At 37.6% G+C, this 288,358-nt stretch overlaps 2 protein-coding genes and 1 long non-coding RNA gene across 27 annotated transcripts; 1 reads left to right on the plus strand and 2 right to left on the minus strand.

Moving 5' to 3' along the window:
- Positions 1–10,888: 10,888 nt before the first annotated feature.
- On the minus strand, positions 10,889–23,280 carry ATP6V1G3 (ATPase H+ transporting V1 subunit G3). 2 transcript variants are annotated; one of them, XM_049807752.1, is made up of 3 exons: positions 22,964–23,280; positions 14,523–14,623; positions 10,889–11,306 (listed from the first exon to the last, which is right to left on the minus strand). In XM_049807752.1, the coding sequence occupies exons 1-3, from the start codon at positions 23,043–23,045 to the stop codon at positions 11,133–11,135; spliced, it is 357 nt and encodes a 118-aa protein (XP_049663709.1). In that variant the 5' UTR covers positions 23,046–23,280; the 3' UTR covers positions 10,889–11,132. The 2 variants fall into 2 exon arrangements, with proteins under 2 accessions (XP_049663709.1, XP_049663708.1); XM_049807751.1 differs by having other exon boundaries at positions 10,889–11,324.
- A 2,751-nt stretch (positions 23,281–26,031) lies between these two features.
- Positions 26,032–122,013, plus strand: PTPRC (protein tyrosine phosphatase receptor type C). 21 transcript variants are annotated; one of them, XM_049807685.1, is made up of 37 exons: positions 26,032–26,225; positions 27,070–27,130; positions 28,600–28,683; positions 32,124–32,212; positions 51,498–51,603; positions 51,934–52,051; positions 88,346–88,441; positions 89,245–89,340; positions 89,639–89,665; positions 90,117–90,254; positions 91,029–91,115; positions 92,480–92,512; positions 93,312–93,530; positions 94,101–94,205; positions 95,071–95,214; positions 96,086–96,211; positions 97,394–97,549; positions 101,305–101,504; positions 103,956–104,016; positions 104,736–104,844; positions 106,064–106,095; positions 107,277–107,392; positions 107,938–108,028; positions 108,125–108,201; positions 108,429–108,465; positions 108,904–109,001; positions 109,956–110,081; positions 112,040–112,197; positions 112,674–112,809; positions 113,544–113,693; positions 114,127–114,217; positions 114,804–114,937; positions 115,941–116,075; positions 116,401–116,523; positions 116,942–117,120; positions 117,796–117,931; positions 118,566–122,013. In XM_049807685.1, the coding sequence occupies exons 6-37, from the start codon at positions 51,985–51,987 to the stop codon at positions 118,836–118,838; spliced, it is 3,756 nt and encodes a 1,251-aa protein (XP_049663642.1). In that variant the 5' UTR covers positions 26,032–26,225; positions 27,070–27,130; positions 28,600–28,683; positions 32,124–32,212; positions 51,498–51,603; positions 51,934–51,984; the 3' UTR covers positions 118,839–122,013. The 21 variants fall into 21 exon arrangements, with proteins under 21 accessions (XP_049663642.1, XP_049663650.1, XP_049663655.1 ...); XM_049807693.1 differs by lacking the exons at positions 88,346–88,441; positions 89,245–89,340 and having other exon boundaries at positions 26,033–26,225; XM_049807698.1 differs by lacking the exons at positions 88,346–88,441; positions 89,245–89,340; positions 90,117–90,254 and having other exon boundaries at positions 26,033–26,225.
- Positions 122,014–159,744: 37,731 nt separating this feature from the next.
- LOC126041691 (uncharacterized) lies at positions 159,745–224,998 on the minus strand. 4 transcript variants are annotated; one of them, XR_007506974.1, is made up of 6 exons: positions 224,613–224,998; positions 210,527–210,655; positions 194,125–194,238; positions 160,781–160,854; positions 160,628–160,699; positions 159,745–160,543 (listed from the first exon to the last, which is right to left on the minus strand). It is a non-coding gene; the product is annotated as an uncharacterized LOC126041691 (long non-coding RNA). The 4 variants fall into 4 exon arrangements; XR_007506976.1 differs by adding an exon at positions 161,531–164,210 and having other exon boundaries at positions 159,745–160,699; XR_007506973.1 differs by having other exon boundaries at positions 159,745–160,699.
- Between the last annotated feature and the right edge of the window lie 63,360 nt (positions 224,999–288,358).

Genomic DNA, 288,358 nt, shown 5'->3' on the forward strand with positions numbered 1-288,358 from the left:
CTGATTAGGAAATAAAAACTAATTTGGTAAATAATTTGCTGGTTCTGCTTTGCTCCTGCAGCTCTCTCCTCCAGCTTTAACTACTGTCTCATGCTATTATTGTCTCTTCCATGCTGACTGTTCCTTCTCTCCCAAACTATTTCTCCTGAAGCACTCTGCTCTTCAGGAGTCTGTTTCCCATCTCCAGGCAGATGCATAGAATCACCAACTTAAGAACCTGGCAGTCAACCTGGAAAACAGGGTATCGGGCTAGAGTTAGAGATCCAGAACATCTTCATCCCCAGGTGGCTCTTGCCTTCTGAAGTACTCTCTCTGAGGAGTGAGCAACAGAAAATGTGTGGGAAATATATAAGCAAGTAGAAACATCTTTAAAAAAAATGAGTACTTCACCAAATGCAAAACAGCTGAGAGGCTTAATTAAGATACACTGGGTTTGCTTCTGAAATATCTAGTTCTTTTTCCTTTAGAAGAAAATGCAAAATGTATCCTAAATGGCAAACAATTTTCAGACACACCTTTAAAACACAGCCCCTTTTCTTTCCTTTTTCTGTAAGCACAGTGATTGCCCATAATAGCTTGCTGATGTTCCTGAGGTTACTAGATAAAGTAGATAAGAGATAATAGTGTTCCATGTAGTGGTGCTTTAGGGAATACGGTGAATATTGAGGTAATTGGGGAAGTCTGTAAGGGGGGTGTGGGTGGGGGTGTCACCGAAGAGGAGTCAAGGTAAGATTAGAAGAGCTGAGCTGCAGATCTCGGGAATACTTGAGAAAGGTCAAAACTAGAGGTCAGTAGTTCACTTTCTCTTAAAATACCGAGTCAAATAAAGAAAGAAGAGGGCAGAACTAGAGCAGTGCCCATTATTTCCAACATCTAATTATTGTATAGATACTTTTATTTTAATAAGATTAGTCAGCAGTAATGGCAAAGCAGTAGACCCTTCCCTTTGTATATCTGGCAGATTAGTCTGCTTACCAGCAGTGCAGTGGCATGCTTAGAGATGGGCATGATAGACTGGTTAAGAAATAACTGGTGGTTTCCTCCTCTCTTTGTACAATTAGATTCAACTTTGTACAAGCTGTTAATGGCAGGTGGTGAGGAGCCAGCTGCAAGTTAAGAACTGGCTCAAATTGTGCTATAAATGGATAGCAGGTATTTATATGAAGAAGGTTTGGAATTCAGAGGGTCATTATTTTTAATCCAGGTCAGACCTGTTAAAGTGTTTCAGTAAGAACAATGCAAATGGGATTTTTTGTTGTTGTTGTTTACGATGTGCCTTTTTAATCCCACCCCAGGGATAAACACAAGGAATATTCTTGCTTTCTACCAAATGTAAGAGGGATGGGTTAGAACTACCTACTGCTTCCCAGTTTATAAAGGCTGATGCTCTTGTTCAGCCTGCCCCTCTTTGCACTCTAAGCTGATTTTAGCAAACATTTTGTTCAAGTCATAAGCAATTTGGTACAGCTGTGTTGACATAAGCAGGCTGTAAACAATGTTGCATGATACTTCAGAAAAGTCAGATTCACATGTGCAATAGTGGGCAATGCTGTGAATGCATTCACCAGCACCCAAACACGTGCAGCAGACTTGCAAACCAGCTTGAGGCAGGGATTGCTGTTCCTCGGTTTGTACAGGGCTTGTCAAAACAGAACCACAGACTCTGTTGTTTAGTAGTAATAATTTGTGTTTGGTAAATCCTGGGCACCACAGTCATGGACCAGGACTGCAGTGAGGGTGGGACTTGGGGCTGAGGTTGGAGGGAAGGATAGCTCCTGTCTCCAGGAGTTTGTAGCACAACATGACAGCAGATGAATAGGGATATGAGAAAACAAAGAAATTATTGAGACATTATTGGGTAATATGATAGTCAGTAGTCTCATAACACAATTTGTTTTATGGTTGTCATGCTCTTTTGGTAGGATTTGTGGCAAAATAAAGCTTATGAGGAGTGTGGAGGAGGAAAATGAAGCAATGCGGTGTGCGTCTATGAGGAAATCCTGTTAGAGAAGGGGAAAGCATGAAGATGCTGATTTGAAAAAGTAATTAGAGGATAATGGAAGTTGGATCCATAAAGTAAGTAGAAATTAAGGAGGTTATGGTGGGAATAAATTAGGATACACGTTAGAAGTAAAGAAAAGCAGGTTACGTTTGGTGTGAGAAAAAATGCTGGCCTGATGAAAGTAAGAGGCCAGGAAATTTTTGGAGTCTTATGTTTTTGAGGTTTTTTTTTTCATTCTTCACAATGACAGTAGTGGCTACGAGAAAGAGACTAAACAACAAACCAATTACTCTAGCATCCGCACTCCCTTGGTGTGGTGGATATGTTTAATTTGAGCAAGGATCCTGAGAAAGGGAGACAAATTCAGTATCTAGAATTATGGAGAGATGACTTCTAGTCCTTCAGTCATGTCAGCAGTGTGATCTTTGGAAAACAGACCTCCTCTGCCTCATTTGTATTAGAACAGAACCACAAAAAATATAGGGCATCCCAGTGGTTGGTGAAAGCCACTGCAGTGCAGAGGAACTGGATATTGCACCTCTAGCAATTTCCTTAGGGCATTAGCCTCAACTTTTAAGGCAAGAACTGGACCTCTCACAAACCTATATTGTTGGAGTGTACTTCTTTTCATTTATAGGTTAAGATTGCTCTTTCCGTTCCCAGCTCTTTGATAGACATGCTGAAGTCTGAACTCCAGTAGTAGCCTATAAGGTCAGCAAATGCTTGTGGCATGTGCTACTAATGTTTTTCCTATGCAAAATTTGGAACTGTTGCAATGCCAGTTTATTGATTGACTTCTGAACTTGGTTGCTGGTAGTACTCTGCAAGACCCCAGCCCCACAAGAGCAGCTGAGCCGAAGCGAGGCAGTGAAACACAAATTTGGACGAGCTTGTTATGTTATATGCACCTTCAAACTGATCTTCCCCTCTCATGGACCTGAAGTTTACAAGGCAAAAGAATAGTTAAAAGAGTTGGAACAAGTCACAGGGGGGTGAGAAAACAAAGAGGCTCATTAGACTTTATGCCTGCTTTTCAGCTATAAACAGCATAGTGCAGTTTTTGTTACTGCTTTGAATTTTAATTACATGCTGCCTTAACTAGTACACATCTAATGTTACCTTTTTCCACCTGGTATTAGAGAATGAATCTTAAGTTTAATTTAAAATCTGCACAAGATTCTGAGGAATGCTGGAGTCCATGTTTGTATGTAGGATACAAGTTTGCTCACCATTTCAAGGAGAGGAAAGATATTTTCTTTCTGAAGCACATCAGGGACTTGATTTTACTATCCACAAAGCAATTAATAAGGCATTAGTATATATGACTGCATTCAGTGTGTGCTGACAAGTCCACATGCTTCTGTATAGAACATATTTTCTTCTGAATATGACAACTTTCTTAACCACCAAAGAGTATAAATATTGGTCTTAGTGCTTGAGCAAGTCACATCTCAAACAAATGAATCATATTTTTAAAGCACCGTGCTAAACTGTGAAATTTCTGAATTTCTGTACAGATCAAAGCTGTGACAAATTTTCATGTTGCATTGAACATGGCCATATCCATTTCTTCTGTTCAAGCAGACAGCGTTCCAGAGGGTATTGCAATGTGCTTCAGAATAAGTTCTCTTTCTTAAAGTTATTCTTATTGAAAATGATACAGCATCACAATTTAAAGTTTGAGCCAATTGAAAAATTTTTCACAGAAAGTTTCCTTGGAAAATGCCAATTTTACTGAGACACAGTCCTGCTTTGAAATTCTCTTAATTCTCTGGTGCACTCCACAGCCCGTTTCATTGACAGTGGGCTATTTTGGGAGTCAGAGTGACTGCACAGGGACCTAGCACAAACTGTGACTATGCACTTCGTCTCTATTCTTGTGCCTTAGTCTAGCAACTCCCTCCACCACAAGGTGTTTTTCTTACTGAATCTGGTCTCAGATAGGAGCAGTAGTATCAGCTGAGCAGCAGAAGTGCTGGGACATTATGGAACAACACAGTGCAGTAAGTGCCAGAGATATACACTAATGTAGAGCTCAGAGATTTTCACAAAACTGAGTTGATTGCTGCTCTGCTGGTATCATTCAACTTACAGTGATTCCCAACAGCTGACAATCAAGTCTAAGATGTTTTTCTCACAACAGTTCTACATAACCAAAAGTTTGGTAGGAGTACTTCCAGGAAACCTGTAATTGCTTTGGAGAGCATTCTCCTAGGTCAGATCTAAAATCCTTTATGGTGAATATTGGCTATTTTTAGATGTGATTAAGTGGAAACTGATGAATCATTCAGGCTTGAATTTGACACAAACAGGTAGGAAAGTAGGCTGTGTTTATTTTTTTCCAGGGTAAGTAAATAATTGTGGTCAAAACCAGAAACTGAATGAATAATGAAAATTGCTTTAACTTTTTTAATATAAAGGATACATATGGGACATATTTGTGCTCATACACATATGTATCCAAAAGTAAAAATTGTGTAAATTAGTAGGAGTTGGAGTACTTGGGGAAGTGTGTGAAGATTCTGCAGACTCTTTATCTCGGAGTAAATTCTTGTCTCAATGTCACTTTTGTGGGTGACTCCAAAGGGTATTTAAGAAATTATATGGAAGAAAAATGGTTTTAAAAAAAGCAAAAAGTGCTGAATCTTAATTTACTTACTCCAGAGCTGAATGGAAAAACCATTAGGGAAGATAAGCTGAATAGGTTTGGCAGCCTGTGCCACAAGAAACATTTCCCATAGCTCATGCAGACAGAGCAGTTAAGTGTTAATAGGAAACAATACTGTTTTTTTTCCTTGAAACTGACAGTAGTAGATATGTTGTTAAGAAGCGTTAATCTGACGTAAGACACAATTATTTCATTTATTAAACGTTCTTCACTACTGCTAACAGCTGGGAAACCACGAGTAACAGGTGAAACACATGCTCCTGATGCATGGGGAGCCATGTTTATAAAGTAGGTTACAAATTAGTTCCTGAGGTTATTAGAGAGGCACAGTGTATGTTCCTGGGATAGTCGAATAGCAGGGCCGGTGTGAGATGGAGGGTAGCCGCCAGGTGCACATAAGAGATGCGGATCAGAATTCACAGCAGGAGCGATCTCCAGCACCCGCAGTGCCCTGGCAGCCTATCCTTGCTCTTAGGTCTCACTTCTGCTCTCTGAGCTGCCACCACACTTTACCTTTGCTCAATTTTAAGCACAGGTATGAATTATGCCACTGCTAGCAATGGAATTGCTCGTGTACTTGCACCATTTCCCATAAGTAAGTCTGAATGAAAAGAGGACTGCCACAAAATGCTAGATTTGTTTTCCAAAGGGACACACGCGTGGTTAAATTACATTTATGTTATATATCTGTTTTTATCTATCTGTCTATTTTCTACAATAAATCAGTGCCACAGGATTGTAAAATAAATATTTACATGAAGTATATAGAGGAGGTTACACAAATTAGGTTATATTGACATTGCTGATCTGTTTTATATTGATATTTATGCTATTTGGTTTGTTACAAGTGAATTAATTTATAAATACCTTGTTTCTTAAAGCAAGGTCTATTTAATAGCAAGTATTGAGGTAATTTTTCTGGCATGATATTTCATGGAAAGCTTGTTTTTAACCAAACTAGCAGTTTTTGGAGCACAGCTTTACTCAAAATTTCAGTATTTCTGAAAGTGATATGGAGATTTGGTAGCATATTGGAGTCTGATGCACCTGTAAATAAATCAGATACCTGGGGCGAGAGGGACTTTTAGGAATCGCCCTGGGTCAGGTAATTCAGTTGTGGCATATCTTTCATAAAAGCAATGAGGAATCTCAGTAAGTTAATAAACTTGCAAGTCATCAGATTTTCCACATGCAGTCATGTCCTGTAAGTGCAATAGAGTGTATTAATAGTACTCTGATGTAACATTTTCCAAGTGTTTTGTAGTAATACTGGTTGGGTCATGTACTTCTAACAAGCGTTAACATTCCTTGGGGAAGCCTCAGGGTTTGAAGTGCCTTATACTACCATAAAATGCGGAATAATCAAATCTGTGAAGGACAGGCCACTGTGAGCCTGGCAGGAATATATGACACTTGTGTATTGTGTAACAGGCACTTCCTCTAGTTCTGTGATGAACTGGAGGAAATTATTTTGAAGTATATGCATTGCATACATGAAACAGAACATAACTTCATGTAACATTCAAGTTTCCTACTTAATCAATATATAACCATGGTGGGTTCCTGGAATGGAAAAGAACTGAAATTGCTGCTGTCACCCCCAAATCTTTGCTTGATATCCTTTCCTCCACTTATGTTTTTTTTCAGTAGCACCTGGCTCCCCAATCAGTTGTTGGACAGTCAGGGTAATATTCTTTGCTCCAGGGTACAGAGAAGGTGATGATCAGGTGCCACACAGGTACCATTCCCACAGGTTAGACTTTTGGTGTGGACATCGTAGAGTAGGAACCTGACAGGTGGCTGGGACTGAAGAAGAATTGTGTCTAGATAACATTTGTTTAGTCTGCACACTGTTATTTGAGGAAAATACAAATCCATAGTTGAAAGATGCAGCACTCTCTCATACAGCCTTAGTTAAGAGAAATTCCAGTTGAAGGTAACATCTTCCCATTAAGTGGACCATAGGGACAAGGTTCATTCTTTCTGTTTTTAAGAACTGTTACTATTTCACAACAGCTATGTCTTTAATTGATGCCAGTATAAGTTGCCTGTCAATATAGCTAATAGCCAATGCCACTGCAAATGTTGGAAGGTATTGCTTAGTAGCCTATAAACATGTTTATATTTCATCACCAGACTCAGTCTGAAGTCTCACCCTGCCTAAATATGTACTCAAAGTTCGACACAGCCCCTTGCTGCCGGGATGCTCAATAAATCCTTACACATAGATGTCTTTCCTGCTTTGTCTGCAGTTAAGGATGCTTTTGGGCAAAGCTGCTTGTGAAAGTATTTATCTACAGGTTCACATCTCCTGCGATAGTGTGTCATGGTAGCCTGTTGCAGTTCCTGAGCTCTGCAACGACAGGTCATCTCATCCCATCTTATAGGGAGACATTGCTCACAGTCCTTCAGCTACAAAACCTTTTAAGTCAGGGACTGAAATATTTTGTTCTGTAAAGAGCTTCCCACATACACTTATATTCTACATATGATCATTTACAAGAACAAGTTAGGTTTTACAGATTATATGACCTTCCAAGTATATTTTAATATGGAAAAATTAATTGATGCAACTCTATACAGGGAATGAAATCTGATTTCAGTTAATATCATAATCCATGTAATAGATTAACATCTGGTTCTGACCTCCCAAATCTCAGCTTCCAAACTCTTCAGAAATTAATGGGAAAGTCAGTAGAAAACTTTTACATACAGCATAGTATTAATTCTTCATGCCTGTTTCATTTTACTTTATTTAGACTTGAAAGATACTCTCTTTTACCTGCATGAGTTCAGAGATCTTCCCTCATCACCTGTGAATGGGAATCACATCACTACCTCCTCATGTAACTCAAAAGAGAACATTGAAGGAAAACAGCCAGGGAAATTCAACCCCATCCATGTCATGAGTTGTATAAACCAGTTCTTGTACTTTCCACTGGTATGACCTTTTCCACTACCTGTTGTTTGAGGCACTTTAATCAGTGGATTGAGAATTTATTGTATAATACAGCTTTTCTTTTTCAGACAACAAAAGCCTTGTTAATCCCCTCTTGTGAGTCAGTGTAGAATTTGGCCAATCTAGGAAACTCCTTGAGTTTGTTGTTTCAGTCCTAATATCTCACACTGTGGGTGTTTTGCAGTTGATTTTGATGGGATCAGATATAGACCTTGAATCAGCTCCATTCACTTTATTGATAACTGATTTATTGATAATTAGAAGATATTAACTGAAATACCAAAAGTGCTAATCACTGTTGCTATGTATTATCATCACTGGGCAGGGAGGATAATAGTTACTCCTTACAGAGTTTGACATCCAATGATGTGAAGAAAATCCCTCTGTCTGAATTGGTGTCAAGATCAGGTAACCACCACTTCCAAGGGAAAAGTTTGACTGGAGAGATGGAAACCTTCAGAGGAGCTCTTCAGGTGTTTGCCAAGACCCTGATTTCAGAGGTATTTATGGGGGAAAAAAAAAAATTACACAGGCATGAATGCTATCTATATGTGGCTTTCTATTTCTTAAATTTGTTTGTGTTGTGATATGTGAGATGTTGCCATTTTATTTGGCAACTGTATTGGTACATATTAGGTAATAGAGTGTCAGGGAACTGCGAGGGCTGGGGGGTCCCTGGGCATGGCATTTGTAATCATCCATGGTAGGTAACTGCTAATACAGAGTAACTATTTTTACTCTTTTTTAATGCATTTAAAAGCATTTTGAAATTAAACCTCCTTGCTTCTATTATTTCTTTTTCCTTTGCGTGGAATGATTATTTGCTGTTATCCTGAATATGTGAATGTCACATACAAGATATTTTGTGCACTTGTAAATTCAGTGGGCATTTTTGGCACCTCAATATTCCATTGATGCAGCTGGTACTTTACACTCGTCATTTAAAAAACCCGGTATCTTGCCAAATTACATGAAGTCTAATTTGACCTTTATCTCTGTACAGCTAAAGTGGTGGTATAACAACCTTTTCCCTGTCCAGAAGAAAGTGAATGCACAGAGTGCTCAAAGCTCTCAGATTTATATCTTTCGAGATCAAAGAGCTAATCATAACAAATTCATTCCTTTTTCATGAGCAGTGGCTCTTCATTCTGGCCACAGTTCAAGAAAATAATCACAATCAGAAAGTTTGAGTACTTACGACCCAATTTATATCTCAGGTATGCAGGTGATAGCAAGGGTACAGGCAGGTCATTGCCTTGATTGCAGTGCAGTGTCACTGCGTGAGCAATGGCACAGCTGCACCGTCCCCTCCAGACAGCGCTTGTACATGCTGCTGGTGACTTCTGCTGTCCCCCACCATGTGCTCGGGTTTTTGTCAAGGACGGTATATTAGTGGTCTAATGTACTTTAAAGAACATTAAAATAAGACATGTGTTTGTGGCTATTGGGACCAGAAGGGTAGAGACCAGCCTTGAAAGGAGGACAGAAGCTTTGCAAGAGAAGCAGCTGGTGACAGAAGACAGATTTTGGCAAGAGTGAGGGAAAGGAGGAATGTCATAAAAAGAAGCAGGGCAATGCAGGAAGACAAAGCTTTATTTCACGTAATCTGGGTTGCCGGACTCCTGAAAAGCTGCTTCTCTAGTTTGCTGCCCACCACGCTGTGGCAATTCTGCTCTCGCCATACAGGGGCGTGTATTGTTATCTCATACAGCTGGCAATGGAAACCCCATTGCTTTAGTTCTGCAGCTGAACCTGAAACATTTCTCTACGTTCTGTATGTAAGTGATAACCAGTAGAAACGGTCCTGAGGTAGCCCAGAAGGGAAAGTGGAGCAGTCCACTGCAGTGAGTCCTTGTGAGAGATTAGTGTCTACTTTGGTGACTGTTTATGTTCACAGAAGATATATGCTTTGCAGTTGAGCACTACACTGGGTCCGCAGCCACGACCCAAATTGGAGGCATGTGTGCCTAGGCAACGAGGCAATCCTGACTGCCCTATGCTATGCAGGAGGGTGCCTGCATTGGCTTGTTCACATAGGCTGGGACTGGAGTTCCTTCATCCCCTTAGTAAATCAAAGCCTATCACAACTTGATTCAAAGCATTCCTCAATAAATGAGCCTTTCAGCTGATGTCAATAGGATTTCTAGTTTCTTTCCCATTCCTCAGCATCCTTGCATCCCCAGAGAATATAATCAAGCACAGTAGACTGTAACAATCAGGGCTTGGAGATTCTGTAGCATTCAGGCACAGCCTTGAGGAGTCACGTTTGCTGACATTAAGTTGACTACAGCTTTACGGTCATTTTACACATGACAGCATGTCAGCTGTGCGAACCTCGCTGGAACAGGAGACTGCCTATGACTAGCTGCTGTGAAATTGAAATGATTTGTCTGTGTCTACATGGACTGAAAATCATACCTATTGTTTGCTAGTTGTTGCAATTTCTCAAGCTTCTTTTCTAATTCAGTGTAATTTTGTACTGGAGACAAGGCATTAAGGGGGTTCACGATGCAGGTGTCTGCCAAACCCCTGCTTCATCAGTGCCTCCCATCAGATTTAATGGGCTTCACCTTGAAAGCACCAGATCATATTGTATTTTTGTAACTTCAATAGAATTTATTCCAAGAGAAATCTGTTCTGTTGCAGAGGGAAGTATTACTCAAGGTCACTTAGGGTAACAGAAGTGAGCTCTAACTGACGTGATTTCTGTGAACAACCTGTGGATTAAGGTACCATTTAGCACAACTGGTGTAGAGTTTGGGCGCATGGGTTCCTGTGCTTTCAGTGTAACTGTATAGATAATGATGGATGTGCTAGTCTGCACCTTGAACTGAAGCAATTAGTAAATAGTGATTACTCCTGTTCTCATTTTTCAGACTTAACAAAGCTATATAAAGTTTGTGGTGTAGTTAAACAACCAGACAATACTTTGACTATGGCTTTTGAACAAAATTCTATGCAAGTCAGTTATATTTTGCTTTAAATTAGCATACAAAAATTGAAAATGTTTTGACCTATTCTTTTTAACCAAAAGCTACGGAATTCCTCTATGTTCCATAACCTGACCACTCCATGTGTCAGAAGGAAACCAGAAATGCTTTATTTTAAGTTTTTGTGCATGTGACTTGAAGTACAATAAAGGTTGGGATAAACAGACTTTATGCAACACCACATCCTACTACAGAACATTTCATAAGAGAAAAGGAATAAAGACTCCCACTGAAAAGCTGCTGGTGTCAAATAATCATTTATTCTGCTGTTGTTGACTTGCCCCCGTCTAAATGACAGGGGCTTAGCTACCGAAAGGAAACAATATTCCAACAAATGCTTGTGAAACCCTGAATAATTCTTGTCACATCAAAAGCCTACATGGAACTGTGTGCTTTTGGCTTTAGTGTTCTTTTTTTCTCACACATACAGAAACAATAAATGAGGAAATATTTATGCTTATCAGAAAGAAGGCTACTTTTTACAAACATCCTTCCCCAGCACATCAATGGATCTTAAACTGCATGTCTGAAGTTTGGGTGAACTTCAGGCTTGATGTCACATATCGTGCTCAAAAGCTTTTTCATCATGTTTTCCATGTTCTTGTGGTAGCTGCTAGTGAGGTTTCGGACAGTTTCTGTTGTTTGCTCTTCTATTTTAGCAGAGAGGTTGCCTTGGGAGCCCATTACCTGAAAAGCAGAAGTCCTCTGAGCAAAATAAAGGGTTATATATGACTATGTTTATTGTACTTTTCTTTATCATCTAGCATAAACATAACAGAAACATGTCAAAGTGCTTCCTCATAGTAAGGGTATGAGCTAGGTTGAACTGTATGCATAAAAAAAGGATTAAAGGGGACTCTTTCATATGCTCATTAGCAATGGGAATCTCCCCATATAAAAAAAATTTCCCAGCTCACTGTGGGAACAACACTGTACATGTTTTGTCTTTTATATCACTCATTTTAATTTGTTTCTATTTTAATGACTAGTCAACTAAGTTCCATCACCAGTGTGCTACGTTTGGCCTCACTGAGAATGAATGTGAGCACGGCTAAGGAGGAAAACACGGGAAAGCCTTCCTGACAATGCATAATTACAGTTTCAGAGTACTTGAAATGTCTTCAGCAGTTAGTGATGTATAACCTTCAACAAGCCTCAGACAAGGTCTTTTAATGTTACATTTTCTTATCTGGCAAAATACCAGACAGCTTCTGGCACAGTTAATATCAGGACATTCGCTTAGAATTTAATTGACTCTAGACTTGCTGAACATTTTAGCAAGGTTATGTTATAAACAGATGTATGTGTTCCAAATCCGTTACTTTGCTCCCTCCTCCCCCACTGCCCCAACATCCCTCGAATTCTTCCCTTACGGGAAAGTCTTTCAGATACTGGCAGAGAAACTGGTTTCCAGCTAAAGAATTCCAGGGGAGAGCAGAAGACATTTCTACACACTGACGGAGTAAGAAAGGAATAAGTAACATATTCTTCTTGTTCCTGCCATGGTCCTCTGGGGTGGACTAGCAGCTGAAGCTAACCTGTGATGTTAGTGGGATACCCAGAGGATGACCAGAAACAAGGGAAGAATCATTAGCTTTATTTTCCACATGATTTCAGCCCAACTTAGGCCTTAAAAGAAGGAAAAGCAGCTGAGTTAAGATCTTTTGCAGAAATCACCTTTGCAATTCTATTTATCAGTACCTGGCAATGTAGTTTGTCCATAATCCAGATGTAGAATGCTTTCCAATTTGGGAGAAATACAGGGCATAGACACAACTGTAAATATCGGGAAAAGATTACAGTTTTCTATAGTAACTATTTTTAGTTGGCATTTTATTTTAGCTTTTAGACAAATTGTAAGGGTCTCATGTGGGAAAGATTGTACAGCTTAGACCAGATTTATGAAGCTGATTTTTTCCACTGGAGAAAATAACTTTCTAGAGATCCCAGATGGTTGTGTGTTATCCAGCTACTAAATACTTTTGAAAAACTTCATGAAAAGCATTATAATTTTAAGAATAGCCTCTGCAGACTGGGAACCCGCTCTCTCAGTTCATGCTAATACTGTAACTTGAGATAGTTGATTCTTATTCTTCTATGTATTTTTTTTCCCTTTTTCTGCTTCTGAATTTTAAGACCTTTTTCTTCAAAATAGATACAATGCTGCTTAGTCTATGACTTCTGCTGACCTTCAAGGTCTATTCCTTTTTTTGCCAATACTGGTTTTATGCTAGTGTCATTCTAAAGTTGCTAAAATGTTACACTGACTTGGAAGCCACAAAATTCAGAACTAGGCTGTAGTACACCTCCAGAGTTTAGTGATCTCAGAACCTGAGGACAAACGCCATGAGCACTAGCAAAATTGGTTTGAGATCTGGGCTTAAGTTCTGTATGTTTTGAAAAAAGATCTTGCATATTGTCACTCTAACCTCAAATTAGTCATTGTTTTCTGTTGCTGCTGTTGTTCATCCTGGACTGATGTGGAACATCTCATAGCATGAGAAAATTTACCCCAGTTTGGATACAGCAATATAAAGTAAGAGGAGGAATAGCATTAAATGAGGCTGTGACAAAGAGTTAAAAATACTTGTGTCCAAATACCTGAGCCAGTAAACTGAACTGGGCATCAGATTTCCCTCTGCACTGGCTTAGTTGGAACTCCTGACTGCCTTCCAGGCACAGGTTAATAATGATGAAATTTGTCTGGGTAGATAAATGTTCGACATAATGGGGTCAGGGAATGTGAAGGAGGACTGCAATGATCTTGTACCACATGCTGTCAGTTGAGGAGCAATATGTGCTCTGTCCTGCTTGTGTGAAATGTTCAGTCAACAAACAGTGGCCTTTCCCTGCAGCTTTAATTTTGTTTGTGATGAAAAAATTGAGTTCACACCAAAGCAACATCTTTTCTCTTCTGCTATTTCAGACCTAAAACAAGAAGTCTGGCTTGACTGAAAAGGTGAACAAATTTCAGAGGTACTTTTACTTTATTTTAGTCTTGGTAAACATCTGAAATTGTACATATGAGACAATTCCACCTGGCCTGGCTATGTGACAGTGTGTCTGGAGGCTGGCAGTGTATGTTAGAGACTTCGTGTGTATATCTGTTCATAAGGCTTGTGATCTCTGCTGGAAAATGTTTTATGTGAAGTGTGACTGAAATGACAGGTTTGTAAAGCAGTTTTTATTTGACCTCTTGGCTTTTTTAGTGACTGCTTTTGCACATGTAGTTTCCTCGCCTTTGCACAAAACAAGCCAGGGTAAAAACAGGAACAAAAACCTAAGAGGAAGGTCACCAAGTAAAAAGAGAATGGTATGTGAACCTTCATGAAAATACTAGATAAAACTGCAAGATGGCATAAACATATAAAATGTACTATAATTCAGATAAGAAAATATCAGCCAGACCACATTTGCTATGAAAACATAGTGAAAAACTCAAAAATTTTGGTGGTTTCAGTTTAAAAATGCACTCTTGTTTGCAGTCAAAAAAGTCAGCGAAAGTGGAACAGAAATAGAAATATTTTAAATCTTTATTTTTACTGAAACATCCACCTTACTGAAACCTCCAGTTTCAAGACAGGAATGAGGTCTGTCTGGAGTTAAAGAGGACTCAAAGATGGTTTTCCTTAAGGGAGATAAGTCTTCAAAGTACAAGCATGAACCAAATACAGAATCTGCACAAATTTAGTGGTGAAAGTCCACAATACCTTCTACAAATGCATTCAAAGCCTGTGAAGAAGTCAAAATGAAGTATATACACATCATAGGTGATATCTCTGAGTTTAATCAGCATGATCACGTTGGTTTGCAGAGGTCTCCATGTAACACTGTTTGAAGCAATTTGTTTTACCCTTGACCAGACCGACTCTGCAAAAGAACATATGCAGGTTTCTTACTTACATTTGTTTGCTTGTTCCTAAATTCCTTCTCCCTCTGTAGTCGATAGTGGTCTATCTCAGCTATGGCTTCTTCTTTGGCCTGCTTCAGCCTCTTTCCCTTTCCTAATGGGGGAAGAAACAGGGATTTACTTCACACTTGTCACTGTATCCCAAAAGATGAATCTCTCTAAATCAGAGGTATTTTACCTGGTGTAGTAAAATGGACAAAGCTTCAAGCAAAGTCAACAGCAGCTTTATTTGCACAAGAATGGTCAGAAGAGCCAAAGTGATTTAGGTAGGGTACTTTTCGATTGAAAGCCAGTCACGCAAGTACCCATCTTCTGAGACCAACTCCCTGTGCAAAAAGCACACATCAAATGAAAGGCTTGTTGGTTTGCTAACAACAGAAGTCTTTTTGCAACTACACATTTTCTCATAACACAAATGCCTTTTTTTTTTTTTTTTTTTTAATCACAGCTTGGTGTTTAAATAAATATCTGTCTTTCCTTCATCAGCAATAGTAGCAGCCAGATAACAGATTTTAGTTGTCACTGATGGGAAAAGACGTTATTCTGTAAGATTTGCTGTATTGATTGGTTGCCAGCATCTCTTAATCCTATACCAACTGGATTCTGCTTAGACCTGGCAGATTTCCAAAGTACTGCAAGATATATCTTAACCACTACCAAACCAAGTTGCAACCTTCAGCCTTTGTCCTCTTCCCCACCCTTTCCCCCTAACATTTGTCAAATGCAGAGGTGAGTGGTTAAGAGAAAAAGGAAGTCAGTGGTATCCTCTACCAATGTATAGAAAATATGAAAGTGCTTAAAAAGTGGGGTTTTTTCCTTTTCTTTTTAAACAGGAGGGTGATCTGTAAGGTTGCATTTTACGCTGTAGCAGAAACTAGAGCCTTCCTCCTGAACAGGCTTGTTTTCTTCTTTCCAAATTTGGAGCTGATCAGCCTTTTATAGAGTTTTCCTCTAGGAGCAGAGCCAGGGTGTGTCTGTGTGTGTGTGTGATTCTCTGGAGCTGGAAGTCAGGGGGAGTGACTATGATGAATTACAGAATTAATTAATTTTATTCACTGTGAATAGTTACTTTGTCTTAGCTAAAATGCTCAGGGTTTGTCAAATCAAGCCCATGTAAGTCATTGCAGGACTGGGCATAAGGTAGTTCTTTGATCTAGCAGGGGTGTCACGTAAAGGATAGGAGTAAAAGGTTTGACGGGAATGTGATGCCTAAGTTTTTACAGGAAGCAAGTGTTGAACATGTCATAACCACCCCACCATGATGAATCTCTGTCTGCCTGTTTTTTATAAAGTTAGTGAAGTAAGTTGCATGGATCTCCACAGGACTCTGCTACACTACTTTGTGAGGAAAAAGTCACTTTCTAACTGATGGGGCTGTAAACTTCTTGCACTGAAAGTTTATACGTTGCATTTGAGACACCTGGGCTGATGCTGATTTTTTGCGGTCTCTTCTGCTGTACAGGTAGAATTTTAGGAGTGGGAGGGGATAAGCTTGCTCCCTTTTCTTAATGGGAGAAATGTCTTAGATGGCTGAAAAAGCTATTGCTTAGTTGCTTAAATTAGGATATCACAAGAATGAGAGAGTGGAGGCTAGGCAACTAAAAAAGGCATTTTGATCTGATGTGTAAAACATCAATTTATTTATTTATTTATTGGAACCTCCTACTTAACATCATTGAGCAATATGAATACTTTTTTATGTTTGGTGGTATTTTTGGTGTGTTTTTTTTTTTTTTTTTTAATCTTTCAATTCAAGCGCAAAAGTTGAAAACAGTAGGAACATTCTCCAACTAGGCTAGAAAGCTGAGTATTAGTATTTCTGATTTATTTTCTCCAGGCTGCTACATTGGATTGGTTACACCTGTGCTGGGCTAATGAAGCCTTATCAGGTATGGCATATAGCAATCTTCTTCCACTGAGCATGGTACAATGAGGAAGCTGAATCCTGGGAGGAAGATTGTTGGTTTTGATACATCTGAGGTTCAACAAAGGCCTGGGTAAAATGCCTGATCCATTAGTAAATTATTTGCCTAGTTGACAGCTCCTTCTGAAGTCATTATCTGCAGATGAGTGAGTAGAAGCAGAGAGATGCCTGAAATGTGAATTTCCTTTTAAAGTCTTAGACTGTGTGATTTTGTGGATGTGCTTGGATGTATTGTAGTACTTGGGGCGCATGATTCTATAAAGGCTTTTTATAGGAAGGAGGAACCTGGTGAGGAACTAGATGGCATTACTGACTCTCAGTTCATCAGTGCAGTGCTCTCTTGTGTAGTTAATTATATATATTTCTCAGAGTCCTTCTGCCACCGAGGCACTCTACTTAAGTATAAAGGGGCAGAGAGGAAGTTTAAAATCTAGCGTGTACTTTCCCAGAGTTTGTACTTGTTTGATAAGGGCTGATTCCCTCAGCTTCTGCTACTCATTGTATGAAGTCTTGGGACCAGCATGCGTGAACTGACAGATTTGTGTAAGAGTCTGACGTCAGTCTGGAGAGCAAAATTTGGAACCAGGTTTAGGTTTGTATTTTTTGAAGTTTCCCTTTTTCTCCTTTCCAAATTTGGAGCTGATCAGCCTTTTATAGAGTTTTCCTCTAGGAGCAGAGCTGGGAGGGTGTGATTCTCTGGAGCTGGAAGTCAGGGGGAGTGACTATGATGAAGCTCTGCCAATTTCACCAGCTGAGGAACTAGATCTCTATAGCAAATTAAATTATTTCAAAATCAGTGGGACTTTAATTTCAAATTCCATCTGGGGGGCCATCTGTAGTAAATATGTTGCATATTTGGCCACCAGATAGATAAATAAATCTATTTAAAATGCACAAAATAGAAAGAGATTAACTATAAAACAACAGTTCATTTGCCTCTGACAATGTAGCTAGTGAACCAAGAAGTATATATATACATATATGTCAGCTCTTGACAATGCACTGGAGTAAGCACGATACATAGGATGTCACTGTAGGGTGGCAGCCATTTCATTTTTCCATGATGCCTTTAGGATTGGCACAGCAGGAACCTGCTGCTTCCTATTTAATTAAGTGGAAAAGCTGTGAGTAAATTACTGCTAGTTCAACAACGTTGTGGACAGAATCGGCAACTGCCAACATATGTGATAGTGCATATGCTGCACCTGATTAAGTTAAGCAGAAACTAGAGCTTAACCTGCTGTTTCAATAGAGACAAACCAAAATTAATTAATCAGTCTGTTATTAACCACTTGTCTGCTACCTTAGTTTTGCAATACGGGATTGCCTTTTCAAAGTCTTACTGATCTTCTGGATGAGATTCTCTGCAGAGCACAGCTTAGCTGAAATCAAACCTTACACACTGAAGGGTGGCAGAGCATTGAAATTCAGCCGAGATCATGCAAAAAGAGGGCAAGAAATACAGGAGGATGGGCAAACCAACCTGTCCCTATGACATTTCCTCTAGGATCATAAAGGTGAGGTACAGAAAGCTCCAAGTTTGAAGAGACTTTTGCCACAAAGGGCATGCTGTGGGGGCCAGGTTAGCTGCTGCCCCAATGTCCCTCCTTCCCGTCATTGAAGATGGGGAGCAGCAAAGCAGCTGTGCTATGCCTGGTTTCCTTGTCCACTGTTGTCCATGATTATGGTAGCTGACAGCCTATAAATTTCTATGCATCATGTTAAACTGGGAAAATCTTAACCAACTTTCTGTAACAAGTCAGCCTTGTGTTGGATTTTCTCACTAACATGGGAAGGCATTATTAGCATGGAGAAAGGTTGTATTCTTCTTTCTAGGTATTTCTGTGATGTTAATGAAATACCGAGCTCTGGTTAGATCCAAAACAACTGGGGAAGATTTTTAGGTTGTTGGGTTTTTTTAGGTCTTGGAAGAAAAAGACAGTAGAAAGCAAAAATGTTGCATTCTAATTTGCCCAAACAGTAAGTTATCTTACTTTCCAAAAACTGCCATGCTAAAATTTGCTTTCTGTTTTCAAACGTATCATCTAGGCTTCTAGCTGAATGTCTGCATAAAAATCATGTCATATGAGGAAGTTGCCAAATATTAATCCTATTTTCTTTAAATAGGACCATTTCAATTGTCTTCAAGAGTGTTAAATTGTCTGCAAAACGGGATTTAAGGATGCTCATTTTGAGAAGATTATTTTGCACTTTAATAAAATACAATGGAAGCAGCTGATCAGTCCGTATAGCTTTTTCAGTAGATAAAATATGTCCTGGATATTATCCAAGAGAGTGCCATGGATATAATTCTGTTTACAATATCTTATTTTGATTAACATTTGTTTTAATCTGATTTCCTGAAATCTTTCATCTGAGTTTTTATTTTATTAGGCACTAGAAATTCAAGCCAAGATATAAAAATCTATAGGAAAACAAGTTTTGCTAAACTCAGTGTTCATGACACATTTGTTTCCCTTATTTTACCCAAAAGGATTTTCAGGAACTGATGTCTTGGCTCTGACAATGCTCAGTTATGTCTGGGATCCAAATTATGCTGAAAGCAATAATGATGGATAAAGCAGTGCTGTGTATAAAAGGCCAAAGGATTGCAGACTGTTTTGGTTTGTCTTTTAATCAATTTAATAGTTTCAGCCTTGCATGTGTGCATTTACCAACAAACTAGTAATAATTTGCCAGGTATAAATGCCATCAGCCAATGATACAGTAAAGATATTGCAAGCCAGGATAAAGGGTATTGAGCAAGAAATATGAAAAAGCATGTACAGAGGAGCTTTAGCTATATTTTTGCTTTGCATCATGTCTATAAATACAACTTTATTTATTTGCGAATTTTTCAGTTATCCAAAGTGGATTTTGCATTACAGACAGCTGCACATATGTCAGCAAAACCTAGGCTGTTTGTATACAATATTGTGTGTTCACGCTACATTTTGATCTGGTTATCTGAGTATCAACTGTAAACAAGTTTGCATAAGGGTAGTTTTGCTTAATCACATTTTCTTGAAAATGACTTTTCCTGGTTGTGTCCCATGAACAATCTGCCATTCATTCTTCTCACATTATGAAGTAAAATAGAATAGTCAGACTCATTTGTATAGTGGTGTTTGCTGTGCAATGACTGTTTGCAGAGACAAAGGAGGTCATAATGTACAGTTTAGCAAGGACGGGACTGCATGAGCACTCACTGGACGGGTTCATTGCTTTCACTTGCAGCCCAGATCCGCAGAGTGCCCAGCCCTGAGCAGAAGCTGCTGATCTGAACTGGTACCAGCTGGATCTAGGCTGGCATTTTCTGACATGAAGCAGCATGTCCTCACCTTGTTTCACTGAATTGTGTGTGCACAGGTTAACTGATTGCACTCGATATATTGGTTGCATTTTATGTATTTGCTTTTATCTTAGTTTTTATGCTCAAACTATGCAATCCTTTCTGCTGATCTGACTGCAGAATCACTCTGGTGAAGATACTGTTGAAGTAATTCTGACTTGGCATAACTGGATTTGGTACTAAAAGAATCCCTTTTGTCCTTATCCCACAGTATTTAAGTTATGCTGGTATAGTTAAGTATCTAAGGTGGTGTAAGTGACATTGCTATGAAAAATATTTAAATTAAGGACAACATGGAAATTTTTTTATTTTTTTGTAGCTTCACTGTGAACCTCTTGTAATGTCAAATATAATAATGACTGTCTAGGCATTATTATTCTCTTAGATTAGCTGTAATGCTTGGTTTAGCACAAAATCCAGGGTGGACTAGTCCTTAGAAAAACCCAAATCAGGAACATTAAGGCCCTACCTTGCATGTGTGAACACGAAATCTAAAATTCACAAGAGCTTTGCTGTTTGCACCCTAGTAGAAACTGTTGGCAGTATTTAACATGAACAAAAAGATCTACCAAAGTCTTTAGGCTGTAGATGAATGTGCGGCTTCATTACTTATTTAAATTTTTTGCCCTTGATCTGCTATACTGAGGAATAAAATCTCTTAGAAACGCTTGAGGTTTTTCATGGGATCACACAGAGCTGCTGAGGCTGGAAGGGGCCTCCAGGGTCTGCTCCAACCCCCTGCTCAGAGCAGGCTTGGCAAGGACAACTTGATCAGGGCCATATCCAGTGCGTTTTGAATATCTCTGAGGATGGAGACTCCACAGCCTCTCTGGGCAGCCTGTTCCTGGGCTTGACCTCCTTCCCAGTTATAGAGTTCTTCTCTTAGGTTTAAATTTGTGCTATTGCCTCTTGCCCTTTCAATGGGTGCCATTGAAAAGTCTGGCCCTGTTGTCTTTACCCGCCCCCCGCCAACCCCCCCCCGGTTTTCATGTGAGAAATTTTTATTTTCCTTAATTTTTATAAAGGCAAAAAAATGTTTGGCCTTAAAAGTAATAGAGAATAAAATCATACTGATAAAATATTTTTACTCCACATATCTTTACTGAAAGCAAAATTCTTAGTAGCTGTTTTACTGTAGCTGCTGAATAACTCCTACCAGTATGTTAGTGTTGAGGTAAGCATAAGCAGTGGTTTAATTCAAGTTTCTGACTCAGAGGGGTCTGGAAGATATTTTAACTGTAAGAAGCCCTGTGCTTATCACAAGTACTCGGTGTGGGGCTGAGGTGATGACAGAGGACTAGTTTTTGCAGAGTAGAATAAATGTATCTGTAACCATGTGTGGATTCTGCAAGACACTCATCTTCAGTAATTACTTTTATGTTACAATGATACTTTTCATTTTTGGAGTTCCTTAATTTACAAAACCTCTTTTTAACTGGCTGTTTTAGAAAAAGCTAAACTGACTTTTCTGGTTTTAAAAACAAACCCAAACAAAATGAAAACAACAAAAATAACTGAAACCAAAAATAAAGGGTAATCAACATCAAGCTATCATAGCTAAAGGCCTGATTCTGCAGCCTGTGTTCAGACCAAACTCCCATTCCCTCCACTGGGTGCTGTGCCTTTCTAGGTCATATGTTTTCTTGCTTTGGGGAACAGTGCATTTCCTCTGCCCTACATGAGGAGGGAAGAACCATCCCACCCAGAGCACCTCATTTGGCTATATAAGGGTTGAATCACTTCTTAATTATTCCTTGCTTTCAGGTGGGGACCAGCAACCCCCAAACATGTCTTTTTTTGTGAGCCTTTTGTTTTACGAAAGTGGGATTTTTTTTTTTTTTTTTTTTTTTTTTCCCTCTGTTGCTTCTGCAAGGCACAGGCAGTTGCTGGGTGCTCAAGGAAGGGGTATTGCCTTTCTACTTATTTTTTGTTTCTGCTGTACAAATTAAAATGTCACACTAATAATTAATGAACACACAGCAGTGCCGATTTGTGTGTAGAAGGAATATAGAAACTACCCAAATTATTTTGGTTTAGCTTCTATTTCTCCCTGGAAAACAAACTATATTCCTTCATCACACTCTTGCTCCACATGACATCATCTTCATGCATTTCAGTTGAGTCCTGCAGGACAACATTGTTTCCTGCTGCTGGTTTCTAAACTGAGATAACTCCATGAAAGAGTATTAACGTTTCAGTGCTAATACAGGTCAGTGACTCAGGTGGTTGATATCTACATTCAGGAGAATAACGTCACTATATTTTGCATTAAATCACTGGGAGATGAATGCAGAAAATGAAGGAAATAGATAATGGAAAGACTCTGCCAGGACACTTCTTTGATTTAAATTATTCTAGCAGACACCTTCATTTTTATATTAGTTCTTATTAATTTTTTGCTTATATATGACTAGAATAAAAATATTTGACTTTATTATTATTGGATATCTACACATGCTTTGCCCTGGGCATTTAGCCATTCAGTAAACAAGATGTTTATTATAAATTGAACATTCGATCACTTGCTGATTACTTGTACCATGTAATAAGACTTATATGAGTGACTTACTACATACTGACAATGCTTGTGATTGTACCATGACTTTGATTAGTATCATTGTGCTGAAGCCTCTCTTTGTTTTCATATAATTTCTTTGAAGCCCAGCTGAGATTAGAAGGCAAGTTACTAGATATCATAAATAAATAGGAACCCTGAAAAATTTGTACAAGACCTATAAAGAGAAATAGAGAGTTTGGTGTCTGGTCCTCCAGAGCTGGCAGCCAGAGGCGTGTAGGCTTCTAGTTTAAAATAGCTGAGGAAGGCTGTAGTGACATTTTTGGCATTGAGATAAAGCAAGAATAAATCTAGATGACAGGATGAATGTAACAAAGAAAACCTTATTTAACATAATAAGGCATGTGTGTGCGTACACACAATCATACATGTGCACACAGAATTTTAAGCAAACTCTGAATGTTCAGGTTTGGTTAGATGCCTGGCTGCAGTCAAAGCACAGCACTAATGCAAGTGAGAAGAAAGAATAGGAGCAGTACAGCTGTGATGTATACAGATGAAATAATGCTGTTTTTCCCTGAGCCACTGTGATTCCGAAGAGCTTACAGTTGAAAACTACAGTAAAACCAGGCCAGCTACTTACGTTTTTTGGCTTCCTCCAGTTTGTCCTTGGCACGTTTTTCTGCCTGTAGAAGCTGCTGGATTCCCTGAGACTGGCTGGTCATGTTGATTGCTGAAGCCAGTGCACTTCTGCAAGGACTGGAGCTCGGAGGGAGTTTTATACAGCTGCCAGGCTCTTCCTTGTGCTTCTTGTTCTGTCTGTTATTACAACAACCTTCCAGATTGCACCAAACCAGCTGGCTCTGCCCGGATTGATGCTGGGTGAAAAGGCCTGCTAGTGCAATCAGAAAAACACAGCAGCGAGGTTGAAAGAAATGTTCTCCCCTCCTCAGGGTCACAGAAAAGCTGAAGTATCTGATTAACACATTGGGAAAAGATGAGAAGAGCACTCCAAGTGGCTTGTAGTTTAATGGGGATTTTTTTTTTTTTTAATCTTTTATTGCTGAAGCAGAATATAGTTAGTCTTGTCAGAGGAACTAGGGAAAAATAATTGTTTCTTGGAATTTCCTTTTAATAAAACTTCCCCTGAATGTGAAGAATCAGACTCGGTCAACAAGTAGTTTTGGTTGAACACAGTGAACTGGTTGTAGGGTTCTGTTTGGTGTTACTTCTTAACATTATTTGTTAGAGTTTTTTCACTTAAAAAAAATCTTCTTTAGAAATTAATTCATCAGAGACTAAAGTTTAAAAAAGCACATGGTGATTGAGGTGTGCTCTGTGCTGTAATCTGCCACGAGGGACAGGAGTGCTGTGGTGGAAAGCTGTGGGATTAGCTCTAAGATACAGACACTGAAAGGTATGACTGGTTAGGTCTTTCAAGTCCTAACACACACAAGAGCCAAATGAACATGTGAGCATGGCTGTAGATGCACATATCATTCCCTATGGTAGGAAAGACTGTTTTGTGAGCTACTGCATGAATAAGCAGCATGTTCATATTTTGAATCCTTACTAAAAAACCAACTAATCCCACTGTCACAGGTACTTTGGCCATTGCACAGGAGGGAGACATGTCAAGATGGATAAATAAAACAGACATTTTTTTTAAATACTTCATAGCATGAATAAAGCATATTTATTGCAAGTTCTTCTGACACAGGACCAGAGATCACCTTCTGATGTAAATGTTTTTTTTCTGGCTGCAATTATATATATAGAGATATATATTTATACATATATGTATATAGATATGATTTCTGCATATATATTATAAAATATGTATATATAAAAATTATTTGGTGCTTTCAGCTCATGGCCCTTGCTGTAAGGCCCTTTCTTTTCTGGGGCTTCTTAGGGCAGCTGTGCCATGCTATTTGCTTGCTGCAAGGCTGTTACCTGCTCCTTATAAAGGAATTGTGTACTGTTGTTATTGTTATGAAGTTTTTTTGTTTTTTTTTTCCTAAATAGCTGCAGGCTTGAGGGAAAATGGAGGGAGAAGCCTTTTGCCCTATTACTGTCCTCAGCTGTGCTCTGAATGACAGTAGCACTGAGACTTCGAAAAGGAAGTTTTGTTTTCTGATTTGTGCTATTGTGGAGTCAAATTCCACCCACACTCCCTCTCAGGAAAATGCCTATTTTTTACAGTGTATTAGTCACCGAGTTTCTTCCTTCATCCAGAAACTGTGTGAGATGCCTTCTCACCTCCAGCACTGAAATCGGAGGTCTGCTCTAGCTGCAAGAGAGTGGACATGGCACTATTTTTAGAAGATTTTAATGCATAGCCTTGAAGTTTATTTTATTCAGACATAGAAGAGGAAGTGATGATCACTTGTACAGAAAATGTGGAAATGGTAGGGTTAGGAAGCCTGTTGTGCCACTGGGGCTTAGCTGCAAATGATGTGACTGGCAAAGAAAAGCAGAAGTGGAAAATAAAAGTAAAAAATGAAGAGGTTTGGTTTACTTGGGGCAGAAAACTTGGGCTCAGAACTTTAAAGCAATAGTCACTTAAAAATTAAATAGGAAGTGAAAATGTCAGGCTTGTCTCAGAGATCAAAAGTATATTCCAGGCAGAGGGTCTTGTCAAGCAAATTTCATTGCTACCAGAAATGTTACAAAACTGCTAGCAAACTGTTGTTTCAGAGTTTCTGGACTTGGCTGAAAGCATCAGGGTCAGACCCTTTGATTTTTCACAGCAGTTCTCAATGCTGTAATTATGTTACGTCGACCTCAGTAATGATCTGAATTTTGATATTTGCAATCTGTTAATTTTAATTAGTATTTCACAGAAAATAGTTTTATATGATGAATTTTTATAAAAAAAATTACCACCCTTGAAGAGATTACAAAGCTCTTCTATTGTTAAAAAATTCATATATTTCTTAAGGACATCATTTGAGCTGCAGATGTCACAGCTCACATATTTCAATGCTTTTTAGAATAATAATAATAATAATAAAATATCATTTTATAATTTTCCTTGTAGTTAGTTCATATACAGTGTGGTGGCATGCCATGCTGCTACTCCTCATGGCATCAGGCAGGTACTGGTACACCTCTGCGGGGGAGAAGATGGTCATTTATTTTGACTGGTGCTTATACACATTTTGTTAGACTCTACACAAAGTATTGCTGCTTAGAACTAATTTCAAAGCTTGTCTGATGATGATGGTGATGATCTTAGGCTATGTTGACATGGCATCTCTGTGTATCCCACTTCATGGATAATTCATGAAAATAAAGTAGGTTAAGCCATCAACTGACCAAACAGGCTCCTACTTCACCATACAACATAATAAGAAACTTCTCTATGTCGTAGACACTGGCTTTCCTTCCAAGTCAGTTCCAGACTCACTTAATTAGAGAAGAGAAGCCAATGTGGTGACTGGTGATGAGGGGAGGAGAGGTGTTATCAGAGGGAGAGAGGGCAGAGAGGTTTTTGGAGGGTTTGTGGGTTTGTCTTCTGTTTGGGTGTTTGTTTTGTTTGGTGCTTTTTGTTTGGTGGTTTTGTTTGTTTGTTTGTTTGTTTGTTTGTTTTAAAGACCCCTCCCTTTTCTCCTCAGCATTTCATCCAGCTATCTTGGTCCCCAGGATTTCCTGAGCCTTTTCTGGTTATCTTCACTGACAAAAAGGGAAAAACGGGCTCAGTTCTGGCATTCTTGCTCCCCAAAGCAAAGCTGTGGAGCAAGGAAATCAAGAGTCTTACAAGGGTTCAGAGACCCTGCTGAGCTCCCCCTGCTCATCCACAGCTTAACCAGCAGAAATACTCTGAATCAGGCATTTTTAATTTAGACGGAGGCTGTGCAGCTGCTGTCTTCTCTCTGCAGTGGGAAGGTCAGGGCCAGTGGGTAAGTTCATCCCAGGTAGTTCAGATTATTTTATTTGGAAAAAAATCTGCTTGCTGTTACTCAGGTTGAGCCTAACCTAGCATGAATATAACAACTTCTCAGTCTGTCTACCACTGAGCAGTAAAGACAGTGCTGTGGCATCCTTTTACTGTGGTTTAAATGTGCACAGGCCCTCCTGTATGTAGGAGGGCAGCAGGCAGAGTTTCCGCTGAAATGTGTTTAAGTTGAAGGTCTCCCATTCATTGTCTCTGTGGCTGTATTTCCCAAAGCACACACATTTTTTAATCACTTTTTTATTATAAAAAATATTCTTTCCAAATGAGCTGCTATCAATACTAAGTAGTATGCTTTGTTCAGGCTACAGCTTCAAAGGAGTGACATTGATTCAACGATAAAGCGTTAAAATCAGCAGCATGTCAGCCAGGGCAGTTGGCGCAGATGATTTTGTATGTCAGTGTGTGCTTTTTGTTGCTCTAGAAAGGCCCAGTAAGGAAAAGCAGGGTGCACACCTGCATAGCTTCCTACATCACGATGGGGACTGCTTTTCTGATGAAAATGGAGCACCTTCAAATGGAGTAAGATCTATCATGTTGAGAAAGAGTAGTGGGCTCCTGTCAGCATTGATGTCAAAAGATCTTTGTGCATGGATTAAAACGTATGTAGTAAAAACCGTCACACGTTTCTCAAAATCATGGCCTTTTCTCTCTGAATTCAACAACCATGTTTGCTTATATTAAAAGAAAAATAGTTATGAACTTTGTGCTGAAGCTGTAATTATGTCTGCAAGCTAGGATTCTCGCTACAGCATTTTCTGACAGTGACGTTCTTGCTCTGTTGACATCAGGACAGTTGACCTCAGCAGCCTGAATTTCACCCAGAGGCCTGAAAAATATGGGAACAAACAGGTAAGCAAAGCTGAATAAATATTAAAATATTGCCGGAGGCAGGTTGCTACCATACTGTCTGGGTGAGCTTATTGACTGCTGGCCATGTCTGTCAACACAAACCCAGCTTCAACTGGCATAGCAGTCTGCCTACCCTATATTGAACACCTACCTGTAAACCAACTCATATTTTTTTCCTAAATTTGGCCTGTGTCTAGATAGGAAAGTTTGCAACTATAGTTGGTTTAGCATTCAGGGAAAGCCAATGTGAGCTGTGTAAAAATTAAGAAAAAAAAAAGTGTCCTTTTTTTCCCACTACCTATGTGATAATTCAGGTAAAGTAAATAATTAAAAAAAAAAAAAAAGGTGGAAAAAAGAGGGCAAAAAAAGCGCCATAGTCTCTAAAACTTCCAGGTTAACTTGACCATCAGTGCGGTTGTGATTATTTCCTGCTCTCAGTGTGTGGTGTGTCACCCCAGCCAGCAGATTGCTCACTCCTCCTCAGTGGCATAGGGGAGAGAATCAAAAGGGCAAAAGAGAGAAAACTTGTGGGTCAAGATAAAAAGATTAAAAAGTGAGGGGAAGGGGTGGGGGGAGGCAAAGTGATGCAAAGGCTGTCACTCATCACCTCCCACAAGCAGACCAATGCCTGGTCAGCCACTAAATAGTAGCTACTTTGGAAAGACCAAATCCTCTGTTTTATTTCTGAGCCTGGCATTACGTGGCATGCAAAACCCCTTTGGTCAGTCTGGGTTGCTGTCCTGGCTGTGTCCCCTCCCAGCCTCTTGCCACTCCAGCCTGCTCCCTGGGGGGGCAAACTGAAGAACAGAGAAAGCCTTGAAACCCTGCAAGCACTGTTCAGTAACACCTAAAACATGGGTGTGCTATCAACACAATTGTAGTCACAAGCCCACAACATGCAGGCTGCGATGAAGCAATTGACTCCACCCGAGCCAGACTGAGCACGCGATGTTTCCTTTCAAATAATGTTTCCTCTTTTTTCTTTTCCCAGTGCAGCTCTTTGCTATCTTCTTTCCCACCCTTCTGCACAAACAGCATGCCTCTTCCATTATTACATCCTCTCCATGATTTTTAGCATTGCTGCCTTCCCCAAAAGAAGTTTGCAGCCTCACCAGTTTCATGTGTGCAGGCAGGCAGGGAGGGGAGGGGAAGGGAAGGGGGAGTCATGTAAGTATATTTTGAACTATGTAGGCTAACCAACAAGTCGCATCGATGTCACAGGTCAACATTCACTTGAAGAAAACCAAGTGTAGTATACCAGAAAGTTTCAGTGCTGTCTCAAATTAGATTTACCAAGATCAACAAAGATACCACAAAGAAAATAGTTCAACTTCGCAGCCTGGAGGAGCTGACTGTACTGTACTTACGTGCTGCTGCTTTGTATATAGCTCAAGGTCATTTAACCAATTTGCTGACCTTTGACAAAATCTTAATTTTCTACTCAGTCATTTCATTGTATTTCATTCCAGCTCTGAGCAACACCAGCTTAAACTGAAAGTGAATAAAAGGAATAAGAAGAATAGTCCTCATAAAGCAAGAGATGATTTAGAAAGGTAAGGCACAAAACCTGGGGTGGAAAAATGCTAAACACTGGCAAATCTTTTATAAGCAGAGTAGACATCAACTTAGCTAAGCTAGTCCCTGTAAAATTTCCTGATGTTATTCTTGATACAGTTATGAAGGTGATGGGGGTGTTTTTCACCTTATTTTTTAAGACCTGCATTTGAATTAGTGTTCCTAAAACAAGAAACACGTATATGTGCTTATGCTAGTACACATGTACATACACAAGCATGTGTTTGTTCATTGAGATTTAAAATCTCTATTTCCTCACTTTCCAATGCCTTCTAGGATTTTTGGTTTAACAACAACAACAACAAAAAATAGAATTTACCTTCCCTTCATAAAATAAATCGGAACATTAACTAATTTTAGCCTATTCACCACTTCATGTCTCCAGTATTTCTGTTCTGTGTTTCTCTCACTCCTCATATGGCTGTCAGAGTAGCAAGTCTTGCATGTCAGGCAGTTCCTCATCTTAGAGGAGGAAGGACTTTTCTTGTCAAGCCTTCATGCAGTAAACACACTTTTTTTTTTTTTTTTTTTTTTTTTGCCAGTCCGTCAGTAACACAGAGGTTTGAGTTTTGCTTTGCAGAAAGTAATTCTGCTGATAAGGATCTCTATGTTTTACGTAAAGCATTTGTCCCTCTTACGGGCTTGGAAGAAAGGTCAAAATTCACCATTTGTTTTGCTGTTCTTTCAAACACTTGCAAGTAATTTCGGAACTTAGCTAAACTCAGCACAGTTATAGCATGTTAAATGGGTCCTGACTTCCAGTGTCAGACTTCTTTAAAAGTTGGTTGATTTATTCTGCTGCGTGCAGAGTGTAAAAAAAAAAAAAAAAAGGCCACCATGCCCACGTGCAGCACACTTCACGTTTTCCTACTGTGAGGAATTTTGCTGCTTTATCCAGCAAGGAGATGTATCTGAGGCCTTCCTGGTAGATTTTCCTTCTATTTTCAGGGCTGCCACTGCAAAAATTGCATCAGATTATTTTCTCTAAGCTGGCTCTGGCCAGTTGGTCAATGGCATGATGCATCATCAACTGGTCAGTGTTTCTAATCCAGGGCTATTATTTTTAAAGCATTATTTTATGCATATAGTACTCTTTAAGATGCAAATACTATGGCTTAACTTGTGAAGGAAAACATGGGAACTGCAATCAGAGAGTTAGAGCTAGCTAATGCTTACAGCTGACAGAAAAGTACCACTTTGCACAGGTTCAAGGCCTTGTATATTGAAGGAACCCATCACCGCTGGATCCAAAGGCTGCCACATAGATTATCTGCTCTCGGTTAAAGGCAGGAGTTGACCAGTCTCACAGGAAAGCTTGGGGCCCAGCAGAGACCCCCCTTCTCCTTGTGGTACTTGTGCCTCCCACAGGCCTGCTGCTAGGCCGCCTGCTAGTAAGGCATGGAGCTGCCAGGCTAACCCAATGGGGAGGAAGAAGGGAGGTGAGGGAGCAAGACACGGGGTTATAGGACTGGTTTGAGGTGGCTGGATTGGGGTAGGAAAATGAAGCTGGTGGGAGCCAGCTGCAGAGAAGTTGGGGCCCTCATAACACCTTCTCAGAAGAAAGGTGAGGCTCGGCTCTAAACTTTGCTTTTGGCCCGGTGTTTTTTGGTATTTTCCTTTGTGTGGGATGGAAAATAACAGCAGTGGCGATCCAGAGATAGGTCAAAGGTGATGTGTATCATTGTCCTGGAAGTGTAATAGACTGAAAAGGGGCATTTCTGACAGGAATTGTGCTTTTAATGGTGGATCTTGGAGCAGGAGCCACCATGGAAGAGTTCCTCCTATTGTCTCCCTCACAGCTCCTGTGCAGAGATGTTGTCTCTGTATTTCAGTGGTTGTTGCACAGAAGTTTTAGGGGTCAAACTTTGCCTGGGAGATGCAAAGAACAAAGAGGAACAAATTATTGTACAGTAGGAACATTTTGGAAGTTCCTTGTCTACCCACAGGGAGTATTTTCTGGCCCTGCGGAGAGCCACAAGATTTCTGGTATCATGCAGCATTTTCAAGGGGAATGCGTGACCACCAATTGGTGCTGTTCTGAAGTCATCACAAGAACAAGGTGGATGACTTCTTAAAAAAAAAAAAAAATTATATTTTTAATATAAAATGGAACTTCATTAACCTGCAGTTAATATGAAAAGTTTTCTCTGGTAAAATATGGTCAGACAGGAGCTGCTGGTAATGACAATATAGACAAATTATGATCATTTGGTTATTCTGAGAAGCTGCCTAATTTACCTTTGAAATAAATTCCTGGAAAGGTTTCTTTTTCTAGAGAAAGAATTAGACTACTATGAATGCACGGAAGTATTCTCTATATTTCTGTCTGAGGATATTTGGAATATTTGTATTGCTCTTTTTTGACACTATGGTGAACAGCAGAAGCAGCATGGATTAAACCTTCTCCATAGAGCATGGCAGAGGCTGTAATAGAAGTATCTCAAAAGACAAAATCATTGCTTTGAAAAACCTCAAAAGATACATTAAAAAAAGAAGCTTCATGCTTATGGTAAGGTAGCCCTTGATAAAAGGCTACATAATATTGGCACTCAAAACCCTCTTGAAATTAAATTAAATCCATTGAAATTATCTAGTAAAGGCCTAATGAGTAATAGCTTGCTTTCTGTCAGTGTGCCTTACTGGATCTTTTCCTTCCAAGCTACCTGAGATCCTCCTCTAAATAGTAGAGGTGGCTGTAGATATGTGTCCTAGAATTCAGAATATTACAGCAGTTCAGCTTTTCTAGGTAGGGGTGAACACCTTATGCCAAAGTACTGAGAATCTCAGAAATTATTCTTTTCCTACCTCTTTCTGGCCACTCAGTGACTCCTTACCTTCAGAACAAAAATTACTCTGGCTTTATGAAATAACCTGTGATAGTAGGGAGAGCAGTGCCTGCATTTTGTAGGTGCCAGCAGCTCCCTCTTGGCGTTGGCTGTCCAGAGCTTCATATTCAGTACAACCTTAAGGCAGGCTTCTGCAGTCACCTGCATTCCAGCCCTTTTGTTCTTCCCTACAGCTGTGTTGTTATGAATCCCACCTGAGAAGGAGAGGGATAGAGATGGTGATGAAAAGACAAGGCTTTCTCCTTGTGAGCTGCAGCAAGGTGGGGTGGGAAGCACTCACCTGTGTACATTAAATAACTGTGTTGTGTTACAGTGTCAAGAATTTTGGATGTTGGGCAAACTGACTATAACAGCAACAGGTTGATATATTTTTCATAATGTGCATACTATGTCCTATATACTCCAGAAAAAAAAACAGGAATATGTGTTATTACACTGGGGACTGCTTTGAAGAATTACAAGTAGAGCACTATGATCTCCCTGTAATTTCCCAGTATAAATTACCTCCTTTCATTGTAATATCTTTGATACCAGTGTTTTCTTCTGACCCTCTCACATTTCTGTTTTTGCAGTTCTGCAGTATGTGAAACACTTGTTATTACAGCAGTGATGATACTGAAGAAATAACAAGGCTCTACACCATAGAAAGTTGTATCAATAGGTATGTGAATTAAAGGGTGGGAGGGGAGCTGGCGGTAAGAAGTTCAGAAACCTGACACTTTACAGTAACTTTGACTTCCTCTATACAAATGTTTGCTGTTTTGAAGTTTGCAGATTAAAAACATAAAGGGATGACTTGGCTATGGGAACCTTTCTGCTCCCCAGACAGTATCTGATAGGCTTGTTACCAACAAATCAAAGGTTTGTGTGAAAGTATACTTATGCCTGTGGCTAGATATATGTTGTACTGTTATTGGGCTCACAAATCTTAATAATATGTTAACGGTCTCCATTTTCAAAGAATCTATGTTTATTTTAGAAAACTGACCTGAAAAATAGATTGCAAGGAGAACCTTCAGAAGTTCTCTGCAGGAACATGATTTGAACATATTGAATCCTACCAGCATTTGAGGATGAAGATGCTTTAGTTCCTCATCTACCAGCAGTTTGTTTGAGCTCTGAAGGAGTGGATTAGTGGTGCAGCAAAGAGGCATGCTCAGTCTCCAGAGGCAAGAACTATGGATGCTATGGCATGACAGGACCTCTACCACGCAGACAGCCCGTCTGTGTCCTGGTCTAGAGAGGATGCAGAGATGTCCCACTCCTTTACTGTGCTGCATGATGTCTTTAAGGTTGTCTAACAGCTGCAGGCAGCAGTGGGGAACAAGCAGTGCACCCACATTGCTTTTATGAGTGAAGTTTCACTTCTAGCATTTGTTCAAGGGATGTAAAGTGGGAAAACTGCTGGATACATCTAGTTTCCAAATGCTTCCTAGAGCTAGTGTTCTCTTGCACTGATATCCACGTGGGAAAATGGAGAGGCCTGAGAGGCCGTATTTCTTCCTATGAAATCACAAAGAGCTCAGTTAAATGTTTTCAGGCCTATGGTTTTCCCTAATGTTACTAAATCACAGACCCCGCACAGAAACCTTAAAGTGGCAAACTTCAAAATTTGAGCAAAGGAAAGTCTAAGTATTGGGAAATGGCTGGAAGATTTCATTGCATTTGCTGCAGGGATTACACAGACTCTTAATGCATGGAGTTTTATTATAAGGTGAGTGGCAGTAGGCTCTGTGTTTGTAGGAAACCCTCACATTAAAAAGAATGTTTCAAAGCAGAAATATTTCGGATTCCCATAAGAATGGAATGACAGGGTGGGGGTGTGTGGAGGAAATGCAGTTAGGGTCACTCTAGAGTGGCACAAATGAAAACCTTTGCTCCGCTTTTGAAATACTAAAATAAAAAATTTCTTCTTCGTAGACTGTTCATTCCAGACAGAGGTGGGGTTTTTTTTTGTTCTTGTTGTTTGTTTTCTAGTGAAATGTCATAAAAATGGAAGGAATTTCTAAAAGTTTCAGTATGGAGTGTGCCTAGGTCTCTATCAGTGTTGGTACTGACTTTAAAGATCATGTTACCTATCTTTCCCTCTCTGTACAATTTGATTATTGCATTCGGTTGTTATCTTAAATTGTATGCCAGGATTAAGACATTATTTTTGAAAGCTTTTTTTTTTTTTTCCCCTTTTTTTTTTTTTCCTACTGAATAGTTTGTGGTATCTTGAAGTTCCTCTACTGTCTTTATATTATCATCCATGGTACCATTATTGATAAAATAATGGTATCAGAAATATGTACTTATATTTTTTTGAAACAAAAAAATACTGGAAATATTTTTATCTTCAAAACATATCAAATATGCAGGAAATATCTGTATTTATCTATCCAAAATTTTAATTTTTTTCTGAAAAAAAAATATAAAAAATTAAGGTGCCCCAGACAAACTTCATGCATGGTTCTGCAAACTGCTTTCAGTTATAGCTCTATATGCAAATCTATAAACTCTAGATATTAAAAGAAAGCTGGATTGAGTTACTGATTCATAACCATCCTCAGAATTCACCATCCAAGTGTTCACAAGAAGTAATGTCACTTCAGAGTCCTAGCATTTCAGAGCTAACTTGTTAATTATGCAGACAATAATGAGGAGATTCTTATGTCTGTAATTTTCTTAGTCAGCTCTGTAGATATTTGCAACTACAGAACCTTGATTTTTTCATAGCATTTGTATGCTGGGCATGATTAGAAAAATGGATTCTTATATTTTTGCTCTTCAAATACACAACATGATTTTATACAGTATGAAGCGTTCAGCTAGTGTAACTGATTTAGTGGGAACTGACTGATGGTTAGTAATATTTTTAAATTATTTAATATAGTTTTAAAAATTGATCAAATTTTTAATTAATTAAAAATTCCTAGTTACTTAAGGAGGTGAATGGGAATGAATGCAGATATTGGGTAGTCTTATCTTACTTTTTAGGTGTTCTTGCCACATTGGAAAGTGTTGCCAGATTAAAACACATTATTGTGTGTAGGCTGAATGATACTACTGTGTTTGCAGTACACTGTGGGAAGAAATTCCCATGATGAAATCTAGAGAGCTGCTGTACAAAAATACCAGACTCACAATCTACCGTGTTTTGCAGTGTGGAATTGTTTTTTTGGTCCTTACTGGCAGTTACGGATCAGGGAAGAATCCTCAGTGGAAGTGTGGTAGTTGGAGTGTGCATGTGCATACACATATTGATGGAAAGCTCTACTAGTCCTACTCTGTGCTGCAAAAATAATTTAAAAGTCTCCCCGCCCCCCCCCCCCCCCCCCCCGAAGCATCTTAGGGCTAATTCCAGAGAGATGGAGAAACATAAAAGTGGGATGCAGAAGGCAGAAGTATTTATGCATAAACCAGAAGGGAAAAAAATGTTTTTAAAAGAAAAACAAAAAAAAAATGTAATGATGACTTTGAATTGCCTACACTAGACACTACTGCTTATCTGTATCTGTTATCTTTTCTACCCTTCTCTTCCTGAAATAGTTTTATTATGTTCACAAAGTTGATTTGAAACGTGCAGCAAGAAGAGACTATAGAGCACTATCTCAGGGAACTATTAGCTAGTGATACCAAGGAATATGTGGGTTTCAATGTGTTATGACTAAAAATAAGAAGGGGTAGGCTTTTTAATCTGGATAGCTATATGTGGAATGAAGTGTGTGTGTATACATGTGCATATATGTGTGTGTATAGACACATACAAATAGTTATATAAATGTCAGCAAAAGCTGCTCAAATACACTAGAAGAGATCTCTAGTGTTTATTGGGTGTATTTTAAATGCAGTTTTTCTTTCCATATGGAATGTATTTTCAAGCTTCTTTTCCTTCTGCCCTTCACCTCATTGGAGTATTCATTTTCTTTGTACAGAAGAGCAGCAGGAGGTCTGTAAAATGACTTTTTTTTTTAGTAAGGACTACAGGATTTGGCCTATAGTTTTAGCGTAGATGAAAGAAATAATGGATTTCTTTGAAAAAACAAGGAAAATCAGGACCAATTTGTTCAATACTACACCACTGTTTCCAGTAATTGCCTTGTACAGTTTGCAAGTCTTTCCACTTCGTGTAAATAGATTAACTTCTGAAAATTCCTTATAGCTGTGAGGTGGGGCCTTTTGAAGGTGTTCTTTTGAAGGTTCGTGGGTCTCTTAAACACACATTTTTTTTCTTCAGAGTAAATCTTGTAGACTCCCTGTCACAATTCCTTCTTGTGAATTTTGCTTGAAGAACTGTTTGAATTTCAGTGTCTGGTATTACAAACAAATACATCTAATGCCTCAATACATTTTTCTTATGGTCAGTCAGTGGCCCTAAATAAGAAAGGGAACCTCTGATAATTTGAAATCTATTCCTAGCAACCCTTTGAAGAAAAAAACAAAGTAAAATCTGAGGGTTTTGTAGTTACTCCTGGAAACTAAGAAAGGGAAAGTAACTGTAAAGTAAACTTTTCATTTTTGAAGCTGTTGGAAACAAAAAACCCCATCCCACAAAACAACAACAAGAACAAATACCCCCCAAAACCAACCAAACAAAAAACAAATTTCAGAAACCAGCTCCCACTCCCTTCCCCAAACACTTGGTGAAACTCTCCTGCTTCATATTTATGCAATGGTGTTACAGTTACAGAATAACCTGGGCTAGCAAAGCTCTCAGGACATATCTGCCTGTATCCCTTGCTTGGAGCAGGGCTTACTTCAATGTTAGTTGCTCACAGCCATTTCCAATTGAGTTTTGACTCTGAGGATGGGTGCTCCACAGCTGCTTTGGTCAGCTCGTTCCAGTGCATGACTGTCCTTGTGAAACTTTGGTTCTTTATAGAGAGTCAAAATTTTGCTCTATGCAGTTGGTGCCTGTTGTTCCTCATCCTTTCATTTTGCGCTTCTGAGAAGTGTTTGACTCTGTCTTCTCTATAACCACCCACCAGCTAGTTGAAGACAGCAATAACATCCCCTTTTAGCCTTTTTTTTTGCTCTAGGCTGACAAACTTAGTTTTCTTATTCTCTGCTTCTTCATCATGTGCTCCAATTCCCTATACTTTTATAAATAAGATAAATGAGACGTGCAAAACTCTGTAACAGAAAACAGTGCAATAACATATAGGTAGGTTTTGGTCTTGGCTCCTAAATAGAGGAAATAATTCATTATAAGCATGTCTGTCATTATCAGTTTAAGCTGTCAAGAGAATAACAGTTGTATTTAAGTTTTCTGTAGTGAAATCCTATTCTAGCAGACTTTATTGATTGCAGGACAAGTGGTCTGTTGTACACATTATGCAGGAGTGAGGCCATAAGCTTTTAAAGCATTTAGCTCTGAATTTCTTTCTATAGCTAAGAATGGCTATTTTGTTTGATATAATTTTGAAAATTCGGATATGCTATAGTGCAAAGGTTTTGTAGGATACAAATCTGGAAAAAGAAAAGGTACTTTTAAGGTTTGGATATGGAGAAAAAGAATATCATAATCTCAAGAAAGCTTTGTAATAAAAGCTAGAATTTTTGCTCAGTGTCTCTATGTAGTTGTGGACATAAGGCAGTACAAACCTCATCTTGGATTTAAAGCCTTTAGCTATTGGACAATTAAGGGAGCATATAGATTACTTGAAAGCTTGTCTGGCTTATGTTGAATTGTTACAAGATTCCTACAGCTCAAGGACACCATCTTGTTAAGAAAACCAGAAGTGAACTTGCTTCTTGAAGTCCAGCCTCATTTTTACAGTTGGGGTCTCCAGGAAGGAGAATCATAAATCTGAGATGTTATAAAATATTTTCCCATAATTCAAGGTCAAGCTATAAATTGAAGTTACCAGTTCTCTTGTTAGATATGTATTTTCTCTGGTTCTTAGAGCTTAAAGCTTCTAAGAAGTGACCCTTTAAATGCTATTGACATTAATTTTAGCAGCAAATGTGAATATTAACCTTGCTGAGCTGGGCAGTATGAAGAGTTGCTTAAAACAAGTACACGATCAAATGTTTCTGTCTAACATGGAACACAAAACATGTTCCATTTACCCAAATATGGAACATGTAAAGGATCCTCTTAGCCTTCCATCTAAAAATGACAACCATTTTGCAACTTCCTACCTGTGTAAATACTCATGTACATGTTCCTATATACAGCTACATACACACTGAGGATCCTTTGGATCACTCCTTGGGACTTCCCAAATGCCTATAGAGCTGAGTGTAGAGCACAGCAACCTGACATCTAGATGGAGTTGGATATAATGGAGCACATTGTACCAGTGTTCATGCTTTCTCTGCTGAGATTATTACCAGCATCTTGCTTTCATTTGCAGTGATCACAACTTTTTACTTCATGATCTACTTTTATCCTCTACTCTCTTCCTCCCATTTCCCTCCCACACACATTTGCATTGTTCATCCTGAACACATGTGCTGCATGGAGCTGGATTAATCAAAGCATGCATTTCCCTGAACAGTAGTATGGTTAGGGGACATCTGGTGAAAGAAGAAAGACTCTGTCAGTGCTTGTCCCCAGCTTAGGAGAAGGACAGCATAGATCTCTGCACTAGTAATACAGTATGTCTTCCAAATATGAATATGTTCAATTTATTCTAAAGAATGCTGCAGAAATGGCCATAAAGCAACAGCTATGGCTTTCTAACCATAGAAAACCCAACCTCACACCTCATTAGCTGGTAAGGGAAGGAGGAGATACTAGCAACTGTGTATACTATAGGTAGATTGAAATGTATGGTTAAACTACAAGCCAAAACATACTGAGATATAACACACATCTTGTCAAATGTACTGCTGAAAAGTGGTATTAGGGAGGGCTATCTAATGGACCATTTTGTTCTGTACAACATGTTCAAGTCCTATCTTGTCAACTGGATTCCATCAACAAGCTGAAAGAGCAGCCACGAGCCACGCAGAGCGAGAGATGTGCTCTCAGCACTTGGACTGGACAGAGCTTCAAATTTCTGCACACTTCTGCAACCCCTCCACTGCCCCAGAGCAGGGTTCACTGGTCCTGCAGAACCTGGGAGTCAGTGTCATGTATGCTTTAGTTCAGCGCAAACTTCAAATCATCCAATGTATCATGACAAGAACTAAGAAACCAGGTTATCAATTTAGAAGAACCTGAGGCAACTGACTAAAAAAGTTTTACTGAATCTTTAAAGTAGTCCTTAAATGAGAATTTGTGTAGTATTTATCTGTCACTGCACTCTTCCACTTCAGTAAGAAAGTGCTGGCTCCTGTGGCATTTCAGACACAAAGCCATACTGGTGACAAGGAGCTTGGTACCCCTGATGTATAGAATGATATGTGAGATACTAATTAGATTGTCCCCAAAGGACCAGTCTTTTCATCCAAACAATCCAAAGGTAAGAAGGCATGCACTGACATAAAATGTTTCAATATGTTAAAATGAGGTTGGGGACTGGGGGGCTACATATAAACACTGCTGGTTTTAGCTTCCAGAGTATTTCTTAACTTCAGGGACCAGCAGTGAGCTGCATCAAAACACCTTAGCTGATCTCCAGAAAGTCCTTCTTCAAAGAGATCTACTAGAGACAACATGAACGAAATTGTGGCATCACCAATGTAGCTTGGATTTCACTTACCCAGAAAAGAAGTTTATATTCAGGCTCTCAGTTATGAATTTTGCAGCTCTGCCCCATTGCTAGGCCTTGGTAATTATCATACAGGAACCACAAAGTGAAACTCTTGGAAAGCTGAGAGCAGCATCACTTTGCAGGCCAAGCTGAGGCAAAAGCAGAAAGCAGCAGTCAGGAGTCTTTACTGTTTTTCAGTTATATCAACTTCAGTCATAGCTTTTTGGGGCCTCATAGTCTTAAACTGACAGTCTTGAAAACACTGCTGCTGATCTTTCATGGTGTAATTGACAGGAAAGGCATTAAGTGTATCTAACATTGCAGTTAAACAAAACTTGCTTCCAATACGTAAACTATTGATAAACGCAGCACAACAAGTATCAGCAGTAAAGTACTTTAAGTGGGTATTTGCTTGCATTCAAGACAGATAATCTATTTGACAAGACTTTTGGGGTTTGTTTTTCCTTTTGAGCTTTTGCTTGATCAATAAGCAATTTTAAGAGGTTTTGAAGACTGGCGTAGATAATTTATAAAAATGGTTTAACAAAGTTTAACTATTGTAGATCACACAACACTAACTCTTTTTTTTTTTCCTTAATTAATTTGAATGTTAATGAAGGCATGAAACTCTTTAGGTAAATAAGTAAAGATGCAGGATCTTCAAGGGGTTCAAAGGTTGGATGGTTGTACAAAGAATATGTACATTTTCAGTCTGCTGAACTTTCCAACACTGAGCTAGGACATATATCAAAAACAGACTTTCTCAAAAACACTTTTTCTATCCCCATTACCTCTTGGAGCAGAGCAGAGGCCACTATGGAAACAGCAGAGAAAAGCTCTTCCCACCTCATTTTGGAACTTCCCTTTTCTCACCCTGCTTCTGTTCCTCATGGAAACAAAAGGGATTGAAGACTGAAGTCCCCACCTTGCCCAAAGGTCCCCAAAGTTGAGGGTTTGACTGGGGCTTGGTTTCCTCAAGACTGGTATTTGGTGCTTTCACTGTCCAAATATTGTAGTAGTATGCGAAAGATATCACTTCCAGCTAGAAGGAAGTAGAAGTCTGACCTTAAAGATTTGGATTTAAGAAGGTGAGCTATCTGTGAACAGTAGTGAGAAAGTTTAGATGTTGGTAGGTATTTTTCCAGGCTAATGTGGGAAACTTGGAGAAAGGAAGGTTCCAAGGCTAAGGAACAGCACAAAGGATTTTCTGGGTCAGAGACAGTGGAGGGCAAGCTGGTCTTATTTTGTTCTCTATTATCATCTGTCTTTAAATTATGTTCCTGTTTACAGTAGAAGAAGGAAAGTAAAATTATCAGATTAATTGCTTTTCTTAGAAAAACTGCTTTGTGCATCTGTATTTTTCTATAGTGGTTGGTGTCTTCCACCTAAAATGATAGTGTGCTGGAGGAGGGGGTAAAATTTGTCTGAAACTTCACCCCTCCAGGATGTATCTCCATTGATCAGTATGGGGCAACTTGCTGAACATCAGCAAACTGAAAATAAAGCTGGGATGTCAAACTGAAATGAGGTTGATATCTTTCTCAGTATACCTTTGTCTGAAGGAAAAACCTTAATTTTTGTTTACCAGTTTACAGGCTTGATAGACTGACTTTGCTTTAGGCAATGTTTAGCTAACAAGTTTTTCTTGTTTTGCATTAAAAAAAAAGTTTTAAATAATGCCTCTTTACTTTATCCCAGAATTTCCTAAACTCTTAAGTATGAGAAGACGACAACGACAGACAGACCCTCTTGCTAAATAATTGTTGCATGGGGTTTCATCTTCTGTGATGTTTCCTAACTTACTAAGTATAGGAAATAACACTTGCTGTAAGGCAGAAAGAGGATGTGCAAATATTTTATGCTGATCTTGGGAGGGGGAGAGCACATTACCTCAGTTAGTATGTCAGCCTGAGATTGATATGGGAAAAATCAGCTATTCTTGCTATGCCAGAATTCATACTACTAACACTGTGTAATTTTTTAAAACAAACTGAAGAAAATAGCGATATTAAGATTTCTGGCAGTGTACACATGAGCACAAATTATAAAATTAGCTGTTGTGAAATTGTGATATTTCTTTGTGAGAGATGTGAAAGGTTGTGGGGTTTTTTTTGTGTGTGTGTGAACTAAAGGAATCTGATACTGTTTTATTCCTGTTGTGATTCAGTTGTTTACATACTCTGAGAATTCCAGGTGTTTTGGGAATATCACAGCATGGACTGTTTCAGCATGGTAGAGTACAAGCTTTCCCTCCTCCTCCTCCACCATTCTCTTTTGGCTATTTTTGGCTATTCCGTTGCATTGTATGCAGTAAACATATTGTATGTGTTTATAAGGCCCCAGCAATATGTTTCTTGAGCTTTTCTGACACAATTAAAACAGCCAATTTGTGCTAAATGTCTTTGAGTGTTTATTACAAAATATCCTACAGTGAAATCAAAATAAGCTATAAAACAAAAATAATGAAACAAACTTCTTTGTTTCAGGTGTTTAATTTCCCCGTGCTGTCTTTTCTCTTACCTGTTTTTAAATCACTCAAGTATTTACTTGGCTCTCTGCCACAATTTGTCTCACACAAGAGCCTACTGTTTACCCGGCTGTTACTTTAAAAGTATAGATTTCCAATATTTCTGCACCACTGTTAGCTGATTTTAATTATGCCCATTAACAAGAAGTGAGAGAGAAGCATTTGAAATTGCATAAATTACCTTTTATACAAATACTCATTTTAATCCTTTTAATGAAATTGAAATACTTAATTGAGTCTCTCTCTCACTTTTGCTCAGATTTACCTTCTGCACTTCTCACTCAGACTAGATGCCAGTCTACCCAAGTAGGATGATTTTCACTGAACTTTCTGAATAGTGTAGAAATATGGAGAAGGCCAAATGAATATGTATCTAAAAAGATCAGCCAGATCATCTTAAATTTGGTAGGTCCTAACTGCAGATCTCATTTTCCTGAATAATCTAATTATCTTCAGTTTTTCTTTTCCATTGTCATTTTTAATCTGCAGTAAGTGTTTTCTATGTCCCAAGACAAATAACACTCTTGATTACAAGGAAGGGTGTAATCAGTATGGAGGTAGCAGAGAAAATGAGAAGGCTGATAGTCTGGTAAATTTGGATTTAATATAATTATTATTGCAGACAACTAATCAATTTGAAATATTTTGACCAAGAAGTACATATAACATGCAGCAAGTAACCTTCTTTCCATGCTATTGCAATGCATCTCACATATTTTTTACTTCTGCTCTTCACCCTTCCCCCATTTCTTACATGTGTTGTGATTTTTTTTTTTTTTTTAACACTGACTCATTTTATGTCAGTCAGGGAAGATGGGTAGTAATACCAGGGTTTTTTTAGCACTTCTACTAAAGGAGCAAATAAGCAAGGTACATGGACTTTCACAAGACTGAATAGAAACTGTTTCTGTGGCAATACTTTATAAATGTATTTCAAAAGTGTATGTCCCAGGATGTAGTTTCATGGGATTTTCAGTGTTACAGAAGTCTTTTTATGCTACAGAAACTCCTCAGAAAAGTTTGTCTCTGCTTATAGTGAGCTATTTGTCAATGTTTTCTTCCAGTTTTGATAACTCTTTTTCTTTTAAGAAGGTTTGAATTTACTACCTGTGCTAATTACTTTGTTGGTTTTATACTGTGAGAATAAACAAAGACAACCAGTGTATCTTTAGACAGACTTTTTCTGAGCTTCAGCATTTTGAACTTGCCACATTTTAAGATGGCCTACAGTGTGTGTGTGAAATATATAAATTGAAGAACTTACAGGCAGGGAAACTGAGGGAGGGGGATGTGACATAAACCCTGATGTGCAAGGTAAATCTATGGGATCAGTCTGGTTTCCTGTTTCAAACTCAAAGGTGGATATTATGAGTTAAGATTATAGAAATCTTCTGGACTCTTAGTTTCATAGCAGTAGTTTCTTGACAAGCCACTGAGGAAGAAGTAATGCCTGCCACATGCCTATCTTTGGAGACATCTATCTAACCCATTTGGACAGCCCCAGAGAGAAAAATCGTGTCAAAATGTGGAAAAGGGTAAGAGATGGGCTATCAGAAGATGGCTGACAGCATTGCTGTAAGCAGACCAGCCTTCTAGGTAAATATTTGTGGTTTATGCTTGTAAATACCTTGCTCAAAGTAATTTTTGTGCTTCTGTACCATAATGACTGCAGTCAGATGTGGGAATACATTTCTATCCAAAAAATAATCATAGTTTGGATGTTAGGAAAGTATTTGGTATAAAGTTATCCTGTATCTTATTGGAAAAATGAACACAAATTCTCTTGGGTATAAGCACTGCCATCTGATGGATAGAAAACACTGGGAGGACTTGCAGACCACAGCTAATAGTGTGTGACAATGAATCTGGCATCCTAGGTGGGAAGCAGTCCGGATGGAAGCAGAAAACAGTGCTAGAAGCAAATAGTACATAGGTTAATGTCACAGAAGATACCTACTTAAGAAAAACTGAAAAATGGTCAGAGAACTCGCAGAAAGCAAGCTGATCTACTCATTTTATGACACAGACTAGCCAGCAGTTAGCTCTAGCTTCAGAATAAACAGACGTGTCTTTAAGTATTCTACAGAGCACACAGGAAAAAATGTCCAAGAGATAAGGGAATGCCCAGTGAACTGCAATGAAGTACGTGAGTGCTCTTTTGAAACCAGAATGGAAATACTTTGGGAAAGGTTGTTTCTGCAGGCATTTTCTTCTTTTTCTGTGTGGGCTCTCTTGTGTTGGCTGGTGTTACTATTGCTTTGACTCATGTTCTGTCAGGCCTTCTGCAAATATGGCACAACTATGACTTTCTGTATGGTGCAGGTAAGACAGCATTTACTGCAGATGTCATATAGTTGTGTATAATTTTGCATATAATTTGGGAAAATTAACTAGCAGACACAGATTAGCTAATAGAGTAAGCAATCAGGAAGCAAGTAATCAGTTTTGCTAAAGGTAGGGTGGATTTGGTGAACGTAATAGAGCAGATCCTGCACAGAGGGAGCTTGTTTAGTACTTCTAGCTGCTGTGGCACTCCTGAGTTTCAGTATGATTGTGCAGAGCACAGCTCCCTGCCTGGCATTCTGCTCACTGCTTTTTAGAGCTGTGGTTGTTCATTTGCTGAGACAAAGTCACGAGTGTATATAAGAATCTAGAAGTTACTACTAGGAGAAATGAAACTGGGCAAAAATAGGAGAATTGGACTAAGAGAAGGACAAATCTGCTATTGTTGAAGGGCTCTTCTGAATGAGAGTTCAACAAGGAGTGGTCCATGGGTAGCAAATATTCAAATAAACGTTGTCTCTCCATTTCATTTTCCCTTTCAAACTGGATGGTGGGAGGATACGAAGAAAAGACACTATGGGTAAAAATGTTTATTTGATGTTTCATAATGTGAAAGAAACTTATTCATTGTGCAATTTTTGAACGCTGTATACGAAGCTAAACCCTGAGCTGTTCTCAGCACCCAGCAGTCGTTCAAAACCAGGAGGAGCAGATGTTCAGCACAAATCTTACCCAGTGCTTATGAGTATGCTGCCACTGTCTAAGGGCAGCAAATTCTAAGGGGGCATGTTAAAAAGAGCTGTTCAAGAACACCCATTTCACAGTTATTGTGCCTAGTGTTATCCTGGAATGATTTTACATGTAAGCAAGAAGTGCCTGGCACTTCTGAGAATTTATCATAGACTTATTGCTCATTTTGGGCCAGATTGTAAATAGTGCCTCAGGGATACCAAAATATGATCTCTGTCCCTAGCAGGTACAGCATAGATCACGCAGGCAACATATGAAGCGAAGATGTCAAGTCATCATTGCCTGAGGGTTGATAGCAGCATAGCAGTATGCCTGCACAAAAAGCTGTATTGTTTACTTTTGACCTTAAAATAATTTGAACGAATATGACTTTAAGTAAAAATGTTTTCTTTCTTCAAGAAATAGTTCTTGGCAATTGCAAACAAGCCTGAAACAGTATGTGCAAAATTGATTCCTTGGCAAATATCCAACAAAAAATTAAGAGTATGATAACATATATTCTCTAGCACGAACAATGTTTTCACAGTAAGGCTGTCAAATTAATTTTACAGGATGAAATGCATTATTGAGGTAGCTCCCTTTATTTAAACAGAGTTGCCCTTGGGAGGAATTTGTCCTGTGTCCATTAGTGTTTGCTAAGGTGTGTGCCTTCAGATTCTGTGGAACTGCTTAATTCTGATGCGCAGCCATGCTGAATATCAGTGTAACTGAGCTGAGCCATATGAGCTGACTTCCATGCAAGGAAAAGTATACAAAACAAAGAAAGTCTGCATAACTTTAAATACAAGCGATGTATGGAGTATGTAGAGATTTTCATTTTTATTGAATTACATGCTCTGTACTTTATTCTTTCAAGGTCTCTGGACAAAAAGAAAACAAAGGTGGGTTCTCAAGAATACATTTCTTGAGAACACTAATTTATACAATGTTTTGTAAACACATTAACCCAAAACAGCATCAGGTTTAGGTACCAGTGGAGAATGTCAATGACTGAATTAAAAAAACCCAAACAACAAAACTTAATAAAAACAAAAAATCCAACCCAGTTAAAATTCTTTGCAATGAATGCCAAAGTGATGCCATACTGACTTTAAAAATCTGGACTTGGAAGTTGTGTTGGGTGAGGAAGATGAATGTCCCATTGTTTATTTGGCTAAACTCTTAGCGAAATGAACACAAGGTGAAACCAAGCAGCATGAAATTGTATGGAGAGAGAACAAAAAGATTGTGGTTTCATTGGCACCTTTCAGTCACAGTTCCTATGGCATTGAACACAGCAAGCACCAGGAATAATAGCTTCTGGGTGTCATGGGCCCTGTGGGTGTTAGCGTGCAGGGTAAGCATGGCTGTTATTTGAATCCTGATGGCACGTACAGGGTGGCCCAATCTTTTGGGGGCAACCCATGACAATCCAACCTGAGACACAAATTTATTTGGCTTGTGACAGTATGAAAAAGCTGCTCATACCCTGGTTACTTTTGCCTTCCCTCCATCTTTCCAGTCCTGTGGTACCAGGCAGAGAAAGGGAATGGTTTTGGGAACACTCTGTGGGGTGGAAGAGGGGAGTCTCAAAGTCGCTTATAAGGATGAAGAGTTCACGGTCTCCCTGCCTCTAGGTTTTTTTATGGCTGTTCTCTAATTTCCTCTACCCTTCATTGGAATAGGAACCAGCTCCTTGGCTTCTCCCCAAAGAACAGTAAGGGATTTTTTAGCTGTATTAGCATATGATAGAGTTGTTCCAGGGCAGAGGTGTCATGTGTGCTCTTTCTCTCCCTCTCTCTCTCACACACACACAGACACGGATGCTACTGTTACCTGGAGGGAGGAAATAAGGCAGGAGTCTGTACTGAAACAAGCAAGATGCCACATACTCTGAACTGCCTCCTAGTAAAGCTATTGTAGAGCAGGAGCTATGGAGAAGTGCTTATGTTTATCTGGCCTACGTGGGTACCTTTTTACTCTCCAGTAGTTGCTCATCCTTTCCCTTTCTTAGATGTATTGAAAATGCTGTGGCCCCTTTTTGCAAGTTTCCCACTTGAGTACAATTGCCTTCATGGGTGACTTCATTCCCTGTGAGCTCCTGCATGGCATGAGCAGGTACAGCCCAGGCTGTCCATTTGGTTTTGAGTCGGTGAAATACTCTGGGAAAGGAAATTCTGTATAACCACAGAATCAAGCATGTTCAGCTGAATTTTCTCTTCCTCTGCCTTGCTATTGCCTACACAGTGTGGTAAGACCTGGCCGAGCAGGACCACCGCTATGTAATGATGCCTTCAGAAGCAAAAAATATGAAATGCTTTGTGTAGTAGTGTTTGAAGATCACACCATGCCCAGTGCACTCTGTAATCTGATGCCTTTGTGCAGCACAACTTATAAAACGAAGCTAGAGAAATGCCTCCTGGTAGAAAGGAAGTTGGCAGCGACTGTGGAGGCTATTATAGATCTTGGTCTCTCTCAGCAAGCTCTAAGAATGTTTGGGATCTGGGCAGAGCTTTTGCACTATCTAGGATCAGTCACTGAATAACTACAGAATTTTTGCCTGATGTTTTATGAAAGATTGTGCAGGAGGATGAGCGTTTGTAGTGTTTTGAGGATCACAACTCCTTGCTCTGATGCTGTAGTCTCATTAGCAGTGAGGGAACCAGACCTCCCTCCTGGCTTAACCAGGGGCACAATTGACTAGGCCTAGGGCTAAGGCTCAGCCCAGGGAGCAGGAGCAGTTGCCCTTCCACTTCCCCCATTTACGGAAACAGTTTAGGGCTGTCACTGAAAGGTCTATCTGTGCTGAGACTCCTCTTTCCACCTAACTCAAGTCACTCTGCCAAGAACAGCGTATATGTGGTTAGAAGGGAAATACTTCCATGCCAGAGGGGCACTCTTGGTTCAAGGGAGGTGTACAGAGGTGGGAGAGAAAGAATTGGGAATGAGAGTTGATGATATCTTTACCATCATCTCCTTATTCAACAACTATTATTCTCATGTGGGACATCTGGGTCATGTGTAAATCGATCCAAATCAAAAACACTGGGAATGTTCATTGTATCTTTCCATAGAATAATTTGATTTTTCTCCCCCCTTACATCATCTGTTTCAGAAATCTATTGCAAGGATGGAGTATCTGAATATACAGAATCTAATAGTACGTTTCTTTGAGATTTAATTTCATTCATAGAGTAGAGCCAAATGTTTTTCTCTGGCAACTGTCAATCAAACCCAGTTGTAATGTATTTTAGGTGTTGAAGCTGAATATAGCTTGCATATATTCCCGTAAAATATTAGCTAGTTCTGAAATGCAACTAATTTTACGTTTCTGTTATTCTTTGTGAGTTTGTTTCATTTGTTATTTGCCTTTCCAATTTATTAAAAAAAAAAAAGTTTAGACTATATCTGGGATGGTTAATTTATCTGCAAATATATGGTAGCTTCACATAGAAATATTTTCAAATGGCATAATTAGTGTCATATAACAAAAATTTATGTCATAAACCACTTCATTAGGACAGAATGAATCTAATTATTTTATGATTATAATTTCAATGTATTTTCCTGTAAAATTATGTGAATTGGTTCATAAGATTATTTGCAGCTCATCTGAAGCAAGGACATATTGCTTTACTTCTTTCTCCTTTGAATTTCCTTTCTTTTCTCTATATTTCAAGGGCTGTATTCTTTAAAATTTTGATATGAAGCAGGAGGCATGTATTTGTGATCTTTTTCCAAAGGCTCCAGATATAAATTGAAAGGAAAACTGATTGTTATTGGCATTTCATATTTTCAGACTTTGATTGCAGTTGTGATATAATTGCCCTTTAAGCGGGTGTTTAAATGCACAGAATATGGAGACATTTATGGTAATTTAACAAATCTACTGTATTGCATGATAGGTGAATCAGACAATGAAAGATTTGCTTCTTACATTGTTTGTTTGGGGTATTTTGGCTCTTTTCATAAATCACAAAAGAGAGACACTTCCAAAGAGATGGGTAACTTAAACATCTACATATTTTTTAATTTCATTTTAGAAATCCTTAATCATACAAATTGATGGTTCTGGCTTTGATTCTTTCCAGTGCAGGGGAAGTATACTGCTGTAGTTTCATACTGACGTAATCATTTGGCTGATTAAAAATTAAGGTTGTGTCCTGAGAAAGGATTTATTTTAATAGCCCATTACTCAATCTGCAAGTAGAGTAAAATAATCCCCTCCCAATCCCCCAAAAGTGGGGTTTTGGGTTTATCCTTGAGAAGACGATTGCGGTTTATGTTTGGGAAAAGACTTCATGTGTTCTAATAGTCTTAAACATATTTGTGATTAATTCTGTGTAAGACATGAATAGGAGATAACATATGGGGTGTAAATACATTGGTGTAGCCATAATATATTAATTTATAGAAAGCTGCAGAATGAACCACTGTGATATGGAGCTTAATATAAGACAATAAGTATAAAATCCCACTATAGCATCTTCATAGTATTGCTTTCAGCACAAGTCTGAACCACACTAGAACTGAAATTCCCATACTTTGTCGTCTGTTCTCTGGTTTGCTCACAATCCAGTGATCTTAGCTAGCAAAACCAAGCAACCTCTCCTTGACAAAAGGGTGAAACAGAAGAGTTTATACCCTGGCCATCAGTCAGCCCTACGCATCTTCTTCTCTTTCTTTTTCTGGAACAACTGCTTTTATGGACCATGTTTTCCACTCAGCAAGTCTACAACAACCATTTCCTGACCTTCCCTGTGGCTGAGAGGAACTAAACTGCCCCCTTTATTAATCAGTAGAGCTCAGATTGCTCTGTCAGTTCTGAAGTCCTCCAATTACACACAGCTTTATATCCCTTGACATTTAGGTTTTTCTAATGAAAATGCTAGCAGAGTATACATATTGATTCCCTTTGGCTGATTCTATGTTTTTTGCTTAAATCTGAACTTTTGTTTTTTGTAACTTCCAGCTTTGTATATTTAGTTGATAATTACCTGCTTTCAAAGGCTTATTATGAGGGGAGAAATCTTGAGTTTGCTTTTTTGACACACTTCCTTCCTCCTTCTCTTCTTCTTAGGCCAGGTCTGCAGTTGTTTTGAGAACTTAGTGACTAAAATGCACTTGGCATCTGTCAGTAAAAATATCGGCTTCTTAAATAGAGTCTTGAAAAGCCAGTGTTTTAGTACCATGATATTCTTTATTTCTTTCCCAGTTGTCCATATAGACAAATGTCAAGTAGACAGACTACTGAGATTTGTATTTCAAATGCACTGCAAGCAGATGGAATATTAAAACATCTGAGACTAATCTGAAATCAAAGACAGTATGTAATTTCTGTGAAGGTGTTTGTTCTCTCTCAGTTACAGGGCAGTGGTTCACTGTCAGAAAGTGTGCACTGAAATAATTTACTGACTGAAGGATCTGCTCTCACAAAGAGAGATTTTTCTTCTCATTACTTCACTGAGACTTCTCTGAATCTTCCATGAGGTTCATTTGTAACTTTGGTCAGTAATTTTAACAGTTAATGGTTTATGTTTTCTCAACTGTTAAATGAATGTAATAATATTATACCTGAATTGTATGATGGCTAGAGTGTGTGATGTTATCCCTAAATAATCTATATGATATGTTGCAATATTTAAGTGCTATGGAGGCTGTGTAAATATCACACAGCCAGAAAAGGTCCACTGTGCAGGAATTTGTCTTGGGGGCACAGCTTGAAAAGTTGACTGGAGGTTGCATAAAACTGTTGGGGAAGGTCAGGTAGAAATGGAGCCTGGTTCTTGTTGAGAGACTTTATGTGAAATTCTCCACGGGATATCATGCATTCTCTTAATCAGATGGCACACTTCATCCCTTCTGCTATCCTGGTTTTGTCTAAGATAACAGGGACTAAGATGTTAGTGCTGCAGACAATGTATGGCTATAGTCCAAATTCAATTCGCGACAACTCCAGGATGATGAAGTTGTTATATATCAAAGTTGGAGTCTCTGGAGTGTCAGACTGATATCACTATCAGTTTTCTTCTGAATACATTTACAATATAATTATTGTTACAGCCAGTTTGTACAGAGACATACTGCTTAATGGAAGCTAAGATTTTGGCCTGCGTTATAAGACTTGACTCAAAGTTGGATGTGTAGAAGCTGCGTTTAATCTTAGGAGTTTGATTCACTCATGTAATCTGTGAATTACTATGTGAATTTGTGCAACTTTTTCCTGAGTGATGTTTAGGAAGTCTCCAGAGGACTTATGATATGAAGAATAAGCACAAATGTATTCTCTTCCCTTCTTTATCTGTCTTGTGACAGGATTCTGCTAGTTCTTTTAAAATCTTTGAAACCTCCACTAAAAGAAGGAATCCCAACATCTATTCCCTTTGTAACCTACTATATAATGGGCACTTTTTTATCAACTTGTTGAGTACTATCTCAGTGCATGCAGTGAGGGAAAACGTCTTTGGTGTACCTTGCATCAACACCAGGAAAGGGACAACAATCCTCTGGCACTATCATGGTGAAGAATTGCATTGAGCTATCTAATTAGGAACTGAACATTACAGAAAACAGAATTAGACTGCCTCTATCCATTTGTTGTGTATTACTGTCATACCTAGAACTGCATCCTTGCGGAAGGATTCAGGAATATAACCCATGTTTAAAGGGTTTTAAATTAATCAGCAGTCACTTCACTTGAGGATGCATCTTTTTATGAAGGCCTTGTTGCCAGTATAAGGGTTTTGTTGACTGATGGTTTGCGTTTCTCTTTCTCACAACAGAAATCTCAAGAAGCATCCATAACACAGAAGGGACTCAGTGAACGTATGCAATAGAAAAGTGAATATGAAGAGAAAGAATGACTGTTAAATCCAGTCCTTTTGAAAAGTTAAGTCTTGTAGCTCCTCAGTAGAAAGAAATAGCTGAAAATAATCTACTTCATTTGAATTAAGGAAGCTGAGCATTACTGCAGCAACTTAAGAAAAACCCTCTTGACTTCCTGGAAACTGAAAGAATTTTTTTTTGAAGAAGTAATTGTCTCTGACATCACTAAACTGCATAGTGAGTTTGCGAGTGGTTAGTTTGGGGTAACAGAGGAAGCAACTCCTTCACAGATAAGCAGGCAGTGCAATGTATGTGCCTAGTTATTCTCTTTTTTGGTTCAGGTTTTGCTGAGAAATTATTTTGCAGACAGATAACACTTATTTTGCTTTCCAGAGAGAGACACATGCTGTTTCATAAGGATACGCCTGATTTCCAGAAATAACCATGTTTTTGTGGCTTAAACTCTTAGCATTTGGTGTTGCATTTCTGAGACGGGATGCTTTTGTCAAAGGTAGGTAGCAATTGATATTTCTTTCTCTCATTTTGATACCTGAATGTCCTCTGTAGAAGTAAAACAAATTAAAAGCTTTGCAAAGTGGAGAAATAGCATCTTTGTTCAGAAACTGGAATACGATCGTATGCAGTGGTGTCCGAACTTAAATCGGGAAGATTGACACATAATGTACAAGGCTAAAATGTCTTCCGCATGGTCATACGCGAGAGCTATATGAATCATTTAAAAAAAAATAAAAAAAAATAATTATAGTTGTATTTAAAAAAGAATATGTTTAGATCTCTTATGTGAACCTGTTCAATACAGTCTTTATGTTTGGTTTCATCTCATGATGCAGTACTTTGTTTTCTGTGTTTCAATCCTTAAAGAAAAAAATCTTCCCATCCATTTTAGCCACTCGCCGACCTCAGAATCTGCTTACAGTTCCTCAAATTTTGATTTTTACTGCAGTGGGGTTAGTAAAAAAATCTAAACATTGTAAGTTAATCTCTACAGTTGGGAAATTACTTATTTTATAAAATACATATTATTTATTTATTTTATAAAAACTGCTTGCTAAAGAGCCATCAAAATTTTTAATTGTCTAATTACCCCAGTGCAGGTGAATTTGTTGCTTGACTTTTTAAAATTTTATAAGAGAAAGATAGAGCCCAAGATGTTGATCTTGCAAAATATGCTAGATGTGACAGATAATGTAAGTAGCAAAAAACCCAATTAATTTTGAGGTAATACTTTCTATAAAGACAAAAATGGATCTAAGTTTAAGAAAATATTTTCTTGAAAAGAACATGAAGCATTCTATGTATATGTACCTTTCATCAGTTTAGCTAGTTAATGTAATTTGGAATAGTTGATGGCAGACACAAAAGCTTTTCTCTAATGTTCATCCTAAAAAGTGGCTTGAAACATATTCTGAAATGGCAGCAAATTATATGCAGGGCTGAAACCTCTTTTCACATATATTGAATTTATCTATGCTTCTATCATCATGTCACTATAGTAACTCCAGATTTATACTGATGTAAGCAAGAAATGATCTGCCTTTAGTTGATAACCAGCTAAGAAGAGCATTTGAAGCCTGAGCATTAGTTCTTTTGTCCTTCAAAGTTTCTGAAGAGAGGCAGCACTGAATAAATCTGGTTGGTAGCTGTTGGATATTATAAGAAAACAAATGAAGGCTGTACTGTAGAGGAAAAGAACAAAATCTCTTGCTTTTCCTGTCCCTGTCGTCCCCGTCCCCGTCCCCCCCCTTTTTTTTTTTAAATCTGCTGTCCTACTTTCCATTTTATAAGTCTTTCTGAGACTTCCCACTGCTACCTTTTCTCCAAAAAGGGCAGGTTACTGTCTGCTCTCTCAGCCACCTCCACAGTCAGTCGACGTGTTAGCTAACAGAGAGGGCTGGAACACAGAAAGAGGGGTAGCGTTATTTTATTTCAAGTAATAGTTATTTTCTCTGTCCACACACAGTAGTCTAGCTCAAGCCTGTTCCTTTCTACATACTTTTACTAAACAGAAGAACCTCAAAGAAATTATAAGTTTCAACTCCTCTCTCTCTATTATACAACGCAATTAACAGTCTCACACTGTAGTATCAAGTACTCAATCTCACAGACCTTGTTTTCACCATGTAGTTTGGCACAGAGATTGATTCTCCTGTCAGGATGACAGAACCATTATACTTCATCTTTGCTGTGTAGTTTACTCTGCCTCATAGCTATGGGTGGCTGGGCAGTCTTCTAGGGAGGAGTTTGTTAATGGAGGAGCAACATTTGGAAAAGGTGGTGTATGCTTTGGTTTTATGGCAAGAACAATTTTCAGGTGCTTGTTACTAAGTGTTGGGTGGGTTTGGAGACTTCTTTTGTTATTACTATTATTATTCTCCAAGAGCTTATTGTTCTTAGTGATTTTGATGACCTAGCAGGAGAAATTTTAAGGTTGTTTGACTTCCACCACAAGGAGAGACATCCTATAAAACATCTCTAATTTCCTGCAATCACCAAGCCACTTTTAAGAACATCAAACTACATTCAAACAAACAAGAAAAAGTTAGTAATATCTAGAGCCTGCACAAAGGCCTTTTCACTGTGTAAATCCCCAAATAAAACGCATGTATCCAGCTGGTTATCCTGGTAAGAAATAGAGGAATAATGGTATTTGTGTGTACCTATACATACCAATATATGGTAACAATAAACACCAAACTTGGAGTTCCATCTGTCCGTGTAAACATTTGCACTGCTGAAATATCCCATAAAATTAATCAGGTTTTTTGTGCACTATTTGTTAGTGTTTCTTCTCTACCTACATGGAATACCTAGTTTTTCTAAAACCTTTAGTTGCCAGATGTGTGCTTCTTAAAATCTTTAATGTAAGATTAATAACATAACACTTTCTTAATGTCTAGGCTGACTTCCCAATCAAAATAGTTATGCTAACAAACCTGATACAATACATCAATGCCTGTTTATGCAAAAAACCCCAAACAAAAAACATCTCCCCAAAAACCCAATAATGCCCCCCAACCCCAACCTAGCCCCCCCACCCCCCCAAAAAAAAAAAAAAAAAAACCACAACCAGAAAAAAAGCTTTGCTTCCATTTAGGGAAAAGAAACCCCACCAACAAAAAAGCTTGCAGGACAAGCATTTTTTTTTCCATTAGATCATTAATTCAGGTTCCTCCCCTACCCTCTACAAAAGTATTAGCAATTTGACAGCTTTCAAAAGCCTTCACCCACTTCTGAGCCACTTCCTTTATTTCAGGAAACTAAATAATTGCTTGGTAGTTTTGACTGTGGCTTTTTTATTTTCCAAGTTAAAAGTACCAAGAAGCTTCGGCAGGCACATGGAATCTGAGGCCATGCAGTCTCCGTGCCCAACAGCTGTGGAGGTTTCCACCTGGAAGTGTTACATTTTCTTTGCACAGACATCACTGGCAGTATAGCTCATCCTACGGCTTTGACTTTCTGTGGAAACCTTTTTCACAGATTGGTGTATCCCTCTGGAAAGAGTCTGGCAGATCTAATTTTTAAGCAGTGAAACTTACTAGTATCGCCTCATTTTATGTGTAGGATAAAGAATAAGGGGAATTGCACTGGCAGGAGTATAGTCATTAAGGTAGAAGAAAGTGAAGTGAATGAAGGCTTTAGAGCACCGTCTCTGATGTTTTCCTCTCATGGATGCCCCACTGCAGGTTCTGTTTAGGACTGTACCATACTCTTTTTTTTTTAGTGGTGCACTTAAAGCTTTCTGAAATACATACCCCAGAGTCCTGCACTCAGGGGCCTCTTAATAATTTGAAACAAATTGCCTGCTTTTCACATCTTGCATAGTTCCAATACTTTATTCAAAATCAATTGAGAGAGTTTGTGTATGCACAGAGGCGCAGGCAGTCCTGCTTACTTCCTGGGCTGGCCAGACAAGAGCGACTTCTAAACTGGAAACCATTCATTATGGTGGTGTACCTAAGCCACCAGCAGGACACTTGTTAATTGGAGCACAGCAGCACACCAGCATAGCTATGTGGTTTCTGGACTAGAATTAGCTACTGATTTGGATGAAACATGTAATTTTCTTTACCCGTTCACCTAGACCTGCACAAACATAACGAGCAAATAGCTGGGTTGTTCATGTGGTATGCTGATTGTAACTGCAGATAGGGCAAGAGATACTGGTTCTGGACTAATGGGTCTTTCTTACATAGTATGGAAAAGACATTTGCTAGTCATTCTGTATTCACTCACATCAGTATATTGACATACTGAGAATGTTTTTATCAGTATAGAAATAAAGCTGCAAAACTGCTGTGCAGAGAGCAGTTCTAAAGAAAATCAAGCTCTCGGTGGCATGGTATGTTGGAACCATTTCCTTTAGTTTTAATTTTAATTTGGTGAATTTATGTTTCTATATTTCAGTTCTGAAGAACAAATCAACACTTAGTGGGTTAGACACATTGCATGTATAATGAGATAAGGCAGAAGAAGTGGGGAGAGGAAACAGGACGAAGTGACTTTTCAAGATGTTCCTAAGTATCAGGAATCAAGTTCTGTTTTCCTGACTCCTGTGACCTGTCTGCTGAACTGCCTACCTCTCTGGGAGCATGTGTATGCATTAAAGAAGTAGGCAGTCTCTACACTGAAATTGTGAATGCTTGTATATCGTGCATGAAAATTATCCTGTTTTCTTTTGCTGTGCAGATGCATTGTGGTATATACTGTACCATGCTGGGAGCAAGGAAAGGAGAACAGCAGGCCATGAAAATGTTCTGTCCTCTGTTTACATTCTTGATCTAGTTTTAAGAGTTAATATTCATAAGCATACATCTGGCCCACCAGGAAGGCAGAGCAAATTAACCCACAATGAACTCTCTGCTGTCATGGCTTGACTTCTCGTGGTACTCATTCAACTACCTCCTTTAGAGTTAGCTCAAGTATCTCTGCATTACCCCATGTTTTGCAGCGCAGACTTTACCTGAGTCTTTCCACTGTCATTCCCCTTTGTTTGGGTGGCTGTTCCTCCCATGCTGCCAGCCCCAAGGGTGAGGACCACGGAGGAGCGCAGTATGGGGGTGGCTGCAGAGATGGCACCTGATACAGCAGAGGAACAAGAGGCACTGCAGTGAAGTGTCATGTGCTGGGCAAGGCTTGCTACTTGCTAGCAGGAGTTCAGCTCTTTGTGGCTGTGAGTGAACTCCTTTCAAACCCTAGCAAGAATACAAGCAATATAACAGCTTAGATAGGGCAGAACTGGATGTCCGTGCCTTGCTTCATACAGACATGCCCTTTGAGCTGGCTGCTGGAGCCGTGACTGCCAGCCCTGCCTGGGAGACAGCGATTGTCCCTGAGCCCTGCTGCTTTCTGCATTGTGCAGAGATGTCTGTTGTTCACATTTATTCATCTTTAATTGTATACAACTAGAAATCAAGAAGTTATTTTTTTTCAGGCAAACTTATGAAGTACAGATCATCCAAAACATTTTGTGAGGAATAGTTTACTCTCTTCAAACCTCAGTTTAGGCCCTGAAACACTTCTGTGCAAAAAATGCTAAAAAGTTTTAAAGTGGCAAAATTCTGATTTCCTCCTGTAAATATCAAGATTAAAATAACAGATATGGTTGCAAAAGCAGGGTTTTTTTCCCTGCAACTTTACTATTCTCTCAGACTGTTGTACTGTGTGTCCTGATACGTTTCCAGGCTACCCATACCCTTGCAAACAGATCTTGTTCGCTGGTGTTTCAGTAACTGTTACAGCATTTTATCTATCTCCAGGTTTCTTTCCCTTTCAAGTAAAGCAGTTTGGGGCCTTCAGTGCCAGGATTTTAGAAACTAGCTGTGAGCACTTCAGTGCCAGCTTATATTATCCAGTGTTGTATAGCTAACAGGACCCACTTCTTTTCTTTTATACCACTACTTTGCAGTACTGTTCTTCCAGTTATTCCCTCTGTGTCAGTGCCTCTTCAGCTAGCCTGCTTGCTTAGGTTTCTATTCTCTAGTTTCAAAGACTTCTTTTACAATCTATCTCTTCTTCACTCATAATCCCACCACCCTGCTCAGGGCTCTAGAGGTATCTTTTGTTGTGCATGAAAGACATTTTTTGTTGTTGCAAAAATGTGGACTCCTTGGAGCAATATTTTTAATTGCCTTTTGAAATAAATTCTTTTCCTGACAAAAAGAGAAATAATCAAACTAGCTGTCTAATAGAAAAATAAAGCCATACAATGAAGCTTTCTGTACAACATATAAGCAAATAGTTTGTTAAATGAAGCATATACGTCCTATATGAGCTGAAAGATTTTACGCTCAGGGAAATGTACAATACAGAGCCTCAGCTGAAATGGTACAGAAATATACAGCTAGTAAAGCCTTTCCAGGTAATCATATACATTCCAGAAGCTGTGAATGGAATATTTAAGAGTCCCTGAACTTTTTCTGGATGCCTCTGAGTTAAGACATATGTAGGTGGAAAAAAGGGTAAGAAAAATGGCAGAGCGTAGTCAGGCTTCTAGAATAAGATCTAAGAGACAGAAGTCAGCTGCAGTCTAGGCTGTCTCAGAAACTCATTGTATGAAGTGTTAAGTTGTTTTCATTTCTCCACATCTCAGTTTCACCGTCTGTTAAGTTGAAGGTAGTAACACATACCTTGTTGCAAAATGTAGAGTCATAATTCCTTAAATATACTGAGGGATGCTTATCTCTTGCAACCTGTAAACTACCACAAATTAATCTGAAGAAACTGGTTGTGCATTAGAGTATTTTGAATAGTGTATCTGAGCAAAAAAAAATGAAAAGTATGAAACAAATGTCTTGTGCATAAATTTCTACCTTGTTCTCAGTCCTAAAGCACACGTGCTGTCAATGGGGAGCCAATACTTTTATGCTGAGTAAGAACAAACCATATTGTGCTTAACTTCAGCAAATCTCTAAAACATGATCATGTCAACTGCAGTCTCCATTTTAACCAATGTTGGGTGAAATAACTGAAGCTGGCAATGAGTCCTTGTGAGACACAAGAACAGGATTGCCAGCTTTTTACTTCCAGTGCCTGTGGATGAGACGAGAAGGTGTCCTAAATGGACCATAGCTGCAAAATGCTTCATGTTACAAAGCATCCTCCATGCTTAGGGAGGAGTAAATACAACAGTGAGCCTGTCTGGTAAATTAGGTGTTTTATGAGTCTCAGGGGTAACATTTATAAATGTAAACCAACCATTCTAGAGAAATGCAGGCCAATCTGACTCTGTCAGCATATGATTTAAAATTTTATGCTCGCATAATTGAAGGAAAGATGACCAGTGTTGCTACTGCAGAAGTTTAGTTAATCTTCTTGAGGTAGACCACTGATGTCTAAAATGAATGCAGAATCACATGCATATACACTGTAGAGAAATATTTTGGTTTTAATGAGTTTTGGATAGAGTATCTGGAGGATTTATTTATTCATGTCACTCTTTCTTAGAAGAATTTAAATGATAATGACATATGTATTTTTAAAATTACGTGTAATTTTTTTTTACTTGGTCCCTGATGGCAGTGAGAGATTGTTGCCCTAGGTTTCTTGTAAGCAATATACAAGTTCCCTCATCCCCAAATAATGTGTGTGAATGCATGCCTGTGCCATCCATCTGTGTGTGTGAGTGGAAGTATAACATTTATGATATTTGAGACTGTCCAATAAGTACATGAAAATACTTGGCCTTGTTTGCAGTTTCATTAATGCTACTGTGCTCAGCTGTGCTGCCTCAACAGAACTGAAAGACTTTTCTACATCCTCCACACACCTGCAGTCTAGTGTGTTTGAAGTATGAAATGTGGTTGAGGTTTGAGGGAAAGATATGAAACAGCGGTAAGAAATATGTGTTAGTACATCTTAGTAGCATTTCTGATTTTGCTGTCCCAGTCTGCTAATCAAATGACCTAGAAATAAATGTTTCTGAAAGCTGCCCAATACACTCACTCTCACTATTAGAAAATGGTAGGAATAATGACAGCTTAACCTGGTGTCAACTTACAGTTTAGAAGGTTTACAGTGGAATGGTGCTGAATACAAGGGAGACAGTTAAAGGAAATGAATGTGAGACCTATAGAGTTATTTATCCTAGATATTAATGGATCAAAGTTTTGTAATACTTAAAAGTTTTGTAATACTCAGACATGAAACTTCCATAAAATCCGGTGATGTCTGGCCTCCTGAATTTAGCTCTTTATACTTTTCTGAAGACAGGCCAGTTTGAAGTGGTAAAATAGGAAAATTTTAATATGTAATAAGATAGTATTTGTAGATGCATACAGTTTATGGAAATCTTGCCTACAGATGCCTTTTGAATTAACACAGGATGTATTAAGTTCATTAGAAATCACAGAATAGTTCAGGAATAAAGGTCCCACAAAAATTCCAAGATTTGAGGATCAGATTATTCCAAAAGCTAATAAAAAAGCGACAGCTGCATTTGTGTTCCTGCTGTGATTAATGCCATGCTTAAGGGCTTGCTAATATGCAGTTTGCACCACCCTGAATAAACAGGCAAGTGTTTGGTGAGTAGCTGGTTTAAGTTTTTGTATTAATGTTGGGAGGAGAGCCATTTACAAAGTGGGAGTGATTGTGCTCCAGAGATCTGAACGAGTGTGTCATCATTGCAGAAGCATGCCTTAAATGGCAAGGGAAAGACTGCTTGCAAGCCACAGCTTCTAAAAAACACTTTTCACTGAGCAAGGAAGACATTTTAATAGAGCATGTCAGATATGCCATTTTCAGCTGCTGTTTCTGCAGTTGATGGTCTCTGTTGCTCTCTGATGCTCTCTTATGCTCTCTTCTGAGCAACAGAATTGCTGCTCACCTGTCTCACCTCAGTGTGACGTCAGTGGAAAGGATGAAAAGGCTTTCAAGTGTCTTAAAGAATTTATCTTTGTGGGTTTTTTTACTGCATTTTGTTGAATTTTCTTTGGCTTTATATTAGAACAGGACACTTTTTTTTTAGAACACTTTTTTTTTTTTTTTTTTAAACCTACTGGGGGTCTTCAAACTCAAAGTTCTGCTTTCCTGTTAGCTGCCCTGAGAAAGCTGTTTGGAGGAGACACCCCCAGTTTTGACTGTAAGCTCTAAACCACTTGAGAACTGGTTTTTTCACAGAATAAAATGATCAGATTTTTGGAAGGCCTCCATGTGTTGGTCATTGAGATGGTGTGAAAATTTGGACTGTGCAGCTGCAAGTTAATATTTTCTGAAACTTTTTCTTAAGTTATGAATACTGAACACTTGAAAAGTCAGGAAGAAGCGCTCCTGTGTGTGTGTGACTGTCTGACCTGTGTATACAGTAGGGTTAATTGCCACAGTCATGATCAAATATTCTTGTTGGGCTAGATGCTGTACAAATGTAGGATGAAATATGATCTTGTCCTCAAAGGGTTTATGATCTGATTCTAGACAGCATGGATATTTCTTAAAAAGGAAAGGTATAGAGGCAAGAGGAAAGACAGGTAAAGGAAAAAGTAATAGTAGTGTATGTGCCCAGCCAAAGAGTTTGCATAATCCCCTGTGCTATTTATTTCCTTTTCTGAGAAAGGGACATACACATCTTATTCAAAACAGCATACAACAGAATAAATTACTCCCTGGTTCCAAAATAAACTCTCCTACACAGGTCCATGTATTGCAGGTCTCACATTGTGCTCTTACAACTTCTTTACATGACAACAACAGATGCACGTATTCCTGGAAGATAATTCTTAATGATAAAACTGCTGCAGGTAAAAACTTATGGTGCTCCAAAGCTCCTCTCTTGCTCTATAGAAACAATAAAAAATCAGGTCACAAACAAAGGCACTATATTTATTTGCAATTATTATTTTCTCCAGCTGTTTAATACTTTCATTAACTTATTGAATTATCTCACCAGTGAGTGAAATATGGTAAACAAACAACAGAATATGTAGATGATGTGTTTCAAACACACACACACACATTCACTCTCTTGTGTGGGAGTGCATATAATCATATAATCTCACCCCTCTGATTCACAATCCTTGTAGCAGATACTCTGTATGCAGGAGATGAGGAAACGTGAACAGCATCTGTATATGAAAGAGAGGGACCACATACAGTTCAGTTCAGAAAATTTGTATGTTGCGTTCAGCATTCTCATATCTAAGTGTTCAAAAATAGTAATAACAATAATAAATTAATTTTGACCTGTAATTAACCTAATAGATTTAGACTGGAAAATAGAAATCACACTATAACTCTTTTCTCTTGAAAAAAACAATGAGAAAAAAAATACAGAACTTATCTTCAGGGTTGCAGAGGATGATGTCATGTTTCCTGAATATCAGGTGGTGAACTCTGTTGACACAAGCTCTGGGAATTGCCTGCAATTAATTCCAGTGTGACCTGGATCCATATTACAGTATAGAATATTTTTTTAAAATATTTATTGAACTCTACAGAGGTGGTTTTTTTTTTAATGGAATTGGTTGTGATTAATTTGCTGAGTTGGATTTCAGGGTCATAAGGACTTTTGGGTTCTAGATGGCTGCAAGTTTGAGTGAAAAGGTTTTGTTGTGAAAAGCTAAGGATTTGGAATGGCTGTGTTTGCTATTACAGTAGATGATTATAAGATAGAGCTGTGAGTAGAGTCTTGAATGAATGTGTAATAACTGTTTAATAATATTGTCTTTCTGTAAAATCTGAGCTCTCTCTGTTATGTCAGCTTGTCCTTGTAGCAATGAGCAACCATAGGTAGCAGGAAACAGGTATGTAACCCTACATCATTTTTAAAAAATCACTTCAGAACTTTTTGGTAGTCTTTGAAAAGCACTGCAATGATTGGTACAGTGATAAATTGTCTAATTTATGGCTGATGTCAGATCTTTACAGTGTTAGTGGATGCAATTGGTGTCTTTTCAGTGAAATTTTCTGTAGTTATAAGAATTAACATTCAGAAAGAAGTTCTGAAGAGATGTGAAGGGGAGAGATGAGGGGAGATCAATGCTGTGGGACAAGGAGTGATGGTACAGCTACTGCTACTCCAAAGCATCAAAGGAAGGATGATGAAACTGGTTTAAGAGAGTTCATTCTCTGTGTAGAGAATGAAAATTTATTCAGTGTATTATTATGTCTATGTTGCTCAATGTATAGTTCAGGCCGTATTTATGGAATTACTATTCAAAACTTTCTGCAGCTAGAAATATTAGGTTTTTTTCTTAAGCTTTTTGATGATGGTGCTCATCTTGTGTAGCTAAGTGGTACACACATATGGATTTTCATATTTGTGATGAAAAAATGATGCAAAGAGAAAAGCATTCTATTGATTCAGAAAGGTTAACCTGAGACGAGCACCATACTCTTTAAAGCACCCATTACTTCAGTTAATTCGCAGTTTTGAAAGGTCACCACTTCTGCGAATCTGATTAGTATAATTAAGATAAGAACCTGTTAAATGCAGACTAATTATTAATGACTGCTGTATGGAAAATTTAGTATAAGTAGATTTTGTAGCATCATACAAGAATTCTGTGACAAAAGATGGAATATAATCTGATTACCTAAACCAGCATTTTACTACATAGCTGCGAGATGGTTTTTTGTTTTTTGTGGTCACTTGCCTCACTAACTCCATGGCTCATGCACAGAATTAGCTCTGCAGGCAAAAAGTATCTTCACTGCATGCACTGGAGCATTTCTGTGCTGCACCAAAACAGCAGTCTGCGATCACAGAATGAAAGATCTCGGTGAATGTTTCTAAGTGTCAGGAAAGGAAAAGAACTAGGGCTTTGCATTGACGATACTAATTGACATCTGCAAACTCCTGAACCTTTGCTCCCCAGACAATGTCTTTTGGATCATCTTATGAGTGTATGATTTTATTATAAAATAGTAATTGTACATTGTGAAAGTCATATGTATCTGCGACTTTCCAGGGTGTAATTCTGTGCTGAAGTTCTGGCAATGTTGTAAATGAAGCAAATTAAGCTTTTTCATAGCTAGTCTTCCAATATTTGGAACAGAATTGAAGAACTCATACAGAAATTCTGGTTTGTTGTGTGTTGATGTGGGGGATTTTTTTGTTTGTTTGTTTGGGGTTTGGGTTTTGTTTTGCTCTGTTTTGTTTTGTTAAAACACCTGGTGAGGTCTAGTTAAACATTCAGTTCTTTGCAGTAGTGTAGTGCCAAACCTGCCATATTCCTGCACCTCTTGACCAGGGGCAACACATTGGTAGCTGTCTTTCCTACATATTTCTGAGGACTACAGTTGTTTCTATTGTATTTATGACCATGGAAGTGACTTGTATCATATTAGTGTTATCATTACTTTTGTATTGTTTTCAATTATTTGATATAAAAATGGACATTGCATTTGTTGATATTTATTCGACAAAGGGCTTTAAATGTTGTTTTATGAGGCATTCCTGCTTCTTGCAAAAAGTGAAATGTTTTAAGGTAGATGCCACATTTAAAGTAGATCACATGAATATTGGTAATGTTTATACCAATCTCCACTAGATCTGTGTGATGTCAGGAAATGCGGAATTACAATTTTCAAGATGTGTTAAGTTTCAGTTTGGATGAAGGGCAGTATAATTCCCATTTAATGGAGCATAGAACAGAAATGGAAGTAGGGGAAAGAGCCTACTGAAAAACCATCACATTGTATCTGTTTTGAGCTGTAGCCTTTATTTTTGTATCCTTAATCAGCACCAATACTTGCAAAGTGGATGTTGGTAGGAAATTTAAGTGCAAAATATTGTATAGAAACATTTGATATGTTTGCTCAAGAGATGTTTGAGGAGGAAAAAGAAAACTAATTTGTTGACTATTTCAAGTCTTTCGAAGTTAAGATGTCAAGCAAATTTTGTGTAACTGCTGTAATGCCAAGATAAGAATTAAGTAATAAATTAAAATATTTTGATCTCTGTTGGTCACATTAGAATCCCTGCAGCACAAAGTGATTTCAGTCAAGTTTCTTTGTATTGTTGCTGGAGAAGCTGACATTTTGTTGTTGTTGTTGGTGGTGGTGGTGGTGGTATAGTGGATTTCTTGAGGATCACTTAGGCTCCTAAATGCCTTTTATGTTTTGGAAATTTTGCCCTTTGCAATGGCTTACAATGAATGTGCTGACATATTGATAACTTGTAGTAGTAACTGCAGTCCTGATGCTAAAACAAACATCATGGTTTTTTTCCAGTAAATCAGGGGATTTCTTTCCTGTGTAAGGAGTAAAAAAGTACTGAAGGCACGATCACCATTTTACATGTTAGTCTAAAGAGGATGAACACTTAATGGCTTGTCTCCAGCATTTCTTCAGCGGTAGCATGAAGAAGGCCTTTTTTTTCTTCTTCTTTTTTTTTTTTTTTTTTTTAAACATAGCACTTTGTGTCCTCTGCTCCCTAATTGACCTCATACTTTCTGATAGCCACCAGAACTAGTGCAGCGTTTGACTCTGCTGACTAGTTAGCCACTACGGACTGATTTGCTACTTGGTCCCTTGTCTCCTGTCACTGGCTCCAACGCCAGGGAAGAGGTGGACTGGGGGCCCACAGTGGAAGAAGCTGTGGAATATGATAAGATTGTAATTCTGAGCACACTTGTAGTCATGGAAATAATGTCCTTCATTTTCTTAGTGACTATATCTGATTCATTTTGAGGGAGAAGCACTAACACTCTTGAACTGATTCATCGAGATAGGTAGCATCTTTGTCTCTAGATGAGTATGGAAAATTACCTGACCTTTGATGGATATTTTGATAAAAGCATACACACAGGCCTAGTCTGAGTTTCCAGGAAGTGTAGGCAGAATACTAGCATTCTTCCACTTATAACAAAGATTAAAGGCAATTCTTAAAGGGGAGGTGGGAGGAATTCTTGCTCAGAGAAGTCGCTGAAAATGTCTCTCTTCTCTAGAGAGTAAGCATATTGTGCAGAATGAATGGAGAGGGGAAGAAGCAATGTCTAATGAAGAAAAATACATTCTTTTTCCAGTCAGGAAGGCATTTCATTCATATCTTAATAATGGTTAGAGCTGCAGTACTGAAATGATTATAGTGTCCCTTCAGAAAATTGTTACCTGGAGAAGCTTTCAAACTATGTTTGTGAAAGTTTTGCCTGAGAAAAAATAGCTTGTCTTTAAAATAAATGTTACTAAGATTTTACTAATTTTACTTATTTAAATCTGTGCCTTTAAGAAAGCAAATTGTCATTCACTAGTTTAAATTGGAGCCAACTTCAGTGGGATTCTTCATAGTGAAAGTAAAATACATCACTATCAGGCTAGACACACAAGGCTTGAACCATTAGCCACCATATAGCCACTATTCAGGATTCCCAAACCATTAATGGGATGACAGTTCTTTACAGTGTGTGGTTTTATGTATGTAAGTAGACATGTATGTAAGAAGAAACCCTTCCTAAATGCCGAAGGGTTTAGAATAGATTTCTGCATTCGGGAATGTACCCGAACCTGGATTATTTCATACACATATAAGTGGTTTTGAGTGAAACATAATGTCATTGACTGTCATTTTTATCTTCTAGGTGAGACAAAGAAATGTAATTTCCTTTAAAAACCATGGAATGTTTTTCTTTACAATGTTACCTTGCAAAATACTTGTGTCATTAGATGGAAAAGTATGTATTTGCAGAAATCAGACCACGTATTAGTTTTAGTAAGTGCTGCTAAACATCAGTTATTAAAGGAAATGCAAAAGAAAAGAGCCTTGGGACACCTGTTCATTATAGCAAATTATCACCTTGTAGAGCTGATATAAAATATTTCTGCTTTATAAATGGACTTCAATGCACCTTCATACATATCTTGCTGTTACACGTAGCTCAAAACACTTTAGCAAAGAAAAGTCATTATTCCCAGCTTAAATGGAACCAGATCCAGAGAGCTGATTTCTAAAAGGCCACCTGGAAAGTTGTTGGACAGAAAGAAATACTCTGGAACTTTTGCTAAGTAAGAAGCAAAAAAAGGAGGGGAAATGAAGACACAAGAAGGAGCATTTTTTAATTAAAACTTTTGTTTGTTTGTGACTGTTATTTTGTAAAGGAAGTCACATATTTTGTAGCAAACTCAAGCAAAAAGTCATATTGAACAATGCAAAACAAGAGGAGAGTGTAACATTGATTATTGTGCAAAATAAACGATTCATTTAATGAATCCTGTCAGTCAATTGGCAAAGTAGTAGGAGGCCCGTATATCACCTCAGCTAGTTGCAGAAATCCTGGGTTAACCTTCTGCATAAAGTACTTGTCACCCTAGCAAAGGGTGGACATGAGAACTTAATCTGATATTCAGCAAAGACTAGTGGAGGAAGACATGAGGGTATTAATCCTTCTTCCTGGGAGAGATTGCTGTCAGCTTCAAAAGAAAATTTCTTCCTACTTCCAGGCAGGGGTATCAAACTGAAGCACAGATAGAAGGGTTGCTTGGACAATTGGGTGAGATCAAAGGGTGACACCTTTCAGTTGTTCTAGAGCATGAGCAAGAGTAAATCAGGAGCAGGGAAATAACAATAATGTGCCAGTAATTTTTCAGCAGGGGTCAGTACATTTAGCAGCTGCATTTAATTTTATGATCTGGAATTATTGTGGTACTGCAGGAGGCAAATGCAAATGAGAATTAACATGATCAGGGCTACCACAATAGGTCTTAGTGAGGCAGATTTCTATAAAAGTTACCACCTACTCTCCTTGTAAAAGAAATCCAAACCCAAAATCCAAACCCAAAGTCAAAACAGTTCAGCTGTGCTGGTGATGCAGACTCCTAATCTATGTCTTCGGTCAGAGTGACACATCTCTTTGAGTCCTGTTTCAATCTGTGCACATATAATAGCATTTTCACTGGAGGTGGAAGGTGTTGCAGAGTGCATGTGGTTGCAGTGTTGGTGCAGTCATAGAGGCAGATGAGAAGTCTCACTACAGGAAATGTGATCGTTAGGGAAATGATCTGTCACGAAATTCATTGTAATGCCACGTTTCAGAACAAAAAGTGCTTCAAAGCTTTTAGCTCAAAAACAAACTCAAAACCAAATCCCTATGAGTTCTTCTCATACTGAGACAGGAGGTTTCACTCATAATGAAGAACACTGAGAATGACTGACAGTGTGTGATGCTGAGTATTTGAAGTGTTGGATGTTGGTTTCTTGTCCACAGATTCCATCTAGAAGGTTCATAATGCAGTTGCTGAAGAAGAAACCAGTTCGATTGCAAATAGATCCTAGCTTGGTCTCTCTGCTCATTATCTTTATGGTACACTTGCTTTTCATATGCCTACTGTTGTTATCCAAAATGCTTTCTGAATTTCAGTTCTCTGATGACTCTTTGCTAAAAATAATTAGACTTAATATTATTTAAGTGTCCTGTGTTTACAATCTTACTGGTGCATGTTTTTAATATTGCTTTTGACATCATACAGTACAGACTCTCCAGATCTGGGGGGGGGATTTAAAGTATTCTCTGGAGATGCAAGGGTTGTTCACCTGCAAAACCTAATTCCTGCCACTTTCTTGGCTTACAAAGCCAGAGGCATTTCAAGGACTCTTCCAGGTCCATTGCACTAGCTTTGTGCTGTCAGCAGACTAATAATTAATCAGAATGAACTTTCTGTATTTCCTTATATAAATATATCTTTAATCCAGGGTAGGAACTCTTATTTTCATTGGCACCTATGATCTGTCTATCAGAGCAACTGTATTGAAATCAATCAATTTTTTGCTATTCTCTAATTCTTGTAATTCTGTTAAGTAGACAGAATTATTTGTTAAGGATGTTTTTATTTAAATTAAAGAAAATGTGTGTATTGATAGGAATCTTTTTCCAAAGCTTAGTAAGGCAAGCTATGAAATAATAAAAAAAAATCCTTAAAAAATTATAATGTAGATAAGAAATATGATGTGAAATGCCCAGGTGTAAACATCTTTGACTGAATCTCTTCTGCAGGTAATAATAGGCTCTAAGCTGCCCCTTGCAGCCTTGGCCCTCTGACTGTCCAGGGGGACATCCTGACACATTTTGCTGCTCCCTTCCCTCCTACAGATTTAGGCTTCCTTCATGTAGCAACGAGAGTATGGCAGATAGAGGTACTTCCCCTTTGGTGTTCTGGTATGCTTGATCTGGACCTGTAATCTTGGAAGTGTTTTCAGGTTTGTTGGTATAATTGATATAATATATTGATACATTAAGGATGAAACCTGAGGCCACTTGGATGCCTCTTATTATACTGTGTCCAAACCTGTTAAGCAATGTATAATTTTTTTGAGTGATTGCATTGATCTCATTGCAGTGAGTCACCACTTTTTATCTAAATATGGACTTACTTTAATGTCATGTTGTAATGGACGTTTTTTTATGGAGAATATATTATACTTTAAGAAAAGCACAAGTAACAATATTCAGATGTGGTTATTTGTTTTACCTCTGTCAATTTTAAAGCTGGTCTGAAAAATCCTTCTCCATTTCATTCCCAGTGCTTTGGAAGTGCAGAGTAATTGAGTTTGTATTCTTTTCTGTGAGGCCAAGGCACACATTCTTGACTCTCACTGCAAATACCACTAAGTTAGACTGGAAAAGGGGCATACAAAGAAACAAAGTTAATGCACGCAGTTGTGTCAAGCTGCCAGTATACCTAACCAAAGTACTCCTTGCACAGTTTAAGGCCTTTGTAGAGATTTACCACGAAAAGCTTTTGTCTTATAACTAGGTATTTGGAGTTAGTGTTATATAAATCTATGCCCACTTGGTATTAGAAAGTGAGAGATGTGTCCTGGTTTCAGCTGGGATAGAGTTAATTGTCTTCCTTGTAGCTGGTATAGTGCTATGTTTTTGAGTTGAGTATGAGCGTAATGTTGATAACACACTGATGTTTTCAGTTGTTGCTAAGTAGTGTTTAGTCTAAAGTCAAGGATTCAGCTTCTCATGCCCAGTCAGCAAGAAGGCTGGAGGGGCACAAGAATTTGGGAGGGGACACAGCCAGGGCAGCTGACCCAAAGTGGCCAACAGGGTATTCCATACCATGGGACGTCACATCTAGCGTATGAACTGGGGGGAGTGGGGGCGGGGAATCGCCGCTGGGGGACTAACGGGGTGTCGATCGGCAGGTGGTGAGCAATTGCCCTGTGCATTATTTGTATATTCCAATCCTTTCATTATTGCTGTTGTAATTTTATTAGTGTTATCATTATCATCATTAGTTTCTTGCTTTCTGCTCTATTAAACTGTTCTTATCTCAACCCATGAGTTTTACTTCTTTTCCCGATTTTCTCCCCCACCCCACAGGGTGGGGAAGGAAGTGAGTGAGTGGATGCGTGGTGCTTAGTTGCTAGCTGGGGTTGAACCATGACAAGATGTGAGGATGTTACATAAATGTAATGTCTTGTCTTGCAAATAAATATGCTATCTTCTAAGTATAATTTAAACAGAGTAAAAATTACATCTCCTCTAAAATCCCCAGTGCTATTTCTGCAGAATATGAGCACTAATGTTCTCTGGGACAACTGTTGTTTTAAAGTTAGCTCCAGGAGAAAGCATTTTAGAATGAACAGAAAGAAAACATACCCCCCCTGCCCTGAAATCCTAGAACCTGCAAGGAAATTATGTTAACACACTGTGCAAATGTGTGTGCCTGAGCCTAAGTGGAGAGGGAGCAGTAAAGCCAGAGGAAAAAATAAAAGCTGGGTTGAGTGTTTGTTTAGGTACTATAGGTGTTCTTCTGAAGCTGGAAATCCATCTGAAGTGATGCCAACTAAAGATAATACCAAATGCTGTAGGTAAAATTCAAAGTAATTATTACCAAAATGAAGAAGAAATTAATTCAGGAAATAACATAAACCATAATAAATTAACAAATTATTCCAATGTATGAGAAAAGCTGTGAAAAACTCAGTGGGTCTGTTAGATTGTTAAAAAGTAATAGGAGCAAGCAAACAGAAGACTAAAGCTGCCTTTTGACAAAGTTTCATGCAGTCGGCCCTAGTGAGATTCCTGTTCCTGCTTGAAAGTATAAGGCAATGTTAGAAACCAGAGTTGACTACAATCCATTAGTGGTGTGGAAAAGGGGACACAGTAGTGTAATAGCACAGGGTGTTTGCTTCTGTGAGCAGTGGGGAAGAGAAGAAACGTGACCCGTTCCTTTTTTTTGTTGTTGTTTTTTGATGCTAGATTTTGTTTTAGGAAAGAACTCTGCATAAAGCTTGTGAATGTTGTCTTTAGGAAGTGAGCTTCAGAGCTGAATGATGTGGGGTTTACCCAAAATGTCTTGAAGGACTTATGAATATGAACATACAGTAAAAATAAAAAACAACTCCCTAAGCATCAGTTGCTATCGTGGAGGTAGTCAGTGTACTACAGTAATCATCTTTTTAAGGGTGGCTCTTTGGACTTTAGATCAATGAACCTTCGGTAATTAAAGAATACTTGAATTAGCAATAGCAGAAATATAAAAGGAAGAAGTATTTGGATGTTTGTACTGGGCAACTCAGATCATCCTAATCCAGGACAGTCACTGGATTTTCTGTGTACAGTGTAATGCTCATGGAAGGTAAAGTATGAACAGACAGATAATAACTGTCTCATACTGTGATGTACCGTGAGGTCTGTGTCATTGTAGAGGCTGCTTGTGTAGTGCTTTGTAGCTAAAAAAGCATGCTAAAAATGAAAGATAAGTCATTAGGGCAACTGCACTTTCTGGTAGTCTAGTTTTGCAAAATTCTATGTTTGCAAATGATGTAGGCTGAAGTGTTAATATTTTTGTACATTGTTACATTTCACCTCACCTCAGTGAGGAAGTTTACACATTTGGGGGCGGGCAGGCCACCTTGCCATGGGAATGGGAAGGCGCTTGCTTACAATGCAAGCTGAGAGCTGGTTTGCTAAGTACAGAGCAGTGCTCTGCAAAATGGAGATAAAATTAAGGCACCCACATCCTGTGACACCATATAGTTCTTGCAGGCTGCCATTTACCAGGAAATTGAAAGTAGTCCACTAGTTCCAAACACTGTTAAAACACAAAAATGCTTGAAAAGTTAGGCTTGTTTTCGCTTATACTCTGTATAGTTGAATGTGTGCCTTGTGAGCTAGATATGCTGATGCAACTCAGTCTCTTCCTGGTGGTGTCAGAGGAGGAACAAAAACTAGCTGCAGCTACTTGTCTGCCATGTTAGTTTTGAAGGTGAACATGAGTACTTTCTTATATTTTGTAGCTAATGCAACTTTTCTTGTACATCTACAATCATTATTTGCTGTTAGTTCCTGTGTCTGTTCTTATCGTTCTTCAAAAATTGTTAAATATGCAGCTTTAAATTATTAAAAAAATTCAACTGTTTTCCATTTCTGGAATACATAGACATTTCAGATGAAACTATAGACTAGGTGGAAATGAACATTTTCTTTTTATTCTTGTGTTTGGCAGGAATAATGTTAGGAACTTAATTTTTTATTTATCTTTAGCAATAAACTATTAAATGGGGCTGACTGGGTCTATTTTAGAAATTCCTCTGAAATTAGTAGGTTATCATCTGAAAAGAAACATAAGTTTTCATTAAGCTTGCTAGTTTACCTGAAGTCAAACAGTACTCCCCCAGTGAAATCTGGTCAAGACTGGGAAGAAAAACATAGTCCCATGGTCACATGTCACAGGCTTGATGGGCAAGCAAATCTAAATTACTATCTCTCTAGAAGGCTAAACCAATCTCTTTGATCTTGTCACCTCTGAATCTCAGAATTTCTGATCAAGTCAGAAGGTGGGGAGATAGCAAACTGTCAAGGCATCCCAAAATAGGCAACCTAGATGGCATTTCTGAAGCAACTGCAAGTTCATAGTGAAACTGGTGTGAGAACGGGCCAGTGTTTAGGCTATGGAGACTGAACACATCTTTTAGATGGGGATATTTGTGATGTGGAGGCCTCAGCAGAGTCATGGACCAGTTTCCTGGAATGTGACATAGGCAGATGCATGATAAGATAATGAACAGAGCCAGGCAGGAAGAGATCAGCTCCTTGAACATGGGACCATTGCAGTTTAGAGGTAGGCTGCTGAAACTGCTTCAGAAGAGGCAGAGAATCAGGAACTTCTAACCTTTGGGGGAGGGGGGGGGGGGGGGGAGGGCAAGAAGTAGCTGATCACATGTGGCTTTTGCAATTTTAAGCTTCCCAGCAGAGAGTAGCATTGTCTGGTGCATGTGCAGAAAGCAGTGCAGCCCTGCAGGACGTGCAGCTAGCCCCAAACCCCTCTCTTAGCCCATTAATGTATAAGCACTGCATCATAAGCTGTTGTGTCAGCATTAATGCAGAGCCTGGGAAAGAACACATGAAGAGATTTTGTTGGACAAAGTTACTGCTAGAGACCACATTTAACAACAGCTTTGTAACGTCTAAGCGTTCAAATAATTCTTCTTCCCCTTCCTAGTGAGGTGGTGGATTGCAGTGGGTTTTATTTACTCTATGTGATATCTCTATCTCTCTGCCAAACTAGCACATGAAGAGTAAGTGAAACTTCAGGCTGACTAATGGGTAAACACCAACATTGATCTCTCAGTTTTGTCCCCTAAGGTCCAAAGGCAGAAACTTAACAAGACGATGGGAACCCTCCCATGGTTAAGCCACTCAAATCTAAACAGAAGTTGATTTATACTGAAATGGGAGTTTGACCATATGGCTGATTAACTGTAATGACTCATAGCCAAAAAGGATGTGACTACAGGGTACAGCAAACTAAGAAAGAGAGGCCCCTGAACAAGCTGTAACACAGCTAGCTGCAGAAGTAGAATTTTTACAACCGCGTTTGGTAGCGTAGTGCCAAAGCTCATTAACATTGATGAGGTAAAAGATGACTTTCATTAGCAACTGCCAATAACTTGAAGCTGAAAGACAAAATATGCTTGGTGATTAAGCCATTTTAGCATTGTGTACCTTTGCACAAGTAAAACCACCTGGACTCCTGGCTGCAGAGGAGATGCTCCAAAAGGAGGCCCACATTCCTTGTGTAATGTAAACCTTTGTTCACAGGGAGAAAGCCATGGTCAAATGGATTGTCATTGGTCTAATTTGAGAAGTTCCTCATGATAACAAATGCAGTGGGATCCCACTAAGCCATCAGCCACTCACCTCTGCAGAGACAGCTCCTCCACTACAGCCAGTTTCCCAATCACTAGTGATGGGGGATTTGAGCAGGGGGGATGTCAGCTCAGTGTAGGAGATATTGGGGACCTCAGTACCGTTTCTTGCGTTCTTTGGAGAATGCTTCTGTAAAAGTTCCATTTCCATTCATCAGAGAACCATACTCCTTTGGGGCAGCTATCTGCCCCAGACATCTGCCAAAATGAATTGATAGCCTTTAATTCAATTGTCTTTTATACCATCTGCTGTGGACCTAGAGAATTGGCTACTCATCCCCTAACAGAAACACGTTATGTCCTGGTTAGGGAGTTCCATTCCCTGATCACTATATTCCTTATTTTCTTGGGAGTTTACTAATCTTTGTAAAGGTTTTCTTTGGCCCTGTCAGCCTAAAGAGGGGTGGTGGTTTCCTGCCTTATCTTTCACTGCACTATTTCAGATTGCTTTACGCCATCATCGCTGCAGATGCTGCAGATGCTGTTGTTCTGTCCTTAATGTCTTTTGGTCTTGGTTATGTAAATGTACATAAAGAACAATTTATTTCCAAAAGGAAAGAAAGACATCGCATTGTGTTAACAGCACATAATCAATTGATTTTGCAGCAGACATTGCAATGGACAGAACATCATGCATTCTTGACCAGGGAAGTTCCTACAAAACAATCTTGTGGAGCAAAGTGGGAGTCCAGAAGCTAGAATTTTAGTTTTTTATAGATTTTTCAAAGTTTCTGGATGTGAGCGTAATCTTGAAAATCCTAACTGAAATGCTGCAGCCTGTTTGAGTCTTCGGTTATAGTGGTCTCAATTGCCTTGCTAAAGTTAGGCATCATTATAAGTTGTCTTTCATAATTTTAATATGGATGAAACTGCCTTGAAATTTTCAGTTTGCAGTATGAAGTGTTATAAAAACAGACAAATTCACACAGAGTTTGACTGTGGGTGCTGTAGTTTGTGCAGGCTTTTGATCATAGTTCAGATTATCCAAGTACTCCTAACAGCATACATGTTGGTGCAGAGCAGCCCATGGAAAGCCAGGTGATTCCACACTGGAGCTGGACTACATGCACCAAGTGGCAGGCAGAGAAAAGGCTCATGTGCCTTCCCGAGCCAGCAGAGGTGAATGCTGAATTAAGTACTCAGTCCCCATTTCCTATTTGTATTTGTTGCTGGGGTGATATTAGGGATGTTACGTGCTTACACACCGGACTCTTAGCAGTCCTGATTCAGAACATTATCTTAATTCAAACTATGAGCTTCATTCCCACTAAAGTCTATGATGAATCTGTGTGCAGAAGTGCTTTCTTGAACACCTACCACAACTTTTTGTCTTTTTTGGTTTGTTCATATTATCAAATTTGTGTGGCATATATATGAAATGCTTTATAGGTGCTAGATAATGTCTCCAAGTGTCTTAATCTACACAACTGAAAAATTTCTGATATATTCCCTTAGATAAAAATGAAAGAGCAGTTAATTTTACCAGGTCACGTGGTCATAAATTCATCAGTATTTCAACCAAAAGCTGATAAAGTATAGACTTCGAAAGAATAAAATCTTACCCACATTTGCACATACTGTGTCTTTGTGCTTCAGCTTTTTCATTTGTCCTCACAGAAGACATTACACATGCTACTTCCAAACTTCTCCATCTATGTGTATGTATACAGACTGATACTTGTTACAGATCAAATCACATTTCTGACCTCCCACTTCCTAGTGGGAGTTGTTTTTGCTATTGTCATAAGATGTGTAATGGTACTATATACACCTTTCTTATTATTAGAGATCAGAAATGTTTATGGGTCTGCTGAATTTCCTGGCTTGTGCATTGCTGTGCCTATATAAAGAGTATAAAATTATTTGGAGCATGATATTGGATGTTCTCTTAGTATTGGCCTGAGGGCTTTCCCTGGGTCCCTATACTTTGAAAGGTCCATAAAATTCTTTTCCTAAATAAGTTCTTGTCTAGCATCTTAATCTTGTATCTTTGATTTTACTTTTATTTCCCAGACTGCTCGCTTAATATTTTTAAAATAAAAAATTATAATAAAAATGGAAGAAAAGGAAAATACTTATGAAATGCTAATGAAAATGGCTTGCCACGTACAAAAGATGGAAGCATAGACTGTTTATGGTCCTTTTGCCTTGAATTATTTAAAGTGGTACTGAAATTAGTCTTATTCAAATCCCGAGGAATATGAGTTTTAGATTTCACAGGTTCTTTGCTGGAATATGGGGCAGTGTAATCCCTGTGAGTGGAGTCCTCTTCTGAGCCTTTATTTTCATCTCCTGAAACGTTCAGCATACACTGTCTTTCAGAAAAGAATGGTCAGCACAGGGTTTAAAGCAAAATGAGATGAACCTTTTTTTGCCTCTTTTTGCTTGTGGTTATCAGATAGATTGTTAAAGTCAGGGCTCGCATCTCATGTTTGTTGTAATGACCATAGCAAATAGAGAAAGAGAAAAAAAGGACACATTTAAAATACAGGTAACTGCCCAGAGTTGGGCACCAAAATTGATCTGATTTTCAAAAGAAAAATAAATAAGGAAAGAGGATTGAGAAACCACTCAGCTCTCTTTTGAAATCTGTTCATCGTTGCTTCTGGCATGACATGAAGTACAGGTCCTTTCTCGATAGCGCTGGCTCAGCTTCCCTGAAGGGGCAGAGCCCAGGTTTTGCAATCCAGATTTTGAGACAATGAGAGGCTTTTGTATGTGCATGCATAGCATTCTGGGGAGCTCAAGTTCTAGGAGCTTCTCTCTTTGCAGCCCTATGACTGTTCCTGTTTATGCAATCAGACAGGTGTGAGTGTATTTTTTTTATAGCACTTTCAGATCCCTTGTCTGCAAACTTCATAATTTTTAATGAATTTCTAATTGCAGTATGCCAGTTCAGTAGGAAAGTGCCATTATCTCCATTTTGCATGGGATGTTGCAGAGGCACAGACATGGAGGGTACACCTGATCACTCATATAGTAGTAAAATGAGGAACCCCTTGGTAGGACTTGGTCACAGTCCCAACTTTCCTCATGCTGGCTGAGTACAAGATGGATTTCAGGTTATATATCAAATACAGGAAACTTTGATTAATTTAAATACTGGTAATTTCTGCTTTTCAATAAAATATGAATGATTCCATATTAGTTTATATAGGAAATACATATAAATAATTTTTAGCAGGCAGTTTTTCTAAAAAATATTGATATGCTTCACTGAATGATTTACTTTTCAAACAATTTTTGCATGACTAATGGTAGTAGAATATGACCCTTATTATGCTTCTTATCACCATTTTGTGTGTATATTTTACTGTGTTTTAAATTGTGCCCTAACAAGTATACAGTTGATTTAGCTGTTGATCAGTCAATACTGTTTGTCACAGTATTTTATGGAGAACAAAAATGTTATTCAGTAGCATATTTGATGAGTGATATTTAATTCTGATCATTTCTGGCCTGAATGTCTGGAGGAAAAAAAAAATGTCAGGATAGTAACCAAGTAAAGTCACTCTCCCTTGAAACAAAAGGAGTTTGCTGGCTGCAGCTGGCAGACCTGGGAGGGCGAGGAAGCTGCCCGGCAGGCAGAGTCGGTATGGGAACAGTTCTCCACTGAGCTGGGTGATTTTTTTTCCCTCTGTACTCTCTATCCTTTTAAGAAACAGAAGCTAGATATCTATCAGCCAATGCTGGTTAGGATCTTCTCTTCATGCTGGAAGAAATCTGGGTCATAGCAGATGACTGAGACTAGCAGGATAGTTTAGAGCATTGCTGTTTAGAGATGCGAGGCTGGGACTTTGGCTCATGGAGCATAGGGACTGCTGAGGGTCCTGTTAAGCTCGGAGCAAGAGGCTGTAGAAATACAAATGACAGATGGCTGGAAAATGAAATTTTTGTGCCACATCTTTATTCTGATTTGTGCCTTTCTGCTGTAGTTAAGGATCTTTCAAAGGCTGGGGCTGTGCAGGCAGAGTAACTGAGCACAGTAAAAGCCAGCACTGTGCACTGGAGGTACAGAGCAATGCCATGTGTGTTACTCCGCTGTGGAATAAAGCAGCTAGTGTTCTTTAATCCTGAACTGCACAATCATCAGAGAATTCAATTAAACAGTCATGTCATTCTTGTGAGCAGATAGTCAGATCCTCACTCTGACTCCAGTGTGCTCATCTGAACCACGGGCCCTGTTCTCATCAAAGACAGCAGCGGACTCCCTCCAGCCCCAGCCTTGGGCTCTGTAACAGAGATGCTTCAAGTAGCAGCAAACATCACTGCAGTCCTCAGATCACCACTCCTGTGAGCCACTTGGCATCTCCTGCAAGTGTGAGAAATTTTGTATTGAAGGCACTATCAGAAATGTGTGATTTTTGCAGCAATACTGAATTACTGGGAGCTTCACCTTGGTGAGGGGAAGAACTGTTCTGTGGGAACAGGGCAGCTGCTGCCTGTGCATTCACCTGTGTCACTAAACCAGAAGTATTATGTGACTGCAGCTTTGGAAAGACTTGTGGGGCTCTGGGCTGTTTCTGCCCCCAGCCCCTACTGCCGAGGGCCTCGATAGCCAGGTGCTGTCAGAGTGTCAGAGCAGCCCCCAGGAACACCCTGCTACACTTTTGCAGCAGCGTTGAGTGTTGCTCTCTGGTGGGTTGCTCTGTGGTTCATCACACTCTGTCTTGCTGGCATGGGGCTGTTTGCCACCACTCAGCCCTGCTTGCCCTGCCCTCAGGCCTTGGCCAAGGTGAAGCCATGGCACTCCTGTGGTACCTTTATATGTCCTTTTACATAAAAAAAAAATAATCTGCAATGCATAAAAACCAAAGAAATGGCTTGTTAGGGACTAGCTATTTGTGACAGTAAAAGGCTGGGTTTGTGAATTTACAGATTGCTAGATTGTTTGGGGCTCCTGTTTGTAGCATAGATTTTTTCTAAGAATTTGTGAATGCCTGTCTCTAGTTTTGTGGTTGGCTGGTTTGTTTGGTTTTTTAATCCTAATATTCCCTTTGTAACACTTGAAATGTTCCTTTCTTTTTCCCCATCTTGTCTGACTGAAACCTTTCCAGGCATAAGTTGTCTTATACAGCATCCATAGAACATAGCACAAAGCAGTTATGACTGGGATTGAGGAATACTGATATTTCTGCATTATAAATAAAATTAAATTAAGAGGAAGCAACCTCACCTTGAAAATCAGACTTCCATCTAAAACTCTTTACTGGCTCAGAATACCATGTGCATCTAAGGTTACAAAACAAATAAACAAACAAAAAAATTAAAGGAAATGTTATGGTCTCTATTCAGAGCCTATGTGTTTTCTTTCCATTTTTGATTGTACTTTGAATCTATTTTGTAGGAAAGCTATGTATTTGTGTATCTAGGTGAGCTCAGTTGGAGACAGATATTCAGAGCACCTGAATATCAACTATTTATCTCTGTCATCTGCAATCCTCCTTCAGCTCCCCCACAGGCCAGTTAGATATTTTTTTGGGGGGTCTTTAACATAGCAACGGATCAGAGAACAATACTATTACAAAAAGGAAAAGCTCATAGACAGATGTAATTTCTTGAAAGAAATGTTCATTTCTTTTTAAAAATCACTGGCTGCATCTTTTTGAAAATCACTGATTAGATTCCCCACTGACATAATGCTCCCAGTAGGTACAGAGCTGTTGATGCAAGGACTTCATGCTAATAGATCCCTACTAAACAGAATATATTTCTGATTTCAGCAGACTTTATGTTATCAATGGCTAAAATGCTGCTATTCATACAGTACCAAACTGTTTATGGTTTGACCTTTGAGCTGACTAAAGATAGTTTAGAGAAATATTTCCAAGTTGTTTCTGGTTTGCAGAGCAAAGGACCCATTTTCTATTGCTGGCAAAATTACGTGAAAATTAATGTGCAGTCAGGAAGAGGTTTACAATACCAGATAATGCTTTTATCTTGAAGGAACTCAGAGGCAGATGGAGAAGCAAATCAGATATTTAAAGAAACCATGGTCCAATGAGAGTCTGAGATGTAGAAGTTTACCCCTACCTCATACTCACCAACAGTCAGTCAGTTCTTGGCTGCAGCCTCCTTTTCTGGTCAAAACTCTTGAGAACTGAGCTGCCTTCAGCTGTGCTCAGCAGCTTCCCAGGACTAATAGAGTCAGCAATTGCAAAAACATGGGAGTAGGAATTGAGAGAATAATGTAATAGTTGCATGTTCTTTCCTCTTTCTGCTTGCCATAAACAATATGCATTCAGCAAATCCAGAACCAGCCTGTGGGTATCATTAAGCAGAGCAATATGGAGCAAGTGTTTGTTTCTGCTCGTGGCAGATGTGGGAAGGGAAGATCAAGGCAGGTACAGCAGGGCTAGAAAAGTCGTGATGAAAGTGACAACAGACAAGTTTAGTATGGTATCTATGTGAGTCTGGCTCTTGACTCTATACATGCACAAATACTGAAAATGTACAAAAGGCAAAGCAAACATTAGCACAGTTTTTCTTTTGCATGTACCACAAAATTGCCAAGCAAATATCACAGCCAATCTTCGATTCCTCATGTATAGGTGTTTCTTAATGGCTGTGGATGGTCGCCAGGGTTTCATGGTTGAAGTAACTGTTACATTAGGATTTAATATTCTTGCTTCTTGCAGACAATTCACATGGTGACAAGTACTCTCTGCAAAGCATCCTGGACCGTATCCCAAAGATTGGCACCCCCCACTATATCATATTAATGAACCTGTACAACTAAAAATAATTACAAATGCAAATTTGGTGAAAAGGAGTTTAATAGGGAAATTTCATGACTGCACTAGAGAAGTTGTGGTTTAGCACTAAGATACGTCTGATTGCTTGAGCATGTGGGTGCTATGGTAACTCAGTTTCACCATTTGGAAGCACTTAAGCTCTAAACCACAGTATGCTGCACCCTCTTCCTTTCGAGTAGGGTTCTGTAGAAGAAAAACAGAAGTAAACAGCATGAGAGAAACCACAGAGCAGCAAAGCCGTCATTAGCTGTAGTCGTACAAGTGGGTTACCGTAGTTAAAGTCCTCCTGTGAAGACTGAGGATGTCATTTGAAGTGTAGTGCAATTGATAGAAATGCCTTCCTTCTGCCTGCTAAATATACAATATTCCTGGATATTTAAGTTTGCAAGAACTGTGTACTTGGCAGAAAGTATTTGAATTGCTGCTTTTAGTTTTTGTTCTACTTCAGGTTTATGGTTTTGAGAAATTCTAGATATCATTGGTAACAATTGTTGTTTCCATGAAATTAATACTTCTTGAGGGAAATTTCTGTTTTTCTCTGGAAAAATTAAACTCTTAAATTTATTTTGCATCATCTGAATCAGAAAATTCCTTTTTTTAAATAGTCAGAAATATTTCATTTGATTTCAGGTTAGTTGAGAAAAAAAATATTATGTCAGTATTTTTCTTGTGCTTTTCTTCTTATTCTTTCCTTAAGACAGGCTCTGTATGTTAGCAGAAGTTATGCTTGGTATTAATTTGTTTTATCTGATAGATGTTGACAAACTTTGATGTTTGTACTTCCTCCTCTTTCCTGAGCCTGCAGCATTGTGTTCCTCCTTATATCTGCCAGCTGTAAATTATTCTTATTTCTATCTCTTTCTTCTGGCTTCTGCCCTTGTACTTGATTGCTGGTTAATTTGAATTTTTCGCCTTCTCCAGTGCTGTACATGCTGCTTAAGGCTTATAGTTGACTCTGAAATTGAGGAGGAGAGAGACAACTTCTGTCCTGGAAGCTGGACAGCAAGGAGAGGGTCACAGATGGTGGGAAGACTATGCCTTCCACAATGGAATTCAGGTCTGAGCACTGGTAGGTGTCTTGGGAAAGAAAAAGCCTTTGGCTCCCAAGATATATATTTTAACCAAAGATTAAAGGTTGTGGGAAAGACTGACAGGATCAGGCTCTTAGAGAATGATTGCAGTGTGTTAAGGAGCCACTATGGGGGGCAATTATTAGTGAACTTGTATAAAAGGAAATATTTTGAGCAATTCAAATGGAAACTATTTTAATTATCATTTTGGGGAGTCAGAATGAATGTTATATCCTGATGCAAAAAGGAAACAATTTGTATTTCTCAATCAAAATATTTTAGAATTTCTGTTAAATTAAAATTTACAGTTTCAAATTTTTATCCCTAGTTTCTGGTGAAAATAAATATTGTAAATATTGCCTGTGGGAATAGAAATTCTAATATCTATTTATTTTTAATTCTCAGCTACAGTAAATGTATAGCATTCCTATGACTGCTGTAGGGCTATGAAGATTTTTACCAATTGGATTATGGATTACTTTGGAGTGATTTTGTGGCTGCATCTTCAATGACCAAAAGCATATGCATTTTTTTTAGGACCCTCTGAAATGTCCCAGTTACCTGAGAAGTGTCTACATGTTGAACTCAAAAGAGTAATTTTTTTTTTTTACTCAGAGCATGCAAAATTTCATGTATTTTTAATGTAAGCTTTATATGGCATTATTTTAATCAATTTTCAAAAAGCAGCAGTTTGTCCAGAAACTGGGAATGGTTTGGGTTTATTTTTTTTTTTTCTTCCCCAGTGTTAGTGATAAAGAATAAAGTATAATTCTGCAGTCTGTGATTATGAAGGCATTTCAGCACACATGATCCTACCTATAAAATTTGAAGGGTCCTCTGTGGTATAGAATTACTCAGATGTATAAGTGTTTGCTAGCCTATTCATAGGTCTGCCCAGATTTATTTATAAAGTAGCAATGGATCCCTTTATTTCGTGTTTGCAGCAAAAAGAAGCAATAACATCTCTGGCCCTGATGCTCATTTACTTTAAGGTCCCTTTAGCTGGTTCTGGCAGCACAAGGGAGCCTTAAAGTAGGTGTGAATTACATCCTATCCCACTTGAAGTTTAAAAATAAATCAAAGGAGGTTGGCTGGCAGCATTTTGTAAGGCTCCTTGCCTTACTCACCCTTCACCTCCCACCAGGAACTGTTCTTTTTTTTTGCAGTTTAGTATTGGCTTGCAGTGGAGCTGACTAATGTCTGTGCTGTTCACTAGAAGACCCCCTCAAAGAGCTTTACTCCATCTGAACAAGTAGACCACATCCTGTTGCTTTCTGTGCAGATGTGAAGAGCCCTGACCTTGCTGAAGCAGTGCTCTTCAGCTGTAAAAAGAGGGAAGACAGAATCTGGTCCTAGACTAGCTGCTTTTTGTAGGGTGCTGCTCAGTGGGGGTTGCTGGGGTCTGTCCAAGATGCCAAAGTGTGGAGAGATCCTGGGAAAAGGGCAGCAGCTCTGCAGAACCACTAAGCATTTTTCCTGGCAGAAAAACTTGTCTGCCAATGGTTTTGCAGACACAAGGTTGAGAGGAAGGATTACTTCCTCTGCCCCCTCCCCAGGTCTGGCAAAGAAACGCAGAGTGCAGCTGGATGTGAAGAGTATGGTACCACACTAGATAAAACACCAAATGCACTACTAGGAGAAAGGGATCCTCCTCTCCACATTTCTTTATGCTGTGTGCATCAAGGAATGCAATACTGCAGCACTCCTGTGCTCAGAGGGGGCAGCCTGAGCTAATGGCATGCAAGTGCAGTCCCCTGCCCAGCCCACCAGGAAATACAAAACCAGGTCCATTTTACCTACTGTGCAAATTAAGCAGCAGAATGGAGTTAAAAGGCATGTTCCCTGTCACCAGCTAATGTATTTTTGCCCATATAAACATGATAATGTTTTCAGGCTCTTAATGTAGATTAAACAGTATCTCCATTTTATCAGCTGGAGTTTCCTTTAATAACACACATGCACAGGAAGTGTGTGCTGGTGCTTCCTTCTGCTCAAGAAGATCAGACCCTGGACTTACATGGAACACTGTCTTTTAACATGCCCTAGGTCTGAGTTGTCTTCTGCTGAGTCACTTGGTCCTGCCAAGTGGAAAGCATTTTCACTTTATTTGTCTTTCCTGAGAGGACAGCAGCAAGCAGTAACTTCTTACGTTGGTGCGACCACAGTTCACTGCAGTGAGTGCAGTCACTACTGCAGCAGTGATATAGCAGCTCCTGTACCTCCAAATGTGACCTGTACAGCCTACTGTCCTTGGGGTTTGAAGTGTTTGGCTTTTTTTTGTGGCCTGGTTTCTTTCACAGTTTTTCCATTTGCTCTTGTTGAACATTGAAAGGTTTCTTCAAAATACAGTAGTCCCATGTTTCACCCCCAGGGCCTGTACGTCTTTGAGCTTTCAGGAGAAAGGGTGATCAGCTTATCCGTTTTAGGCATATTTCATTGACAGCCTGTCATTCCATCTAAAACCTTTCTTTCAAGCAGCAGCTGCACTCTGTCTGCCAACTGGTAGCTAGAGAGGAAAGGGAACGAAAGTGATTAGCCAAGCTCCCATCTGTCTGTGGGATATGCTGGTTGTATCTTTTTGAAGGGCATCTGACTAAGGCCAGATCTGCTCAAACGTTACTGATGCGTTGCAAATCTTTTGGGTAAGTCAGCAGGAACTAACTGGTGGCCCAATCAAGAGAAGAGAAAGGGAAGCCTAGAAAAGTTCCTTCAGTAGTCAGAACTTTTTGTATATTTTAATTCTTCCACTTGGGTTGTCTGAGCCTATCCTATGGATATTATCTTAAAAATGTCGTATGCGTTTTAAGATGCAGTTTAAGATTTGAGAAAAGGTTTGGGATAGTTCCTTTTTAAACCCAGACCAACTTGCTTAGTTTGGTAATTATCAGGCTTTCATACTGCACAGATGTTTTTTTGGAGTTGGACATCCTTACTAAATTTTAAATATATTCTTAGATTTCAGCCTTCAAGATTCCAGAGTTATGTTTTAGAATATACATGAGTCAACAGTTTTGACTTTGAGGTTAACTTTGGTAACCCGAGGTTAGCTCACACATATTTGTTAGCTGTGGGACATTTTGGGAAAAATAAATTCATTGTAGCGATATGCCTATTAATATTGGAGTAACACAGTCTGGTGTGTTGGGATCCTTCTTTATTTTGTTTCAGTTTACCTAGTATCTCACAGTAAGGTTATATGAGGAAACCTGTCTGCTTTGCTGTTTGAGAGGTTTTTTTTAGTGTTCTGGTGCCACCTATTGAATTCTTTTCAACTGCATCCTGTTACATTGCTATAAAAAAATCATGGAATAGAATAGAATCATAGACCTTTAAAATGCTTAGAAGGACGTAGAACTGCCATGAAATGCTGTTAAAATGCCAGTGCTTATTTGGAGGGAAAAAAGGGCAATCTAGGACTATTATTTTCCAAACTGTTTTAAGAGGTGATCTGCTCTAGTTGACACTGGTCTGAGCAGGGCAGTTAGATTAAATAACCTCTTGAGGTCACTTCCAACCTTGAATTCTATGATTGTGTGTAACATTTAGCATCTCTCACCGTGAGTGAGCAATAAACCTCATGCTATATTTAAGCTAGTAGCATTATTCCTAACTTTACAAGGGAGGGGATTCGGAAAATGACTTTCACAGGAATTTTAAGGAGGTGAATAAGGCAACCAGAAATACAACACTGCGACAAGCTTATGAGCTTTCTTTTGCTTGTATTATCTTCACTTGGAAGAGGGAATCTTGAAGTATAAATTTTTGTCTCCATCGTGTTTGCATTAGAGATCAGTAAACAGCTTGATAAGTATTTCTAAATGTTTCACTAATCTCTGAGCAGAGTTTCATTTAGGACTTTTTCTGCAACTCCTTCTATTCTTTTCTTGGAAACAGTTATTTAAGTGGAAGTTGATCTGTGTAGATGCTCACAGAAAGTTAATTTGGGGCTTGAGGTATATTTAGTGTGCTGAAACAAAGTAAGATTTGGGAAGGAGGGGAAATAATTGATTCTTGAGCTGATAAGCCAGTTGGAGAAAAAATATCATATTATGGAATTTAGAGTGACCAACTGCCAGCTTTCAAACACTGAATTTAAAAAACATGAAAATACATTGAAAATTAATTGCTCATGGCAAATATGAATGAATATACATGTTAGCTTTTACAAGGTTCCTTGGCAGTTTAACGTATACAGTGAGATTATACAGTTGCTGTTAATAAATGTTCCAGTCCTTATCAGAGATTTCAGATGCTGAAGATACATTGATAGTTGAAAAGATCATCTCTATTTTTGTTTCTTATCTGTGACAACTCTCAGGTTAGGAAGCTTCATCTGCTAACATTCTGTAGCTCTGAAAAGTATACATGGTCCTCTGTTTCAGTGGAGATACATAGATACAAATGACTTAACATACTAAAGTTGTTAATATAGTGGCTTCTAAACCAGTGTTATTCAGTCTGTTGTCAGTCTACTGCATTTTTTTACAGATTATATTCTTACAATTAAGAGCAATTTTATTTTGACAGTTTCATATGATTTCAGACAAACTATAGGCAGGCCCATATCCTCATCTCATTGACCAGATTTTAGGCAACACCCATCCCCACTTCAATAAAGAATGAAGTAGCTAGCTCTGTGTTACTATTTCTAGCTGAGCTTCATTTGACTTCTGTTGATGCTTTTTCTTTAAAATATCAAACTACTGGCTTTTTCCAAATTTTAATTTGAATAATGTACAGCCCACAACAAATTGAACTGCTCACTAGAAAAGTACTTACAAGATTTTAGCTTTTGTTTACATTCATCTTTATACCATGTCTTATATACATTTCATGACAGTTCTGAGCATAAAGAAATTGCTCGCTCTCCATAAATGACTTTGTCATCACTGGTCGTGTTTTCTTAATGGCTGTTGCCAGTCTTCTGAACTGTCCATACGGAGTGTGGAATCCATGGTGGCTATTGAGCAGCCAAGACGTGTGCTGCTGCTTGTTGGGTCGATAAGGAAAATCTCTGGAGTCCCAGGAGATCTGCCTATGTTGAGCTTCTGTGTCAGAGATGAGAGACATGGTTTTCATGCTGGCACATGAACAGAGTAACAGAACATGTATCCTTCATAAGTATTGTAGTTTTTCACATAAATCTGGATTTTTGCTTTAAAGATTGAAGGAGTTTATTTTCAGAAGAGTAGAGCTACAACAGTTGTGAAGTACCATGTAGGGAAGCTGAAGTAACAGAGAATAACAGGGAAATTATAAACAGTGAAGCGTTATCTGAAAAACTGTCCTGGTTTCAGCTGGGATAGAGTTAATTGTCTTCCTTGTAGCTGGCACAGTGCTATGTTTTGAGTTCAGTATGCAAAGAATATTGATAACACTGATGTTTTCAGTTGTTGCTAAGTAGTGTTTGGTCTAAAGTCAAGGATTTTTCAGCTTCTCATGCCCAGCCAGCGAGAAAGCTGGAGGGGCACAAGAATTTGGGAGGGGACACAGCCAGGCCACCTGACCCAAAGTGGCATAAATGGGGTATTCAATACCGTGTGACATCACATGTAGTATAGGAACTGGGAAGTGGGGGCGGGGAATCGCCACTCGGGACTAGCCGGGTGTCGGTCGGCGGGTGGTGAGCTATTGCCCTGCGCATAATTTGTACATTCCAATCCTTTTATTATTGCTGTTGTCATTTTATTAGTGTTATCATTATCATTATTAGTTTCTTCCTTTCTGTTCTATTAAACCGTTCTTATATCAACCTATGAGTTTTACTTCTTTTCCCGATTTTCTCCCCTATCCCACTAAGGGGGGGAGGAAGTGAGTGAGTGGCTGCGTGGTGCTTAGTTGCTGGCTGGGGTTAAACCATGACAAAACCACACATGTCCGTGTCCCCTCCCTCCTCCCCCCCCCCCCCCCCCCCAAAAAAAAAAAAAAAAAAAAAATCATCAAAGAAACATAGTGGGAAACAACTAGTAGAAAAAGGGAGAGAAAGGAAGAGCCAAACAAGCTGATGAAAGTTTGTGGACAGTCACAGCAAGGAATGTGTGAATAAGTGGGTTTGTTCCTTGCTGAAAGCATAGCAGGCTGTGTTAGAGACATCTTGAGGGAACAGACATACTTTTGGGATGGATTTCAGGATTCTTATGTCAAAGTGGAAGCTTCTAATCCTCAAAATGAGTAAAAGATATAGTGATGAGAACAAACTCATTGTTCCAGCCATTGCCATTTATTTTTGTCTCCCTTTCTTGCAACAGAAATTTTACATTACACAAATACAAAATTTTTGGGGGTCAGGATTTCAAAGCAGAGTGTAAAATTGAGGCTTGTTTTTATAGGTGTGAAAAGATCATAGCTCCCGGTTCAAGTCAGGAGGTAATTTATAACATAGAGATAAAAGTTATTTGGAGAGATTTTTAAATATCAGCAGGATGGTCCAGGAAGGGCACTGCCATTTAGAAATTAATATTAGGGAAAGTAAATGGCTTTCAGGAATGTCGAGGCTTGGCTTTCCAGCTCTTGTATAGTGAGGATTATATACAGGTAGGTTTTTTCCTAGACAATGAGAAAAATGTGTTGGTATCTCTTCTTAGCAGTAAAATAATTTTTCATTCAGTGAAAAGTCACCCTCTATTTGTTGATATTGCTTGTACTTGTATACACTTGCTGTGTGATGATGCAAAATATGTTGAGGCTTTTAGCTTTTGGTATTGCAAAATGCATTGATAAACATGAAAACATTTAACTATCTCCCAGTCAAATCTATCCTGAAAAATGTGGTTCAGAGAGAGCCATACAAACCATTGGCCTTTTTCTAATATAGATGAACTTCTCACCTTCATGTATCGCTCACCTGGTGATATCTTTTCCTCACTGTGCAGCAGCAGATGAAAATCTGGCAAACACCAGCTCTCCCTCCTCTGTGTCACCTCCACCTGCACGCTCCACATCACTCTCACCTCCAGGCACCGGTGAAGGTAACGGTGAATTCAGGACCATGGCATTGCTGCTCTTCTGCTTTAGCTGAACTGGCATCTACTTCTATCATACATTGGTTAACTTCATCACTGTTAAAACAAGCTGGTGATTTATGTTGTCTGAAGTCAATTATATTACTGCAAAATTTGTTAACATGATGAGGACATATTTAGGTTTTTTATTTTAATTAAGTCAAAGGTGGGGATTTGAAACATGTTTTTCAAAGAAAGCAGTTGTTATGAGTTCATGTTTTCCTTATGGACACCTCTTCCCCTTGAGCTCTCAGATGAGATTTCATACTGAGCTGTCACAGTGACACTTTCCTGCAATTCATGCAGAGCTCCTCGGGCACCACAGCAGTATTTGATGATTGTGGGAAGAGGGTCCTTCTTGGGTCAACAACACGAAACAAAAATACCCCAATCAGTCTGGGGTTTTTGCAAGCTGCACATTAATTCATCCCCTTCAGCTGGTGTTTTCAAACACCTGAAATCAGTGCATCCCCCACACCTTGCTAAAGGATGATCAAACCTCTTCGCCACAAAGGCATCCCAGACATACTGGTGGAAATTTGGACTTAGTGGTCTTGCAGACCTAATTGCAAGCCATGCTCTTGCAATAAATCCAAGCAGATGTGCTGCACAGCCTGTGCAGGAACTGGAGAGCAATGTAGATGTGTTCTTTTTGCCGGTGCTGGAGGGAGAAATATAATTCAGAGAGCAGCTGGCAGTCTTTCCGCTTGCAATGAGTTTCTCACTTTCATGCATTGCTCACCTGATGATATCTTTTCCCCACTGTGCAGCAGGAGATGAAAATCTGGCAAACACCAGCTCTCCCTCCCTTATGTCACCTCCACCTGCACGCTCCACATCACTCTCACCTCCAGGCACCACTGAAGGTAACGATGAATTTGGGAGTGCAGCATTGCTGCTCTTCTCCTGTTTCAGCTGAACTGGCATCCACTGCAGCCTTCCTGATGCTGTCTCCACCCCTCAGGCTGCACAGCACAGACTCCTGTCTCAAGAAAGAGTGATTTTTAATGTGACCAATATTACTTAAGAATGCGCAATTCCCTGGGGAAAGCTCAGCTGATAGTTGGAAGGAAAGAATGTTTCTTTTTGTATTTTTGGCATATGATTGTGTTCAATTCCTTGAAAGTTTAATTTACACTTTTTCTCTCTCTTTCTCTTGTTAAGGAGTTGAGTCAGCAGTGACTACACCTGGTAAGAAACTTATTATTTACATGACAGAACTGCGTTGATGGTTTTTTCTGATCATTTCTTCTTTCCTTCTCCTGTGTGCAGTTATCTTACAGAGTGTGTAATGCCTTTTCATCCAGTCCAGTGAAATGAAGTATGCTGTCTTAAGAGACAAGAATGTCAGACAGGTCTGGTTTTGAGTCATGAATTTGAGTATATTTTAAAACACAGCCTTTAGCATGAAAGAGGTGCAGTCAGCGCCAAAAAGGGTTATACTTACTGAATGTTCAGCTGATACCTGTTGGACCCCCTAACAACTTGAGTGTTTAATGTGCCTTAGCTTGCTAACAAATTCACAGTGCCTCAGTACAGGAGCGCTCCAGCACAGCAGTCCTGTGTTTTGTGCAGCTTTGTGTCCCTCCTTGGCTGGGCAGCCTCCAAAGCATTAATGAAACTGCTGTACCTCTCACCACAGGTGTCTCTCCTGCAGACAGCACATACCTTTCCACGCACGCAGGCTCTGTCCCTGCCGTGGGACTCGGCAACCCACCACGCAGCAGCACTCCTGCCCTGACCACACGCACTCCCATTGCCTTCAAGAATGCTTCATCAGGTTTGCTGTCTTCCTTTAGATGCCACTCACTACTCCCTGAACTGTAGTGGAAAACTAAGTAATTCAGCCTCAGGGTAGCCTTTTTCACCTTATGGTTCATCAAATAGAAAAGGTATCTGAAATTTGGCATAGTGGCAATACCAGAAATATTTCCGACATCTGCTATTTGATGGCCAGGCCTTGTAGTCATCACAGTAGTACCAAATGCCAGCTGCTGTCAATGAGGCTGTTGCCAAAGCAATAGCAATAGGAATGGACCTAAAAGAGAATGTAGAAATCTGTCAGTGGTTTATAAGCAGGGAGGTAAATAATGTGATATAATAAGTAATATGGTGAGCAAGGTATGTCATCTGGCAAATGAACACTATTGGAGCACTTGTTTTTGAAAGAGAACAAGCACATAATAGTGTTTTACTGTAAGAATATAGCAAAATGTTTTAGTTTTTCCCAGTTTACAATTATTAGTGCCATTTTTATGTTGACTCCATCCTGGATTATCCCTAAATAATGACACAAAAAATTGTCCTTGTACACTGCCAAATCCATTAATAAGTTGTATATTCCTAAAAATTTGCTTTCTATTTAAATACTCAGTTTCTGTTTTATTGGATGTATTAACATGATTTTTCTTTCAGCATTCTTCTCTAAATTATAAAAATCCTGGAAGAAAAAAAAGTGGAGAAGGGCTGTAGTGTAAGACATTTCTCATGACAGAGCCGTATGATATAATGAATTTTACTTTTTAATGCTGATATGTTGTTTATTTCCTTACAGATGATTACAATTCAACATCCTTGCACAGCACCATCTCACCAGTCAGCATGCCAGCAAACACTGGGATCATCCCCACTCACACAATAGGTGACAAACTTGCACACAGTTATGACAGTTACAATACTGCAAGCACAGAAAATGTGTTAGAATGAGGGAATTAGTTCTGAATTTCTTTTATCAAACTTAAGCATACAAATTAGACATACAACTGCATTAAACTTAAGGGTTTTTTTAGGACTCTTATTAATAGTTTATGCGTAATATTAAAGACACCAGATTTGCTACTTGTCAAACAAGTGAAAAATAGAAGTTATTTCCACACAGCAGCATAGCAGGAGGATAAATCTGTCAATTACTGTGTCAGTAGTCCTCTTGATATTCACAGAAATTTGCCCAAGCAGCAAAAAAGTATGAATGCTTGTATGAAAACATACAAGATCTGTATGTTTCTGTTTTCTGGTGGCTTCCCTTTTCTTTCACTCAGCATTAACATTTTCTTGGGATCTAATATTGCAAGTACTTACACACGTTGTTGCAATTGGGCTGTCAGGAGTTACTCAGGTCAGTAAAATAATGTGTGTGCTTGAGCAAAGTACATCCAGGAGTTGGACTCCTACCATCTTTGTAACTGCCCTTCAAGTAGCTGTAGGCAGCTGTCAGCTCTTTGACAGACTGAACTTAGCTTTTACTTGTGGATTTTCTGCTCCTAACCATCTTCGTAACTCTCCACTGGACCCTCTCAGTTTACCCTCTCATTAGGGGCAATTATTCAGCCAGATGACTCCTAGCCTGGAGGGATGCAAACCTAGGGCCTATCTTCTATGAAAAAAATTAGATGTCAGTCTCTTTTGGTAATACTTATACCTTAATATATTTTAAGTAATTGTTTTCAGGATGAAGTTCTTTGCTCAAGCTTCTGTATGGATTTTCTAAATACCAGCTCATAACTTCTTTTGGGTATTTCAGTGTAAAAATAGTTGTAAAACTATCTGTACTGTTGCATAAATCTCTTTCCAAATGTAAGAGTAGCTGTGCAAAAAGTAGGTAAATTTTGTTTCTTTAGTGACACTGGCTACTGTTCAGTTAGCCATTCCACAGCGTACTTATCCTGGGAAACTGCTATAGCTTATCATACTGCTATGAGATTGGGTGATTTTGGAATATTCTTGTGTAACTTTGTATACAGAAATGTTATTAATAACCAGTTTGATTTGTAGTTAGTGATGTCACTGGAAAATGATGAAAGACACATGATCCCTAAAACAGCTAGTTAAAAATGGGGTTGTTTTCTTCCCTTTTTTGAATGTGAGTGGAGTGCTAAATACAATTACTTGTATTGAATATATTGAATGAAGAGTTTTGGACAGTACCAGTCACCCTCCTCCAATGCTCTGTGAAAAAAACCCCAAACCTGCTGAGCTACACCTTTGTTTTGTTTTCTTTTCTTATAGAAGCTCCCATAGTGACAATGGAAGAATCTTGTGGTAAGAATCAAACCCCTTATTTTTCCTCAGTCTTGAAATTTGACCAAATCAGTAAGTTCAAATACAGAAAACTGATCAGTAAAACTGATCAGTTAGCATCTCAGGTTATTTTATAAACTGTCTTCTGATTCTGGAAGAGTAGGATTAAAGTTATTAACATTTATATTCTTCTCAGTTACTTTTACAGTTAAATTGCCCTGCTCTAGGCTGTTGATATCAGGGCTGCAGAAGAGATCTGACTTCATTCCACTGGGCTCTCTCTAATTTTTCCCCTTCATGCTGATAATCATATGCTACAAACTGCAATTCATAACTAAATAAAACCCTGAAGTTTGGACATGGGTTTATCTCTCTTCAGAATTAGAGACCGCTCCTTTCTAATTTTCAGGAATAGACTATAGCCATTATTTACTAGGTGGATATGAAATGCTTTGAATAAGAAAATTTGAAATTTCTGTTCAAGCAAATGATTCAATGTGTCAAAATATTTCATTTTGAACTGACATTTTAAATTGAAACAAATTGGGTTCTGGAATGTTCATCTTTTTAATTCTTTAGTTTTTCTAACTAGAGAATTATTTAGAAGAATATTTTCCTAAGGAAATTTTCTGTTTTGCGTAAACAATTTTTTAAAGTAAAAGATAAATAAAATAAAAAAAGTAAAGAATGAAGAGCAGCTAATTTTGCTGTATTTTTTGATTCTTAAAACACATATGGTGCTGGCAGTGCCATAAAACATTTAATGATTCTTAAAAATTGTCATAAAATCATTGTTTGCTATTTTATCTTTTTCTTTTAGTTGATCATATGAACTACAGCATAGGAAATGGAAAAGACGAGAATAACATGGTTGAAGTTATACTGAAAAATCTCAGAAAAAACAGAGAATATGTTATTTTGTGGGCTAACAAGAACATAACTGTGAATTCCAGCACTAATATAATAAAACTTCAGAGATGCATGAGATACACTGTTAGAGTTAAAAATTGCACAGATGTTTATTTTACTGTTCCGCCTGGTAGGTATAGAAAGTTTTTGCTTTTCATAGTTTCTTCTTCTTCCCTTTTTTTTTTTTTTTTTTTTTTGACATGCAGTAATTCAGCTTTCCTGGATTTCTTAGTCTATTTTGTCTCTTTTCAGAGAATCAGAAAGAAGGTTTTCATACTTTGTGTTTGGTTTGCAAGATATTTTGCATTTTGTAGTTGCATCTTAAAACCTCACAGTATTTTCCTCAAGTAGGATGTAAAAAATTGTAATTTTCTCATTGTAAAGGAAAAAGGGGAACTTTAACTACGTTGGCCATACGCAGCATGGTTAGCAATAGCAAGACCAGCCAGCACTTGAAAGCTACTATTTATGCTGGATGTTTTGTTCACTAAAGAGATTGTTGGATACCAGCAGTGTCTTTATCTCATGTAGGCTTTTTCAATTTTTACTTTCCATTTCTTGTTAAATTCTTTGTATATTATTCTGTGCCCATTGTATTTTCATACTGCAGAACAAGTCAACAAATATAAAAGAACAAATTGCTATGTAAAGAGTCAATATAGCCAATGTCACAGTGACATACAGTATTAATCCTTTTCAGAAAGCAGCGAGGATCCTTTCGAAGTTAAGGATATAACCAACACATCTGCAAAATTATGTTGGGAAGACTCACTTACCTGTGCTAATGTGACTGTTAACTGCAAAGGTAAGACACTCCTAAGATATTTTAAAAGTTGATTATTTATTTATTTATTTATTTAAAAAGCAATGTTGATGTTGTCTTTTGAGGAGAGACTGGCAAATTTAAATTAATTGTGCCAGTTTGAGGGACGGGCTGTTCAGAATCTCTGGGATTTCCAGGTGGGGACTACCATCCCTGTGCACTGCAAGTCTAGGGAAAGTTTAAACCAAGAGAGCTCATTTACTGTGTTTACCAGCTTCACAAATTGCAGACTTCGGTAGTTTTTTAAGTCCTGCTTGATGGTCTGAAGGGGAGCTGAGATTTTGGAAATCCTGCAATCTGTGGGTCTTCTGTGAGCTGATCCCTTGCAGACTACCCAGAAAGCTGGCTCTGTAGGCTCCTGGATGGTGAGAGTCCAGGCTCCCTGCTCTTGGAACCGGTCAGCCTGAGGGGACACTGGCTCAAAGGCAGCTGGTGTGGTAGGGAAGATATGGATGCTGAATGTCTTCACGTGTCCCGGAAAAATGTGTGATGAATGTCTGGGACTGGAGATTTCATGTTTCAGGGAGCTGAAGAGCCAAGAAGCCGCTCCAGGGTTCTGCTAGACTCCCATGAAATGTTTTGATTTGTGTGGGAAAACTGTTTTCTTAGAAAGTCAAATCATATGAGCTTTACTGATGAAAAGTAAAGATCCATGCAAACTAAGTTAGTATAAAAGAACCTAAAACCTAGTAATTGGATTAAGTTGTACACTTTTCCATTTGGAATATTATGATAGTTTATTACAAATTATATTGAATAAATATGGTAGAGAAAATCCCAGTTAAAATGGTACCTGGTACTTTTGGACTTATGAAAAATATTGATAAAACTCTTTTTGTGTCTACAGGTTCACAAGACTTTACAGAATTAAATGAATGTAAAGAGCTGAACGCTTTGTCACCCAACAAGGAGTACAACTGCACTGGTACTGTACGTTTTTTTGAAGAGGAGGTTGTCAAGCAAACCTTCACCATAAGAACAGATTATGGTGGTAAGTGTAATGCTTATTTTTGCTTTATGTTCCACATATTTCTGGAAATCCCTACTATGAATCCCATTATTGTGTTTCCTGGAGTTGAAGATATATTTTGAGTGGCATGCTCAGCCACTCTCAGGTTATCCTCCATCTCCTCCTGCCCAGACTACTGCCCTTGTGGTTGTTCTTTGACTGCAGCCACAGTCTTCCTTTCCCTCTCCACCCCTGGTCTCAGTATTCCAGTCTGATGCCTTTGTCTCCTCTCAGAGATTGTGATTTGGGGTTTTTTTTGGAGGATGAGAACATGGCCAAATGTAAGGAAGTTTGAATGAAGAAAAAAAGAAGAAAGAAAAAAAAAAGGAGGCCTAGTCAAATACAAGTGTTAAATTCTTGATTTGAAGCAAGATGTGATAAAATAATTACAAAGAGTGTCTCCAGATAAAATGATGTGTTTTTCCAAAACATTGCCCTTGGAAATAGCTTAGCTTTTTTTTTCTGGATGAAAAAGGAAATCAACTAAATCAACTAACCTGCAAATAAAAATTCAGGCCAAACATTTAAAGTTTGTTAAAATTATAAGAAAATCAAGGTAAATATTTGGAAATGTTGGACAATTTTGGTAATATGTGGTATTGCTATATTCACCTTGTCCTGAATTAGTTAAATATATGAAATTAGTCTAATGTGATGCTTTTACATATATTCAGTTGATACTTATGTATAATTTCTTTGAATGAAATAGACTGCGAAAAATATTACATGTTGTTGGTGTCTTGCTTTAGTATCCAATGAAATTTAATTTAATCAAAGTAGGTAAAAAGAGGAATATTTTGCATTTTCATTCAAACATTTCCTTCCCTCCCCATTATTTTTCTTTTTTCAACAGCTCCAGAAGCACCAGAAAACCTTACAGTGGTTTGTGACACCAGAAATGTGTCAGTTAGATGGAATAAACCTAGTAACATTTCAAAGGGTCCTATACATGGCTATAGAGTGAAATGCAATAACAACGGTAAGTATATGCCCCTTCAGTATTGAATAATTCATTGCATGTTTTAATATTTTCAGAGCACCAAGCATGATGCAATGTCAAACCATATTGGAATCTCTTCAAACTGTGCTTTTTTTTTTTTTTTTTTTTGAGGGGGGTGGGGAAGGATGACACACATATGTTTAAATTTCTTTCATTTGAGGTTGTTCAGGTGAACCATGTGGTTATTCGGTTTACCATTTCAGGACACAACTCTGTCACCCTTCAGTTCTCATGCTTCTTGTATTAAGAATAAGTTATGACAAAATCATCAGTTGCCTGATCAGTTTGAACATGGTGCTTTCTGTCTCAGAAAATGCTGCTATAGCCAATTAATATATTCTCTGAGAAGACAGCTACCTGCCTTCTGAGTAACAACAATGTATGTAAAAGTCAGGGGTCAGAAGTATGGCAGTTAGCATATACATGTTTAGATAGGTAAAGCTCCTGCGCTCCCCAGATAGAAATAATCTCTCCCATTCTCCATGCCCCAAATTTGACCACTACCAAAAAGGGCGGCAGCCCCATGCACCAGTTTCTCTGGATGGTCTGGCTTGGCCAGTGTCGGAGAGCGACGTAGTATACCGGGGTGCGGGGAGGTCACATCTGAAGCAGCCAGAAGGAAGGATGGAGAGGCCATTGCTCTCCAGTTCCCCACGCTACCAAAGCCCCAGCTGCAGTGTGGGTAATAGCTTTGCTCATGTTGTTTCTCATGCAATTCTTTCTGTCCTGCTTGCCCCTAATAAAAGCACACATCTCTGGCGTCATACCAGAACAGGCTTGCCCAGTGTGCAGAGTGACTTCTGGCGTGTGTCTGCTAACCCCTTCCCAAGCTGAACACAGAAGAAATATCAACCTCACTTTATCAATGCACTTTATGTTAGTTTTTAATTACACCCATTTAAATGACATGCTGAGAAAGTAAAAAACAAAACCAAACCAAACCTCAACTTTCTACCTTTTTGATTGGGGAATATATATATATCTTCCTCTTCCTGAGCCTTCACTTAGCATTAGTAAGCAAGACAAACCAACCAAGTACAAGGTAATTAAAATCGAAGTACACATGACAGTGTTTTCAGGTAGCTCTGATGAAGTGTAAGAGTTCCTGTGCTCCTAACATAAATTTCATTAATTGATTTCATTTTTCATTTTTTCTTAAAGAGCCAGAATTGGTCAACACAACTAGCTTTATTTGCCGTAAATTAGAACCTTATAAAGAAGGTTCTGTATATGTGACTCCATATACAAACAGCAAATATAATAGCAACATATTTATGGGAAAAACTGGAAGATATAACTTTACAACAAAATCAGCAGGTAAGTCACTGGTTTGCTAACTGTTACGAACAAGGCTGATACTAACACAGGGAATATGTACTTTCTTATTGTACTTCATTATATTTTATATATGTTATTCCTATTAGCCAAGAAACTGATTAACATTAAAAGAATTTTATTGACAAACATGTCATTAGTTTATTTTTTAATTACTTAATGCTAATCTATTTTTAATTATGCATTTAGTATTAGTGTTCTTATATATACACCAGATTTTTTTAAAGAAATTCTTCATTTGTTTGAAATTCATGTTAAGATTTTAGAAAACATTATGTCTCAATCTAAAGGAAAGATTCAAATTAAACAAAATGAGAATGAAAAACATTCATTTTTTCTTTGTGGCATGAAAGTGTTCTGTAGCTGCCTGTTTGCTCAAAGCAGACCTGCATTACCCAGGCCGCACCAATACTGATGTGTGTACCAGGTTTCAGTTAGTTTGGATGTACAAGTACACAGCTTCTAAGACTCCACATTAGGTTAAAGCCAAATGTGACAACCCTTGTGCTGTCAGAAAGGTCTGTAAACCTTTTTGAGGCTATACTTTCAAAAGCTCACCCCCGTAGTCCTAACTCTTTGTTTGCCAGACATGTTCAATTGATAGAACTATAAGAAAAGCTAAACCCCACCCCCCCCAAAAACAACAGACTTTGCGGATATTTTCCTTATGCAGACAAGGCATAATAGAGACTCATCTCTTTCTGTGTTGTTGGGGTATTTTTTTCCCCTTTAATCTTCAGATATAAAGCCTTATACTGTTTTAATTCCTTCTTTGAGAAAAACAAAAGAAAACAAAACCAAAACCACCCAAAACCCCGTTTATCTAATTTCTTCTAGTACTTTTTTAGCTCTAATTGCACCACCTCCAGACTCAGCTAATACAGAGATACAGCTATAGGGAAACTGACGGTTTATACCTGGTGTGACTGAAAAGGACTTCACTGCAAGGTTCAAGCAAACGACTTGAACTTCACTCGCAGACTTAACTGCACGGTTCAAGCAAATGATTTATTTGAACTTCACTTACAGACTTAACATGCCACTATTGCAGGTTTTACAGATACAATGGAGGAATGCACTATTGCAATTTTTAAGGCAAAAGTAGTACACTATTACAACCACAAGCAATTCACAGACAGCCACAAGCACTCACGCGTTTACAAACTTAAAGCATAAACAATATTCACTTACCTCTCCAGGTAAGGGCTCTCAATCCTAGGGAAGCTACCTTGACCAGCATCCTGATCAAGGGGGGAGGGAAAGGTTTCCTTCCCAAGCCAACTGTATAGTTGGAGAAGTGACTCCCCCATCTCCAACCTGAATCTTAGAGTTCTTATCCCCTGACTTGTGGAATGGTGTATATGACTATGTCTGAGTGGATCATGATATGTGCCTAAATGGATTATGTATATCTGAGTGGAGTTTCCCGTTATCTTTACTTTGCTGGTCTGTGACTGTTTGACTACACAAGGTTGTCATTTGAAACTGAAGCTGAAACCCTCCAGGTTTTGGGGTTTTTTTACCTTGCTTCCTCAGGCAACTGAATAGTGGTTGGATTGAGACTCAGGGCATACTATTTGTTACGGGATTTCAAGGCTCAGCTCAGGTTTTGGTTCTTTGAATGGCACGGCCACCGCCCTGTTTAGTTTAAGGTTTATATCAGACAACCCAGGGCTAAGCTGTCTACACAGCTCCCCGTGAGTTGTCTCTGCAGAGAGACAGGGCCTCAAGGCAATTCAAGGCTGGGTCACTTTGGTAACCCCTGCCATGAGTCACATGTGTGCCCTAGACATGGTGAAACTCATTTGTGAACTGAGCCAGGCAATCCACACACCTGGTATGACACTAAATTAATGTTTCCTTTAATTTCACTGAATAAGCAAAGGATTATTTTTTTTAGTGAAAAATAAAATATTATTTTTGTGCTAGTGATGTAATGATAGTTTAAAATGGTGATTATTTTTTTTTCCTCTGTAATGGCAGGAATAATTAAATCTTTTGTTGTTTTTAGCACTCCTGAATAGCATGTAGAAATGTGTATATAAGAACATTAAATCTGCTGGTTTTATTAAATGTGTATCTGTAGAGCTTTGGGAAATACAGCAGCTTCCAGCAGACTATTGTTTTAAATTTGAATCCTATCCCTCTGTGGAATATACAGAGCTTTTTTATCCAGTTTATAGACAATCCATGAAAACATTGGGATCTCTCTATTGGTCTGGGTCATTGAGCTAACAAAATTTGGGTTATATTTGGAAGAATACAGGGATCAAAATTATCACCAGAAGCCCCATGGAGAAAAAAAGCTGAAGAATGAATTGATTAATAATATAAACCATTTGATCTGAGACTTAACTGTAACAGAAATTGAAAAATATCTTTAATTTTTAGACAGCCCAAATTTGAGCATGATCATGATTTTTCTCTCTATGATAGTCTAGTTTAAGCATATTATATTTTGGAGCCCCCACTTTCTGCAGCTCCACTCATATTTTAATAACTTAGGTGAAGATTATAGCCCACAATATAAGTTTATGGGTCTGGAAAACAACCTCAGTTCCCTTATTTTTTGAGAAAATAACAAGTTGCTTGCCTTCATGAATTAATGGTATTTATTAAACCTTCTTCAACTGTTACAACAGTTTATAACATGATCATAGCAGATAGTGGAAGAGTTTTATGGCTTCTTGAACAAGAGAATATATCAGTAGAGCACAACTCCTTGGAAGTAGAGAAAACCCTACATTTTGTAAAATATTTTTCGCCTTCAACAAACATTTTGCCTCCAGAAATGTTCACTTTCTCCTTGTCACAGGCCTTTCAGTAGTATGCCGAATAGGAATCTAACAAATCTGCCCTCTGGATAAAAACGAGCAGATACATCATAACCACACACTCAGACAAGTAAAATATCCTGCCACTCCCCCCATGGGATATTTGATCTGCTCATAAAGCCTCACACATCTTAGCACTTCATATGATGAAAAAAGCAACTGCCTTTTACCTTTTTTTTTAATATGCTAGCTTGCAAATTGAAGTGATTTTGAAGCAAATTTCCATAGTGGTGTTCTACTGAAGTATGGCTAATGGAGCTGCCTTACACAGAAGGTTATTTACTTTCTGAAAGGTTTTATAAGCTCTCAATGAAAGGTGCTCACAGTCTGAAACTCATTTGCTACAACATACAAAATTAGAGATAGAAAACACAGATTAGACTTAACAGATTCCTTATCATTAAAAAGTAAAATGTTTTTGTGGTTTTAGGCCAGCTTTAAGACAATGTGACACTTTAAGCAAAAGGATACTATTCCAAATATTAAAACATACTAGTAACTCCTGGTAGGAAATTTCATTTACAGAATTTTGAAACGTACGGTCACACAGAAAACTGTTTGTTCCCCTGATTGTCTGTTGTCCCATGTTCCTCAAGTAAGAAAGTGATGTCAGATGCAAGAGGGATAGTTGCCATTATATTATCTTTGCAGCTCGACTGTCAGTAGAGATCTGATCTTCCCAGCCGTTTCAGTTACACTTCACATCTTTTCCAGTTCAGATAAGCCTATGGTTAATTAAAAATTTATTTTATTTATCTTGTTAAATTGGAACTGAAATTTTTAAGGAAGAAAATGTATGAAATTATTAAGAGAGAAGATAACAGACAGACATGAACACATACAGCTGTTGAAATGTTTTGTTTAAAATGAGAACAGAACCAGTAACACTTCTTTTGTGAACAGAACCAGAGCCAGTGTCTGATGTTATTGCAACTTTGACGGATGATAATGCTGTCCAAATTAAGTGCAGCATTAAAAATGTGTATGGAGCAAAAAAGGTATTTGAATTGACTTGGGAAAATGATGGAACAAACGACACCAGATACAATATTTGTGATTTTAAAAGAGAAAATCTCTCATACTTGACAAACTATACATTTACGGTAAGTAGGCTTATTAAATTATATATATATAAAATATTGCTGTATTTTCATTGTTTAAACATGTTATACTTGATTTTAGGAAAAAAGGCAAATATGGTGGCAGAAGAGTTAATCTATCAATCTGTAGGCCACAGATGTAAAGAAGTAGCTGTTACCTCGGAAATAAATTGCATATATGCCTAGCCTATCAATCAATCCCTTGTGTGCTATTCCATGTAGGTTCTGACAACATGAAAACCAGAAGCTGAATGGATTGTTTTTACTTGCGACAGAAAGAAATTTGGGGTCTCCATACATTTTAAAATAGTTTCTTAAGTATAACTGATATTTTAGTGTTTAAAACACATTTTATTTAATGTATGTGTGACTGTCATTTCAATCAGAGGATAAATATGGGATTTAAGTCTTGAGATAATTGCTCAGAAATGAATTATTCAGAATTTTTCACTGTGAAAAGTTTTGATGCTTCAGGGACTAGTTAGTTTTAAGCAGTTCAGATCCTTTTGCATGTCCTTACATCAGCCCTTTACAAGCCAGTCCTTGTTTCAATACAATATATATCATCCTCTGTTTACAAGCTTCACTTTCCTGAGGCCTCCAGCTATTTTCTCTTGTTTCAGGCATTTTACCCTTTTGGCAGTTGTTGCTTGCAAAGCCAATGGTCTTGTGTGATCCCCTTAATGTGGCCAATAGGAATATTTTTTATATCCTGATAGCTCCTCTCAGTAAAGTTTAGGTAAGAAAGTAATCACTAGGAATGATGGAGTTTTAATACTTTTAGGAACCAGTTTCACTCATTTTCCACAATCTTTTCCTCTTTTCTCTGTGTCTTCCTGAGGAAATGCTGTATCGGAGAACTTGAGTAGTCAGGTTTAGTTCCAGGGCTTTGTCAGTATTTTTCCAACAGATTCTGCTCAGAAAGCTTTGTATTTGTAAAATAAAGATGAAGTCCTGTAGGAGTAAAAGATGCTTGCGTTGCCCCCATAGTACGAGACCCCTACACTCTTGTAAGCTTTTTGTACACCACTTGCAGTAAGCAGTTTGCCTTACAGCAGTAATTGGATTCTGCTTGGCTTTAAACCCTGGCTTCTGCATCAAACTTATTTTGCCCACTTCTTACTGGAGAAACAGAGAAAGCCTTATGGCCTAAACTAGTAATGAAAGGATTCTGGGTCAAATTATGGAAGGCCCAAGAGAAAAAAACAGATCACCTGTGAGACTTGGCGGATGCCATGATTCCCTTCTATCTACACACTGAATTGTTCAGGGAATAAACAGGAGCCTGCCCAGCATACTTTTTGGTTTAGTGATGTTTTGACCCTGACTGCTGCACTAGGTTTCTGGCTTTCGCTATTTGAGAAGCTTCTTGCTTATTTTCTCTGCAACCTCTGCTACTCCTTTGTAAGTTGCCACCTACCATGGCTTTCTTCCCAGCTGCAGAATTCAGAAACCACCAACTCCCTGAACACATCGGCCTTTTAGAGCAGAGGGTGGGAGCTGGGGCACAGTGCTCAGAGTCTTCAGGAGAAGTTTCTCTTAAGGGATCGGGTAGGCTTAGTAAGAGCTCAGCCTGCAGCCAGCAATGGTGCTAATTGCCCTTCTCCTCCCCTTTTGGATGATTTGCAGCAGGAGAATATTACTACTAAAATTACTATTATTCAGTCCTGTTAGTATTTGTCACTGTTTAGTATTAAATCTTTAAGTTTAATCTTAAGATTAATTTTTCTTCACAAGAAAATTGTGAATATTTGAACTACCAACTTCAAGCTGCCTATTAGATCTGATAGGAGTTTCTATTAAGGAAATTTAAAAGATTGGATAAACATAAAATATATTATGAAATATAAACACATCTAAAGAAAGTTAGTATTTTAAGACCAGTTAAAGTACCCAAAAGTTAATGTTGCAAGAAAGCAGCTTATTTAAAAGTTTATTTTGGCTTCTATAATTTAACCTTTTATGAATTGCTTCCCAAACAGGAACTTGTATTAAAAATATCCAAATCAGTTTACTATTTGTACATTACTGTTGAAGCAAATAAAAAAATGACATTTTATTACATATTGCATGGTTATTTTTCAGATTTGAGAGATTTGATTTTGATTTGATAAGCAATAAATTTGATTTTGTTCCTTGAGATACATCTGATTTTGATTTTGTAAAATGTCTCTTATTTCACTATCTTTTTTCCCATATTTTTCCACATATTTTCTACATTTTTCTACATATTTTTGGTTCTAGATCTTGCTGTAACTTATAGTGCAGCTCAGGTTTCCACCTAAATGGCTATACAAAGATCGACAGCAGATCCTGCTGTAATGAAGTTGATTCATTGGAAACAGATGGATGTATTTCAAATATCCATCGTGCTTTGCTTTTTTAAAAAATCTGTGGAGAAATTTTTACTTGTTATACCTTAACATCTCTATTATTCTCACCCACTGCATGCAGATCTTAGTGTTTAATGGAGAACATAGAGGGCAGCCAGTAAAGAAGAGCATAAGAACCAGATGTAAGTAAATATATACAGCATTTTTACTTTTAGAGTTTAGCATAGTGTAGAGTAATAGTGAATTCTGTTACAATTGCTCCTAATTAAAAATCCAAACTGCTTTTTTTATAGTTAATAGTTGATCTGCATTTGAAAAAATATCCTCATTCAGCATTAATGTAACAGATCATGTTGACAAGTCATTGACTGTAATTCAGAATTATTACACAGCTGTGGTTTCTTCAGGAAACATTCGAATGCAACTAGAAATTCCTTTCTCTAACTTAAATTACGCACTTTAGGATTATTTTCGCGTGTTCAGATCCTGTGTATCAGGAGCTGAACATCTGTGACTTGTCAGGGATTCCCAGCTCCCAGATCAGGAACAGCTGAGAGCTCCATTGCTCAGGTGTACAGGTCACACAGAGCAGGAGACAAGCCTGGTAGTGCTGACAGAGTGAGTGAGTTGTAGCGTTTTGACAGGTGGACGTGGAGAGTTTAAGTGAAAGTTTTCTTAATGAAGAAATAAAATTCCCTCCTTTCATGTGAGCTTAAAAGTTGTTGGCGCTTTCGAATAACAAACTTAAACTAAACAGTTAAAAATAATTGTTTAGTTCTTGTCACAAAAACATCAATGGGCCCTGGTTCTAGGAATTATACAGATTTAAAAAAAAGGGGGGAAAAAATTCCATTAATTATGTATCCAAGAAATAATAAATGTATTCTTTTTCTGTTGCTAGATAATTCTAAAGCCCTGATTATATTCTTGGCATTCTTGATCATTGTGACATCAATTGCTTTACTACTGGTTCTGTACAAAATCTATGATCTTCACAAAAAAAAGCTTAGGTAAGATTCATGTTTCTCTCCCTCTCTTATATAAATGGGGGGGGGGGGGGCTTCCTGTTTTTCCACAAGATTTCCCAACAGGTAGTGCAATAATGTTACAAGTTTGATATTTCATTAATACTGGGAAAAGACATCATTTTACCTTTTAATCCTTTCAGAAGAAATTCAACTTTGGTGGTTTGTCTGGGAATGCAAATACAATGAAATAGATTTAAAATCTCTGCTATACCCTTTCTCAGGGTACAGAACTGATCTGCTAGAGCAAAATGGTTTGTCACTAGTTTTGTGAAAAAATATTCACAAATATCTGGAAAACCTTTCCTTCATGATTTAAATTAAAAGTAATGAAAATAATACACACTTTCTTGGAAATCTTTCAAATGCTTATTCACCCAAAACAATATCTCAGGGAGGCTTTGTTTATTATAGTCATCTCTAGGTGACTTGGCAGTTTTGTAGGACAGCAAATGGTGATAGAAGAATGGTCATTGCCTTCCCTCATGACTATGCCAGAGCCCTGGAAAGCCAGGCTCATTGCTGCTATTGCTGTGCAGGGAGGTAGTGCAATGTGTGAGGGGGCATTTGCTGCTGGTAGAGACAGGGGAGTTAAGGCAATTTCTTCAGAAACCTCTCAGCCCTCTGGCAACAGCAGAACTTGGGGATCTGTCTCTTCCAGCCCCTTTTCCTCCCTGCTCTTGCCCTTAGGGGGACAGGGAGCTGCTGTTGCTCAGATGCAAACTTTTGTGCTTAGGGAAGCAAAACTAATTTTTGCTTGTACAGCTCCAGAGAGTCTGGCTTGTTCTTGGCTACTTAGCATTTAAACTTAGTTTCATTATATTTTATGCATGTGTTAGTTTTTTGTCATTTATTTAGCAAGAGAAACAAAGATAGTGTGAGCAGTCACTCCAGTGAAGAAATTAAAGGCATGTTTGCTGCAGGTGATATGGACAAAATTATGCAAGCAGTAAAGCTGTTTGATGAGTTCTCTTGTTTCTCTCCCTCAATAGTGCTCAGAGTAGGAAGGCAAGGGTCCCAGCTACCTCTGTGTAGGGCCTGTTAAGGCTCAGCTGTAGCAGTCTTGTTTCACATAGAGCTTGCAATGCGGTCTGCTGGTTATGAGCAGTCTTGGTGTTCATGTACAAAACAGCTTTTATTTAACTCATTATCATATATATGTCTTACTAGTCAAAGCTTTTACAGCTACTTTTGTTTCTTACAGCAATTCTTCTGAAGGCGTGAACCTTGTTGCAGGTGACTATCTTTATATATTTAGCAAGTAGAAATAAAATTAGTTGCATGTCTTGCTGCCACCTTTGATTGTTTACTGTCTAGGTTTTATACATAGATTACAAATATCAACGTGATAACACCTCATTTGGAGAAAAAAAATACTTCAGTAAATATATAGCAGAAGTATTTATACTTAAATGAACTGAAAGTTTGTCAGTGTTTAAAAACCTCTTATTTATTATTTAATTACAAACCCAATTTTGTTATCACAGACAATGGTTGTAATATGTTTAACACTCAGAGTAAGTCCAAAATCAAATATAGCTTCAACCAGAATTTCCCTTTCCTGTGCACCTTTCTCAAAGCAAGAATTTAAACATAAGCCAGTCGTTTTTTACCACAAAATTTTAAAGGCTTTCAAATTGCAAAGAATGACACAAAACATTATGTGCAACTTTTTGCACAAGATTTCAAAGCCTGTGAAGAAAGACAGAATCAGTTAGTACCAGAAGGCTCCAAGAAAAAAATAATTTATGACATTCAAGCCCACAGAAATTAACTGCATTAAATGGGAGGTAATACTGTGTTGATGTTCAAATACATTTGCTTAGATACACAGTTGTTAAAAAAAAAATCTTTTCAATGTAAATGAAAAATTAATAAATGTCTAGTTAAAGATGTTAAAACTTGTTCAGTTACTACTTTATCATTAAAGATGATATTACAGATTATTGCAAATCAGAGAGTAAGTTGGAGAAAATTGGGAAAAGTAGGCAATACATGTTATTACATTTGTGGGTTGTTTACACAGTAATCCTTTTCCCCACTGATGAGAAATGGTCAGAATTGAAGTAGAGGATGAGGCCATGTTACTGTTGTGGGTGTTGGGGCTGTTGCTGTGACCTGAATGTGACAATCGCCACTTTGTTCAAAAGCGCTGTTAATGCAATGTCCCTGCACGTGGCCTCCTCCTGAGGTGCCTCCAGTCAGGCGGCAGAGCTGAACAAGTTCTGTTATTCCCAGGGCCCGTTTGCTCGCAGCTGGCACCGGCAACGCCATTTTTTTTGAAAAATAAACAAGCTTAGTTAAAATAAAGAGGTTTGTCCTTTTGTTAATTTATCTGAATTAGATAATCATGTTTCTTGAAATGTCATTTACATTTTCAAAGTCAGTAACGATAAACTTTCAACATATTTACACAGTTAAAGATGATGACAGGCAACTTCTGAATATAGAGCCAATACCTTCAGAGCAATTGCTGGACACATACAAGAGGAAGATTGCTGATGAAGGAAGGCTTTTCTTGGATGAATTTCAGGTTTGTCATTGGCTCAAAATATACCACAGATTTGTAGCCAGGTGGTTGGAAGAATTGTGTTCAGGAGCAAGTTTGAAGTATATGCTCTGGTTATAAATAAATAAAAAAATAAGAATCTAGAAAATTGAGTGAATTCTCATCTAAGGTCAAACAGGCTTCAGTTAATTTTGCTACCAAGCTCTCCTCATTATAAGGTGATGGTACTTCTTTTTTTTCTCCTGAAGGTGTTTTTCAGCAAGAGTATAAAATACACAGTCTAAATACTTCTCATTGTAAACTATCTTTTAATGCATATTTTTAGTACCCTGTCTTACTGCATAGCCATGGGGATATAAATAATATATAATTGTGGTGATATATATTATTCATATTAAGGGAAAATAAATTTATTTTAGATATAAGAAATATATGAAGTGGTATCATATGAAACAGAATGTTATCTTCCAGACTCAGTAGTACCAAATTGCTTCCATATGCATTTGACTGTAAGTAGAAGCTATTTTAAATATATGCTTACCTAATAAAAGAAATATTGTATTTTACAGAGTATTCCTAGAGTTTTCACTAAATTTTCAATAAAGGAGGCCAAAAAACCCCATAATCAAAACAAAAACCGTTACATTGACATCCTTCCATGTGAGTATTTGTTACAATTTTTGCATGTTTTATAAATATTTGTTTTCTCAGTGCCTTGAGATAATATAATTATTTTGTTTTAAATGATTTAAACAGATGATCATAACCGTGTTGAGCTCTCAGAGATCCCAGGAGACCCAGGATCAGACTATATCAATGCAAGTTATATTGATGTGAGTGACTTCTACTTTAAAAGTCTTAGGCACTATCGAAGAAATTCTGTAGTCTGTACATTTCATGCATCAAACACCTTTGAGGATTTCCATTTGAGTTCTTCCCATCTTTGTAATGTATTCAGTATTATTGGACTGTTGCATATTGAATTTATTTTTAAAGTTACAAATCTTTTAAATTGTTCATGCTTCCTTTCTAAGAGTTGATAACATTGTACTTTTTATAGGGCTTCAAAGAACCAAGAAAATACATTGCTGCACAAGGTAATTTTTAACCTTAAAAGAATATGCTTTCTTTATTCACCCATTTTTTTGTTAGAGAGTAGTAGAAAAGTATTAGTAAATTTAAAGAAAAATTGAAAATCTGACATTTTGAAATTTAATATGAAAAAGTTGCCACTGAGCTTTTGCTTAGGAAATTCTGTGAAGATTAATAAATTGTACTTCAAAGGCAGATTTCTCATGATGTATAACTTTACACCAAAAGTTTTCAGATTTCACAGCTATGCATTAAAGATATATATGAGACTTCTAAAATTTTGTAGCCTGATGGCAGCAGTCATAATGAAATCAAGTGTGTGGCTGTTATCTGCATGATCTATGGTAAGCTTTTCAGACCTCATAGCTAAGCATGTCAAGAAGGCAAGTATTTTTTCATGTGGCTGCACTCTTTGAAAAACTGCCTTAAATATCTCCTGCTAGGCCCCAAGGATGAAACCATGGATGATTTCTGGAGAATGATCTGGGAACAGAAGGCAACAATTATTGTCATGGTGACTCGCTGTGAGGAAGGAAAGAGGGTGAGAAATATCCATCCATCCATCCTTCCATCTATCCATCCATCCATCTTTCCATCCTTTTGTCTGAAAACAGAATGGGTTGCTGTGCCATGTTGAATTACATTTTCTTCTTAGTACTTCGTTTTCATTCTTTGCTGTTCTCTTGTTGTGGCAGAACCTATGTTGGAAAGCATGCCAAAACAGTGTTGCCTTATGGAATTACCAGTCTTATCAGAAAATGTCACTTTAGTCACAGCTGTAAATAGCAGAGGGTGAGCTTCCAAATTACAGCTAATAAATCCAGAAAAGGGCCCAAGGTAGAAGTCTAGCTCCTCACAGACGTGTCATAAAAGGTATGGTTTGTATTTTAATCCTATCTATTATCTTCTGATATCCTGGCCATGCCCTCAGTAAATCCTAGACAGAATTTTTTTTTTTTTATCCATTGTCTTTGCCCTTCCTTTAACTGGAAGATTTGGTGCTTCTGGCTTGCTTTTGTTCCTTATTCCAGGAAGAAGGGGAACTGCTGTTCTAACTGCTTTTAAAGATGAAAACGTTGGCAGTGTGCAGATTTACAGCATCCCCAAGTTGATGTTATAGGCAGGCAGGAGCAACATCCCTCACTGAAGACGGAAAAAGAGGCCACAGAAGTAGCTGCAAACTTTTCTATAGCCTTCAGGCAACAGCAACTGTAACTGTTCACTTTTTCAACTAGTATCAGGATTTTTTTCCCCACTTTATGTTCCAAGTTAAATTCCATGGACATAAAATTCAGAGATCTGAATTGTTGGATATTTGGAATTATTTATTGCTGACATCCTAAACAGTGACAGCCTTTTCAGGAGAGGAGAAGACCTGTGGGAAGTTGGAAAAATTGTACTGAGTTGCTGTCTATTTTAAATCAGACTTTCTTTTAGCTCTCAGCTCTCTGCCACTTTGCTGTCGTGCTGCTCACCTAACTTCGTATCTTCATAGAACAAATGTGCCCAGTACTGGCCATCAATGGAGAATGGCTCTGTAACATATGGGGACATCATTGTGAAGATCAATGAAAGTAAAACATGTCCAGACTATGTCATTCAGAAACTACACATCACAAATGTAAGTTGATTCAAAAGTGTAAGAGACTGACTGGAATTGGAGTGTCTATTTGGAGTCTGTAGGTATTGTTGAGAGATCCTTTTAAGAGAAGACTCAGATATCAATGGAAGATGCTCTGCTGTTTTTCCCTAAGCAACATAAAGTTTAAGAGAAAACTTCTTAGATGTGGGTGTCATTCCTTACAAGTAATATGAGTCAGACATATTTCCCAACTTAAAAATGTATTTTCCTTAGTACTCTGAAATCTACATTTAAGGGGAAACTGTTAATATGCTGTTAAGTATGGAAAACTCAATACACTGTGGTTTCCTTAAATATTTAGCTTGTTCTTTAACACAGAAATTTTACTGGTTTATGTGTATCTCAGCATAACCTTCTGCAAGTAAAATCAATGTGACTCATAAAGCACCATTATCTACCCTTGTGATAATTGTACAGTGGGAAGATTACATATTCTGGTAATCTCAAGTGCATTTATAAACATAAGTGTTTTAAAATTACCATTTGGCTACATGTAGAATCATTAAGGCTAGTTAATTGCTCTTTTTTACACATCTGAAATCACATTAGTTGCTCTGTGCTTAATTGAGAACAATATTTGCCATGTAAGGCTAAATGCTCCTCCAGCCCTTTGCAAAAATATTTCAGTGAGGACAAATGGGGCTAAGTCATAGCTAAAAGCATTAAGACTCAAAGAGTAAATCTGCTGACAGATCTTCAGCAAAATAGTCGAGCAACAGATTCCATCCACCTTGATCCATGATTACAGATGGAAATTCCTATTCTGCTGTCTTATGTTGCACTAAAATTTACGCAGGAGGTGCTCTGATTAAAAGCAAGTTGTAACTTAGTATGAAGACGGTAGGAATATCAGGATGTTCAGAATTGACTATTAACAAAGACATTACTCTGTGACTAGAACAATCTGACATTAAAAATGAGATTGTTGCAGGCTGAGGACTGATAGTTTTAGAGCTATCTGCTCTCTGTTTGGCTGACATCATATTAATAAAGATAAAACTGATATTGGTTGTGAAATTTAATTTGAGTGGTCCCTGACGAGAAAGCAGAGACTTCTGCAGTTCTGATGAAACAGTGATGTATAATTACTGAAACAATGGCAAATAACTATATGAATAACTGTGCCATAACTGGATAATTCAACTTTGAATAAGAACTCGGGGGTAAATTACTGGGGAAATCCCCATATAGCCATACTAAATCTTGGCCAGTAAAAGAATACCATTGAGATGTCTTTCTCATTTTGTTTTATAATCATGGTTATCAAAATGCATGTCCTCTCTTTTAATTTAGCAGCAACATATGAAAGTAAGACTCAAGACTTGACATGATTTAAGCTTTAGTCAAGTGACTTAAGAGAGTCAGTCTCATTGAAAATCATACGTTTTCTTCTATCTCCTTCTAAATGGTAGAAGCCTGAGTTACAGTTCAAATTTCTTCTCTCTTTTTTTTCCCTTTTTTTTCTTTTTTTTTTTTTTTTTTTTTTTTTTAAATCTGTTGTGCCCTCAGCAGGCTCATCCTAGGAGATATAAGAGAGTTACCAACCTGTACCCCTTGAAGTAAGCAGAACTGTACACTGGCCAAGTTGTTTATGAGTAGAGTGGGGAGACATATTTTACTCTGGATCATAGGCTAACCTGAGAAAAAAGTATTTTTAGCAAAACTTTGAACCTCCTGCTTGTCCTTTGTTGGAGTTGTTGTGTATTTCTGATTCATGGATATTTTTTAATTAAAAATGAATGTGAAAAATGTCATAACCTGAGGGACCATTGGGATTACAACATTACAGCACACTGTCTGAAATTTCAGTTTCAACATTTGATGACTGTTGCCCTTATTTTTCTTCTGCTTTTTATATCTGCACTTGATTTTGGCTTTGTGTGTGTGTGTGTATATATATATATATATTAAAAACCCCCACACTTCACTTTGTCTAGGGAAGAGAAAAGACAGCTGGAAGAGATGTCACTCATATTCAGTTCACAGGCTGGCCAGACCATGGAGTCCCTGAGGATCCGCATCTGCTTCTCAAACTCCGACGCAGAGTTAATGCTCTCAGCAACTTTTTTAGTGGCCCAATAGTGGTTCATTGCAGGTAAATATATATTAGTTTTTAAAAATTATGTTAGATGAACATGAAATGAAGCTATTCAGAAAAGGGAGCTAGCAAAGGTAGTTGGCTGATCCCAAATTTTGTGACTTGATTACTTGAGAGTGAGGCAGCCAAAGATGTATAAAAATGCCTGTTTTCTGAAGGATCTGAAGGATATTCAGGTAGATAAATTCTGAGGATACATAGACTTTTGGAAAAGCAGCCAAGTAAACGTTGGGCTACTCTAGCTATAATCACCATGTTTGGCAATATTGGCCTTTACTTTCATTAACAGATAATTAAAATACAAACTCATCATTGTTTGTGTTGCCAATTAATTTACAGCAAGAACTGTTTCAGTTGCTTCATATCCCATTGTTACACATTTGCACTTTTGCTCTCTCACTGACTGCTCCACTCTGAGTGGGACTGGGAGATGCCATTCCCTCTTGAAAACCAAATCCCTTTGTGCTTTGCAGTGCTGGTGTTGGGCGCACTGGGACATATATAGGAATTGATGCCATGCTGGAGGGGCTGGATGCAGAAGGCAGAGTCGATGTTTATGGCTATGTTGTGAAGCTGCGTCGGCAGCGGTGCCTCATGGTTCAAGTAGAGGTATCTCGCTAAAACTGTCACTTTGAACTCTCCTTTGCTAGGGCTTCATCAGTATTTCTCAGAAGTGCGCTGCTCAGTCCTGGGTACTGCTACAGTTCAGTTGAAGTTGTTCATAGAAAATATAGCTCTGAAGAATATTAAGAGAGAGAAAAAGTTTAAACACAGTTTTTCAGTTTTAGAAACTTCAACTTTTTAAGTTTAGGCTTTAAAAAAAGGAAGCCAAGAAGGACATTTTAGATTTGATAATCTTTTAGATTTGATAAGCTTTTGGCATACAATTCGCAAATGCAAAATTGAGCTTGCATAGTCAAACTTAATTTTCAAATTCTAAAAACTGTCTAGGTGGGATTTTCAGTTGAGTTGAGAGTATAACAAAAGTTAAGGGCTGATGCAATGCATGTTTTTAACTTACTTCAGTGTTTTGCAGATCTTTCAAATCTCAGTTGCATATTTCTTGAATGACTTTAGATTTATTTGCAGAACACTTTTCATCCACCACACTATATGTGTTCCAAAGTGTCTAATTTGGGGCCACTCTGATTTTTAATACTTGTATTAATGCCTGTTCAACGTTAATGCTTAATATTATTAACACTAATAGCATCATGGGAGTAATAGTTTCTTATAATGGTTTTAAAAAGTGATATGGTTTTGGTTTGGGGTTTTTTTGTTTTTTGTTTTTTTTTTACTCTTTAATAAATTCAATTTTAAACCTTTTAAATGGGAAACACCAGTCACAGTACATCCTTATCCATCAAGCACTAGTGGAATACAATCAGTATGGAGAAACAGAGGTCAGTCTCTCAGAACTGCATTCCTATCTTAACAATCTGAAAAGGAAAGATCCTCCGAGTGATCCTTCTCTGCTGGAGGCAGAGTTTCAGGTAAATAAGCATTGCATTCTAGTGCCCCTACCTCCCACTTACATTAGAAAGTGCCTTGCACAATAGTCCTGAGATAGAGATACCATACATAATAGATCATTTCTGTGCTATTTTATTTCTCTGGCACAGAAACAGTTTCTTTACCTTCATGAAAAAGCTGTAAATTAATGAAATTTTATTCCTGCTTTTGATATTAATATTTTTAAAAAAGATGGGGAGCATAGAATGATTACTTGTGTATATGTGAATGATTTCCTGTGCCATTGTACATGATACAGCAGGCATTTTTAAACTATAGTCCAGATGCGACCTAAGTTTAAAGAATTAAAGTAAGAAGTGAGGCACTGGGAGATGATGACTGGGTGTCCAGAGGTGACAATGATCCCAGGAACCATTTTGATTGAGCATAATACCACGCATCCTCTTTCTTTAGAGATTACCTTCCTATAAGGGGTGGCGGACACAGAACATTGGGAATCGTGAGGAAAATAAAAGCAAAAATAGGAATGCCAACATAATTCCATGTAAGTATTTTCCATGAGCCTTCCCTTATCGTATCTGGTATCTTCTATAAGGAAACCTACTAAATTTTGAAAAAATAAGGACAGTAAATTACCTTACTGAGATGTATTTGATTGATTAATTTTTTTCAACACTGTAATATTAGAAACTTTTCACAATGTTTTAAAAAAGAATAGTTTTTTAAAAAAGTGAATTATTGAGAGTGTTTAAGTTTATTTCAAATAAAGTGGCCTTTGTTCTGCATGTTTTTAACTTAAGTGTTTTGCAGATCTTTCAAATCAGTTGCATATTTCTTGAACGACATTAGATTTATTTGCAGAACACTTTTCATCCAACACACTATATGTGTTCCAAAGTGTCTAATTTGGGGCCACTCTGATTTTTAATACTTGTATTTAATGCCTGTTCAACGTTAATGCTTAATATTAACAACACTAATAGCATCATGGGAGTAATAGTTTCACAACAGTCTGTTGTGAAAAGACTGGCCTTTACCTATTTCCCTCCCTGCACATGTGGCAACAGCCCCTCTCTAATGCTATACCTAAGCACCAGTGTGGCGTGACAGTGACACTTTGTCTCATGCAGATGACTTTAACAGAGTGCCGATCAGGCACGAAGATGAATGCAGTAAGGAGGGTGAACATGATTCAGATGATTCCTCGGATGAGGACAGCGACTGTGAGGAATCAAGCAAATATATCAATGCTTCCTTCATAGGTGTATGTATTTAGAGGATCCACTATAAGTATTTCACAAGCTTTTAGCTAAAACTATATTCTAGCTTGAACACTTATTCTCTTACTGGCTTCACAAATAGAATAGGATTTACCTGAATAAGGGAGAAAGATCTGGTAGTTGATTGGCAAATCCATTTATAGTTTTAATCATCAAAATCTTCTACATTTGGCTGTGGTAATAAGATGAAACTTTTTCCCTTACATGGCCTTAGACTGTGCAATCACAAATAGTGAGACTAAACATAGAAACACTTTTTTTTGCATGTGTGTGTTATTTTTAAAACCACTAGCTTTCAGACTGGCCTCATGATAACATGTATTTCTATTAGTGGGCATCTGCCTAAGTATAAGTTGATCCATGTTAATGTTTTCCCTATTAGTGAACTGTGAGTATAATTACGTATACAAAACCCTACTAGTGAAAATTGGGGCCATCAGTTTTTTTGGTATCATATATACGTCCAAAAGAAGGAGAGCAGTTATTGGTCACTAATGAAGTAACTGATTTTAATGGAATTGCTACCTAAATCCTTTAAAATGCTGCACAGTTAGGATATCTGTTCAGGGTAAATGTATTTTTACTTTTGGGTAGCTGAGTGTGAACTGACTGGTACACCAGCTTTGTGTGGTATAAACTCAATTTATTACTGGTCAAATTAAACAGCTGTGTAGAATTAAATGTTTTACCCCTTAAAACTATGCTGTGCAGAAAATGGCAAGGTGAGGTCTTACCCACTGCAACATGAGTATACCTTGTTGTCAATCTGGAAGTGATACTGTTGTTAGGAGGATTGAGTTTAATGTCATTTGGCTTGTTGAATTCATGTAAGACCGTTGCCTACTGAAATAGGCATATTTTCCCTATAAACAAAAGGGTTCATTAGTTTATTTCACTGGGTATTCCTTAAATGACAGTGAGTTCTGTTGCTTGACAATCACATTTCAAATTAATTTAAGAAAAAAATGTTAACAATTTCTTTTATAGGGTTACTGGGGTCCAAAAGCCATGATTGCAACACAGGGACCACTGCAGGAAACTCTCTCTGACTTCTGGCAAATGGTCTTCCAAAGAAAAGTCAAAGTCATTGTTATGCTGACAGAGCTGAAAGAAGGAGATCAGGTGAGAGCATTGTCTTCAGACTGACATATTAAGGGTCCTCTCTAGGCAAAGAAAACACTTCACTGCACTCTCTCATTCCCTTCCTCCAGTTAAGCTTGTTTTATAGGATGAGGAATTTGGATTTCCAATATAATTTGTTCCATTATTTACCTTCTTAATTTACTTTCTAATGAATTTTTGAGGGGAAGAGTATATGATGCTATATTTTAAAATACAATGATACTCCTACTACTTTAACATCAATACGTTCTGTAAGTGCATGTGGAAGATAAAATAAAAGGAGGTTTGAATGGTAAGCGCTGACTTGTACTTTCACCCATTTTAGGAACTCTGTGCACAGTACTGGGGAGAAGGAAAACAAATGTATGATGGCATAGAAGTTCAAATGACAGATGTCAACTGTTGTCCTAGCTATACCATACGTGCATTTGATGTTACACATCTGAAGGTAAAGGTTTCATTGCAAATTCCAAAAGGAAGTTTTAAATTTGTTTCCCTGTTATAAACTTAGCCTAAAGAAAGAAAAGGGACAATTCCCACTGCACTTACCTGCTGCTCTAAGAAATGGAAATATTTTTCTCTTCCACACCAGCAGCCAATTGTGATAAATGCTATAAATTATCTACATTTTCCCATTTAGTGAGTCGTTGAGATGGTGGTAGTGGAGTCTCAGGACGTCAGCTGCCTTTTGTACTTTGAGCAAAGCTTGGATCTCTACCTACCTCATATTCATGAGGTAGAACTCACATCACCATGTAATTTCTCAGGAATATAATTTTTCTTTTGTAAATCCGCTGCAACAGATGTACTACGTGAATCTTTATTTTAACCCGAACATTGACTACATCTCTGCTGCTGTTTTTCAGACGAAAGAAACACAGAAGGTGTATCAATATCAGTATCACAAGTGGAGTGGCTTGGATGTGCCAGAAAACCCCAAAGATTTAGTCAGCATGATTCTCAACCTTAAACAAAAAGTCCCAGCCAGACCAGTCACTGAGGACAACAGAAGTACCCGCAGTGTCCCACTTGTCGTCCACTGCCGGTGGGTCTGAATTCAGCACATAACGTAGCTCTAAGTTCTGGGTATATGTAGCAATCACAATTTTGAGGTGTCTACCTTTTCCCACAAGCCTTTCCTTGTGTCTGGAGACTCAGCTCTCCCTAGAAGATTCCTTGAATTGCTCAAGCTTGACCTTTTTGATTGTAGTGATGAAAAGTGAGCACACGTCTCTGGCAAGCATGGTCATGGAGTAGGTGGTGAGAGCTAGCTGCTCTTGCCTGGTACATGTATTTTGAGAAGAAATGCTAGGTCAGGGTGCTCCTGTAGCATACTACTAATGGGGATCCAGCAGAGCTTTTGGGTTTCTCTCTCGCTGCCATACATAAGCCCATGTTTTTAGGACCATTTCCGGGGATAGCCTTGCATACCATCTAAAACAGAGGATAATCCTGATAACAGCTGTTAAGACTGTAAGTCTGAAGCTTCTAATTTCTCTTTTGCCCCTTAAGTGGCCACATGAGATCCAGGTAGCCTCTAGATAAACTATGTCTTGTTTGTGTCCTCCAGATATTCTTAACTGTAACAATTTCAGTCCAATAAAAAATGTTTGGGAAATGTAATTTATTATGTAGACTTTGAAATAAATCTAACATTTAGTTGGAGGACTTGCTGATTTTACATTTTAAATTTACTTGTACATTTTACATCATCTCCTAGTGATGGATCACAACAGACTGGTGTATTTTGTGCTTTAATGACCCTCTTGGAAAGTGCAGAAAAAGAAGAAGTAATAGATGTTTTCCAAGTAGTAAAAGCTCTTCGTCGCACCAGGCTGGGAGTGGTCTCCACCTTTGTAAGTAAATCTTATGAGTCTGTGAGATGTCCAGAGCTGCAATTCTGTAACATCTTTGTGGAAGGGTACATATTACAAAATTACATATTGTATAAATCGATGTTTCTGCTGTTGCTTCAGGGACCTATGTGCACAGTGTCCCTTAACTTCTGCAGTTAGGAGGCTAACTCCATTTCACAGGCTAGCAGTCATCGACTTGTTTTGTTTAAATCACTCTGGAGAAATTGTGTCTCTGTGGCATACACTGTGCATTTACTAACAAACCAGGCCTAGGTGTCATCGATATGGGGCAGGTTATTAGATGGCTTTCCTAGACTCCTTACAATATGTGTTGTTTACAGCTTAGGTACTCGAAATCCCATGGTTTTGGTACTTTGTGTACCAAGAGGGTACTGAGTGATTGAACTCAGAAGATCATGCAGGCAGTTACAGAGACATTACATACACATGAAATCAGAATAAACCATAGAAGCAACATTCTGTACGCCGAAAACTGTAGAAGCTGCTTCATATGCAGACTTGCATGTTCAACTGCATGTTACATTTCTACAATTTGAGAAAACAGAGAAAGAATGGGTTTGTTCTTGGGCTCTGAGCATTCCATTCATACTAACTTTTTCTCTATATATTTAAGGAACATTACCAATTTCTGTATGACACCATTGACAGCATCTACCCTGCACAGAATGGACAAATAAAGAAGAACAACCAGCAGGAAGATAAAGTTGAATTTTGCAGTGAAGTAGAAAAAACAGATCAGGAAACTGATTTGATCACTATTGATCTTACCCCATCAAAACCAGAGGAACATGAGTTTTCTGAAGTATGTGATGATTTTAAGGCTGCAGACAGCACTAAGGGAACAGAAAGCTCTACAAATGGCCCCACAACTGCAGTTCTGACTTAGAAGCTATACAAGAAAAAAAGTGCTTTTTCATGTGCTAAAATCTTAAACAAAATAAGAAGTATAAGATTTCTTCTTCTTCTTCTTCCCAACTGTTTTTTTTGAAAATGTTTACTCTTATATCAATTTTTCAAAGGTAAAAATTTAAAGGAATACTTGAAACTTGTAGAGAGTGACAAAGAACTGTGAAAGTTTAATTTTTGTGTAGATTTTCATTTAATACTTCTTCAGAAACTTTTCCACTATTTTTATACATTCTCTTTTAAAAATATGTACAGTGTAATACTATGTTGAGCAGTGGGAAGAAAACTTTTTTACTTCTGTAACAAGGAGAAAAGCAACTCAGAACAAGATTAGTGTGTTGCAAAACCAGGTCTGTCTTCAAAACAGACAGGTAAATTAACCTAATTGGTAAGCATATATTCAAGCATTTCAGGAGTGCTGACCAAGCACTGCTTTAATAATACTCTGTGGAACCTGTGGTACTTTGCCAAACAGTTTTAAGAGCTTATCATTTACATCATGTGGCAATTCAAAAGAATTCAGGTTTACAGAGAATCTGTGTCATCCTACACCAATGTGGAATAGAAATTTTTGCATTTTTCTAACTTGCCTCAAGGTGTCCTTGTTGCTTCACATATATTATTCTGAGATTTCAATGTTAGAGTCAAAGAAGAGTTTGGAGGTTGGCATTTGAATGATTCCAGTGATTCTGATAGAAAACACATTCTCTTTACTCTTAGAGCTTAAAATACTGCATGCTTGCACTTCTATTTCTTACGCTTACTGTTATTTAAAGGGGCTGCTTCCACGAATGCATCTGACTTGTTTTCAGAATTGGAAAATACTTAGATGCTTTTCCTCCAAACCTTGTAGATTTTAATTGGTACAGGATTTTTATTTGTTTTCCATTACAAGGTTTTGTATGTTGTGGTATTTTTACTATTTCTTGCTGGATTTTAGCCTACTATTTTTAGAACAAATAAAAAAGATAATTACCAGTTGACAAAGTGGAAAGTATTTTGTTCTATTGGACTCTGCAAACTGATGATTTTCTTCTAAATGTACAAAATCTTGTGCTATCCCATACATGGATAAAATTTACAAATTTCACTAGGAAACCACACCATTCAATTCTCATAAAACTGTGTGTGAACCCAGGTAAATGTCATGTTTCTCTCATCACAGAGGAAGGAAACTTAATTTTTCTTTTGCTTCAAGTCATTAAAGGAACAGTCATTCAAGAGACACAGTGCTCCTAATTTGTCACTGCATATTCCTAATCTCTCTTTACAAAACATAATTGAAAATACTTAGAGAGAGGCATGTAAACACATTTACAGTCACACTTGGTTAAAACATTAATTTAATGTTGCTGTTACTCTAGATCAAACATTTCCTTCACAATTATCAGCTCAGACAAGTGCTCCCTGGCAGTCTTGCTTGAGTAAGTGGCAGCAAACAGTCACAGAGGCAGTGGGAATCCCCTTGACTGTCAGCTCAACTACCTTTTCAGCTGAAGCTGCGTTAGATGACAAACTAACAAAGCTGAGGGCGTCACTTCTGGAGGAAAAGCTCTTGAGACTAAATGTGAAGGTAATCTAAAAAAATTGTAGGCCCAAAGCCTGTTGGCTATTTTTAGAGGAACATGTCAAAATTGCAAATTTGGCATACCTTTGAAGATCAAAAGAATAAAAAGCCTTGGATGCAGATCGACTCACTGGTCCTTTGATGATAGAGAACAACTAATTTCTTCTTCTTCTAAGATTTGGCCACTGTAAAGCCTCTCTAGGTAGTTCAGGTAGTAAAATAAATAGGTCAGTGTAGCTACCTATTGTAAGAGTGTAGAGACAGAGGCTAGTCACACTTTTAGGAATAATGGAAAATGTTTCCCAAATAAAAAATTAAGCCCAAATTTTGATTTTGTGTAAATCTGAGGGCACTCATGCACTTCAGTTCCTTGAAAAATGGTTCTACAGCTTTTTAAGCTCCTGCAGCACCTGGACTGCAAAAATTCTGGAGGATTTCATTTTGCTTAAACTGTTTTCCAGAATGATTTCAGTGTTCATTTGATGGCATATTTTTTTAAAAAATGCGTGCCATGTTAACACTTGATTTGTGCATGAATTTTGAAAGAAAAGTCCTGAACTGTTAAATTTTGCCTCATGCACGTCTTCATTGTTAGCCTAATCAGGGAAACAGAGCCTTACATTAAAACTGTCCTCATGTGCCTAGTGTAAAACAGTTTTGGAGTAAAGTTAGTCACAAGGGGATAAACTGAGCTCTTGGCTTTAATTATTTTCAAAGTAAATAACACTTTGTGCAATTAAATCTCATTAAATCCCAGTGTGACAATTGAGGGCACCTGTCTTAACAGAGCTTAGAAGTTCTGATTGCTTGATTGCTTCTAGGAACTGTCTACGTATGTACCAGGGATGGTTTTTTGCCTTCTCCGTCGTCGTTTGAATTTCAAAAATCCACAAGGTGGTGACACAGAGCTTATAGAAGAAGGTCATTATGCTGGATGCTCCATAGTCACTGGGTTATTCACTTGTAGGCTTAATTTTATATCTCCCAGGAATACAGTGAAGCATATTACGGGTGAGGCATGAAGCCCAAACTAATAAGCTCTGCTAGGAAACTGCTCTGGCTTTGTTAGGGCAAGAACAGCATGGTAGCAGGCTGGAGAGTGGGCATAGCCTAAAAGCTGAGAAATAAACACGCAAAAAGTAAGGTGCAAAATGTTTATTTTCTCAAGCAGAGCTAAGGTGCACGAAGGCTGCTAACCACTGCCTCAATCTAAGAGTTAGCTATTGTTTGAAAGTGTTTTATAATCTTCAGTCCCGGATAAAAATTACTAAGCAGCAGACCAGCTGGGAGAGGACTTTGAGCAACAAACCAGGGTAATCAAGGGCTTATGTGACCAAAGGGACTGGATTTCTCCCACAATATGCTGGGTAGAAGCTGGTAGAAAAATGGGTATGGAAAAGTGACAGTGCTGTGTTAGCAGAGTCCAGTGTGGGAAGATGGGGGAGAGGAAGGATCCCAGAGCCTCCACAAGATTCTGCTTGGTCAGGTAACTGCAATGGAGAATGAACTGTGTGTTTGCTTTTGTTTAGATTTTTATGTTTCTTGTGCTCTGTAAGAACAAGGTAGTTACATTAAAATCTTTTTCAGAGATGGTACATTATGAATATCAGCCATGTCATGATTCTTGAGGTAAACGCTATACAACACAAAAAAGGCCAGCGCACCGAGGCGTGGCGGTCGGGGATGCTGTTCAAGGAGTTGACAAAAGCCCTGTTGCTTTTCCACCCCCCAGCTTCCACTGCTGCGTTTGTGCCTGCTCCTTTTCCCACCCATACATGCAGCCGGCATCCGTGAACTCGCCCTCTCCACTTTCGAGCCGGCTGAGCTCGCTGCCTGCTGGGGAAGGGAGCAGTTTCTTCCCCTTGCTCTAAACTGATCTGCCGCAAAGGAGCTGGTGGCCACACGCAGGAGCCCGAGGGGCTGGACCACGCGTGGAGGGGCCCCACTTGCCCCTGCCCCGCCTCTCACTGCCACCATTAGATCACCGGGGGGCGGGATTTTGCCGAAGGAGCGAAGAAAGCAGTGGGTTTCGAGCTTTGCTGTGAAACAGCAAACCTAAGTTAAATATTGCATGAGAGGCACAAGCAGAGCCGGCTAGCGAGTCTGTGACACGTGGCAGCGTTGAAGCTAGGAGCTACAAAGGGAAGTAAAATGTTAACGGCACGAGCCGTTTGTTTGTGTGAGATGGCAAAGAAAGTAAGAAAGAGTAGTGGCTCAAGACAGGTGTCTCATTAAGCTGGATGTTGTATCCTTTATTTAATGTTCCTCAGAAAAACTCTCCGGTAGCAGAGGCTATCTCTTTGACAGGGCATCTTGCATTTGTAAATGCCCGTTTTTTGACATTGTACATTCTCCAGATTGCCTCTAAAAGAATATCAGAAATTTCCCAAGGGCTTTACACAGCTGTACCACAGGTATTTTTCTATATGTAAAGCAACTGTTTGCCAAGAACCAGCGTGCTTTTTTTTAGACTAGGGAAAACCAAAATAGAAGAAAAGGAAAGTTTCAGTTACAGAGTACAGCACATTTCTATATGCATCGGCTTTACGTCAGAAAAAACACGAGTCTTCTGAAGAAGAACAGAATCCAATAATTTTAAAGGTACAGCAACATAGAAATAAAGTTTTATACAAAAGCTTTATAAGTCAAACTTTCTTTTCAATGCAGGTGAAAGGAAGATGATGACTACAAAAGCACTAAGCAAGTTTCTACTAAAAGATCTCCTTCCTAGGGACAAAAAGATAATTATTTAGGAAGGATACTTAGTATAAGTTATTGTAAAATATTAGTCTCATTGTTTTAACCTTAGTGAACAAACAGGGTTTTATTAAACAACTGTGTCCTCAGACTCAGGGTTGTCAGCATCAGCAACGCATAAAGTTACTGAATTTTTGAAATTAACATAATAAACCTTTTTCAGAGGAATAGACATATAACTATTTACAACTGGGTTGTCTCCTGAATCCCACAGCTGCACGCCACCATGGCTGGCAGTACTAATGTAGTCATAAGCGTGACTCAGAGGAAAAACTGAAAAGGAAGTTTACTTTGGATCAATTTTAGCACTCAGTATCAAATTTTTGGTTTTGGAGATGAAACCTCACGATAGCCTGACCTTGCCTGGCCGTTAGCTGAGGCCCAGAGCTCGCACACATCAACACTCCATCGAGTCCTTGGGTGTATTTTCAGAGCTTGCCCGCCAGGCTGTGCTGAAACTCTTCGAATGCCTTTTGCTCTGTTCAGAGCGCTCCTGCAATGCATTTCGCTCGCTCCCTTTCAGTAACGTGGAGCCATTTGAGGTAAGGAAGATGGCATTTGTTTATACAGCACTGCAGAGATTGTGTCTGTCCAAGACTAAGCACCAGTTCAGGGTGAGAGAGCATGCGTGTGCATGCATGTGTGTGTGCATGCGTCATTCATAGCCTTAGGTGTGAGATCACAATCCCAAACAGAAACTGATGAGTTGTTGACTTGACAGCTGCTTGGCTTAAAACAAACAAACAGACAAAAAAATCAGGAGAAACAGGGATGACATGGTGGGCGTGTGCTAACTTTTTTGTGGATTAATGCAGCACTGAGACAATATTGGATTGTGTGGCTGATGGGCTTTGTAAGAGTAGTTTTCAAAAATGAATTTGCAAAAAATAAACTACAGACGATGTACAGGAGACTGCATGCATACAGAGTGCTTGTATTGTCACAGACTAAATCTGTGCTGGCATCAGTGGCTACTAAAACCATTATTTGTCAGGTCTCCTGATGTTGCAATAGAAGTCAATGTGCATGTTCTTCAACTGCAGAGAAAAATGGTAAAAAAATGACAATAGAAATGCAGACATTTGGCAAGAAGTGTCAATTTTGATTTTTTTTTTTTTTTTGAGAAAGAAATAATGAATCATTTTTATCCTATTTTACTAAAGTTAATATGTTATTTTGAGAATAACAATATCGTGTCTAAGTTTAGCACTGTACTTCCTTTTTCTCCTGCTCTTTTCTGAAATATTTAAATATATTATTTTTCATATATAATTATGTCATTGAAACCACTTCAAGACTAGAACAGTTCAGTATCATTGTGTTTCCTTTTTCTATGCTGCTTTCTTAATATAATTTCCATTCAGCAATAAAATGAAATTCTGACTTCATGTATTGATTGACCATAAATAAAATTCTCATGGAACAGGAATTCAATTTCTTAAATGGCATTAATAAATTATTCCATAAGGAGTTATGTCTCCTTCCAAAGACAGCGAGGCGTTTCCACTATCAAATAATGTCTTGCCCCGCTCCAGTCCCAGTGGAAGGACTTTCTGTGGCCATGCAGGGTGGGCAAGGCTCACAGCTTCCCCCCGCCTCTGCCAGCAGATAGCCCTACTCTCATATCCACAGTCCAATTGGTTCAAGTCTCTAACTTTTCCTTTTGTAGCTCTTGCTTCAATTACTGAACGGTGGCCTCTTCCTATTTTAATATTTATATCAACCTTCTAGGTTTTCTCCTTATTTGAGATATTCAGCGTTTCGTTGACTTGAAGAGCTGTTTTTCTGCAACAGCCTTCCTCTTCCCTCCCAGTCCCTATCCCCATCCTCCTGGCCCCTTTTCCCCCTGTCCTGGGTGTCAGGAAGCAGAAAGAGCCAGCTGCCCTGCCAGGGAAGCAGAGACCAGTTTGAGGGTGAAGGCAGGCAGGGGAGGAACAGTACTCTCATGGGCACAGTCCCACAGTGCCCCAAAAAGGTGAGCAGTGCAGGTCTGGTGACAGTAACCAGCATCAGACAGCAGTCTACTGCTTGCCAGTGCAAAGCGATGGAGCAGGTCTGAGGACAAGGAGTCATGGTGGTGAGGCAGGCCCAGCCATGAGGTAGACCTACAGCACAGCAAGTCTAGGCAGGGCTCCTTGCCTTAATGCCTCTCGTTTCCTGGCCTGTGTCAAGATACAAGCTTCTGTCACATCTTCTTTCCTCACGGTCTTGGACTTCAGCTTGGAGTTGCTGGATGTGTAAAGTGCCCATGCCATGTGGCTAGACATTGTAGAAGTTGATTACTTGTCATTGTGTGGTGTTTTTTGGAGTCTGTGACATACTGACTCATGAAGACCTCATACCAGGTTGGCATGGTAGGAGATATCAGCACGGCATCTCAGCAGATGAGCTGTTATATCACGGTGCATGATTCCATGCACCTGCTCTGCTACGTTGTTTCTGAAGACTGCTGGTATTTTAGGTCTTACATGTTTAGATGCTAGGAAAACCGTTGGCTCTTGTAAAATCAATACCACAGGATGAGTGCCAACTCGAAATTTGGACTAAAACTTGAAACTTTATTAATAAAAAGTACTAGTTTATGATGATCTGTGCAGAATTTAGAGTTAAGAATTAAATACAGAGAGGTGAGAGAAAAGCAGATTAGCTGAGTTTACTGACTCATAGATAGGATGCTCATGCACACTTTTGTTCAAGGCCCATTTCTACTCTGTGAGCTACCTCTGCATCTTCTGCATCCTAAGTAAATCCTCCCATCGTCTAGTCAGCTGAGGTTTTATTTTGAAAGTTCACCTTAGGCAAGATAGGAAAGAAATAGCCACAAACCAGGTATCTTGTTCTCAGCATTTCTATCTTGCAGGAACAGCTTTCTGACAGTGTTTTGTGACAGTCATGGTTTCAAGCTTGCTAATTTTGAATTCCTAATTCAGTACTCTGTTGTGGTGGGTTGACCCTGGCTGAATGCCAGGTGCCCACCAAAACTGCTCTATCACTCCCCCTCCTCAGCTGGACAAGGGGGGAGAAAATATAACAAAAGGCTCGTGGGTCAAGATAAGGACAGTTTAATAAAGTGATAGCAAAGGTCGCACGCAAAAGCAAAGAAAAAACAGATGATGTTATTCTCTACTTCCCATCAGCCGGTGATGTCTGGCCACTTCCCGGGAAGCAGGGCTTCAGTACGTGTAGTGGTTGCTCCGGAAGACAAAAATGCCCCCCTTCAGTCTCCCTTTACTTAGCTTTTATATCTGAGCTGACGTCATATGGTATGGAATATCTGTTTGGTTAGTTTAGGTCAGCTGTCCTGGTTATGCCCCCTCCCAAGATCTTGCCCAGCCCCCAGCCTGCCATTGAGGGGGGGGCAAAAATGTTGGAGAGACAGCCTTGATGCTGTGCCAGCAGTGCTCAGCAGTAGCCAAAAACTGGTGTGTTATCGACACCTTTCTAGCTACTGATGCAGAGCACAGCGCTATGAGGGCCGCTATGGGGAGAATTAACTCCACCTCAGCCAGACCCAATAGAGCTGTGATGTCATGGACTGTGCACTGCTGCACAGAATTGTATTAAGAAGCACCACATCTCATTTTTTGGTCTCTTGTTGAAGAACAAAGCTACATAACGTACTGTATAATTGCTCTTGTTTTCTGAGAAAGCTGTCTCTCTTTGTTTTTAAGAAATGAGAGAGTTGCAATACCAGTTGCTCCTCCTTTTTTGTCACCTATGCCCAAACAAGGAGGAAAAACCTCCTTGTCCCAATAGAAGGATGTATCCAGACAGCATCACAACTCATGACAAGCTACAGTGCAGACAGGTGATTAAGTTTTGGGTACAGTAATTTTTTGGTCTTAGCCGGTTTGAGTTTTAAAGACCTTGAAGACTAGGCCACTGTTCTAGTCTAATACATAGGTGCCAGGCTCGATTATGAACTGCTGACATGTGAAATGGTCTCAGTCCTATTCATATGGGAAAAGTCTGTTTCACTGTTAGGGCAATAGCAGAGCTCTGCAAATTAAACTGCTTGCCATACATGCAACTGGACAAAATGAATGTAGATTGGTTTTAAGAGTATCAGGGGCCATCGACTAGGTTTTGTGTACTTGTCAAAGTTGTCTGGTGCATACACTCCATAGCCTTCCTGTAGGCTCCTCTTTGTAGTGAGGAGCTTCATTAAGCCAAAACAGAGCAGGCGCGAAGCCAGCGGTGGTGCTAGCTGCATGACAGGACACTTCTAGCAGGAGACACTGTGGGAGAAGGAGTAAGGGAGCTTGAACTGAGATGGCTGCATGCTCATATGCTCTTTTTATAAAGAGATGCTCAGGAGTCATCAAACGAATGCTATTCAGCAGCCATTTAAATCTCTTCTCCCTTTTCTCCTCCAAAGTCTTTGGATGGAGCAGGTGGGTATGTTTTTCCTTATATTTATGGAATTTTCTTTTGCTTGGGTTCCTTTCTGCATTGCACTTTTTAAAATTGCATCTAGCACTCTATTACTTAACTTCAAGCTTTTGCTTGTAGCTAAAAATATAAATAAATCAAGAGTTTGTTTAATTTAATTCCTGGTGCTGTGATTCTTTTCATCCAACTGTCATTATGAATTAGTCATTTCTTAACTCAAAACCATCAAGTACAACAGCATCCAAGGTAAATACTTCAATAAATCAAGTTTGATAAATTAAATAGTTATAACTTCAAAAATCTAAGATAAATAGGAAGGAGAGAATATTTTTATAAGGTTTATTCAGGTTTCCTTGACAAAGGCTTGATCTGCAGTAGACATCCCAGCCAGTACTTTCACCTGCAACCTGACACTCTTGGCTGAGAGACATCACAAACACAAACGAGTGACAGTGTGATGGTAACTGCTCTGAACAGCTACAACTGTGTGCCGGTGGCTCGTCTGAAGTGGTTCACAGTCAGAGATCACGTATAAAGGGCTGTTAGAAGGTAGCGTGAGTAACCCAGCCCAGAAGCTAGAACGGGATATGCTTCCACGGCAGGGAAGTGGGCTGTGTGCAAGAAATAAATGCAGGTGTCCAGCTGTTTCGCTGGACTTCTAAATTGGAAAAGGGCACACCAGATTTAGTGAGGAAGATTTTTTTTTTAGCCATTTACATAATTTTATAGCAGCTTTTAAGGAAAAAATTGCAGCAGATACTACATTTCTATGGCAAATTCATAAAATTATGTGATAGGAAGGAACACGTTCACTCCCTTTGCTCCTTGTGCTGGTTCCCTACTTGTTGTCCTGTAAAACTGAAGCATACATATTCTGTAAGGCTGCCCCCTGTTCCTCAAAAGATCAAGGCAGCTTCCTCATAGAGGACTGAACTATGCAGGCCCAGCAGTACATGTTATAACAAATATCTGAGCATCCACTGTTTACCTAGGACTAAGGAGAGCAGAAGGTTATATTAAAGAAGAGAAGAGCAAATTTTCCTGCTATGATTACTTTGAGGTAAAGGACGAGCCCAGTATGTCAGAGTTTAGCACTGGAAAGAAGAGCTCTGGAAACTGCAGATGTCTTTTTCTGTCTAAAGAGGGGATGCTGTGACAGCAAGTGTGTCATCTTAGCCCTCTGTTAAAGAGCATTTTTGATGGCATTAACCAGACTTTGGAGGGCAGCTGTTATGAAGTGCAGCTCAAGAAACTGTGCTGCCTTAAGGCCTTGGAGCAGCCTTTTTACTTTTATGTCTTGGCTAATGAATAGACTGCCCTTTGGCATCTGTTATATAAGCCAAGAGCTTTTTAAGCCCAATGCATTTCACATTCTCTTGAAAAACAAAATTTTTCACCCAATAGGATAATGCGTAAGCAATTCCCTGAGTTATAGCCTTCCCTGAGTTTTCCCAGTGTGGGTTTTTGTTCACAAAGCACATTATGAGTACAGGGAAAGCAGTTCCATGGACAAACTCTTTTTGCAATGTTGCTTAAAAGTGTCCAGTGATGTCAATATGATCACACCATTCTTCTGGGCTAGGACTCTGTCCTACATCAACTGAAATTAGTGGGATTGTTTCCAATTATTTTGCTGTGCAGTGAGTTGGAGTTTAAGAAAGAGAAGCAAGTATGAATAGATTACATTCAGTATATGGGCTTTTTTGCTCTTCAGTACCAGAGATACTGACACTCACAAATACTGTCTCTATGCAGAAAGTTTTCTTCCTGTAATAAGCTCTTTCTTGTCCCCAAAACCAAGGGGAAAACAGAGGTCACCTACATAAAAATGTGCATTTGGCACAATACTGTGCCTTGAAACTATTCAGTTCTTGGATTCTGCTGCCCGGTAAGTGGAGAACAGCACAGAGTGTGTTTGTGCTGGACTCAATATTAACTTTCACATTCTGTTTCTTAAAGAAAACAAAAGGTACAAATAATAATCTAAGTTTTACCTGGAGCCCACTGTTACATTGGTCCTCAGCCAACAGCAATCTAAGAATATGCTTTCCTGCTAGTGATAAGTTCCCTGCCAGCAGCATACAGTGGGGAAACTGTGGTTAGCCTTGATTCCTTGGCAAACAGGCATGCAATTTGAACAGCAAGTGCGAAATTCCTATTGACCTGGTTATACCATTTTTCAGAGTCTTACACCTGTTTCTTTTCCAATGCTCTCTTCCTCTGCATCAGCTGTTTCCTGGGATTTTTTTTGTGCATGTAAAAGATCAAAGCAAGAGGCAACATGAATTTACTCTTAGAAGTGGCTTCTGTTATATCAAGATTCAGTCTAGTAGATTAAAAATTGGCATGTAATAAAAAAAATCCCCCAAACCATCATCACAGGTATAACTTCTGCTACATCATGGTTTATTTTTGGATAGGGCCAATTACATGAGCATAGTTGGAGAACACACAAGTACCTGTTACAGTGTCAGTGTTAAGCAACAGGGAAGTGTAATTAGATGTGTTGTTCTGGTGGGCTTGAAACCTATTTGCAATCAAGCAAGCGATTGAGGTTTTCAGCAGATTTGGCACTCTCCCTTCAGAAGAGGTCCAGTACTGGGACAGCAGCCATGTTTCACTGCCACTCTTGACTGAGGTGCATTGACAGAGACATGTGTGTGAGATTACACAGGGTCCGCTTGCACCAAATCTTGCTCTGGCCAGGATTAATCTCTCATTTTTATAAGCACTAAATTTCACCAACATTTACCTCCAAATGAAAAAAACTAACAAGAATGTATTACTAAAGCAAATGGACTTTGCTTTTTCTGCATAACTAAAGCAGAGTCTTGTTTAATCTTTGTTGTCTTGGATGAGGAGAACATGGTATTAGGTGCCAAACTTTTTGAGGCCTCCTGGATGTACCTGAAATTAACTCTTTGAGAAGAAAATGGAAGTGATGAGTCACATGTTGGCTTGCAGTTTCTTTTTATCTCCCATATAACTAGGGTAAAACTGTCAAAAGCTTGAATGTTATTAAGAGTCTAGGTACAACGTATGTTCTCTGACATACGGGTATCTGAAAGCATCGTACAGTGGAGCTCAGCGTAGGAGCTCCTCAGCTAATGCTGAACCAGTGAGCTTGGAGCTATGAATCAGACGCAGCGTGGCAATGTTATTCCAGCAGTCTCATTAGAATTAATTAGCCTGGCTGAGAGGCAAGACAGATTTGCCTGGGCAGACTGCAAAGACAAAGCAGCTATAGAGCCTGGTACCTGAAGAAGTTTATTTGGAGCAATACGGAAGTGCTATCAGTGCTGAGAAAATTGTACTGACTTAAATGTGTGCCAGATCACACTGTTTATTAGATCATTTGTCTCATACACAGGGCTGTATCTAAAACCAATAGTTTTGCGCCTGTGATTTTCCTTTTTGGTACAGCTTCAAGAGAAGCAAGAGCCTGAATATGCTTGCTTAAAAAAACATTCTTTATGAGTTCAGCAAAAAAAGTTAAGTTGTATTAAAGCAGTTCCCTTTCCCAACTCACATGCACATACAAATATTAAGAATGGAAATAGAAGTAGGAACACAGATATGCATCAAAGTAGAGATCTCTAAGATTGATCCGTACACTCATTCATCTATAATAATTAGATTTTACTTCAGTAGAATCCTTTAAATGAATGTTTGGCAAACAGAATATCTGTATTTTATTTCTGAAGTCTACATAGCTAAGTAATAGTTAAGCATATAAACTCACATGCATTAGCTTCCAGGAGAAAAGAATTTGGGAACATAACCTGATGTTAAGACCTTTCCAGGTAATGTGAGGCTTTCATCTACTGGGGTTCTCTTGGATCAGAGCTGTTACTGCCAGGCACTGTAACTCCAGCTTTGAGAAAAGACGACTGACCTGGAGAGATATATACCCACTAGGGAACACTGATGGAGGCTTAGCTCCTTCCTCGGCCCTAGTCTTCCTGTGTGATTCTGGGAAAGTCACTCTGGGAAATAAGACAGAAAGGCTATTTGGTAGATAAGGACTATAATACTTTGAAATAGTGTTAATTATTGTGAGATAAAAAAAGCATTGAAAGACTGTGAGGTTATCTTCAGTAATGGGGAACAAACAAGCATTTTAGAAAAAAAATACTCTTATGTGGCTTGTTTTTATGGGAATCAAGGAGGAAGCAGGACATAAATGTGAGTAAAAGGAAGTCTTTTATACACACATGTCTATAAGTAATCAGATCAGTAAAGAAGAGTTGCTCTGGTAGGCTAATCCCTGCCCATATCCTTCACATTGTGCAGTTCTATCTTGATCTTACAACAAAGTCTGTGTTTCATAGGTGAGACTTCTGTATAGCTATATATGCCATGTAGCTGCTGCTGTATTATAAAGTACTCAGGGCTAGATGCTGCAATTGTTTGGCAGAGTGAGTACAAAATAGGAATTAGGACTTTCGGAGCTATCCATTAAATTTACATGTCTGTTTCAACTCAGTTAAAGGAATAAAAATCCGAGGCTGAAGATCTCAGCCAGGAATCTCTGAAGAAATACAAGGTAAGATTTAGGTAGCTCAGAAAGTAGCAGATAATGCCTACGTTTTTCTGTGCAAAACATGCTGTACACATTCTGTGTTAAAAAAAAAAAAAAAAAAAAGAAAAACCCAAACACTTTTATGAGAAGCAACAGTAATGGGGAGACATGTTAACAGGAGTGCTGATTCATATCATTAATATGGGCAAGCAGGAACTGTGGAGAGTGAAAGAGCTGTTGGAACATGCTTTTCTTGAGAACACACCTAAATTAAGAGGCTGTCAGAGACATGTGTTTCATAGTGTTGGAAACCCAGGTGTAACAAATTTCCAAGATGACTACTAGTGAGTACTAACAGCTAAAAAAGCATTTCTAATTTCTTGCTGAATATGGAGACTTAAGTGTCAAGAGGAACAGGGGACTGTAAGCCGAAGTGAAAGTCAGTTGGGATACACATGCAAAGTAATGCCCATTAGCAGGGAAAACATAAATGACTTCCAGACACGATGGCGTTCAAATCCAGTGATTTGATTTAAGAAAAAGAACTCGTAGGGGAAAGATCATCTTATACTTTCCTAGTGCAGATTTTTTTTGCTTTCCATGTCAAGCTTTTTGTCTTGGACAGTGGATTTTGGATCTGGTTTGGTATGGCAATTCCTACCCTCCTGTATTTGCTTTTCTTTTGATATACATTAGAATAATGTTAATTGCACTGGGAAAAAACACACAGTCTCCTATTATTTTTCTTTTCTGAGTTTTTCAGTTATGGATAAGTTTCTTACTGTAATGGAACCAAAGAAATGATAGGATTTTATTTCCTGAATGTGATTGATCAATACCTGAGAAAATTACTTTTTTATTTCACTGAGGCCACTTTTCAGAACAGAAGTAGGAATTAAGTATGACTTTCAAGAATATTTGTCAACTTTACCACTCTGCTCCTTTCAGTTAGTGGCCAATGATCTGCAGTGGTAGAACATTTAGGCACATGACATAAAGGAAACTAGATCTTTGTGCATTTTAAATAACTTCTAGGTATCTTGCTAGTAAAACATTCATTTTTTTCAAATTTGATTTTTTTTTTTCCCCTCATTTTTTTCCACCTGGAAGTTCTCTCTGAATTTTAAGTAAGGGTTGAAGAGAAAAGGTAGAATTTTTGATGCCAAACATTAAGACAGGGTTCAAGAATGTATATTTTACCTGTTGACTTATTATTGGCAATGTTTATTATGAAAAGGTTAAAATGGTGGTCAGTTTGGCTACTTCCTTTTCAAGAGACAACCGCAATCCCACCTGCACCTATGACATCTAAAGATGTGAGATTCATGCTACTGATTTTTGAAAAACATTTTCTTGCACATTAAAGAAGTATTTTCATTGATAAAATGCTGACCCATTCACAAAGCAGGGCATCAAGGCCAGTGAAAATTATATCACTCAGACCTCAGAAATGGAAGGTTCCCAGATCACATCTGGAATATCTGGAGTGCTTTTTCCAGAAAACACTATGTAAATCACTGGTGCTGATACCAGAACTCTGGCCAGCCAGGCAGATCAGGTAATGTAGCTCCATGTTAATCAGGCTTGAATGCTGGTGGGGGTTTTTTTTTGTTGTTTTTGTTTGTTTGTTTGGGTTTTGTTTTGTTTTGTTTTTTTAAATCATTCTGTACTCCACACTTTTATGTAATTCTACAAGTTTTATTGATTTATGAATCTGATTTATAGTGTTGATTAAAATTGTGTCTGGCAACACTTTGGAAATACACGTTATTTAGGACCTGTGTGAAAAACCTCTGAAGGACGAGGGAACAGTCATTCCCATGAGTTTTCTATCTGTCTTTCACATGATGGTTTGCAATGTGCAATAAGTTTCAGTAGGTATTTGAGCAATACTTGGAATCTGTACCTGTGGTGTTTTCTGGGAAAAGACAGCATCAGAAATGAAATTACAATCTGCTATGTTGTATTGGTTTTGCATGGCAAGGTTTTAGTAGCAGGGGGTTACAGGCTTCTGTGGGAAGGTGCTAGAACCTTCCCCTATGTCTGACAGAGCCAATGCCAGCCGGCTCCAAGACAGACCCACCGCTGGCCAAGGACGAGCCCATCAGTGACAATGGTAGCACCTCTGGGAGAACATATTTAAGAAGGGGGAAAAAACCTGCACAGGAATTGCAGCTGGAGAGAGGAGTGAGAACACTTGAGAGAAACAACCCTGCAGACCCCCAAGTCAGTGAAGAAGGAGGGGGAGGAGATGCTCCAGGTGCCGGAGCAGAGATTCCCCTGCAGCCCATGGGGAAGACCCTGGTGAGGCAGGCTGTCCCTCTGCAGCCCATGGAGGTCCACGGTGGAGCAGATATCCACCTGTAGCCCGTGGAGGATCCCACACCAGAGCAGGTGGGTGCCCAAAGGAGGCTGTGACCCCGTGGGAAGCCCGCGCTGGAGCAGGTTCCTGGCAGGACCTGTGGCCCCATGGAGAGAGGAGCCCTTGCTGGAACAGGTTTTCTGGCAGGACTTGTGACCCTGTGGGAGACCCACGCTGGAGCAGTCTGTATCTGAAGGACTGCAGCCCGTGGAAGGGCTCCATGTTGGAGACGTTCATGGAGAACTGTCTCCCATGGGAGGGACCCCACACTGGAGCAGGAGAGTGTGAGGAGTCCTGCCCCCGAGGAGGATGGAGTGGCAGAGACAACTTGTAATGAACAGACTACAACCCCCATTCCCTGTGCTGCTGCAGGGGAGGAGGTAGAGAATTCAGGAGTGGAGTTGAGCCCAGGAAGAAGGGGAGGGGGGGTGGGGGGTGTTTTAAAGATTTGGTTTTATTTCTCATTATCCTACTCTGATTTGATTGGTAATAAATTAAAATAATTTTTTTCCCCAAATTGAGTCTGTTTTGCCCATGATGGTAATTGGTTGAGTGATCTCTCTCTGTCCTTATCTTGACCCATGAGCCTTTTGTTATATTTTCCCTCCCCTGTCCAGCTGAGGAGGGGAGTGATAGAGCAGCTTTGGTGGGTACCTGGCATCCAGCCAGGGTCAACCCACCACATATGTGTCTCTGACCACTTAAAAAGAATTTGCTAATATTATCTCAGCTAGATAGACAGTAGAGGATTTCTGGGTCCTAATCTTTCCTCTAATATAATTTCTAGCTAACACTTGTCATGAGTGATTGTTCCTAGTATCTGTGTCAGACTCACAGATCCTCATGATCCCATGGCTATTCTTTTAGATGTACGCACAAATCATGGTGTGACATAATAACCTTATTTTCTGCTTTAGGATACAGTTTTATGCTGCATCTGGCCTGCCCATCTCACAGGAGCTTTCTTCAAACCAAATCTCTTTGCTATTCATGGTGTTTTGAGCTTGAACTGCTGTTGGGCACAGCAAGAATTACCAGCTGGAAAGGAGGCAAAACTCAGGCAGAATAAAGGCTGCAGCGTGCCCTCTCAAGCAGCCTGGGCAGCCCAAAATGAAGGAGAGCCCTCATCTCCCTATGAGTAAGGAAAATAAAAGGTCCTACACAAAAGTAAAAGCTTTCGGCTGCTGCCAGGAAGCTTATATCACTTGTTGATTGATATTATGCCTGTTGACTGTTTGCCCTAGGACCTTAGCTCTAGGATTTATCCCTCACACAGAGATGACAGCTCCTAAGTAGCTGCACCTGGCTTTACAACGTTCACCTCTGCTGCAGGCACAGGTAGTTGGAGAGGGCTGGCAGGACACCCAGCCCCTGTTCCTGGGCAAAAAGTGGTCAACAGGCAACATTGAAGTCAGGCAGGGGTCAAGACATGAATCAGGATCAAATCGAACACTGGAAAAGCTTATGCAGGCTGACTGTGGAGCAAATACCATGTCTGATGTTCCCAGTGTGGATGTGTTTGGGATGCCCTAAGGCTCTGGACTCAAAAGTATTTTAAAGAGATTGTATGATATATCCTTTCTAGTACTATATGAAGCTATTTATAATAGTTAAATGTCAGGAGTTTGGGGATTAGTGAAAAAAAAAAAAAGCAATTCTAGAAGTAGCCTTTCTTTTCTTTAATCTTGTGTTTTTATGGCAGATTGATAACATGGAGTAGTCACATTACTATTTCAGATTGGCATGTTCTATTAAAAATGAGTCAGGAGCTACCCTGTAATGTCTCCTGAATCCAACAGAGTTAATGCAGATTTACACTAACATTACTGAGAGGAGAAATTTGCCATTTTTGGACATCAACATTTTCTAAGCAAAGAGATATGTTGTATCTCCAATAAGGCTTCATAACCCCTCATTAATGGGATTTATGGAACTTGAACAGAAAACGGACTGCTGGGCAACAACTTTATTCTTTGCAATCTGTGCAAGCTAGTGATACTTACCTTTAATAACGAAATACCTGCCCAGAGCACCTTTTACACTTTTGCTTGTATGTGCATTGTGTCCAAGTATTTTATTTCTATCAGATAGCTATACTATCTGTAATACAATATGTTATACCTGAAGATTTTTTACAGTGCTTAGTAAAGTTCTGTCTCCCTAAAATTGGATTTTGGAGTTCTCAAGTAGGGCATTCTCTGCAATAACTTTCCATCAACTCTTCCAACATTCTTTGTCTCTTTTGAAAATCATGGCTGATTAAAAGTCTAATGCAACAGCTGTTTGTGATCATATGATTGATATGTTTTCTAGACAGATGTGGAGTATTAGAAGCAGAAACATTCTGAATTCTTGGCAGTGCTCAAGAAATTTTGAACCAATACTTTTTAAAGTCACAGTAGGACAGAGCTGCCAGGCAATGCAGAATCTTTACATAGTTAAATAAGAATTGGTGCAACTCAAAAGGTTGATCATACCACACAAAAAACCCCCATAGGCATGACATTAGGAGATGAAATTCTTTGCCTGCATGAACGAAAAACTGCTCTTAAAACTTTTAACAACTCACTATACCCATAGACTACTGTGCAATTTTTTTTTTTTTTTTTTTGCTGTTTAATGTCAGAAGTGAAGTCCCCTTGTGAAAAAGCATACTCATTAGCTAGCATTAGCTGACTACTACGTAACAGGTAGCTGAAGGGGGGTGAAACCAGCAGAAGTTGCAGGAGGAGCACAGCACATACGGCTTTTAAACAATTTGCAGTATGGAAGACATTAGGCTTTGTAATTGCCTTTAAAAAAATCAAAACCCTTGCGGTCAATCAAGGGCAGAAGCATCCCTGATGTCTGCTCTAGCCTCTGAAGAGTAAGCAAGCCAGCAGAGGCAGAGCCCTGCTCCCACACCTCTGGTGACATGTCCTTAGTTAGGTAACACACATGGATGGATCCTGAAGGCTGTCAGAGCAGCTTCTTCCAAGGCCTATCTTGGGCATTTCCACCTCCCAGATGGCTGGACATTTGGGAACCTGGTGGCTCAGCTGGACCCTGCAAACAGTTCACATTTAGGCACTTCAGGCAAACGGCCTAATTCCACTCTCTGTATTTCCCCCTCACAACAGGCCCTCTAGCCCAGATGCTGTCAGGAGCCATCTCCCAGCAATCTCTGTGGGGAGGGAAGGCCTCCCACAGCATATCTTAACTACCTTCTGCCTTGAGGCATGGCATACCCTAACTGCCTGCTGCCCTGATCACTCCAGGCTGGGGAGGCAATTCAGAGCACCGATCCTCACTCAAACCCGCACCACGAGCCCGGCGCTGAGGCGCTCCCTGCCACCGAGAGCAACACCTCAGAGCGCCCTCACCAGCACCCCATAGAGCATACCTGGCCTACCTGGTGCTGGTTACAGCTTCAACACCCTGTGCTGTAGCGCACAGAGTAACTCCCTCCAGCCCTTATTACTCCTGTGAGGAAGCTGGAGAAGTAGCTTCAGCAAAGGTCTGCAACACAGCATGACCCTCAGGGGACAGCAGCTCTGTGGACATGGCCCGGCAGGGAGGAATGCACAGCACCTGGGCCCTGAGGGGCTGCACCTGTGCCCAGCCCAGGCCCAGAACCTTCCACTCTGCAGAAGCTATATAGGGCCAGTCTCCAGCTAGCAGCAAACTCCTTAGGGTAGGTGCTCAGGCAGTGCCTCAGAAACAGCTGAGGAGCTCAGGTGAGTTGTTTCTGTTAACATCCCTTACAGTCCTGACCCACTGTTGGAGTAGTCGTGTGGGTGGTGGGAGCAAGGGGAAGGAAATTTTTCCTTCTTATCTGGAGGTGTATTGGGGTCTGAGATTTTAGATGCCCTTGCTTCGCATTTTGGGTAAGGTTGATCTTGCAGCAGCTGCATATGCTTGTGAAAACTTCTCTGGGTACATGCAGTCTCTGCTCTGTTGTTCCTAGGCTCTTCGTTTCACTCAGCCACTGTTGTAGTTTGAGGATGCTGTGGCTATGTGTGTGTGCTGTGATGCAGAGAGGAAGCTTGGGCCCTTAAATGGTATGTATAAGGAAACTGGGGAAAAGTTTCGATGAAGTTGTGCTCTAATTGCAGGGTGATGTGATTCCTAACAGATATTTGTGAGGGAAGTCTGAATGGTGCCCTTATCTCTTGTACATGCTCTTAGTATCACTGGTTGTCTCACAGTGGTGTTGTCACAGATCATGAGCTTGGGTAAGATAGTCTTCTTATAACAAACTAGTCTCTGAAAAGTAGCTGAAGGTGTTTAATGTTTTTTTTTTAAGGAGGAGAAATCTTCAGTGGCATGACTTTCCTTCTAGGAGATGCATAATGTTGACAGTCAAATTGTATATACAATTTGTCTTTCTTGGCACTAGGAAGGAAGATTCCCCCCCCCCCCCTTTTTTTTTTTTTCTTTCCTTACTGGTAGGACCAGAAATTCTACTTGGATTCCAAAATTTTTATCAATTATCTCTGCAGCATGGACAAAGAAATGCAAAGTAAATGATGCATAGCTTGCATTCACATTCTATCAAAGCTACACCTTAAATCAGTTATTGGTAGTTGCTTGGATTAAGGGTGGGGAAAAGAAGTTTATTCCCTTTTGGGGAGTTAAATTCTATCTGGTATTTTTATACACCGAGACTAAGGTCAACATAAAGTGATGTTTGAGAACCTGGTCTTGCAAATAATCAAAAACTTAAACACGGTAGTGTTTATCCACTCCTTGTTATTTTTCAAGGAAGATAACTTTTTATTGATAGAAGAATTCAGTCATAAAATGATTATTGTATAAATTAGAGAAGCAAAAGTAATATATTAGTTAACAGAGATAAACTTTGATTCTAAGAATACTACAATAATTTATGCTCTCGGCTATCAAACATTGTGTGTATGCTATGGGAACAAATAATACACAGTATATGAAATGGACATTGCAAAAAAGCCTTATTGCATGTAATATGCAAGACAAATAGCCTGTGTGTTAAATCTGTGGCCCTTTAATATAGAGCTTGAAGAAAATTTCTGTTAATGGGAATCTTCTTCTTGTATTTGGTGTTGAGCCCGGTTTGGCAGTGGTGTCTTTAAAAGTTTGACTCAAATGCAAAACCAAATAAATTTGTTTCCTACTTAGGAGAAATTAAAGGAAAAGAACAGGACTCAGTACCTGAAGGGGGACAGAAAAGGCTTCTGAAAAAAGAGGGGACAGGGATAAAATCGAATATCTAACCTGAGTATTCCTATATTTGTGAAAGCATGCTTTGGGACAGGAGGGGCTATGTTTCTTCCATAACTATTGGAAGTTTCCCTTCAGCTATAAACTGATTATAAACACAAACATACAAAAATCTGTGGAGATAAAATGGTATGCATTAAGTTTGTTGCAGTTTTTCAGCCCCTTATAGTAAAGGGTGGTCAAAAATAATTCAGCCAGGAAGTTGAACCAATGTATCAACACATACAAAAATATCCTAAACCAAATACCAATTAAATATTTCATATTGTTGTTTGCTACAAAGGAAAACAATAGATTTAGATCAGTTCAGATGATCTCAAATACAAGCTAGCAAATGTGTATGAACTGCAAGTACCCATATATCAACTGGTTCTTGATAAATCTTGTTTTTAAGTTGCCTACCTCATTATACAGGGTGGAAATACTTGTACAGGTTCCTAAGATACAAACTACTCTCGAACTTGGAGCAAAGTGATGGTTTAATGGAAGTACTTGTAGTAAATCTAAGCATATGCCTCTAAGAAGTTTTTTAGCTGATTTTTCTTTTTTGTATTTTCTTTAGGTATTTCTGCTTATGTTAGTAATGTGCCACACTTTTCACTTCATTATATCACACACTTAGTTTGCCTTTAACAGCAGGAGCAAAAAAAAAATGGGTAGCTATGTAACATGAATGATGTCACTGAATTCAGGCTGTGTGACTAGAACGGTGTATAATATGTAACTGTAGTCCCCAGAAAAGCACTGCCTTTCTTGGTGTTGAGAAATGCCTTTGGAAAAAAGAAGGCCAAGCTGTATAGTGACTTACATAAAGCATAGCTTCCCTGAAGAAATTTCAGTGGCTTTACTTCAGTTGGTTTCTTCCATGCTTCATCAGGATAATTTCTTTTAAGCATGGATGCAATTGTAATTTTTACATATTCATGGGACTACTGTGGATCGTTGAAATACAATAAGTTTGGGGGTTGTTTTCCATGTAGTGTAGCCATTAATTGTAAAATTCTTCTAACACAATCAGGGCTGATTAGCTGATTGATTAGTTATCTTCTAAAGGAGCATGTAAACATCTGGGGAAACAGGTGGTGCCTCTCCTAAATGCATCTGCAAGAAGTGGAAAGCTGCATTGAATGTCTGCCCTGCTTGAATCTAGAGACTTTGTCTTTGCCCATGAGCATTTTCCTGTATCTGGTCCCAGCTTCTGACTCAAATCGGATTGTGTCCATATCTGGCATTGTAACTATTTAAAATGCCACCCATGTTTCTGGTGCCATGGTAAGAGCTCCATTGGTTAAAATTGAAAGGCTTCTTCCTAAGTGCTTTCTTAACCCCTAGTAGGTTACATTCAAAACAATTTAAAGCAGATATCAGATTTAGAGCACAGATGGACAAGCTCAAGAGAAATAAGAGATCCACAGCTATGTACCCATAGGAAAGATGGATATGGAATTTAGTGTTGTATCACAAGACATCCTGGTGAATATGCATTTATGGTAGTCTCTAATTTATATATGTATATTCTGGTAATATGGATGCAGATGTAGTCTGCCACACAGCTTGCTTTATTAAGCAAATGTGGTTTTTGAGGGAGATCTAACATTATGGTCATAAAGACAGCTTTGCTATATAGCTGACTCTAGGGAATTTAGGGCATGTGTTTGTTTATTAATGGTGTACTTTGTACTATGTATATAAAGGAAGGCCATCAAAAAGTCCATTCCTGATTTGTAGCTTGAAATTCAGATCTTTATTAAAGTTTGTTTCTGTGCCAAATATTTGCTTATAAAGATACATGGGTGTGTGTGCAGTTTAGATATTCTGAGATTAAACTAGTAAAAAGAGGCAAGCTTGACTGCTTTGTTTATTAATGGGCAAAAGCACTGTCTAAAAATTTTACAATAGAAGAGTAGTTCTAGACAGACAGCAAGGCACCACTGTGGGAGCTGATTGCTCATTATATTTACAGATAAGCATAGAAGCAATGTGTGAAAGATCGCTTGAAGGGGTGAAGTTTTCTAGTATATGATATGAAGTACCAATTGCTGTTTCCGAGAGCTGCTGAGAATACAGATTTAGAAATGGGACCCTGTCTTTAACAGCTGCCTAAAGATAGCAGGTGAGAATCCTTTTTTTTAAAGACTTTTTTTTGAAGTTGTAACAGCTTTTGTTGTGTGAGGACTTTCTTAATTAACACCTAACTCTGTGTGCCTCATTAGTGATGAGAAACTTGTGAGCACTTGAATAAAGGTTATCAGAATGTTGCCTAATCTAATATCTGGGGTTGACAATCAGCAGTACCTTCACTTAATCTAATTTAGTCTTTGATTTACTTTATATAATATCCATTTGAAGCTGGCGGGAAATTCAGTAAAGAGCTGGCTTCCCACTCAACCAGTTCAATGCACCGTGTATTTAGATAATACTTGAAAGTTGGGTGATCAGTATTATATCTGTGTTTTAACAGGGTTATTTTCTATGCTTGGGAATTTCTTAGACTTGTCAAAGAGTAGTAATTTATTTTTTTTAAGAGAAAGCCTTATGTAGCATTAAGTATGATTTTGAGACTTCAGACTTTAATTTCCGTACTCTGTTGAACCTAATGTGATAAATTCAACTTAAAAATTAAGAGTTTTTTCTGAATCTTGTGTAGTATTAAAATTGCTTAAAACTTTCCTGTATTTTCTCTTTTCAACTTTTCTTACCATGTGCATTTTTCAGCCACTTCTGTAGGGAAAGACTAGTCAGGAATATCTTTCTCCTCCAATGACATGTTAAAATATAGGCTTAAGAATTGTATATGTCACAATTAATCTGTCTCCAAAATTAGCATTCTGAATTTATTTGCTGTTTTTAAGTCTGTTACATGTTTCAAGTTTGTAACAACATAGTCTATGTTATACGGTTGTGTGCCTTCTTGTTAGAAAGTTTTGAAATACTTTCTAGAAAACAACCTGCTTTATCACCTCTTGTAGTTTGTAAGCTGACTGGAAGGCTAGCAAACCCAAATGTGTTGAAGTGCTGGTGGTATTACTGATGGACTGAAATGGAGGTCTTCCAGCAATGGGTCTGCACAACCTTTGCTGTTTTATGTAGGGGCTGTGACAGATATAGCAAAAAGATGACAGTTAGGAACATCCTGTATCAGGTTCTTTCAGTCTCCACTTTAAGGTCACTGCTTGCTGTGGTTCCTTAGTGATGTTGGTAGGTTTGGTTGTTTGGGTTTTTTTTTCCTTTGTAAGTTAAAGAAGGTGGCCTAACTTCAAACTTATGTCCCTAACTTCCCTGAATGCCCTGGGTGTTTGGGTGCTGACACACTTGCTTATACCTGGGCCCACTTTTAAGTCTCAGCAATGAATAAAACCAATATTCTAAGATTAAATATCTTATTCTGTGTAAGTTTGAAGAACTTTACAGCTACTGTAATGAGATAATATGCAACAAGTATGCATGACAAATTCTGTATTGCAAGCCAGGTTCCAGAAAATTTTCTAATGTCTGACTTCTGTCAATTTTTGCACATCTTATTTTCAGGATGTGTTAAGGAATTAAGACTGCTTTTGGCTTATTTTTTTTTTGAAGCATTATGTGCCTTGATTTGCCGAAGCAGCTGTATGTAGAATCCCATGTTCATTGACTCTTTAATCTCCAAAAAGAAAAAATCCACCCCCCCAAATCCTGAAAAAAACCCACCCAACAAAACCACCACCCCCTCCCCCCAAACTAACACACACCCAAAAATCCCCAGTGAACTGCAAGTTACATTAACCAAGATGTAAATTCCAGTCCAGGTTTCTGATGCCAGTTCATGCTCTCTTCTGTATTCTGCTGTGCAGATTTAGCTGTTCTATGCTGATATGTGCTATCATTTTGGCATTTTCATATCAAAAGCATTCAGATGGAATATTGAATTGGGTATTACACATCAGGAAAAAAACATTTTCCAGAAACAGTGATGAAAGAAGTATTGCTGATCTCATTTCAGTTTCCCTATTTAGAGTAAGGGTAACAGCTCTGGAATGAGACTGACTAGGGTATTTTTGCCTTTATAATGGGAAGTAAACAGGTCATCTTGTCAGGTTTCCAGTACCTGAGGAATTACCTGGATGGAAAAAAGGAAATACTGGATCCTCAGAGCTAAAATAAAGGATTGTGTTTATCTAGATTTTGTTTGTTTGCTTTATTATTACTTGGGTTTTCCAAGGTGACCAAGATAGTCATGTATTCAGTTTTTACTCCTAAAACATTGAAAATCCCAGCCCAAAAAGTAACTGAACAAACCATCAGCAAGTTTTCTGTCTCACACAGACCACCATGATAGTTGAAATTACCCTGCAAAATATTTCTTAATTTGCCACATTTCATTATCACACCATTCGACTTCATTCTTTATCTAACACAACAGAACCTGGTTGCCTGCAAATAGCTTTGAGGCATGTTTCTGTGCTGCTGCTTGTGAATGATAAAAGCTTAACTTGCTTTCCTAAGGACCCTGCTTTTTAAAACTACTTAAAACTAGCAAATATAGAAACTGAATTAGTTTTGGACAGCTGCAAGTGAATAAAAATGCTACTTTATATCACCTTGTGCTGTGGAACCTCCACTCAACCTTGAAGATCCATAGCACAATTAACAGTTGCTGTGTAGTTTGAACAGGCTTCTTGGTTTTTGAATAAAGATTCAGATGAGAGACTTGCTTCTCAATATGCCTGTAAATTTTTGGAAGGGATAGAGTGGTAATGGGGGGGGGAAGGTCATTGAGTGCCATAATTTATCATTATATTTTCACATGCTGGTTGTCACTGCCTTTCCTGCACATTTTTCTTGGACTCTGTTATGAGTAAATACTATTTTTTGTGTGGTAATACCTCGGTATGAGGGAAAGTTGAAACATTGCAGGAAATTATTTCTGCATTGACACTAGCTCTTTTTGCTCATGCTTCTGTGCTTTTATATAATGTTTATAAAGTGAACGGACATCTGCTTCCCTTTCCTCAACTGTAGTCTTTGGATCCTATGAAACAGCTTTGCCATATAATATTTAATTTTTCTAAGTGAGAATAGTTCTGCCTTTTAATGTGGATGTTGGTCCTTGTGCTTTTGGAGTTACTGCATGTCTCTTTGGGTGAAAATGAGACAATCTGGGGCTTGGAACTGTCATGGTGGCAGCAAGGGGCCCTTCCCAACAACAGCAGTAAAGCTTACTGGAGTGGAAAAAGTGTAAAGGGAGCAGGAAGATGACTCGGTTCTATCTGAATTTAATGTGCAGCAGGTTCCCTGAAGTGATGGTTTGTCTACTGCCAAATGTTATCCTTAGTGGTGTCCAGAGGAAATTGTATGGATTTTGCCCTCAGCCTACCAGTTTGGTGTATGGCCCCTGACAACATGTAATAAAATCCTAACAAATTTAAAGATGTTCCTTGCAGTATAATTAAATACTGCTTAGCAAAAGGCTTTGCAATCTTCCAGTTATACATGTGCATCAAGGCACAGATGTTAAATAAACCTGGACTTTTTCAGTTCAGTGATTGAATTAATGCATTTGAAAGGAAGAGAGAGGAAATGGTTTCAGGACAAACCAAACCAGATGGGAGAAGGTGGGGGTTAGATTTCCCATCAATTTCTTTTGGGTCAACCCAAATATATGGTCTGAAATTAATGTTTTAACTTGGGAGTTATTATATATTTGTTTAATCTATATTAAAAGAGAGGTTATTTTTTTAGATGAAAAATGTTTAATGTTGGCTTTAAAATACTGAAACAAATTACTCTGAGTTCCCAATTTTTGTCCTGTTTTGATTCACATTGATCATGCAATTTGACTGGAAATCACAAAAGGTTTCTTCTGAGTAAATGTATTTTATGGTTAATTTGTTAACTCATTATTTTACTGGGGGGGTGGGTGGGGGCAGGGAAGTCCAGTTGTTATGCTAAATGTTTTGGCTTGTTTATTGCATGTTTAGCTGCTGTTGTATGTTTTTCAAGACTGTGATCTGAGACAAAAATGATTTCTAAGCTTGAGTTGCACTGAGTGTCAGGTCTGTCCATATTGAATGATACAAAAAATGAACCTGTTGTACAACCTTGTTTTAATTTTCCCCAATGTCTCATTGGTGGGAATTGAGTTTTTTGGCTCAATATTATTTTTAAAAATTTATTGAGATACCAAATTACTATCTCTTCCCTGGATTGTGTACAGTAATACTAGATTTGGAAGCATTCATTTTTTTATTTCAAATAGAATTTTTGATGAGAAAAATGATGTTAAATCTTTCAGATCAGCAGAAATACCCACTGTAATTCTAATTTTTGAATCTCACTTGGTTAGATGATAAAGGCAATAGTCACATGTGCTAGTTGATGGAGCTATTTTCATGCCAGTCATAAAAGACTACACAGACTGATGCTATATATTACTCTGTTTACTTAGAGGATGATGTGTGTGGACAGTTGGAAAGGTTAGTGCTGTGGTTTCTGTACTGAATTTTATAGGGCAGTCTGCAAATAAGGATGTAAAAGAGCTACACAGATTGTTTCAAATAACAGTGAATACTGTGGTTTTGGCTCAACATATTTATGTCTTTCTAGATGAAAGTAGAACATAAGTTTGCTGGAAGCCAGAAGATTTTTTTTTTATGAACTCTAACAGTCTGGGAAAAAAAACTTGGCTCAGAGAAAAGAAAAATGAGGTGAAAAAAATTAACTCCTGGAAAACAGTTTTTGCCACTTGCAAGAATATCACAAATGCCTTCATTGTTTACGTGTTCCTATGTTCTTGCTAAGTTTTGAAGCAGAAAGCAACAGCAGTCTGACTTCTAATGTCATAGGACAGAGCAACTTCAAAATAGTATTTCAAGAGAGTGAAAGAATTTAGCCAGGTACTGCTGCAACTTGTTGTCTAAAGCCGATGGGGTTTCACAGGGTATGCTTTCTGGATGGGGCTAATTCTCTTGTGCATATAAAAACGTCAAAAAGTAAAGAGCTGTTACAAAAGAAGTCTAACTTGTGAACATAAATAATTACTATAGTCACAGTCCAAAAAGATACTTATTTCTTAAAAGAAATGAGAAAATATTAACCAAATCAGGGAACAAAAATTTGGACTGTTTGTTTTGGTGTGGCAGTGTAAACAACTGCACTGTGAGATGCTGAATCAGCATCTGTGCATGGGCATAGCTGTCTGAGGGTGCTGTCAGGAATGGGATGTTCATCTTGAAAAAATCCACCCCAAACCAAAACATTTCAATAAATAGAGAGCAATGAAATGTTTAAGGATTTTAGCCTGGGTCTGGCTACAAAAGGACTAATATTTATTTTCCAGAATTCACAATACATTTGAGACACTATTTTCCTTCAAAACATTTAAACCCTTCAATTTGAGAAATACCCACAAAGAGGGGGAAAAAAACCCCAGTGGTTATACAAGCAAACTTTGATTATAATTTTGATCCTTCTAACTCTCAGTTCCTAATGCAATACTAGGAAAAAGAAAGCTTATTTTGAAGGTGAGGTAGCAAAGATTATTCTATTGCTAAATTAGCAAATACCATCTTATTCAGGTAGCAGGGGGAGTAGGACAGACCTCTTTAGCTGTGAGTGAGGGAATAAGGCTAATGACATGCTAGATATCACCAGTCTGTGATTCAGTAAAAACCTACCTTTGCAGTGGACTCCATTCCAGTGTCTGACAGCTCAGCCAGGTTGCTAACTTAAATTAGGTGGTCTGGGAAAGGTGGGTATCTAGTTTTGTAGAACTATCCATGCAGACATAAGCCCAGCTGGATGTCAGTATTTCATCTTTTTTAAACTATCAAAGGGATTAATGATTGCAAAGAGCTGTTATCAAATATGGAAGTGAGCAAGAAGAGGGGTACAACAGCTGTATGCCATTTATTGCATGTCCCTTCATGCTCCTTTTTCTGATATATTTATTGACTTGTTTTCACCATTCCTGCAAAATGTCTCGCCTCTTCTTGCTGAATTATATTTTGATCTATACTGAGACACCATCTGATGCTTCTGTAGTCTCTCATGGCTTTTTTTAAAGATTTTGTTTTGCACAACCTTTCCAAACTTTTCCTCACTGGAATCTGTCTATAAAGTGCTCTTTTCTTATCTGTCAGTACTATACTTCCTCCATCCTGATCATGCCTCCTTCTTCTACCATTCCTACCTGACCTATTCCCCAATGTCATTCAAATGTCATCGGTGTCCACAGTGCCCAAGTCACTCAGTCACAGCTGTACTGGCCCAAAGCAAGGCTACCTAAGACCAATACTGATGCCTTCCTTCAGGCTTGCACCATACTAAATGTCACTTGTTCCATTTTACTCTTGGTCTGTAGTGAGAAACTGGGTCGTGTATTTTTGTCTACAAGTTTTTCTTCTGTTGTACTTCTGCTCAAGTATTTTTTCTCTTTTATTGCCAAGTGTCTTGTGCTTGCAGTGTCAATCATCTGTAAAACTCCTTAGTTTCTCTCCCAAAATTTTTCCTGAAAAAATTCCTGAAAGGTGTGCTTCCAAGGAAAGATCTAAAAGCTTTCTGGAGGACAGATGATGGCTAGAAAGAAAAACAATCTTTCCTATCTTTAAAAATTGGGAACAGGGTAAGAGGAGTCACAGAATTATTGGTCTTCTGGCTGAAGTTAAATACCTTGAATTAATATTGGAATAAATGGTCCAACTTCTTAAAAACACTTGAAATGTGAGGAGAATGACAGTCACCATGGATTTGTAAGAAGCAAACTGTCAAATTAATTTCTGTTGCAATGGGATAATAGGAATTGCTAAAAACAGAGAAGCCATAATTGTTTTCCTTTTGTTAGTAAGGTTCAAGGTAGTTGTCAGTTATTTGCTCTCAAAATGAAAAGGTATTGAATGGTGGTATGCAAAGTTCTGTCCCAAGTCCAGGACTATTCAACAGCTTTACTAAGAACCTGGTGTTGAACATGAGCATCTTCACTAGCTTTACAAATAAGAATTAAATTGGGATAAAGGGGGCTGCAAGTACATTGGGGAAATTGAAGAAATGGTTGGAAAGTGTATCTACTGTAGTCAGCAATAGTAAAACACCATCCAAATTACTTCATAAAATCTTGGGTGTGCCACTTCCAGAAACATTGAGATCCTAGAAAGATCATTGAAAATTATCAGGTATCTATACTGGAAGAATCTGGGTGCTTTGCCATAAGATAACAAAATTGAGGGGAATATCTTAAGTTATAAAACTTCCTCCATATAGGGAGAGGAAAAAAAGCTTGTTCTCAAAGATATTACAGGCTTAATGATAGCATGAGAAATGAGGGGTACTTGATGTGACTTCTCAAATTACCTTATGGTTTCAAAATGCCATATGCTGGTAAAAATGTAAAGTAGAATTGTTTTAGATGAAAACACAGCTTATATACATTATATACATACAGAATAAAGGAAAAAAACTGTTAATTTTTTGTTGCTCATATTGTATTGGACCACGCCTCATTAACACTGTTGAACCCTTGTGAGTGAGGAGTATAGCCACATATACATGTTGCAGTTGATGATCTGCAGCTTAGAGATATTGGGCAACTGCCTTAGTCTTAAGCAGCTGAATTAATGTCTTAAGCACGCACATACTTTGATTTTCTAACATAGCATCTGCATGGATCTGAAAAGAGAATTCAGCTGTATAGTCACAACTTCTCTCCTGCCCACTAAGAGAATACATGCTTACGTATTCTAAAGTAGGCAGATTAATCCAAATCTATAATCTGAATACCTCTGAAATTTGGAGTGGAAGACCAAACTTATGGGTTTTTTCCCAGAATCTTTCATGGGCTAACATTAAAGCCTTTTGAACGCATGTTTAAAGTTGTAATTTTATCTTGGGCCAGTCCCATGGAATTAAATTTGGTACTGCTGACTTACACATTGTATAACTAACTACTTCATTTTACATGAAGTGAATAAATCTCAAAATTATTATTTCTTCATGTGTGTCATAGATTTAGTAAATTTAATTATCCCAGACTAATATTATATTAATGGTATTTTTATATTTTGTATTATATAATATATAATATTTTATGTTAATGGCATATTAAATTAATGGTATTTTTTTACTCCAAATCAAAATCCTAGAGAATGGTGAGGTGATGTAATGGTTAAAGAGGTAGCATAAGAAGAATTGATACTAGTGCCTGTCCCAATAGGAGTACATTTCACATATGTTATTTATGATGTGAAGTGCCACAGGGGACAGATCCAGTAACTATATACATAGTAATACCTTTAATTAGACTAACAGAATAAATATTGCACACAGGCTTTAGGGATCTCATAAAAGCTTTAACCCCCTTTCACTCCTCCCTGAAGAGGAGATTGGTGCAACTGGAGAATGATAATTCCAACAGGAGCTGTAAACTGGGAAGATCGATATCTCCTAACTTGTACATTGATTCTTGCAGCACTTATGGATAAACTTAAAATTCCTCTATGGCCTTACAGAAGAAAACCTTCCTGTGAACTTGGAAAGCTTAAGAATAAAACTTACTTGTCAGTCAAATAACGAATGTCAGGTGAACTTCTGCTATCATTGTGCCTAGATTTTAAAAACAAACAAATCTCTTTTGTAAGCACTACAGAGTTTATTGGAGCAGAAAAATATCTTTACCTGAGACTATGCTGTCTCTCCTCTGGGCTGCACTGCCTGAGGTACAGAGTTGAAGCTTGGGGGTACAAAGACTTTGAAGTTAAAAGCATAACAGCCTCTTTGTTTTCTGTTTTCCTTGCCATAAAGAGCACACAACTGGAGTGACAGAGTTCAGTGAATAGATGCTTTACATGGCTGCCCATTGCAACACCTGTTGGCAGCTGAGTGTGACACCACTGCAAACCTCTACCCATGGCACAGGAAGGGACACAGAAAACCCCTTGTTCACTCTTGTGTCTTATAATAGTCAGAAATATACATGTGGTGGGTTGCATTTTCCTCATTCTTGAAGCCAGTTTTTCCATGTGTTTCAGCCAAAGCAATACCTGCATACATTAAGACTAATTTTCCAGCTCTACTTTAGAAGTAACTATGGCAATGCTACAGTCATGTTGTGTCATCCTTAGCTTGTGGGGCTGGCTTCAATGTCTTTGCAGTGGTCTGTAGACACAGTTAGGTGGACAGGATATTTTAATAATATTGATTGTGCCTTGTAGCTTGTGTCTATCTTGAAATAAGACCAACTGGTCAGGCTCCAGAAAAGAAGACAAAATGGGGTTTTAAAATTGGACCTTTTTGTATGGTTGGTGCAAATTGAGGACTTCCACTTGAATGCTGATTGTGAGAAAGGTGGTAGGGGAATTAAGCCAACAAAACTCTGAGCTGAACCTTGTGGGTGGGCTGAACAAGGTACACCCAAAACAGTGGAACCCCAATAGCTTCTGCTGTAGAACCACTTGCATGACTTAACTAGACTCCAGCTTGAAGCTGTCTTCTTTCCGTGCTTCGTTATCCTTTGCATGCCTTGTTCTATTAACATCACTCTTTGAACACATACAAAATGAAGGTCAAATGATTCTTTTTTTTTTTAACAGTACCTCTCTAAATTGCTTAGTTTGGATTTTTTTAAATGTCTTTGTCCCTTGAAGAGTTACGAGAACTGCTCTTACAAAGAGCATATCTTACAGCACCCATCAGATCTTTTTCTGAATTTTTTAATGTTCATTTCCAAATGCAAGGCTTGAAAAAATAGCAAACCTATATACTTTTACAGAGTAGATGCCTCTGAGCCATGTTTGATATGGAATAGTTTTTTTAAATTCCAATTTTAAGTTTTATCTTAAGAGTTAATATCTTAATTTATCCACAAAAGTTTCTATATGAAGTGAAAATTAATGTCTCTATTTAGCTGTTTAAAGTTTTATCTGAAACAGCACTAGTGGCTATTTGCATGAGATGCAGGCTAAAACCTTATTAAAAGTAAAATCTGAGCACCCACTGCAGTATTTCATTCTCTGTTTAGTTTTATTAATAGTTGAGAGCTTTCTTGGTAGGAGAAGTTATTCTGATAATCATAACATAAGAAAAAAATTCTATACACGTATAAATAAAACTTGGTGATGAAAAGTAGGTCAGTCCTTCAGTCTGGCTTTTAGCTACATCTTAAAGATTTTTTTTCTCTGCAGTGATTTGCTGATCCACTTATTCTTAATATCATAATCCTTAAATTTATAATCCTCAGTTATAGTTAATGATTGCTAACATGTATAATTTTCCTCATCCGGTGTCAACAGTGCCAGTGATACATTTGGTCATGTGTTCATAAGTGGCTGTCTGTTTCAGAATCTGGTAATTTAAAGTGTATCTAATTTAATTACCAAACAGCAAATACACTGTCTGCAAAAGTCACTGACCTAGAATGTTGCCTCTAAGCTTTTAAGCATGGGTGATAGTGGAATGATGTGAAATGACATGAAAGCTGAAGACATAATTGCTCATTGTGAATCTTTTTTCTCAGTAGCTAACATTATTCTGAAGATGAAAAGTGACAGTTATATATTTTTGGCAATGTTTCCCTGTAGGAAAGGAACATGCAACCTACTTATTTTTGCTACTGTTAGGGCTGACTCAAAATTATATTCATAAAGTTTATTTACTGACATTATGGGCTGAATTTTTGAGTGGTCTCTAATTCAGGGCTCTTATTGTCTAGGTATGTAGTCATGCAAAATGAGCTGTTAGAGGTTTATCCACAAAATATCACAAGAGTTATTTCTAGGAGCAAATGCTGTGTTTTGGGCATATTAAAAAAAAAAAAAGTGAAGCATCCAAAATTCAGATGCTGCTTCTGAATATCTGGCCACACAAAAATGCCATCTGGTAACAGCTTTACCTTCTATACAGATTCCACAAGACTCTGCGTGCGTGTGTGTGTGTTCCCATTGCTTGTAAATTTATACTTGTAACTGATGGAAATGATACATACGTGAAAGCTTGCAAAGCAGTTAGTGAGCAACCTTATTGTAAAAAGAGCTGAAAAAATGTAGCAGCCAACAACCTTAAAGTGAACATGGAGCCTAAGCACATGTTGCAGTATTCTGTGCTTGTTAAGTATGCAGGCTCTGTGTTCACTTTAACACTGACTGTTACAGTTTCTGATGATAATAGAGGTACATAAACTGCAGTTGGCTCAGGAACCTACCAGTCTCGTCTATGTGCAACGCAGAGATACCAACTTTATTGCTCAACAACTTGGGAGGGCTTGTTAAAACTGTGGCTCTTCCTGTTATGAGGATAATGTCACCAGCACCCTGTGAGCTCAAGCACATCAAGCTGCTAATGTAATCATATTGATTTGGGGATCCAAGTCTTAATTTCTTTGTAGATGGGACCTACACAAGTCCATTTGTGCTAGAAAGATGGCAAAAGAATAGCCTGTGTAATTGCAATGACTACAAAGACTCTTTAAAACATGGTCTATATTATTTACTTTAGGTCACTTTAGTTACCTTTCAGTTTCAGTTTGGCAAAGGCTAGTATATCCTCCTGGCAAATGTGTACTCACAGAAAATGAATAAGGCAGGAATACTTCTCTTTCAGGAAAATATAGCTTAGGTACCTCATCTAAGTAGAGAGGAACCACTAGCACTAGATGTTATGACTGGTCAAAACTTGCTGGAAAGGTATGCTTGTAAGTTCTAGCAAAATATTTGTGCAGGTATGCATGTCTCGGACTTGGATTACTCCTGAGCAATGCTCCTGGCTCCTCACTAAATAGCAATAGATACAGTAGAGCCCCCAAAATCTCAATACAAAGTTTAAAGCAGAAGTCATGTTCCCACACAGGTAACAGTCCCTATAAAGGGGAAGGAAACCTAATGTGTTCTTTTTTTTTTCCTTAAGTATGAATTGTTTTAGGTGCCTGTCTGCATCCACAAAGACATTGATGAGATCAGTGGTGTAGCAATGGAGAGAGGGGAACAAGGGGAGGGTGTTTTGGGATTGGTTTAATTTGTTGGTTTGGTTGTTGTTGTGTTTGGGGGTTTTTTGTTTGGGTTTTTTTGTTTGTGGTGTTGGTTTTTTTAGAATTAACTCTTAACAGTCAGTTTGTGGTGTTCACTTTTTCACTTTACTCTTGATGCATGTCATCTGGTTCCAGAAGGCGCTTCCAATCAGCAGTTACAAGCATTTGTACATGTACCTGCATTGTCTGAAATTTTGCAGAACATAAATAATCTCCTGTAAAGGTTGATACAAGTCTGAAGTCAGTATACGGTTCTAGAACAGAGAGGGGTGCTAACAGGCACCCCAAATCAAGGAGCTCCTGGATATTGTGACAGAAGGTATTTTAAATGTTGTGATAATGTTTTGCTTCACCTTTTTTTTTTCCTCAAATGTAACCAATGAATGGCTTAGTTTTACTACCTCTGTGTCAAAATAATGGGAAATTATCTAAAGTGCACAATGTGAAGGGAGAGAAAGGAAACAAGCTCCTATTGCTTCATGTACGCTTTTGCTGTGGGAGCCATTGTCAGACAAAAATATGCTATGAACTCTCTCCCACCCACGTACCTCAAGCTTCATGAAGCAAAGGAGACTGTCATGTGGTGGCAAAGGCCAGATTATCATAATGTGGGTGTGATGTTTCTGCCCCAAAATACTCTCCTGCTTGTTGTGTTCTGAAGCTCCTTATTTGTACCTGCAAAGCAGTAATCTGCACAAATGGAGTAGTTAGCTGTCCAAGTGCTATGTGTCCAGAGCCACCCACAGTTTGTTCGTGGGCAGAAATGTGATCTCTGTAGGTGGGAACATGTGTTTTTCAACTACATGTTCTTTTGTCATGTGTGTGTCGTGTCCGTCCCCCCCCATCCCCATTCCCCCCCCCAGTGGCATCTACCTCTGACTACATTTTTATTTAGTGTAGGATGTGTGGGACCGTACTTCTTTCACATTTCTCATGTGTTGCCTCGCCAAATCCTCAGCTTGTACAAATTGGCATAATTCCATTGAAATCAATAAAAGTATGTTGACTAAAACAAGCAGAGAATCTGAATTCATGAGTTACCAGATCATGATCCACACGAACTTCTGGAATGATCTCCTGCAAATTGTTTTAGGGATGTACAGAGACCTTCTGAGCCTGGAGAGGCTACAAAGACTTACTTTAAGATATTCTTTAGGCCACAGCTGGCTGCTGTCTTTAAAGTACTTTTTTTCCTGTTGTCTTCTACAGTTACATCCTGATGTCTGTCTGAAAGTTCTTTTAGTTTTGGTATCCCTCTAGCACTTTGTGGCTTCCCTATTCTGCAGGACAGTGGATGCAGTAATTTCATCATGTCTGTTAGTGTGGTAACCAGTGGCACATTGATACTGAGACAGTGAACTGGATGACATTTAAATGTAAATCTATTGTCATGAACTTTAGGCTTATCATGGCTCATTATTTTGAGGCAAACAATAATTGGTATGGGGTGTACTTTATGATAATTAGGAAGGTTTTACACATCAGATGGTGATGTTGACTTTTGAGGGAACCACCTGGACTCAACTCTCACTAGCTAAAATTAGTATTTTTGTATTTCTTTTTGTTTCAGTGTTTCAAAATGACTATGATAAAAAATTTTAACTGTTTAGTCACTAAACAATAGATCTATGCAATCAATTAACTTAACATGATTATTGAGATAACTTGCCAATACCCGTAGGTGACAGTGTAGTTTAGATAAATAGTTTGTATAGTGTGGTTTATCTTGAGTGCAAAGTGCAACTTCAGCTATGCAAAGTGCAACTTTGGCTATCTTAATGGCCAGGTGAATGCTACTTTCCAGCTCTCTTGCCTTTTTGCCTGACCTGGTATCTGAACCTTCTGAATGCTCATTTCCTAGAATTGTGGTATCTGGTCAATTTTAGACTTGTTTTTCATCATAAAGACTTAGTGTGACATTTCTAACAGAAAATATTGATGATTAAAACCCCCAAAACCACTAAACAAGTCACAACAACTTATATAATCAGGAATCATGACAATCTATTTGCAAACTTAAGATAGGTTAGAGTGGCTTTATTAAAACATCATCAACATTTTTAGGGCTAGCTTGGAAGCAGCTGTATCTCATGAAACAAAATTGGGAAAGGCCAGGCTATATATCATTGGCATATATGGTAGCTGCAGAGCTAGGGGGCTTATTTCTGATGTGAAATAGCGACAAAGTTTCTGTTGTAATTCATGGCTTGTGTGGATTAGAGTATCTGCCCCTGAAGCTTTCCCTAAATTTTTGGTATCAGTTCAGATCCAGACTGAGGAGGAGGAGACTATTTTTCATTCTAGTGACAATGTGAAGGCAGTCTCATAACCAGCAGATGTAGAAGTTGAGCAATTCTATTGTTTTTTTGATAAGCCACATCTGGAAGCTGTGCGATTTGAATACTTGCTGTGTTTCCTCCTAAGATCAATACTTCCTAAACTCACACATAAGTCTTTCCTTACATATATTGTCAGACATATCTGTGTATTCAATTTGTGATTACTGGTTGTTATGAAGTGAAGGCTCTAACATGGCAATGTAAAATGCTGAGCTTGTAAATACACTTTGGATGCAAACAGCAGGAGATGGCAGTTAACCATTATACTTCCTACATGAACAAAGGAGGAGAATGCAATAATGTAAAATAGTGCTATCCTTTTACTTCTAATACATTACTTACGGCACAGTAGTTAAGTTCTATAACTACATTCCAGAAATTCTGTTTGCTTAAATTATATGATGATATCTGCAATATCTCCCAATAGTGACAAATGGCAAATGTTTTAATGGTTCTCTTATGTCTATGCACCTTGAAGATACACCTCGTTTACATAAGAGGGAACATTTTTTAAGCTTATGAAAAACTTGCTGGTTTTGTATTTATTCTTTCTATTGCCCCTTTTGCAGTTTGTACTTTTAAAATAATGTGGGGGAAATGAAATACAATGGCAAGTTGAAATATTTTCTTACTAAATCATGATAGACTTCTGCTGGTATTCAAAGTTCATTCCTACTACTACTTACTGCCATGGTTTCTAAGTTTCAAAACCTCAGTGATTTTTTGTGGGGGAGGAGGAGCTACATTTTGGGGAAAAAAAACCCCACACCAAACAAAAACCAACTCCAAGTTAAAAAAAAATTGCATGTGCTGCATTTCAAGGGGATGAAATAATCTATTTCAAACTAGGAAAGAACTTGTGGACACTTCTATATCTATGGAAATAATGTTAGATAAATTTAAATGTGTTAACTGTGTGGTGCCATTACAAATGCTATTTTTGGCTAAAAAGGATCAGTGCTTGCTTGTAAAATAAGGAGACACCAGACTATTTCAGCTAGCCTTGGCTGGGCTGTTTGGAATGTGGTCTGCATTTCTGGCACTTGCACTTAAGGAGGATGCACAGGAAGACTAAAAAAAAAGAAAGAAAAGAAAATTATACAAACCTAAATAAAAGAGCAAGATATAAAAATTAATCTGGAGTGGGTGTCACCATGAAGTGCTTTAAAAAAAAAAGTTTTCATTGTAACTCTGGCAAGGAACAAAGATAAACATCAAAAGAAAAGGAAAAAAAAGGGGTTTTCAGCAAGAAAAACATGGGTGTTCACATTAGGGAAAAGTCAGGATTACAGGAGCGTGGTTTTTTTTTCCAGAAAGACACATGATTGGACTCCAAGATCATCTAGATACTGCTTGCAGTTAAGCTATAGACTACTTCTATATTTAACTCTTTATCTTACTGTATGGCACTTCACCATCTGTAAAGCAAGAGATGTTAATGTGGTGGTGTTAGGCTGTTCCAAAAAGCAAGTCTAACATATTCGTCCTACCATGGTCCTCAATATCACAGACTATTTCTATCATAGGAATTCTTTGACTTGCAGTTTTAGAGATAAAACCAAGTGTCTTTTTGTACTTGCTAAACAGAAGTTATAGACTTGATGCAGAAACTGTTGGGTTAGATGTTTTGACCCATCTTATACCAGAAGTCAGGGAAAAAACCCAAAACAAACAAAACATAGTTAAGTAAAAACTTCAACAACTCCAAACCTTATAATAAGCCCTTAGTACTGTCTCTGCTCTCTTTAAGCACAATACTGTGTGCAGAGGAACAGCTACTGATCTCTCATGTATGGAAAGTATACTCCTCCTCCTCTGCTGCTGTAAAACTAGTGCTCCTATTATGTCAAGGTCTATTGTGTTTACTGCGACTTTGATATGCTTGACCTAAAAATATTGCTGTGAGTGAATTATTTACAATGACACTGAGGAGCAATTTTCTAGAATGTCTCTATGGCCTGTGGGCATTGCACCGAGTACATATGGATTGTATTAACAAAAAACATGAAAATGACCATGAAACCTTTCCACATTATTTCACAGCTACTGTTACCAAAATGAGATTGTTCTGTGTCTTTACAGCATGAGGAAAGACACGTGTGAGCCAGCATCTCTTGTGGGGTGTGGAATAATGGCATTGTTTCACCAATGAACATTCTGTAAATTACTAGTCTGTAGAAGTCGACTTCTAAGTTGTATGAAATAATATATATCTGTACACTAAGATGACATTTTTCTATCTCTGTATGAAAACATGTCACTTAAATCACTGATAAATTTTATACTAGGCACCATTAAAAGAGGCCAATGCTGTAGAGTCTCTCCAGAAACCAGTAAAAACTTGCAGTCCAGGTAAAAATATTTATTTTATATTGTGTAATGGGTGTGGACTATCTGTGCCTAGGTCAATGCTGACAGAGGTTTCTGCACTCTGTTCTAGTAGGATATGATACGAATTGTTGCTGTTTAGTGAGTGTATGAAAAAAATTATGATAGAAATCAGGGAAAAACATGTATTTTGAGGAAAAGTACTGCATCAGAAAAAGATAGAACTTTATCTCTTTCTTGCACTGGAATCTGTCCCCCCCAAACTAATCATTCAGACATTATCAGTTAGCATAGAAAACATATATACAGAAACCACTCATGCTCCAGGACACTGGTTCTTTCCAGTGTTGCGAAGTTCCAGAATTGTCTATTTTGATAAGTGTTTTCTCTGTTAAAAATACATAACACAACTATAACCAGCATTAATAAATGTATTGCAGAAACAGGACCTGATTTTTATGTTCCAATAAGGAACCTTGATGCCTACTGTTGCAAGAACATACTAGCCAAAACTTGATCTGAATTTCTCCTTCTTGATACAATATGTACCTTTGAGTCCTGCTTTTAATACTATCTTTATCCATCTGCAAAATGTAAGTCAATAGTAACTCAAGTTCCCATTTTTGTACAAATGAGTAAACTTAAAAAATATAGGCTTATCTCTGAACAGTGTTGCTGAGAAGTCATACATCCATAGCAACCCTTCCTTTTAATACTCTGCTGTCTCTGACCAAAACAGTGTTCAGTGAGCAACAGACCCTGTATATTCTTCTCTAGTAAATACTGCAATAAAAACACTATAACCTTTCCAAACATCAATTTTAAATAATGTCCAGACAATTCCAGGATTTAATTTGTTAGTGTGGTTATGTCTTTGAGGAACTGATTTTTTTTCCCCATATAAATATCAGTCCTGTATATGATTGTGGACCGATCTCTTTCAGGATTGAAAATTTTTTTTTATCCTTTAAAGTAGACTGGTAACATAAAGTTCAAGAAGCAGCTACAGATGTATCCTCCCATGATAGCCTTGATGCTTGTATCCTGTTTGGTTGCTACATGGTGAAATGTGGATAAAACAGGCAAGTACAGTACACAAGACAACCATTGTGTAACTGATGTGCTGAGGAACCTTTGTAAATATGCAGACTAAAGTACTGTTAATGGACCCCCCTGTTACGAGGAGGAACAATATGAATGCTGTGCGATTACCTAACTTCTGGAAGCAATTCCTACCACAGAATATCTGAGTTGCACTAAGTCTAAAGGCTGAACTTACCTTGGATGACAATGTGATGTGAGTAATGTACATGGGTCCTTCAGTGTGTTTTATCAGATTAATAAAGGGTTGTAAGGAAATAAGGACAAAGTTGTGAGCTTTATTTACACTTTTATTTTCGTATCAGCAATACCAAAAGAATGATGTAGATACCCAAAGTTTACAGTAATTTTACAATTTTACTCTTCTATTATTATTTCTGGATATACATTTCTGTCATCTTTCAGATTCCTAAAAAAGGCAAATGTAATAGTATTTGCTGTCTAATAGTATTCATTTAGGTGCTTAAAATCAGTTTCATGTAAAACTAATTAATCTTTCATTTGATATAACATTTTTATCTGTATCTGAACTCTGGCTTCCATTTGTATTTGTAGTGACAATTATAGAAGAAATTTTTTAACTATTTCACAGTGCCTAGTTAAAATGAGATTTAAATATTCATTCCTCTTATGCTCAGAATCCTTAGGAGTGGATATACACAAAGTTCCCTGTACTGTTATTTATTTCCACATACATGCTGAATAAGAATTTTCATGATTTTGATGATGTTGAACCCTGGGAGGACAATATTCTGGAAAAAAGGCAGTGATTTATTTTTTTCCTAGTCAGCTAAGTTAAACACACTTAAAAACAAGCAAGCAAAAAGCGAATATCCCCAATTATTTTTTTGCCCAGAAAAACGTAGCCTATAAGAAGTGTTTGCTTCTCACTACTGCTTTCAGAGCTGATGTTCCTCTCAACGGCAACTGTAAAATGTGGGGCCACAGTTGCATTCATTGTTCAGTGAGCTTGTCCACATAGTTAAACCCACCGACAGCAATGAATGTTGATTGTGACCTTTTTTGTAAAGCTTGGCAGGGTGGGGGAGAAACATCATGTGGTGGCTAGGTTGCTATCTTCAGTGTTAGGGCCTGAAAGCATGAAGTAAGGAGGAGGATGGTTAGCTGGAGGGTACAATCAACGGTCGATGGTTTTCACTTTAATTCCAAACTCACCGACAGCGTTGAATGTTCACTGAAGCAACCACTACAACAGAACTCCATTGACTTGACAGCATCCTCAAATGCCTGAAAGGTGTGTGGGGGGGAATCAAAATTCACACAATGATTTTAATACAGATGATGCAACTTCAGTTATTTTTCTCTTACCGACACCAACACCATTCTCTGCCCATCCTATTTCAGTCTTTGTGCAAGAAGCTGGCAGTTTTTCAAACTTCTTTCTATGAAAAGAAAAGATATTTCAGTTATTCAGGCTTGAACAACATAGGTTGGAGATTCAGTCACAAGTGGATTAATATTGTCTCATTTCACAAAACTGAACTTCATAGCAAACCACAACACAAGATCCCATATATATGAACAGAGCTGGCTAAGAGTTTTATGAATCAGTGTTGCCAATTATAGATTGCCCAACTGGGTAAAATTTCTTATGCTGACATGGTTCAAATGGATTTAAACTTGCTTAGGATTGATGAAAACTACATTTTCTTTTAAGAAGGCTTAATTTCTCAATAAATGTCTTAGAGACAGAGGGCCTTTTTCCCTTACAAATTGTCATACATGCAGAACCTGTTATGACAGTTTTCAGGAGAAAAAAAAGTGAATGTACACCAAGGCTTGATGACCTAAATTTCTTTTCATATATTTTTTAGGTAGCAGCATGCTGTCCATATCCAGAACTTGATCATCACACAGTAAAGTGCTTATTCTAAAAAATTTCCCTAGTAGCACAACACTTTTTTCTAATCTTCTGAGCTTTCCAACTCAATTGCTCTCATTCTTAATATAAATAAAAATTAAAATAAAAAATATGTAGGGTTGCAGTTTTTGTGTTGTAGGGGAAGGGCTTTTAGAGACTGGATCAGAAGCCAAAACATGGTAACCTAGGAATTTTACCTTATTTGCATTTGTGATCAGAGTTCTCCTGCAGAAGGTGGTCTCACAGCTCAGCTGGTCTGAATTCTCTTTTGCTAGGTCCACTCTTAGCTTGCTGCACTGAAATTGTGACTGATCCATTGGCTTCTATGAATTGTTGTTTACCTTGTCCTTTGGTAAAAGATGTCTTATACTCTTTCTGTTTCTGCTTATTTTAAAAATCTTTATAAATGTTGGGGTTTTTTTTGTTAAACTTGTTTGTACTTGCATAAAGGGAATCAGCACCAAAAAGCTGCAGGTCATAAGTGTGCTGCCTGTATCTTTTGTAAACAAACACCATGACAAGGACTTTGTCCTAGCTATTTCTGGCAACTAATTGCTCTGCATGTAGAGGTATTTATTACATCATTTAACTCGTCTGTATTTTCTATCAAATGTATCTAAAGGACAGTCATTAATATAGCCTACTGGAGAACTAGACAAGAATGGAATCAACTAATTTTCTCCTTTATGGTAGATTAGATGGGTTTTATTTAGGAAGGCCACTGTGATTATGAATATATCTAGATTCTAACCAAATGTGTCAGTCAACCTTCCCCCCCCCCCCCTCCCAGCAGAATGGGATATTTGCTGCTAATACTTTAGCTCTGAAGTTTGTTGGGGTTTTTTTCTCCATTTATTTGTACTGGCTTTTCTACAGTTCAATTCCGTGGATGTTATGAAAGGAGTTCTTTACACCAGCATGAGTGATGAAAGAATAAGGCTCTCCAACTCAGTAGTCTTTTGTGTATCTGCATCTGTTCAATGTTGTTCTGGCCAAATGAATAGACTTTATGGTTTAGGATTGCTCATATTTAACATCTGCCCTATTATAAGCTTTCTTTCTGTACACCATTTCTTTCAGTACTTATTCCTATACTCTTATTCCCTGCTTCCATCTGTCACTTCATATTTCAATACAGGGACTTGCCTGGCTGATACCTGGCAGTTAGGATGCAGTGTAGGGAAACGAGAGGAGCTATGTAGAACTTGTGGCTGTGTGGATTGCATCTTAGAAGGAATTACTTTCACAGGTTACTATTCCCTCCCCACCCCCCATAATGGAAAAAAGTCAGTATTTCCTTGGTTACCTAGCCTCTGTTGAAATGGGCTGCAACTTATAAAACCACAAAAAAGTATTCCTGAGCTCCAGCCCTGATTCCTGATGTGTGTAGGTTATGCAGGGTAAAAATGCTTTCATCTTCTCTCATCTGGTTTTCATCTTTTTAAAATCCCTTACTGGGCTCAGCTAGCTGTTACAAATGCCAGCTTTATTTTAAACTTTATTTCAGATCTTCAGGCTTATGTGAACGTTCAGATTGGATGTGGGTTGGTTGGGGTTTTTTTGTTATTTAAGGTTAGTAGGTCATAAATAAACCAAAGCATTTTCCTTGCTATGAGCAATAGGGTCATGGTGTACATGAAATACCGCTTTAAAAAAAATTGGAACCTAACATGGATTGACAGAGGTACATGAGGAAGTAGTTCATTGTGTCGCTGTAAAGGCCATAGGGATTTGGACTGCTAGAGCTGCCTGTCTTAGGAATAGATTAGATATCTTGTCTGATGACCTGTGCTTAATTTAAGTGACTGCCTTTGCCAGTCCTTCCAGAGGGCAACTGTGTGAAGTAGAGCATCTCATCTTCAGTCTCCAGTCCTTTTCCTCCTCTTGATGGACTGACCTAAATTGAAGATATGGGTGTTGTGCTGCACAAACAGACAACTACTTCATTGCTGTGTGAGCTGCATCTTCAGTTCTAATTAGCTTTTCCTTTTTAACCTTGATATCTTGAATCAAAAGACTAATGTTCAATTTCATTGTACTGGTTAATACTGACAACTGTTACACAGTAAACTCATGTTTAACAGCCACTTTATGTAAAACAATAATAAAAGCTCCCTCTTCCTACTTAGAAATGGTGGCTAGAGCTGTGAAGTACTACGCTGCCCTGCTTATTGGCCCACCTCTTCCATTCTTCGTTCTCCCTCCCCCACGTAAATGTTTGATGAAATATAAATGGTAGATGTCAGATAGGTCTGGCTTGCAGGCTACTTGAAGCAGCTGGTTTAGTACTTTTAATGATAAACTGCTTATACAGCAGTGAGATTGCTTAGGACAAATACTTGGTGAATACACAGACCTCAGGTTTTGGAGGTTTCTTATGATGTTAGATAATTTCCCTAATGATGCATTAAAACAGTTTATTCAGATTGTACACTGATTAAAATAGTGAGTTAACATTTATATGACAGATACTCTGCATGGCTTACAGCATCTTTTTTCTTTTGCTGGCATTCAATTGTTACTGGAAGGTGGAGTTAAGACTTGAAAGCATGTGTTCATTTGTATAAAAGACAGACAGCAGAACAATAGTGTGAATACTCATATTGCAAAGTTATCTCAGTGATACAGTTATTGGCTACACTTCCACATCCCTCTTGCTCCCACAGTCTAACAGGCTTCCAGTTATACACTTGGGGACAGGAGGAAATGCAATGCATGGCTGTATTTTTAATTGTGTTGCAAAAGTGAATTCCAGTGGCAGTGTCTAAAAATGGTACTAACACACTTGGAATCAGATTCTCAGCTAGTCTAAACTGACACAGCTCCATTGATGTCAGTGGCATCTGCATTTACACCAGCTGGCACCTGGATGCTCATCTGGAAAAAAAGAGTTGAGTGATCAGTTATCAGTCCTTATCACCTTTTTTATTGTGTTGTGTGTTCATCTTTTTTTATTAAACCTTTCTCAAATGACAAATTTTCATGTTGTATTGACATTTTACCTGCAATAAATTAGCAGTAAGACTAAATCTCAGTAAGTATTGACACTGCTGTGCTTCCACCAAAAGGAATTAAATTCAGCTGACTATACTTATTAGAGGTTCAGTTTATTCTTGGATGGCTTTGAGTTATATGCTGAAAGAAAAAACTGTGCAGCTATCAAGAGGAAGTCCTTTTTTCTGACCAAGTGAAAAGTGTTCATTTCTTCTGTGGTCTTAAAAACTGCAAGAACAGAATCCAATAACTTTCATTGTAATATCACTGTATACTACAAACACTAACTGCAGTTGTTTCTATAGTGTGTTGGAGTATAGCATTGGCTCCTAATTACTAATGCAGTAATTCTAAGGCCAATGTTTTTCAAGAAATCCAACTAGACAATCACAATGTTTTCATGTTTCCTTCAACCTATGGAAACATCTTTGTAAATGCCTGCTGGAAAAAAGATGTTTTAGGGAATATTTCAACTTTTACTGGAGTACAGCTCTCTCTGGAGAAAAGTAGCAGCTGCATAACATCTTGAAGCACTAGTGCATGCCAGCCTGAGACAGGAGGGAAAATTGTGATTGCCTTCTCCATTCTACAATGCTGCTTTTCTTCCACATTATGGTATGAAGCAATCTAAAGTTATGCAGAATCATCCTGGTTCTCGCTCATGAAATAAGAGGGGGAAAATACCTCGGCACACCAGAAAACACTTTTTGAGGTGAAATAATAACCACAAGACTTTTTTTAAACTAAATCAAAACTTGTTTGACATCACAGAGCAATCTGCAGTTCATTGAGTCCTATCAGAATTCTGCTGGCCTGGAAACCAGGACATCTCCCAAGACTGCTAGTTCATGTGTTTGTAGCCTTTGACTAAGTTTTTTAGTAAGTCTGCTGTCCAAAAATTGACTGTGCTTTTGAAATTAAACCCATCAGATAATATTACTTGTCTACAACACAGGCTGTGAGGTGGGATCCTGATTAGCCAAGCTAATATATGAACAGAACAAATGTGAGGAGCAACAATGATATTAGGTTAATGAAATATTTGATTGCACTTCCAGAAATATTTTAATTGCAAAGTGCTAAACTATGCTTTGCCCATTAGAATTTTACCGATTAGTATTTTGTTAAATTTTGATATTAAAGACACTTCCAAAACAAAATTTAATATAAAAATACCCAAGACAATAATGGCTTTTTGCTTACTGCTGTAGACTTATTGTACCTCAATCAATACAAATTGTTACTCTAATTTAACAAATCATAGTTGCATTCTTGTGTCCTAAACAGACTTTTATAACTCACCTATTGAGCCTCACTCTGCAATTTATTACTTCATGTTGCTAGTCCTGTTTGAAATTCTAAGAGCTTTTCCAACATACAGGATTGTGGCACTGGACCTATAAGCTTTGCTTTTTATTTCAAGCCAAGAAATTGCTGAATAAATTTTAATACTGCCTGCAGTTTCCCAGCCTTTTGGATGACAATTCTCCTCTTTTTGTTACTAGAACACATTACTATTTATGGAAGATATGCACATATTTCAGTGTCCATAAATCATATGCAAACATCTGTTCTTTAGATCAGTAGACAGAGTATGGTAACTGCTTTTTACATTAATATCCATGAAGTAATGCTCACCTACTGACACTGTGCTTAAAGTTTAATATTTTAGTAAATATTTCAGTAATTTAACTTTTCAGGCAATGCAAGTCAAAACAGTAGAAATTGCAAATGGACTGGCATAGAGTTCTGTGTGGCCTGTACCCAAAAAAGTCAAACAGAAGTTGTACGATAGAGGGGATAAATATTAAGAGCAACATTATCAACTCAGCTGAAACAGAAGAGGTTCTGTTAGTAATTCTCTGTACTCATCACTGCCTTTGAAGGGCATTTCTTATCCCCCCCCTCCCCTTCCTGTGATAGCCTTAAACAGCCATCCTTTTCTTATTTGATGAATCTGGATTGTGTGTAGCAGTCTACATTTTTGTCTTAGTAGTATGATCTATTTCCCATGCGATCCTGCAGGCAAGATTCTAAGCCCAATAACTGTGAAGCTGTGCCCAGAAAACATATGGTACATGTGGAAACCAAGACTGCGTACAAGTTAAAATGTAAGATGTGGGAAAGAGTATTATATGATGGGGTGGGTGCTGGATGGAAAGGCAGATGATAAGAGTTTTCTTATTCTATCTGTCTTCAATCTCAGTGTTAGTATTTTTACGTGAAGTGTTTTTAGTGATAGTGAAGAATCTTCAGAAAGTATACTGTTGAGTGTTTGTCAAGCATTTATTTGGTTGTCATATGTACCAAGACTGTGGATTCATTGGTTGTTTTTCAACATCTCTTTTGTCTTTGTATATATTTTATGGGAATGAAGACTTGATATTTTGAGGCTAGACTTATAAATGTCAGCATAGCAACTGACTTTTCATAGAATGAAAGTATGTATAAAAATGGAGGGTAAAAATACTCTATATTTCTAAATGCTATTGAATCCTACTGTAGTCAAGTGTTAGACAATACATTGCAGTTCTTTACCTGCAGAAAATGGGCTGATTAGTTTTAACTTGCCTACTAATCCTCTTGGTTTTTTTAAAAAAGGAAACTGCTTCAGAATGAATGGGGATCCCCAGCTTAGCATTTCTGGAGTATTTCAGTACAGTTTGTATGTTGTCTTTTAGGTTCTTCATAATGACTATACAAAATACATATATTCAGAAAAACATGTTTGGGGGCTTTTAAAACAATTTAATTTGTGCATTTGATTTGTAATTATTTTTTAGAAGTTACCAGAAAAAGGTGCTGTTTGAGTGCAATTTAGCTTAGAGATTCTCTGTGTCTCTGTATCTAACTGCCAGAGCATAGTACAGTAGCAACTGGCTTTAATGTCCCATCCCCCTCTTCTTTCTGAGTCACCATAGGAAGGGACTGCAAGAATTACCAAATTCAAATAATTATGGTCCTGCTGCACAAAGTTTCTTTTGATCAAGAGCAAGTCATTTGAACCCTAATGTTTAGTGGGTAATACTTATAGCCTCATAAAAGTGTAGTGATGGCTGATATCTCATAGTGCTTTGAACATGTGAAGTGCTATATAAACAATATAGGGCTATTGCACACAACTCAAGCTATTAGCATTTGAGGCACAGTGCCCCAGGCCCTTAGAGGGGAAATCACATCTTCCCTGGAAAAGAGGCACCTTTTTGAGTTCTTTCTGCTTCCAGATTAAGTATCAGGACCTTTCTAGGTAGCATGTAGGTATGAAAAAGTATATTTTTTCAAATACTGTGTTTATTACACAGGACTGGACAGTAACTAAAGGCAGACAGCATTCAGTTAGAGCTGCAATTCTGAAAATGTAAGGATGGTAAATCATTGCTTGTTTGCATTATTTCCTTTGCTGTAATTGTATTTTGGCAATCTTGCATTTTTTCCTCTGAAATTTCTGCATGCAAATCTATTTGTTGCTAACATACTCAGTATTTTTCATGTGTAATTTGAAACAGATGAGAGATTATGCTTCATCTTTGTTTCTAAAAATATAACTACACAGAAGTTAGACCACAAATGCAATTTTGAGAGTATGTTGAACACTCCATAGGGGTTTGCGTAAATGTTGGTGAAATCTTGTTCTTAAGATAACAATACAAGTTAAGAATAGTAGAGGGGCACTTGCTAAATAGCTTATGTAACATCTGTCTCTTGGAGCAGAAGGTACTGCTCAGATGGGAACAAAGTTTTCATAGGATAGATGGAATTGCCTGATATTTTTGTTTTGACTCTCCATCACATTCTGTATGCTCTGATAAATAAAGGTTATGGCTTAGAACCCACACGACATGCCTATATTGCAATCACTACAATGTGCAGTCTTGGGTAGTAGAAAGGCTCATGGATAACTTCAGGGAGAAGAGGAAATTCCTTGAAATCTTTTTATGCCAGTCATTACTCCAGTTTAAAAACAAAAGGTTTCGGTCCAGAGTTGGCAAAACATTCTTTTTGCCTTTTGATGGTGTAACTTCTTATTTGCAACAGTAGAGACCATTCTAAAGAATTGCATTTTTCTTCTTGCCTTTTTTAAGTGTCTTGAGCCAAGCTTTTAGGCGTGTTAATCATGTAAACAAGTTTTGGATTTTTGTTACTGTTATCTAGGAACAACCATTCAAAACAAATATGCTATTGACTCAACCCTACAAAGCTCTGAACAGAGAATAAACTTAGACTTTGAAGGACTGGGCACACAGTTTAAATATTTAGCATAGCAAAACCCATTGCAGTACAATCACTTGTACTGGATCCAGTGATTTACAGTACAAATGGAAAGCATAATCCTGTGTATTCAGGGAGCAAATGCCTAGTTAGTTTACTGTTACTGACCAACACACACAAACTACTTAATTTCTGCCCTGGCAGACATATTTTTAAGTAATATATTCTTCTGAAGAAAACAGCCCATAAATAGATAAAAGAATACAGGAACTGTTACAGAAGTCTTATCTCTATTGTTGAAAAATGGTGCACCCTTAATGTTTTTAATCTGCCTGTATTTTTGTGGCTCTCAACATCCTCCTCCTTGTCCCTGTTGAGCTCAGCTGCCCTTTGAAAAGCTCTTTGTGCTCCAGTGACCACTTTAAACTTTCTATTGACAAAATTAAGCTCGACTCCTAATTTAGTTTTCCAACAGAAAGTGCAAGTTGAAAGTGGTCATTGGCCCAAAAACCTATGGTTAGAGCAAAGATGACTTTATTGGGAAGGGGGAGTGATGTTTTGTCTCCTTTTCTCTGTCCTTCAATCCCCTTCTGCTAACTTCTTATAACTTTCTTGCTTCCTCCCAGAGTCCCAGGAAAATATGGTTCCTACATTCCTTCCTGAAGTTTCCCTTTTCCAGCCCCACAGCAGTGAGGTTTCCCTTTTTGCAGCCATCTGCTGCAGTAAGGAAGCGTAGGCCAGGAAATAATGTTTGGTACCTCAATTGAAACTGGTTTGTGAATCCAAATTCTGTCTCTTAAAACCGTGGGAAGACTGGGAGATTGGCAATGAAGTAAAAGAGTGAATGGGATGAGGGAGAGTATGTATACCCAAAGTAAGCAGGGATTATTAAACCATTCCCTCTGCTTCATGTACGTTTATGTGTATTTTGAAAATACATGTTAACACACATGCAGACACAGTTTAATGTGATGGAAGAAAGGGAAATGTCTCTTGGAGATTTAAGGGGATCAGATTTGTACATCTGTAACATCCAGAAGGCTCAAACATAATCAAAATATATTTCTACACAACTGGGTCTTACTTTTCCACAGTACCTGACACATTTAAACACCTAACCTGTAATGAATTAATAGTTTTTGAAGTAGATGGCATTTTATGCAATCAGCACCTTCTCTCAAAATCTCTAGAGATCTGCTATTATCATCTCAGTAACCACTCTTAATCAACAAATCATAATCTGAACAATCATAGGTGACATTGGCTATTCTGAGAAGTTTTGCTTCTTGCATCAATACCTCCCTGGATTTATAAAACCTTTCTTGTTGGGTACCTACCAATTTTCTTGCTAAGGGTAATCGGGGAGTTTGAGGTTAAAATTTCTGTGCTGCTTAAAGATGTTCTGTTTGTATTTTTCTTTAGAAAAATCTGGATGAAATTCCATTCAGTGGGAAGGCTCCATCACTTAAGTCCTATGGTAACTCTATACTCTGAACACCTAATGCAGAGACATTATGCTGGCTTTTAGCAGATAGGGTGAATTTCATTCTTAGTGAATATGACCCAGGTGCTAAAAAGCTATAGCTGAAAGTGCTAGGTTAAAAGCACAAGTCAGCTAGGTACATAAAATATTACATGGCTATATCTTTAATGGGTTCCTGTTGTAGACTTGCTTTGTTTAAAGATTTCCATAACCCTGCTGATTTATTGCATCTTTTCTAGAAGTATACTGTTAGCAGGAAACTCACTTGAAGCACTTTCAATCATGTTGGAGGATCATTATACTTTCACTTGAATAACTAATTAGTTGCAAGAAATTAACCACTGCTGTTTAGCACAAAAACACTTCCAAGAAGGTATTTCATTTTTGTTGTGGAAAATTACCTCAGGCACTCAAGGAGGTGGGCAGAAGGGAGAAATAATGATCCTGCTGTCTTTTAATATAACTTTTGTTTTCAATTCAACCTGATAACTAGCATGCAGCATAGCTGTCTGAATAGGGCACTGCACTTGGACTTGGGATAAGTATGTCCTAATCTTGCTGGTCCCATGGATCTGATGGCTGACCTCATCCCATTGACTGAAACTGGTTTAAGGTTCCAAATACTGTCCCTTAAGGCTGTGGAAGACAGAATATGAGACTGAGGAAGAAATAAATTAGTGAATAAGATGGAAGGAAGAATAAATATGACTAAACCCAGTCTGTTCGTGTCTCGAACTTTTATTTCTTGTTGTGAAATGTGGAGCATGCTTAAATGGCATGTGAGGGTCTAGTCTGAGTGTCTTGCATAAGAATTCAGTATTATTGTCATGTGTTGTTCACAGCACTGCTAATATAATTAAGACACAGTGAAGTGACAAAGGAGAATAAAAAAGCAGTTAAAATACTTAGCAATTTGCCTCACCTCTCCTAGAGTAAAAACTGGAAGGAAATTGCAGACAAATGGCTTGAGAGATCTAGATTTTTCTCTAATATATAAAAATCCATTTAAAGAGGCAGTAACAGTGACAAATCCTGGTCCATTTTTCCTCTGGAACTGCAATTTCACCCCTGCTATTTGAGAAATACACATGTGAAATATATTTTTAAATTCTAAAATAATCACTTAGGATGCATATATGAATCAGTCATCTCCTTTCAGTCTTGTCCATCTATTGCAGCAGCAGTGAATTCTTCCAGTATTTGGAGAAAGAGAAGTATCATCCAGTAATGTGAGGGCAAAGGGGAGGGGAAGCCTATTGGTATTTCTTGCTCTCCCCTTCCTTCTCTCTACCCACACTTCCAAAATTATAAAGTTAAGTCTTCAATATGTGTATCTGAGATGTGGTGATGCAGAAGTGCTGGGAATTATTCAGTGCAAAAAGGGAGTGGGCTACTGTAGTCATGACAAACTGCTCCTGAATATCAAAAATAAAGGTAGCACTACCCCATTCCTGTAATATTGTTAACACTTTTCCCGTCTCTATTCTTTGTGTTCTTTCCAGTGCTTACTCTCAAGCACCTATTTTGGGTACCTAAAGGTTAGGAACAGAATCTCATTCAGCTGTTTATGATTATATTGGATTACTGGCATAGTGTGTCTTCTGAATATATTCACATAAACCCAGTACTTGCTGGAAGTGGGTTCCCTTGTGCCCCCCCCCCCCCCCCCCCCTTTCTTTTTTTGGCTAAGTTTACAACTTGTTTTTTTGGCACATGAGAATACAGGAGAGAGGAAGGTCACATCTGACTTCTGGGGTGGGGGCGGTTTGCATATGTATATGCCAGGAAATCTAACTTCACGTGGAAGAAAACAGCAGAGCTGCCCTCTAGAAAGAGGACATGAGCAATGCCATATCTTCAATCAAACCCATGACAGCATTTTTCTTGAGGAGCTATGGGACAGATAATTTCAGATTGGGCATGCTGCCACTAAAACAAATTGACACAAACAAGAGCTTGTGTGTGTGCCTCTGTGTGTTTACACATAAGCAAGTCACTCTGCTTCAGGATAGCTGTGCATAAGAACTTATTAGGAAAAAGGAAGGGAGAAGGGTTTAGTGAAAGTTCTTTACTCCTTTCTAGAAAATGATCTACCAAGCTTTTTAAAACAATGTTACCCTGAAACTGCATGCAGGGAATTTCAAAAGCACCAAGGGATTTTAAAAGATCCCCTCCCTTGACGCTCAGTGGAATTTCTGCTAAAAAATTCCAGTGCTTGCTCTCAGGCATCACTGAAAAGTGCAATCTGAGTACAAGAATATCACAGAAATGTGTTAAGTTCAATTTAATGTATCGTTCAGATTAACACTATGTAGTAGCCTAAGATTCTTTAGTTCTAATACCTGTGGCTCATTTGAACTATGTAGACGTACTTTGTAGTAATTACAATTGAATAAAAAACCAGTAACAGACACCTAAGTTACAGGCTGTTGACAGATGTCTCAATGTCTCAATTTTTCTTTCCACTTTACGAACATGTTCTGTTTGGTCCCATTACCTAATTTTGCTTTACTTGCTCTTCCATTTTGATCTCTAAGTGAGCTTAATGCATCTGCAAATAACAGGTGCTGACTTTGAGAGTAGTTTCAAACTTCAGTTTGGATTTCTGCCTGCAGTTCAGATTGGGTTTGTTTGAATTCTTACTCAGATTTAAATCTTGAAATTCCTTCCCACTTGGATACTCTTATTCATGCCACAGCAAATATTGACTTGCTAATGTTCAGACATCAGCAGTCCCTATGCTGTGGAAAATGTATGATCCTTCATAGCCTTGTATGATCAAAAGAAGTGGAAAATGTGTAGTCTAAAGAAACCTAAATATCTAGGGAGAAGAGAATGTAAGACTCTTCAAAGGAAAAACTTTGAAATAAAATTAAAACAAATAAGCAACTATGTCTCCCTTGCATTTACACTTCAGTTATTGGATGAAATCACAAATTACAATGGCTAGTCATGAATGAATCAACAGCAGAATAACACTAGATCTTTTTACTGAGAAAATGTGTCCATACAGACTGAGTATGTTAAGACAAGACACTGAAGGACAGGCAGAGAAATATAATTTTAAGTGGATTATAGGAAAAAGCATGTAATTATGTTCCATTCTTTCTATTAGTAAACTCCTATGTATTAGTTGTCTGTAAACATAGCTAATTTTTTACTTCAGTAGCTGTGCATGCATGTAGTTGAAAAGACCAAGTAAATGAGAAAAAGTGGGTTGGGTTGGTCATGCATTTGAGAATCCTTGCTTTGATTGGGCCTATGCCGAGTAAACCAAATGTGAAGGGATTAGATCCTAAAGTGCATTCCAGGTGATTTCAGACAAATGGAAAGAAAGTTTCACTGTGTGAATTGAAAAAAAGGTTCTGAATTGGAGAGAGTATGCTTGCTTGTCTGGTATAGTCCAGTAAGACCTTTTTTTCCCTTTCCTCCTTTATTGAGGATATAAGCCAACCTTATTTGCCTTCCTTTCTGATTTCCTAAGGGGTAAGTATGTAAACATGTCTTTATGCTGATAAGTAAATATGTTTCTGCAAAATTTTTCAGTGCACAAGCATTCAAAGTTTGTACTTTTCATCAATTGATTTAATTTTAACATTCGGCAATGAAACATGGCTGCTTTTCTCAAATCGTCAGCAGTTTTCCAAATGGAGTGGTGATAAATTAGTTTCTATAGTTCAAAACTCCTTGTAAGTGTAGTGAATGAGTATAAATTCACTATCTTTATAATTACAAAGACTCCTTGAAATTTTACAATTCTGAGTGGAAATAGGGATAGTTTTACTGGTCAAAAAAAAGAAATGTACTCTGCAGATTATACCATGTCTCATGAAGAATAAGAATTAACAGCCTTTCTTGCATTATGGCTTCTCTGTGCCTAACAAGTTTGATATATATATATTATAGATGTTTGTCAGAGATGCATAGTCAGAAGCTGAATGATGAACAAGGTCTGCATTCTCTTGGCTTCGGCATTTTGCCCAGGACTTTTTACCTACTATCTTTAAAAAAAAAAAAAAAAAAAAAAAAAGAAAAGAAAAAAAAGAAAAAACTAATGTAGTCTTGGAGCTTAGGACATACTCTTTCACATTCCTTCTTGTCCTGTTTTGAGCCTTTGTATAGCACTAGTATCAGCTATTCAATCAGCATCTTTGAAAAGCACCTACCAGGCTGCCAGATTCCTGATGCAGAGAAGCTACATGGTGCCAGAAATCAGTCACTCTGTGCTAAATATTGCTGCTTGCTCCACTCCCTGTCTCTGTCTGTAGCAGTCTAATCTTCTGTTCTTCAGTGGAAAGATGGCAGGATTTAAAAATGCCATCTGAAGTTGCTGTTACTTAACAAATGTCTTGCCATCCTGTATGGTTAAGGAGTTAAACTGGTCTCTGGTCTCAAATGGTAGCAAGGTCCTATTTTGTTTCCTTTTGGTATCTTATCTTAGATGGAATGCCTTTATGCTCAGCTATTGTGGTATTTGTCATTCAGTTCTTCACTTACCAAGACTTAAGTTTATTGAATTTAGAAATTCTTCTATTTTAAACAAGGTGCTGCCAGTCAGGTCTAAATATCCACATCAAACTGCCTTGCACATACACAGACTGCCAACCAGCAGATTAGCTGTAAAGCAGTTCAGCTGCCTCCAGCTTTCACCACCCAGATCATGTCTGTATAGAGCTGTCATACTGAAAACTAAAATGGTGTAATATTAAAACTAAAACCAGAAAAAGTAATGCTGAAGCTAATGTGCAAACAAATCCTTTCACAATTGTACATGCATCTTTATGGCATTTCCAGGTTTTATAAAATCCAGGGACCTTCCCAAAAATACCAAGAACCATCTGATTGCATAAGAAAGAACAAAATATTTTTTCCAATCACACTTAGAATAAGCCAATAAATTTTAGTAGGCATTTAAAACAATCATTACAAAATTAGCCTAGTGTAAACTCAATCAAGCTGTGTTATTTTGCTTAAATGTGTTCCACAGCTGGCTTAGGTGCTTAACTACCACATAGCAGCTAAATTCAAAATCTGAATCCTCAAAACACCCTATTCAGTGCTTGTCTTGCTATGGAAGAGCCCAAAGCCCCTGGCCAACAAAATATCTGCTAGAAGAATTCCCTGTTGTTTAGGCCAGGCTGGCGCTGAGCACCCCTGGCCTCACTTCAACATCTTGCACAAGAGGCTCAAGAAGCATGTGGTTTCCCCTGTGCTTTCTGTTCCTATGAGCAGTCACTGGAACAAATTCTAAAGACAAGGGAGTTTGGTGTCTCAATTACCAACCTGTAGCTGAGCATATTCTCTATTGCCAGCTGAATATTTAATTGCTCTTTGCAAATTGTGAAAGCTTATTGAGGAGGCATCAGAATAACTGGTTGTAGGTAGTGGGGAGATTTGGGTTCAAAATCCCATTGGTAAAGCTGGAATTTCAAGCAAGGTCTTCCATGTTCTGGGTGGGTAAGCTATTCCTTGAGAAGGAGACAGTAAAGTGCCTGCTCCTCTGTCAGTTGGGAGAGGAGTGTTTTCAGGGCTAAAATCCAGGACAGAGTTCCTGGTCATATTGCTGTAATGGCAGCAACATTTATATCCAAAGGTTCAAGGCTGCAGTTCTAGGCCCATGGTACTTGCTATTCCCCCATCTAATTTAGGAATGCTCTCTTCAACCTACTGACTTCTAAGAGTTCTTACACGCATAGTTCTTTATGGCTCTTATGCACGCATATGTAGCTGCCTGGATACAAATCTCTATGGATATTTTGGGTATAGATACTTGGAAGATAACGGCAACATTTATTATTTCTAAAACTTCAGTCCTTTGGTTGCTCTAACCTATCTACAGGGCTTCCCCTGTGCCCCCCCCCCCCCCCCCCCCCCCCCCATTAGGAAACAAATATAATGATTGTAAGTTTTGGTTGATTCCTCTTGTCCTTGACTAAGAGGCTAATATATTCTTTGCTGGATGTTCTGCTTTCTTCTTAGGCCTAACTTGATACTGCTCCTTCTGCTGAAGTGGCAGCTCCTGGGTGATGTGTGACATGGCACAGCCAAAAAACTGTATGCAGATATGTTTTCTCCAGCTGGATACTTCTTCAGGAAGAGGTTTAGCAGGTAAACTAGAGCTACAGTGTCTGTTTCCATTATCAAAGGGTTTAGCTTCAACTGCTAATTCTAGACATTTAATGTATGAACCCCATATTTATGCATATGACTTTGATAGCTGAAAATGTTAGTATATTAATTTGATGGTCTGAGGATTTTTAGAATGCAAATTAGCTTTTAGCTAAGCCACGCTGAAAGTAAACATGAGAAGATAAAATAATAATAATATGTACCAAACTGAAGAGTTTATTTCTATCTATTACTCTGCCAGGAAGTAGTTGGGTGGCCCAGATGAAAACAGAAGGCTCATATCTTACAAGTTCTTTTCTGGTGTTAAAATGATGGGAAACAGCTCCGAGAGATTTCTTGTTTTAAGGTTATTAATAAGGAGAATTACTAGTGGGAGCAACCTATAACCTCCAAGGCAGTTTTTCTCCTGTGTGTTTAAAAAACCAAAAAGCTTTGATAACCTTTGTTTTGATAATGTTATGATCCACCTTCAATGTACGGAAGTCTTAAGCCTTGCTTATCTGCAAAGTTGAACCTTAAAATGTGCTACGCAGTTTTCTTCTACTCAGAGTATGCCAGCTAGAATCTGTCTTAAAAAAGGGGATTTTTTTTTAGATGGGGATTTTCTAAGAAGGGATTTTCCTTTTTAATTGACTTTGGAAGGAGTTAACTGTCTGTTTTTAGCTTCCTTATTCATGTTCACATGCTTGAATATGATGTTAGACTGCTTTATTACTGAAACTTTATGGTGATATTTTTTGTTTATTTTTCAGAGGATCAGGTAATTGAAAATAATCTAGTTGCTCTTCTCTAGATGCCTTTGGGAATACTTGGAAAAACTAATTGTAAAAATGTGTTACAGTATGAATCTTGCTGACTTTCATTTGATTTTTTTTCTTTTGTTAATTTGAGACAATGAAGGAGAACAAATGTTCCTTATGTAAAATGAGAATGAGTGCAGAAACATGGAAAACATGCCTATTCTTGTGAGAGGTGTGGTGTCCAATAGCTTATGATGAGGTGCAGTTGAAGAGCTGTTATGACTAAGATGGATGCTGCCCAATACAGGTCTGGTAGAGATACTGTTTCTGATTATGTATTTCCCTTCACCTTCCCTGCTGCTTCTCCCACCACTGCAGCACTGTCCTACGTTTTCCTTTCATGGGTGAGGAAGAGTTTATGGGGGGAATACTAGTTGGTAACAGAAGCATGCTTCCAGCTGGACTTCAATGGTGAAACTCAGAAATATGTTGCAAAAGTGCAGTGCAAGAAGGAAAAAGTGAAAAATTAGCCTTGGGAGCTGTCCTTCTGTTGTGAACTGTGCCAATGTAGATTGCATCGCAAGGGGTTATATGTCTGTGGCTTATGATAAATTGGTAACTATAAACTGAAGATAGCTCAGTGTGCTGTTTATATAATTTCTTGTTAAATTTGTCACAAGATACCCACTTAAGATGTGATTCTATTTAGGTTTGGCTTTTCTGTCGTAATGTATTTACATTGTTTCCTGGTTTTCTTATGTTTGGGGGGAAAAAAAAAAAATCAGAAAGCTTGTCCTGGATCAGGCAATAGAGGCATTTTTTCAGGACCAGAATGCAAGCATAGATGATTCTATGGGTTTGGGAAGTCTTTTGGGGTTGGTTTTGGTTTCTTTTCTCCTGAAGTATGGCTCTCCATACTTCTTTCAAATCAGACATAGGTACTTCATAATGAAAACTGAGAATGTTTTAGCTGCCAGGTAAGTGATTAAAAATGTGTGTCAAAAATTGCAGCTTAAAAAGTCTCTGGGTGAGCTCAGCAAAATAGTTCACAGATTATGCTAATTCATGTTCACTCTAGAGAGTATCTATGGCAAATTGATTATAAAAGTAATTATATTAAAGTGATAAGCAAACTCTCTCTACTGCGATAGCTTAAACTTTATTCTGATTTTCATATTAAGTCTACAACAATATTTGAAAGTCATAGGTACGGTAGCCCTGCTACAAGTTTCTCTGCAGCTCTATGCATTTGAGTGATGATAAGCAGTGAAAAGCCCAGACTGGACAACTAGTTTCTATTTCTTTCTCCCCTTCTGTCCCATCACATGTCTCTGAATATAGGTACTTGCTAATTGACTATGCAAGGAAATGATTAAATATGTATGGCTGGATTTTTTAGTACACAAATTGGGTATTACAGACAGTTGTAGTACCCTTGCATGCAAGTTGAAAAATGGAAGGAGGCAAGGAATTTTTTTTAGAGAAAACAGGCAAATATGTCTGAAATACTTAAAACAAATGAACACATAGAGATATTTTAACAGGAAATTAAACATTTGGTCACTGTGAACATGACTAAATGTTAACAGGTCTGAATAAAGGGGGATCTTTGAGAAACAAGCATAACAGACCTTTTTGATGGTAGAGAGTGAAAAAGGTTTTACAGTGTCAAATATTTTTGTCTGCTTGCTGGATTTCCCAGAGCAAAAACTTTCTATGTAGTTGAGAAGCAAACCAAAATATTTTTGCATTGTTTTTTGTAAAGGCTTGTTTCCACCAGCACTCCATAAATAATATCTGCTTGAAAATACACTGACTTAAGTGTTTGATTTTGTGCCTTTATACAAGTATTGAAGAATGCACGTATTGGAAAAGGTAGTATACCTATTTCATTTTGATACATCCTAAATGGAATAATAAATGGTATTTTTCTTGGATTTAAAGAGGAAGAAGATATGAAATTAAGCATATAACAAGATATAAAATGGAATGTATTTTACCACTAATATCCCTGACAATCATGGAAATATATAGTCTAACTTGAGACTTGTAAGAAGGGGATACAAAGGGTACAGATCATTCTCACTTAGTTTTGGTTTGTGTTTAAACAGTCCTCTCCTTATTCTGTTATAATAAACAGTGAATTTCTATTGATGAGGTTAACAGGGACTTATCGGTAAGTTTAAAAATGGACCTGATTTCCCCGTTCAGAGCAGGGACAGAGGAAGGTATTCTAGTGTTTCCCCAGTAAGGTCTTTCATTTTATACCTGAAACACAAATTACAGCCAGCTAGTGGTCAAGCATGAATTAAATCTGTCATGTAATACCACATATTTTCAAGCAGGTGTCTGAAGAGAATACCTAGTATTTTCATCTGTATTTGAAGGCCAGAGATCAAAATCTTTATTGAACCAACTAAAGGAGACACACTCTATGCAGAAGATCTCCAATTCTTAAGTAACCACACCTACTACCTTTCCATAGATACTTTTGGGGGTTTGTCATATTCACTTATAAACAGTGAGTTGTTCAAGGGGTAGCTTTGGGCTAAATAGTATGTCCTCAGAGTAGGTTTTCAAAAGGGCCTAATGTTACTTTATTTTTCTCTCAATGAAGTTAAATGGGAATTTTTATGCTGACTTTTAGAGTTTAATTTAGGAAAGGCTAATTACTTCTGTGCAAGGAGGATTTTCAGATCAAATCGTCAGAACAAACCATCAGTACGTGGAATGAATCCAGTCTAGGCTGACTGCACCAACTTCTGAAGAGCCTTTGAGGCAGTTCTAGTGAATGATGTTAATATAAAAAAAACCTAAATATTAGTAAGGCATTGATGAATTTGGTCAGATTAAAATGATGCAAAACCTAAAAGTATATTCAAAGGATCATCCATGGCTAGATTCAGTGATCATTACTAAGTCATTTAATATACCTTTACGTAGCTGTTGACTAAATTGAGAGCATTTACCAAAACTTACCATGGGGGTAGTATCTGATGTACCACAGATATTATTTTTTACAGAGGAGACCATAAGTCATGAAGAACAGTTAAATGCTATAGCTACAACATAGATATTCTTCCACTTCAGTCATTGGCTGATGACATAAGCCTGTATGCAGAGTTGTTATTAAATAAATGTTTAAAGTTTTGCCTTGTATTATTACTGACATGTCAGAGCAGGCTGGTATCTCCGTTCTTGGTGATATTTAAAAATTGACTGGACAAGGCACCCAGCACAGGGTAATGCCAGGTTTTGCTCTGGTTTGAGCAGGACATTGCACTAGGTGAGGTACTGAGGTCCCTTTCAACCTCACTTATTTTGGGACTCTCTCTGATTTCAGTCATTCTAAGTATACATTGATGAGGCTTGACGGAACTGCTTCAGAGGCACTTCTGTTGATAAAACATATTTCAGACAACTCAAGACTTTAAAGTAGATCTACTTCTTCATACTTTTGTCAGCTGTTTGAGAAGAACTTTTATATCTGAAAGATGCTCTGAGCTTTCTGATCTAAAAGTCAAGAATAATAAATGCATCTTTTTGACTGTTGACACTTCAGGAAAAAAACCCTACATTTGGGATATTCATATGTGTGCATAAATTTCTCCGATGCCTATAGTGTGATGGGTATTTTGTTGTAGTTTGACTGTGAGAAGGGGTGAGTCAATAGCTGGGGGGACTTTTGTTTTGCTTTCATACTCTGCTATCCAATGCAACATCATTGTATCTTTGGATGATGTTTAAAATGGAGTGCAGGGAGGAAATAAAAGACATTACATTGGAAGGGAAAAATAGAAAAAATAGAGAAGCTAGGTCACTCTTAAAATAGAAAATACTCTTTTCATTTAGGAAAAAAAGTAAAATAATTTCAGCATTTAAAAAAAACCAAACTTGTAGACTGACACCACCACCCCCCTCCCCCCCACCCCCCCCCCCCCCCCAAAAAAAACAACCACAAACCCAACCAATCTTAAAGGTTTAGTTGAAGTGTTGAATAAATTCAGTTGCCCTAGATAATCTTGGCAAGATTAGAACATGCCCAGAAAACTTCATGGATTCCTGATGTTTAGCTCTTCTGAGTTAAGACTATGACTTTAATAAGCAAAAATCACTGTTATTTTGCATATGGCATTAGAAATAAGAAATAAACCCATACAGAATAAAATTAGCTGTCTGTAGTTTAATAATGGGATTTTTTTTTTTTTTCTTAGTGTGAATACTTTGAAACACTAACTTGAGGGTCTGAGTGTTCGGACTGATGAACTGCACATACTTTACAACGCAAAAACCCCTAGGGTTAAGCTACAACAATAGGAAATCATGGAATCTTGAAAATTCTTCCTTAAATAAATCCTTTCATCTTAAGTGGAGCTGGCCATTTGAGGGCTGCAAGCAGCAGACCAGCTTATAGGAGCACAACATCCCCCCCCCCCCCCCCCCCAAATGCAGTTTTGTGACCCTGAAACAGCTTTCTTCAGGCTTTTGAGATGGAAAAAAAAGTTTTAAATGCAGGTCAAAAATCTGGATTCAGTACCTAGCTCTGTTAGTGACTTTATATGACTAGTTTAACTTTGTTAGAATAATTTAGAAAAAGAAATGTCTTAGATTTTGGCACACACTTGTTTAGAAATTTGACTGTATAGTCTTCAGATGCTGTCGAAGTGCAAACTGTTATTTAATCAATAGTTGTTATTGTGAATAACTGTACATATGTACAGGTCAATAAATACCTGCTTCTGGAAAACAGTTTTTCATTACATCTGGAATATTTTATTGAAAGTGGAAGCAAAAAATACTTAATATTTTAAAAACAAAAGACAAAAAAATTCTGACCTGATCTAGTTAGAAGTTAGTTTATAGCATGTTATTTCTGACTCCCTAACCATATCCTATATTTTCATTTTAAATTCTCCATAAATGTTTTTTTTCTAGGTCTCTACTATTTGTACTTCTAAAAATTTTGTTAGTGTAAACAGGAGTCTTGGTTATGTGATGAATGAAGTATTGCAGCTGCCTGAATAAGAAATTTCAGTGGAGTCTAAAGATAGACTTGTCTCTTGTATCTCCTCTTTGGCAGAGGAAGAGGGTGACTGATGCAAAGTACAGTGTAAGAACAGTTAAAACAGACACACTGACATTATAATATAGTGTCTCATCAGGTGATGTGGTGTTTTGACTATATAGCTGTAGCAGGTCTATAATTTAAATGCCATTAATGGCACAAAAAACAATAGCATGGAGACAGAAATACTGTAAAATCTCTCGGTCTGTACTTACAATGCAGGTAAAGTAGCCCTTTGAACTTGTGGTGCCAAATCTTGTCCAAAGTTACCATTCTTCCTCGAGGAAAGCAGTTTTTGGTTTTGTAGTGTTTTATTTCTTCCCCTCCTCCTAGCACAGACAGACATTCTGTTTAGATTGCTTGGCTTGTGTCACTACAAAGATCCCAGGCAAAGGGAGGCTGCTTGTATTTTGCCTAATTCATGTCCTGTTCACACATTCAGTACAGAATTCACTATTGTGAATGATCTTGACTATGTTTTCTTTGTGCTCGTTGGCTTTTGAATATGCTTCTTTATACTTTTACTAAAGTAGCACACAGAACTAATTTCACCAGAAGCTATTGGTGATTAGCTGTAACAGAGTTACACATAGTCCTGTGACTGCATTCCGGTTATAATCTCTCATTTGTTTCCACTCGGCTGTTGTAATGTTCTCTGCCTTTTAGACTTGTTCTTTCCCTTGATTTCCTTTTTCTTTTTCTTTTTTTAACCCCTATTTTAAATTATAACTGACTTTGTTTTGCTTATTGAACTTAACTGTGGGTAAGCATGTGTTTCCGTACCCTCACAGAAGCCAAACATTTAATGCACCTTAGTGTAATGTATGCTGTAATTGTTTGCCAAATTGGGGTGAATCTTTCCAGAAACAGTTCCTGATCTTTGAGAACCTTGCAAAATGTGTACAATATGTTAATTGTGAAGCTTTTTTAAGCATGCATTTCGAAAGAGGAGGAGAAATGCTGTATAAGTGAAACTTGTTTAAAGTACTCCTCCACTTCTAGCAGGAGACTGTTGTACTAGTTGCATTATTTCTTTATACTGATAGAATGCAAACAAAAGAATGAAGCCTTTGTAAACTGCACTCAAGCTTTTTTTTTCCTTTATACTGGTTCATTGGATAGAAGTCTGGTACTATACCATGTATGTACTAACTGTTTCCAGTTTTGGCTAAGTGGGTAGACTCTTTTCAAAATATTCATGCAGTGTTAACAAAGGTTAAATCCAACTTCTGTGAATAAATCAAAATTAAATAGTTATTGCTGAAGGGATAGGTAGGGAGTTTTGGAAAAGCTATCTCTCTTTATAGTACAAGCCTCACATTTTAAGTGTGGTAAATGTGTGCATGTATGTATGCCTTTCTCTTCTCACTTAAAACCAAATCATACCTAAAATTCAATGCATATTTCTCTGCTAGAAAATGACATGGATCTACTTTATACTGAGGGTAAAGAGAAGTGAAGAAAAATAAAGCTACTGCATTAATTTAGAAATTTCAGATCTTAGCAGAAGTTACTTATTAAGAATTATCTTAAACTGGTATGTCGTGTAACTACCTCTTTGAAGCAGTCTTATAAATCTGTGATCATCAAAATGGCTTTCTACTGATTCTGTGCATTCACATAACCAAAATATAGTACTAGAATGTGCAAAAAGAAATCTTATGACTGCTTTGGTTTTGGAAAGAATCTTGATCAGAACAGTCAATAAAATGCAAAAAGGTACATTGGCCAAGTGAAAGCAATTGTCTGTGTTTTGTTCCCTTCTGAATATTAGTGAAGAAAGATTTCACTTAAACCACTATGCACGGCTACTACAATCAGTACTTTTTAGTTTTGGCAGGGGGCAGAGGGTGTTCTTCAAAGAAGTGTTTAGTGGCTCTAAAAGTTTTTTGTCAGGCAGTCCAAGAATTTTAACTAGAAATTATGCCTCTAAGTTATAAATTTCAGAAGGTTAAGTTTTCTCAACTTCTAACAGCAAATGCAACAGATAAAACGTTGGAGTATGTTGGGGAACTGTACCACTTCTAGTTTCTCTCTTGCAGAGATCATTGTTTTCTTATTATTTGGAAGTGTCATGAGCAAAATATCAAAATTCTGGGTCTTAGGCTACAAGTATTGAGAAAACCTGGTTTCCCTTTATTTCCTCTTCCTATATTTGTTGCTAGTTTCTTCTTTCACTGCCCTGCCATTGTACTAACACCTCGTTTTTGTTACAGTTTGTCTTTGTGCTTCATAGTGCAACAGAAATCATGCGAACAGAAACGCGGTTTCTTGTATTTTCAGTTCCTAATGTAAGTTTTTTCCTTGCTATCTCAAAGGAATCATTACTTATGAAATCCTTTGGCTTAGTGTGACTACACTTTCTCACTATGGCTAGTCACAGTGATTAAAACAACCTATTGTGTACCCACTATTACAAAAAACACACCCCAGTAGTTCAAATAATTAGAGGCCTCTGACTTTTTGTGCTGAACTTTGCAAAACACTGAATTTGGAAACAGACTTGTGTGTCTGTGCACGTAGCTCACGGTTTATCATGTACTATTTACACAGATGTGCAATCTACAAGTGTGAATTTTGTGTAAACTTTTGCTTCTTTAATTTCTGTCTTTCCATGCAAGATAAAAATGACAGGGAATGCCTCTATTGTAAATGTAGAATTGACATATGTCAATTGCTGAAAATAGTGTTGAAAGGGACTATCTGCTTTCAACATTCTTACAGTTTTGCTTATGACCTTTGAAAAATACTGATTTCTTAGCACCTTTGTCACAAAAGCTTGGCCTGGCAGGCTAGGGATTCTTTCCTTTCATTCATGAAACCCATAGAAAACTAGAATTTACTTAGAGCTTAATCACCTATGCTGGAATCTCCTTCAAGTTAGTGGAAGAGTTTGTAAGTATAGTAAGAGTCAGGAAGAGCTTAAGGGTATTGTAACACCTGGTCACAAACCAAATGGCTAATACCTGTGAGGTGTCACAGACTTTGAAAGAAAAGTCCAGTGGTTTAATATTATAGCCATAATCGTCAGGTGTTTAAGATGCAACATATTCTAGTAGGAAACTTAGAGGAAACGATAGAAAAAATTGCAGTGTATTTGCATCACCTTCTCACTCTTACTTGGCCTTACTGTTCTTCATAATGCTTAGAGGGATTTGGCATAAGTACCAGATGATTTTTAAGAACAGAAGAAACTTTGAAATTAAAAATATCTAATCGAATATTTCAGAAATGGTCATATATTTCCCCATATTATGTTAACAGATTTGAAACTGTCAGCTTGAATAGCATGGAAGCAGTATTCTGATATGTTCATTAGCATAATTTGTGCCTTCAAGATCACAAAATATATACTTCATGGAGATGGACTGGTACTGATATCTTAACTGTAGTATTATTACTCATACTGCTTCAAAGACTCTGAATGAAAGAAGGATTTATGGTCTTTAATGTTGCATCTCCTTTTCTGTACTCTGAAAAATATTGCAACAGCATAATCAGCAGAAAAATTAATCAGTTGCTGAAAGAAGTGGAAAAATAAATATGAAGAAATGAAAAAGCTCAAGGATTAACTCACAATTTAAGAGCATTTGGAGATGTTAGGATGGTGTGCATGTACTTCACACAGAACAGACAGATAGTATTTGAGTAGTATCTAGTGCCTACAGTCCCGGGGGATCTGTGAAGCCAAATGAGAAGTAATGTAATATTTAGTGAGCCACAGTCCTGTAATTTACCTGCACAGAAGAAGAAAAATGTGTACAGGTGTGCATGGGTGTTGGAAAAAGCTAGAGAGGATGTGACAGCTGTTATGGTAAGAAGTTAATCTCACCTGGCCTCATTTACCAGATATGGATCAAGGTTGCAAGTGGTCACCTCCCTGTCATATAACAGAATTTGTCTGAAGAGAAACGAGTGATTTTTCTTGCACTTGTTGCCACAAAGCCTCTGTGAGGAATAACATGAAACCAAAACACAACTTGAGAGAAGTAATGGTTAGCAATTTCCCAAACTGTTTTTTAAATAAGATCAGAATATGTGTTAGTGAAAAAACTCTTCTTAGTGGCAGGTTTGGTAAAATCAGTCTTAGGTATAACATTTTTCTACTTAAGATATAATTTGTGGAATGAAAGGGAACTATTCTTCATGCTCAACTGGATTTTGAATATAGAGTGAACATGCACAATTTCTCCATGCTGTACAAGCACATTATGCACTTAAATAATTTTTTCCTAATAAATGCCTTGTACACAAGTAATTCCTTCAGTAACCAAAATAGTTGTTACTTTTCTGCTAAAAGCCCTGAGTATATTCTGTAACAATTAAACCCTGAGAGAGCACAGTTCACTTCCCAATATAGCAGTGCAGTCCCAGCTGCCCTCATGAGAGCAGAATTCCAGATGTTACTGTTTTGCTGTATGGAGTGGTGCTGTAATTGTTGGACTGCAAGGATATGATTTGGCTATCTAATAGTGTTGTATCTGTTGAAATACTTCCGCTGTGGCTGTAGTGATGTGTATATACAGTATGATGGAAACTGTATCGTGGATTGCAGTCTAAATGCATTCATACTGCTCAAATGAGTTCAAGAAGCACTTAGATTTGAGGATATGATAATGGCATCTCAGATCCCAAGTAATGGGGGAATTAACTAGTATCTAAAGCAGCATATAAGGTAACATGGCTAATGATTTGAACCTGCCATTCACAGAAACATTTAGGTGGGAAAAGACCTTTAAGATCATTGAATCTGGCCATTAACCTAGCACTGCCAAGTCCACCACCAAACCATGTCCCTAAGTGCCGCATCTACAGGTCTTTTAAATACTTCCAGGGATGGGGACTCCACCACTTCCCTGGGCAGCCTGTTCCAATGCTCAACAACACTTCTGGTGAAGAAATTTTTCCTAATATCCAATCTAAACCTCCCCTGGTGCAACTTGAGGCTGTCTCCTCTTGCCCTATGCCTTGTTACTTGGGAAGAGAGACTGACACCCACCTTGATACAACCTCCTTCCAGGAAGTTGTAGAGGGTGATAAGGTCTCCCCTGAGCATCCTTTTCTCCAGGTTACAGAACCCTAGTTCCCTCAGCCGCTCCTCATAGGACTTGTCTAGACACTTCACCTTCATCATGCTACTTGCTTGCGCTAGTCATGATTACAGTGTGTATGTATAGAGGAGAAGAAGAGAAACACATCTAAGGAAGTGTTTCTACAAGTTCAGCTCTGGCGTTTCTCCCACTGTTTCATGGGGCTGTTTTTATAGGATGCTAAAATCTTAATAAAGCTTGGGTTCAGTGAAAACAAAGAATGTGAGAACAACTTTAGTTGTAGTTGTTGTTCCCATCTTTTTGGCATTATTTCTGAATAAGTTCTACCATGGTTGTATGTGTATGTGTTCAAATCTTGAACATGTTCATGACTGGCTTGGAGGTTGATCCTGGATTCCTTCCACACCTAATTATTCCATTAAATGCTGTGGATATTCTGGTTGTGGATTATCTTGTTTCAAATCATCACTACAGATCATTTAAATGATTTTAAATGCCTTGGTGAGCACTTGATCAAGGGCAGAAACCTTCTTAGGCACTAGCTATAATTGCCACTTGTGGCAGAAGAGAAATGCCAAACATGAATTTCTTTTCTGTTTCTGAACTCTGTGTGGCCACTTCTATTTTCCTAACCTGCTTAGCCTGAAAATGGCTTTTTTTTACAAGATGTAGCAAAAAAAGGGCCTTGATTTCAGCTGATGATGCTGATGTATGTATCATTGTAATAGAAATATGTAATCAGGATCATAGTGACAGTATCCAGCTCTGCCTACAGGACAAGAAAAATGGAGAGGATGATTCCTGGATTCCTAGAATCCTACTTTGCTGTAGAAAGACTGGAGGGCCTAACATGGGCTTAGGAGTATGGAGAAAAGGATCTTCTCTCCCTTCTGGCCATGTAGAATTGAATATTCACTTTGCTTTGTGGTCTAGGTTTATTACTAAATGCTCAGGCAAGCCTGGAGGCATCTCCTAAATGAGGTTGCAACTGTATAGCTTTTAAACTCAATTAGCCCTTTCTTCTGCTTTCTGCATACTGCATCAATTATAATGGAGTTTACTTGGCTATATGAGAATTGGAAAGGTGTGGGGGTCCCTGTAACCAGCCGCCGCCTTTCCCCATAGTGCGGTGGAACAGCTTCATCTTATGTGGCCCTTTGGCAGCAGCAGTTATCTCTCTAGAATCTTAAAATGTGAATTGTGCTTAAAGGGGGAGTGCTGGAAAAAAGTAATTCAACAGCAAAGAAAGAAATAAGTTAGCTTCCACTACCTGATGTGAGACTCCTTCAAAGTAGAAAGAATACCAAACTGGGCTATGCTTCGTGTAATATCAACATGATAGATTGGCCCAGTGTTTCTTCCACACAGCAGTCTTCTGAGGTTTGTGGTCCTCTGTAAAATGTGAACTTGAGAAAGCAATCCTATCACAGCTATTACTAGTACCAAAAAAAGTGTCCTAAGAAAATTGCTGTTCACATGAATAAGAACAGATTAGTATATTTAACAAAGCAGCAGAACTGATATGTTACCATTAAAAAAAAAAGTAACAAAAATGAAGGCAAAACACCTAATAACTGCCTTAAGGAAAACCCCCTTTGTTAGGGTTCAAGCACAAGAAAATACTTGGTCTGCTTTGAACAGCAGTGTTTTTATAACATGCTTTTGTTGGATCACAATCTTCTCTCTCTTCTCTGTTTGATCTAAAAGTTCAACTGTGTTAATTTAACAAATTAATGTAATGCATTCAGCTTGTAATATGATTAAAGGTATTACTAGAACTTTATAGAAAGAATGTTTTTTCTCATTCTGTTAGTTTTTTCCTGCAATTGCAGATGTATACAAAACTGTAACTACATCTGGTTGAAAATTTAATATATTTTTTCCCCTGTGGGGAAAACACAAGATGTTTTGAAGAAATATATTTTTCAATGGACATTTTTCTGGGAAGGCCTTTTGCATGAGGAGAAGAAAAAAGACCCCTTGCTGCCCGAGAATGGCTGATAGCCTGGTGTTTTTGGTGTGCCTCTGGAATGTCAAAGCTCTGTTGTTGTTGTTGAAGGGCCTGTGTGAAAGTCTTAATGATCAGACTGCTATCTATCTGGAAAGTGATGCTGCTGCCTAGTTTTTCTCCTCCTCTTTCCCTTGTTATGACCTCCTTTCCCCAAAAGAAAATTAAAATAATTTAGACATACCTCTCTTTAGTCTAACACAGAATAAAAAAATTCAAGATCTATTTTTAACTCTCTGAGATATTTTTTCTTATCAGTCTTAAAAGTAATGCATAGATCTATTGTTTTTGTTGTCTCTAGTAAAGAAAAAACTACAATAATGATATAGACTTTGCCTTTAGCAATAAGGTGAAACAACTGTACACATATGGAGAGAAAGATGCAGTAGCTGTGGCTGAAGAGCTGTTTGGAGCAATGGAAAATTCTTGCATTTATTCTGCTGAGTCTTGCAAAGAAGCATCTTGCTGTCTGTGCACTTGTGTATGTACTTAATATTTTGCTTTATGCATAGTGAAAACTAGAACTACTGTTGACAATGTGAGAGTTGCTTTAAAATTACAAAACCAAACAGGAAAAAAAAAACAGGTGTGAGGAAAAAAATCCTGTACATAAGGCCAAAGTGACTCTTTGTGGAAGCATAAAAATAATCGATCTGAGAGATCGGAATCTCTCTTCCATTCATACAAAAACACGCAAAACCTTAGCTTAATTTTATTGTTGACTATTACAGTCTCTTTTGAAGTACAAATTGTAACTGAAATCATTAGTGTCTTTCAAAAAGTTCAGCATGTGTGCTAAGATATTACAGATTATGTTTTTCATGTTCTCCAATACAGATATGTCTGTTTTTCTGTAAATCTTCTATCAGTAGGGAAAGGAAGGTGATGGCTGGATCATGCTCCTGTAGGATGCACCTCATTTTTAGTACTTACTGGTTTAATATTGGTCACTTGAATGTGTTTTGGGTGTGCTTCTGAATCATTACTTTGCAAAAAAGAAAGACATTGCTGTCCATCTCCAGATAGGTTTCCACCTTGTTTAAAGACTGGTGCTTTGCTCCTTTATTTTTTATTAAAGATAATTTTTAATTAGATTCTGCTTTCCAGATAAGCTGCTCTTCATTTCTATTTCAAGGGAACAAGAGGAGGTAGCACTGGGGTATATTTGATCTCTTTGAAATATTTCAGTCTGTCTTTAAAAACTCACAGCACTGTAACTTTCTCTTGAAAGACTGCTGTGACATTCAGATGTTTGTTGGCTGGACTTGAAAGTATGCTTTGGATACTGTTTAGAACAGTCTAGTGCCCCATAAATGCAATACACAATAAAAGGAAGTAATGCTCAAGACCTATTGTGTGTGGATTGCTGCATACTGCTTTTTTCTCTTAATGCTTTCAGCTTGCTGACCTGGAGAAAAGATGGTTTCTACATTTTATTCCAGTTCTCTATGTGAAATTCTTCATTTTGGGTCCTTTTTGGTTTTGCTTTGACCTGGTTTTACAGTTTTTAGTGCTGCCTGTTTAACATGTGTGCAGTGAACACCTGCACTACTGAGTTCCTGTGGATGTTGTGAGCCAGTATGACTTTTATAACTGCTTCGATGATGTTCAGTCATGGAAGCCTTGATTTAGGAAAAAGAAATCATGTTCAGCCATGAATGTCTTCAAATGTCCTAACATAGACCTAGAAAAAAACGAGTATGGTATTTTCTGGCACTCTTTGTGTTGGGCTGTCTGCGATGGTTTTCTTCTGTAGCTCCTAAAACCATCAGATAAAGTTTGGAGCTATCCAGTAATTGCATGTTCCAAGTTCCTTTTCAAATTTACAGCAATCCTGTTAATGTTACCTCTTTTAAAGCTATTTGTTAGTGAACATCATCAGATATAAGGCTATGTACTATGGATTTCTGCTCTGTACAAGTCCATTAAATACAGTATTACCAGCTGACTGAATTCTGAGCTTAGTTTTACTGAGGGTTTTAGTGGGCTGTTAACAACTACAGGTTTTTTGACTTCCCAGTTTGGGGGGAATTTTGCTTTCCAGATCACCTCTGTTTTCCTGATTCCTTCATGTATGAACTTGCTCTAAAGGAGAGCCATGTCTAACTATATTTTCTTTATTATGACTTCAAATTGCTTATTAATCTAAAAATAATTTTAGAAAGTGTTGAAAATAGTTGAAATAGTGGCCATGACGCTACTATTTTGTATCTGTGCTTTGATATAAGAAATTCATATATTTAAAATTCATAATTGAGTTTCTTTTCAAGATAAATTTCAGGAAGACAAACCTTAAGCAGACCTGTATCTGTGTGCTTATCTGGGAACGAAGTCAGATGTTAGGGCTGTATCATAGTGTGTATGTGTGTTTGGAGGGGGGAGTTAAACTGTAGTGGCAATCGTACACATGGGTGTGCTATACAGTTGTTTGCAGGACTTGGTAGCTTACTTTGTATAGGTTTCAGCTGGGTTTGATGTTCTCCTTCCTCTGGAAAAGTGTTTTCTGTGGTGTCCTAGACCTCTTGTTTCTCCCACCTCTACCATCAAATCACTGTATCATAGGTATATATGCAGAACACTTTTTTTTTCTCTTTATGGCAGTTGCTAAATAATGCTGCCAGGTTTGAGTGAAAAATGTAATAATGCTCTACACAATGGGGTTTTTTTAGAGGCTGAGATTAAAAAGGAAATAAATAAAATCAGCACTGCTGGTCAAGAGTTGCAATGAGGTATTTTCCAGGGGAAAGGATAGTAACAATAAAGCCAGGACTTGTTGGTCCTATTCTCTGTACTAGTGCACAGCATTGTCTTTTTGTCCCTTCCTTATGCCCCACCAAAATAACTTGGCTGCAAGCCCCTCCAGTTTTGGGGGAATTAGAAATATAAAGATTTAATGTTCACTCTTTAGAAGTAATTTACTAGCTCTTTTCCTTGCTAAGATAGAATGGAAACCATAACTTATGAAGCAGAGAAACTGTGTGGGAGGAGATGTAAAGAACCTCCTCAAATACCCACTCTAACAGAGGGGCGGGAGGGAACTGTACTGAATATAGGGTTTATGCTTTAGAATTCTTTTGCTGTTCTCTCAGATTCTTAGACTTGTGTGAAAATGCAAAATGGCAATTGATTTGCTACAGGTAAAGGCATCACGCAAAGGCCCCATGCCACCTAAAATTAATTTCTGATAAGAAATGGGGCACTTAATTTCCCTGTATCCATTTTGTGTCTGTTAAAGATTTATGGTATGAATCTCAAACATTTTTGAAATGTATTTAGTGAATAATTGTTTGCAAAGAGCCTGAGTGTGCCTGGAATCAGATGCAGTGTTTCAATGTAGCAACATTAACAACATCATTAGCGTAGTACTGAAATAGCAGCACTTAAAAAAAGGCATCTACCACAAATCTGAAATGATGGGTTTGTTTTGAGTACAAATAAACAAAGGGGAAATAGATGGGGTAATAATCATTCATGATGCATAAACTGAGATCAAAAATAGTCCATGGGTTTATGCTAATATAAATTGAGAAAAAAATTCTAGATTGGCAACACTGGTTGACCTAAAAGGTGTTGAAGCAAGGCAACTAATGCTTCTCATAGGAAATCCATACCTGTTGTTGAGGAAAGACAAAAGGTTGTTTTGAGGTGTTTTTGTTGTTTAAATAACTTATTTTTGCAATAATTCATTAATCCCTCATCACTTTCTGATATGGAAAACAATATACAGCCTTGTCAGTTCATGGCAAAATGATTTGTAACTTATTTTAAACAGATTCAGGGTAAACAGACTAGAAACTGAAGAAGGAAAAGTTTTTTCTGAAAATAGTTAATTACAAGACACTTAAGCAATGTATCTGAAAAATGTGGAGGCAATCTGGTTTTTAATCAGAGAGCTTTCTGTATCTAGATGCTGATTTTACTGGGCAGATGAAACTGCTCTCAAGGAATGGTAAATATTGTTCAGTATGGGAAGATTGTTTTTACATGTTTGATGAACAACTCTCATATGTTAAAAAAAAAAAAAGTAGAACTGCAGCTCTGTTATTTCACCTGCTCTTCTTTTGGAAATGTCCTTTCTTGTTTGCTGACAACTCCCACTATGGAGTACTTGTCCACAGTCTCCGGAATTACTACTAACTCCCAAAGATGGGGGTGGGAAATTAGAACTGGTGAACATGGGCTGGAAGGGTACCAGCTGGAGGATACTTGTGACAGTTAAGAATAACAGGAAGAGAGGAAAAAAAGAAATGGTCAGCACTTTTAGCTTTTTAAAAGTGGGGTGCAGATGACTTGCTGTTATGTTTTTGCAATGTCTTGTTTCCAGACTGCTGGCTTAGCCACATCTTTAATTTGCCTGGTCTGTAACAGCTGCTTCTGCTGATACCACAAGAAAGAGAAATTATAGTTTCCAAGCCTTCATTTCATCCCCCTTACCTATAATCCTTAAGTTCCAGTCTGTCTGACCACTTGACTAGGCTTTTTTCAATTAGCAGATCTTTTTTGGGGCCCTTAAATATGTTTTGCATACACAGAAACACTAAACAGCCTTGGAAACTCTTGACGAGATGAAAAACATCTTGCTGGGAATATAAAATGGCACATAGTGCCTAGAATAATGATTTCCATAATTGAGACTTTCATGTGCTGTATTAGAAGGCATCATTTACTTGGGGTCCTGTTCTTATGAAAAGAAAAGAAAAAATATTTAGTCATTTAAAAACTTGTCTAATTCAGTCTCTACTCTGTTGATTCCTCTGAAGGAGGCTTATGGGTTTGGCATGAAATACCCAAAGAGCCCAAGGTGAAAACCAGCATTCAAATATTTGTGCAATCTGTGGTTCAGATGTACTTACTTGATTTGCCCAAATGAGGCAGGTGGAGTTTCATAATGATCTTGTCCTTGTACCTGAGACCACTGTGCTGCCTGATCATTTGGCTGAGGTGGCACATTGTTAATGAAGTGCTAATAAACATCATAATCCGGGAAGGTACACTCTTCTGTAGGAGGTAATAGCTCTCACTGCTGCAAGTAACTTAATGTAATCAAAGAAAACAGCTTGTTTTATTCATTTACTAATTGTATGGCACAACCAACTAATCTCTGGGATGTACCTTGGAGACCTGATAACATGTTTCATCGACTTCTGGGGAACCGACACAGGTGATGTTGGTCAAATTGCCCTCAGTTCACTTCATTTGCTGGTCTGCAACACTGTGGTGATTTGTCTAGAAGGAAAAAAAATAAAAAAATTTGTGTGATAGTTTAGGTTATACTCAATGGATCAGTTGATAATTGGTCTTGACATTATCCATGGAAAAATTGCTAGTGTCACTATGAAGGTCTGAGTGGGTTTGTATTATTTGTACTAATTCTTTTCTTTGGATTTTCAGGTAAAATGTCCTTCAAGTTAGTTCTGAGTGAAATTAAATTATTCAGAATATTAAACTGAGACACAATACTGTGCATAAGCCTTATATTTTCAATAATTTAAACATCATAAATACATTGGTCTGTGGTATTTTGTTTCATGCTGTTCTGGTTTGCTGCTCTTGTCAGATTTAGACATATAAACCAATAAAAATTTGGTAGAAAATGAGCTGTAGGCTTATTTTCCAGTGCTGCAGATAAGTGTTGATAAGATCCTTCTCTGAAAACTCAAATATTAAACCTGTGTGCATTGGTCTTTTTCCATAGTGTAGTTTTGAATTCATTTTCTGTCTTAAAGAAAAATAATTATAACTAAATACTCAAATACAGGTCTAGGTAATAGTCTGATCTTTATTGGTACCATGCGCCAATCCTGATGAAATCTGCAAAAATCCTGCAGTTTTTCAATAGCTCTGATAATTGTTCCAACCTTAGCCTCCAATGTTCAAAGGCACCTGAAGAACTATGTAAATGACAGTCCCCTGTCCCTGAAGTGCAGTGGGTTAGGTGATGGGATTCCCAAGGCCGCCTGAATTCTTGGCATTCAAGATTGAAAATGCCAGGGTTCAAGTTACAAATGAGTTGCTTGTTAAAGCCACTTATTAAATTGGACTCATCTAAATAAGTCTAGTATCACGTAAGTATGCTATATTAAATCTAAAAAGAAATCTTTTCAAATGTATACTTTTCAATGTTCTAATGATTACTTTTTGAAGAGCTTGTGGTCTGCAAAATACTGTAATTATATTGCACATGTTTAAAAAGACAGGTCTGTAGTATTAACCTTCATGCAGTTGCATGGAAGACATTTTGAGAATTTCGGATCCATCTTGTTTAGCTACACTTTCTCCATTATGATTCGTAGAGGAACATGCAAGTTTTAATTCTTCGAATAGCTTTTAAAAATCTCACATTTGTTATTTGTCTGTTTTACAGGACATGAAAAAAACCCCTGCCACCCCTCAGGGAATTAAAGCACGCTGCTTTAATTACATAATGCCCATTAATGTTAATAAACTTTATTCTAAGGACCTATGCTGTACCAGTGCCAGCTAAAACATAAGTCTCCTTCCTTTTCAAAACCTATGCCACATATTGCCTGGACATGTGGCCATTAAAATGAACTCTGTTGCAATGACAGGCATTAGACAAAGATGCAAGATTTCATTTTGACTTTCGATAGGTTTTATAGGTTGAAATAATTCTAGGATTTGATCTTCAAGTGATCTTTAAAAGCATTCAGATGGGAAGTGTTACCCGAGTGACAGAACAGGCCACTATGTATGTGAAATCAAGTGATAATATTTTTCAACTGCTGCAGTGTTTCTATAATCTGATATGACTTGAGTTTTCTCTCAGAAGATTCCTTTGTAATGGCAGTCTGAAGAATGAGTTTACCAGCTGTGTAGGTGTTGTGGTTTAACCCTAGCCAGCAATTAATTAACTCTATCCCAGCTGAAAACAGGACAATAGGAAAAAGCATGTTTGTAAGTCTTTATTCATAGATCTTTTTTCTTATTTCATTCTCTGCTCTGTATCTCTCACCTAGTCAATAACTGCAGCCTTCTTTACGTTTTTGTTTTGTGTTTGTTTTGTTTGTTTTTTTTTTAAAATATAGCTCTGCTGTTAGTAGTCCTTCCTGAGTTTGGCCCCAGAACTAAGTCTCCTTCTCTTCCAGTATTTCTGGAAATCAGGCAAACAAATCACTCTTGATCTATGTGTTAAAGAGCAGCAGTTCTACTTTCTATGGGTGGAGTACAGGAGGAGGTTGGAATCCACTTTATGAGATTTTGAAGGAAAAAAATGTATCAGAGGATCAAACTGGCAGATGCAGACTTTTTTCACATCTCTGTAGTGAGCCAACATTTAGGATCCCTTTGTACTAATGTGGTGGTGGTTTGGTCTGGTTGAGAATGGAGACTAAACAGGAATACCTGTGCATGAGGAAGACGGCATTTTATCAGAGCAGATGAGAGGATTTTGTGGTAGCAGGAACATGAGGAGGAGAGGCCAAGTGATGGTTGGATGGTAAAAATGCATAAAAAGAACAAAAAGTATTTAGATACTGTCTGGCTATGAAGACTTAGAAAATTCCTAAACTTAGCAAGTGGGAGGATAGTCGGATCAGCCAAAGGGCTGTGAAAGAAATTTAATGAAAAATAAATGTAAACTTCTAACTAAATGTGTAAGTTCAAGGTTTGGTCTTATGTTCCCTGTCCTTCAACACAGATGCAATAAGAATAGGGTTGTTTCTCAGCACAATCTTTGTTTTTTCATATATTATTTTTGACTACCCCAATCCCTGTACAATGATCAGTGTTGGTCTCCTGAAATGGTTTTATTAGTCAAAGGATTACCAGCCCTTTCTTTAAGCCTATCATCAGAGCAGTCTTCAGGAGCAGACAGAAGGGAAGAGCAAGGGCTCTGAGGCAGCACATGGGTTCAGAGTGAGAACTGTGCCGCATCCTCATGGCCTGGGTCTGGGTGGGCTGGGGAAATGCCATGGTGTATGGCTGGGCTGAAGGGAGGGGGAATGCGAGGGTGAGGAGAAGGTAGAGCTGGGCTGGCTGCCTGTGGTGCTCTCTGCAGGGCAGGGGGCCTTTGGGAGCCCTCTTATAGAAAGCTCTTGGCAGTTGTATTTTATCCTCAATGCAAGCCTGTCAATTCAGGGCATTAATCACTTTTTTAATATTTTCACTGTGTAATGTTTTCTATGTTCTGTTTATACCACATTAGTGTTTCTGCTGAAAGACTGGAAGACTTTGGCTGAATTTGGGTGGCTCTGCCATCAGCTGTGTAGAAGCAGCCTCACATAAAAGAAAAAAGGGCTATTATAAGTAGAGAGTTTGTAAGAATGCTACATGTTGATGAGCAGTAATTAGAGCTGGGAGCATTTTGAAAACCTTACTGATGACTAAGTGTCCATTTTATACCTCTACTTCCCAAAATCCCAGTTGGATGGGAGTTTGTTATTTTTAACAGTAACTACTTTTGCCACTAAGTCCTGATGGATTGGAATTGCACTTAAAATAATTGATATTTTTAAATCTTATATGCCTTTGTTTTAAATATCCTTGTTATTTTTAAAGTAGTGAGAAACTTGAATCGTCCCAAATCTTCCCACCATCAGTTGCACTTCTTCCCAACTTTCTGACTAGTTTCAAAGAGAAATCAGGTTCTTGCTTTTTCTTCTGTTCTGCTTGCCTGCATTCACCTCACTGCTGATCTCCCTGCTCACAGGCAGAGAGCCGTTCCAGCTCAGTGATGAGCGCCAGTCACGATAGCGTAACAAGCCAAAAGTAGTAAAGTTGCTATGAAAAGCTTGCAAACTTGTAAGTGCTTAAGTGCCAGGGTTTTAAACTCATTGCATCTTTATTAATGACACCCTGGAGGAAGAAAATTTTAATAGTAAACACATTTGAATCATCAAAACAGATTTGAACTAAAAAAGTTGGATTTACTTTGTTTTGGTTGCATGTGTGCTACAGCATTATCAGGAGATGATTTAGAGCAACAGTGGTGAGCCCTTAGCTTGGAGACTGTTGAACTGAAGGTTCTCCAAGACTGAAAATGTTTTTTCCAGCTTTATGGGAGCTTTCCCTCTCCCACCCCCCTGTAGCACTTTGCATTTTAAAAAGAGCTGTGTGTTAAACAGCATTTGTTGAGCTTACTGAATAATCAAATATGATTTCATTTTTTCTTGAAACCTTCATTCCTGTTCTGCTTTTGAAATGACACATGTGCTAGTATGCTATTCTTCTCCCTGGTAGTTTCTACATGAAATCTATTTTCCCAGAGAAAATGGAATCTTTGTGTCTTTGTCTCCTCACTATCTTTCAGGCATGTTTTGGCAGGAGCTCTGACTGTCAAGACATTGGAGAGGAGGGGCCTTGCACTCGTTTGTCTTTTTTTTTTTTTTTTTTTGCATCTGTAATTTCTGCAGTACTCAGCAGTACTGGAGGGGCTTAAAAAAGGGGAAGAGCTCATAGTTTTGGAAAGTCAAACTCTTGACAACTGCCAGACTGTAACAGTTTGGGAAAGGTGGGGGTGGGGAGAAATTACAAATGTTTTGACTAAAAATAGCTTTAGGTTTAAGGTTTTAACAACTCTCCATTTAATGTAACTGCATGCTTTTTCCCATGTATCTGTACAGGTGATGGTACTGTGTTTATAGACTTGTTTATTGTGTGTTGATAAACCAGCTTTTTTTAACAGTGATGAAAATTATTTCACTGGTGTTCAAGACCTGGTTGTTTCCAACCAACAGCTTAATTTAAAACATTTTAAGTCTACTCTAACTTTTGTCCTAATCCTCTGCTGCAATCTCCTTTCGCAGACTGTGTGCTTTCATCTCCTTGTGTAATGTAACCAAACAGAAATTAGGTTGGTTTTTTTATTAGAAGGTAGATCCCTTCATACTAAAGAAAGCATTTTTCCTCTTCAGCTTTTTATGAAATATTAATGTTGATCTCTCTTCCTTGTTTCAGTAGGCTATTTAAGTTCAGGGCTCATACTGTGAGCTGTTAATTAATCAGTGTGACAGATGAAGAAAGTATCCAACTATGAAAGAAAACCTTACTTCAGTGACTAACAATAAGGATGTGAGCCTGAGTGATTTAAAGGATTTTTTTTTGTGTGTGAATGTGTGATAAGGAGTCTTAAGCTGTTTGAGGTAAGGATGGGTTTTTTACTCAGTTTGTGTCTTTGCACAAACATTAAAGGGCTCATCAATATTTTTGTCTTGAAAAGTCTAGACAGCAGTTAAAAGAGCCTCTCCTACAGTTTGAAGAGATCCTGTTTCCCATAATTAATAACAGGAAGCAAGTAAATAAGGCTTTACTGACAAATGAAAATGCAACAGTAACATGTACCCAGAGACATTAGCTCCTAGCTGAGAAATGTAGCTGAGGTCTGTTGGTTTCAGTGTACAGGAAAAGATTGCTGTGGAAGCACATTAGAGCTTTGCTGAAGTCTAATTCAGTTATGTGATAGCAGACTAAAAGTCCAAAAGTAATGATAATGCATTTTAATTATTGAGAGCAATTCCTGACCTTTGTTTACATCTGTGTTATAGTCCAAGAACCCTTCCCTGTCATTATTTGAAACTCTTTGAACTCAAAAGGAGATTTTCATGTTTACTTAAAAGCTACCAGAAGGCATTTCAGACATTTCCTGGAACAAACTGTATATATGTATTTTAGGAAGATAAGAAATGAAAGGAAACTTGAGGAAAAGGTTTTAATTTTCTTCCTTTTTGAAGAATGTATTTTCCTTTCAAAGATACCTTTTCAGAAAGTAGTTGGAAACCTCTCCCTCCCCCTCCCCAATTCCCCTTGTTAAAATCGGTTAAACAACAGAAGGGGAGTTAGATCCTCGTCTCTTCTGCACCAGTGTAAAACCAAAGCAGTGCTATTTATCTCACTGAGTTGTTAAGGTCATTTCGGTAACTCCGCATCGCAATGACAAGAATTCAGTCTTGCCCTTGCCTGCTATACTTATACCTTTCTCTGGTTTGGGGGTTACATTAAGGGGTTGGGGGGAGGCTGCAGGGGGAGGAGAAGGAGGAGCTTTCTGTGTGTGTGGCTGGGGGGCAGTTGTTTTTCTAGGGAGCAGCAATGACTGAATGCAATATTCAGAAGCACCGGAAAACACATTTAACTCCGTGTTTGTTCTGCAACTTAAGTCTGAGCTTGTTGAATTATGGGTTCATTGTCTGGTATGTTGACTGGATGATACAACTGTGTAATATAGACTATGTGTCGTCTAAGTGCTGACCTTGAAAAGAGAAGAAAAGTGAATCTGTTTCACTGATTCTTAGATAGACCAGACAGTAAATTCCTACTTGATTTAATTTACAGTTAACTACTAGAATTAATCCCCCCACCCCCGAAAGCTCAACAGCTCATCTACTAAAAATGACGAGAGGCCAAAATAAGCCTGTTTGTAGAGCTAATGTTTTTCCTTTTCTGTACATTTTAGATGATTAACAGCCGTTGCTGTACAGGATCATGGTGATGAATACTAAATAGCCCATCCATAAGGCATTTTGGAAGAAATTCAGTAAATTCAATGAAGATATCCCTACATTGTATCCCATACCTTTGTTTATTTTTTCCATTGGCTGTAGCTAATACTATGAAAGCAACAGACTATATCCAAAGAGAAGACACAGTATTTACAATACCTTGCCGGGTTACATGTTTACTGGTAGATATTCTTTTATTGTTGACTGATTAAATGGGAGATTTGAGCACATGTATCTCACTTTAGGCATAGGCTTTTTCCATTCAACTCAGTGTGATTATAGATTTCCATAGCTCATAACTGGACTGCTGTTATTTTCTAAATGCATTTCCCTCCCCTGCTAAGTACTGAGTTCTTTCACCTTGAATCATACACACCAGTATCCACCTAGACTTATGGCTTTTAAATGAGACAGCTTATGGAATACGATGCTACTCAACCCAAGTGCTTGGGTTTTTACTGCAAATAAATATCTCAGATGTCACTTCAGATGACTATTGTAACTGGAAAAAGTCAAAAGACAACTGTTGAAGATGTGCTTTCAGGGTAACTATAAGGTATTATGTCAAGCTTTTTCCCTAGCTCAGAACTGTAATAACTAGTCAGTTCCTGAGGGAAGTTTATTGCGGACAAGGTGCATTTTCTTTACCACAAAAAAAGTTACATTACACAGTAAAGCTTTGAAGAAAATTGTGTGAACTCTTCATTTATTTGGGACCTTTGAAAATCAGGTGTTTATATACTGCATTTAATAGATCTAGGGTTAGAAATTTCTCTAATTGTAAAGAAAACAATATACAAGTCTTTTTAATAAACAATTTGAATGTCTTCAATTGCACATCTGAGAGAATTTTCCTATCAAGCTTAATCTTTGTATTTAGCTTTTGATGTGTGTTTTGCATAACTAAGAAGGAAATTTTCATGTTTAAGGTGCTTCTTTTAGAAAGAAAAGTGATCTGTCAGTGGAGAGTTTGAATTATTTGAATTGCCATATTATACATTACTAGTGTGTGCACCGGTACATGTATATTGTTTAAATACATATTTCAGAGAGATTAACAAGTACAGTAAATAGCAGAATAGTATAAAATGAGGTTCCTGATATAGACCCAGTTTAATCTAAAAGATGTTAATATGAAAAACTATAGTCCTAACAGGACTGGATATTGGTAGCAGAATTCTGTTATCTTAAACCTTATAGGTACATAGTTTCCAACTGAAACTCTCTTGATAACTAGCAGTTTCCAGGATATTATGTAGACTTCCTGTTTATTTTATGTGGTATTGGAAGTATCATTTTCTGCTTTTTTACAAAAAGCCTGTTTTTTCTAGGGTATTATCCAAAGCCCACTCAAAGTCACAAGGTTCAAAGTAACTGTAGGTACCTTGATTATAACACACCTTATAACACAATATTTCTTTTTGTCCTCTAAGATTTTTAATTACTTTGAGCATATTTTTCTTTATGTGATTCTGATTGGACCTGATGCATTCTTTCTCCACCATTTTTAAAGTAATTTTGATTGTCTAATTTACTCAAGGTTAAAGAGAAATTTTTCTCATTCAGCAGTAGACTCCTTATAAGAAACCTAACTAAAGTGAAGAAAATTGCATTTGAATTCAACTTCAAATATTAAAGTTTCTAATTATATTCCAGACTATTATTTAAGTATTCGAAGGGTTTATTTTTACAGTGGTTCACATTAGGGTGGGAACTCTTCTGCAAATTCCTTTAATTCGGAGAAGCTGCTTATTTCTTTTAAGCAGTAACCTAATTTTGGCACACAATTTCAAGAAGGTATTCCTATTCATCCTCCTTGTAAATGAAATAATGATTGTATAGGTGAAAATACTGTAAATTACTCTAAATGTGTGAAAGTAGATGCATGCAGATGGCTTATGACTTAAAGAATTTGCCTGAAATGCTACTTTTACCATGACTAATATTGGCCAGCCCTTGGAAAGTTCACCCTACTTTGTCCAGGAGCTCTCCAGGCTTGCCAGCAAGCAGTGCAAAAGAAAAAAATGTTCTGGGCTACCGGCAGGTAATAAAAACTATGGATTGCCAATAGGATATGTGAGTGCAGGCATTTAATTCTCATAGGTGTTCACTTTAAGAGGTTCAATTAAAAAAAAAAGCTTTAGACTTTGGATTTCTTGTTTGTAAAATATGGAACAGGAGATACCTGCTAACATGAAAAGATTTTTAAGAATTATTATTTTCTGTAAAGTGGCAGGCACTGCTGCATTTATTTCAGCAGAAAGAGCTGGCTGATGTTATAGAGTGGAGAAGGTTCTCTGAAGTCTTTCTATAATACATCCTAGAAGGGGTTGAGGAAGAGGGATAATGCCCTGGGAGTCCTCACTGTGCTCTCTACCATGACAGTCAGTAGTAGTGTCAAAAAACAAAGAGAAATGCCAATATACTGAATGCTGATTCTGGAAGGAAAGACTCTTGTTTTACATACAACAATAATTTAAAAACAAAAGTAGAATTTCTTGTGATACCCATTTCAATAATCAGAGACTGAAACTGACATGCACCACTGTTAATCAGAGGAGGAAGTAATAATGTGTAGTAAGGAGTTGCATTTTTTTGGCAGCAGAGGAGTAAGGGAATACCTGCTGCTATTATTATTTCTTGATGTCCTAGTTTAAGCTCAGGCTCATCAAATCAGTGTGTATCATGTTCTTACTCCTTTAAACACAACTATCTATATTTTTTTAAAAAGCCAGGAGGTGGGAATATGTGATGATGAAACTGCATTTTTGTTTGCTTAAATGTTCTCATAAAGATTTTTATAACTACCTTGGCCCGTTTCTTTCCAGAAGCATTATTTCTCCCAGGTAACCTAAATATAATGTGACCAGTTAAATAAGTGGATTTTTTTTTTTATAGTAAAGCATCTAGGGAGACAGAATAAAGGCCAAGGATACTTTCCTCTTCCACTGCTTTTTTTTTTCCCTGAATGGGGATAATTTTCCATGCTCACAAACAGCAAGTTCTATTCTCTTTTGTAAGTAGCCAGCACTTTTTCTTTTTTTTTTTTGAAAGTTCTTATCTTTTATTAGCTTGTATACTTGACATAGGTGTAGTAGAAGCCTTCATTTATAATACAGGAAGGGAGTTTTGTTAAATAAGAAAACCACATACTTTTACACTTTTGCCAACCTCTGTACAATACCTTTTCCTTAAGTAAAGTTAGTATAGGAAATGGGACTGATATGGCAAGCTTGCTTCATGAGTGCATAAATCATACTAGTCATCAAGAAATTTTTAGTAAATTTTGTAAATATTTTCTTTGCAGTAAGTCGAACAATATTTTGGTGCATGCAGTTGAGTCTTTCTTTTTGAGTAGTATGGTGTACACAATACCTTCATTTTACTAATTAAATTGGCATATACAGACATTACCATGTAAATGCTCCATGCCTTCAAGTTAGGATGTGAAATACTTTTCAGTGTTTCTCCATCTTGTTTCACTTCCAGAATTTAAATCTGCTCTTCACCTGCAATAAGGTCATAGTTGGGAGAGGAATAAAAACCTGTGGGGGCATATATTGTTGCACATTGTGCTTTTCTTGGTTGAAAGAATTTGGCCTTTGATTCTGTTCCTCTGTCAGAAGTTGCTCTGATAATGGCAGAACAGCGTGTGCCCTGGCAAATACTACTGCTGCTGCAGATACTAAAGCCTGCTGTAGCGACATTGGTTCATTGAAGAGGTTTTAACAGTTAATTTTAATTCTTCTAGAAAAAAAGTTTTAAATCTGTATTCAGCAAAACCATTGTACCTCATGACACTGAGATCTGACGTTGCAGAAGAGTGTTATGACTGCATTTTGCATGCTTCTAGGCAAAATTTCTCTCTGCAAACACAAGTAGCACTTAGCGAACTGAGACCTACTGAGTTCCTTTTGTTACTTCATTTGATTGACTGTTAATAGCATTTTTCCTCTTAAATGTGTAGTTATGTATCTTTTTAGTGATTTCTTTAAAATTGTTCTACTGATCCTTCTGCCTTAAAATACGTAGAGAACCTTCTACAAAAATCCGTTTTAAAAAAAAAAATCAACAACCTAAATTACCAGAATTATTTGAAGGATATGAAAACTAGTGTGCATTCAAGTTTTACTGATTTTTTTTAAATTTTTTTTTAGTCTAGAGATGTCTAACCTTGATGAAACTCCCATCAAATCAAATTTGAGCCCAGAATAAATTTTAGTCAATCTCTACCTTTTATTCCCAAGCACGGTGCAATATGCTTGGCTTGCACTAGGTAGAGGAAGACATAGATGTGTTAAATATTTGCATAGCTCTCTTTTAATCATAGAAACCTTTCTAATTTAATGGGGTCTTGTCTTTCTAAAGAAATAACTATATTTTTTTATTGAACAATATTCCTTTTTAATGATACTCTAATAAACAACCAGCATTTTTTTATCTTGTGAGGAAACTTTCTAGTGTTAAAAACCAACAAAAGCAAGTCCAGTACATGATTTCATGATTTGCAGTGAGAAATTTCTTTTAAGGGATTTGTCTTAAATATTAAGATAGCTCAAAATACATACAGGTTTTGTACTTACTAGATTTTTTTCTTCATTCTACACCTCAAACAGACCAATCTTTACAGGTCCTCTCAAGCACTCCCCCCCCCCCCCCCCCTTTTTCCCCCCTAAAGTGTATATAAAGTATATTCTGCTGAAGTCCTGTGAAACCTGGGGGGTTTCTCTGTGAGAAGTTCCCTGCAATGTCTGACATCCAAAAGAGCACAGTTCCCTGACTCGGAAAATGGCAGCCTGCCATAATTTTATAATTGAAGATGCTTTTCAACAAGAGTAGCATCTCTTAAGCCTTGTTATCTATAATACTAAGATGAAGGTTTTAGAGACCTGGGAAAAGGTTATTGAGTGCCCTTTGTCAGCTATGCATTTGCTTAGCTCTGATCATAAGCAGAGGCTAAGAAGATCTTTATCTTGTCTGGTTTGTTCCAGGTATCACCTATTTTGTGATGGCAGAATCTTCTGGCAGCAAAAGAATTATTTTAAATAAAAAGCTGACTCTCATTCCTTTTCCTCTTTCCCTCAAAATTACACTAAACAAAGTCCAAAAGTCATCCTTCCCCTCCCCTGAATAAATCTGCATACCTCTTAACAATTGCAATTCCCTTTTAAAATACCTAAAGTGGATTTGGATCTGGGATGTGATAGTTCTATTACCAAAATTAACTACTTTAGCTGGAGGACTGCTTAGGGCATTTTTATGTTTTGTTAAATGGTTTTAATGGATATTTAATTTGAAAAGTTGGCATAAGTAGTTGCACTTGTCCAAAACAGACTAAAAACTTTTTACTAGAAATTATGTAGTAGGTACTGTTGCACACAGGATTTCTTGTCAAAGTTGCCCACAAATTGTGCATTTAGTTCTATCTTGGGTTGCCAATTATGCCAAGCAATTTTGATGTACCTCTGACCCATTATATTAAACACTAAAATTAGGGGGAGGCCACATTCTTGTCATGCTTGTATGAGGGTGAGATAAAGTAACAAGAATCAATGTTGAATACACATGACCACTGAATGCTAGATTGCTAATTTATATGAAGTCCTTCACATATAGACATGAATCACTGTATACCATTCATTGCTTTTTTTTAACTGGCAAACTGATAAATATTTCATGACCACAGGCAAGCAGAAAGCTCACTTTTTCCAGCCCACAAAACTTTGACTTCAAAACTAGTTCTGTTCTACATTAAATTTCATTGAAATTTAGGAAGAATGAAGAGATCTGTCTGAAACAGTCAATTTGCTGCTGAATGGGAAACAGCTATTTTGGAGTCAATGTGTCTGGTTTTGACTATAAATTCCCTTTTAATCCTTAGAAATGTTTTCCAAAGGAGTTTTCTTTAAAAATAGTACAACCCCACATGAAGTTTAACTTCATGAATCACCATTTTCCAGCTTGACAGAAACGCTGATATTCAAAGGCCGCACTAGTTGTGAATTAGGAGTGAAACATGAAATAAAATCTTCTTTCGTTTTTGGTGAGAATTGACACTTTATCCTTGAGGCAAACAAATTCACTTCAACCTACGTGGCACATCACATCACATTCTGAACAAGCGCACTGGTGAGGCTATAAGATGAAATGCCACTTTCTGTTAAGTTAAAAGTAGGACACTTTTTTCCATTTCTGAAAATTCTATCACTTCATATAGTTGCTTTTGCAAATGAAAAATGGCAAGGGATGTGTACAGAAGTGGTCTATGAATTACAGAAAAGCAGCTTATGCTGAGTAGTGTGGCACAAGAAGATGCCAAGCATTTCATGAGGAGAGAATGCAGTACAGTCATGCAGAGATTACAGAGCCCACAAAATTTAGTTATGCTAAGTCTCTCATTCCTAACTAGTGAGGAGGATGAAAAAAATATAATTATGGCTATATTTTTATTTTACCAGGCTTAACAGATATGGTGACCAAGATACAGTACCTGGACAGAAAATACAGAGAGAGAACATATGGGGGGTGTTTAGTTTTAAATTAATTTTTTTAGTGGTATCCTGATCTAGATTACTACTGCAAGGTTTTGAGGGTGATATACAACTCTGCGTATGATATACCATATAGAATTGCCTAGATTTCTCTGTTACTGTATAGTAGTGTCCAAAATAGCCTCAATTTGCTTTTTTTAATAGTAGAATGAGTAAAGGGAAATAATCTTAACATACGTTCCCACAGCCTGACAGTCGGGGAGTAAGGAAGAAGAGTTTCTCATGTTACGTCATTCTGAATCTGGAACAGAAGCTCAGATGAACCTTGGTCTCCTGCTGGCTTCACCAGTAACTTGCTCTTTCCTTCCCCAAGAAGAAAAGGAAGCTTTATAAAAATGTTTCAATCAATGCTAAAAGGTTTTGTTTATTAGATATTTTAATGAAATTCCAGGTTCTATTTTGGAATTGTGTTCTACATATGGCTAAAAGCAACTAAAAGGCTCACCCACAGAGGTAACAGAATGAAGGAAGAGAATTTTCTTCTTTGTTCTATAGTTTGATAAATTGCCTCGTTATAACGGGGGTTTTGTTGTTGTTCTAATAGCTTTGAAACAATTTTATTTTCAAGATTTTGAATCAGTGGAAGAAAAACAAAAGTAAGACTTAAAAACAAGAAATAAGATGCAGTGAGGAATGTAATTCTAGCTCATAAAAGCTTTGATTTATAATAATTACTGGAGTTGTAATTAGCTTTTTTGGAGTGTTTTTCAGTCCAGCTGCATTAGACAATAATCTGACTTGTAGTTAATACATACAGACATATCTACTTATTTTCCTTTGCACTGCAGCATGTGTACTTCCCTAATTGGCAGCTTGCCATTTATATGTGCAGGACAAGACTGTATTAGCAAGAAGCAGAGACTGAGGTTTCCAATGTCTGCAGTGCACAAGTATCTTGGTTACATTAATGAAGGGAGATGAGATTTAAGTTTGAATTTAGTTATTTGGATCATAATGCACTTAGAGCCTCCATAAGGCTAGCTGCGAGTTAAAAATCAAAGTCCAAGTTAGAATTCAGACTGCCCTTGAAACACTTCATATTAGGACCACCTGTTGGTTTCAGTTAATGATGGTAGCTCTATGTAGATATCCAGCAAGAGTAGATACATTTAATAAAGCCACTTATTTTTCTCTTAATGCTGAAACTTAAATCAAACTGCTGACATACTTCTCCTCCTCCCCCCGCCCAAATGCAGAATAGAATTGTGACGGCATTCTATTTTTTATGAAGTTAAACATCATAGGTAGGAGCAAGGCGATTGAATACAATGTTCTAGAAGATAAATACTCCTTACTCCAAGAACTAGAAAATTACCATTAGTATCCCACCCTTTCTCACAAATCAGAGAACTGATGCAGTAACAAGGGTTCTATCAGACACTGTATTGCTGCCCTTTTAAATGGATGTTGTTGCTAATCTTCAGGATCATATGGCACCAAGTTTGTGTGGTCTAGCTAGGCCAGCATGGTCTAACTTGGCAGTAAAGCATTTACAGACAGAATGAATTCTGTCTCCTTTGGAAACTCTTGCTACATCTTCAATTTTTTTCTTGCTACATCTTAAGTGAAACCGATCATGAGTAGAACCAACTGTAGCTCTAGATCTTGTCTGAGAAGTCAAACATTTCCACTATAAAAAGTCAAGTTGTGCAAAATGCTTATATGGAATCAACAAGATTTAACCAACTGCCTAAATTCTACAAGGCAGGATTTTCTTTTGTTCTTTTTAAGCAAGGATCTTGCATACTTTTCATGTCTTAAGACCACAGAAATCTAAAATCTTTTAAAAGTGCTTTCAGGTAGACTTGGCTTCAGGTAGACTTCAGTTTCCTGAAGTCCCTTTTTTCAGTGTCCCTTTTTCTGTTTAGTGCATGACAAGTGCTTGTAGTAAGTCAGGTGTTACGGATGATGGAGGAAGGTACCTAACATTTTCTATAATAATTACAGACAGAAAAGTATTCTGTATTTTGGAGACTCTGTGCCTGCCAACATAAGGAACTGAATGAATAGGGGTTGAGTACTCAAAAGCAATGCCTTCCTAGACAGAGTACTTGAATTGGACAAACAGACTCTGAAGACTTTTTGACCCAGGCTGTCTGCTATAGCTTCCATAAATCTGTGCTGAATGAGTATTCAAGGAGAATTACTTGAAAACAGTTGATAGCAGTATTGTCAAATGAAACAAACAATTCTCTTAGTTCTGTAAAACCAAGGTGGTCATCAATGAACATAGTATTTTATCTTATCATGAATTAGGAAGTTCAGTAACTTCCCTGCTGTAATCATTGAATCCTTACAATCCACTGGTTTAAGAGCCTATATGATCTCCATAGGTTTAAAGAAAATCTCCAATTGATACAGCTAACCTTCAACCCAGCTTTGCTGTGAATTTATCCAGTTCCTCCCACAAGGAACTTATTTGCTTCCATAAAGTAAACTGAAGCATATTTCTTCCTCCTTTGCCCCTTCTGTTTCCAAATACAGCAGTCCTGATCCTCTAGATAGGTTCTGTCAACTGAAACACAGCAGGTAAACAAATTTTCCAGATAATGTGAAGTGATCTTTTAATCATCATCAGTAGCCTCTTAAATACTTTTGATTTAGGTGTTGGTGTGAAAATTCTGATGTCATGCAATCTGCTTTGCTTTTCTTGCCCACTCCTATCTAACTGACATCAATCACCCTGTGAGCTGGCTGGTAATTATGGTGATGCTAAGGAAAGGATACATTTCAACAGAGTTCGGAAAAAGTTTGGGTAGTGTAATTTCATCTCATTTATGAGTCTCTACAGAATTCTCTTTGTCTCTTCTCATCAGCCAAATCTATAATGTCCTGTTACACAGCTCTGATTCTGGCTTCAGTTTTGAGGATAAACTAGTCCCTCTTCCTGGTCCAGTTCCAGGGATTTCTGATGAGAAATCAAATCTTTTAGAATCTTAACTCCAAAAATAAAATGTGAGTTGAGATGCAGCAATCTGATATAAAAATGACATGATCACACACATTGTGTAAATTTTAAAGCATGTTTTCCCTGCTTCATTCCACTCAAAAGATGTTTCTCTCCAAATCCCTGTATTTACTTACCCATCTTCTTGCCCTAACGGGCAAAATCCATTCACTTTCCCAGTGCTCAAAAAAAAGGAATTTAATTTTACTAGGTGGCTTAAAGGACAGCTAGCAAATACTCAAATACCTACTTACATTTGAAGTTTCTATGATTCTCTTTCAGTCTGAAATAAGTTTTATTAACTTTTTATGAAAAGCCACTTACTGAATATTTGTTCTTACTAGCAATCCTTTAATAAATACAGAAAATACCTGTTAAGATCAGTCTTACAGGACAAAGGGTCAATCATCCTTATGAAGAAATAAATGTAAAAAGTGTTTGAATAAGATATGTTATTAACTGAAATTTGAATTTTTATTCAAGAGGATAAAGAGAAGTGAGACATTCTTTAAGCATCACTGAGACAGATTAGTGCTGGTCTGTTGAAGAAAATGCTTACTCACCGTTTGTTTTGAAGAGAGACTGTAGATTTTGTTAATCTCAGTGAAAGGTAGAGTTACCAGCTCTGGAAGGCAAAGATGCCCAGCTTTCATTTGACTCATAGCAAACTTCTGTGTTTGTTTTTAAGCAATCTGGAAGTAAGTGGAGGATGAAAATAATGAGTATTCTCATGAAAAAAGTCTGTCAAGGTTGCTTTTCACTGCCATGTTTAGGAAATGTGTTCTTGATTTATCAAGATAGTTATTATGATAGGTAAGAATGGGAGTGGCACTACATGAGGGACACATTGCTTGTCATTCTTAGGGTAAGATAAAATGTGAGACTTTTCTGAGGCTATGAGAAATAAGTTTTCAGTACATGAAATGTTTTGACTTTTAACTAAAAGGTTGAGCTCTATAATGCCACCATATTTTGAAGATTAAATCCACATGGTACTATATGGAATACAATATCCATTGTTCGTACTTCTTGAATGACTTGGAATCATGTGTTAACATGATGAAACCAGATGGATGTTCAAACACTAAACTCCATTCAGTGCTAGCCAGATGTCTTTTCTGGAGGATGGGGGAGGGATCCTTCAAATAACAATTTCAGAAAAGATATTAACTATCAACTTTTGAGCAATTGATTCAAGTGATAAATATGCTCTATTAATTATTCAGTAATTGCTTTTCTGCTTTTAGATAAGCTTGAGCTGATCTCATCTTACATCTATATCTGAAGCCAGGAACTATCATCTGATCAAAAATGGGTTTTGTTTTTTTGGGGTTCCCCCCCCCCCCCCCCCCCAATTTAAATGAGTAAGTAAAATTAACTTGTTAAGTATACTGGGAGATACAGGGTTTGCTTTTGTGGCTCAACTAGCATCTTACAAAGAAAAAAATGGAAAAAGAGGGCAGTAGAGAACAAAGTAGGTAAGTAAGCAAGCTGCAGAAGGTAGCACTAAATTAAAAAAAAGAAAGAAAGAAAGTTTGCCAAATGGTTAGCAGTCACTCAGAAAGGTTGTATCTCTAAGTTAGATTAACAAATGTTTCTATAATGAGCCAGCTACATAGGTAGCTATGTTTGCAGAAAATGTGTTGCTATCTTCTTGTGTCTTAAAAAAACAAACCAAAAAAAACCCCTCTTCCGTTATGCTACCTTTGACCCTTACACAAATTCTGCTACAGTGGGCTTGCAGCAGTGTGGAGAGACTGTAAATATGTTTAGACAGCTGGTACAGTCTGAGGCCTTCTTAAGGAAATGGAAAACAATACAGAAGGTCTTCATTCAGAAATATTCTCATATAATGAAGAATGCCCAATATCTCTCAATGCAGAATGCCTTTTTCAGTGACTCTTATTGCTTGTCACAAAATAAAGTACTAGTTTTCAAATGGAACAATTGAGAAGTAGGTCTCCCTAACATTTCTCTTTCATACTACGTTAACCTCACTTATTTTACATTTGTGCAGTAGAAGAAATGCCAGCCAAGTTAGGTTTCTAAATTTAAAAATACTGGATGACAAATCTTTGGCAAGGAGGGATGCACAGTTTTAGTCTTCATTATGTTTGCCATCTCCTGTTGTAGAGAGCTAAGGAAAAAAGGAGCAGGAAGCTCATTAAGATCTTGTAGCCAAAGGCCACAACCTCTTCTCCCATAAAAGTCTCAAATTTTCTTAACTGTCTGCTCTCCCTTTGCAAAGTCCAAAACATGCAGTGAATCCTGAGGGCATCCAGTAGGAAATCACTGCTGTCTGGTCTGTGTAAATCCCAAAGAAAGGAAGAAAAGGACATAGGCACTGGGTAGTGCGTTACCCAGCAGAGAGGTGCTGGAGGAGAACAGAGTAGAGAGCTACGTCTTAATACAATAAAAAGTTTGTGAATTCACCCAAGTCTCTCTGGTGTTTTCAACGGCCCCGATGTTCTCATAACCTGTGTATGCAAGGCATCAGTCTCCTACCAGGAGTGTGCTGGAAACACATGATGGAATCCTAGTCCATTGGAGCCTGCTGGGATGAAGCTAAATGTGATGCCCTGTGCTAGTTGCTACAAAATGACCTGCATGCGTACGGGCGTGTTGCCATGTCCCTTGGGGAACCAACTCACAGTTACGCAGTCAAGAAATATATCCATGAACTTGATACACATTCAGTGTTAATCCCTGTTTCTTTCTCAAAGTTCAGGAATTTTTGTTTTGTACAAATTTAAACCAGTCTTTCAGAAAAAAAGTCTTAATTCCTCTTTGAAAAGGACATGAACTTTAGCAACTTTTTAAGTAACTCAGGTTTCACTTCCTTCATTAATGTGACCAATAGATTCTATTTTAATTTTTTTTCCTATGGGAAAGATCTTAATTAATTTACCCAAATTTGGCCACTAAGCCTGAAAAATTCAGCCACAATACTGGTACTGATAGAATAGTCTTAACGAATGGCTCTCAAAAAAAGTTATGTAAACTTTATTCCCTGAATATATGTACAAAACTGGCAGAGGATATTGGTTAGAGGGATCTTTTTTCCTCTTTTTTTATTCTTTTTGTGTGTGATGTGTTTTGTAGAATTGAAGTGTGGATTTAACCATAAAATAGTAAAACTTAATAATAATAAACAAATACAACAAAAAGATAAAGTACATGAGTCACCAATGAGGTGAGGAAAAAGGAAGCTTGGATTTGGAAACAAAATGTCAGATGAATCCCACATACTGAAGCAACATTGTCCCATAATTTGACTTACTGAAATTTTATTAGACAGTGTTTGCTTTACTGTACTATTTTGTGTTTTGAGGAAATTTGCCTCTAATTTTTCAAGTAGCAAACTTATGAAAGAGAGACTAATCAGAATGTAAGCTGGTTATTTAAGTAAAATACAAAAAAATCTCATCCTCTCTAGAATGACTTTTCATATTCATGGCAACCTGTTCCCATTTTTACATCTTTACTTCTTACACCCTCTTTGCAGAGGAATATAGTGATTCAGGACACAGTGGTTTAAAGAAGCAGGTTGGATGAGGGTAGAAGAGATAGGTAAGAAGCAGCTCACCAGTGAAAGGATTTCACAAGGGGAATCTGTCTTTAGTTTTAGAATTTAGTGACATGATGCTCCACAGCACACCTGAGCTCTGATCCTGATGGTATGCAGGAATGGGAAGGAAGGATTTCTTCTTTTCCATGTCTATGATACATTAGGAAGTTGTTTACTGGAAGAAAATTGGTTTTTAAGTGTTATGCAAGACTGAAATATTATATAGGAATTACAGAAGGAGACACCTGTTTGGGGTGGGGTTTTTTGGTATGGCTTTTTTCAACTGACTTGGGAAAGAACTTTAAAACCAAGCACAATTCAAAGATTGTTTGTTTTAACTTCCTTCAGGTAAAATGTGTAGTGCAAGCATGAAGAATGATTGTAAGTTTGAGGATGAGAGAAATGCATGTTCACAGAAAAAGCAGGTTCAGTAGACAATTTCCAGTATTTTAGGTGCACTTATTGTGTGTGGAAGGGACTGGTGATTCATAAGGGTAAATGAATCAAGATACAAGAATAGTGTCCTACTTCTACCATGCTATTTTTTTCTGCAGATTTGATATGGTGTATAACAATTGTAAGAACTCAGTTTAGAATTTACAAGCGATAAGCTTTTATATGAGTCTTCTCTGAAAGACTTGATTTTGATGTTCCAAAACAACATTTGTTATCTACTTTTTTCTACTTAAATTAGAAACTTGACTAATTTCAGATTTATTCAATTTTATACTTGCAAATCATTGTAAAAATCAGTCATTTACAAACATCACAAGAACTTAAATCTCAGACTGTAGTCCTGAAGAAGATTTATAATAGCCACTGAAAGAAAGATAAATGAAACCACTTTTTCCAGGCAAAGGATTCTGAAGTTCTCTAAGTGTAAATACCCAAATGGCTGCTTCCACTGATATATAGCAACCTCAAAAGTGATGATCTTGATGAGACAGTAGGACAAAACAATGTGAAAAATTACTTTTCTGTTTATTTCAAGTCCATCTCTTCAGTGCTATGTACTTTCTTCACAGAAACAATGTCTGTTTTCAGTCTACAAAAGTAGTTGAATTCTTAGCTGTGCAAAAAAATACAATTATGACAAGTACACTTGACCTTCAGTGAAATTAAGGAGAGTACCACCTGCACTAAATATGCCTAGGAAACAGTGTCAGGAGCAATGGGATACAGTCTGGCTTGAAATTGAATCCAGTTGTATAGCTTACTACAATAATAACATTTCAGGTTGCTTTAAAGTTTTTGCTTCTAATTGTACCCTACTCTTAAACAAGCAGTGTTGATGAGTTGTTAGCAGCTGCACTGAGAACAGGAGCATTCTTTGTGCTGAGATAAAGCTGCCCAGCTCTAGAAATAGTCTGTCATGCAATAAACAACTTTTCATTATTTTTTTTCTTGATTCTCTTGTAGTTCAAATATTACAAATGAAATCAAAGAACATAAGAGAACTGGTTCAGGGCACTTCCCAGGATATATTGATCTCTTGCCCTGTGCCTACTCCTAGAATAAACTAGTATAGTAAGATCCATGTTTTGTTTTAATGAAAAAACTTTTCCAAAACTGAACCCCTTAAGACTGTCTAGATAATGAAGATGGTCTAAATTAATTTATATATGGATGTCATAGGGAAACAACAAAGCATTCTTTTAGAAAGACACAGTATACTGCAGGCTGCTTGTCACATCTGAGAGACAAACCAGTAAAATAAATGCTTTGGTCCAGATCCAAACACATCTCTGTCATGGAAGTTCCCTAAATGTAAGCCCTCATCAGACCTCTTTTTATGCAAGTCTCACATTGAAGTAATACCATACGTAGAAGTGTTATCCTGGGTTATTTTGGCTAGACAGTTCTGACTACTGAGGTTCTCCACAAAGAGTACCTGCTGCTATTCACCTCTTAAACCTATACTTTTCCTCTTTTCCTTCAGCTTAATGAAAATTTTGCAGTATAGTTCAGTGAGGAAGGAATGTGGGGGAAGTCAGTTATTTAAAGCTTTTAAATATCTAAATCATAATTTCAAAAATTTTTTAGGCATATGTAGCTGGCATAGATTGCAAATTGTAGGAAATGTGTACTGGCCAGTCTTGTATTTCCAGTAACCTTTATACTGCTGTTGTACAGAGTGCATTTTAGTACATGGTATCATGTGGTGGAAAACTTATGGATCTTAAATGCCAGGTCCGTATCTGAAGCAGGCATCAGTCCTGCAACATAATATGAATGGGGAGAACAGGTTCCTTGCCCACAGTGGGACAAAACACCCATGGTAGGCTTTTCAGAAACAACATGAAATCTGTAATGGTCTCGAAGATGATGGTACCCAGCTTATATACTTTTTCCCCAGCAAAGTGAATTGCAATCCCTCAAAAATCTTAGCAACTGTCTATTGAATATAAGGCATAGATGAATAAACATTACATATGCATGTGCTGTCTTATATATTATCTGCATCCCTGACAACTGTAGAATTTATAGCATCTCATATTTAATATGTTTTACTACACATACGTTTTTGTAAATCAAAATTTAAATTATACAGACCTTATGTAGTTTAGCTTTTTTTATTATTAGTCTGTAAAACTGTTGTGTTTTTCTTTAAAATTCACATCAGTCCCAATATAATTAATAACTATACAAGAAATCAATTTATTTCTGGGGGAAATCAGCTGAAGTGCCTTGGCTGTTTTGTAGCAATGGGTTCTGTTTTTATCTCCCATTTCCATAGCAAAAAGAATTAATTTGAGAGATCAGTAGCATTGTTGGCATACGTTGCATACTCTTCCTGTAATTCACAGTGCTGGGGAGTATGTGACATGAGTTTAAACTTAATCTTGTATCTTTTTATATAGAATTTTGCAAATGGAATATCCTTACAAAGAAGCTTTTTATTAACTTAATGCAGTAATAATTAAAAAGGGAAAAATGCGTAAAACAAATCATTGTGTGTACTTAGGATAAAAAAAGGTGCTAAACCTTGATATTGGTTGTGTGTAATGGATTATGTTGTGTAAAATGCTGTGTGCACTTTGCAGTGTGTGAAACCTGCACAAACTTTCCAATAATGTTGAAGCACTTGCAAAAATGTTGCACCTGGAGCAGGGAGGAGTGAAGGGGGCAAAGGTCAGCATTAGGCATTAAGACACTGACTAAACAGACTTTACACTCGGTGAAAAGTCCAGACAACCCCTGCAGTGTCATCTTACAACTCTGGTTTTCTTCTTTTCAGGACATAGTAATCCATAAATACACTCAAGTCACCAGCAGCTTAGCTCTTCCCTCCCTTTCCCCCCCTTTTTAACTCTCCTTTCATTTTTAATTCTTACATAAAGATCTGAAATTTTAACCCTTTCTATGTCTTTTAATCAACCTTGGGAACTCCTTTTATTCACTGTTGTCGTTTGTTAGACTTCTCATATTTTTAAATCCTCTTTTTTGCAAATTATACTCTTAGAAAAGTGGTTTTGAATCAACTAAAAATAACGCTTGAAATCAGTAGCACAAATTCAGTGTGTGGATAAGACATTCTGGGAAATTATCAGATTTTTATTTCTAAAACAAGTCTATTTCAAACTCTGTAAACAAATGCATCCTTTTTTTCTGAAGCTTCTTAACCAGAGACTTTATGTAAAATATTTCATGGGATGTAGTATAAAATTTGTTTTTACAGCCTCTGAGCTTATTTTTTTGGATAGAGGAAACCAGTTGCAACTGGCATGCTGCAAGAAAATAATCATCTTGCTTGCTATTGTTCTAGGTTTTAATAAAAAAAACCCAAAAAACAAAAACAACAAACCACAAAACCCTCACAGTTTCTCTAAACTGGAAAAAAGTAGAGGTAAAACACAAAGAGGTGTTTGTACTTTTATCATACGATTAAGTCGTTCACTTTTGTATCTATTACACTTAGTAGCTGAAATCATGAGACCAAACTGATTTTAATCATTTTGTCTGATCCCATTAGCCACATCCTATGGCTGAAATGTCTGGATAGACTCCTAATATAGTCTGGAGCCTTGACAGTAAAAATAGGTTGGTGAAATACAGCCCATCAATTGCACATAGCCATGCACATTTTGCTGACTTCCTCTCCTTGTTCCGAGTACTGCACAAGGCCGTACTTCCATGCAGGATATTTCCCTGTTGCCCACTTCACGCTACCCCAACCCTTCTGCAAACCCGCTGTGATGACCAGCAGATCTGCCACATTAACTTTTTCTTAATTTTTACAACTCCTGAACAGCACTGACACAAGATAGCTGAAAGTCTGAGTATTTCTCTCATACTGTGCATGAATATTGATTAATAGAAACATTCAGCAGAAAATGATTTTTTCCTTTTGCACAGAGATCCCTCATACTTGCTCACGGAGGGAAAACAAAGTTTTCAGTTCCATGTGCACAACACCGTCATTTCAGTTAGTCACAAAATGGCGGCCTGAAAAAATCTTCCATGAAATCTCATGATTACTTCAGGCCTACTGATCTCTGTTCCTGTGCAATGATTGTTAAGAGTTGCTACCCAAGGGTTTCTAACTCAGTCTGTTCAATGGTGGGAATCAAAGAATCATCAATAGAAACAGAAAGGTGAAACTGGCACCACAATTTAATGACTGCCAGCGAAGGTATTTACTTCTCGTGGCAAAGGGTTCTGTAGAAACTGAAGACCTATTTCAGCAGGATGCTTTAAGCATGTGCCAAACTTTGAGCACAGTGGTGATTTGCTAGATTGCCTTTGGGATTTAGAAGTAAGAATGTGCTCAATGCCATTACAAGATCAGATCCTTGGTGCACAAATACTGGAGGTAGTAAATGTCTAGGGCTCAGGTTTGATACTCCTGGTCACATGGTGAAGCATTTTAGCCTGCAGTTAGTCTCACTGGTACCACGGGACAGTCTGTTAAATAAGCTATTACTCTACAAGAGTCAGCATTTTAGTGTTAGGGCTTGCATGACAGGACTTTATGTTGAATATAGAGAGAGCATCATTACAGACGGAGTAGTGTCTTCCATTTATCCTATATTCTGAGCTTTTGTTGCATGTTAGCAAAAAATAAAAAGTGAATGTTCAAGTACCTGAAAAACTTAAGAAAATTAAGCTAGAACTGGGTTATGTGAACCTCTTGAGAAACAGGCTTTGTATCTTGTCTAGTTATAGAAATACCACACAAAAAATGATCTGATTTAATAGTAACAACAAAAGCCTGTTGTTCTGTCTGGAATTTTATGTTCTTTTCAAGCATGTGAGGTGTCTCCAGTACTCTTTGCTGTGGTATCTCAATGCCGACCTTGCAATAATAATCATAAATTCAAAACTTGAATTCTACTAATATGATGTAGATGAGAAGTCAGGCAGTTAAATGTTTTGCCCAAGGCTACAAAGCATCTTCCTGGAGAGCTGAAACTAGACCTTTTACCACATCTGCCTGGCCAGTTCCAAAGTCTGTGCTTTGTTTTATGTTCTCAGGCATGTTTCTTCACGCACATGTTACTTGGACTGCATGCAAAGGCCATGCTGCCCACTGCATTTTCTCCTGGGTTGTTTTTCACCTACATTTAAAAAGTGACTGGAGTTTTAATGAAAACCTGATTTAACTGAAGAAAAGGCTATCTTGTTGAAACCATTTTCATAATTATTTTTCAGAAATTATTTTCCAGAGCTGTTTGGTTGTTTCTTGATTCAAACTTATAGTGATAATCTGAAATCATCAACCACTCAAGCGTAATGTTAAACTAAACTGTGAATAGTACAGGGAATTTGTACAAAATAGTACAGGAATAATAAATCTGTTGCTAAATGAAATAAAACAACAACAAAAACAAACAAAAAAAACCAAAACCAAACAAAACCAACCAAACTTGCTATGTATTGCTTTCAATTCATCTTCCCCCCTACCTCTGCCCCCTTCTTCTAAAGGATTCATTTTACCCACTTACCTTATCCATGGGCAATGTAAACATATGGGTAGGACCTTGTGCATCTTCTACATTCTCTACTTGCAAAATCTTGATAAATATTGTTACTTTACTTCACAGATATCTCACTAAATCCAAACAGACTGTAATGATGTCATCTGTGGGCATATTTCTGTAGATAATGTTTGTGTGTGATATATACAGTATTTACAATCTGTACTTTGCATGTAGATCACAGACACAAGTGAGACTGTGATCACCCACCCACATAGCGTAGGTGGGGTATGCGTGTGTAAAATCTAGGTAGGCAAGTTAATAGCAATTGAAGATTACAGATGTTTTAAGGGTGAGGATTTTGGACAGTGGAAAATTATAATTTTTTAGCATTTTAATTTTTTTTTTTTAATTTGAGAAGTACTATAGTCTTCACATTTTCTGACTATTAGACAAGGTAAAGCCGTTCATGCTTTAATTCAGACACCTTTATTTTTTGTTCACTCTTTTCCTGAGGGTTTTTATTTTTTTAAAGTATTTGTCAATTAAACGATGCTGAGTACCTGTTTGTCTGGTGTGTGATAGACATATGTATTCCTTATTGCATGCATTTGTAAGAGAGGAACTTGCAATGATTTTTGGCTGAACGTAAAAAGATTTGCTGCTGTACAAATAATATAAATTAAATATTCTTAATTATTTTAGCTCATGCTAGAAAAGATTCAGGACAAAGGGGAGATTGATGCAGTGTGCCTTACAATGGCCCTACTGATTTCTCTACTGGCCCTTCCTTTGCACATGGTCAATTAGAATTGAAAATCCTGTGCTGATTTCATTCGCTGGAATTTTTAAGCAGGTCAGGAAGAAAGATGTTATTGAAAGGAAAAGTCTCATCTAAATAAGAAAAGAACACGTGGCCATCTGGTCTAACTGTACCATGCCGAAAGTCCTTTTGGCTCAGCTGTAGTTTGAGCTTTGCAGCAGTTTGCCAAAATATCAAACAGAAATCTGTTTACATTAAAACACTCTGTGCTTTTTAATCTATAAAAATGCAATGCGCAGTTCTCTTCCTATCTGTAATGCATGAGCTCATTTGACCCCATTACCTTATTGAGACTGCCTATGTTTCTGGTAGGCACTCAAGTTACTTCTGCTGTGTAAAAGTGTAAGTGAAACAACCAATCTTTTGAAAGTTTTGGAAGTAATCCTGAAGACTTCATTCTTATGACTAAAACTTGCAATTCTGCTTGAAGTAGAAAAGGCTCAAACAAGCAGATGCAACAGAAGAAGTATGGGGGGAAGAGGGGAGAGGAGAGCTTAAAAAAGGAAATTAGAACTTGAAGTTTGTGTAAGTAGCACCAGAGAGTTTGCACAACCAATTGGAGGCCATGGACTAAGAGATGAGCTGTAACAGACATCAAATTTTTAAGGAATGGAGTCATACATATGCATAAGCTTCTGTGATTGCTTTGTTTCTACATTAACTATTTAAAAGTTTAAAGAAGTCAGCAAAAAAACACAGGTCAGAATTTTTCACTTTTAGGTAAACAAGCTCTTTGCTAAAACACATAGCTCCAAATCTCAGGTGCCTGGACAACAGCAGCTGGATGATAATGCCATATTTGCAGAAACACTGGGCATTTGTATCTCCTGCCTATTTTAGTAAAAGCTGCTGAACACCCACTGTTCACAAAAACCAAGAGAACTTACTGGGAGAAGGGGAGAGTGTTGAACTAAACATGGAGGCAAGAGCCCTGTATTCATATGCTCAGGTTTAATGCTTAACTCTTACGTGATTATTCATTACTGTTGCACTGACAAACAATATATAAACTCCTAGTTAAGATATCCCTTCTAATACAAGCTAGTGTGTAAATCACTTCTGAAGCCTAGAGGAATTGATTTCTGCAGGATTTCAGTCTTCAGGAAATGGATAAAAATATGATTGCTTATTGTCATTACCTTAAGAAAACAAGCACTTCCAAACGTAGCTGCAGGCATTACTTTGAAATACATTTGTGAAACATAAATGACAAATTTTATTTTTTCCAGCACAATAGGACAGGAAAAGTAGAAAGGAAATTAGCACATTAATACTAGTGAACTTGTGTATATACATGTAATTTACAAGTATAGACTTCTCATATATGACTCTTGTGTTGAGTTTGCTTGTACATTTCATATAAGGTATATAAAATGTTCCTTCAGGAAAGTGTTAAATATCTTGTTTTTAAAAAAAAAATAAAATACAGGAATACAAATTTGACCACAGTGCTCAATTCATTCTCTTCATTTCTCTGAAATCTGTTTTCTAGAATCTTTACATTGCCTGTGGATATTGTTGCCACTACATGCTATCTTTTCTTTGTACATGTCTGCTGCTATTTGGAAAGGAAGGGGGGGTTTTTAAGACTGTATTTGTGGGATACCTATGCTGGGTTCCTTTTTTAATAGTGTTTATTAGCAATATTAAAGAAAAAAAGCTAAAAAAAAGCCTATCTTTCTATCATGATGCCTGTTAGTGTGACTAAAATACAGTTTAAGCCTTTTCAGGGAGTAAATTAAAAGCAGTGTATGTTTGTGTATATGCATGTGTGTTTAAAAACTTATTTTAAGTCTTTTTCACCCAACGTCCATATTGAAAAGCAAAAATTAATCATGTGTATCATACCATACCAGAAGACAATGCAATTCCAAAGAACTTTTCTTTAGAAAACAGGTCCGCAGGGCATACATTTAAAATTTAAATAGAATAAATGCTTTGAATGTCCCTTTTCCCCGTATGTGTCTGCTGACCCCACCCATAGCCACACCAAACAGAGAGCAACTATTTTGCGGAGTACTGCATTCCCAAGACCAACTTTGTGGCATGATGACGCTGGGCCAGTCAGTGTTCCTCTGGGCTGTGGCAACAGGAAGGCTGGCGGTTGCAAGACCAGCTAACTAGTCCCCTGCCATGCTCCCCTCCTTTGGTTTTAAGACAACCTACTTGTAAAGCATTTTGCTACTGCCTTGTTTAAAACTGCCACAAAACCACCTAGGAGATCTTGCTAATCTCTCTAAACCCAAATATGTTCAAGTATTTCAGCTAAACTGCCTTTCAGATGTAGGTCTCTGAACGCTAGCTATTTGCCTTTATGTAGTATATTGTATACATATACAAAATCTTTCCATAGTATTTGAGAGCTACACAGCAATTATGTAAGTGACGCATGAACTTAACATAAAATACTGCATTGACTGTAAAGCTAGAGTAGAAACCACTGTAAAATGAGAAACAGTAGATGCCCTTAGTTACACTGTGTTGGAAAGCGTGTGCACATATGCATGTGTTTTGTGTAATAATGTGCATATATGTTCACAAAGTTTCTTATTTCATATTTTTTGCAAATCACAATGAAGTTGAAACTGAGCCTGGCAGACATAAGGAGGAAAGGCTTGTGTTTGTCTTTAATCTTTCTGCAGCACGGTTCAGACTTCTGTCTGATTTGCACATAGCAGAGCAAGGGGCTTGCCATGCATTGCGTGCAGGCTCCTTGATTGTGGAGGGGGAAAAAAAAAAAAAAATCTGGCTGGAATCCAGACAGGCGAGCGCAGTGCTCTGTTGATCATTGTGTCTAGCCTTCAGGTGTCTCAGCTCACAGTGGGCGGTGGTTGGGGGAGGGGGAGATAACAGGAGAGCAGACAAAGAATAAAATGGTGTATTTAAAAAAATTAAAATGTAAAAAATTCATGTCAAATCCTTTTTAAAAAAATGCTTCTTTTAACGTTCCTTTCCCCACAGAGGGAGCAAGCAAACATCTGCCCAGGAAGATTTATTTAAGCCATAATTAGTAGCGTCTGGAGTCTTTCAACAATTTCTCCTTATTGCCCTTAATTTTTTTATTTTTTTTTAAAAGAACTCTGCTCATCTTTCACTTAGAAACTGTTTTCACCTCATGCTTTATTAGAGATCCAGCCTAGCCAGGACCGAATCAGATTTCTATTGTCTTTGCTTTTCCCCTTCTTTTTCCCTTCTGATCGTAGTTTTCAGGATCTAACTTTTGGTAGGGGGGGGGTGTGGGGGGGGTGTGTGGGAAGGAGTATGCAGGCGGGGGGGGGGGGGGGGGGAGATCTTATTAAAGGTCTTATGAACGTGTGGGGAAAAAAAGAGAGCAAAAATACAAATCAGTGCTTCTTATTATACAGTTATCCATTTGGGTTCAATTTCTTTTCCGGAAAAGAAGAAGAAGAAGAAAAAAAAAACTCTCCTTTGTCTGTTGCTTCTGTTTGAGAACTCCCATAAATCTTGCCCAGAAAGCAACTTGGGCTTTAGCAGATCTGGCCAGCAAAGCTCTGGGAAGCAATTGTAATGTCTCTTGCTATGGATATTCTTTCTGCCCCCTTCATCCCCGCTGCCCCCTCCACCCTGACCTTCTGACGTTATGCTGTAAAAAGCCCCACACCCTTTCCCACCCCACCAGGATTCTGAGTGAATGGAAGCCGTGATCTAGAGGTAAAGTTGCTTATCAAAAAGCCTCTCCTCGTGCTGAGCGAGTCCAGATATTACACTAGTTGTGTTTTTTCAGTCCAGCCATAACCCTTTTCTAACACTCCCCTGTTGGTTCGCTTCTCCCCCTCCCCCCGTGGAAGGGGTGGGATGGGAACCTTGCTCGACTTCATTGTTCCAAATGTAAGAGCTATTTGCCCCAAAGTGTCTTTGCTGTCTTTCATAGCTAATTATAATAACTGTCAGATGTCTGGAAAGTCTGGGCTGCCCTTGTTGGTGGAGTTAAAGTTTGCCTTTATTTTTTCCCCTTGGGGACAGATCAGGCCTGATTAGACACAGTACAAATAAAAGTGAACAACGTACGTGTGGAGGGCTTTTTGTCTTTGTTTTTCTTTATGAACAAAGCAGCATGCTGGCTATGTCAGGAAGCAGTGTGGCATGCAGCGTCCATGCAGGCACTGCCCTGGAGGGTAACTCTTTTTTTTTTTTTCCTTTTTTTTTTTTTTCCTTTTACTGAAGCATGCAAGAAATATTTCCGAATTTGAATAACACTTTAGATACTTGTTCATCTCATAAGACAAAGTAACCATTGATCTAGCGCACGTAGCATTTTGACAATTTTAAGAGATTGGCTTTTCTGGGTGAAAATAAAAATAAATAGACCCAGTACTCACAGTTTTGTTGTGCTGTGCAGGTCGTTGTCTCCTGCAGAGACAAGGAGGGTCAGAGGATGTCAAGGGTGCAGAATCCCAGTTTAATTCAGAAGAAACGTACAAATGTGCTTCCTGAAGTGGCCTGGAAGTCAGCCACTTGTGCTCAGACATCCCATTGCTGCTCTGCACGCTATACTATCTGCAGTTCTGAATTGAACTAAATACTGCCCATGTGAAAGACAGGGGAAACACAGTCATGTGGGACACACAAATCCACTCTATTGGCTCCGAAGGCACAACTTCAGCATTCTTGCATTTCCACCATTGGTTAACAGTTCAAGCTGAAACAGTCTAGGTCCTCCTAGTGAGTCCGTTTTCCCTTTATGTGTTGAAGAATGACTGTAGGATTTTACAGTGACAGGATTAGTTAGGAAAGGGACTGAAGTCATCCCTTTGACTGAAGCTGGTGGGTGGGGTTTGGAAGCTGTGCTTTTCTCCTGTTGACGTTTTTCCTTTTTCTGCCGGAGTTCTGTGTGTCAGGAAATGCTTGCAGTTAACTTGGGCAGCACAGAGAAACTAAGTGACTTTCTTCAGGTTCGGGGATAGGGACTTTTAGAGTAACACACTGTTACAGATCGTACAATGATTTTTACAGAATAACTCTATTCTGTCCAGCTAAAGGGGGGTTATTTTCTCTTTTCTAAATATTTTTTTTTTTTAAGCCCAGAAAGGGCTGTATCAGGATCATATAACTTGAGCTTTTGCACCATATAAGCCAGGCAAATGAATCCCGCAGTTCCAAAGCCTAGTCTAATAATTTGAGTGATAACAGAAAATAGATGTTACAGAACTATTGGATCTCTGGGGAATATTATGATGTGGTGATAATAATATTTTGAAAGAAGCAATGAATTCCATATAATTGCTGATATTTGGTCTTTTTGAGAATAATGAAACGATAAAGATTAAATAGGAGGGAAGAAGATTGGCTGTTCCTTGGTTTGGTGTTCTGTCATTTGCCTGATTTAGTTCCGCCAGTGTGAGCAGTAATTTGAAATGGTACTCAGTCATGTGTGACATACTTCTCCAATTAACCCTTATTAAAAAGACCTTCCCTAAATCCCACATGCGTGTTTTCCTAGAACCACAGAAAGTAGAGGGATGACAGATTTGTCAGGGTTTGTGTCCATCCTCCTCTCTGGGCGGGTTCATTTCCTTTTCTATGTTTCCAGGGCTTTGTCTAGTGTAGCATTAAATACCCTGAATGTATGGCTCCTGTTGGTGGACTGGTTGAACTTAGGGCCTAATTTAGCAATTGAAGGGCTTAACTAAACTTGGAAATTTACTAGAATAATTATTCTGGAATAGTAGATTCATTATATGCCTGTGGTGTACACAATGCCAAGCACAGACAGACTGTAATGCTGGCATTTGTACTAGGTACAAGCTCCTATACAGCAGCTTATGCCTGGCTCTGGGTGTCAGGACATCTTTTTGTTTCTACTAGTCAAGCTTGTTCATTCCACCTTAAAACAATGCTTCTTCCTCTTCAGAGTTCACCCTCTTAAGGTATTTATAGACTTTTATCATCACCTCACTGACCACCCTTGTCATCACTTAGCGGAACACCATATTCCAGGTGTAGCTGTGTAAGATATGGGAACGTTCCTCCGTAGCCTGTGACCTGGTACCGCTGCAACAAATCAACATGTGTTTGCTCAATATGTGAGCAGGAAAAATATATATATCTTAAAAATATACTTACACACCTGACAAACAGGATTTCAAAGAAGATGAATACACTACATGTTATACTCTGAGTTAAGAAGAAGGCCTTGTAAGGCCTTCTTTGCTTGTAAGTGCTAAGAAGATACAGAGGGTTTACTTTTCTTTAGCAAGTTCACTTAAAAATAATGTTTAGTAATAATATATAAAAGGTGGGGTTTGGTTTTGTTGTTGTTTGTTTTTTTAATCTTCATGAAGGAAGGTGATTGGCTGGTTTGGATAAAATAATGCTACAGCAGTAGCATCAAAACTTTCTCTCCTCCCTCCAAAAATGTTTTCAGCTCCACTGGGCTTTCCACATCTGGACTCCAGAACACTGAGGGGAAAGAACTGAAAACCCTGGGAGACATTTTCTTTTTTTCACAGTGCTGGTGGTCTTCATAATTTTGGTTACTTTTTGTTGTTGTTGTTTAATTCAATTAAAGTGGGAAGAAATACTAATAAAAGAAACCTTACTCCAGAGAGCAGTAAACTCTTTGGTTTTAAGACCAGTATATGGTCTTGTCTTAAATACATCTTTTTTCATGAATGTCAGTTTCTGATTTTAAAATGCTGAAAAGTTATTTAAAGAGAGGGAATAAACATCTGAATTCATTTAGTAATGTTTAGCTCTTTCCTCAAATGAATCATGAGTGAATTTCAGGAAAATTTAGGGAATCTGGAGTAATTATTATTTACCTGCACTTCTTGAGCCATGAATCAAAGACTTAGGTGATACAAGCAGACATTTTTGTGACTCTTACGGTATTTCAGAGACCAAATTAATACTTGGCATCATTGCTGTCTGCAGAGAGAGAAGTAAGTGCATCTTTATAAGTATTCATGTATTTCAATGGACATCTTATTTTCCATATCATTGCCATTGAAAAGAAATCAAAATGAAGACAGGCTATATCACGTTCCCTTTCCTTGAGTAATAAACTGCTGTTTTCTCCATTATTGGTTACTAGAGAAGAATTCATGACTGTAAGAGACGAGAGCATCATAAAATTACCACTGTGTGGAAAATAACATTACTTTGCAAATGCCATCATTGTGATGACGCTTAAGACGTGAGACAAGATGATGTTGTACAGACAGGGCTGTCAGAGTCTGAAGACCGTACTGTTACTGCTATGTGGTCCTCTATGACTCCATCCATTGACAGAATAGACTTCTATTTCTGGTTTTGGGTTAGGTTTTTTTGAGTTTTGGGCTTTTTTTCCATGATCTAGCAAAGATTGGTAAAGACACTTAACTTCTGCCTAATAGAGGTCCTGTTCCTAAGATTTTTTCACTGTCCCCTGGCCAGGAACTCTAGGAACTAAGAGATGACTGAAGTAAGTTAGAAATGGTAGTCACTAAAACAGCTCTTTTTCATTCTTTGGAATTATTGGTGAGCGTTTGGTGTGAGGGGGGAAAAAGTAGGATGGCCTTGATCCTCTTGTATGGGATGCATTCCCAAACAAGTTTACAAAACAGTTAGTGATTTTAAATTTTTATTTCTTGTGTAAATCAAAGCTCAATGACTGTTTAGGGGATGGAGGAGATTTGCCCCTTGGCTTCTTTTTAGCCGTGTGCTACATTTAGAAAGGCAAAAGTCACATAAATTTTCTTTCAAAAACAGTTAGAATAAAGGCACTTACGCAGTTTGTGTGTTGATGTGTTGCATTATATAAACGGATACTTCTGAAAACATCTTAACTGTTTCCTTAGAAAATCAAATGCAATTCTCGTGGGTGTATGATGTAGTTTCTATGTTACCCAGAACTTGTAAGGCTTTCCATTTTTCTTTCTATGGAAAATAATTGAGCTTTACTGTATAGACTCTGAATTTGCTTGCAACTTTGCCAGAGAATTCTTGCTGTTCTTATACACCTTTGCTTTTTATAATTCAGCAGTAGGTGGTATCTGCTAAAGTTTAAATCTTATATTAGTCACTGCTGGTAAAATCCCTCGATGTTGGTAATGCATAAGAAAAGAAGAAATCAGTTTAAAAAAACTAGGAGATACTGGAGAGGTTGAAAAAAGGCAGGGAAGAAGCAAAGTCATTGAAAATCTTCAAGAGCAAGCAAATGGACATAGGGCACCCAAAAGCCATTTCATGGAGTGGAATTACCAGGGCCTGGAAACATGCACATCACTTGCAGTGTGTCCATATATTCTGGAAATGGTTTTAAACCCTAGTTAAGAACAGCCCTAAGCTAACACGAGTAGTTTTTCAAATTCATCTGGTATAGGAGGCCTGTGAAGGAAGGTTTGTTGTCATGTCCTGTAGCAGGAGGAGTAAAACTAGCTGAAATGCTGTCTGAGCAAGTCATCTGTGCTGTACATTAACCAGCTGACCAGGCTGCAGTATCTACCATTTACATAAAGAAAAATCACCAGCAAAGCTGTTAATACCTGATTAAGGGGGGGGGGGGGGACGGGACGGATGTATGTTTTGTTTGTGGTTTTTTTCTAGCCGAGTCTTTTCCCATTTCTCTGTCTCCTCTAACATTTTTGTAGATAAAATGAATGAACCCACATGAGATACTGGGAAGATTTTCAGCAGGCAGAGAGGAAGCTGGTATCCCATTGCCAGTGAAAGTCAGAACTTATTCCTGTTTTCTCTGCAGACCTTCTTTCTGTTTAGGGTCAAGTTTTGGTGGATAGCTTAGATAACCTGGCTGCAATTTAACTGCTACAAAAACCATCTCAGATTCAGTAAGTTCTTGAACTATATGTACTGAAATTCATGCATATTTTTAGCTATTAGTTGTTTCATATTTATAAATCTGATTTTGGTTACAGGACTGTTGGTGAGGAATTCAGATCTTATCAACATCTCATTCAGGTTAAATCATAACATTAGGAAAAAATCCAGGATTTTCAGCTAATCCATTCTAAAATTTTTACAAGTTTATACAAGTGAAAACTAATATAATCCATTAACAACCATATTTGTAGGAGAAAATGTCTAGGTAAAACAGAACATTATGTAAACAGTAGGTTGGTGACTGCAATAATGTTCAGATAAATAGAGCGATACAGATGTTTTAGAGCTTGGCCATATTTAGAATGCCATAGAATTATCATGTCCAGAAAGATTTGATCAACAAAGCTAGAACTAACCATGCTTTTAAGCTGATATACCTCAAGTTTAAAATATATAAAATCCCTTGTAACTATTAAGGTACCATTGAAATGAGAGATACTTGAACAATTTTTATACCACATCTGCACATACCAGAAAGTCTGGTGATTTCTTTTAAATGATGCTTTCTTTTTCCTGGGCTATTTCTTCAATTTTTGTTGAATCCTCCCAGTTTTATCCCTTTTCTTTGGTCACTTGTTCCCATAAGTGCTTTCAGTATAAAGAAATTGTTTTCCCTAAAATACACAGGCCTGAAACTTGACTCGTCCCATTTTTACCAAAAAAAAATGAAGGGCTTTGTAGGGGCAGTCTGACTTGGTGACCATAACAGCTCTTTTTCCCTTAGACTACTATTACAAAGTTAGGTAGCTTTTTCTGGTTTCAGGTAAATTCTTTCATCCCCAATTACCCTATTATAATATATAAATATATGTACCTTATAAATTATCTATTAAACTGTCATTTCCTTATAGAAGTCTGGCACTTTATATTCTAATTTCCTTCTGCTGTAAGATATTCTATTAGTTTCAAAATCTGAAACTTATCAAAATTTTGTGCAATCCAGTATTTAGTGAAGAATGGTAGTGTTTAGCAGTTCAGGTTTCAAATGTAGAAGTCTTCTGATTGAAAAGCTATATGTGGTCTAATTTTGAATTTTTTTTTTATTGAATAGTCATTCCGTGGGATAAATAATCTCTCTTTTCACAGAGGAAATAGATGAATGTTTGAGTATTTCACACTATTTGTAACAAAATTAAATAGAGCATTCTCTCCGCTGTCTCACCCCTACACCACTGTCTGCAACAGAAGTGCAGTATTATTGGTGAGATTAAAGCATCACAAGGAAACAAGTCATGAGCAGTTGCAAGTTCTTTTTCAGTAAAAAGTATACTAAAGTTAAAATGTATTACAACTTTTTTTCAAAGTAATGTATTGTTTGGGGACCAATATAATAAATCTTGGTGATGATGTTTCTTTTTCAATAATTTTGATCTAAAGAGATGACCCATATTTTTGACTCATTATTCTTGTCTGATATCTCAGTCTTTCAGGCATTAAGATAGTAGGTAGTTTGCCCTGTTTCTGTTTCAATTTTGGGTGGTCCTAAACCACGATAGTTTCAAAAACAATTTTTTTTTTAAACCATCTGCTCTCCACATTTTTCTCCTTAATGAAATAATTTATTTTGTTCTTTTCTTAAGGGAAGTTAATGCTGCATAAAAGTAATACTAATGTTATAGTTTTCCTTGCAAGAAGCCAGACCTGTTACTTTAAGGATGTGCATTTTTCCTCTCGTAGCTTATGAAAATTTAAATTAAAAGGATTTAATAATTTAAGCAGCATAGCTTAGTACTGAATGTTGAAGAACAGAGGAGTTTGATATTGCTAGCAAAACACTAGATGTTTCAGAGAATATAGTTCAATACTGCCTTCAGGCACTGATCCTTTCTAGGTGCATGCAGGGTAGAGGTGCTTTCATAAATAGATTATTATATAGTTGAATAGAACTGCTACTCTAGTAATGACATTTTATCTTTAATTATATATTGTATTATATATTCTATATTGATTAATTAATTTCTTATACACTAAAGACCAAAGAATTGCTTTACCAAGAGGGTTTTGATCTTGGTTAAAGAACAAGGTGTAGGCAGAGGGGAGGAAAGTGAAGGGGCAGAGGGGGGAAGTAAATGCAAACTGCACTTGTTCAAATAATTGCAGTCACCGAAGTATTTTCACATATTTGACTCTTGTAGGGGCATAAAATCCTACCCTGAGCCCTCCTGAATGTCCTCCTACTTTAAGTAATCTCTCTTGTGGGGGTTTGGAGGCGTTTGTTGGTTTTGTTTTGGGGTTTGGTTTTTTTATAGAGCCATCATGATGGCATCTAAATATCCTATTACTGTGTCTCTCGTGCTGTTTCTTTTGTTCCTTCCCACTGTTTAATTATGGATCTCATTTGTGCATATCACAATCTAAACTGGAGGTTTCTTGCTTGAGGGACCTTGACTGAGATCCTGACCTTAGTGAAATCAAGGAGGAGACTGGGTTTCAGCGTCTTAAGTGGCACCAGGATTTCACCCCTGCCTTTACTCAGGACATCTCTGGACAAAGGGAACAAATAAGAATGAAGTGCTTGAGTATTAAGCCAATTATCTCTTTTAATTGGGACATGTATAGAAAACTCTTAAACTGAAGAAAGGGTGAAATCTGCTGAATAAATTATTCATAGTAAATAGTCCACCCAGCTTTAGTTCTGACAGAGATAAAGCTGCAGCAGCATCAAAGTGTCTGCTCTTACAGGGTGTTGCTCTGACACAGATGTCAAATGACAAATCAACATGAGGTGAACAGATGAGTCTTATTCCCTGCCTTGCTCAGCTGGAGAGATCACTAAGGGTGGTCAAATAGGCTCCAATGATGCTCTAAGCATCCTTTAGCTGTAAAAGTTAAATAAAACTGGCCAGGAGGTAACTTTTGTAATTCCCTAAATCTGCTTTGCAGATATTACAAAGGGTAGACTACAAATAGCTTGGGAGCTTTTTACCACAGCATGGAGGGAGGAAGGGAAATCAGCAAGACCTTGTGGCCATCTCCTCTAAGACTGAGAAGAGATCTGAAAATTTAAAACAGTTTTTCTACTGGTGAAATGGGTGTTTTTAAAAAGGAGTTCAGCTATTGCTTATTTCATCAGTACTGAATTTACCTCCATATTCTTCTCTGGTAAGATATCTTTGAGACTAGGTAAAAGTGATGGGAATTATTGAAGATGTTACGAATAACTAGTGATTCAAACCCCGTTCTGGGGACGATGTTCTGACTGTTCATGTTTTTGCAAAATGCCATGAAAATCAGTTTCCTTTGGCCTTCTGCTACCCTGTGCAATTCCTGTACCACCTGCTGAGTAACGCTTATCTTTTTTGCCAGTTTTCCATAAAATTGAGTGCTTAATCAGAGAAAACCAAAACCATTGGACAAAAGGTGGTTTAAATGCTTCCTCAGGACAGGCATGTAGGAAAGGGCCTCATTCATAATATTCATCATTCATGTAGGACTTTGGTACAGCTATTTAAGTGTATGCTGTGAAAACAGTCCTGTCTACGTGCAGAACCTGACGTGGCAGCTGGGTGACATGGAGTCGGGCAGCAGTAGCTCCAGCTCTGTAGCCACAGAGAGGAAATCAGAGAATTCAAATCAGATGCCTCTCTAGCCATCAAGATATCATTCATGCATTTTAAATGGCACAACACTGATAAAGGCTAATTTTGTCTGAAATAATCTTTACTGTACCAGATTTTACTTTAGGTAATGAAACAGCCTGTTACAAAAAAGTATATTCTTTCACTTGTTTCTTAAAAAAGAATACAAAAATGAAAACAAGTACTGTTTCCTGCTTTTTGTCCCTCCTTCTGTGAGACAGTGCTACCTTTACAGTCTTTGTCCTGAATGCAACATTTCAAGCCACAATTTAAAATCGGTGTAATTTTGTATCAGATTTTTGGCATTCTTTTAATGGTTTTTAGAAACTCTGTGCAATGAAGTTGAAATGCAGTTTACATTCTTTTGACAGAGTGAAAATCCTTATTTTGCAGTGACGCATTTTCACAGAGTAAAGACGATAACTAATGTATATGGTATCTTGGTTAAATTTCTGTAGCTTTTTAATTCCAGTATGCTAAAATTTCTAGAAATCAAAAATAGAATTGTAATAAAGAGTAGTTTTATCATACTGTTAAAAACTGTACATCATAGACAAACAATTCATGTAGAAATATGTGCTTGTTCCTTTGAGAGAGGTGAATAGATAAACTGTCCAAGGTACAGGGAAATAGAGCATGGATAATGCGGGTTTGAGATATTCTGTTGCTTAAGTGATGCATTAAATCAATATTCTGCAAAGCTTTTTCTTGTTAAGTTATTTACTTGGCTGCTGTCACAATTCACCATTTAGGTCATCATCTTTTTAAAAAAATATATTTTCTTGTGGCCTAATTTAACTTTATCTAAATACTTCAATTCCTCAAGTAATACAACTTCTTCAAATACTGAAATTATAGCACTGTTTTAATGCCAATATTTACACTGAAATTCTTACTTGGTTAATAGGCTAAGGAAAGAATTGACTTTCAAGTGAACTACTAGTTTATCTGCATGAAAATCTATTACCACAAATGAATAGCAAAATTAATAAAAAGTGATGTTAATTTAATAAAAAGGGGAAATTCTTTAATAAAGTTCTGGAAAGAGAATACTGAAAAGACAGACAAGTGTTTCTTCAGCTATTTTAATTTTAACGTGTATCTGCATAAATGGAATTTATGCAGATCAGAAGTTGCTACTTCTCAACAGTCAAAACAACAATTCAGAAATAATTATGGAGATAATCAGTGCCTTGTTTTAACAGGAGGCAAAGGTGTGCACTCAGTAAGGACACCTCAAGGAAACCTTCATCGTCCCATCATTCAAATGGCTGAGTAAGAGCCGCAGAACTTCAGCACCCTGGAGGTATTTCATTTGTCAAAAAAAATAGGCATATCCTGGATCATGAATCACCTCTGTTGTGTAAGAATTTACTGAGCTTCAGATTAAAAAAATCATTTTAAACCAAACCATTTCTACAATGTCTTTTTCCTTTAATTAAGGTTCAAAAGGGTAAGATCACTCACTTCCTTTTGTAAACTGTCTTAATGGTCTATCAACTATACAGTGCTGTCTGTGAGACAGGGTTTACATAACATGTTTCGTCACAGTGTCTACACGGGTATGTGGCTAAGTCTGCACTTCAGTTTTAGATAGTTTTGTATTCTTTTAAAGAATTTTTGAAGGAATTATAATTATGAGTGACAGCCACAGGGCTGTGCTGGGGTTTTGGTTTGTTTGTTTTTTTTTTTTTTCTTTCTATGCAGTTTCTTTTAATTGTAAACTGGACTAAGAAACAGTTTTTCCAAAGAAAATTTCCTCATCCTTGCCAAGGTATTTTATAAATATGGGTGTTCAAATACTGATGAAAACAGCCAAGTAAATGCAGGGGTGTTGCGTGAAAGAGACTGCAAAGATTAGGAATGATTATTTAAGAAAGCAGAAGAATTAAAATGGGTCATGAGTAAAAAACTGCAAAGTACAGAAGCTTGTAGAGAAGAGAGACTGGGAATGCCTGTGTTCATTGTCTTTCTTGCAAGGGATGAGAGAGAAAAGTCAAATTCAGTTAGGAAAGGAAGTGCTTTTTCATACAATGTGTGATAAAATTGTGGAGCTCACTGACTAAGGCTAGACCTGTTTCCTAATTACTATATCGATATGGACTTCTCTGATGCCCTTCCTGGTTTTTTTTCTTCATTCATAATCTCTCCCTACCCCATCAAGTTTTATTAATCTGTTTCTATGATGCCTTTTCTCATGCACCTTTTCCAGTTTGTGGGAACCAAATGCAAAACAAAACATCTACTGTCTTGCTATCTACTTTTCTTCAAACTGCAGAACCTTGTTAAGAAAATACAGATAGGGCAGCGTAGTTATATTTCAGCAGTACTCTGAAAGGTTGTTACATGGTCGTTCAGAAAATAAGCACAATTCACTGACATGCTACAAAAAAATAAGGTGGATCTTGTTAACATTGCTTAGATAAGAACATTTTTGGCATGTGTCATTTCCCTGAGGAAAGCTACCGTTTTTTTTTATTCTTGATATCAAGTGAAAAGAGAAACAGATCTGTTCTTGAAAACTGATTAATAATAGAGTTTCAACTGTGTAAGACATTGTACTCAGTGAAGGTAGTGGTGAAAGAAGTTAAAATTGTCTGGAGTTAATTAACCTGGTTTTCAGATTAATAAGGTAATGAAGAAAAATTTATATAAATAAATATTACTTGATAAATAAAAGTGGCAGGACCCTTTTCAAATTTTTATATCCTTTATAATCTGTTAACGATTTTGTGGAAATATTGTATTACATTTTTATTGAGGAATGCTGTATGTAATGAAACATGTAGTATGACTATCAAAAGCAGCGGAAACTCCATTTCCTGACTAGATAAAACACCGAAACTCTATGAAGCAATAGGCTTTGTCATCAAAGTCGTTGTGGAGTAGGTACTATGGCTACTCAAATATGAGCAAGCTGGATCCCATGTCAAATCAAAAGCTTTTAGTATGTTCTTAGTGGGCTAAGATTGCAAGAGGATGCTATTGCTGATATGGAAGAAAGTACACAAAGAAAAAAGTGATGGAATCGCTGAACTGATGAGAACAAGTAGTTCCAATGAACCAAAAATTCACTAAATCCAAAAATGTAAAGTACTGACCCCTATTGACCTCAACAAGTTGTTAATTAGCAGAGGATTAACACCCTTTTCATGTGGTAGCAATCACTAGAAAATAATGTGCATGCATCAAAGAACTTTAGGTTCCAACAAAAGATTAAATACAAAGATTCTGTGGATTATAAAAGTGGAATCTGAAAGGGGCACTACACTGTCCAGTTTGCAATTTTGAAAAATAATCAATACCTTAGAAAATAAAAAATTTGGAGAACAACTGAAATAGAAACATAGTTTTAAAAAAACCTTATTTCTATTGCATTCATTTCTAAATTCAGTGTCTTTAATGTTAATGCTTTACAGCAAGAGTTATTAGAGAAAGATCTGGACACATTTTAGAACATTGCCAATTTATTATAAGGTAGCCAATAAGGAAATATTTTTTCTTAAATTCATTTTCCAAAAGAGCCTTGGAAAATTTCATTCCTGTTTTAAATTACTATGGACACCAGGTTGTTCAGTAGTCTACATAAAACCATGACCTGAGGTGAATACTGTAAAACAAGCAAACAAACAAAAACCAGAATCCCCCTATTCTTTCCATTTTGAATCTGGTTTGGGCTTGCAAAGGCTGATGAGGGTTGAATTGTGTTTTGTATCAGAGGACCTATAAGGAGTAGTAGCAACCTACAACACTCTGGATGTCAGCGTGCCTTGGAGACACGGTGCTGCTTTGAACTGCTGGGGCAGGGAGAGGGACAGCAGAGGGAGGGAGAGCCCCAGGCCCAGCACTGCCATCAGCCAGGCAAGTGCAGCCTTTGTGAGCCCCACTGCTTTGCAGCTCCTGGCTATGTCAGGGGTCCGATGAGTAGTGCTCAGGAGACGGCTATGTCGGGGGTTCGATGAGTAGTGCTCAGGAGCCCCTCGGTACAGTTGTGACATGAGTGAGAACACACTGAGGAGTCAGAGTCAGCGTTAGCTGGGCCATTGACTGTATCCCAACAGTTGAAAGCTTAAATCAGAATGCATTTCTGGCTTGGCTGAAAAGGACTGAAACCACATCAGCAAACACAAGCAGAAATAAGGTATTTTTGAGACTTTTACAATGACCATAACTTTGTAAATGTGTTTCTAATAAGTTTAGAATGCAATGCAATTTCAAAGATGTATTGCTTTCCCCAAAAGGGTTGGTTGCTTCTTAATTCTGAAAACGTGGCTAATATTCTGAATGTACCTGCTGCAAAATAGAACTGATTTCCTTTCAAGATGCACACAATACATTATAATTTACTTCTTTCATAGGTTTGTAGCTTTTACTCTGATTTGGACCCCTGAGGCCACATGGGTGTTGGAGAGCTGCCTGTGCGCTGTGCCGGTTTGTAGATGACACAGAGGGCTGGGTCCCTCCTGGGTTGCTCTGTATCACAACCCTTGCTGGCAGTGAAGCTGCACACTTCAGCTAAGTGGAGAATGCAAAGAAACTGAAACCCTGTAAATGTAGCTGAGAAGCATGTGGCTTTCACTGCTCTTGTAATTGCCAACATCAGAAACTTCTGCAAGTCAGCTGACCACTGGGGAAATTTATGCGCAGCCCTGGTCTCACCCAAGCTTGTGAATTACAGCATGAAGCAGTGGGTTGATGAGCACTTTCCTCTTGTTGTAAAGACCCTCTTTAATTTCACTATCCAGACAAACATCTGAGCCATTAAACAAATAAAACTCTTGGTTTGTCTAATCACTTGCAGGTAGTGAGTTCTGCAGGTTAGTAAAAATATATCTGTAAAAATATATCTCTCTCTTCATAACCAGAAGAGGTAACTTTTGTGACTTCAGTTTTATCAGAAGGACAATAGTTCTGCCTTTATAGGGTGATAAATGCCTATTAGAACATTGCTTGCTGTTTATTTTTACTTCAGTCATGCCTAGTTTCATCTTAAGTCCTTTTTCTTGTTTCTGCATTACGAATTTGGCATATTTAAGTCTTCATGGTGGACAGATTATGGAGTAATTTGTAACATGAAAGGGGAGTAATGGTGATTCCAACTGTGATTTTCAGTATTGCATTCATAGTTGCACTCATCAGAAGGAACCTATGCTTTGACTCTCATATTTAAGGTCAGTCTTGTGGGGCTGACAACTGAGAAAAATATTTTTCAGGTAAACTGAGTGAATCAGACCTGGAAGTTTCTGAAAGATAATAAACAGGAAGCTGTGCAACTTTTAGACTCATTTCTCAAGAGGTACAATTGAAGAGCAAAGACATTCTCTCTGTTGTGAATTTGATTTCCTAATACTTGTGATAGATTCTGTATTTCCAAGGGGTTTTTATATTATTCATTATACTCCGATGTTGACTAGGACATACTATTGGTATGTTTGGTTTGTCTGTCTCTCTCACCTGTTCAACTATTGAATAAGCATTTGAAGCCTCCTGTTGATGCATAGGTCTGCAAAAATATACCATTTAATGTTGCCCAGTTAATTCCCAGATTTTTGAAACATAACCTGATTCAGCTTCAGACCTTATATCTTAATAGTTAAAAAGAAAATGAAAAGATCCAATCTTCTTAAGAAGAAATTAACATAATGAGCTCTAATCATATGTAACCATAAATGAAAAAAGCTATTGGTAGCCTAAGTAACCAATACATAAACAGGAACTAATTTAACTCTTCTTTTTTCAGGTAAATATGGAGTTAATGCAGAAAGGGTTCATATATGCCAACAAAAGCATGACTGTGATTCTGCGTTATGGTTGCTTCAGGATTCTGATGAAATACTTCCTGTCAGTTTTCCTAAATAGATAAAGGTTTCAACCAAACTTCTTGGAGGGCCAGATTTAAATTGTGCTTCCAGAAAAGCTTTCTGCAAATGTTCATGTCAACAGAGTTGGTTATTTGAATACCATTGGAAAACAACTGAAGTCAAATGACTATTTATAAAAGTTATTGCTCTTTCAGATCTGGGAACTGAACCTAGAGAGATATATTGTGTTAGACCTTCAGCTGCACAGCTGTAACTGTTTCCAGCAAAATCTGTATTAGTGTATACTAGATTAAGCCTTCCTCTTTTTATCTAAGACAATGGTTCCATAAATACCTTAAACTACTCAAGTCATGCCTCACTGAAAGGCAGCGTTGCCCTTTCCAGTAGAAGTATGTAACTGGGCACAGGAGAGGTGGGCCTCCAGTAGAAATATGTAACTGGGGATGGGAGAGGTGGGACTTTTCTGTTTGCTAACATGGTGTTAGAATGGTATAAATCAACCATGAACTCCACCCTAAAGTATGATAGAGAGAAAAGGCAAGAACAAAACCAGATAAATTCTTTTTCATATGATTTTCTACCACTTTAATCTAGATGAATGTTTCATTAGAGTTCTCATACTTTTCTCAAGACTTGATAAATATATATTATTTTCACTCTTCAAAAGTCACAAACAGCATCTTTTGTTGTCAATAACTAAAACTCAGAAGTGCTGTCTAAAAATACTCAAAACCAATGTATGAATTTTTAAAAGATTCATGTTCCTGGAACTAAATCGCTATTTCAGTACTTTACTGTTGGTTTTCAATTCTTTCTGTTAACAAACTCAAGTGTTTGCTGCAATAACTAGAATCCACACGCACTGAGGCATGCACTACTTGGAATTACTTAGGATAAAGATGGTGGCCACAGACATACTTGTAGGTTCTGCTGGCTTTCCTTTTTCTTTGAGCACTAGATCAGGTGTGGCAGTTGTCTGAAATGGATTGTTGAGAGGATGTGAAATACTTTCCATATCCAATAAGAATATAGACTAAAAGCATTAATATGTGTGTGGTAAATGATTCTATGACATCCTGAGCCTCTCTTGTGAAACTGTCCTGCAAAATTCAATATTGAAGTTACTGTGAAATGTAGATTGAGTTCAATTACAAGACTAAGTGAATCAATTCAAGTTTTTTTTTTCTTGAAGGCACTGGTTTTCATAATTTTGCATTCTCTTTCCCTGTAAAAGGAGTATCGAGGGAGTGAAGGAGCAGATTTCCTCATTTTTCAGAAGTTGAGTTTGTCATGGAAAGTTTAGTGGATCAACAGAAATAAAAGTGTGGGGAGGGCATTGGTGTATAATAATCCTACTCTTCTACTGCTCCTGCTAATTCTAAACTTAGCCCCTGCTTATCACATGGTGGGAGCTAGTCCCCTTATTATTTTCCTTAATGCTGTTCATGTTCAAAGTTAGGTTAGCACTGCACATCCCATTTATCACAAACTCAGTATGGAAAAGCCATATGGTGATCAAGGCTGGGAATTGTGCCCCAAGTTTCACACTAAATGCACTTATAGGGTCTTATGGCTACTTACACTTGGTGCCCATCTGTTAGGATGGCAGGGGGCCCACTGCTAAGCTGGCCAGACAATCGCCCTTGAGGATAGTTGCCAGACAATGTTTGAGCTTCAGTGGGCAACACAGCAATGGAAAAACCATTGGTTTTGCTAAAACTGCTTCCTTATACCAACAATGGCTTCTTACACATGGTTATAATTTCTACTTCACATAGAAAATATATGAAATAAAAATGTGACAATGATGATTTCTGTCCCTTGCAGTGGTACAGGTTATATTGCAGTGAGCAGTTGTAAAAAATCATCAACAAGAAATATTTCAAGTCAGACTGCAGTAGGTTAAAATTACAACTGTTCAGTATACAGGAGATTTCATGTCAAATAGGAAACTAGAAAACACACTGATGTAATACACCTGTGGCAAAATTAAAGATGCAAATTCTAAATACGCTTCAGGAGTTTAGCACTCAGCTTCAGGGAGAAAAGACTGAATGATTCGAGTTGGTATCCACCATTCAGAAGGTGGGATGATCTTTGTTAATTTCAAATGACCAAACATTTTGCTTCATTATAAAGCTAAGGAATGGAAGTTTGGTTTGGTTTGGTTTTTTTTTGGGGGGGGGTGAGGCAGAACACTTAAAGCTTTGCAATCTAAACCAAACTTGGATGTTGAAGACAGTGTATGAAAATAAAAGTAGGGAGAGCAAGATAATAAGGAATAAAGGTATACATGATATAGTAAATGAATTTTGCAGGATATAGAAGTAGAGATTAAGCTAAGAAAAGAGGAAGAAGGAATTGGGCGGCATCAAGGAGGTATCGGAAGCAGGGAGAAGCAGAAAATGCAGGCAGCTTTGTTTATTTCCATTAAAAGGAATATATCGTAGTCAAAGTCTTAGGTATCAACTAGGGATTGACTACATTGAAGATGAAGGCAGACAGTCATGACTCCAGGAAGGAGAGAGAAAACATAAGCAGGAAAAAGCATTCAGTCTAAGAAAAAAAATAAGCTTTCATGTGATGGGGAGCTGGGAAAAAACCAAGAAATTAAAAGCAGAAGTTAGTAAGTGAAGTTCAGCTCTTCCATCGAGTTGTGTGGATTAGGCCTTAGTAGGTCTGAACCCTTGATTGCTTGACAGTGCAGCTGAGAAGAAAAAAATTCTGCTGCTCTCAAAGTACTTCCTGGGTCTGGACAGCTCTCTTGCATCTAAAAGTTCTATTCTGTCAAAATATCATCTTTGCCTATACAGAAAATGATTTATTTATCACTTTAATAGCACTGTGTTCTGGATCTGCAACTTTCCAAGGAGCTTTATAGTGTCATTTGAAAGATCAAGTTAAGCAGAAGTACATGTTACTGAAAAATACCAATAACTTGACATTAAAACTTTTTGTGAGAGTATAACAGTTTTGATGGAGGTTGTATTGGAAAAGATCTTTGTGTCCAGATGGACAAAAGTAATTAAGAACACTGTTTGGTGGTCAGAGCAATTGCATATGATGGAGAAAGTTGCATGCCAGGTCTTGTTGTACCTGATTCATTCCAAGAAATGTTGATTTCCTACATGTCAGGTAAGTGCCCTCACTCTCTGGATTTTCTGGAGGAAATGGTCACCTTCTCCATTGTCTTGTTTTCATCTTGAAAGGGAACACTGGAATGGAATATTTTTAAAAACATAAAAACTTCCAAGGTCACAGGATGAAGGAACTGTTTTCTGTGAAGCTTTAATGAGGAACAGAACATTACTGACTCTAGGAAGTGGTGTCCGATCCCGGAAGGGTCCAGTGTGTGAAAATAGCTGTACATCCATTGTCAGAACTCCCATTGGATAACAAAGAGGAAGGTCTAATTTCTGCTGTGAAGATGTTAGTAACCAGCTTGACCCTCTCCAGTCTGAAAGGGGACACCATCCTCTGTTGAACTAGTTGGCTAAAGAAATGCTTGAATTAGAATTCTTGTTAGTGAATCTGGTCACTTTTCTGCCCTGCTTCTAACATTCATTTAATAAATAGGTATTTTCTAAAATAATGCAAGACACTCACTCTTGGGCGCTGCAGGAGATTAGGTCAAACACGTGAAATGATAATGGAACCAGTGATGCAAAACAGTAATTTTTCTTAGAATCATATTTTTGTAAGGACCCTTCACTCCGTAAATAAGTTTGGTTGTTTTGTGTTGGCTTTATGGCATTCTGTAGCAATCACAAGATTAAATGCTTAAAAATTATGTTCTATATTCCTTAGTATGTCTTTTGGCTGTGTAACTTTCATAAAGAGGAATTATCTAGATTCACATTGAATTTCTAGGAGGCTTTTCAGATGCGAACAGAAATGTGAATTTAATTTTGAGCTTAGCCCAACATCTAAGATTAAACACATGAGAACCCAGTTACGTAGTTCATTCCGGACCTGAGCTCTACCAAAAACTTTTGTATTTTAAGTCTCCCTGAAATAATTGAAACACAGTACCTATTAGTAACCAGATGTAATTTAAGCCAAATACTTTGTTTTAACAGATGGGCCTTTCAAAACCAACTATATGAAACTAGTTTATTTAGAGTGTTTTGTTCCTGGAGGGGCAGCTTTTTATTTAATCATCATAGGTCTTATTTGCATATTGTTTCATTTGTTTCATGACCACATTAATTAGAAGAAAAGACTATCTTGCTGTACATGACATTTCAGTTCCTGAATGAACAAGGACATGAGCTTCAGGCAAGTTGCATTAATTTGGTCTGTATAGAAATTAATAACAAGTGTACTTCAAACTCTCCCCTCAAAAATAACAATTTGAATATTTATGCATTAGAAAAGGCCATTCCTGACCTGTGGCCAAGAGATTATGTTGTTGGCTTATCCACAGGAAAATATTTTATGTTGACAATCCATTACATGAGTGATTTTTGAAACAAACGGAGCGTACTGTTCTTACAAAGGCCTGATAACAAATTTATTTCTTGGATGCTTGATTATGACCTGAGAGGTTACTCTTGATCTGGGGAAGGAAATGTCAGATGTCCATTTCTAGAGAAGTTCTTGATATAAAATCTGTACTTCCTAATGAAAATCCCAAATGTTGGGTTGTGGATCATGTAATGACCAAAAGAAAAGAAGTTAAGGAGGAATGTTAGTGTAATTAATGAATTTTGAGGCCAGAAGAGACTATACCAAATTTAATCCAGTATATTGTTACTGAAAATGCTTCCAAAACTATCTTTTCGAAATATGTCCAATCTTGAAGTGAGGATTTCATGAAGGGGCCACTGTTACAGTTACTACACTAGAAAAGTACAACATTATAGGGAGCTGTGCTGACACTTCAGTGCCATCCTTGAAGAGGATGTTTAGACAGGTATTAGAAATGTTGAAAATAAATCTGCTTGGAACTAGAAGAGAAATTTCATCACATATACCTCATTTCTGGGAGGTGGACTTAAATCTTAAAAGTTTTATTAGGCACTCTGGATAAGCCAAGCATGCTCAGAGAGAATAGCTTCAACAAGAAGCCTCAAGTAGTCTATAAAGCCATGTTGACACAAATATTTTTCTTTGAAGATGTTGTAGTCTTGTGCTTTCCATTGGAGAAGAAAATCCTTTTCCACTGCACCTTTTCCTGGAGTGTTTTATATTTGCAGACTGCATACCTGCTAAGATCAGGGAGAGCTATAGTTGTCCTTTTACTTGCGGCTTTCAGATTGTTTGGCTGGAACTAGGACTAACTATCTTGCCCTAAACTTCATAAGGTTATTCATTCTTAGGAACTTTACATTAAAAAAATCTCATCTTTAAAGTCATTGTGATTAGTGCATAAAAATAAATAAATTGGGTTTAGAAGCTATTTTTTATCATGGCATGGGGAAATTTTGTAGCATCTTTCTGTGCTTTTATTTCATTTATTAATATATTCTTTCTACCTTTCACTTTTACAGGTGTTTAAGAAATTCAACTATATTCCTCCAATGATAATGTCATTCTCAGAACCACCTCAGAATACAGCGATTTCCCTTTGACTTTGACTTTTCATTTTGACTTTTACTTTTCATGTTGACTTTTCATTTACATTTTCTTTTTTCCTATATTTTGCTTCAACCTCATTTTCCTACCAGTTCAGTAATTCTAGTCCTATTTCCAGCTGAACCTGAATGTTCTGACTTTCAGATGGATTGCAAGGGGCCTCCTAGACTCTCTAAGAGAGAATGAACTGAGGTACAGAGAAAAAGTCAACAACTTCTTACACTCCTCTGTGTACCTTTTTATCTTAATCTGAAGACAAAATGTCCAAAAACTGATTACAACAATAATAATTTAAAAAGCCGTATCCCCTTTCATGTTCATTAGAACAATAATTTCTCAAAATAAACAAGGCAAGTAATCATCCAAAGTAGTGGAGATTAGGTTTATTTGGCAATAATGGTTCATTTTATGCACTTGATTTTACTTACAATCAGAAAGAAGGGCATCAGGTTATGGCAGCTCAAATGAGGACAAAGTGTAATCTATGGTTTGAAATATTTCCTTGACAGCCCACAAAGAAGCCTCAGACATTTGCAGCCCTTTGCTTCAGCACTGAAGTCAATGATACTGTATCTGCTTCTGCAACAGTTGCGTGAATTCCATTCATTTAATCTATATGCATTTAATTCTTTTTTTTTTAAATCCAAGTTTCCCAATACTTTTCTTGCAGATAATTGCACAGCTTACAAATTCAGTCTAATAAAACAATTGTATTGGGTTTTGCACCTAGTCTGTCTAGGTCCTTATTGAATCTTAGAAAATTAAATATATGGCACTAGCCATTATATTGTAAATTCAAGCAAATTATGTTTAAGGGAGCTGGGGTACCCCAGCAAATCTCCTTTTATTCTGCAGCTCTTTTCTTGCTTGCGTTTTGTTAATTTTTGAAGTGCTGCTCATGAAGCCAGGAAAGCAGTAAAGTCTTTGAAAAGCATGAAATAAATTCTGTTCAGTGAGTGGGTAATTGTTCAAGGTCATCTGTTCGTTGTCTTTGTCTTGATTGTTTGAATTAGCAGCTAATAATGGGGCTGAACCGTGAATGAATTATTATCCATAGGGCATATTTTGGGGAGTGTCAGGAAATATTACAGGGTAATTAAGGTTATCCAATAGCAAGGCTGTGTTACCAGCAGATGTCTAGTAATTGCTATGTTTAAAAAGTGTGGGGATTAAAATAAGATTATAGCTTTTATATTGTCTGCCTTTACAAGTCATATTTGGAATTTATTCAGTTTATTCTGCTGCCCTTTTCCTTTTGTTCTGATTCTGTCACTTAAATTCCAACTTAAACACAGAACTTTCCTGGTGAATTAAAATAAACATCAGCAGATGGTATGTAGTGCATGTGTATACAAAATAGCAGTGTGGTTATTGAGGACTACAAAGATAACTGCATTGAGAAATACTTACTGCTACTATTTATTCGTTGACAAGGTCTGATTCCATTCTAGGGCTTGAACGTTAGGCCTTTTAGGTGCTAAATTAGAGCAAAGACGAGTTTTTGGAAATATTTTTCAACAATGTAACAGTATTTAGTATAACAGGACAGCTCATTTGTGCATTTAATTTTAATTTGTTGAGTTGGTCATCTTCAGGCAAAACCAAAAGTCCCGAGTTCAAAGTTCTGCTGTTATTACTGACCCTAAGCTGCCTTAGTGCTACCAGAGGCCAGGGAAGGGGAAGCATTTGTTTAGTTCCCAATCCAGTAAATTTGATTTTAGCAGATGGGCTGAAGGGAGATAATGTAATGGACAAGTATCTGTGGCATCTGGAATGTCTGGATTTAGCACAGTTGACTGGCACTTGGGTGGGGGGGACAGCGCAGAAGCTGTCTGTGCAACGAGTGAGCCTTAAAGGTAGTGAGAAACCTCTCAAAAGAAAAGGGTGATGACTAGGGAGAAAATGTCAGGACATTGAGGGTTTACAGCCATAAAAGAGGAAAAGTGAGAGGCCTGAAAAATGGAGGGGAGGTACAAAATGAATGTGATGGGAAAAGGAAATCTGGACAACAGTGAGTGAAGGCTTCTGAGCAAGTGTTTATATGCTTTCCGGGACCTCTTCAAAGAGGACCATACCAGCACCTTGGGTTTTTTCCTTAACAATAATTTTAAACCACAATTGAAATAAAAACTTCACTTTGCAAATTGTAAGTAACTTCCTGAAGTCTAAAGCTTTTTGATTCTACCCTTCTACTCTTGCATTCTTTTTCATATGACTAGCATTAAGTATTGGTAAGTTTTTAGTGTATTTATTTTGCATGCTGCTTGCAGTGCAAGAGAGGATTATGCAGAAGCACTATGGATTTGAAACTCTAGCTGCCATTTTAGTGATTTTTATTGGTATGTGTTAGCAGCAGGTGAATTGGTCTATGGCAAATGTTGCTAGTTATTGTAGTCCAAGCCTCTGCTCGCTCTAGCTGGCTTCTCTAGCCATCTTATGCCAATCATGGTGATACCCATTAAAATACATTCCATAATTTCAGAAATTATTTTAGCCACACTAGAAGGCATTCATTAACATTGCATTGACAATTCCTTTGGCTTTAAAATAAGTGTGGTAAATGTTATGTGTTTATGACTAAAGATTGCACTAATTTTAAAATACTAATTACTTACCTGCATGCATGAGCAAAGAAAAATAATGAACAGTAACCTGACATGCCAACATGGGTAAGTGGCTTACTGTGGAAAAGCAGTACTAGGATAAAACTTTGTGATGAAGTCTAGGATGTGTAATGCATAGTAATTGTCTTAACTGCATGTGGGATTTTATTAAAGTCAAAGGCATTTTTCGTGATCTAAAATTAAGGACCACCTCAAGTTTTTTACTTAACTAAAACATCCTTACAAAATTTTTACTTAAAGAAATTCAAAATCAAAGCTAAAATATGCTCAGAATCAAAGCTAGATCTTCTAATATTTAAAAATTGACTCATCCAAAATGATTTTGTTTGGCATTAATTTTTCAAAAAAACGAAGTTATGACTTTTCACTTATTAACCCCTATTGGAATTAATGCTTGACTTCTGGTCTAGGTGAAAAGCTGAGGACATGGAAAGGGAGGGATAGGGAAGGGCAGAAATAACCGGCAGAACATTTGGGTTTTGTTCAGTTAAAGATAAAGGTGAAATAGGAGGCGTCTAAGAATGTCTGTTTGCAATTATTCTGAGTTTAAGTCCATATTCATCCAATATATTACAACAGGATTTTCATCTGTTTAGCTATCCTGAGTTTAAAAAATGTAGGTCCTTCATCAAATCAATTAAGAACTTCAATAGATATTACTCCTTTCAGTGAAATACTGTAATGCCTCTTGTTTGTATTCCAAGTCATTGATATCCATATGTTAGCATGATAAATAGCAAAAGCTGATGTAAAATGCTTCTAGCTTTATAAAAGACATCTATCTTTCTTGGTTGTCCAGTTATTACCATACAAATGCCTGAGCCAGAGCCTATTAAACTTAATGAGAGTATTTTTACTGACCTCATTGTACTTTGGATCCAAATAGAAAACTGCTCAACTTTTCTTTTAGCAAGTTATGAGTTTTGTTTAAAGAAAGGTTGACATTTTGTTTGATGGAATTAGTTAAAATACAGCAGTGGGAAAAGAGAAAGTTCAAACACCTAATCTTACCTTTTGATCTGATGGTAAATTAACAGTCACTGTATTAGCAAAAGCCACTGTAGTTTTTATGGCATCACTTTTGTATAGTTGGGAAAGGAGCTTACTGGAAAAGCTATATTTTACCCTAAAGCTCTTCTTTCACTTTCTAATGAAAAGAAACACCAATGATCACATTTTCCTCTGCGGAGTTTACTGTTGCAGCAATAATGCTTTTGCTGAAATCTCAACGCTACCAAACATAAGCAAAGGCAGTAAGTACACAGGGCGATGCATTACTCCCTTGAGTGTGCTAATAATGACCTTGGTTACCTCAGAGAAGAAAAGCAGTATCTGCAATTTCATGAGCCTCTCGTGCAAGAATGGGGATAAAACTGGAGCGTTGATTAATAATGAAGGAATAGATAATGTAATGAAGATCTGTCATGTGTGAGACCTAGACAGTACCAGTAAAGGTAGAAAACACTACTGTAGCCATGGTCTGATTTTAGGACATTGGCAGATTTCCTTAACTTTAATCAACATGTGGCAAAGCCATACTTTTGCTTACTTTTGGAAAATTGTCTGTGTGATTCTCTAAAACCGGGAATTTCCCACACTCAGAGTAATGTTCAATAACCTTCAACAAATTTAAGAAGGGAAAAAAAAAAAAAAAAAGTCCACTCTTGTGACAGGAGACCTTGTTAGAGACCTCAGAAACTGACCAAAACACTAAAGGAGATTTAACAGTACAAGTTAGATGAACTAATGAGGCATGTTAGAGACTGTGCAGGACATCCCTGTTTTAAAATGTATGCATATATTTGTATTGGCATGAGACATTTTACCTTTCACATTGATGCTGTTATGCTGAAGTAGATTGTAGAAGGGTTTGAACTTTTATTGTCCTTTTTCTACCAGAAAGGGAATAAAGAGTACAAAGGAACATATGCAGTCAGTACTTTGCCTTATGATTTAGAAAAGAATGACCATTTGTTTAGTCCCACCACCACATTTGAGTTTCAAGTGTAGTGAAAGGTTGATATAAAACAGATGTAAAAAAATGAAGTTCAGAAATTAGGGATGCTGGTTGACAAAAAGAGACTTTGAATATTATTATTTTTGCGGCATTGGTTGGAGTAAAGAAATGGGAGAACTTTTGAACACTTTGTGTTTTTGTTTTAATCCTCTGAATATAATTATTTTAAAGCTGTAATTTTGCATGGGTGATTACTAATTACTTTCTTCTATTTAAACCTTAGATACTTCTAAAATCATCTTGACAGACAAAATTAACTGTGTATGGAAATTAGTGAAACAGAATCTGCATGTGCTTAACTTCGGAAATAAATAGTATTGCTCACATATAAGAGGCTAAACATGTGTTGATGTATTTGCATGACCAGAGTTGTAGAGATAGGGAAGTTGCACTGAAGTCCTCAGTTTGTCAGGCCAAGGTTTTTAGGATTGTATAAGATGTCTTTTCTGGGTGAGCGTGTGTCCTAAATCAATGTTTGCGCACTGACCCGTGTGGTATGGGCCAGCCTGTATCCTGGCAAGTTCAGCCGGCTCCCTGCAGCTGAGTCTGCCCAGCCAGGTAGCACACTACCCAGCTGTCTTCCAGCAAGCTGGTGTTGTTAGTGACCTATGAATTGGTAATAAGATGGATCAAGAAGTATCCTGACTTCACTGTCAAGGAAAATGTGAAAGAATAGCTGATTTGCTGTAAGAAAACAATGACCTTTTTGGAAAAGTAAATATTTTCAGAATTTTGGCTTAAAAAAGACCTTTACAGTTTGAAGCTGTCCATAATAAAAGTGAAGTTTCAATAAAGGTTAGTTAATTTGCAAATCAAATAAAATATTTTATTAGTTTGTCCTAAATCTATTATTGCTTAAAAGGTTTCGGTTTGGCCACTCAACTGAGAGATCCATTTTTCACAGAGTTCCATTCTCAATTTCATTGCATAGAATTTGAGGCTCTAACTTTTCCTCTGAGATGAGAATAGTGAAAAGTGTACAGCATATATGGCAATTCCTCATCTGAGTCTAAAACCTTGTGAACGCCAAGGCAAAACATCTTGGTGTGAAAGTCTGTAACTTTAACTTTTTTTACCTTCAACACCTCGGATTACTAAAGCTTAAATCTGAGGTATATTAAGCATTCTTGCGGACATTTGTTTTTTATCAATCAAGAATGCACACTCCAACATAAAATCTTAAAAGTAGGGGAAATAGTCTGCTGCAATTTCATCAAATCCCTTTTCTACTTTCCTATATATCTTTAAAAATATCCATCCTAAAGATTGCTTTCTTTTTTAACTTCAAATGTGAGTTGTTATAGCTGGGGGAAGAAATAATTTTATGTTTATTTTTGATCTACAATACCCTCTTCTGGCTCTGGATTTAACAAGAAGGATGGCTGGTGTTTATTTTTAACATGTTCAATCAAAAAGGAAATACAAATGGTCATTTCTTGAAACATGATTTGCTGAACTCTTAAAAGAAAAGGGTAATTTAGAAGGGTATCCTGTGACAGGAAATGACAAGCTACCTTCACCAGGGTATAGGCTGGGCTGCGGTGCTTGGATAAGTATGTAGCTGTTGAGTTAGGAGAGAGATGCTTGCACAGAAAAAGCAATACTTTGTTCAAGTCACTGGACAGTCTGAGGATTTGGGGAGGAGGCAGGGAGGGGCTGAGGGTTTACACTAAAAAGGCCAGAGTCATCAGATTTCAAAATAGCATGTGTGGCCTTGTTCAGTGAAAATAAAGAGTAATGTGGCTATAAAAAGCAAAGTAAACTACCAGTTGACTGCCTCTTTTATGCCATACACATCTTTGAAGGTTAAATTTGTTATTTTAGAAAAACATATGGTAGGTTTGAAAAGAAAACCCAGGTTGTTTGGCTTCAGCTTTTTATTATGTGAACAAAAAAGTTGTTTTGCACTGAAGAAGCAAAAATCCTCACCTCTAATGTAGTTATATTAATGAATACAAGTGTGCTACCTTTCAAAATTCCATTAATAACATTTTTTAGTATTTAATAATTAAGTGCAGTTTGTAAACATAAATGTGACTGTCATATTAACTCGTAACTATAAAAAGGAACTTCAAAAAAATGCGAAGAACTAAATATCCATACCGCAAATCTTTCTAGTTGATAAAATTTTTTCTTATCCAATTTTCAAATAAATACCATTTATTTTTTGCCTATTAATGTTTGTCAGACATAAGCAATGTGCAAAATCACTAATTCTCCTTTGATTTTACAGGATTATTGAAAGAAAATTAAATTTAAAAATGATAAATATAAATCATAGAGACTTTAATAGGAAAATGAAAGTAGACATCTTATCCTCAACATGTAATACCTGTAATGAAAGACAAGTCTCATATAAGCTAGAAACACCTTCGAATTTCATGGAACCATAATGCTTAAAACTTTTTCGGAATTTTCTGCTCCTAACCCTTTATCCAAATCCTACCTAACATGAGGAGGATCTTTTTGTTTTCTTTGTCTTAGCAGCAGTGGAGCTTAGATGTACAAAGCCAGAATTATTAAAATAATAGCTCAGTATATACTAGAAATCAGATTTAGAAATGAGCAAAATGCAGGAAACTTTTAAAGCATTTTTAAAAGATCTAATTTTATTCATCCAGTGTTGAAAGCACACTGGTTGCTCTGTTTTGGCTCAGCTCAAATCTATTAAGTTATTTAGAAGTATCAGAACTTCAACTCTTTCAAACTTTCTCTCACACTGCCTCACCTGGAAACTGGCTGTCTTTGCAAGTAACTTTCTCGGGGTTCTTTGGATCTTTCAGCTGTTCATTTGGATCTCTAATGAGCTTTCACAATTATGAGTAGTAATCAATGTTCTTTAAGCTATGCAATTTATTTACCCTTGATTTCCTTTATAAAGGGGACCAGTTATTAGAGACATAATTATATGTACGTGTGAATTTTTTTTACAGTTAAAATCATTAATGATTATTGCAGGTCCAGGCAATTTGATACTGTCATGGGGTTTTACCTTCTTTATACCTCTCTATCCCTACTTAAGTGTAGTGAAAATGACAATTCAAGGGGTTACTGTTCTTTATCCCTTTTTTCCACTACAGCTCAACTACAACCCTTTCCCTTCTCCTAAGTGTTATTGTCCCTACCAAAAGTGTTTTCTAATGCTCAGAAAATTGCTTACCAATATATATTTTTTATTTGGGAAGTATTAGAGTTGCTTGGGACAAATATCTTGTCTGTCTGAATTAACCATCAGGTGTTCTGTGCAAGCAATTGATGTGTGCTGTTGGAATTAGGATTGTCAGCTAATCTATGCAATGATGCTTCTGTTCAAGTGGATAAGTACTCCTGTTGCAAATATTTTTGCCTGAACTTCAATACTTTCCTTGAATACTTACGCATGTGCCTTTGAACTTGCCTTCCATAACCATTTGTACTTATAAGGCTCGTAAACTCTTTCATGGAACTGATTGCCAAGGGGCCATGGACACAGTCTGGGAAGATTAATTTTTAAAAACAACAACACCCAAGTATTGAGTTATTGAGAACATTTGACTGAATTCATTCCTCGTGGGTAGTCACATACAAAGTGAATATTTGGAAAGGGTGGTTAAGATTAATTTATAGAGTTAACATTGTTGGATGTACTATTTGTTTTTCTTTTCACCTGTTTAATTTGCTGCCTGCTCTAACATCTCCTTTCCTCTTTTTCTAAAGAAACTTGCTTTTATATATCAAGCAATTTTTTATTCCCCCCCTTTTTTTTTTTAAGAATTTTAATAAGAACTGACAGCTTTTAATGATTTAATGAATGCACACTGTTAAAAGGCAACTGAGTCATAGTCATGATATAAAACATTTGGGTGATCTTACACTTTTAACTTTGTGGAGTTGAGTAGCTAATCAGTTCTTTCAGAAATTAGAGATTTTACTCATTTATGGGATTACTTCTGCTAAAAATATTTTTGATTGTAGTATGATCATAGTTTATTTCTGATTATGCTATTCTGCAGTTTTCTATTTCAAAGAAAACATGACATTTTAAGAAAATCTTATTGAATTGAATGTACAATAACCTGCAAAAACATGTTCACCTAAAGAATGTAGCTGGAAAGGGAGCACAACAATAGAGAAATGCAGAAATGAGAGAGATTGCTTCTTTTGGAGGCGGTGGCACTGGGAGATTTCTCACTGCTAAGATTATTTCATGAGACAGTGCTTGGATGTTGGTTCGATGCAATGTGATAACCTGAACAGTTCATGTCTGAAGGAAGTATATACATCTGTTATTTAGTTTACAATATCTGCCTTATGGCATCAAATCCATTAGGCTAAACATCTCATCTAGGAAGCTGGTAAATAAACATAGAGGTGTTCCTCCTAGTATGCAGATTTACAAGGAAATATTTTTATTATTGAAAGTCCGTTTCTAGCGTCTTTTTGGCATAAGATAGAGTGAGTCATATTTTAGAGCTTGCAGGTCTGAGGGGTTTTCTCATTGGTGTTCAGAAGTGGAGAGCACTGTCCTATCAATGTTCCCAGAGTAGGAGGTATGGCTGAGCCTAAGGTGAAAATATCACTGAATGTGGATGGATGGTAGGAATGAAGAGGCAGTAGTCCTTGATCTGGGGAGACAGAGGAGGAGAAAGAGGGAGGAGCTGGCCCAAGGAACAGAATAATGTCAAATATCTCATGTGGGGCTAGGTATGACATAGAATCACTATGCCTTACTGAATAAGTCAGGCCAATATGAGAGTATAATCCAGCGTTTAATAGCTGATGATGATGATCTCCATCTGTGTAGTTTCGCAAAAATGAAAAAGAACATCTTATGCGAGTGATCTGTGATAGCCTTTTTCTGCCTTTTCCCTCTATTATTAAAAAAGGAGGGAAGAGAAGTTTTTACAGATCTATGAGCCAATAAACCTCTGGTTATTGCAAACTAGATGAGTATAATAGAAAAACTATCATTGTGTGATTGCCTGGTACTTACACGCTTCGCTAGCATCTGTTGATAGCCAATGCTTGAGGCAGGCCTGATACTACAACATCTTGGCTTCCTCCAGTAGGGTCATTTTACCTGCTTATAAACAGACCTGGCCCAGACTAAAATGAGATGGCTAGTATGTTAGGGAAGTTGTTTTGTCCAGCTTAGTGCTGGAAGGGATCTTCCAGGTCATAACATTTAACCAGGTACTGTTCCAGGTCTAAAGGGCTGGGAAAGGTGAGATTTTGCAACAGCTGAAAGAGCAGACAAGAAGCTTGTACCCCTGGGGGATTTCCCACAGCAGAACAGAAAACTGAAGTTGAGAGGAAAAGATGATGACTTCATCAAGTTGTCAGTGGAGATGATTTCTACTGCAGGGCTGGGCACACAAGCTAATGAAGCAGGAGGGTGAAAAAGCCAAAACCACCGCCGCCACCAAAACCTAGAATACCTTCCCTATTTCAGTAAAGGATGTGTAAAGATTTCTACCCTTCCAGAGGTCATTCCCCAGCACTGAGGATGCTGAAACAAGGCACTGTGTATTGCATCTTTTTTTTTTTTTTTTTTTTTTTTTTTTTTCCGGGGCCAGTGTCCCTTTTGTCTCAGAAACCTTTGGAAGGCCTGTCAGTCTCTGTTTTTTACAATTTCATGTACTTAAAGAGATATCACTAAACGAGACAGCCCAGAGTTCCAGAGCACTAAAAGTTTTGCTTTGTGCCTGCCAAGTGTTGAAGTCCCACGTTGTGGGCAGGGTGGCAGACTTTGCTCTGAGAACGTGCCAGAAAGGGGAAAAAAGAAGCAGCTGCCTTGCTATAGCAAAGGAAGGTGAGGAGGATATGGGGTGACAGTCAGGAGGATATGGAGTGACAGAAAGGCACCTAAGCACAGCTGGTTGTTTAGTGTCCTCTGGGGACTTCTCTGTTAAGGTTGGATAACACGAGAAAACAACTTCTTATTTGTTAGGCAAGGTGGGATCTGTGGTTCACCAAACGTTACGCAAAAAATGGTGAATCATAGATGATGTGTGTATTTTGACATTTTCTCACCTATAAATACCACTCTGACTTCATGAGACACAAACTTTGTTTTATTCCGACACTAAAGGGTCCTTTCTGGCTTTATGATCTGTCTTATAGACTCCATAAGCTCTCCCTCACAACCCTGTAAAATGATATTAGCCAACAGTGCTAACATCAAAGGTGCTTTATTGAATATGATCAAGGAACCTCTAATGTCAATATAAGGGGTGTTCATTTTGCAGCTGGTTGGCAGGCAGCCAGTTGCCATGCAGTTATGGAGCTCCTTAATGTTGAAGAGGCTTTAAAAGTGGGGTGAGAAAGACTGATTATGCAGGGAAGGGATTGCTTGTGTAATACAAATGTAATATTTTTTGGTTTATGTTGGGGGGGGGAGGAGGCAACTATGTATTTTGTCAGCTGTGTATGCCAACCTGGTGACCAGTGAGAATTAGTGAAATGTTACCAGTGACCTCTTGTCTCACCAAAGATGAATAAATACAGTGAGGTAGAAAATTTAATGTAAAATATACAGTAAAATGGCAGAAACTCTTGTGACCCTCCTTATTAGAAATTTCGTGCCTCTGGATTTGAGTCCTTCTTGTGGTGGCAGGCAGTAACATGAGACATTTCAGCCCTGACTTGATTCATACAGTGAAGGCTGAAAGTAGCAGCTGCCAGTGTGGGTGACCAAAGGTTGAATACTTTGACTGTAAATTATGCATTCGAAGGAAGTTTAATGGCAGGTTATTTTGTAACTTGTCACATTTATAACCTAGTGGAGACTAGGCTTATGAGGTATATTAGCACCTGTACCTTGGGCAGCTGCACACCTTCTTTATGGATGTTTCTTCTGGTACTGTCTGGACAAATCACCTTAAAACTGCAGTGGTATTGTCAGGCATCTTCTAGTGGTCTTGGAGGTACGGAGCTGTCTGCAGGCTGTTTTGGTGAGACAGCTGAAAGACAAACAGTAAAGTTTTCTCTTTGCCATGAGATTTTGGAGAAGTGCAACAGGAGTCAGTGTATCAGGCATCTATAGAAAGACAAGATACAGATGGAAGCATAGAATATCTACAGTATAGACAGATTAATTTTACTCAGTTTTCTGTGTGAATTGATGCTATTCAAGTTATTGTGTTGCCTTCTTGCATTGTGTATGTTAATTTTTTTACTTTCAAAAAATGTGTGCATCTCAGTCTCTGTTAATGATCCATCACCTATACAAAAGAAAGCATGTAAATAGTAAAATCCAGCCTTCCCTCCACATCATTTTCTCAGTCCAAAACTAAAAAAACCACTAGTTAAGACTTTAAGCTACCCTTAAGTGAATGAAATTACTCCATTGGTTTGTCATATAATCAGCTGATGCTATTGTTACCCGTGAATGCAGGGATAAATTGTGAGTAACATAGTGCATGGGAGCAGTGAATGAGGCCTGAAAGGACTGTCCGTGAAAGCTCCTGATCTGACTGCAGTTGCTGGCACAGAAAGGAGAAAAGGTTGATTTACATACTTATAAGCTTCACATTTTTGTATGAACATTGTTTACAAAATCTAAACTTTATCTTAATACTGCAAAATTAGTTTACACAAAGTCTGGGAATGCAGAATGAAAGATAGATTCTCTGCTCTGACAAAGTGCATTGTGGCATATCATTGGCAAGCTGGAGCGAGGAAAGGGTACGTTTGTGCACATTTTCTCATGGAGGGAAAGAAAGAGTGATAGCTAACAAGCTGGTGTTTAGTGTTCGCACTGACAAATATATGCATATCTATGTATAAGAAATTTCCAAACAAGCTCTTAGCAATGTATAAAAATAAACAATCAAATACTTGTGGTCTGATAAGGGCATATATTTATTTATAACGTTGAATGCACATGTTGAAACCTGGTTCTCGTTTTGTTACAAGCATATGGTTTCTACAATGAAATGATGAGCTACTTCTAATTTTAGTGGTTTACAGGTTCATTGTTTTAAAAATGAAACTAGAATGTATAAAATGGCTGTTTCTTTACAAGTCTAGTTGCATGCACAGTTTAATTAAAATGTGGTAATTTTAAGATATTTTTTAAGTCTTTATGGTCTTTATGGTCTTTTAAAACTGGCAAATGTTCTCATTAACTAAAAAAGATTATAAAATAAAATTTCTAATTAAAATGAAAGATTTAAGTAAGTTCTTAGTGTCTAAATGAAAACTTTAAGTTGAATTTAGGTCATACCTGTAGCTTTAGTTAATGTAAAAGTATAAAACTGGCAAATACTAAATAAGTAACTGCTTTTTTGAGAGTAGTAAATGCAGAAAATCAGACAGATTTTTGCAATAGAAAAATTCTGTATCAGTTCCACTAATCATCTCGTTTGAATTTCTTGCATAAAAACAATGAGGTGTTTTATGAATTAGAAAAGTGAAAAGAAAACATAAACCATAGGATGAACTTGTCTGATGTTTCGACACAAGCATTACAGTAGCTGAACAATCTTGACATATTATTAAAAAATTATAATTATGCATTGGAGGTAGAAGTAAAGCTATTTTCACTAAGTGCTATAAAAACATTGCGGGTAATCATCTTCAGATTTTTGCGTGATAAAAATTCTAGTGCAAAATACAAACATGGGAATTCAGAATTTTTCTTTCAGATCCTTCCCAAATAAGTAGAGGAAATGAAAATAGTCACCTACTTATGTTATTGTCTCCGTTGCATCTTTTTTGTGATTCTGGATACTGTTCTTTTTTTCATTCTACATTAAGTACTTCAGTCCTTTCTTTCTTACTAACTCCCCCAAATCAGTATCCAACACACCTTTCTGAACTGCTGTAGCAGGCAAGCAAGCCCAAGTGGTTCTAATTCTTAGACCATAAAAAGCTTTCTAAGAATTAAATTAATTGTGAATTTCCACTTAGATTTGAACTGATCACCTAACTTTTGGTCTCGTCCTCTTTCTTTAAATTCCGTTCTTTATTTTTCCTGTATTCCTGTAATATGGAACCTCTTACAAAAATGGAATTAATAAATTTGAATCCATGCTCTAGCCAAACAAACTGAATTTGAAGCATCTCATTCTAATGTTAAGATATATTGCTTTAAAAGTCTTTCTGGATTTTACATTTAAAAAAACCCATTAATTAACATATTTAGTAATATTAGTAACATAAAGTGTTATCAATCTTATTCTTAATGCATTTGTAATGTTTTTTGTTGGAGGGAGAGGAAATGCTGGCTGTTGTGTTTAAGTAGTGGCACAAACACTTCATAAACAAGTGATGCTAATAAACATGAACTGATTAGAGTGCCCTTTTTCCCCTTTGAGTCTGTAAGAGGCACAGAGACCAACCTTGGTAGTGCTCCTGGCTGCCACACAAACTGTAGCTGAGGTTCTTGGCTGGGCATGTTTTTAGTGCCAGAGCACTGAGCTATTTGGATGTAGATTCATGGATCAGATGATTCTCTATAAACCCTGATCATTTTGCTGTCTTGTTCATGAATGCCTTAGAACTGACCTTTCTGGATAATAAGAATTTCTTTTTAATCTAAACTTAATCTACTCCTCTGTATGATTAATTTGACTGAGTGAAATCCTCTGGTTGTGAACACGCTTCTATTTTCAGCTGGAAAAAAGTTTTGAAATAGGTATTTTAGTGTTTCTTTCCCTTTGATTGCAGACAGTATCCTTACTACTCAGCGAATATTTCTTTAGCATTTTTCAACTTCAGTCCTTACAGACTACCTACTTAATATTCTCTTAGTGATGTCAACAATCTGTATTTAATGAGATCAGAGGATATCAGCAATGACTTTTTTAAAATTAGCTATTGATTGACTGATTTTATAAAAGCATAAAGGCATTTCTGTGACATTTTGTCATCACAGTCTGCATGTTTTGATTTAAATAAAAGCACTTTTTTTTTTTTTTTTTTTTTTTCAGAGGGGGATCTTTAGCATTCTATATGGAAACTGGTTTGTATTTTCATTAGAGGCAGGTCTAAAAATAGATGACAGTTTAGAATTTTTGAATTGTGTCATCATTCTTTACCCTAAATGAAGTTGAGCTTGCTTCATGAAATGGTGATCTATATGAACAATTACCAGACTGTCATGAACAATTACCAGACTGTCATGTACAGGCTCTTCTGCTGCAGCTGTCCTTTTTCTTTTCTTTATTACAAATAAGTAAACTAGCTGTGTGAGAGCGAGTGTACAATATTTGTAGTGATTTAGAGTATAAGTCAGTGTTAAAACACACTGATTTGCTGGGCTGTTATGATATTCTCAGTTACTATCTAAGGAAACACCAGTTAGTTAAATATTTCATTGCAATTTTGAATAAATGTGTAGGTGAAAGTTTTACCCTAATAAGGTTGAAATATACTTTTGTTAATGCAGCATGAGTTTTAAGTCAATTGAATGGATCTCCAGAGTCCTCTGGAAAATGAAGTAAACATTAAATTTCCCAGAAGAGTCATTGTATGTCTGTCAGTAGATAGTGGCTCTTGGAAATACAGAGTTTTCATGTGTTTTGCTGTTTTTAAGAAAGATTTACTTTTTTAAGTTTCTTGTAATTCGAAAGAATATGGGATAATTCAGAACAGTAGACTTGGCTGTATTAACTATTAATCTCATAACACTTATATTGTATGGAAAAAAAGTTACTTATTTTTTCTTGCTATGAATATTTCAGTAAAGACCATTGAAGTCTTGACATGGGAAATAGTATATATAGATCATTTTGGTCACATCTGCCTGCACACATTCAGGACTGTTTGTGTTTATTTTCTTTAGACAAGAATTGTACACCTAATTTTAAGTTCTTTGAGATATTATCTCCTTCAACAGCCTGGTGTGCAGATATTTGTAAACCTTCTCCCAAACAAGTCTTTTTTTTTTTTTTTTCTTTTTTTTTTTCTTTTTTTTCCGGAAAGGTGGAAGTGGTAAGAAGCCGTTAAACCAGTGGTTAAGAAGGTAGGTGTCTGTGGGTATTGATGGGAAATAGTCGTTAGAGGAAAGCTGCATCACCACACAGGAAGAAGCATAAAACTCTTGAAAGTGTTTTCTCCAGCTGTTGCGGAAGAACAATTTAGACAGTAGAACTTGAAAGCCACAATTCTTATACCTCATTTCTAGCTGAGAGAGTCCTTCCAGAAAAAGGACTGATTAGCTGCACTCTTTTAACACCTCTCACAAAGGTTCAGCTTTTTCGCAGAAAAGATGGGTTTAACAGTAGGGAAACAATAAATTGCAAATGCATAATCAAATTTATACAGGATGGCCTTCAAGCTTTGCAAAGAAAATCACAAAATATGAAAGAAAAATAGTGGATCTTTGATTTTTTTGAAACAGAATATAGCTCCGTAATTTATTACCAACTTGTTTGCCAATAAATAACAGCCAGCAAAACTTCTACAAAAATGATATTTAAAGCCACTTACAACTGTAACTAACCCCCCTTCACCCAGTCATATGATTTCTTTACTCTTTCAGCTATTACATTTCGTCTTAGGGGCTGGGCAAGATTTCCCTGTGACTTCAAGTCAGTTATCTGCAAAGCCTGCTGACAGCTCGGAGTTCCTCTTTCTCCCCCTGCTCCCCCTAGTCTGTCTCAAAAACTAGAGACACTATTTTTCCCATATAAATGTCCAGTGCTCTGCCATTAAGTAACTTCAATACTTATTTCATATGACATATTGTTGGTAGCTATTCCGTTTTTAAAAGATTGCCCACTAGCACCCTTGGAATAAATATTTACAACTTTTCTTTGAAGTAAGTATTTGGAGACAAAGCAGACCAGTGTGCACTTTAAGCCAATATTTTTCTTTCAAGTAAGATTTAAGGGAAGCAACATGATAGTTTATGAGAGTAGTACATGATTCACTTAACTGATGGTGCATTTTATAGTCCTATTTCTGTTACTGACCTGTTACATCATCATAGGCAAGATATTTCTTCTCTGTTTTTGTCCTCTCCAAGGCAAGGGTGGTCACTATTTTTTAAATTTTTTTTTGCCTGTATATTTTGAAGCAGCATTTATTAAATTGTGCCTTGTGTAGTGGATGTGTGTTTGTATAGGTATGATTGCAAGACTTGCAGTCCTATCTTTGTTCATCATTTTTTGAAATTTAAAAAGGTTTTTTTCCAATAACAGCTCAGAGTGACATTCTTCTATAAGGAACAGCCTGCCTTCCACCCCCCAAGTAGAAGCTATGTCCTGTTGTTCTCGGGGACACCCAAATGAAGGTGTGTCTCAAGCACATAGGAGAGCTTCTACTCTCCAGTGACAGCAAAACCAAGCTGCGCTTGAGGTAGCACACTTGTAGAGACATTCTGAAGCAAAAACACAGTGCAAAAATTTTCTCAAAAAGCTAGTTAACTTCAAGGTTTATAGCAGTCTCAAATATTAAACAGAACTGGATTTTTTTCATGCTCCTTCTATAGTGCAAACTTCAGGTTTCTCTATATGTTGTGTGTTTCTGTAACTTAATTTATAGTAGGTGGTTTTGAGGTATATGTTACATCCTGTATTGTTGCATGTTTCCAATTTAACAGACATAGATTTTTATCTAGGAGTAATCTGTGTGCTAGGAGTAATCTGCATAATTTCACATGCTAAAGGATGACAAAGAAGGTAGTGAGAGACATGATAGTTCATACATATTGAGAGGTGCAAAGTTGCAAACTGTGCTACAGTCAGGAATTGCGGGGGGGGGGCGCAAATTGAGAAAGGGAAACAGAATGATGCCAGACAGGATTATTTTGACCATCTTTGGAATTCAGGATCTCAAGGCAATAATAGATGGGAGTCTTACAGGGAATTTTGTTTGCAAATCATCTATAAATTTACTGTAGATTACTTAGGTCATTCCCAAACTATGGTCATAGTAAATGATGCACATATGGGTTTTAAACAATATTGTGTTTACAGGGATGTTGTTCTTTGGCAGGGTGGGGGGAAACCATGGTACAATTGTTTAGAAAAAAACTCCTGAAGGGTGACAGTGATCCCAAATATTTTGGCACAAATAGGCAAAACTGAACACCTGTGTGTCAGCTGAAAAAAAGGACACAGTATAGTCTACAATTCTTCTCCATGGTATCTAGCACCTGCAAGAATAACCTCAGGAAAAGCAACTTTTTTACTATGCAGGCAACCCCAGAACTCTAAAAATAGACAGATGATGTATTTGGTATGCATTAGCTTGACTTTAACATCTTGACCCAGAAATACACTCTCTCATACTGATAATCTGCATTCTCTGTGAAGTAAAAAAGTGATGGAGGTAGTACACACCTACTGTAGTACAGATGTTGCTATTTGATACCAAGAACTGGATCAACTGTGCTGTCTTTACTGGAAATCTTAGTTAATGTTTTTATTGTGTTAATATTTCTATGTGCTGATCCCCTTGGGCAACACCTCAAAGTACTAGTATTTCATTGCTAAAAAATTTTAGTCTCATTGAAAATCATTGGGATTTGAATTTTTGAGGTTCGTTGTTTTGGTTTTTTTCAATTTATACCAATTACTACATCAGAGCAATACATAAAACAAGGGCGTTTAGCTTCTTTGGGCAGATATCCAAAAGGCATGTGGTCTGAAACATGGGAAATGAGGCATGACTCTCTTTGATGCCACAGATACCTATGTCATTTTGAACAAGTCATTTAATATTTCTGTTCCTCACATCTCCACTAAGGAAAGGAAAATTGTGGTATTTCTGTACTTGGAAATATCACCTTACAGAGGCTACTGTATTTATGGTAAAATATCTTTGGTTGCCTTGTTTGCCAGACACCCTGTTCCCACATATTGTACCAGTATTATAATTTTAGAGGAGAGAGCCCTGTCAAAGACTGCACCTAAGTGGGTGCATCAAGTGCTACTTCTGTTCTCAAAGGGTCATTTGAGAAACGTTTTAGAGGCAATGAATTGCTGTGCTGTTAATGTTTCAACTCCTCTAACTCAACCACTGAAAGAAAACATGTGCCAAGGTTTCTGCCACTTACTTTCACAGTGGGGATGGGATTAAAGATGTTGCCCTTCTGTGTCTATATACTTCATACATGAGTATGATGATACACTAGAGATGGATATTCCTATAAGAGCAGGTGGTATCTGTCCATAGTTCAGGCAGCCTGTGAAAGCCAAAAACCTTCTGAAACTCTTCCAAGAATAATGACTTGTTCCCCAAGACAAACTTATTCAGGATGCAGTTACCAGACAGAATTCAACATTCTCTATTAAGAGAAGCTGTTTGAGCAAAGGCAATTATTACATGCTATGACATTTTGAAAATGAAATTGATGGATTCTTCTCAAGTCTGGAGCAGACACTAATGGAAACTCTTGTGAATGTGCTGACACTATTCAAACAAGCCACTAGAGAGCTAACTGCTGAAACAGCATAGTTAAGCCAAGTCATACCACCAGTTTTTATTCTGTGATTATTGATGCATGACTCCTCTCCTCCCCACCACCCCTGAAGTCATCCAACAAGGAATCTTATTTGTTGCCAAAACATTTAGGGGAGAGAAAAAAAGATGGTGCACGCTATTTAAACCAGTTTTCAGGTTTAGAAAAAAGTCTCTATTTTTATGGAAACTTGCTTCTAAATCCCTTTCTTTGAAAAAGTTAGTGGAAAGTTTGTGTCAGAGAGGTAACAAGACAGCTAAGTGACCAAAAATTTCTGAAGACCTGTGGAACTTTCATATTCCTTCAGCTACCGCTATTTCTATAAATTCTATTTAAACATTGCTCAGGAGGATGAGCAGACAAAATTTTATTTGTTAAAGCAAGCAAAAGAAAGTCACGTACTGTTGCTGTCCTTTGCCTTTGCTAACTCATTGAGCCCAACTTAAAGCAAAAATCAGATACTCATCTGCTGGGATTTCAAATAAACCATCTGGCTAACTAATGTGATAATTAAGTGTCTTGAATTCCATACCACTAATTTGTCATTTAAAACAACAATGACAACACTTTAGTAGTTGAAGCTTTTTTAATTTTTTTTTTTTTTTTTTTTTTTTAATTCTGTTCAGGTCATGTTTAAATCTCAAAGTCTGAGTAGCTAGTCTGTCAGGCAGACTATTCGGTTTGAACTGCTGATACTCATTGTAACAGTCACTTCAGATAGCATTAAAGAACTCGTTAATTAGTCTTTAAGCAAAAAAACCCCCAACATAAAAGGGCCTGCTTTGGAAAGGAGTTTTGTTTCTGCACATATTTATTATTCTTTAATTTCTCTGAATGGATAGGATAAAGAGGGTTTTTTTGTTGTATTGTTTGCAAACTGTTCATAAACTCTGTGCAGTGCAATTTGTTCTGTGGTTGTTCCCTGTTCACACTTGGATCTATTGGAAAATACATACTCCTCACTAAAATTCTGAATGTTTCCAGTACAAATAGTGAAATTTAGAAGGACTGAATTTACTTTAATGCTGTATAAATATGGTGGAGTAATAATGTTGTAGAGCACTGACCAAAAGTTGGGCCAGCTTTGTGCTAGAAGATAAGTCTGCAACATTGGGCTGCGGCCAATTTCACCAGTGTGTCCTCTTACACAGACCCCTTTGAACACTGTACAGACTGTTCGTTACAGTACCCTGATGGAGCAGTTGGATTTTTGCTGAACAACTGAAAAGTGCTAGTGTCCACCAATAATTCTTATAAACTCAGCAGGGAAACTTGTGATGTAGTGTTACCTAAAAAATAATCTCTTTATATCTTCTACTGATTTTTCATTGGTACAAAGAGAGTTTGATTTTTCTGGAAATCACATAACCTATACGTGGTCTTAGTAAAGTGTTACCTAGTGTGTGTTTCTGTGTGTATAAGACCTATGGATAGTCTCCCTTTAGCTGACACATTTTAAGGCATAAAATGAAACAGGTGTCTGATATAAAAATCAGAATACATAGGTGCTGGCTTGAAATGATCTGCTGCTAGTCACCAGAGTATTTCTGATCATTAGAGTTGCAAGGGGGTGTACACAATTATTGGACATAGCTAAGGAAAAGAAAAGTCTGTAAAAAGGTTATCAGCATCTGTATTTAAACCAATGATACAGCAAGCTGCTCTAAGCCTTGCTTTGAGCAGGAAGTTGGACCGATGATCTTCAGAGCTCCTTTCCAAACTAAACCATTCTATGTCAGAATTATTTTAACTAAACATTCCCCTGTCCAAAAGTCTTGGTTACTTGACAACAGAACTCCTCAGGGGAAGCTCTTGACTTTGAAAGTTATGCTGGAAATAAAAGGGAGAGGGGGAACAGAGGAGCCCAGAAGACCTAGGTATTTGGGTTAATTACCTGACATGGTGACACAAGTTAAGGTCCAAGCTTTGATCCAGAAAATAAGTGAACCGCTTCTCTTAATCTTCCTGTATTTTTAATTGATTGTGCAAGGTCTGTTTTATTTTGATGTGTAATAAAAACAAATTACGGAACATCAAAAAATGCTGTAAACCTGGTAATTCCTGGTTTCTCACCAGCCATACTCAACTGGGCCTAGTTAAGGGAAAACATTAGACCTTATGTAGTCCTATTGTTTCCTTTTCTCTCTTGACTATAATAGAGAATTGCTTAATATTTCTTGCTAATTATGTCATTCTAATTAGGAATGTCTATTACTTCGACATACATTCTTAAGAGATAAATATTTATGTATTGTTTCACAACTATTTTAGGAAGATTAGTTCTTATAATTCACTCAAACCTGGGCTGAGGGGGACGTGATCCAAAGAGCATATAAGAAATATTGTAGTGATATAGCCAGTTTATAGTCTGAACAAAAATATTAAAAGCTATCAGAACAATTTCAATCATAAGGGTAAATATTTTTTTTGCTGTGGGTGGGTATCCATATGGTAAGAAAAGGTATGAAAATCTTATATGTTTCATTCTTCAGCCATAGTAACGTAGAAGAACAATAGATAGGGCAGAGTAAATTTAAACCAAAAATTTTTCTAGGAAAAAGTCAAATACTTAAACACATCATAATAGAATGCCCAACCAAAGGTGTCTATAGAAGCAACTTCTTCTCTAGCCTAATAAATATTTAAGGTCAAGAGACTTAAGTAGCTCACTGCTTGACTCCCATGAGAGAAATGAGAACAATGATCTCACTCAGCATTGGATAAAACAAGGGAGCAGCAGGCTGACAGAAAAACAGCTGCACTTCTTACTGGTGCAGTGAATGTAACTCTGAATAAATGTTGACAACATGGTGTCTCTAAAAAGTAAGATGGAACCAAATTAGGATGCATTATCTAGGAAAAATACTGTGTTACAATTTACAGTCTAGTCCTAAACTGAATAGTTGTCATATGGTGCTAATACACATTTTGCTCTTCTATGGAGCAGGTCTGGGATTTAACATCTTGAGATTGGCTTAATCTAAAACATATGTGTTTTCTTTTATTTCACATGTGTGTTCTGCATTTCCCTTTTTCCAAGAGCTAGGACCAGTGTGATAATATGCTGTGACGAGAGAAATACAGAGTTCATTGTTGTGATATAGCTACAGAAACAATATGGGACCTACAATAAAATATATGTGTTCTCTTTTATGGGTTTTATTTTGTGGCACAGGCTAGTGTTTCTGTTAAGATTAGAAAGTGAAAGTTTCCCCTGTTGGGCATGGTAAGTGTGTGTCATCATGTGTCTGTATCCACCTTCCCCCCAAAAAGCTTTAGTAACTTAACTGAATATTTACTAAATTTTGCAGCACAGGTTGAAGCAGTGTGAAATTATAAACCCTCAACATGTGTCTGTCTTCTACTATGGGAATGCTGTAAAAGAGGATTCTGTCACAAGGCTTGGGATCACTTAGATTTTTGTGGGTCTTTTTGTCTGGATCTATTTAAATCTAGCTTTTTAGGACAAAGAACTGAAAGACTTTTTCAAATAAAAGGATAACTTATAGCATTAGTTTATCAAAATGGAATCAAAATATATATTTAACTTGAAAAGCATTTTATGTAAAGATGTTGTTTCCTTTCAGTACTAGAATGTAAGTATATCCCATAATATTTTCTTTTGTTATGTAGAGCTACACTACAGTATAGTACAAAATAAAGTCCTGTCATAACAATGTGGTATATGCAATTCTAGCAGAATTGTTTGTCCAACACAATTTTCTTTCTAGTCAGAAAACCTCTAACTGCCATGATGAAACTGTCTTTTCTGGCAAAAGAAATTCCCTTGATCAGTGCTACATCCCCACAAGGGATTTTCTTTTGTCTTGTTTGGTCATAAGGTTCTCTCACTATGAAACTAGTTCAGTATGGTAGATGAAGTCTCAGCTGCAAACTGATTATGTAGCACAGTGCCTCTTCCTAATGCATTGTTTCCTTTTGCTAAAGCCTCTGTTTTTAAATAAGTGAATACAGAAAGTATATTTGAATTATAAATAGCCTGAAAAGGAAAATCCAGAAAAGAGACTTGCTGTCTTTTCTAATAGGCATCAAACATCTTTTATGTGTTTTAGCTGTTGCATTTGCATGGAGACTCCTTTTTACCCTAGTGAGAATTCAAGGGAACTTATTGGATGTATTTGAGCATGCTCACTGATGCTGGGAAGTAATGACAGAAGTTACCTAAAACAAACCTTCTATTTGACCTGATCTACAGTTTTCTTCAGTCTTCACAAGACTGCAAACATAAAATTCTCTTTCGTGATAACACTCATGTTGTAAGTCTGGCAAGAGCATTAAATTCTACCATATAATCGATAGCAGACATACAGTCTCTGCGCTGCTATTCTAAATGGAACAGTAAAGAGTTGGGAAAAAATATGAAATAAACCCTGGTATCATCCTGCATAAACTGAATAAAGGAAAAGTTTCAATTCTCTGTAAGAGCAGAAGAATGAAGGATATGGGAAGACACTAGGTGGTCACCTGCTGTATTGCTTGAGAGGGTGCGCCTTGTACTTTGCTCAGTGTTGGCCAAGCACGCAGTGAGGAAGAGGGGCAGCCATGCAGCCTTATCTTCACCAGAATGTGAAATATTTAATGGGGGAAATGTGCAACACTGCTAGGTCTTCTCTCATCATTTATTTTCTGGGGTTTACAGGGTATCGAGGCAGGGTTTTGATTCTAGCTTGTACAGATCAAGCTACACAGGTAGATCAAACCTGTTTTCCCTGTGTGGAAAATGGGGGAGAAGCATATTTGGCTCTAGTAGTCGTGAAGAAGTCCAAATACAGCAGGTTTTGCTCTGCTTTTTGCATAGACTCTTCCAAAAATGATCTCCTTAGTTACGCACTGAGGTACAGATCAGGTGAAAGCTGAGTCTTACGCATTGCTCGAGTTTCCTCACCCACTAGATAATGAGATATTAAAAAACTGTATGGCTTTAAAGATTTTAAGGAATTAAATAATATTTTTTTTCCCTTGCCCTGAAAATTCTGTGGATTTTTTCTCTAATTGAAATCAATAGCAACCTCAAGGACATTATTTTCTGAAATTTGTCAGCATCTAAAATTGAAATCCTCATGCAGTCTGCACTGCAGTGCAGCAGACGTGGCCTCTGCTGAAAGAATAGTACATAACGTGTGCATTGTTTATCAGTAGTTTATATATAGGGGTTAATTTGATCTAACTAAGAATACACCCCTAAATGATATTTGCCAAATAAAACCAGTTGGTGCTTCATTCTTAGACTGTTAGCTCTTAACCAGAGGAATGGGTTCTTCACAGCACAGCTTCAAAATCTACACTCAGAAACTTTTCAGAAACATTCTTAATATACAAAATTTCACAGACCACTAGCAAAGCTGTGATTTAATCTTTTGTAATGGTGCTACCCAAATTGAATTTCTTTGGCCACTGTGCTGCATGATTTATGAACATATAGTTTTATTATTCATTGGACAGATATTTGAATTTTTTTAAGCAAAATGGTCTTTGCAATGCAGAAATGCACGTATAAAGATGTAGCAGAAGTTATAGATATGTATACAAAGGGTACAGGTAGCAAGGAAATGTCAGATCAGTGTCATTTCTTCTGACTGTTAAAATGTACAGGCTTAATTTTTGTGCCATTATATTGTTATGTGACATGAAAACATTCAATGATAGATGATGACTAACATTGTGTTATTATATATACAAATATATTTGTCAACCTATTTGTTCTCTGAAATGAAACAAACAGGAAACTTCATGTCTGGTCTACCAATGATGTGTGTCTTTTTATCACAAATAGGAAAGTCTGCAATCTAGTCTGTATTTTTTTTGATCTCCTGGATTCAGGTTCTATGTCCATGCTACCCCTCCTTTTAGAAGGCAACGTAAATCTATCCCATACAAATATTTCATTTATATTGTTATGAGAAAAGCAACAAAAATTAATCTTAATTTTTCCAAGTAAAGATTGTATTTTAGCAAAAGAACACAGTCCAAGAAAGAAACATAAACAGGGAGAGTAGAACAGTGTTTTTATATCCATATGGTTTATCTTGCTGAGAAGCTAGGGAAAGTTTGATTTCTGTCATCCATTTACAAGTATTTAAGACCTTTCTAACTTCTACTTCCTAACTTTAAAACCTTTTTAACTTTTTACCTATTCAAAACTTGCATCACAGGAAACTGCCTTGGCAGAGAATGAATAATTTATGCAGTGGAATTCCATCTTCAATTTCTGTGCTTCTGCAAGATACAAGTGTAATGTTATGAACTGTAGCTCTTCCTTTTAAAAAGGTTGTTTTACCTTATTGGTTAATAAGGCATTTTAAGCCATTGTTTTTAAAGCATCTGTTTAAATAGAATGAGTTATTTGAGGGTTTGGAGGTTTTCTAAGCTTGATTTTGCTTGTGAGTTGTCTCTGAAGAGACCTCCTGTGTGGGAGGAAAAAAAAAAAAGAAAGCGGGTCTACAGAAGGTACTGCCAAGACAAAACAAAACAAAAAAGGCAATAAAAAAAAGAGAACAGTTGTTTGGGTTTTTTTCTTGTAACGATGGTGGGTTCATGATTTAGAGGTTAGAAACCTGAGCATGAGAAGGATCAACTGGGCTGTTGGACTGACAATTGCGTAGCAAGCAGTTAATCTAGGTGGGCCCGAGGGACATCTGTTCCTCCTCCTCCCAGAGGCTGCAGGGGGCTTCTGATATGCTGTAACAAGCCTAAAGCCATGATAAAAGATCGATGGTTACAATGTGCCACAGGAAGAAGGCAGGAGACCTCAGAAGCTTTATTAGTATCACAGGACACTGCAGCAGCAGGGAATTTGCTAAGTGAAATTTCCAGGTGAGCCTCAGATGCAAGGCAGGGTCTGCGCTAGCAGGGGAGACCCACAGTCCAGGCACTTCTGCCAGGCAGCCCTGTGGGGAAATGCCTTCCTGGCTGCAATCTAGCAATCTGTTAAGTGCTTGAGCCAAGCATCACACAAGCTTCAGAAGTTTTTACATCAGCCACAGTGTTCTGTTCCTCTTTCTAGCTACAGGTACATTTCCTCAGAAAAATACCCCAGAAGATGGCTAATATGTCACCTTGGGGAAAGTGATGGGGGAGAGTAGGTGATGGAAAGAAAAGCTGCTAGTTCCTGCAGCAATCAGTGAGATTGCTGAAGCAAGGGGGTATACAAGCTTAATACAAATGTCCTTTTGAACCATCTTGTCACCACCCTCATAGGGTATACTAAAAAACTATATGGTTTTAGAGAAATGCTCTGTGTCTGCAGAGAGCTGCCTCTTGTCTGCTCCATACCCTTCTCACCGAGCAGTTAGGTCAGACACATGAGGCTTTCTGGATTTTGGTCACTGTGACCATGAGGTGTGGGATTAAAAAGAAATGTAGAAAGGTTACTTTTGTGTTTTGGTGAAGATCAAAGCCAATCCACATCTAACATCAGCAGCTGGCTTCTGTTATGGTTGAATGAAACAAAAAAACAGAGTTCAAGAACACTTGTATCATTAGGACTGTCGTCTTGTTAAACATTTCCCAAAATACTCTTGTAGTAAAAAGCTAAATATAAATGTTAACTGCAGATTTGAGATATTTGGGTATTAAGGATTTTCCTTTGTGAGTATTTTTGAGAGTGGCCTGTTTCTGAATAAATAATGCTTGACCAAATCAATTCTCAAGGTGTTAATTAATCATACATATGTTAATAGTTTTGGCTTGTTTTAATTCATACTTTACTTCATTGAAACTAGTATCTATTAGCCTGGCTTTGTTTTTTCTAAGCTACTCTCAACTTTAAGGAAACATATGGTAAGGTCATACATTAGGCCTTTATTAACAACATCTTTGTAGCATTAACACTGAAGTTGAGCACCATTTTATACCTGACACTTTTCATTCCTATTTCTCTGTTACACCCTAACATGTGGTAATGAGAACATGACGGGGCCGTGCAGCCCACCTGTCTTCACAGAGCCCATTCTTCTCCTCTCACTGTTACCTGCATAGGCCTGAGCAAAACAAAAGCGTATTATGTTTTACTACTTTCTCCTCAAAACACAGGTAATTTGAACTTACCCTTAAAAAGTTGGATGCATCTTTGTTAAATCAAAACCTGTTTATTAACTGATGTGTGTTTGAGACATGTCTGTCTCTAGATGCCTAGTTCTCATTACTTCAGTTATTTAACTTGAATGATCAGTGAATTCCCATGAATGATTTAAAGCATTTGATATAAGCTGAAATAAGTTAAATGCCTAATTTGAAGCATAGATAATTGAGTGACCCACTTCCTTTCTGCTTAAGATGTTCCAAGAGGCTTAATTTCAGTTTCTGATGGATGTGTTGCTGTTTTATCCAACTCTCTTAATCCCAGCCTTATATAAACCATAGCATTGGTGTATTTTTAACCAGAAGACTGAGACAGGAGCTTCCATGTGTATACTCAGAGAAGGAATGTGATTTGGCAGCCTGAAAACTTTGAATCAGACTAACTTCCTAGTAATGTTCCTTGGGCCTGAAGAGGATACAGTATCCTGTAGAAGTGTGAAGGGGAAACATTCCTAATGCACTGTCTGATAGAGGGTAATGGAGTTGCTAGATAAAGGAATTGCTCTTTCACTCAAATTGGTTCAGGTCTGTATTTCAGTGTGGCAGTTCCCAGGCTTTAATCCTCTTGGCTCCCATAGAATTGCCATATAACTCAATGGGTTTACATTCAGACAGGAATTTTTTTATCACTGTCTTAAACAATTAACCTTTCATTGCTGCTGGAAAAGAACAGTAGTACCATTCTGTGATCCTTGTCTTAAATAATCTTATGTCCTCTCCACACCAGCTCACAAACTATGTAAGCCCAAGACCCCAAAAGGTCAGCTCTGCATCCAGACTTTCCCAGTGTGAGAAGCTCTCTTCATCTTGGACTTCAGCCACCCACCCTAGAAACAAAGGCCAAATGCTAAGATTTGAAAGGGATTGGACTCAAACATCACCCAAGTCTAGTTGTACAACAGGCTGTGATTGCTTTCCAGTTCTAAAGGTAGTGATTCTTGAGCTTTGACAGAAATAGCTTTGAAACACAGTTATAGCTAGCATAGATCTACTGCGGTTCAGTGCATTTTATAGGATTGATACATGTTACCTTACTTGAAGTTACGCCATCTAGAATGTGGCTTACCCAAACAAGTTCTTCTATGAACAGCAGAGTCCAGTTTTATGGACCCAGTAAATCCAATGGATTTACATCCCACATCACTAAACTCCTTCTGCCCTTATCTTCTGTTTCCCTGCTTCTTATATTGTTTTCCCTGATCTCTTTGCTATGCTGCCAGGTATACTTATGTCTCTTAAACTTGCTGGGCTGAAAATAATTCTGCAGAATTATTAATACTTTTGGTAACTATGGGTGTAGTGTAAATGATAGTATAGGTTTATGTCTTAAAAAATTTGAAAACACAAACCTGAAATATACTTAAAATTTTTGTAGGGTTTTTAATTGCTTTTTCCCCACAACCTTTGAGGGGGTTGCAGTGCATCCAGATCCTAAATTATAGTGGCTCTGAGTAAATGAATTGGAGTAATGAAAGATGAGAATATTGGAAAACTAAGTAGCACATAGTTCTGTCCAGCACCCAACAGCAATGGCTGATTTAAAGAAAAAGTCTATCTGCTTGCTGGGGGTGGTATTAAAGCACATAACTTCTCTCCCTTTATTGAAAGGAATAAGAAAGCTTTGATATAAAAGTACTGATACTTTTTCAGCTTCAGTAAACTTTTACAAAGCTTTTGTGCACTTTAACCATAAAACAATGGAAGTTTATACCATATCTTAAGTTTGTGTACTGTATCTCAGGTTCAAGTGATGTCCTGGAAACCCTGAAGCTTTCTTCAGAAAGTTGACTTGAGTTCTTGTGCATGAACACTTTTCCAATCTGCCTTAGTGTAGACTTTTTGATCCCTGAGGTTTTGTCCACCATGACTAAAATCATGTAGGGTTTTTTTTTTAATTCCATGTCTAAGCCCATTCATTTCACATGTGAACAAAGACACCACTTTTTTTCAAAGGTGGTAAATGCTGCAGTGTCAATTAAGACTATAGGAGCAGCAAGAAATGAGATCAGTTGAATAATATCAAGAATAAATTTGGCCATAGACTTTGGGGGGGGGGGGGGGGGGCCGACACGACACATTTTTATATGGAAAGGTTCTTCACTACCACTTCATTAAGAAAAAAATTGCTTTATTCTTGTGTTCTCTCTTTTCCCCTTAAGCCTTTGTGGTTATAATTTCATTATCCAATACCTAAATTTAGTTTTGAATCAAGTACAGTAGCTCAATAGAACACTACACATTAAGATCCACGTTGAATTTCACATGACAGGCTTTACATTTGCTGAAGGCTTGGGGGCTGTAGTTTTAACAGTCATATCACTCACATTTTGGTTGAACGCAGTTTGATGCATGTCTAGGAAATTTGTGTTTTGCTCACACAGGGGATGATTCAAGTCTACAGCTGTCGCAAACAGTATGTGGGACCTAATTCATGAATAAGCTGTCAGTTACTATGTTCCCACAATAAAAGCAAATTAGAATCACAAAAGGAAATTGGCATGAAACATAAGATGAGAATTTAAAAAATTTTTTTCTAATCACAGTAGGATTAAATTTGGATGAAGATTCACCTTAAAAATTAGGATACATACCCCTGCCTCAACTTGCATTATTGCAATTGGATCTCTGTAAAGCACACCTCACCTATGAATGCAAAATTCTACACATGAAGAGTATTATTTACCCTTAAAAAGATAATAATTCATCTACAACGCTGTGAAAATAGTTATAATGAGAAAAACATTTATTCACATAATCATGCTGTTCTCCCGGCATTTATGTCATCAAGCTACCATGTAAGAAAAGTACTAAGAAATACCATGTAAGGAAATTGCCCTTTCATAGCTAAAATGAGGACTTCTCAAGAACTTAAGAAGCTGTCCAACAAACCTTTCTGAAAGTTTCCAACTTTATCTTCAAGGCTGGGGTAAAACCATCAAATGCAGAACATACTTCATAGCAGATTTTATTATTTCACCCTTCTGTGTCCAGGACTTTCTGCCCATTTCGCCATAATACAGTATTATGCATTTATTGTCAGAAGTTTACTGACATAATGTTTCAGATGGTCAAGTGACATTTCTAGTCTTTTTCCAAGCATAAAAATAAGCATGAAGTGCCTATTGGCATAGAAGTATTATTTGATCCAATTGTATGTGTTAGTACCCAGACAGTAGAAAATATTATATGTATTATTCATATAAATATGAACTAAGGTTAGACTTATACAAATCATATAAAACTAATTAAGCTATTACTTGCTGAAAAGTAAGAACTGGTAATGATTTGATATCAGAAAATATTGTATGGGATTAGACACCCATTATTTTTACTGAAGTGAATCACCTATAAAAAATACCAGAAGGAACATATTTATTCAGTATTTCTGGCTGTGCATTTTGGAGCCCTCTCATTTGGAAATTTGTCCCCCAAAAGGCCACTTCTGTTCATCTGATCTCATATGTTCATTTTCACTTACGCTTATCTGGGATGGTACTTTTGGCTGATTGTGTGCATGTCATGCTTTATTTCTAAATCTTAATTTCTAATCTAGATTCACAGCATCAACATGAATACAGTTCCCCCATTTCCCTTCTTTCTGTGTCACTTGAATAAAAATCTCCACCCTTAGCGTACACTTTGAGAAAACTCACTTTCCCTGAAAGCCTTTTCCCGCCAGAGCTTCAGAGGTGCAAAGGTGGCTCCTTGTTACATGAACATACTTTTCTCTTTTATGCCTAAAGTTTGTTTGACATCCCGGTGAGACTACAAATATGCGTGCAGTAACACATGTGCTTAGGTTGCTGCTGGCTCAAATCTCAAGGGATGTATGCGCCCCAGTTTATACCAACTGTTGGGTAAGAACAGTTAAATACTAATCTGATAATTATTAGTGCAACATAAGAATTACAGTGCAAGATCATCCAGCTGGTAGAAACAGGTGCAGTTCATAATGATCTATTTTTTGTACAGGAAAGCTCCATCTGTAGCCATTCCTGAATATCACGTGTTGTACAGGGATTGTGTGGCATAGTTATTTAAAATCATAAATTACTGCATTTAAATATAACTAAATGCAAACAACCTTGCATATTTCAGAAATTAATATTTCTTTACCATGTGCGAAGTACCTGTCATCACACAATGCCAGCGTACTATTTGTTAAAGACCACTAGAGTGCAAGATGTATGCCCTGAAACGTTCATCAAATAAGACCTTTAGTAAATGCAATATCGTTGCTACAAACAAGACCAAGGAATTGTTTCAGACAATTAAAGCTGCACCACACAATAGATCATTCACGTATGTAACTTCACTTCCAGTTCAATTGTCTCTGTGTGCAGATCACTCAAGTGCTCTTATCTAGTTTTCTCCAAGCTTGTTCGGACAAGTTTGAATAGTGGTGGTTTGTTCTGAAGCAGTCAGTCCTTCTAACAATGCAAAGAATTAGTCTTTTGTCAGTGCATACCAAGTGCAACAAAGGCACTGTTCTGCACAGCCTGATTCGGTGGCTGTTTTTCAGCAGAACTGATGACTACATTTCCAAATTGTGACAACTTAACACTGCTAGTGTGGCAGGAGCTTCTTTTTTTTCTTATGTGCTCAGTGCCAAAAAAGCTCACAGTTTAAATTGTTGCTATTTTAGAAGAGCTTGTTTTATTATCATAGTTGTTGTTGGCTTTTAATGACTACATGCCTTACTTTCTGGGTATATATAGTCATACTTGTTTTTATTTGGCCTTTAGGGAAAATGTCATACCATTTTCTGAAACTTTTAAAAATATTTAACAAACGCTTCTGGTCGTATTTTATTCTTAATTCTCAAAACATCTCTAATTTATATTTTAGTATTCAAAGACAGAATTTTGGGAAGGGACAGTTGATTATAATAATAGTTACTGAGATTTATTTTGGTTTATTCTATTTTAATCAGCTTTAATGTAAAACTTTTTTACATTTATTAAAATTACATGTATATGAATTTAATATCTAAATTGAAATTATAATTTTTAATTCTTTAGATTGCTATTATCATACTGATATGTGTTCCTACATCAGAACCTGACCCTACCTCATTTTTACTATATGAACTTTAAATTATTTTACTTACAGATGTATAAAACTTTCTCTGTCCCTGGAAGTCTTCAACTTTTCTGAAAGATCTTGTTATAGTTCATGAAAGACTATTAGGTGTAACACCCATATTATCTGAGGAAACTGTTTATGGAATAATGTGTGTTTAAAAAAAAAAAGTGAATAGTGATAATGGTCCACTGAATCCTTTAACTCAATGATTCCTTTAATGGTTGGAAGATGTGGAATGTAAAAATATTATACAGAAAAGCAGAAAAACAATGCAGTTGTATAGGAAAGAAGAATAAATCAGTTTTGATGGAACTGTTTTCAGTTAGAAAATGCATTTTAACCGTGAGTCAATATTTTTATTTCAAATATATGTCATAATTTCATTTTTACTTGTAATATATTCAAATTTCAAATATAACTTCTACTGTTGCTAAAAAATTTAGTTTCAATAATATATTAAAATACAATGTATCAAAATTTCCTTTCTGAGCAAAATTCTAAAATCCTGACTTATCAATCTTTGTCTTCAGCATGAATAAGAATGAAGGGTCAGAATTCACCTAATAGAGAGAAAACTCTTCTTCCCCTTTCTAAAAATGGAAATAAGGAAAAAAATCTTTTTATCAAGTAATTTTTCTATTATTGAAAATGTAAGTATCCTTTAGACCTACAGAAGTTAATATATTTTTAGTGGAGATGAAATAATTTTAAAATGTTCAATGGCCCTTTATCTTATGAGACTTCTTAGCAAGATGAGTATATTGGGAAATATTCATATGTTCTGAATCTGTATACTCTGTGTGTGTATCTAGGGCTGTAGAAAAGTATAACTTGAAGAGATATGAAATATAATTTGAAATTTTAATTTCATCTAATCTATCAGACATAGGCTGACAAAGATCAAGTTTCATTAATAATTTGGGGATGGAAACCACCAATAGGTAGATGGACTCCTAAACTCGTGACTGTAGGTGTAGAATGGATTCCAGGCAGAGAACCATATGCTTGCAGTAAGGCCATCACTCTTTGTTTATTTGGGGGGGGGGGGGGGGGGTAATGAGATTGTTTTTGGGGTCAGACGATACCTCTATATTCACATTCCCCAGAATTATGTCTCAACTTTGTAGTTGGTGTCAGTGATTCAGCAGCAATGACAGTGAGCTGGTATGAAAGATGGACAGGGAGTTTCTGTTTTCTTGTCATGCTTATTGCTAAAAAAACACCATTTGTGAGCTCCAGTGCCTACATCCTGTGTGTGGCTCTGAAGAGAGAATGTGCTATAGCTACCTTTGCACCAGTAAACACTTAATCATTTCAAACATCATCTTTCCTCTGTTACTGTAGCTGTTGTCCGCAGAATGGTCTGTTTGAGCTGTTTTCAAGTGATAAACATTGTACTGCTTGTATTTTATTCTTGAATTGGATTGAAAAATAAAAATTATGTTGGAATTTCTCCAAATTCTTTTCAGTGCATGAGAAAATTCTAACAACAAAAATGCATGCAGATCTTGTGAACAGCAACATTTCTAAGTTCTATTTCTTTTGGCATCGATATTTCAGTTGATCAAATGGATTTGAAGTTTATTTTTTCTGGTGAATGCACACCATTAATCCTTCTCAGAGCTATCGCTTCCTCTATCTGCTTCTTAGAACACTACTTTTGAAACTCTGAATGTAACCTTCACAACTAAGAGAATTAGAAACTTCTTGTCTTTAACCAAGGTTTTGATTTTGGTTCACCAAAAGCTTTCCTACAAACTAGCACAGTTTTAGTTTTAATTTGATGAGATATTTAAGTTACATCTAGATGTGGAGTTGATTCTTCTATGCCAGGAGAAGTACTTAGAATTTGAAGATCTCCAGAGGTTATAACAGCCCCCTTGTTCCACCTCTCCAGTGGAGGCTCTAAAATCGGTGCTAATTTAGACAGAGAAATATTCACCTGTGAAAAGCAGTCATATTTTTCCTAGCACTGAACAAAGAACTTCATTAGAATGTGGAAAATCACATCAACTCTGTTCCTTTCTTGTTAAACTTCTTCCTAAGAGAGGTTTCTCCCAGAACTTTCGTCCTTCTCTCCTGTGGAGTTGCATGCATGGTCAAGAAGGACCTTGTCAGGTCAGTGACCTCAGTGTGAGTCCAGAAGCAGTACAAAAGTGATCACTCAGCTTATCGATGCAGTACAAAAGTGATCACTCAGCTTATCAAAAGTATCAGTCTCACAGTTGTATCTCATAGTTTTAATGTAAAGACTTTGCCATAGCCCAGAGCTGAAGTGTCTGGGCAGATGCTTGGGAGCACAAACCATGGTGATTAGTGCGAGGGCTTCTAGAGGCTGCAGACTTTGAGGAATTAGAGATGAACAAAGGGAGCATGGGCTGCCTGTGCATTTCCTGAAGGTTCATTTTATATGCATACAAGTTTTCCTCTTAATGATGGGGGCTTGAGGAGAGGGTGTTTAGCAGTGCTGTAGTATCTTTTGCCCAGGCATATGGTGAGTAGCTTCCAAATGGATGTAAATGATCTGTTCTTTCCTTTGATGTGACTTCACTGAACACAAAGCACAGATAAAAGGCTCTCTACAGTTTATTATAAAATTACTAGCCAAAATTAGACATCCTTAGATCCTTCAGAATTTGCCAAGTGTGCTTAACTATTCCTGTCTCCCCTTACGATGTAAGCTGCAGGCAAATCTAGGGCCTCCCTTCTCTTACAAGACAAACACGGTACTCTTGTAGCATCATATGAATGTAGCACAACAGGATTACATCTTCTGGTTTGTTGCCTTTATGTAGACACAAAGCATCCTTCTTTTTTGCTACCTTGCATTTTTATTCCTTGTGCCTTCTGACTTGCACATCTACTTTAGTGAAGTATTTCAGGCCAATACAGAGTTTGCGGGCTGGTCAGTTATCAGTGGAAATGTTGTTTTAAACATAGTTTCAGAGGGGATTTCGTGGGGGGTGAGGTTCATTCACAGTTACAGAAGGTGGCACTTGGTGAAACCAGACAGAGAAATCCTTAGTGTGTCTAGACAACCAAAACATTTCCTAAAGAGAGGAAGAAAATAGACCACTGATTTTCTACAGTAAATTTAGTATCAAACAGCAAGTCCTTCCCTCCCCAAGTTAAAATATGATCGTTGAGTTGCACTTATTTAATTTAACCTCTCTTCACATGGTGAATGTAATAGAGCTTTCTGAAAGATGGTTTAACATTAACCAACAACATTTAGTAAACAGGCTGTATTGCATGGAATATCAAAGGCAGAAACACGTTTTGACACTTGGAAGCTTGTGCACATATACCACCATTGTGAATGGTAGTTACATGCTCAAGGCATGTGGGGAAGAGTAGAGGAGATGCCTGTTAGTCCTCTTCATGATCATGCAGGTTCGAGTCATACTACTGGATATGTGTTGGCAACATGTTTGTCTTGAGGTAGCTCTGCACCAAGACAAGGGCCCATATTTCTGATATGTGAATAATGAAAATATACTGTAATTAGTAGAAAGTGTTATGAAATAAAAAATGCAGTCTTTCTGTTCTTCAGACATGGTAATTACTGGAATGTAATCCTAGGACTTGATTTCCCACCTCCTGCCCCACACCCCCGAGCGGCACTCTGTTTAGAATAAGCTGAAGCAAAATGTTTGACCTACCTTGCTCCCCTAGTTTATCAGATCGCACCACCACTAATGGGGAAGTTAAATTTGAGAGAGAATAATGGAATTAGCCACTTAAAAGGCCATTTGTCATAGTAGTTGCAAGGTTTTACGATGTATTTTATTAGAATTAGATTTTATACGCAATCTGACAAAGTATAAAAAGTGAGAACACAAACATTTATCTAAATATGTTTCATAATACTCTTGTGCAATGTAAACACATCATATGATCATGCTTTTAATTAAAGTGACCATTGCTAATTCCCCAATCCTATATATCCTTCCTCACTTAAAAATGCATGTCATTTTCATCTCACTATAAAAATCCATGATTCCCAAGAATTTTTCTATCCTGCAAGCATAGTCCGTATGTGTTGACAGGTTAAGGGGCAATATGTGGCAGGATACATCAAGTTTCAATTAGGTAATGCAAGCATATTAATTAACTACAAGAAAAGTCTAAACTAGAGTGTGTGTCTGCTAACATTTCGTCTTGTTTTCTTTTTTCCTCTCATTTTTCTTAGCATTTAATTCATTCTTGCGTTTTCTTTTAATAAGAGACTTACTGAAATTTTGTTGCAGCGAATCAATTGGTTTTTAATATGGAAAATATTTTTTAATGGAATAGAAATTTTGTGATGACAATCCAGACTCTTTCTTTGTGGTTGTGGCTAAGACGTTTGATTTTAATAAGGCAAACTTCGCAGTTATTTTTCAAATGCCACGTTATTCCTTGTCATATTTTTAATTGCAGTGTTTTTAGTAGACAATTTATGTAGGCTGCTTTGTGTTCTTTCTACATTTAGAATAGTAAGATAAAAGCAGATACTTGAAGGAAGTCTCTAGGCAAGAATAAGATAAGGCTATTGTTATTTAACTCTTTCATTATGTGATAAAGTTTTTATCCATTCTAGAAAGACTTGGTTAACACCTAAAGAAGCAGTGACCTATCTGAACGGGTCTGTTTCTGGTGATATTTGGAGCCTCTCTGAGATACAACAAAATACAAAAAAATTCTTATTATGCCTATATACAGTCCACAAGCTGTTGTAGAGTGCTGTCCTGTTCTTCTGCAATGTCAGTGGCCACTTCACAGGCTCAGTAATGAAAGGGGGAAGACAGGGACCTGTTTCAGTCCCCAGCAGGATACTTTTGGATGAAGATCAGGTTAACAACCTAAAGTAGAGTAGTTTTACTGGCCCAAGAAAGTGGGGAAACACACCCCAAGAGATAGCGATGATGATGTTATAGAGTGATAGATAGCAAGATAGAAAAAATACTAACTCAAAAAGACTGGTGCTCCTTGTGTCCTGAGAGCTTAACTGACCATCTTCTGAGAAATGTAATGCCAGTACTTCCTGGCTGTGCAATGGGATCCTGCCAATAGCCACATGTGCTGTAGTGCTGGCAGGAGTTTTACTCTACAGGTGTGGGACATCTTGACTCTTGTGTAACTGCACAGCAAAAGGAATTACTCATTTGTCATTAATATCTCTGGAAAAGCTTCAATTTACACTGTATTTAGTGTAGAAATTGCCCAAGAAATAAGTCTGAGGTACATCTGTGTACGCACAGGCACAGGATCTAGCTCCAGGGTCTTAATAGGGCTCTACATCCAGCAACCCTCCTGAAAGCATATGAGAATTTTTCTTCCTCCAATGGTTGCAGAAGTAACCTACTGTCACCATCCCATCTCACAGAAGTCAAGCCTCTGTGTGTTCACACTACAGCTCATATCCTCCTGCTTCTTTGCCTGCCTATTTTTGACTTCTACACGGCCATGGTATCAATGTGATGTCTGGTGTTTCCAGTCAAGCAACAGCTCTGGGGATAACAGCCCTCCCTAAAACACCACCTCTGACAAACAGCCCTGGCAGCTCTGGCATGACAACAAGGGCTCCAGCAAGCCTGAGCCTACAGACTTTCCCTCTCCCTTGCGGTGGAGATAAAACCAGATGAACCTCTCTGTGTACCAGCTCATGTTTTGGCTGAGTTCATTCCTACACCTGTTGATATTTTTATCAGCTCAATGGATTGTTTTATATGAGCTTACCTGAAGCTTCAGTCCTTATGCAACTTTGCAGTAAAAAACAGGTTGTTGACTGTGATTGTACAGGGATAAGAGAGATATTGCTACTGGGGCTATGCATGACCTTTTTATTCAGTTTGTGACTTAAAATATTGGCTTTTAAAAAACTGGCTTCAATTTTGATTTAAGAGAGATCAGTGTGGCAAAGCTCACCTTTGTCTTCTAAATGTGAGGTGGGAAAGTCCCCTCATTGCTCTGCCTGTTTTTGGAGAGTCTTGATGCTTTTATTTCAGTCCATGTCTGAATACACAAGGACACAGAACAGATGGAGGGATAGCTTTCACTAGTTTATCTGCTGGTGGTTTGGGTGCATTTTTGCATATACTGTAATAAAACATGTCTTACCTCAAGACAGTTCAGGTTAAGGGTTGGAAACAGTACAGATTTTTGACAGGTAATCACATTTCTCAAAACTCCTACAGAAAACTATTGGAAATTTTACATGGGTAGATTCCCTGCCTATTATTTATCTATATTTGTTTGGTTCAAAGATTCTCCATCATGAGCAAGAGAGGAATGTTAGTATTTATCAGGATGATGTTGATAATAATACAGATAAAATGGTATCTAGTGACTTTGTTTATGCTTTGGGAATACAAATTCTTTGGATAGATTTCTGCTCTGTTGTATCCATTTTTCTTATTACATGCTGTCATCGCAAAATACTGTACTGCTGCATCTTGTTCAGACATCAGAGTCACAGGAACTTTGAAGCTTGGCCTCTGGTTTCAGCATGGTTTTAATTGATTTTTTAGTTTTGGAACCCTGTTATAAACATATCAGCAGGATTGTACAAGAAACTTTTAACTATATATTATATGATTTTGTTGCCCATTAGTGAATACAGCAAATTAAATCCAAAGGCAGTGAGAATGAATACAAAGAATTAAATCCAAAGGCCCTGAAGACCTGCTAGCTGGTGCTGATGGTACAAAGCTCACACCATTGGTACTCAAAGTAAAGGAGCTGTCCTGGGGCATAATAAGGAACTACACACCATGTTTGAGGTGGCAGATACTCAGTCCTTTGAAAGGAAAGGTGTTTACTTACAGAAGAGGAGGAGAAAAAAAAAAAGCCAGGCTTCTGATATATTCTTAGTTTCTATGTAGTTTACACATACTTAGTCGTGATTACATATTGGATCTATCTGGAAGATTTACAAGGTGACTAAAATTAAGGAGTAAAAAAAAATAATAATCTGCAATTACAGTATTTAAAAAGGGTTTGAAATACTGTTATCACTGGAAAGGTGGCATTTCCAGAAGATGCAGTGATTTAATATTTCTCCTAAAAAAAGCCTTTTATTGGGTATCGGCTGCAATCTGATTTCTCTGATGGAAATATTTTATTATAAAACATAAGTATTTTCTTTGTCAGATGACTTTGTTTGGGTTGCACTGAAATATATTTGTTTGGAATATCACTGTTCAGTTGTATTTGGACAATAGGAAATATTTAAACAGCACCTTTGAATGACAAAAGCATTTATTTGAATATGTTTATTATTAGATACCTCAAGTATTAGACAATTACAGCAGAGTTAATTTTTCAGACAAATAGGTAAAAATTGAAAAAAACAAACCGCTCCCTTTCATGCTAAATCTCCTTAATAATAGTTTTTTTCTTATTGTTCTTACAGCCCCGCAAGCAAATCAGGCTAGGATTCTGTCTGATGTGCATTTGTTTGTATTTAAGACATTAACCTGTCTAAAAAGTGAATACGATAGAGGATCATATTTCAAAACTACGAATGTATTCCAGCTTTGTGAATCAAAGACCTTCTGACAGAGCTTTTACATGTCAAAATACAATATGTATTTTAACATTTCTATCTGCATACTCTGATATATATCCTCTTCCAACCTGTATTTAAAATGTCAATTGCCTAACACAAATTGAGAACATCCATATAAAAATGACTTTGTCTACGTGTTTGGAATTGTTATGTGGGTTTTACTTTAAAAATGCATACGTTAAAAAGAGGACTTAACAGTTTTACTTTAGTGTTGGTATTAAAAATCGCAAGTATTTCTTAAATACTGCAAACTTCGCTAATTCTTTTAACTGTAGCAAACTTTAATGCTCTGTTGACAAGTTCATGTTTTATCAGCATTGCACTTCTCTCCTTGTTAGGGTTCTGTATAAGCACATTGTACAGAAGATATATTTAACAGGATGATCACAGGTCATGGATAGCCACACAACTATGTCATGATGCATTATATTCCAAAGACTTTGTGAAACAGTATTATGACTGCAAATTTTCTCAATTCTGGAAGATTGTTTTAACCAAGTGACTTATTATCTTGAGTTAGTGTGTTTCAGGCTCTCATGAGTCTCTTGTCTTCAACTACAGACCTTTGAGGAGATTTATCCTTCCTAAAGAAATATTCTAATGTCTCTTCCTTCAGAAGCCCTGAGACATGTATACAGCAAACTGAGCAGAGAGGCATAGGAGAAAACTCACAGCATTTTTAATTAAATTCCAATGGCATTTTAGTATTCATTTCGGCCAGCCTGCAAATCTCACCAATTTGGTGGAAAGAACAGTGTAGACAAACTTAGCAGCAACAGCACTGGGGAGGATCCTTTCAGATAAAGAAAAAAGTCCTTAAAATCCTAAAACATCTTGCCAGCACTTGAATAGAGAGGAATCAGATCCTTACTTCTCTATAAAACTTATCTTTTTACCAACCTGAAAGTGTATTTCTTGTTTGTCAAAGTGACAGCAGTCGGGTCAGCTCTCTGTAACATGACCAAGCACAAAGGTATATACAGTCCTCACTCGGAAAGCTGGCAATAGGCAGCATCGGACAGGAATTGGAGTATTCTCCTGCACAAGGGGACTGGAGTTAAGGGGGGTACTATTAACCAGATCAGTATCTTCTCACCCATCTAATGCTGACAGCAAGCCTGCCGCAGAGCGCCTCTGAGGGCGCCGCTTGGGGAATTCACAGTTCCAATACTCTGAAGAATATTTTTTTTGTCAGGATAACATGTTTTGTTTATTCACGAAAGAATATATTTGATCAAAGATCTCAGGGCTTATCTGTCTCGATATTTTTGTCATTGATTATACAATGTCTGTATTTTCTAGGTCACTTACATATTATGCTTATATATGAGCATGTCAAAGAAATGTATTCACTAATGTATGTTTAATGTGAATGCATCTGAACTATTATTCAAACAATGAATATTTCCTACTCCTTAATATGATCACTCAACTATGTTTGAAAATTAACATTTCTTTTTTTTTATATTATCCATAGTCCTGAATACTATCAGTAGATATAAGTTTAAAAAGACATAACATTTACAGTTAAGCTTTATACTCTGATGAATGTTTTTCACTAATTAACCCATTTTAGTTGTTTTGTACCCCAAGATGCTCTGTATTCATCATTTATATGCTCTATTTAACTCTTTTCAGGCAGAAGACAATATGAATATATACAAGCAAGCTCCTGCATATGTTACTCTAGTGAATTGCTTATTGTTTGATGAATGTGCTAGCTGGAAAGCAATTATTGTAACTCCATAGAAAATTCTTGTTCTCTTGTTCAATAAAAAAATTGCACATTTTCCAGGACACGTTGTTCCTAAAAGTGACAGACTGACTCTATTTGAAATAGAAAATACATACTGAAATTCCCATTTTTGTAAAAAAAGAAGTTTTCAAAATTTTCATAGGGCTAATATCTATCATACACTGTGAAATATTGTAACACTCCTAAACAGCAGACCCTGCAAAAACATTGATATTGTCTCTACAGAATTTCTGAAGGCATTTATATATTTGGAAACATCTTTTACCAAAAATATTTGAACCTGAAATGTGCAATTCATATCTCAACAAACTGATTTGGTAAGTAGATGTTATTTATTTTGCATAATTCAGGAAGATTAAATTGAAGAATTTTTGTTGGAATTATCTGGATGTTTCAAACAAAATAGAGTGTTCCTATAGGAATTTTCTTTTCACACCTGGAGAACAGAATGTTACTGACATTCAGAACTGTAATGATTTTAGCAATGCTAACTATCTCTGGCAACCAATGTTTGCTCTAATTCTTCATAAAGTGAATAACATTTTTAATGCTCAAGAGGTTTGAATGCCTTATTCTCAAGAAACCGGTATACACTTCCTTAATATAGATTTGAAAATCTCAACCTACCTATGTAATCATGCACAGTTTCACCTTGGATGAAACATAATATTGAGTATAATGTAATCTCCAAACCTTTGGCTTTTCTTTTTATTGAGATGGTTATCTGCAATTGTTTTTTTCTGGCATGGGTTTCCTGTGGCTAGATGGACAAATTGTGAATTCTCTCAGTACTTAAACTTGATGCCTAACAGTCAGATAAGTCTGAAAAGGGGCAAGGGAAGAGTTCATGGTGCTTATGGAAACCATGGACTTCTATGCTATAATGTTTTGAGATATATATTTTAAAAATCCAAAGTCATGCAAGAGTAAACTCCATTCAGTAATGCATCATAAATATTTGTACCATTCTCTGAGTATAGAACACGTGCTGGCTTTTTTGTGTGTTCAGTAACATGAAATGTTACGTAGTGCTGGTGGTACCACATTGATTTTTAGCCTGACGGGCGTTTCCTGAAGTCAGTAGTATTAAATTTAGAGATGATACATATGCTGGATGATTGATTTGAGTATTGAGAAGTTTTTAATGGAGGGGAATTAAATCAAGTGGAATACTCAAGTTTGGTTTGTGATTTTCTTTTGAACTACAGCCTGGTTTAGGCTGTGTGCAAAACTATGCTCGCTCCTCTTTCCTTATACTGTATGAGGTGAAAATCTTATCGTTATATAGTTTATTGCACTGAAAATGAGAGTTATAATTAGATTTCTGTTTCCATCAAAGCCTATCCTAAAGCCCCTGTTAGAAACAACTAGATAGATAGATTTACTTTACTAAAAGGGCAGTACAAGAAATAAATCCAGTAAGATATGATTCAATGCCTATAAGCAGGTGGGTGAGAAACATAAAACACCATTATTCAAAAATATTTATTGAAAATGGATATTTAGAAGGAAGAACCCTGTGGCTGGAACAGAAATTAAAATAATTCCCAAAGCAAGCACAGACATGAAACTTCAAAAGACAAATTTGAGACTGGCTAGAAAAGGGAGCAAAAAGTTTCTGTTTGGAGCAAGTAATGATCTTTTAGGGTTTTACCCCACATTGTATCAATGCACTGCTACCCAGTTTAGCTTGGAGCACAAGTCCTTCATTCATTACTAAACTCTTTCTGTTTCTTTATATTCATTACATATTCAGAGAAAACACTATGCAATGAGAGTCTTTTTAATATATTGTTTTACAACTTCACATTAATTTTCTAAATTTAGTAATCATTAATGAATCTATGTCTGATTATTTTAAAGGAAATTTCTCTCTCTAATATTGTAAATAATATCAGATTAATCTGCAGTCTGAACTTTGTGGTACAAGTTCTGGAAGGATGGTACTTCTTTGGGAGTATTCAGTTTTAAACTAGAAATAGGTCATTTATTGAAGAAGTCACAGAAGTAGGAGAAATTCTTTCCTCCTTTGGCATTTCTTCCTTTTTTTCTCTTCATGCATTTCTTATTACCAATGTGCATTTTTTTCCAGCACCCAAATTTTGCCAGTATGTTAGAATGCATTCATCTTACTGAGATTTGTTACATACTCAAGTGTTATTGTAATTGACAGTTCAAGCTCTGTCCCTTGAGTTTTGCATTTTATTTTCTGTTGAAATGTTTACTACCTTGTTCTGATAATCTCTGCCAGTGAGAACAGAATGAAAAAAAGGAGGGGTGATATCCTCATTTTGGAAACACTGCAAGGAGACCAAAGATCAGGACAGACATTGGAGTAAGAATTATTCAGAACGGATTTGTGAGCAAATGCAAGAGCTGCCTGCCTTCCTGGATAATATTAGCCATTAAATGTGGGAAAGTCAAGTCTTCCATTTGCCTGGGAGAGCTCAAAGGGATTCATAAAGGGAACCATAATTCCTAAATGAGATTCATCATACAGATCAATAGTTTAGGTGAATTTTGACTGCGTTTAAAGCTCAGTATAGCACTTCAGGCTAGATGACCCCAAATAAGGATTTACCAGCTTAGCATTTATTAGAATTCAAGTTTCAGACTTTGGTCTTTGTATGAAGCTAATTATGTATTACACTATATGTTATACAACTTGCATAATTTTTGATACATTTTAACTGATCCAAAAAGGGAACTATATTGGACATGAACAGATCAAATAATTTTGCC

Source organism: Accipiter gentilis, chromosome 8 (genome assembly GCF_929443795.1).
Source record: "Accipiter gentilis chromosome 8, bAccGen1.1, whole genome shotgun sequence".
NCBI classification, from domain to species: Eukaryota; Metazoa; Chordata; class Aves; order Accipitriformes; family Accipitridae; genus Astur; species Astur gentilis.

Bases quoted from the DNA above. Each gene is read 5' to 3' on its own strand.
- ATP6V1G3 (XM_049807751.1), bottom strand. From the start codon at position 23,045: ATGACCAGCCAGTCTCAGGGAATCCAGCAGCTTCTACAGGCAGAAAAA. The intron at 14,624-22,963 runs GTAAGTAGCTGG...TTCCCCCATTAG, and splicing joins ACTGGAGGAAGCCAAAAAAC to GAAAGGGAAAGAGGCTGAAG. The intron at 11,325-14,522 runs GTAAGTAAGAAA...TATTTTGCTCAG, and splicing joins TTAGGAACAAGCAAACAAAT to AGGACTTCTGCTTTTCAGGT.
- PTPRC (XM_049807680.1), top strand. The intron at 112,810-113,543 runs GTATCTCGCTAA...GGGAAACACCAG, and splicing joins GCCTCATGGTTCAAGTAGAG to TCACAGTACATCCTTATCCA. The intron at 117,121-117,795 runs GTGGGTCTGAAT...ATCATCTCCTAG, and splicing joins CCACTTGTCGTCCACTGCCG to TGATGGATCACAACAGACTG.